This window comes from Macrosteles quadrilineatus, unplaced genomic scaffold, assembly GCF_028750875.1.
Source record: "Macrosteles quadrilineatus isolate MER2022 unplaced genomic scaffold, UCM_ALF_1.0 Scaffold_1__1_contigs__length_201487025, whole genome shotgun sequence".
In the NCBI taxonomy this organism is placed as follows: domain Eukaryota; kingdom Metazoa; phylum Arthropoda; class Insecta; order Hemiptera; family Cicadellidae; genus Macrosteles; species Macrosteles quadrilineatus.
In genome coordinates, this window is record NW_026542594.1 from 28,799,278 (window position 1) to 29,087,635 (window position 288,358).

General features: G+C 33.5%; 6 protein-coding genes and 2 long non-coding RNA genes across 11 annotated transcripts in view; 3 read left to right on the forward strand and 5 right to left on the reverse strand.

Annotated features, from left to right (window-relative positions):
• LOC128982809 (uncharacterized) overlaps positions 1-23,867 on the reverse strand; it is a 30,170-nt gene extending 6,303 nt beyond the window's left edge. The window contains exons 1-3 of the long non-coding RNA XR_008489736.1: positions 23,764-23,867; positions 658-873; positions 1-22 (exon numbers count right to left, since the gene is read on the reverse strand). The exon at positions 1-22 is cut by the window's left edge and continues 287 nt beyond it. This is a non-coding gene — a long non-coding RNA (uncharacterized LOC128982809). The remainder of the gene's footprint in view (positions 23-657; positions 874-23,763) is intronic.
• A 5,497-nt stretch (positions 23,868-29,364) lies between these two features.
• LOC128983032 (uncharacterized) lies at positions 29,365-34,424 on the reverse strand. Its single transcript, XM_054402158.1, has 4 exons — positions 34,226-34,424; positions 33,148-33,446; positions 32,043-32,304; positions 29,365-29,897 (listed from the first exon to the last, which is right to left on the reverse strand). Exons 1-4 carry the CDS (start codon positions 34,233-34,235, stop codon positions 29,647-29,649), a joined length of 822 nt encoding a protein of 273 aa, XP_054258133.1. The 5' UTR covers positions 34,236-34,424; the 3' UTR covers positions 29,365-29,646.
• Positions 34,425-35,217: 793 nt separating this feature from the next.
• Positions 35,218-39,974, reverse strand: LOC128983200 (uncharacterized). Of its 3 annotated transcripts, none has more exons than XM_054402396.1 (4): positions 39,756-39,974; positions 37,432-37,796; positions 36,085-36,214; positions 35,218-35,654 (listed from the first exon to the last, which is right to left on the reverse strand). In XM_054402396.1, the coding sequence occupies exons 2-4, from the start codon at positions 37,790-37,792 to the stop codon at positions 35,621-35,623; spliced, it is 525 nt and encodes a 174-aa protein (XP_054258371.1). In that variant the 5' UTR covers positions 37,793-37,796; positions 39,756-39,974; the 3' UTR covers positions 35,218-35,620. The 3 variants fall into 3 exon arrangements, with proteins under 3 accessions (XP_054258371.1, XP_054258369.1, XP_054258370.1); XM_054402394.1 differs by having other exon boundaries at positions 39,680-39,974; XM_054402395.1 differs by lacking the exon at positions 39,756-39,974 and adding an exon at positions 39,132-39,381.
• A 1,938-nt stretch (positions 39,975-41,912) lies between these two features.
• Positions 41,913-47,045, reverse strand: LOC128982919 (uncharacterized). Its single transcript, XM_054401991.1, has 4 exons — positions 46,009-47,045; positions 44,772-45,503; positions 43,910-44,107; positions 41,913-42,371 (listed from the first exon to the last, which is right to left on the reverse strand). The coding sequence occupies exons 1-4, from the start codon at positions 46,907-46,909 to the stop codon at positions 42,019-42,021; spliced, it is 2,184 nt and encodes a 727-aa protein (XP_054257966.1). The 5' UTR covers positions 46,910-47,045; the 3' UTR covers positions 41,913-42,018.
• Positions 47,046-49,023: 1,978 nt separating this feature from the next.
• Positions 49,024-51,986, forward strand: LOC128983123 (uncharacterized). The gene is made up of 2 exons (XM_054402290.1): positions 49,024-49,168; positions 51,251-51,986. Exons 1-2 carry the CDS (start codon positions 49,120-49,122, stop codon positions 51,844-51,846), a joined length of 645 nt encoding a protein of 214 aa, XP_054258265.1. The 5' UTR covers positions 49,024-49,119; the 3' UTR covers positions 51,847-51,986.
• A 2,835-nt stretch (positions 51,987-54,821) lies between these two features.
• On the reverse strand, positions 54,822-57,588 carry LOC128990499 (uncharacterized). The gene is made up of 4 exons (XR_008490536.1): positions 57,497-57,588; positions 56,458-56,640; positions 55,819-55,957; positions 54,822-54,975 (listed from the first exon to the last, which is right to left on the reverse strand). It is a non-coding gene; the product is annotated as an uncharacterized LOC128990499 (long non-coding RNA).
• A 157-nt stretch (positions 57,589-57,745) lies between these two features.
• Positions 57,746-60,717, forward strand: LOC128983615 (uncharacterized). The gene is made up of 3 exons (XM_054402973.1): positions 57,746-57,849; positions 59,333-59,624; positions 60,347-60,717. Exons 1-3 carry the CDS (start codon positions 57,810-57,812, stop codon positions 60,591-60,593), a joined length of 579 nt encoding a protein of 192 aa, XP_054258948.1. The 5' UTR covers positions 57,746-57,809; the 3' UTR covers positions 60,594-60,717.
• Positions 60,718-82,689: 21,972 nt separating this feature from the next.
• On the forward strand, positions 82,690-215,546 carry LOC128982141 (uncharacterized). 2 transcript variants are annotated; one of them, XM_054401203.1, is made up of 7 exons: positions 82,690-82,807; positions 192,515-192,644; positions 203,665-203,873; positions 207,923-208,058; positions 212,284-212,417; positions 213,148-213,370; positions 215,116-215,546. In XM_054401203.1, exons 2-7 carry the CDS (start codon positions 192,578-192,580, stop codon positions 215,190-215,192), a joined length of 846 nt encoding a protein of 281 aa, XP_054257178.1. In that variant the 5' UTR covers positions 82,690-82,807; positions 192,515-192,577; the 3' UTR covers positions 215,193-215,546. The 2 variants fall into 2 exon arrangements, with proteins under 2 accessions (XP_054257178.1, XP_054257172.1); XM_054401197.1 differs by lacking the exon at positions 82,690-82,807 and adding an exon at positions 180,411-180,493.
• Positions 215,547-288,358: the final 72,812 nt, after the last annotated feature.

Below are 288,358 nucleotides of genomic sequence, written 5' to 3' on the forward strand. Positions count from 1 at the left end.
GTCTCCTCAGGTATCATATTCACTGATTAAAAAATTCATACATCAAAATTAGAAATTTACAAACATAATATTAGATAGCTTATTGCCAACTGTGTGTTATTCTAAAAAAACTTGGTTGTTTTTTAAAGTAGTATTCAAATAGCGTGGAAGTCTTTTTTGAGTTGATAAAGTGTCTATTTTGGTATAATGAAGACATTTTTCATTAAAGGAGCCTCGAATACTTAGCTTATGCAGTCCATACGATAACTTATTATTTCATTGTTTTTGTAAAATCTTTGTATGTATTATTCTTTTATAAATTTCTAGTGTTACAGAATTATAGACCTGAGTCTTGTATTGCAATGTTTCTTGTGTAAAAATGAATTTAAAAATCCCAGGGAGATTTTTTAAGGTTTTGAGGAAAGAATCATTTCTAAGGGTGTATACAGTTTTAGGTAAGTTTCTTAACATGTATATGTATTTATAAAAAAATGATACTGTTTATCCACAGTTTGACTATTTAAGCCTTTAAATAAATTATTAAAAAAACGACCTGTTGACAAGCAACTTAAATTATAACCTAATACAATAACAGTTACTGTTAGCTCGACTGTAAGATCTGCTAAGCAATTGCACAATTCATTTATATGCTCAGACATACGATGTCACAATACTTACTTAATGACTTATATGATTCTGGAATGGCATCCCCAGAATTATGTATTGCATCTACTATGTCCTTTGGATCCCTTGTTTCTGCAAATTTGCTAGTGTTTAGTGAACGAGCCATTCTAAACGCCGTTTTGGCCAGTTCGAAGTTTTCTTTGATTTCTTTGACCCCATTCTTGAAGCTATAATAGCTTTCCTTTACTGATGTGCAGCTGTCCGTTACAACTGAAATAGTAAGGGAAAGACATATTAATATTTACGGTTTAAACATTAAAAAATTATTTATCTTAATAATTTCATCCATCGTAAATAAGTAGTGTTTTAACGTACAGGGAATCTACTTTTAACCAATATTCAGAAGAATTAATAAAATGCTATTAATAAATAGCTATGAATTGTCATGTTTTAAGGAATAGCTTACGTAGTAATAATATTTCTGGTTTTTATTGATGTATTTTAAGTACAAATATATATCTGCTTACTTACTACCTGCTAAGCACGATTACGACCACAATTTTCTGGATAACATTTTTTTCTTACAGAATTATAAGGATATATAAAGAATTAAAATAATATCACAATTTTTTTTTAATAATGCATTGGTCCTTTTTTTATCTATATGAAAAAAGTTTCAATATTTGTTACTTCGATCATGAAATCAGCAACAAGAAACACGTCTATACTAATTTACAGTATTACTAAGTTCTGTTTCAAAGAAAAGTTCTAGATCAGTAGTGTACTTTCCCGATAATAAGAATATGAATTTTCTAAAATTTAACATGGGCCTTTTGGGTTGCCATGCCGCCAAGACAGTTTTGGTGAACAAGAAGAACCTTGCCATCTATGCCTATGTTTACACAAAGAAAAAGAAAATGACAATCGTATTAATACCATTGAGTATATTACACTAAAATGAATAACCGAACAGGTCTATGTCGAGTTGTGAAATAAATTAAATATAAAACAGAACACTCTAACCCTTATCTCTTTTTAGATTAATTAGACAGCAGATTTATTGGTTTATTTTGATTTAACTATTATTTAATGTAGAATCTCTCAACATTACCTATGAATAATTTGATATAGGTCAAATAGTAAATACAAAACTACACACTGGCGCTCGTCAATTGAAGTGTCGATCGTGCCCTGAACTCTATTTTTTTTTCAATTACACTTCTATAACTTATTAAAACCTTTTATAGGTAAAAAATAATGAACAATACAATATTCAGAAAAGATTTTGATCACACGCCATATAAAATTGGAGAAAACGCACAAAATATTAGCATATACTATAACGTCGCCAGCAGCGGCCCGCGGTTACTGTTGCCTTTGTCGCAACAATGCGATTTAAGCTGTTCGAGAAATTTTGTTGGGTTAGGTTAGGTTCCATGTCATCTAACCTAACCAACCTAACTTCTCAGACAGCTTAAAATTTGCATTACAGTACTTTGTTATATTCTACTACTTTGTGTGTTTTATCTAAACTGACATAGTGTGGATCAAAAACCTTTTTCTAAATATTGCATTTTTTATTATTTATTACCTATAGAAGGTTTCAATAAATTATAGAAGGGTAATTGGGAAAAATAGAGTTGTGGGCACGTAATGAAATTTTGACCGCAGTAAGTTATATGCAATGTTGGTAAAATTGTCTACACCAACGTGCTGAGGAGGAGGAGTATGCTTCGTCGACACTTATCATAGTTGTAGTTTTTTACAAAACTGGTGCAAAGCTGTTTTTATCTTACGCAAGCTAACTTTACCCCTTTCTGTAAACAAGGACTGTCTGGTCTATAAAGAGTACTGAAAGGCTATTCATTGTGTGCCGAAAAATAAACTTGGTGTACTGTCTCAGGTTTACCAACTAAGCGGAGTGAAGAAAACAGTAAACAAATAATCTTTTATTCTAAATAAAACTTAAATTTAAAAATAGACTAACATTAAACTTTTAACGAGCAATACAATTCTTCATCATACGAGTAGAGCACCTCAAGTCCATTTACTGTTTTTGTATAACTTGTAACTCTTCCAATAAAAATGGCTCAGTTTGTTCTTGTTCTTACTGGCGACAACGCTAAATAAAGTAATCCGAGGAGAAATTTTGAGTTTTCCAGGTCAACCACAGCTTTATCATAAGTGCACCCTTGACTGAGATGTACCAAAATCGCACAGGCAATCTTTAGTGGGGATTGCCTATGTAAACATTTTCCTCAATTTAATTTAACGGAAGCAGTTAAGTATGTAAAAGGTAGCAAATCTTTGTACAAAGCCAGTTTAATGCATTTTTCAAATTTAAAATTAGGATATCTGCAAGATAATTTTCATTGTTAGCAAATTGTACATGGTTTAAGCTGCAGTAGGCTACCTATGCTACAAACACATAGGCATAAAAAAGTTCAAAGATTATTCCAAAGTACTAAAACAACAACCTTTTTAAGTAAAAGGTTTTGTTAAGGTATTGGCAGTATTGGTGTTCATGACAAAGGACACGGTACAGGCACATTAGCTTGTTCTTATTTCACCACAATAAATTCATTTGTATGTAAATATGTATATTATTTTTAAATCTTTTTGTTATCATGGTTAATCACAATTAACCATAATATGGTTAATTAATGTTAATGTATGGTAATCATAAATCGTTAGGCAACAATGGATGAAACCTCCATGAAATATTTTTAGACATACTCCTTTTACACTATAGGAAACAACCCTATAGCAGATATGCAATCCTTTTGGATCAGCAAAACTATTGCATGTCTTTTAGTATATTTAAGTTTGGATCAAAAATATTAAATTATAATATACTAGTAAAACGCTTATTCTGCGCGTAACGGGATGAGTGAACATGAGCGCAGTAATGAAAGAGTCCACCCACACCTAGCCTACTTACCGGTGTCACTGGTAAACACAATGTTATTTGTATGGGCAAATCAACCAAATCTTAGTTAACAACAATCCTAACTTCTCGTCCATTAATTAACCAAAGTCATTGGTAATATACGTAATGGATTTCCAACAGTTATCGATTGGAGGTAAATCCATCGTTCCTGTACAAAACGTCTTTTGATTAAATGAAGCCTATTTCCATATTTGTTATGAGACCTATCATAAACAAAACTAAGCCAAACTGAGCTAATCTAACTTAACCTAATTGCCAAAGCACGGTGTAAGGAATCTCCTAAAAATATCGTATGGCTTACAATGATGATTTAAAACAACGATATCGCAATTATATCATCTAAAAATGATTAAAAATCCAATATATGTTTATCTAATGAATCTAAATGCCATAAACGGTTCCCACACTCCGCATTGCTTGCCTTTACCACTTCCATCGCCACTACCTACGTCATGGACCTGGTTCCCTCCCTTCCCTCAGCATTTTAGTATTGAATGTACATTAAACTACCACAAACTCTTCCCACATTCAGAACTTCTCGCCTTTGCCAAATCCTTCCCTACTTCCTATGACGTGGACCTGTTTTCCTCCCTTCCCATATCATTTTGGTATTGCAAATGCATTAATCTAACTGACACCAACGGCTCCCACACTCCGCACTGCTCGCCTTGACTACTTCCTTCACTACTTCCCACGTCGTGGACCTGTTTCCCACCCTTTCCATAGCATTTTAGTATTGCAACTGTTTCATTGCAGATACATAAATCTCACTGTCGCCAAAGGGTTCCCACATTCCGCACTTCTCGCCTTGACTACTTCCTTTACCACCTCCTACGTCGTGAACCTGTTTCCCTCCCTTCCTTTAGCATTTTATTATTGCAGATACATTAAACTAACTGTCACAAAGGGTTCCCACACTCCGGACTGCTCGCCTTGACTACTTCCTTCACCACTTCCTACTTCGGGGACCTGTTTCCCTCCCTTCCCATAGCATTTTAGAATTGCAGTTACATTAATCTAACTGTTACAAAGGGTTCCCACACTCTTGACTGTACGCATTGACTACTTCCTTTACCACTTCCTACGTCGTGGACCTGTTTTCCTCCCTTCTCATAGCATTTTATTATTGCAGATACATTAATCTAACTGTCACAAAGGATTCCCACACTCCGGACTCCTCGCCTTGACTACTTCCTTCACCACTTCCTACGTCCTGGACCTGTTTCCCTCCCTTCCCATAGCATTTTAGAATTACAGTTACATTAATCTAACTGTAACAAAGGGTTTCTACACTCCGGAATGATCGCCTCAACTACTTCCATCACCACTTCCTACGTCGTGGACATGTTTCCCTCCCTTCCTATAGCATTTTAGAATTGCAGGTACATTAATCCAACTGTCACAAAGGGTTCCCCACACTCCGGACTGCTCGCCTTGACACCTTCCTTCACCACTTCCTACGTCGTGGACCTGTTTCCCTCCCTTCCCATAGCATTTTAGAATTGCAGATACATTAATCTAACTGTCACAAAGGGTTCCCACGCTCAGGAATGCTTGCCTTGACTACTTCCTTCACTACTTCCTACATCGTAGACCTGTTTCCCTCTCTTTCCATAGCATTTAAGTATTACAGATATATTTATCTAACTGTCACAAATGATTCCCACACTCCGGACTCCCCGCCTTGACTACTTCCTTTACCACTTCCTACGTCCTGGACCTGTTTCCCTCCCTTCCCATAGCATTTTAGAATTGCAGATACATTAATCTAACTGTCACAAAGGGTCACCCCACTCCGGACTGCTCGCCTTGACTACTTCCTTCACTACTTCCTACGTCGTGGACCTGTTTCCCTCCCTTCCTTTAGCATTTTATTATTGTAGATACATCAATCTAACTGTCACAAGGGTTCCCACGCTCCGGAATGCTCGCCTTGACTACTTCCTTCACTACTTCCTACATCGTAGACCTGTTTCCCTCTCTTTCCTTAGCATTTAAGTATTACAGATATATTAACTTAACAGTCACAAAGGATTTCCACACTCCGCACTGCTCATCTATCCGCTCCCTTTACCACTGTCTACGTCGTGGACCTGTCCCCCCCCCCCTTCGCATAGCATTTTAGTATTACTAACATCTTTGAATATTTAATATTCAGTGCCAACATTAAATTGAATAATGTAAAAAGCTGCTTTGTTCTAAATATATACATAGGCCTATATATATATTTTTTAATTTAAAGGTGAATTTTAATACTGAACATAAACTGTATATAACTGCCGACTAATATTGTAAAGTTCAATTTATTATTCAGAAAGTTGTGAAATTGTACTTAAATAACATTATTCTGAAAGCTGTGAAATTATAATGATATATATTCATAGACGCCAAACTGTTTACTCCATGAATGAAATAGCTTAGAGTAAAAGTCGTTCTCTCTGTCTTAAGTAGACAACAAAATTGTTGGTCGCAAAACGTAAACAAATAAAAAGAAGAAGAAGGTAGCTCCTAATGTTATTCTTATGGGACAAATTTAAAAATGTTTTTAAGGGTTTTATAATTACTACTGAGCGGAATCGTCTAGAATTTTAATGAGGTCTTCCCACTGGTGTCATAATTATTTGTGCAACATTTGAACGCTATAAGTGAAACGGTTCTTGAGTTTTTGGTGCGAACACACACACAGACAGACAACCGGACAACTTTTCTCCGACTCCGCTATACACGATACATAGATTCGTTCACTTCGTTCACTCATCTACTAGTGTACCTGTTGCTCGAATTCGAGCAATTGCGAAGCATTACAGGCGACTCACGAAGATTATGGAAATACTCACGATCTACGCAACAGTTAGATATAATCAAAATCTTTTGTAAATATCTTATCTTTTCTCAAAAAGCTAATCTTGCTTTTTGTGTTTCTACAAAATATTTCCTCCCATAGCCGCATTAGGTTGTCTATAATAACGATTATAAATGAAAAAAAGTATTATTTCTTTTCTTCTACTTGGTTGTGTTCGATGACTTTTTCTATGTTTCCATTGTTTGCAAATCGGTTATTTCAATGATTGCTCAAAAAATGTAGCATATTGTTAATTCAGTTTTATTTTTAGCCTATATCAAATTGTCCAGGATTTCTCGCTTTTTCCATTGTAATAATTTCACCAACCCAAATTTAGTCTACAGTACAGATGCAATACGCCAAAGAATATCACCTACGTACAATCTCCAAGAGTGGTAAAAAAGGCAGAAACCAAGCCATACAATAGATATAAGTTAACTCCATAAGAAATAATTTTAAGATTTACTGTGATATTAGGATTTTCCACTGATTTGGTAATAGAACATTATATTGCAAAACATGACACGATGCAGAATAAAATCGATTTTAAAATCAGAAAAACCCATTGCAAATACTGTACTTCATTTTGAAAAATTCAATAAATCACAATTTAAATATTAACAGCTGTTTCATTAAAAAGTAGTGTAGAATTATGCATATGCTAAACAAATTTGAAGAGGCAACTTTAAAGGCTTCTGGGGCAGAGCCCCAAGGGAATTTACCTCGTTCCTCTTTTGATGGCTCATCTATAGACCAAGACCTTTCTTTAGAGACCCCTACCAAGTTTCTACGCCCATCCGTTCTCTCAAATTAGCTGGGACAAAAACCCAGTTTTTCCTCCATAAGAATAACATGGGATGGGAATTCAAAGGCCACTGGGGCAGAGCCCCGAGGGAATTTACCACGTTTCTCTTTTGATGGCTCATCTACAGACCAAGACCTTTCTTTAGACACCTCTACCGAGTTTCTACGCCCAGCCGTTCTCTCAAATTAGCTATGACAAAGAAAAACAGTTTCAAATTAATATATAGACTAGTAGAACCCCGTCAAAATCGTCGGTTAATCTTGAGGTTTTATGTAAATTCAACTAACTGTGATAGAGTGAAGTCATTAAAATCTTAGTTAAATGAAGGGATGATAAACATAATAATAAGTATGACGATTGTGTTCCCTAAAAAACGTGATTGATGAATTTGTTTAACACAATATTTCCTACCTTTTTATCGGCTTTAGGTTGGCCAAAAGGTTTTTTAGGAGTCTTATAAAATTGTTTGTTCATGAGTTTGTTTCATGTCAAAGCCACTTTCACTATATGGGAGAATGAGTTCATATAATTAGTCTATCATGTTACGGAAAGAGTCAATATTTATTACTAACAACTAATTCAATCTGCTTTAGGAAAATCATTCAGATTGTATCTGGATTTATAAGTAAATCTCCATCTTTGGTCATAAAAATACAGAATTTTATCAGCATTTTAAATCAGTTTTTTTTTGTATTTGATAAAAATATCTGATTCTCTAGAAAGCAGTAAGATTCTTACTTCGATCTAAGCAATTTTAATTCCTTCTCTTGCCACATAGACCCATGTATTTAATCATCCTGTTCTTACTTGATAATTCATTAACTTATAGTTCGGGATAGTTTCGCCTTGGCCAGATCGATAACATAAACCTGTGCATGTATTTCGTGGATGGAATGAACCGTAGGAAATTTGATCACAAATCTTGAACATTTGCGGAACCAAATCCATAACCTAGTCCAGCCTTGGTAACAAATTATGCAAATGCGATTAGATGTGATGACACTGTTGTGTTTCCGAATGCTTTGTATGTAGTGAGGTTTAGATGCGTTGTTACATGTGTACAGCAAAGTAAAAACCCTGTACACATTTTTTGTAAATACCTGAATTGCCATTAGTTCACCTACTTCACCAAAACCATAGATGAAACATACTCCGTAGTTAGTCTATTCCAAAACTTGAACACAGCTCTCATCCTCAACGTACTCATCTATGACAAAATTTTTAACCCGATTATCGAAAACTTGTATACCAATAAATGAATTTCTGGTGTTCTTTCTTGAATTCAAAAATAAATGGTAATTGAAAGTAGGCAAAAAAAAGGCAAGTGCCAACCATACAATATACCTATATAAGCTAACCCGATAAGGAATAATTATGTTCCTTTGAAATTGATATGTCTCACTTATTTCATAATTTAAAATTTTGTAAGAGCAATTAAGCATATATTTTTGATCAAAACATTTAAAACGTATCATAAATTTATCATTTTGTTGAAACTATAAAAAACTTGCCATGCAGTGGAGAATCTATATATATATATATATATATATATATATATATATATACTTTTGTGCCCACCCGGTTTGGCAGTCAGTGCGCTGGTAATTTACTCGGTGTGGCAGTCACCCGCCCGAAAGCCAGTCAGCTCTCCCATAAGCCAGTCAGGTATGGCTTCCCCTGCACTTTATACGTATGAAAACAGCAAACCGGTGCTGCTGCCTGTGTCGATAAGCGTAACTGCAATACCAATGCGGAGACTGTCTCATCGTGTGTTCTATCGTGGAGTAGTGTAGCCAAGTACGGCACCCTACCCTACTTTGTAGCGGTAACACCCAGCGGTCTGTAACCTTCGTTTACTCCTTGTTACTATTTGTGTTGGGATAGTGATTAACTACGTGTTAATGTTTAAACATGTTCATACTCCAAATAAATATGATGCACCTATAATAAGGATCGTCGAATATTAATTAATTATAATTGGTTGAATCTTGATCCTACCCGTTCATCATCTCATATTTTAAGTTATTTTATTTTTTTTTACCTTCAGTTGAAATTTTAGTCAACTTCTCTTTTATACAATATTTTATATCCTAGTACAATATTACAGTGTTTCCACGGACCGGGAACTATACGGATTTTCTTTATCTCGAGAAATATACGTGTATCTTGTCCGAGATACGGGAACTGTTTTTTTACGCAATTGCGTTACGCGAAGGAGTAACTATTACCACATATAATATAACCCCTCTATTACATATGACAACGATATTATTCTATCTGATAAGAATAACCATGAAACTACACTCGAAAGATAAAAGATTTTTATAATAATTTTAATTTTACAAACAAACTATTACAGGAATTCTATTTTGGGACGGATGAATGATAAGGAAGCAACAAAAAGTGGTCACGAGTGCAAATGTGGAGGGGGGAGGGGGGTACAATATAACAAACGCCAGAAACGATTATTTGTTTACTTTTCAGATTCCTGATCAAATCTCTCTCTCTCTCTCTCTCCCCCCTCTCTCTCTCTCTCTCTCTCGCTCTCTAACGATGTACAGATTGTGGACTTTACGATTTAAGTTTTCCTGCAATTATTTCAGTTCAATCCCATACCTATCCTTACGGTTTCCTATCTATTATTTTTCAAAATAAATAGTAAATTTGGTTAAACTATTGTTTATTTTATTTTCTTGAAACCAAACACTCTTTACCATCTGGTATTCTGTAGAGTCAAATGTTTAACACTGTGTTTATAAAAATTGAATGGCCACAAAATTTCGTGTTTAATTTTTTTTAAGTAATAGTAACTGGGATATTTATATATACCAATAAGTTCTGCAAGCTGTAATAAATGTTTCTGATTAATATCAAAATAAGTTATAATTTATTTTGTATAATACATCGGTCATTGAATACAAACCATAATGGGTTTCTATTTGTAACTTTAACTTGCAGATACAGTAGAACCTCGCTTAACTGGAGTCGCATCATCATAATGCCTATATATTATATAACCTCACAAATCCCAAGAAAATGTTTTATGAACTGTGTTTTTCAGTCCAATATTTCGATATGAACTATATATTTAACTGTTTACGGTAATTTTTATGTGCAGTAGGTTCCCAATTATTGAAATATTACAGTTCATTTGACAAAAATAAGATGGAAGCAAAACGGAGAAATACCGATCAGTAGCGTCAAGGTCAAGCTATACGCTCGCACCTACAGACTGACAATCTTGCACTGACACTGACATACTGACAATCGTCTGCTCCTGTCTGCTGTCACAACACTACAATATTTTGTGGTTGGGTCGTTGGGTGATTAGTAACCATGACAACTTGTGGATGGAGAGAAACCAAAGAAAGAATAGAACAAAGAGAAATAATAAGAGGTGTTTTACATCATTGTTATCTTTATCTTATTTTTATCATTGTTATTATTACCAGAAAGACAGTACAGTACTATGATTTTATGGTGTTTTATGAGTTATTTAATATTTTTATCCCCATACTTCTGTTCTGAAACATCATGTAGTAGTAGCCTAGGATGACTACGGTATCAATAGTCTTCTAGTCTACATTTTCTTTTGTTTTATTCTTTACGTGATTTATTGCTGTACAGTAAGCAAGTTTTGTTTTGTTTGAGTAAGCATACGGTGTAGTTTTTATTAGTGAACCAAGGTTAATGACTTATCATATCACGGTTGCGCAATACCTATTGTATTTTGACTATGTAAAATGCAAATTTATAATCACGTTAACGTCCATTTATATAGTGTCCCGGAACGGCATTGTTCTTGAGTAAGAAACATATAAATATCATATTTAAATTATCCAGAAGTCCTTAGTTACTCACACAGTAAAAAAAAGTTTTAGGCCTAAATCATTTGAAACATGTACATTACATATTTTTGGTCGAGTTTTCGACCACTGGACGACCACTAGTTAAAGTTAATTGTATTACAACAATCTTTATAGTAAGCAATATAAGCTTGAATCGGACTTATCTGCCTTCAGCTAATCCATCATATGATAGTACGTTAGAGAGTATGCCCATGCTGAAGTTTTACTTATACTTGAAGAATGACTTAATTTAGTACCTATTAAAACTACTAGAATATATACAGAAATAATATTCTGTGATTAGGATTAGTGATGATGAGAATAAATCACATCCCTTACATACACTGTGCTGTTTTAATGCTGTATAGTTGATTGCTACTGTATTAACCTTTGATCGCATATTAATTCCTTCATTAGGAACGTATTTAAAAATATACTACTTTTATTTTTTTAAATTTCTATGATTTATTTACAATAACAGAAATGTGTAAGATTGAAATAAATTAATGTGTTGCATTGTCCATTTAAAGTTACATCATAGTAAATTAAAATTCCACTGAAACTTAAACAATAAAAGCCGAAATTAGTTATAAAGAAAACACGAGTTTCCTTTATATATCTTTTACAATCGAAATAAACATACTGAACCAAGGCTCGGTCCCCCGGTACTTTTCATTTTAAATATTCAAATAAAGTCGATTATTTTAAATGTTTTATGAAACTTGACATGGCAAATTTCCACGGAACTTTTTTTGTCGGCTACTACTTTATTTTATTTTTTGGTCAGGTAAGTTTAAAAACAGTGGATTCTGTATACAAAAAGTAAAATGTTCTAAATCATATATTTTATTTTTTTGGCTTATGTACGTAATTTAAATTGTAGGAGAGGGGCTTCCCACCGTGCCGGGTTGCGCCGTGCGGGCATATTTTGATCCAGTGGCGGGTGTTTGGTGTTTTGAATAAGAATACTGAATTGCTCGTTTTATGATCGCATCATTACAAATCCTATCATTTTAAGATTAGCTTACACTTTCGAGAAATGCATTTTCCATTTGTAAATTTCTCAGGTACAAATTTTATGAAATAACGTACATTATTGCGTTGTTTGACAACAAGTAGCTGGGGACCGAGCTTTGTTCGGGAAACTTTATCACTACACTACACTTTGAGAGTATTCCTTGGTCAATGTAATTCTATCCCAAAAATAATAATTTGAGGTATTTTTTTTCTTGACATTTAACTTCTATTCAAATAATAATATCATAGTTTACTGAAATGATGAGATAGAAGAGTTTAAAAAAATTTGTTTGGTTCCCCTAAATGGCCCAAACTATAGAAATTACCCAGTATTTTTCACGCTGAGTTCGAAGAAGGCTATTAGCAGTATGAAAATCTTCCCACCTTCCTTCCTTTGAAGTATTAGTCACTGCAAGAATTTGGACTCACTCCAAAACCAGAACCAAAACGTTTAATTTACCCTTAATTTTTAAAATGTAATAAGTTACAATTTTCTGGAAACTCAGGACACTTTCTGACTGAAAACAATTACGGTTGATCCTTTTTGGTGAGTACCAAAAAGGAACCTTAGGTATAAACATGGTTGTATATCCAAGTTTGGTTGTCCTTGATATTGCACTATTTCATTGACACTGACATATTAGGGCTAGGCTGCACTATAAGTTAATTGGGAGTTTATTTGATATCTAGTCCTAAGCTTATAGCCATCTTAAGGCAAACATAACCAAAACCTAACCACAGAGATATAAATATAAGTGATATAAATATAACACACGTAGATGATATAGGGTATCAGTGATTTATGAAATTATTTATTTATAAAAAGCAACCTAACGGAGTTACCTTAATGATGCACCCAGTATTTAATACAAAAATTAAAGCTTATGCCCATGTATATTAGTTTTAAAACGGAGTAGAATAAGGCACGTATAATCTAGATTAGGCATTGATTAGTGTTTATAAACTAAACATGGATGAACCACTAAGTCAAGCTACTAATCCAGTTGTTCAGGCTAGGCTAAACTGAGCTCTGAAAGCATCCATCTCAAAACGGCCACAACTTAAGAACAGATCCTAGAATTTGATTTATTTTAAACTTTATTTTTCTGAAATAGATAGCTAAACTGTCCAGTGCAATCATCCCACACTGCAAATAGCAACACTCAAACTTAGTTAGGTAAGCTAGTGGTAGGTTACAACTAATTATTATCCCTGTGACCGATTCAGTGTAACATCTGACATCAGTCAGAATCAGACGACATTATTGACAACGACACGACTCGATAACTGACGAAAAGAGTAATTTAGTGATAATAATTATTATAAAAAGCGTTGGTAGGTTAAAACTAATTATTATCCCTGTGACCGATTCAGTGTAACATCTGACATCAGTCAAAATCAGACGACATTATTGACAACGACACGACTCGATAACTGACGAAAAGAGTGATTTAGTGATAATAATTATTATAAAAAGCGTTAAAAATAAAAAAATAAAATGTATCGCTCGTTTATATTGGCAAAAGTATTAAATAAACAGTAATACAGCTGAGGATAATGTAAGAATAGTCTTTTAATGGATTAGAAACTCATTACTCTGGAAAGTTTTATAATGTAATACAAATTCTTATACATCAAACTATTTAATGAAGTGGAGCAAAGTCGAGTCGTCCTCTTTCTCTCTGTCTCTAGTTGACAAAATTGTATGTCAGAAGCTAATACACATCAGAAGTACAACAGTTACCTCGGAAAGTGCTTCAAGAGCTTTCTGCGCATGCGCAAGCTGAGGTGCCCGTGGGTACAGAACGCCGAGTTATGTCTTAAAATGTAAACAAATGACAATAATGGTGGAATGTTTTCTCATAAGGCCCATGTTAAATTTTCAAAAGTTTGTACTCATATTATGGCGAAAATAGAATTTTCCTGGCTATACCACTGGTCTAGAACTTACTTTTGACCCAGAACTTAAGTTATTCCGTAAAAATAAACGTTTTTGTTACTGCGGACTTGCATTTGCTATTTTATATTCAGGTCGGATTTATTTAAAACTAAACACAAGAAACTCATTCGTGGTCCAAAAATCCCCCTCTTCCAAGTAAGGCTATAACGGCACATTGCAAAACGAGAAAGTTGAAATTCTCAGAAGTCATCTGAATGTTCCTCTACCTCTGCGGGCATCCCTTGCAGTGATTCAATGGTGTCAGATTCAGACCAGCTTGTCGAGCAACTCTGTCGAGTGCTTGAAACTGTGCAAATGTAGTCTTCTTTTATAGAAATAAAATTACAGTTTTGTCTGTCGATTGCGTAGAATCATGCAGTTTTTTGTTATTTTTACGTTTCTAGGCTATGAAGGCTCAAACGAGTCTCATCTCAATTTCTGTCAGTCTGTCTTTCTGTCATTCTGTCTGTACCGACAAAATGTAAATTTACGCTGCCTACTCCGAGAAAACTATATTACCGATTATGATTCAAATTTTTTCCTGCATTCACTGGATTGGTTATAGTGAGTTTACCTATTAAAATATTTTGGTTTTTCTTTTCCGAGCTCGTTTGGCTCTTCCACCCGACCGATTTTCATGATTGAAGCCTCAAATTGAAGGTATGCACGCATAGATTTCACATCAAGCATCGGCATATTGATATTTATTTATTTAATAATGGTATTTATTTAAATACTGCGGGGCAGCATAGGTCCTCTAGTCTTATATATATGTATTTTAAAAAATTGGTTTTTATTTTCCGAGTTCGTTTGGCTCTACTACCCGACCGATTTCCATGATTGAGGTCTTATGTTTAAGGAATGCTCGCACAGATTTCACATAAAGTATCGGCAATATTTATCTAATGTATTACTCCACCAAAAATATATATTAGATTTTTTTTTAATTTCTACTTCGATTTAAGATGCATTTTACCAGTTACAATTTTATCTAAACCTATATATTTTGGTCTAAGAACCTTCAGTGAAATACCGGCTTTAATTTAAGCTATTAGTTATTGAAATCGGACGAGTTTCAAGCAAACACAAGATGAATAACCAAAATAAAACTGATATTTCATAAGGTTTTTCTATGGTTAAAAACCAATAGTTCCACTATTATTTATGTTTTTGATTTAAAATAATCCGTGAATTATATTAATTTGAGCTATTAATATTTGGCTTTAATTTTAACTATTAATCTTTTGAAACAGTTAAAAATATAAAATGGCCTTTGGACCGTGACAGACGGAAGATGACAACAACGGAATTGAGATAATAATTGATGATTGAGATAATAGCGGAATTGAGATGAAACTTTTTCCGGATTCTTGAATGTTTAAAACGTAAAAATAATCTAAAAATTGATGATTCTGAGCAATGTACAGACAAAACTCTAATTTTATTTATATAGATTAGTACATGTGGTGATTTTTATTAGAAATTTATTGAAGTAAATAAACAGCGAAGTTAAAAACCATCCGACCAGTGTTTTTATTTAAAAAGTACGTAGGCCTATTTGATTGGCTTTGTTTTCTGAACTAAAATATCTATTTCCTGATCTATTTTTAGTTCCTGGTTTCGAAACATAATTTGGCAAAACAATTATTTATTCATTAAACAATTTGATCGAAAAATAATTTCTAAACATTGGAGGACAATTAAAAAACTTTTGAATTCTAATAAACCTAGCTGCCGTACCTGTGTTTTACATCGAAGAGGATTTTGAAGAGAAAAAGTTTGATACACGTCACATATTTCAAATCCCACTCCAAACACGTCATGTTAATACGTTTACTTCCTTAAATTAAGAAAGTCACAATCTCCAATTAACAGGCCCGTAGCAAAAGTTAAAAGTTTCACAAATCGAATCGTTTCTACCTTTTGGACCGCAAAATCAAAGCACTGCATTGACAGCATTTACAGCTGACTTCGTTAAACATTCTGTTATCTACATTCATCAAAAATGTAAACATTGTGAAACTTTGGAATCCCATGGGGCGTAACTCAAAGAAAACACGTTAAATGTAATCGGTATGTTTGTTAACCAGGTACAGGGCTACCTCTTGAATTGATATAGATAATAAATCGAAAAATGAAGAAATATAAGTTGATTGATTATTGGCTCTTACAAAAGGGTAAACAATCAAGGAACATGATTTAATTAAGTAACCACACATCACTGAGTCTATATCTTCATTCTTTCTTGTAAAAATCGCTTTGATTGTGGCTATATAAAATAGGGAAGTAAGATTTCACTGTACAACGAGCTCAAAAAGCTCGAGAACCAGCAATAAGATGGAAATAACCGGCAGAACCTTTAACCATCCACTGGTTCGCTAGTCGCTACCCCAGGTCGGTCGGTAGCCGGGTACCCATCAATGGAACCCGTTAGGCCCGCCCCGACCTCTCGCCCCAAGAGAGACAAGAATTTTGCGTTGTTCCATGCGCCTTTGATTGTTTGAGGCGGGAAAACTATTTGTGTGCTACGACCCGCGCAACACAGGATATTGTTTTCGTATTAGTTGGCCTTTTTCCAAGATGACCGTGACCGTTAACTTATTTTATGGACTCCCTTGGAGAATAATTCAAAACTACAAAGAACATTTCTAGTCCCACAGTATACTAGCTATTTAAATTATAAATACTTCGGTGTTTGAAAAATATTTTTGGACGATAAATTTTGCAGCTTTTTGAAATCATCCAAGATGGCCTCTTGCCTCCAAGGACTCAACAATAGGCCTAATTGTGCGACTATAAAGCAATAACTTCCCACCTTGCGATTGCGAATTAGTTCGGTACATATTTGTATCCACAGTTGCCAGGACGACTATTAAGACGACCAAAGATTACATTGACATTTAGGTATTTAATCTGTAGAATAGTAATTGTTAAGTAATCTGGAAGGAAACTAATTAAAATGAAGTGCGAAAGATGGGTTATGCGAGTGCTCAATGCCTGAAGCATAATCCGTTTGTTTGAGGTGCGAATTTTCAAGCTTGTAGAACAAAAATAAATATCACAAAGTAGAAGGGCAGGGGTGAAAGTGACTGAAGTGACAGGATACCCGGTGGATTTTCAGTGACTGGATTCCAGTGGTATGCGGTAAAATATATAGTGACTGGCTTAGCAGCACAAATTTTACGTGACTGGCTTTCCCATGCAAATGCGGTGGTGACTGCATTAGCATAGCATTTTTTACGTAATTATATTTTAGTATTTTTAAGAAAAAAAGAGATATATACGTTCAGATATGTCTAAGCTTAAGATATTTACCAATATATATTATATATATATCATAGTCTTGAAATATATTGGGGGGTGCAACTGACTGACTTCCAGTGTATATTTTATGTGACTGGCTTCCCGGGCGCGGCCGTGTATATATATATATATCTATCTATCTATCTATATATTAATAGGCAAGCATGTTTCTTTAAAACCTTTTTTCTCAGCTCGTGTGAATCGTAGGGAAAATCTACGCATACCGTTGGAAAGCTATTTTCCTGTAGGTGTGCAGAATCCCTTTATAAATTTAAATAGGCTCAAAGATAAGCGCGAAAAATGAGTTTAAAAATTTGAAAAAATTTACATGGATCTTATGCGTTGCCATGCTGGTGACAAAATAACAACGAAATATAAACAGAAAATCAAAACAAATGGAAGAAACTCCAATCACATGTTTTATTTACAGTGTGGGGTGAAACATTAACATAAGTGAGTACATTACATATTTTTGGTCGAGTTTCGACCACTGGACATTACTCGTACTTATTTAATACGCAAGCAGGATTTTTGTGACAATTACTCCTCCGAAACTACTGAACCGATTGACATGTTTTTGGTGTCATTTGAAAGAGCGTAACGTGAAGTTGTGCAAGAAACTTTCTTTTTAGGTAAGTAATTAGAGAGTGAGGCCCTGGGCCCCTTTAAAGTTTCGTATTTCTCCATAAGATTAACATGGGAAACAAACATTGTTTTGAAACTCCAGCTGTTGTCAGAAATTAAATACTAATAATTGGTCTCCATGGAAGCAAACAGTCATTGTGTAAATAATTATCCATGTTGTATTAAACATGTGTATATGTTTGGATGGTGTTTTGTGTTTAATGATATAAGTTAAAACATATAATTAAAGTCATCATTAGCATAGATAAAACATACTTAGTCTATGTCATTAGTCATCGTATTAATTATTGAATTTTTATTATAAGGATTTGGCATATGACTATGCCTACGATAAATAACACCATTCCAGAGTTCTGCCAGTTTTTGCCTAACTCTGTTCTGTAGAGTTTAAAGTAGCCTACACCTTATTGTCTACAAATTAGCTAAATAACTTAGGTACGGTACATTACAAAAGCTGACAGCTTTTTTACGTTGACTTAAATTGTAAGCTTACCTTTCCCCGTCCATGGACAGTTTGATAGTTAAAAATTAACCCTTTAAACTGGAATAGGGATGTTATGTAAATTGTGAGTATTTCCATTAGTTAATAATCTTTTAGTCGACTCTTTCAAAATCATCGGAAATTATGACTGTTGTTAGTTTTAAACAAGTCATTTGTTTATAAATAACTCCCGTACTTCTTTGCAATTGCTCGATTTCGAGCAACATGTACACTAGTACTTATTTAATACGCAAGCAGATTTTTTGTGACAATTACTCCTCCGAAACTACTAAACCGATTGACATGTTTTTGGTGTCATTGGAAAGAGCGTAACGTGAAGTTGTGCAGGAAACTTTCTTTTTAGGGAAATAATTAGAGAGTGGGGCCCTGGGGCCCTTTAAAGTTTTGTATTTCTCCATAAGGATAACATAGGAGATAATTTGTATTTACAGAAACACATGTTTGTTACTTGAAAATAGTCAAAGTCTACTACATAATAATTGCTGTTCATTATGACTGTTAATGTATACTACATTTCAATCAAGGATTGTGTACCTTAAAGTTTACTCATAATGGATCTTACTACTTTATTTTAATGCTGGGAATAGTAAAATTTAGTTGAGAATAAGTTGCCATGATTTAGAAAACTTTACTATAATAATTTATGTATTTAAAATCACAAATCTTTGACATTATTAATTCATTTGAAACAAAACAGCTGATCGATAAATCAAACAAATCATCTACTTCATGTTAATAATGGTTGTTACACAAACATACAGCAGTTTTGTTTTACCAATAACTTGATTCTTTTTTACTAGTGGGTGTAATCTAAGTTTGCAGTTATGAAAGCACTAAGCCAAGTAACTTTTATTTAATTTTCTTTATAAACTAACAGTATTAATTAATTAATTACTACATGAACTTGACAAGTTAGGTAATTAATTGTCAGTATGCCAAGGGGAAGAGTGGGTCCTCGAAAACAGACAAAGGTGGAGACACCCATTTAGAAAATCCAACTGAGTTTTAAATATAGAGGTCAGTGGATTGCCAGGACACAGATTAGACTAATAAAAGGGGGCAGTGGTTTTATTGATGAGAAATACATGAAAAAGAGCCTCATTAATGGCACAAGGCGTCATGTGATCAGAACGGGTAACAACTTAATAGAATGTTAAGTCCTAACTGGAATAAGTGAGTGGGGACATATTTAGATTTTGAGAATAAAAATTTGCCCGTTTGATGCTAATTTCTATTATCTTTGGCACTTGCAGCACAAGCCCTTTAATTAAAGAGCAGCGCTGTTCTTACCAAGACCAATTTCAATCATGAGCAACTATATTATATGTTGTTTAAAGTAAGGCTACATCTTTTAATAGGATACGCATATTCATTCAAATTCTGACCAGGGTAATATTCCTGAAGGTATCTTTAGGAAAAAAATCGTAGTATTCATGAAAGTGCTTTTGTGATAAAAATGTAGTTTTTTAGTGTTTATTTTTAAGAGTGTTTTCTTCAAGCAGAATTTGACCCTCAAAATAAGCATATTTTGAGGGTCAAATTCTGCTTGAAGAAAACACTACATAGCCTATTGGTTATTGGTTCATTGGTTTGATATGATAAAATGTTTTGTTAAATGTGTTAAAAAACTTTTTTTTAAATAACTTCCCTATAACATACTTGAACTTGAACACTTATTAATTTACTAAATATAACACACATACAGCTAGAAAATGGCTGCACTGCTTCCCTTCTAAGGCTTCATTATTACTGTATTTAATTTTCAATGTCGATTCAATATAAAACACGATGATTTTGTTTACTAAAACCATATTTTATTTTGCGGTGCATTGAGCCGCACAGGTTCACTAGTCAATTAAAAATCATAAATAATAATATAAACATAAAATTTTGACAGTTTCAGTAGACCTTTGAATACAATTTTAATATTAACAGCTGGTTCATTAAAAGTAGTGTAAAATTATCCATATGGTCGTAATGTAAACAAAATTGCTGAGTGAACTTTAAAGGCCTCTGGGGCAGAGTCCCAAGGAAATTTACCTCACCTACAGACCAATACATTTTTTTAGTCACCCCTACCAAGTTTCTACACCCAGCCGTTCTCTCAAATTAGCTGTGACAAAAACACCCTTTTCCTCCTTAAGAATAACATGGGATGGGACTTTAAAGGCCACTGGGGCAGAGCCCCTAGGGAATTTACCACGTTTCTCTTTTGATGGCTCATCTACAGACCAAAACCTTCCTTTAGACACCCCTAGCGAGTTTCTACGCCCAGCCATAACGCTCTCATAATAGCTATGACAAAGAAAAACAGTTTGAAATTAATATATAGATATGGCCTATAATTAGAGTGAAACATTTTAGTTAACATCAACACACTAAAATGACGCCAACACAAACATTCATCAACAGGTTTCCAGGAGGATGAGAAGTTTATTGAACAGTTTAAATTCAATAGCGAATTTGTATGTTTGTAATAGCATATCAAAAGTAAAATTGAGTTGACAATGTGCTCAATTAGTTAAACAACTGCATATTTAAATAATTGAATATTTAGTCCCCATAGGACCAATATTATTTTTCCGAACTTAATATGTACTTTTTTTAGTTGATATCGCTACACTCAATCGTTTCCAAATTACACACTCAACTACAAAGGGTTCAGATTTAGATTTTACAATAGAAACAAGAAGTCGACGTGCACTTGCACTGCGCTGTCTAAAGTCAATGGTAACACCTCGTGTTATAATCGCCTCAAATACACGTTGCCTGCATAATTGCTATTTAGTTAACAAGCTGATTCAAAACTCCTGTCATTATCCCCATCCTCTATTAATAAGCAAGCATGTTTTATGAAAACATTTCTCAGCTCGTGTGCATCGCACGACAAATCTACGCGTACTGTTAGACATATATTTTCCTGAAGATGTGGATGAATAAATATTCGCTCAAAAAGGAGTATAAAAAATAATGTTAAATTATAAAAGATTAACATTGGCCTTATGGATTTCCATGCTGGTGAAAAATAACAACGATATATTATAAACAGAAAATAAAAACAAATGGAAGAAATTCCAATTATATTTTTTACAGCGTGGGGTGAGAACAGAGAGGTCTGTACAAATCATATATTTGGTTGATTTGTTGACCACTGAATGACCTCTAGTTTAAAATCATATTTGATATGCTAATAAATACCATTTAATCAACACAAGCACACATTTCCAGCATGAATCGTGCTTTAAAACCAGTTACTAATTCCAGCCAATAGTAAAACAACGTTTTTCGTATAGCCTATTTCTGGCTTTGGAAAAAAAAAACTAGTTTGTCAGACGGCTAGTAAATTAATAAAGCTGATTTAAATTATTTATTTTGATTTAATTACATAAAGTACCAGAGGACCGAGCCATTGCTCGGTATAGTTTATTTCAATTGTAAAGGAATATAAGGGAAACTCAAGTCTTATTTACAACAAATTTTGAACCTTATTATATAAGTTTCAGTGGAATTTAGATTTATTATGATGAAAAATTTTACCTGGCAATCCACAAACCGTTATTTTATTTTACAGTCGATGATACAAATCACTCATATAGGGGAACAATGAGGCCAATTTTATTTTATTTTTTTATTTTCAAATGAGTTGTGTAGTGAAATACTTGCTCATAATATGAGCTATTATATAAGAATCATCCCTCTTAAATCATATAAGAGGGATGATAATACATTTATGAAAACGAAATATCCCACACTCCGCACTGCCAGCTTTTACCTCCTCATTTCCTTCACCACTGCCTACGTCGTGGACATGTACCCCTCCCTTCTCGTAGCATTTTAGTATTGCAAATACATAAATCTAACTGCCAAAAATGGTCCCACACTCCACAGTGCCAGCCTTTACTACTTCCTTCACCGCTTCCTACGTCGTGGACCCGTTTCCCTCCCTTCCCATAGCACTTTAGGGTTACAGATACATTAATCTAACTGCCACAGACGGTCCCCACACTCTGCACTGCTCATCTTTACTACTTCCTTCACCACTTCCTACGTCATGGACCTGTTTTCTCCCTTGTCATAGCATTTTATTATCGCAGATACATTAATCTAACTGCCACATACGGTGGTAAAGTAAACTCGCCTAATGTCAGATCAAATGAAAGCATGCAAGAAATGTTTGATATGACACTGACAGATCGAGATATTTTAAAACATTTAGTAGAAACTATAAAAATGCCTTGACTATGATAAGTTCAAGTAGTCAGATTGTACCGAATCTTGGTGGACCTTTTGTTTTTATTGTAAACGTTTGTATTACTTGCCCTACTTCAATTGAGAAAAGAACGCAAATGGATTGTTTACTTCTAGGTTATGTTGCCATCATTTCCTCTGAAAAACTTATACAAGATTTTTTTACTGAATTTACCAACACAATCCAGTCATTTCAAGTCAAAAATAAGAAGTTTCAACACCTCATTTGCTATTGAAAGTTTTAGTGGCAATATTAGACTAAACATAAGTGAAGGAATTAGTGTTTATGTATTCAACGATCGAGTTGTTACGGTCAAGTTTATTTTTATGATTTAGGAGAGGCAAATAATATACGCTGTTCAAAAAAAGAATATGAAAATTGCTATCCAAATCGTATAGCTACAAGAGTTATCCAACCTATTTCGACAAATGAATTCATACTTTCAATACTTTGGGACAGGTATTTAGAGACACTCCACTGAACAACGTGAGACTGGCAGACAACACGTTAAAATACATTAACCAACTTCCAATGGTGGTGCTGATTTGGCCTATTCAAAGCAGATTATGGCAGTCCAGTTGGCAACCCAGAGTTTTGGGTAAGAAATGGAGCACATGAAATGTTTGATATCACCTCACTTTTCAGGGTCCATGGAGAAAATTCGTTTGATTGAGGGGATGTCTCAAATCAAAGAAATAAAAGACCCAACTTAAATTAATAAACACAGATTATCAGTAAGGCAACAGTTTTCTTCAATTCTCAATGCTGGAAAAACTTAGTTGCAACATGTTAACTCGAATTGAAGCAGATCGTTTAGCATTCATTAGAAGTTATCAATTAAAACTAAAAGCAGAAATAATGTGGATGAACCTTGACGACGCAAACAGAGATATTTAAAATAGCTTTTAACAAGTGTTTAAGCAACTCTAAGATGTAGCTACAATTACTCGAATTTAAGCATAAAGTTTTCCTTGGCGTTATGTTTCATACTATGCGGCTCATTGAGCCGCACGGGTTCTCTAGTTACGAGAAGATAAATATCTGTACTAAAGTTACTCACACTTTGGCATAAATATCCCCATTTTCAAATATATATTACATCTGAAAACATACACTCAATAATTGTTTCCTACATTGCGTTTATATTAGTTTTGACTATTTCAACACCAGTACAGTGATTGTCGAGTTAAAGTGAGATAAAAGTGTAGTCTTATCAGTAAGTAAATTATATCAAAATTATATATGGAGAGGTTTGTTGTGATTGACAAGGCGTTAAATGTTTACTTTTACAGTAGGAATTTAACGTTTTATAATTTGTACAGAAAATGAGATTGTCACAGAAAATTGTTTTTGTTTGTTGGTACCTAGTAGTTTTTTTTTCTTACAGACGTTAAAAAAAAAATTTAATAAAAATAGCTTAACATGTTATTAGTTATTTCCTTACGGATAGCTGACGAACTTTATTGAAATTAATAATCTTAATCAATCTTAATCTTAATCTTAATAATCTTAACTAATAATTATTAATCTTTTTGACCTGAGACACTTCTTATTTTTTTGTTTTGAGATTGCTAGACCTGTATGTAGGCTTTAAACTTCTGAGTTACCATAGCACTGTAACCAAGTCAAATGTGTTTAATGACTAGTAGGAGCAGAACCGGGTGTCCACGACATAAGTCCATGGTTCCAACCACTTGCCTAGCCACGACTCTTTCAGCGTACCGTATTATTTATTACCGCCAGAGCACGTTTGTAGTATACGAGTGTAAGTTACAGCCAAAGGCCGTGTTAGTATTGATCCGTTCGTAATTTTTTAGAAGGATTTTCCATCTATTGAATTATTTTATGAAGCAGCTTTATTAGCAAATCTTACAACCTGAATAATCACACTTCTAAAGGATCGAGCTGATACTGCAACTAAAATGTTAAAACATTAATTTGGGCATTCGATAAACTAACCAAAATAGTTCGTGTCAATTATAGTAGTGAGTGGGATTTGCCTTTGCACAAGAGCCCTTCCCCCTTAACCGTCGATGTTGTTATGTTGTACACGCATCTCAATAATTAATCGCAATTGCCTTCATTTAATACCAATAATTTCTCGAAGTGTGACCCTAGTGTTTTGGCAGCCTTTATCTCATCCATGCCTTACCCAACACCATCCTGATTTACACGATCTAGTGTCTGTTTGTTCGTCTGCAGTCTGTCCGTTCGCTTGTCGCATTGTTTCCACTATGCGAACGTTCTTAATTTGTTTGTACTCAAATATGAGTCTTTACTTGTTATGATTAAGCACCATTTTTTTTGGTACTGTTGTGTTTCTAGTTCCAATATTATTGGAACGTGTTTTACTATACTCTTTCTTATTTAATCTTTGCCTAAAGTTTAAATTGTATGGTGTTGTTCATGTATAAGAAATAAATATACATATATAAATAAATAAATAAATTTAATATTTACAAAAATCATTTTAGATTGTGATGGTCCAAAGTAAAAAAACTTTGATCATAATTAAAAAAGTATGGACTTCTCTACTACATAATGTATTCGAGGTATTTTGATAGGTAGATATTTTCAATGTAATACGCTATAATAGATACTCGATAGTATAATACAGTCATTTGTGAGACTTGACTGCTATTGTAGGTAGTTCTAAGGATTATCTTTTTTCTTTTCACTTATTTGTATCAGAGAAAGATATACAGTATGGTTTCCCTATCGAACGTTTAGTTTAAATATCTTATTTCTACTGTTGAATCATCTGAACAACAAAATAAATAAGGTAGGAGTTAATTTGCACGCCGGTTTATCTCTCACCTTCCGAACCATTTTCATAATTTGTGAAGACCTGCCAGGCCCCGCCATGCGGAAGTAAGAATCTCCGTTTTTATTTAATTTTCCATATGAAGAAAAAGTTACTCCTGTCTCGTTGTAAGACCTAGACTCCGGAACGATTTACTTTTTCGTTTTGAGGTACCCCATCCAAATGCCAAAAAAACACCGTCTGTCCAACCTGTTATGTATGCATAAATATAAGAGTTGGGCCGGTGCGCACATTGCGCATTTTAAAAGGGTCCTTGACAAGTCTCCGATACAAAACAAATAATAAGTCATTAATTGAGCTAGATTAATAACCATATTAATCTGGTAATATTTATTACAATGTGAGAAAATAGCATTGGCTAAATCTTCACTAAAAATCACATTTCTCTCAAAAACTGATTCAAAAAACAAAACAAAACATATTTGAACTTTTGTGCGGTATATCTATATTTAATTAAGACTACCAGTAAACTCACGGACGCTGTAGCAGACCTTGTCTATGAAAATAGACTTTACACACTTTCTGAGTTGTCTTAGGTCCTGATCGACTTTCATTGGGAGCGAGAGGTCATTGAAAAGAATAACTGAATTAAAGTGAACGGTTATTAGTATACCTGTGGCGTATTTATGTTAACCTCCAGTTAACGCTCTAAAAGTTATTAATTTTTTCCTTAATATTCTTCTGATAGTCTGATGTATAATAACCTAGTAACATCCAGCCAAGCGGACATAATACCTGACAAGCGGAAAACTAGTTAACCAATTTAAGTTGACCTAACCTAACAAAGCGTTGGGGGGAGCGTTGACTGAAGGTCGACATAATTACCGAATGTGGTTAAGTAACATTGTACTGAAGAGAATTTTTATAAGATTTAAATAGATGGGAAAGACTTTTTATGAACTGAAATCTTAAGCTGCGATAGACTTTTACATTTTAAATAAAAAAAGTTGCTATGGGAGCGGAGCTTGTTACTTCGTACGTGAAACATTCGTAATGAATAATTTTTAAAATATCACCATAGGACTTTCGCCTGTTAAAACAAGAAAAATGCACTAACTTAATCATGTCCATTGTGTATCTATACCGAAAGAGTAATTTACCTACCTCATTCAGGTAACAATATCTAATAAAATGGCCTATTTACCATTAGTTTTTAAAACTATATTTTTTTGTTTACAATTTGACCGTGGTTAAATATTCAACCGAGGAAAGAAGTCAGCTCTAACTAACATTCATATGTAAGAAATTAATTAATAAAGCTCTTTGGCAACACTGAATCATTAAAAGGGATGTTTATAAATTTACCTAACGCTAGAGAAGTGAACCCCGAAAGAAATCAGTTTTTTTGTTACTATTCAAAACTACGCTTGATCATAAGCCTTTAAAAGACACGTCAATCGTAAAAAATTGTTTAGGACGACCGAAAAAGGGATGTCACAGAGTAAGCCCTTATACTAATCTATTAAAGTTTCACCAAAACACACTTCTCTGTAGCAGCAAACCTAAATTCAAATTAGCTGTTTTCATAAATGAAAAAAGTGCTGCACTCTGTTGGTAAATCTTATAACTTTTAATGCTTTTGCAAATCATAGAACCAACTGTTTTAGTTGAAACAGCTGACTAAATTCTTTAATTCCTTTTAAATATAAACGAGGTGTTAGCCCGTCCTACGTACGGGAGTAGTCAGCTAAAACTGTGTATAATTCAGAACAGCTAGCTTACACGTATAAAGACAAATTTTATTGCAGCCTACAGTAGAAAGAGTAATTATCAATTGAGAAGTGTATAGGCCTAGTCAACGATATCACATCCCAATTCCATCGCATACCTGCCTCTTCCATAATCAATATCACTACAATACAATAACTCATACTTACACAATTTCCAGTAGGTCTGAATAGAAACTCCCTAAAATAAAACGAAAACATTCAACAAAATTCACAGTACACATAATTATAACATTGGTGTCCTGACATCATTAAACGAATCGTCCACACATATCCTTTATATCAATTTCACTGCTTCAATTGCTAAATAAATAAGTGTAATCAAAGAAAAGTAAAATCAACAACATATTTTTTGTTTTGGTAAACAGCTGAGTCAAAAATAAAATAATATTCATTTGAACAAAAGAACTGGTCACATTTTGAAGGAACTTAAACCGTAAACATGCTAGTAAAGCTAGTGACGTAATTAATTGTCTATGTTTATTATCCATTCCGTTATCAGTTCTAATATCATTGATAATTAAACCACCCTCATTTAATAAATGTACACCTAAATTCCCCATATTCATTTATTTAAACTATAAAATTTTCAGAGCCACCAAACTTAACCACAACTAAACACACGCCAAACAACTTTTTAGATTTCATAAAAAGATGGTTAGTCTAATTGCGGTATCCTAGGTGAATGATGACGTTGTGCTCAATCTATGTCATTCATCTGTATATCTTTGGATAAACCCCGTCTGAGGTTGTGGTGGTAATTTAAAATTGTATGCCTGAGGGTTCCTGATCTCCTTCTTTATGACATCAATATTTCCGGGCCTAATCCAAACAAAGTTTAAGCATTCAAAAACATTGATTGTAAACAAAAAGCTACCAATATGAGTTAAAACTTGTAAAAAATGGATTTTCCTACCGTTTCCTAAAAAAGTTGAGCAGTAAAATAATTTGCATATCCTTTTTTTAAGACTCGTGTACAGAGCCTTGACTTGTATACATCGATAGTGTTACTTATCTCGGTGGTCTACTAATCACACTTTTTTCCTATAATCAATGACAAAATCAGAGTAATTAAAATAACCTCATAATTCTAAAGGACATTTTTATATATAACCAGCTGTTAGTTAAAAGAAAATTATATTGCACTAAACTAAACCGAAGATTACAAAGATTATTTTAAAAAATCCTTTGAACATTCTAGTATTTTACTATGTATATTTAAATAATATGTCATCCTCTTATATCTACTTATCAATTATTAGCATTACACATAGTATAAATAAGTCAACCCTTAGTATGTCTTTTAATTTTATGCAAATGCTGAATTTGCGACACAAAATCTGAATATTTACAGCTGTTATGTTAAGCAAATTATTTTATGCCAAAAGCTAGTTTGCAATCTTAGCGTCGGCTGCTAGACTTTTTAAAAATTAAAACTTAATTTCTAAAAAACTGGGACCCTAAACTAAAATTATGGCTTCGACATTCCCTAGTTCTCAAATTTATCTTTCTTTCAACACAAAAATCATGATAATCCGTCGAGTGGTTGATTCAGAATCGTGAAATAAAAAAACACTGTTTCGTTTTAATATTATAGATACTCATAAGGTTAACATGGAAAACTACACAGCCACTGGGGCGGAGCCCGAAAGGATTTTTGAGATAAGAATATGCTTATATGTTGATCGGAAATGTGAGCTATCATCATGCCAATCTTCATCCCAATCCGTCTGGTAGTTAATGAGTGATTGAGCAACACACACACAAACGCACACAAACTCACTAACTTTCAGATTTATAATATTAGTAAAAAAGATATTCACGTTAATGGTCTAAATAAGGTTAATGGTCTAAATAAGGTTAATGGTCTAAATAAGGTTAATGGTCTTAATAAGGCAACAAGACATCATGTAACGATCTTGAGAATGACAATTAAGTTAAGTAAAAATGTAACTGCAATTTTGTTCGATTAAATAAATGCAGATAAATACATTCACCAATGTTTTGTGAAGTAAAATATTTGTTATAACATTGTTATGGAATTTAGGCCAACGTTTGTGATAGGTGATAAGAAAGTCTGTATTTGTAGGCTTTGAAAACGGAATGAGCATTAAAGGCTTTGCATTTTATTAAACATTCTTTTATAACATTTGAGTCGAGAGCATAAACATACTTTTACATTTTCATAGACACTCTAGGGGTTTATGAGTAAAACCTATACTGTAGACTATACAAGCGGAAATACCAGCAAGCTAACTTATTTTCTTAAATGCCTCAGTTATACAGTTCTAATTTAGAATATATCTTACATAGATTAGTCCTGAAGGCAGCAATTTTATTAATAAATGAATCTCATAAATACCAAAAATCTAGTAATGCATTGAAATACTTTTCATAAAGTATAAACTTCACTGCTTTGGGGATGTAAAGCAGTTGATTGAAGAGGATATATTTTCCCAGGGGATTTAAAGTCTTCTTCCGGAACGTCGTTCCAGGGAGGACTATCCTGGTGAGGGCTATCCAGCCATGTCTCTGCATCATCCTTCCATGGAATCTTAGGTATCCCGGGGAGAACGTCAGAATTGGTCAGTCTCTTGACTTCCGTCATCTCTTCATTCACACGCTGAAGTGGATTAAAAATGCCTGGGAAAAAAACACTTTTAAGACACTTGTACTTTACAGCCATTAAAATAATATACACAATACATTTGCTCTCAATAATTAATGTGTTTTTATCATGCTATTTTGTGAATTATAAAATCATACTTACTAATAACATTGATTATACATAGAATAGACTTCCCAAGTAATGGAAAATTGGAAGCAAAAAAAGTGGTGTAATCTATTGAGATGGTCTACCATTTAATGACAATATTCTGTGTGAAGTTTGAATCGATCAGCTGTTTGCTACGATAGGCCTACTACATTGATTTTAATTATTATAAACCTTATAAAGTCCATAAGTTGATAATTTTTGTGCACTTAAAAAATAAAATACCCCCGCCGCAGCAAACCTGCCGACTAAGCGAATTTCCGTCTGACTGAATTGATTTTCAGTTAAATATATTTTAATAACATTAGGTTTAACGAGTACCTAGGTTTGCTGCTACAAGGAAACTAATAAAATGTGTTTTTGAGTAAAATATAACATAGTAAAATATAGCTTAGGACAAAATAAATAAATTTGCCAAGTTTGATCAAAATATATCCATAAACAAGCAAACTACAACATTTGACTATATTCTCCTTAAGAATAACATGGGAATTTTAAATTTACAATTTTTTAATTTTCTCCGTTACTAATAATCGAACAAAAATACTTTTATATACTAAAAAATTTGTTTTTTTAAGCTCTTTAAAAGGGTCTAAAGAGAAATCGGGAAATTTTGTGTTTTGAGGGTCAAAAGTGAGAAAAACCAATTTTTACCCCATAAAACCCCCCGTAAAGCCCCGTTCCCATGGTCCGATCGTGCTGGTTCGCGAACTCATTCAAGTTTATCCCGCTTTACACCTTTAAACCAAATTTAATCAAAATCGGACAAAGATTACTCAAGTTATCGCGTTCACGGACGTATATATATATATATATATATATATATATAAGTCTATATATATATACATATATAACAATTTTAACGAATGGTGTTTTTGGCATCTGGGGACATCAAAATGAAAAAGTAAATCGGTCCCGGGTCTAGGTCTTACCGTGCCACCTACGGTAATAGCTACTTCCCTATAGGGAAATTCGCTAAAAACCCATATTCGCACAGTATAACAAATAATGATTTATTAAATTAAAAACACAAACCTAACTGGTAACAATCCTACTTTGTCAGTTCTTATTGTGTATCACAAATTTTGTTACTACTTAGGTCAAATTCAAGAGCCAAATTAGCTGTTGTAATAAATTCAAACAAATCAATCAATAATAGTGTTGCACCCTGTTGGTAATCCTTGTAACTTTTATTGCTATGCTTTTTATCCTACGCTATGCTTTCACTGCTGTCAAGATTATTTAATTCCTTTTAAATATAAATAATCATAAGGTTAACATGGCAAACTCCAGAGCTACTGGGGCGGAGCCTGAAATGATTTTTGCGATAATAATAGGCATATATGTCAATCGGGAACGTGAGCTATCATCAAGCCCAATTTAGCCCAATCCAACCAGAAGTTAATGCGTAATTGAGCCCCACCCAAACAAAAAACACAAACTTTCACATTATTTATTAGCATTGACTATACACAGAATATACTTTATATGTAATGTTAAAATTTGAATCCAAGAAAATAGATGAAGTCAGGACCATCTCACCAGAAGGTGTCTATTGGGTTATGGGAAAAGTTCTTGACCAACTGAACTGGTTATCCATGAGCAGAGCTAACATACCCCAGGCTTAATGGACATAGTTATTTTTTTTTACTCTGCCAGGGATCTGTCCTGACGGCTTACAAAGATTTTTTGCTATTCTTATGATTACAGTAAAACTTAGTAATATATTTATTACCAAATATATATAAGGCAGGTTTTTGAAAATTATTTTCTTGTTGCTTTATCAAAATTTTAGACATTTATTTATAGGTAATAACTGTTAATACGGCAGATATAAAGAACAAAATTATTATCTTAAGCGTTCCCTTCCCGTTGCAAAGAACGGGTATGGCGGCTAGTAACAACATATTTTTAAGTAAGCAAGCAAGAACGTTGTTAAACGTTAAACATGGCAATTTAATTAGATTTCCAACATTACCCCTTTTTGTAAATTTATGAAATATTTAGTGTCTCACCTTCCTCCATTTCTTCTGCATCACTCTCTGGAAACTGATCAAATCTGTCCCACATGTCAGGAAGGGCGTCGTAATCGTCCGGGTCGTATTCCTTACGATGGATCCAGCCCAGGTCATAGAACATCTCTCCGATCTCTTCCAACGCTGGCCATGCCAGGTTCTTGAGGTGAAGAGATATCAAAGGCCCCTTCAGGCTCTTTATGTACTCTGTAGGTTCAGGAGGTGGAGGAAGAGGGTCCATGTACAATCCATCGTCCTCAGGCTGAACAAATAAAACCAAACTTCCACATTACGAGTATGTATATCAATCATAATTAATATAATAGAAAACAACCAAACGTTTTACAGTACTTACACGTTTACACTGCTTAGCAGTGTGTGAATTTCTTTAGTGCTTTAGTGAATTTCTCCAAAGGGTATGAGTTATTACCGTAGCACATGAACGTATAGACCCGGGGCCGATTTACTTTTTGACTTTGAAGTCCCCAGAAGTAAAAAATACTATACGTTCAAAATTGTAACTATAAATATAAATATCCCTGAAAATTATAATAAGTATCGACTTTAATTTGTATTGTGTTAAATGTTATAAAACTTTCAACTAAATCCAACAGGTGGATTCAACTATAGAAATTTAATCAACCTATAGACTCCGACTGATGATGGTCCTTTGGGTCCGAAATTAATTTCGGATCGATAAAATAGGACTGCTGAGGTAAGACCTTTCAATATCAATTTAAAATAAATTCAGACTTTTATTGAAACCATCGTATATAGTAGGCCCGTGAAGTTGCCCCCCCCCCATGGATGCACTGATAAAACTAGTATCATTGGTTAGTGCTCCAACTCCCATCGTTAGTGCTCTTACGGGTCAGTATCTATAACGGAAAAACTGTGGGTGGGGCCAACTTCACGGAAGATAGCCCTCCCTAGTAGTAATGTGTTAGCACTAACTTTCAAAACCGTACCAACGGTTAGTGCTTCGGTAGTGCTGTTAGTGCTGGTTAATGATTCAATTTCCATCGTTAGTGCTCTCTATCAAAATAAAAAAAAGTTGTTTAAGGAGTTTCTTACGATTTTAAGTATCCAAATATGATTTACTCACATCTTTGTCGTAGTCAGGGTCTTCGTAAGCCATGTTCAGTAGTTTTGTTCCCACCTGCATCCATTGGTAAGGCGCAATATTCTTCAGCTTTAAGTGGTATACGACATTGGTCTTTTCCAGTTTTATGTCCCGAAAGTCGTCAGGTAGATTGAGATCATTGAGATCATTATTTGGAAAAGTTCGTTTACATAATGTAAGCTTGGTGTCGGGTAGTGTTTTCGGCTCTAGTTTTTTTATTAAATTTGGCAAAGGACTATCATAGTATAGTTCCTTCAACTTGGCTTTGAGGCGGCTAAAAACTAAAAACCATTGAATTCGAGTGATATTTTAAGAACATTGTGGTTCATTATAAGGTAGTACATTGAAAGGTTTCTAATTGATTTATAGCTTGATACTACTATATGGTAATATAATATGAAGATTTGTAAAAATACATTAAATAAGTAATTTTTACGCACACGAACACACATGTACAAATGTATATGTATAGCTATTATTTTCCGGGTTTGGCTGTGAATATTTGATTTCCTTCTAATGTAATATTGTAATATGTCAATATTAGATAACTATTTGTCAAAATCTTTTTATCAATCTATTAATCTATTATATTTTATTAATTTATGCTATTTGAATTTGTATTGGATTGCAACGCACTTTTAGTCGTTGCCAGTTGAAGAGTTTTGATAGCTTATATGTATATGTTATTTAATTATTACGTTACGTATTTATTCTTGATATCAGCATGGGGTCCATTTTGATATTCATATCCGTCAAGCTGTAGATTTAAATTTGAATTTTTTTTACAAGTAATTAAAAGTAGGATATTGTAATTGATTTAATTTGGGTGTTATTTTTAATTTATTTAAGCTGCAATGTCATGAATATTACTTACGTTAAGACATAACTGGATCCTACTTTTATTCAACCAATCAATATGATTACCAGGAGTGTTACGTAAAGACATTACTGTTACTACTTGTAATCAATGATTGATTACTAAGGGTGTTACTTATGTTAAAACATTTCTGACCCTACTTGTAATCAATCAATCAATGCATTTGACAAGAGTGTTACTTACGTTGAGCCATGACAGTTGCACCTTGTACACAACAATCAATCTTATTTCATTACTGAACTTTCTAAATGGGATTTGTACATTGATACAATTTACATAATTATAACGGTTTTGAAAAAAAAAATCATAAAAAAGAAAAATAGTAGATAGAAAGTGTAATCTAAATCATGTTTGTTATCTCCTACTATTAGAGGGGCTTGTTCGTAACCAGTCAATACAAATTAAATGACGTTTACAAGTCCCTTGTTGCCTAAACTGGATTTTAGCTTATTAAGATTATAGCTTGGATTATGGATGATTTAAGATAACATTATAATTAAAGTTGCTAATCTGTGAGTTGATATATCATAAACACGATGTTGTTGTATATAAGGCATAATATATCTTAATTTTGTTCGTTGAAGATAAAGAAATGAAAAAACCGAAAAATGCATTGGGGTTTGACTAGTTTGAGTGTAGTTTGTGATCTTTGTAACGAGTAGAGCTCACGCATGAAAGTACCAACATAGCCTTCCTTGGCCAAACTGACTGAATGAATTGTAGCTAAATACTATGCCCGGCAAATAGCCTCAATATAAAATAATAATTTGTATTGGAAAATATATTATTAATATTCCTGGATTTTCGTTAAATATTGAAAAGCACTTGTAAATAGCTCAAAGAATTTCTATAAACAATTAACTAGTATTTAAAAAATTCATAAATGACTGTTATTAGTTTTAAAAGACTATGGTGCCACACGAATATGATGGCAGGATAACGTAGGTAACAAATGTTCGTATATTGCTTTGAATGTCTAAAGAATAATCCTCGTCGATTGTTTTTATGTCTGAGAACAATATTACCAGTGCAATACTTGTATGAGTTTGATTTAGACTTACATTGTGCTAATGGAGGCTCGCTAGTTTTTGACGTCTAGGTAGGTAATAAAAGATGGTGTAAATAGTTTAAATACAATTTCTGTATTTGAGTATTATATTCAATAAACAGTTCACATCATATAAGTCATTGACACAAACAATAACTTTTAAAAATATTTTACAAGTAATTACTAAACATAACTTATTGATAAATGTAATGTTGTTTTGTTGAGGTTGCCAAAGCATTACTTAAATAAGATTGTGTTGTAAGTTTGTGCATTGTGTGTCCTGTTTTCTTTGGCCCACCAATACGCGAAAAAGATCCAAGCACTCAAAAGGTGTCTGCATACACAGATAAAGTTCACTTTGCCTTGTCAAAATCATTTAAATTAAGAAACTATTAAAACAAGTTTTAGCAATTTATAAAAATCATGTTTGTAAAATAAAGCTTGGCCATTATATTAAAAAGATTAAGTATTTGTTTTAACTATTCACATGACAATATAATGTACACAAGGTAGATTCGTCACAGTTTTCATTAAGGATCCTCGTCTGGGACCATATCCTCCCCTCTGAAACAACACACATTCATTATAAATATTTATGTAAACTTAAATATTAACAGTAATTTACTGTAAAAGTGTGTAATGCATATTACTGAAATATATCAGTATATCCTCCATAACGTGGACCGCTGCGGCGAACCCACAAGTCAAGTAGGCTCATCACCTAGAGCAACGTCACAACGGGAGGCACACACAATGCATTAAATACATTCGAAAGCATTTAGAAGTTATACTTCTTAGCTTCTCTCCACGCAATAATATATCTGTGTGCTAGATCCTCAGCTAGATTGAACTTATAGACATTCGGCGTATACGTGTCATGCACTCAGAACTAGACCCACGATGTATTGCTACAATTCTTTAATATGCACGTATTTTGTGCTTAACTATAAAATTAATAAATACTCATCGTATTGCAGTAAGGATATCTACTTACCCTCTTGGCAATTCCCCTTTCCCGAACTCCAGTGGTGGCGGTTCGGGTGGTGGAGGATTTTCCATTAGTTTCATTGTATATCTAGCTCTTTTTTCTAAAGTTACGTATCGTCTAAACTGATTTCTAAATCCTGCAACATAACACAGAAAATTATCAGATAAAATACCCAATATGCACTGTCTTAGGGAGTCAAACCGCGACAATAACATGTCGAATTCCCTTGTTACAGCAAATGTGCAGACTAAAGGTATTATTAGTTTCAATAGTCTACAAATTATCTTTTATGTTGAGTCATGACGGGGAATCTAAACGTAAAACTAAGTAAAGAAAAATTTCATTTCCTTGATTAAAACTTGGGTTTGCTGGTACAAAGAACTCAACGTTTCATTTTGAAAAATCGTTGATCAAATCTTAAACACGTGCTATAAAATAATATAAAAAAACAAATAATATTTCCGAAACAAATAGAAATATGCGTTGAATAATAGTTTACTGGTTGGAGCAGATTTTAATAAAGAATAACTTTTTTCTGTCATAATAGATATTTAAACAAAATTAAAATTTTTGTTAATATGTGTAACATATTTTTGTGTCTAATTTATAAATGTGCTTGTATATACATTACACACAAAATATAAATAATATATAATTATAAGCGAATGTCCATATACGGAAGTAGCTATTACGTTGTTGGCACGGTAAGACAGACCCGGGACCGATTTATTTTTTTCAATTTGATGTCCCTAAGGCCAATTGTTGTCCAATTTTGATCAAATTTGTTATAAACATGAATCAATTTGTGAAACAGTATGTAGTAAATCTAGGGTAATGTAGTAAATCTAATTTAATGTAATTTGAATAGAAAACAATCAAGAACTATTTATAGAAATTTATTGGTAATAGTCCAATTAGACTGATTGGAATTCGCTTAGTCTGTAGGTTTGCTGTGCGGGGGTATTATTTGTTTAAAATTATTTTATTATTTTATTTTGTTACTAATTCAAAATATATCTTTTGTAAATAAAAAATATTCTTTTTGGAGAGTCGGTAGTAAGCAGATATTACATTGGGAGGGTACGTAACTACCATTCCTACATGTAGGGCTAGTTACCCAGACAATCGCAAACACATATAAGTCTACTGGTATATATCAGGAATTGAACTAGTTCTGTGCATGTACACGTGTAAAAAAAACATTCTTTGTTATGTATCCAACCTAAAGAAGGAACAACTACAAACTTTGTATTACGATACATACATATTTTGACATGTAAAGATGGATTGACAATCAATCGTATTAATTAATAATCATTTAACTTTGAACATTGTTTATCATGCTGTACTTACTTCTAGGATCTATGTGTCTTTGCCCCTTACAGTCGTCTACCATTGCCTTGGCGATCTCTTTCATCCACGCGGTAAGTTTAATTGTCTTCCCGAACACTCTCCTTAGGACCTTGGGTATTTCCTTGTCTCGCCAGTAAGGTTTGAGAAACTTGGGCATTTTGGGTGGATCCTCGTACGGGCCGGGATCGGGTGGGAGATTGGCAATCTCTCTCGCCTTATCAGGGTCAAACACAGACACCATGGAGATGGGCTGAGTCTCGGCGATGGAGTCAGTCGCTTCCAGCTTCTGAGGCTTACGGAACGGTTTGCTGGGCAAATATATGTAACCATTGTCCGATGTTAAGAGACACTCAAGACCCATCTCACTGCAACTCAATTCGTGATGATAAGAATTTGTTCCTCTTAGAAATAAAAAAACTTTACTGCCAGTCACCAATGGCCAATGGACTGTCCGGTGATATAAAGAAATACACAGGTGTACCTGGAACGTTCCGGTGTTAGTCACCACATGATAAACACCTTAGCTTTGTGCATTTGCAATATGTGACCACCGCCCCGTGGCAAAACAGTGCAGGAGGTCGCTCTCCAACCAGCAATACAAGTCTAAAACACGAATTTCGAGCTACCGTGGTCGGCAATGTTTGCAAAGAATAAAAATATAGCACTGATGCAGTGCTATGTGCTATAGCGTACGTGATATATTCTACACGCTATAAATATCGTTTTTAAATAGAGTTGCTTTCTCAGAGATGTTATCATTATTTTCTCACTAACAAAACTACCACAAATTTTGCTTTGGCAATTTCGATGTAGAACTTTGTTCAGATTTGCATTCAAATAATTAAGTAGTGTTATTTAATGTATGATTATTCGTCAATTATGGTAACGTTTGGTATTGGGTTTTACTTTAGTTTTTTCATATCCTCCTCACGATCCATTGTGTCACAGTAAATTAGGCTCAAGTGTTTAAATTTCTCACGCAACCATTGCAGTGTAAATGTGGCACTGATGGGGGTTTAAATATACTGCAAACCTATGATTCAATTTTAAAGCCATACTTATTTAAAAGTGTAGATCTAATAACTTTCAAACCCCTGCTTATATGTGAAGTCTATATAGATCCAAAAGAATCTAACAACATCCTTTAATGTAGCAATAAATTACGGTACTTCAGGAAAAATATGTTTTACACCGGTTCTTTGATTTTGCTTAAGCCTCTTTACCTGTAGCTTATGTTAATTTCAAAGAAAACTAGAAACAACATTCTACAAACATTTTAATACTAAAACATAATTCTCTTGACAACACAACTAGAATAACATAAATAAATAAAATGTCCAAAATGTAAACAAAGCACCATCAAAAACCATCACAAGTAAATAAAGAAATAGCTGAATTGCATTTGCCACTTGTTTCATGAAATAAAATAATGTAAAATTCAAAAGCATGTAATGCGTAGCTCTTTTGGAAATCGGCCTGTGGGGCAAAGCCCTGAGGGAATTTCTTATTACCGAAACTTGTTTAGCAAATCTTCAAAACCTGAGCTTCATTACCAAACTTCTATATTTTTATATGAGTAATGGCCTTAAATACACAAATGGGCCTGTATCACAAATGGGCCTGTATCACAAATGGGCCAAGTCTCGTAACGGTGCACAAATTTCAAAACAGTTCGTATATAGCAGACGTAAGAGACTTACCTTGATTATAAGTGCTTTCACAAGATTAGCCTAACCTTCCTTATTATATATGTGTTATTCTAAAAGCTCACTAATATTCACTATCTGAAGTGTTTATACCATCTATATGATGTAAGGCCATTTCAAAATATAAAATCATCTGTAAAGCATTAGTTAATTATTATGATTTTACTCAAGCTACACAAAGCCCAAATGCATGATGTTGTTTCACGTTTGTAACACACGGTGAAATGGATCTTAAAAAATTTACTTTGATAAACTAATGTTGACTGGATGTTGTTGATGTTAATAGTTCCCATCTAACCATTATCTCTATTTCTTGTCAATAGTGTAGGAAAATTATTTTATTAAAGTTTGATAAAAGGTGTTTAAATTTCCATTAGAGTTTAGAGCTACAATTGGCACTGAAGGAAACAGTTTTGTAAATGTTTTCTTCAATTAATTTTAGTGAAGTCCCTTTACCTGTAGACATCTTTTCTTTCATTTATTCATTTATAATTGTTTAAATTTCAAATAAAATTACGAAAATCATTTTGAACTTACACTACCTTTCTTCTGAACGTAAAAATCTTGATAGCTTAATCACAAAATAATACACACATTTTCTCAGCATAAAATACGCACCAACAAAACCCCAGTTATAGTAGTTTACGCAACGAGCGCGTGGATATAGGAAAATTTGAAACTTTAAGGTACAAGCCTTTGCGAGTTCCTTTAAAACTTCTACGAGTGTAGTTGCGACTACTACTTTACCTACGACAGTGTTTTAATTACTAACAATCACTACTCATAACATCTAAGAGAGGCTATGTCGTTGACATAAATAACCGCTCATAGCCACAGATTGTGATGCAACGACTATTCGGCCCAACCCAACCCCTCACTCATTGTATATTCGATTAAATTGGCGATACAGCTGATAAGTTGACTTTCAAAGCATTATAATTTGACTTCTTTTCTCTCAATCATTAAACCTAATTGGTCCAAAACTGTACTGTAAAGTAACTGTTTTATATTTTCTATCTGCATTCCTCAACAGTCATATGTTTTTATTTTATTTTTTATATTTATCTTCCAGATGTTTTTACTATTGTGATCATGAAAATATTGAAAACATTGTTTAAAATACAAGACTCATTTACAACCCTATGCTGATATAATTATTCAAATATTTGTTTATTAATTATTAACACAAGTATTTTAGAATAACAAAACAATGCTGTTAAGTATTTGCACTCATGGTATTAAATTGAATCTAGATAGATCTGAACTATAATATATCATTTAGCACCAAAGTTAATTTATAAATAATTTATAAATAAAAAACTTTTTTAAAACAAAACGTTTTTAAATGTACTAAAAAGTAGAAAATAATTAATAAATATGTGAAGAGTATAAATACTTGTAAGATTTAAAACGAAAAACGTGGGGTGCATGCAATAGTTAATTTACAATTACCTTCACCTATTGAACTAATGTATTATTATCATTGCATGCACCCCACGTTTTTCGTTTTAAATCTTACAAGTATTTATACTCTTCACATATTTATTAATTATTTTCTACTTTTTAGTTTTTAATGAGTGTGGATGTTAAATCTATTTCATGCATCTATATTATATCAGATTAAGACAGAGGCATGTGGGAAATCTAAGGTTTATTTGAGTTTCATTTCATATAATTATTTATTAGATTGAATGTATGGCCTACCTACTAACTATAAATATATCAATCCATTTAATTTGTTGTTTACTTTATAGAATACTAAATAAATAACAAATGACATTATTAACAAACATCTTTATATCTGCAATCAGATTGTTTATCTTTATTTTGAAATGTTTATTTGTAAAAAGAATCTCTTTGGAGCAGAACCTGTACCTATTAACCTCTGCTTTTTGAACTGTCAAATTTAAGTATTTACAGCTGACTTTAATTAATTGATATATTTACATTCTTTCAAAATGTAAACATGGAAAATTTGGAAGCCAGTGTTGCGTAGCCCAAGGGAAATATGAAAATTAAATGCTATAATATTGCATTGTCATCCACTTGTGACCTATGTTTCAAATTTCAAGTTACTAGCTAATCGGGAACTTCGTTTAAAATTGATATCAAAATTTGTAGGAAAGTGAGCTAATAAAAACAAGCCCATGGGGCGTAGCCCAAGGGAAATATAAAAATTAAATGATATAATATTGCATTGTTATCCATTTGTGAGCTGTGTTTCAAGTTTCAAGTCTCTAGCTCATCGGGAAGTATCAAAATTTTCAAGAAAGCGAGTTAATAAAAACAAGCCCGTGGGGCGTAGCCCAAGGGAAATATGAAAATTAAATGATATAATATTGCATTGTCTTCCATTTGTGAGCTATGTTTCAAGTTTCAAGTCTCTAGCTCATCGGGAAGTTAGTATATATAACATTGATTACAAAATTTGTACCGGACAAGAAAGCGAGCTAATAAAAACGTTTTAACGGTATTAAAACTGGATTCCCTTGTTCGAATAATCCACGCTTCCTGTTTGGAAATTCAAATTTATATAGTTTGAAACAAACCTGAAGGAAGAAATTTTGTTTATCAAATATAGATTTTTACCCTATGGTTATAGGTTGATAGTTATGAGTAAAGCTTAAAACTCATTGTAGGTGAAGTAGCCTATTACTTATACTATAAAAATTATTTAAGTAATTAACCAATGATAGTTGCCTTTTCTTCTTATTTGTTTGGTTAGTGAACTTAAAGAAACTACTACCACTACACGGGACGATAAATATTATCGTTATGTTTAATAGTAGTGTGTATAGGCCTATAATAAATTACAATTTGTACAAAAATATTCTTCGTATTTTACATGATATGTCAACGATAAAAATAACGAAACATATTGCTATAACTGAGTAACAATTGATTCTTTCCTCTTACAAACTGGGCCCAAAATTGGATGAAAGAAAAATTTACTTTGTGTATTTTGCTTGGGAATTCTGTATTCCGCATCTCGGTGTTCTTTGCTTGACCTTTCATAATGTTGTGATATATTCGTAAATTTATTGTATGGATTAGATTCTGGAGTTGATACATATTTAGAAAATTCTTCCTTTTCAATTAAATCATTGTTTTGGCGTGATTCAGACGGTTTGGCTGTGGAGAATTCCAAGCCAGTAACTGATGGATGAACCCATGTGTAATTTTCCAAATTGCTCTCCAATTTAGTTACATCATCAGTTATTGTTTCTAAATGTTCTGTAAACATTGAATAACACAATAAAATATTTAAACATAGAAAATAATGATTTAATTAAGAATATTTTAATTTAACAGAATTTTGTTTATTATTTTCAATCATATTGTTTAACACATCTTATAAAAGTTAAATTCTACTCACTCCACTCACTGATCACTAGTTCTCAAAGCTACAAGCTATGTTATAAGCACGCAGGAGGAATTGAGATCCAAATTAAGCTTAAAGTGTACAATAAGAATCGTTTTCAAGAAATCCTATCAGGATCCCAGCCCCAGTTGACTTTAAAGTTCTCATATAATCCTTATGGAGAAAAGATTTGTTAACATTTGAATGGGTGAATACTTTTGAATTTTACACTATTAACTAAGGAAAAATTAAAATATCTGCATTATTTTGTGACTAAAAGTTTGCGTTTCTCTGCATTTTTGTAATCATTAAAAACATTTTTTGTGATAATTTAAAGAAATTAAAACTCGTGATAAGTACACTATTTGTTGTGGTTTTTAAGATCTGTGTTTCTCATGAAGTAAACAACAGTATAATGTTATTATTTATTGTGTTCAGAATATCAATGCCAAAGGAAGGATTATTCGCAATAGAGTTTCATCTAATATTTTAAGGTCTTCTATCACGTTATGATTTTTTATAATTGGTGCTCAAAAGAGGAGATCAGAAGTTCTTAATGCGTCAATCACTTTCATTCTTACATATAAGCTAATAACAATGTCACAATTAATTATGCAATTTTAGATGAGTATGTTGCTTTACAATACAAGTTCACGTTTTTGGTATACATTCGATTTTAATTAGATTTTCAAGTTTTTTCGTAAAGAAATGTACCACGATATCGATTAATAATAATTTATTTTACTGGTCAGGTGAGAAAGGCCACTATTATGTGATTACTATTTATTTATAAATATGTTACATAGGGCATGAATTAATGATGATAATATTTAGGTTATCGTGGAATTTATCCATAATTCCCAAACTAAACTGAGGAGTAAATTAAAATTTGTTTTGGAGATGGTAAGGTAAAATACCCTAATTTTTGAGCTAAAAAAAAAATAGAATGAACAAACAAATTTTGACTGTAGATCCAGGTGAAAAATTCTTAATTTAGTGCATTTGCTGGATATACCAACGTAAGTTAAGTAGTTAAGCAGTGTAAGTTTGATATTTCATACTTTTTAATCCTAAACACCTCTTTTACTCGTCCCTTATTTAAAGGTTTCCTTAAAGAGGAAAGTAAAAATTTTAGAAAGTTTTTTATGTCATCCTTAATCCATATATTTACAATGTAGTCATACTTTTAGATACACCTTAAATACTCAGTCTTCCCAAATATCTTCGGTTTGTGGTATTGAATAGCGAATATGTAATCAAATACTCGCTTCTCTGAATCATCTCTTAATATTACAAGAAAAACAATTTCTCTAATGTTTGTTCGAAATAATTTACCGATTTTTACTATAGGCAAAATGGTTTATATCATTATTAGGCCTACTTCTATGTGTGACTGGAAGTAAGTTCTCACCTGGTTCTTCTTCTGTTTTTTTAGGCATCGGTCCCGTTTCCTCGGTTTCAGAATGGGTCATTTCCTTAGGTTTGGCTTGTTTTGAAATTATCATCAATTTGTGATTCCTTTCTCTTCTCATCTTTTGCTTTCTTAACCTCACAGTTTTTGTGTAAACTTTGTATTTTAACCAACTGACATATTTTTGAAACGCGTTTCCTAAAACCAACCATATGATTTCCAATGATAAGTTTAACGTAAGTAGTTAACGCCTATTTTTAACATTTCATTAATTAATAACATTGATTGGCATCCACTAATCTGAGCTAAGGTGATATTATCTCAATGACAAACATTTAATGTTTAATTAACAAACTATGTTTTCTTAATCTATTAAAAGTACTTCTAATACATGTGGCCATCATGTTTTATTCAAATTAAATCAGTGAAAAAGTGGAGTTTCACTAATTGTTTAGCAACATTCAAAACATTCCATGGTTAGTAAAGAGTTTGGGGAAATATCATAATTATAATTTAGACAGTTAGATACATAGATAGTTTTAACAGATACATTTCTTTTTCCTCTGTTGAGTAGTTGATAGGGCAGTAACCAAAGTTATTTTATGGTCTTATATGATTTTATTGCAACATGCACTTTTTATCAGTAACCAATTATTGAAATGGGGACGTCACCGATGCGTGTATTATCACCAAATGCGTCATATTTACCAAAATATGAGTAAAGGATAAGTGTAGAATTGAGTGTGACGATCTTTGTTAGCTTTGTTACTAACTAAGATCAGATTTTTATTAGAGTTAGTAGGCACTAACAAAAGTGTTAAATAAAAGTTAAAAATGTTATTAAAGGCGAGTAATGACTTACGGATGTTTTCAGTTTCTTCATTGCCTAGAAGTGGCGGTTTTACGTATACCGGGTAATCTCTCTTTTCTTCAAGTTCACTGTTTCTTAAAGGTTTTCTAATCGTTGGCCAGTTGTAACCAGCGACACCAGTGTAGGCTGGCACAATGCCTGGATTAGTATACGTACTTTCCAAAGATATCAAGTTTTGGACGTAGAAGTTATAATTTAACAGATTAGTATACCAAACGTAATCCATGGGCCAATACTGGTACATTTGAGAAATAGATTGATCTGAGTTATATGGAATATTGCACATATTTCCATTTAAATCTTCTCCTTTAACAGGCCAGTTGACAGAATACAATCTTGCATTAGATCTTCTGTTGGTCAGACTATTGGTTACATCTCCCGTTTGTGATTTTACCCACAGGTCTTTTTTGGTCTGTTTCATCCTGACATTTCCTATTGAAGGATAGTTAACACTATTCCTCGTAATTGACGTTCTAAGCACCACTGAATTACCTTGTTTTTGATTTTCTTCGGGAACAAGCTTGATTCTCTCATTACTTTTGCATGAAATTTGCTGTTTATGATCCTTATTCTTGATTGATTCTGTGATTTCAATCGATCGTGATAATGCTTTTAATTTCTCCAATCCACCAATATATCCTTCGTTCCCAGTGTTTTCAGAATTAGATTTTTGTTTAAAGAAAGCCCTCTCAATTTCAGCAATAAAGTCTGCATAAGCTTCTTCTGAAAAAGAGATGCAGGGCATAAACTAAATAATAGGGTATAACGTTTCAGAGTAGTTATGTTGTTTTACGTACTACGTTAGACCAAGGCATTATATACTGTAGACACATGTAGACATGCACATTGTACATCACCACTATACATTGGCATTCCCGAAGTATTCCCATATATACTTTAGAGTAGCAAAATACAGCTATTTATTTAAGAATATTGAATACGTGTTTTACTTCAAATAAATCAACAAACGTTATTGAGTTCAGTATGCTATATGAAAATATCGAAGACTACATTTTTTTTGTAGTGACAGGATTTACCTTTGTAACTTTAACTGCTCATAGATTACTATAAACATAAGTTATGGTCAGATAATAATGATCAGTTATTAAATGTATAATCTATAAAACTAAAACGTATGGTTAAAAATACAAAAGTATTCAACTCGTTCATTGTAATAATTAAACTTTTTTTCGGAAAGTCTTAAAAGATAATTATTAATTTACCTTACCTGAATTCTTTGATGCATCGTCATTTTTGTCTGTATTGCTTTTTAAGTAATCTGTATGATTCAGCGTACTTCTTATTCCAAATTTTGTTTTTCTTTTATCGACGTCTTCTTCTGAATCAGGCTGTACATAGTTTGAACCGCCCTCTACCATTTCCGGCGAAAGGTGTGTGTCAGATGATCCAAAGCTGGAACTTGAACTTTTGTCTTTATCAGGACTATTTATGAAATCAGCTTCGATTTCTATTTCACTCGCCTCACTTGGATATTCTTTGGGATCGAAATTCCAATACGATGTTCGTCGCTTATTAGATTGGTAAACTGTTTTGTGACCGGTTTTATGGCGGTTTACATTCAAATCGTCTACACTTTGATTGAGTTGGATACTTGATTCCCTGGTACCGATGTTTTGCATTTGATGGACATTTGGTTTTGATAGTCTAAAGCAGTTCTCATCTTCGGTAACAAGAAGCTCTCCATTGTTATTGAGTTTTGAACTAAACAGTTCAGCACTGTCACTTTGGGTGCATATTTTGTTTAGTCTATTGTTTTCCATGTCCTTTTGTTTATAATAATAAAGATCATCCAATGCAATTGATTTAGAAGATAGGCTACGACTAGATCTTGTAGATTTTAAATCATCGTCTTTTCTTGACAAAGGACTATTGTCGTGTGGACTATGGAAGTTCCCTTCTTCCCTTGCATTTCTACCACTAGAAGATTGAGATGGCTGTAAATCATTTTGAGTTGCATAGTCGTTTTGAAATACATGATTGATTACCGTACCCTTCTGCGTACTCGGACGGACCTTAATACCTTGCCTTTCTGCATTGCTAGTTGAAATGCCGATGGACATATTGTTCTTTATTTCTGGCATTGATTTTTCTCTGTCATAAGGTGTCATGAGTTTTAAGTAGAAATTCAATCTTCTTAATGAATATTATGATTAGCATTATATATTTAGCATTTCTAAAATTCTACGACAAGTAAAATAAAGAATTGTATTTTATAGGCAAATACAGTTGGTTGTATTTGTATGTCTTCATACAAACATTAATCCCACAATTTTCAAAGGTCCATCAAAAATCTGACATCTGCAACATGTTTGAAATAATTATCTGTAAATTTTACACTAGCAAAATAAAGACCTATTTGAATCTCGTATAACATTATTAAAACGAGTTATCGAAGTTTATAGACAGTTTTAACAACAAAAGCGTTGTACAGTAGTTCGGCATGTTATTTTACAATCTAGGATGAAAATAAGGAAATCACCGCAAAGGTTTAAAACTTATTTTAAGAAAATCTTAATTTTACTATGCTTTTTTCGTTGATTTCTACTCATCCATTAGTAATATTTTACCTGGAAAGGATGCAAAATGTAAATAAATGGTTTAGGTACCCTGGTTTTTAAATGTGCACATTTCAGGCATTCAAGTAATTACAATTAAACAAATTAATCAAAAGTATTAAATAATATTTTGACTTTTTGTGAATTGCCTATGTAGTTACGGTTACCGTATTAGTCACGGTAAGACATAGACGTTTTTCGTTAGGACAATTTTACATTTGATATCCCCAGAAAGTAAAAACACAATCCTATATATATAGTCAACGAATATATATAGTAAGAAATATGAATATGTTCACCTAGGTTTAATCGAATGAGTTCGCCAACCAGCATGGTCAGACTATATATTTTTTGGAGTAAAAATTTGGTTCTCATTATTTTGACCCTCGTAATATACAATTACACAGTTTCTTCTCAAACCAGTTTATAGAGCTAAAAAACCAATTAATTAGTGAAATAAATGAGTCAATAACATTAAATTAGTCAATAATTAACTTAAACCTAATGTAATTTTTAATGATGGATCGATCTAACATTCTTAAAGGGAATTTTCGATCAGGCAAATGGAAATTCGCTTAGTGTGAAGGTTTGCTGCGCGGGGTTATTGTAATAATATATTTAAAATACTAAACAAATAGTAAATGCATTACATACCTGAGAAAGAAGACTCTTCCATATTCCTAACCACTATCGTTGCTTACATTCTCGCGAGTCTGTCATAAATGCTTCTAGAACCTTGAGGCCATCCATCAAACATGTTGTAATAATACATACTCTGTTTTTGTCCGATAACCACATTGCATTCCTAAGAATTGTTTACTTAAAATAAAATGTTAAAATATAGTTTCTAAATACTCAAATAATATGTTCTTTAATGGTAATTTTTGGAAATCTTTTAGGCAACACAAAAATGTTTTGTTACAAGGCTGCTGTGTAAATTTTAGGTGCTTAACTTGATGATATTGCTTTTTATTGAAAAAAAGAGAAAAAATATTAACTCCGCAGTTAACTCTTAATCTGATATTTACCACTAATATCAGTCATGTTATTTGTTAAAATACACTAACACTGATTAGATCCGTTGATTTATGACTTAACGAATGGACCATTTTGATTTATTTGATTCTGAAATTACTAACCCATGAATGTAATATAAACATGACCTTGAAGGGCACTAGTTTACTTCGATTATGTACTAAATTTGGCATTTTTAGCCCAATATACCTGTATTACATACAATCTCCTATAGCTTATAATAAACTAGATGGTTAAAAGTTTCATACTCTAATATTTTACTATTTTTAGCCCATTTATTCCAAACAATATAGGAATAATATATTTTTGGTTTGTATAGTAAGGGTTGGTAATTGGCATGTGAATATTAAAAAGCAATACTATTTTATGTTAATGTTTAGAGTAACATGCTTAATTTATGAATAACCTAAAAATAAAATACTTTATAGTTCAAACGTAAAGTCAAAACGTATTACAAAATCTAAGTCATGGTAATCACCAACCTATGAATCATTACGATTGCTTATGTTTGCATATTTAGGCCAACTTTGATTTTCTATGATTCACAAATTGGTGTCAAACTATCTTGGATCAGTTAATAAATCTTCTACTAAATATAACATAAATAAGATAACAACTGAGTATTACTTATCTAAGAGCATTTCATCAGTTTATTTCAGTCATTGGATAGGCAAACTGTAATAGAGCGGATTTTTCATTTTAGAGGTGCAAATCTGCCTTCTAGAAGGATGAGTACACTTAACATCTTTTCATGGATTTGGATTTCTTTGTTTTGTGGTTAGTATTCATCAAATAAATCAATTAAACATTTTAGACTACCTTTTTGCAAAATACATTCATTATACAATACTATACTGCTCTTGTTATGAATAAAAAATATACAATTTGGTCAAATAAAAAGTTTTCCTTATATTAGTATCTATTAAATTAGCATGTAGGCCATATTCAAAACAAGTTATTGAGACACTAAGCGGAATACATTATATGCGGTGCGGACCATGATAATACTTACACGCTAGAATGTAACTGAAAATCTTTTAATAAAAAATAATTATGAACTATTTACATTTTTACAAAAAAATTTTAAGTAAATGGATTTAATGTCTCAAAAATTCTGAATAAAGCCATTTTGTCATAATAATGTCATTTTGAGAGGAAGGTAATGTCGAAGCCATAATTTCAGCGTTTGTGAAAATGTATTGTATTTTTTTTTAGTCTAGCAGCCGATGCTTTATTTTTCAAAAGACTGTTGAAGCCTATAGTACCATGAATACTAGAAAAATATCGGTATGGATCATAAACATAAACAAAAGACGTTTTTGGCCCGAATCCTATACTAATAGCATTGAACATATGTTTTGGCAGTTCCATTCAAGCAATGTTAAATAATGTTTATTTTCGGGCCAAAAACGTAATTTGTTCATGTTTATGATCTATACCGGTATTTTTCTAGTATTCGTGTGTAGTACCTTTGACTATCCAATAGTCAATGATAGTACCGTTTAGATTAACTGAACAGCTGTAAATATTCAAAATTTTGCAAAAAAACCCGAATTTAGACAAATTTTACAAAAATGTAATGTTAATAATTACAGGTGTTTTTTTTATTTAACCCAAATTACAAACATCGTAAGGCACTTGTTAAAGACAAAACAACCTCAACTATGGTGTCCTAGTATACAGGGTGAGTTTTAATTGTCCCCCCCCCACACCTTTTTCTACATTTTTTCAAATATCAATCCCAGACCACTTCCAAACATTGTTGGGTAGTAAGTACTTCATTTTGACAAGGTGGGCATTTCCGGCCGCCATCTTGGATCCGCCATATTGGATGCAAAATTTTTTTTTCAAAAGTAAAGTTTTTAAAAATCTTGATTCATTCTAAAGTTATGAGGGCTTTTCAAAACTTTATTTTTAGCCCATTTTAACATTGTGCATGTACAAACTAAGACCATAATCTCAAAATAGTGCTAGATAAAGATAAGTATACACTACCAGTAATTGTTGACCTATTTTCACTTGGTTATGACTGATGTATTTTTTTCGGCCGCCATCTTGGATCCGCCATTTTGAAATGTGATAAATTATTTTAAATATGAAGTGGGTGTTGTGACCCATCATTTCTAACTACTTTTTTAAGCTAAACTCAATGCCGCAATCCATTTTTTGTTATCAAGTTTTATTTATGAAATATTGCAATTTTTTTGTAAAAATGTCAATATTTAAAAATAAAAAATGAAAATGAAAAACGGATCATGGAATTAAGTTTAGCTTAAAAAAGTAGTTAGAAATGATGGGTCACAACACCCACTTCATATTTAAAATAATTTATCACATTTCAAAATGGCGGATCCAAGATGGCGGCCGAAAAAAATACATCAGTCATAACCAAGTGAAAATAGGTCAACAATTACTGGTAGTGTATACTTATCTTTATCTAGCACTATTTTGAGATTATGGTCTTAGTTTGTACATGCACAATGTTAAAATGGGCTAAAAATAAAGTTTTGAAAAGCCCTCATAACTTTAGAATGAATCAAGATTTTTAAAAACAGTTTGCGGCATTGTAATTAGGGTAAAAATGTAGTTCGAAATAATGGGTCACAACCCCACCTTTACATTTGAAAGAAAAATTTTGCATCCAATATGGCGGATCCAAGATGGCGGCCGGAAATGACCACCTTGTCAAAATGAAGTACTTACTACCCAACAATGTTTGGAAGTGGTCTGGGATTGATATTTGAAAAAATGTAGAAAATAGTTGGGGGGGGGACAATTAAAACTCACCCTGTATATCATAGTTACATTATGTTTATCATACTAATACTTTAACATTCACTTAGAAATTTTTTGTTTTAGAACTACTGTTCCGTGCCTTGTCTGGCATATTCAAGTGCCACAAGGCCATCAAAGATACCCCGGGTCTAGATGGACTCGAGAATGAAAATGATAAAACTAACTTTGAAATAAAACCAAGAAAGAGCCGGTGCTTTTACAAAAAATGTAAAAGAGGTCTTGCGGGTCTATCTGAAGAGTTCAAGTCAATGTTTAGTAAAAAGGATGAAAACAACTTCGTATCAGAAGACGATCCACTGGTTAAGGACGGTCTCCGTCGTGAAGATAAATTTGTTAATGGTGGAAATGTCAAAGTATCTTCTTACTACGACCAAAATGGGAAAATGGTCTTCCAGAGAGAGACTGTACTGCCACCACCTACCGTTAATGATATACGAAACAACAACAAAGATCTCAACAACCCTCCATTTTTTATCAAACCTCAAGAAGCTTCAACCTCCGATGGAATAAAAAACATTGATGATAAGATTGACGAAACTTTCGGTAAAATTTACGGAGTAGCAAAAGAACTAGAGGACTCGCAGAAAACCTTCATCGATGAACATATTAATAAAACATTTAAGGATATTAACGACATGGTCCTACCATCTGTTTTCTAAAGATTTGAATGGGGTTTTTACAATTGCTAGCTTAGTTTTACTGCTATCACTGTAATGTTGGGATATTTTCAACCGCGTAGAGAAGCAAGCCGATAGGTTGACTGCAAATATTGTAGAAATAAAAACACCGTTCAAAAGAGTATTGTTGTAACAATTTGGGTAACCTTTAATGCTTCTAGCGTTTTATTTTCAAAGGTCGGAGCTTAAAACAAATGGATTACAAACTAATTTTTCACCATTCTTAATTGGGGTATCATCGCAGGATAAAACTGCTTACCACATGCTTAATCAAATAGGATTTCATTGAGTACAACCACCTCTAAAAGGCGAGGCGAGACAAAAGTGGCAACGCCACAATTCGCTTTTATAAAGCATCTGTTGCAATCCTACTAATATTATAAAGAAGAAAGTTTGGATGTAGTATGGATGTTTGTCACAAGCAAACGCGAAAAATACTGGTCGGATTGGGGCGAAATTTGGGGTGATGATAGCTCTTATTTCCGATTAACATATAGGCATATTTTTATCTTAAAACTCCTTTCAGGGTTCGCCCCAGTGGAACTGGGGTTTTCCATGCTCCTAAGGGTATTCACATTAAAAAGGAATTAAATAATTTTGTCAGCTAATTCAACCAAACAAGTTGGTTATATGATATGCAATAGCATTTTACAGTTATAAGGTTTACCAACAGAGTGCAGCACTATTATATTTGTTGGAATTATGATTTGAAATAAGCAGCATCAAAAAGCTGTGATACACAATGTTAACTGTCAAAGTAGGATTGTTTACAGTAATGTTTATGTTTTTAATTTAATACATAATTTGTGATATTGTGTGAATGACTGAAATATACTTTTTATATTGTTTAGGTGCAGTGGTAGAACAGAATTACAATGGTATATGTGTAATACTATACTGTATATACTTTACTATATCTGTAATACTATAACACACCGTAAATATAAAGAACCAAATTATCTCAGGCCTTATCTAACCCCCATTGCAAACGCAAAGCTAGAGTATAACTGCAATAAGCATTTTATACTTACACGCCAACCCCGTACAAAGAACGGGTACTCTGCTAGTAAATTATAATGTATTTTTAAAGTTGTTGTCTAGCCTCCAGAATACTGTATTATACTTAATAGTATATTTCATTACTAGGGCCTAAAGTGACACTTTCGACCCGAGCTTAACGATCGAGGTTAAGCCGAGGTCTGAAAATGAGCGAGGGTTGAAAAGACAGTTTTTTCCGTTTGATGAACTCTATTTAACAATATGTTTCGACTCTTGTTTACCTTTTTAATGATATCTTGAAAATAATGTCATTATTACCAACTAACCCATAAAGCACATGTAAAATGTTTAAAAGTGTATATTCACGTAGGGAAACCCCCTGTGGTCCAATTTGTACCATTTCAGATTCGTACCTTCTCATGGTTGGTTACTATGACTTTTCTAAATTTCATGCAGATCGCTTCAGCTGTTCAGGAGGATTATTTACAAAACAAAAGCATGAGTGTAGTATAAGATTAAATCAATTTAAGTTCATTTTTACAGGTCACCGGCTGATTGTGATTGGCAATGAGTGATTATGAAACACAGCCTCTCTTAGAAGTTATAACTAGTGATTAGGTCCTTTAGGTGATTGGAATGTAAAACGGATTCATACATTTGTTTGTTATTGTTAGGTTAGCTTAGAGTAGTATGGCGAAAATATCGTTACTTGTTTTAAATTGGTTTACCGTACTCTTATGGTAAACACATATTTTCCGGACTAGTGACGTAATATGCTATTTAGATACTGAATTACATGTTTGACTTTACTTTTTTTGTAAAAGCTCAGCTTCGTCTGAAGTTATAAGCTATAACGTTTAACTATCGATCTAATGAGACCGACTCTCCATCCCCATGTTTAAATTGTTGCCAGGTCCGAGCCCGTCAGTGCGCGCGGATACACAGACTCTTTGACCAACTCAAAGTGATAGGACGGTTTATTAATTAGTTATAGCTTTCTTCAGATCACCTAAGCTATTTCTGTAACTAAAACCATGGGGGAAATGGAAGTTTATACTTTAGTTCAACTATGTTATGTTTTATTAAAGAAATAGGCTACAACTTCCAAATGGATATGATATCTACTTCAGTATCCATCCAACAGCAAAAAACCTATGAAAAAGCTGCAAAGTTATTGGTATAACCTTAATAAATTGCTATTTCGCTAAAATTATGGCTACAGGTTTATTGAGTGAACACTTAATTTTACTTATTATCCATCAAGACAGTGAGTATAACCTAGAATAAAATTTATCTGTAGTTGTTTAAAGAATCATACATAGGCTAAATATACTAATAAACCAACTGTCGTGACATGATTTGTCAGGTTAGATAGTTTTCATGAGCTATTTCAAGTATTTAATTTTAAAGCTTTCTTTTCAAAGCTTTAAGTAGACGAAATCTAAAGCAGGATTTCTCTTCAAACTGATCCTATTCTGCATATAAATAATACTATAGTATTGCTACAACGAACACTTATGGTATTCTACCAGAATAAGAAATATTATTGCTAATATCTAGCACTAAAAGTTCTTAGACATGGATATATTTTATTCATGAATGAGCTAGACTACATATAGAATGCACATCTTAATCATCAGTACACAAAGTAGTATACATGGGGCTTAATTGTGTTAACTGACAATAAAATGGGTATCAATTGTTAGGCCTTATCCTAATCCTATAACCCAACATTATGCTACCCGAAAGGTGTTTGTATAACCAAAACGTATTTGACTGATTCTCTAATTTAAATTGAAAATACATTTCTATGACCACGAAAATTGAATTTAGTTAAAATTTCTTGTTCCAAGATTTAAATCATACGTCTTTACAAACCTAATTCTATTTATGGATATCGCTTAAGGAAATCAGTATTATTTATTGCCAGGAGTACAGGTTAATAACTTATTAACATGATTATAAAACGCTATTTACTTTAACATTTAAAATAATACTATGTATTCTTTATAAAATAACTTATGCGACGTTTTATATATAACATAGATTTAAAACATTAAAAAGGCTTCAAAGGTGCTTTGGAGTTACATTTGTGTAGTTATCTGAAGTTATCTGAAATACAAATAAAGATATTAGTCATAAGATTGATCTTAAAAATACATTAAATATCTAGAAAACAACAATTATTTTAAATGCGTATAGTCTTAAAAAATATTTTTTAATCTATAGTACACCGAATGATGTGTTGAGAATGAGTCAGATAAATGATTGGATGAATTAATGATTCCTAAATGGGTATTCAACTTCATTAATAACTGAACTGTACCAACCTGTTAAGTTTAACAGTACTATTACTATCCACAGCTATTTAGATACGATGTTTGAAAATATAATCAGTTATAAGCCAATGATACGTTGCTGGCATAAACGTGGCTAACAGATAAGCAGGACAAAATATAATTAGATATTAACTTATTGAAATCCTAGTTTCACATGGTTATGACATTTTGTAGCTGTCGTCATCTGATCACACTACTAAAAGGAGTCAAACAGATGAGGAAGCAATTATTTGGAATGATATTGCAATATATATTACTCAATAGAAAATATGAAAGCATTAAAAATCCTTTTTTAAACCCTTTACAACTTTCCTAAGGATTGGAAAGCAGTTACTATTGGGTTTTGTTTACAATTGTTTGTACATAGAGTAGGTTTTAATGTGTATTTTTTACAACAAAGCGTTTAATGCGTCTGGCTTTTAATTAAATTGGTTAAGTTATGTCTAAATTATTCTTATAATACAGCCTCCCACTATCTTTACTATGTAGAGTATCTTAAAACAATACATTGACGTTGTTATCATTGGAAAAATGTGTTAGTCTTAAATCTCGTTACTTGAATGATGCAATATAATTCCCAAAACAAATTGTAAATAAGAATGAAAGTGAAACGTACCTTGATACAGCATTATTTATCCAATATTAATTGTTATTCTTCTTTTTCCAATTTGTTTTAAAATCCAGGATTTTATAATTCTCAAGTAAGTTAAAATCTTATTTTTAAAACTATTGAGATCAAACATTTTAGGAAAGGTCTAAAACAGAAAAAAGTGAAAGAAGAATAATAATACACATGAAAACTAATGATAGTCTTATCGTTTATATAAGGTAATTTAATGATACATCACCAATGTTTTATCTGCTGAAGACCCTCAAGATAAGGTTTATCAGTTAAATAGAGTGTAAACGATAAATAACCGTTGAGGTTACTTAATGCTATAAGAGGGGTTAAGCAATAATAGTTCAATAGTTAAGCACACCATTGAAAGTCTGTTACATCGAATTTTAACGATTTTCCTAATTTTACGAAACTGCTTGCTTTGTTGCAAACTAACTTTTACAAAAATTTGTTAATTTAGTTTTACGTTTATATTTGAATTAATTACAATGTCCGTAAAGACTAATGCAGGTAAAAACAACTTTTCGGAAAATAATTGACAGGTAATTAGTTGATAAGTAAAATGAAACTTCATGCTTTGCAGTATTTGAAAAAGAAAGCCAATAAAACAAAATCATTAATAGCTGGGACCCTTACCTTCAGTTAATCAATTTCAAACGTCGAGCTCGTAGTCGATATGAAGTTGATCAGAAATAGGAATATCCAAGTCAGCTCTCTCACAAAACCTCTTGCCAATATAAAATATCAAATAAAGAAGCACATAGTCTCTTCCCACAAAATCACTCACGGTAAACTTCATAGTCTTCCACTGACGAAGCACTAAAAAACAGGCAAGATAAAATTTATTTATTTTAAAACCTATTTTACATTTTCCATAAATTGAAAATCTGGTAAATGTTCTGTTATATAAATTAATTCTATTGTATAAATTCATTGGGTGGGAGCAGGCTGGTTTGATGGAAGAGCGAGGGACTTAATTAGTTCCTCTAGGTTCCGGTTTCAAATCCCACATACCGCAAATCGATTTGATCTAAGAAATACTCGTACAATGCCGAAATGCTCATTCTGAAATAATGTGAAACCCGATTTTAAGCTAGAGTCTACGTCCTAGGATGTGGAAATTGGACAAAAATATGTCTATTAACTGAAACTAGCATTAAAAATGATTCAATGAGAGGCTCATTTTAATATAAAGTACATTAAATAAGCTATAGATACTACTTAAAAAGCCAACAGAGTTGCGAAGTCAACCGTTTATAAACAATGACTTCTGGGTATAAAAAAAAACACGATTTGATTTCTATACTCCTTTACTCTTTAGGCAGGTAAAAGCTTCGTATATTAAACTTTTATATTATTTTAACTTTTCTCCTATATCGTTTTATGATCACTTTTAATACAACTTTCAACTTTATTCATGTGTCATAATTTGAAGAAAAAAAACATATTAATACTGGTGTGAAAAACTATTTAAGCTACATAGTTCCCTTAAAAATTAGTTTTAGGTTAACTAAACTTTGTCCAACTCTCATTTATTTTTCGCCATATTAAGTACTGTGGTTTAGTTAATTATTTATAACATACATTAATTTTTTTTTACTCTGTTGACGGCCCTCTTTGGTAAAATAAAGCACTAAATTGTTAAAAAATTAAATTAGTTTCCACATAAACTTACCAATCCTCTAAATAAATATGTATCAATTCAAAGTTGTCATACGAATGACTTTTTATAACCAAACCTTTCAACAACAAGGATGTGACGAGTCTTAAAAGTGTCTTATCAGTAAATCTAATAATTTAGCTCTATTTATATAGCATGTTTTATCTGACAAATGCGTTTTTGTAATAATGATAGGCTATCTATTAATATAGGAGAACGATACTACGTATTTTTTTGGATTTATTCAGCGGAACGATAGAAAAATGGTTTTGAGAACCAATTTTTACTATTCGTCAATCCTAGTTTCCAATCGCACTCACAAGGCAAAATGGGAAGTTCTCAGTCTAACGAGGAGTATGTCAGAGACTGTGAGTAAATTTAGCTTGAATAAACCATAGTTATCTTAATAAATACGTTAGTTTGTAATAAGCCTATTCCGTTAACGTAAATTACATTTTAAATTTATTCATAAATTACAAAATATAATAAAAAATACAGCAAAAACAAATTTCAGCAATTTTTACTATTTCTTTACTTACCATTATTATCTATGATACAATTTCGTAACGAATTTAAACTACGCTCAAATTATTTTTAATAGCCAGAATACTAAATCGTGTTTGGTTACTGGTGTCTTTACTAAACCTTCAAAAATTATTAATAGCTTTTTCGACATGTTGCATTAAAAAACTGTCTTCAAATAAAATTATTAACTACTTTTTGTACTGATAATGGTCTGGGTTTTTTTCTGGCAACCAACATATCGAGCCCTTTTCAACTTAACACACTTTTGGCTAAATCTTAATAGTGATGGGTGAATACTCGCTGTAGCCGGATAACGTGGCTGGTGAGTCATCGCTGTTTTCAATATGTGTCACTTATAAATGAGAGTATCTTGGGAAGGATATACTTTAATACTTTTCATTGAAATGGTGACCATACAAAGTAGGTATTTTAAGCCAAATAGATTCATTCGCCTATTGGGTCTGATGATGATTCGAGTGTCCTATCGAAATCGATCACCATTTACCATCTTTTGTATATTTACCGTCTTGTGAGTAACAGTATGAGCGTAAATATATGTTTTAAGTGTTATAAGACGTATCTTTATTTACTTTCCGTTTAAGCCAAGTATTAATGGAGATAAGTGTAGGGTGATTGGCGCGATCTTGTAGTCTTGTTAGTGACTAAGACCGATATATTCCTTAGACATAGATCTTAATTAATAGCCCATACAGCTAATGGCAACTAAGGGACCTATAGTTTATAGTGTAATGCAACACATTCTTATTTTGTACTTTAGTGATTGGCCAATTCCGAAAAATACAGTTCAATACAAGTTTCTTTACAGTTCTCTCTTCCTACTTGCCGATCTCATCCTTACATGGGTCGTAGAGTATACCTGGAGACGAAAGTAGTTACTTTTGGTGATAAAAGTTTCAATTATACTTCTTTATAACATTAAAAGCTGGATAGCGGAATTGTATATAAGATCTTATAATCTCCTGGTAATTATAAGATTTTAATTTCGTGCCGAAAATAAAGGTAAGAAGTTTTTTAATGGTTTGAAATTGAAATTAGGTGTGCTTTATCGTCGAATTTGAATAAATGACCCCGGTTGTAAAATATCATCTTAGTCGGTAACAAAGCTACAATCTCATTAGTTCAAACCTACTTTACCTACTATATTAAGAACCCTCTTTGTAGGTATTGTAGAAATCTAAACAAATCACGAGCATTTATTGAATTGTAAGTAAAATTCCACGTTAGAAATAACGAGTTATATGGATTCTTTTAATATGCGTTTCCTGCCAGCCATATTCCCTTATGACCTTTTGTATCAATTATCAGCCGCTACCAAGAAGTTCGAGACGGATCGTTCTCAGCTGATGGCCCTGAGAGCGGCAAAGGCAGTTAAAGGTCCCCAGGATCCCTTTGGACTCAACTACAGCTACATTCGCTGGTTACCCGGTAAATACGACCCTGCGCCCCCTGTACCACACTTCATCAACCCCGCCCTCTACCGCGTGGACAGGGAGTACTCCAACAAGCCTCCGTACATGCTCGCCTACGACCGGAGACTCTTCAGGAGAATGCCTAATGTTTTTATAACGGATGCGGACTACTCGACGACCACTTACACGTAAGTAGTTTTACTAAAATTGACATTTGGGGCAAAAACACACCAAGATTTCCCTTTTTACCGCTACGTTTTAAAGTGAAAATATAGTTGGTACAAATATTCATATGGCTAGGATTATAGTTGGGTAGTAAAAGTAGTAAAATAAGTTGGTACTTTTTCACTTTATCAGTTGCAACAGATAAGAGATGCTAATTTAACTTAGGAAATATTATATTTATTGCAACATTTTGAATGTTTTAAAAATTCCTGGGCTATGAAAAAGACTATGCAATTTTTGAGAATCGTTTGTTTATTGTTAACGCTTTTTTAATTCAGCTGTATAAATGTGGAAACTCAATAACTAAATATAACTTAAGTAGGTTTATCTAGTAACAACATTGTTTTTATTTTAATATATTACTATACAAGTAACTTGTAAAACACATAGATTAACTTAGAACCATTACATATTAAATACTAGAATATTTTATGTAAATGCACTTTTACTTGGATAAAAACCATTTCGGAGTACTTTTGGTTTGGATTAAACATTCCATCTTTTAAAGCATTTTTTTTTTCATTTTTATTGACTGTTTTAAGTTCAGAATAGTACAAATATAAAATATTTGAGGATCATTGTGATTGCGAGTACTAGTAAAATTATTAAATTAACCAAATTTACATTTAGATAAACTCAAACCATACGCCAAATAAAGCCACTTTTATCTCGATTTGTGGTGCAGCCCTCCAGATCCTTCTCTCGCCCACATCGACCCAGACCGGACACCTGGAGACTTTGACTCGTTCAACAGATGTAGGAGGTCGTACATGACAGGTCAGAACCCATGGGGCGAAGACACTGCCCCCATCAACCTACCCACACCCAAGCACGAGGACCCGGACCCTCACAAAGTCCACATCCTCGACGAATACGGACTGTTTCGACCTAGGAGGCCTGAGCCATACTACAATCAACCTTATTTCCCCTGATTCAGCCGGGTTCCATCCAAGTATCGTTGTTGTATGTGGTAACACAATGTACTACATACCAATATGTATCAAGTGTATATGTAACACCTTGACATTTGTAAATATTAAATAAGTTGCTTCTTAACTTTTTTAACCTGTGTATATGAACGGAAGAAAACTTAATTTAAGCATCAATTAAGTTTTAAGACACTTTTTCATCCGTGAACAAATGACTAATAACGTAGCCATAGTATGATACAATTGCAGTATATTTATTGTAAACAGTGTTACGGGTATTCGTAAGGGTTTCAACAGTTATCTTGGTACCTTATTTCTCCACCATACAGATCGATTTATGCGTGTAACAATATACGAATCAACGGCAACAAAACAAACGTTACTAATTGGCGGCATACTTGCCTGGTTTACTGCATGGCTTACACAGCACATATTAATAACTGACTTGCTTTATTCAATTAAATCAAATACCTATAGTGAGAAAGAGTTTAAAGTGAAAAAAGTAAAAAAATACCCCCGCTTCAGCAAACCTGCAAACTAAGCAAATTTTGATTTGCCTGATTTGTTTCTCGCTTAAATATATTTAAATAACATTATTTTTAATGAGTACCTAGGTTTGCTACTACAGGGAGAGCAATAAAGTGTCTTGGTAAAATAATAATAGTTTAGTATGGAATGAAGAAATGTGTTAAGTTTGATCAAAATATATCCATAAACAAACAAACTACATCAGTTTACTTACTATCCATAAAATAACATGGGGATTTTAAAATAAAGTTTTTAGATTTTCTTTGTAACCAATAATCACACAAAAATACTTCAATGTACTATGTCATTTGTTTTTATGCTCTTCAAAATTGTTCAGAATGAATTAGGTAAATCTTTTGTTTTGAGGGTCAAAAATGAGAAAACCCAATTTTTACCCCATTTAACCCCGTTCCCATTTCAATAAATGTAGGATTACAAGTTTGTACCAAATTTCCTAAAAACTAATGATTTTTGCTTGAGTTATCGTGCCAACGGAGACACATATGTACATTAATAAATTATTATACTAGCTGTTGTACCTGTGCTTTGTAACGGAAAGAGGATGTGAAATAGAAACATTTTTTGATCTTTACATCTGGTTGTATAAAATATTCACACATCCGCCAACGCTAAAGAAAAAATCAAGTGAACCACTTCGTTTGATAAACGTTTATGGCTTATTTGATAAGTAGTGAAAACAGCCATTATGGCTTGGATTAATTTCAAATCTCACCAAATTTGCATATACTGGAATCATATTAGTCTCCCTTATTTACTTATCGTTTTCTTTATTTATGACTTTTAAAATGTCAATCTCAAAGTGTGCTAACAAGTTTTTAAGGCACTCGAAATGGCACGCACCTTACATTTCTTCGTGTCGTTAACACTATCTTTACGCGATCGTTGCGTACTGTGTTATATAAAGTTGGAAGTTGTTAATTTACTACGTATAAGTATAATACCAAATAGAATCAATTTTTAAACTAAATAATAAAAAAAAACTTTTACCCCTGTATTCTTTAGTACATATAATTAATTTACAAATTAAATTGAGCATTGATGACGACAAACAAAACAAATATAATTACCAAATTATCAATTATATTTTGGAAACATTAATATCATTTTCTTACCATAGATCCATAGTACGTTGCATATACGAGCAATTCCCTATATGCGAATTCCGCTAGTAGCAACATTGATAGCCACGTTAACATTTATTTGACAATTTGAAACCCCGTTTAAAATTTATACTGTATCGATCGGTTTGAAATGGAATAGTTAGACTAGAAGTCCAAAATAAGTTATTAATACAATGACATACACTGTTCATTTAAGAGGACAATAGTTACTGTAACGGCAATTAATTTTGAGCATTAAAAGTAATCATTAAAAAGAGGATATTCTGACCACATTATACATTAGTTATTCTACATTAAAACAAAACATCTTCTTGAACTCACTCTTTTGAAGAGCTTAATAATACAAGAACCAACCAAAGAATCACGTGAGAAAAGTATTTTTTCCCAATAAGAAGGATATGAAAATTTAATATATGGACAGTGGATACTAAGGTATCAATCGTAATCGACAAGCATAGTGGTATACACACCACATGGGGTTCAATAACTTACGAAAATCTAAGAAGTTAATGTTTGCTGTAGCAAACATTAGGATGTAAAGTATGGTGTTGATTTGTTTTCTTCATCGGATCAATGAAGATTCTATGGCAGTGGGGATCACTTGACGACAATTGAAAGAAGGATTATTTTAAGAGTCCAACGAAAGGTAGATTTATGACTTGATAACAGGAAAAAAAGCCAATTATCCATGATATGGACGGTTTAGAGCTGTGACAAAGCATTTGGCTCGTGAGCTAATACAAGAAGCTAAAAGGTGGTGAACGACATTGAATTAAAAATATAAAAATCATTTCTCAGTTAAACCTTGGATTGGTCTGTGGAATATTAGTCGGAAGGTTAAATCCTGACATTATGAAGACTTAAGTAATTTTTAGTGTTTCATTTCTGAACATAAAATTCACGACTGAAACTCATCAAATAAACATGACAATTACTCGTATTATATTGAAAGATTGCTACTGGTCTTTGTCATAACATTTATCAATCATCATTACTGTCAACATCTCCACTCGTGTTTATACATATGGAAGTTAATTTAATTTTCAATACATCCGTCCAACAAATCTATCAACGTTGATTTATAGATAGCGTATATATCGTCCAAAGCCCACAATGCACCTGGCTCTGGCTAAATCAAACATGCCAATGCAGACCGTATGTCTGTCAACGAAATGGACGATTTACACGTCAAACCTTGTTGAGAGCTCTATTGAGGGATTGAGTAATACGGCAGTTATATTGACAAACTGGTGCGATCATAACACACTTAATCACACTTTTTATTTATCTGTCAAACATGTGAAACTTTTGAAAATTCGTTCTTTTATTTTTCGGATCGATTAAATGGAATACTAGTTTTACAACAATGACGTTTTCAAAGATTTGTTTTTTCGATTAATCTGAAAAACAAAGCTTAGTTTATAAAAGACATTTAAAATATTTAATATTCATATTTTGTGATTAAATTAAGTAAATAGGTAAAACCTTTACTCTACAAAGATAAACAAATAATAGGTTCGATCGTTATGTTTATGTTTAGTTAATTGTCATAAGTTTTCTAATACTTTAAAATTTGTATTATATTGCCCAACAGTTTGGTTTAAATTACTATAACATTTAATTTGCTAAATATTTATAGTATAACGAATTATTGTGTTTTAACAAACGCTATACCGTTTAAAGTATTTCATCTCAAAAACCAATAGTTTAATATTTGTATCAGATTAACATTTTTACGAATATTGTAGTATCGATGGGGATAAAAAACGAACTTTTAGATCACCTGTTATGGTAAAGAATATTTAAACAAATAATTGTACATATGACTTCATTAATGAGCAAATGGAAAGAACCATTAGGATAGTTTTTTGTGGATTTAAAACGGGATGAAATTATCAATATGATGTTTATAGTTCATTACGATTTAAAAAGGGGGGAATGTTTAGTTTTATAAATAATCATCAGTAAGCAAATTAGAGAATAAGTGTAAATTTTAAAATAGAACAATTAATATCTAGCAGGTGACATGCGAAGTTGTAGCAAACCGGACTAATAAAGGTTGTCAAGTGAGTTTATGGTTTGATAATCCAGACACAGTGTACACATTATGACGAGACAAGGTAATAGTGTTATACTGCTTGAGTTGTGTTTTACTAGCGAAGTGATTGTTCATCACTCAACACTAGACCAAACTGTCGATCCATAGATGTGTTTTTAACATAACGATGAATTAAAATATGAGCTAAAAACATAAGAAACAATTGCTAATACCCCTGCAAACCTGGTGACTAGGATTTTCAATTAAATATAACAGTATCATCTATACTTATTTAATACGCAAGCAGGTTTTTTGTGACAATTACTCCTCTGAAACTACTGAACGGTTGACATGTTCTTGGTGTAATTGAAAGGAGCGTAACGTGAAGTTGTGCAGGAAACTTTTTTTTAGGGAACTAATTAGAGGGCGAAGCCCTGGGGCCCTTTAAAGTTTCGTATTTCTCCATAAGATTGACATGGGAAACAAAAATTGTTATGAAACTCCAGCTGTTGTCAGAAATTGAAAGTGAGAAGAAGAACATGTGTTAATTGTAAACAGTCAATAAGTTTGCTAATTTAACAGTTAGTTTGCTACAAACATTTACTTACTTGGTTGAAATGAAGTATTTACCATTTGAATTTGGGTTGGCGTAAATATTACAATGAAAAAAAAAACGAGAGAGCCTGGATAAATTCATATACTAAAAAGAAAACTGAATTAACACTGTGCTGCATTTCTTAGTAATCATTGAAAGAGCCGATTTGCAAACTATGGAAACATAGAAAAGTCACTCATAGAAAACACCACGAAGGAGAAGAAATAGTATATTCACAAGAAATGTTGATTATATTTACATGTTTACTGTTATTTACATCTAGAGTATTCCATAATCTTTAAGTCGCATCTTTTAAAGTCATCAAAAATTATGACTGTTATTTGTTTTAAAATAACGCCTATAATACATAGCAATTGCTCGATTTCGAGCAACACAGGGACACTAGTTCCTATTTAAACCACATACGCCTTCGTTAAACGAATACCTAGGTTTGCTACTGCAGGGAAGGTAATAACGTGTTTTCCCCCTAAAATCTTTATAGTATAGGGTAAAATCAATAAATTTACTACACTTGATTTCAATATATTTATAAAAAACCATCGGCCTACAATAGTCAACTTATTTCTCATAAGAATAAAATTAAAATAGTATAACATTTTTAGAGTTTTCTTCGTGACCAAAAACCGTTCAAAAACACTGCAATATACTTCATGTTCGGTTTTTAAGCCCTACAAAACAGTCTAGAGAGAATTCGTGCAATTCTTCGTTTAGTGTGTCAATAAAGAGAATAAATAAGATATTTATGTCATAAAACCCCGTTCCAATAGTCTGATCATGCTGGTTCGCAAACGTAGGTTTACACCTGTGTACAAAATTTAATCTCAATTTGATCATTTTTACTTGTGACACATTTTTCTGATTTTCTAGGATCACAAATTTTTCTACTGACACATTTTACTTTATAACATTTTTAGATTCTAATAGTTTTTCAATTATTTTGAAGAAAAGGCACCGTTTCGTAAAATTACAAAAACTATTTTTCACTTAAGCTCAATAAAAAATAAATAAATAAATAAAACAACTTGTGCTTCAAACTGGTCAATTATTCAGATGATGATATAAGACATAACTAATTTTAGTTGGTTCATAATAGTAGTAATAATGAATAATAATAATAATAATAAAAGTAATAATGATAATAATAATAATAATAATATTAAATACGGGCATAGTAATAAAACCCAAAAGTAGGCTGTGAAGCCGAAGTGCAACAGCTAAAGCTATAAAATATACTCCGTATATATTTATTGCTTGAATGCATATCGTCCCAATTATTTGCGAAAATCGTGCATAGTGTTTGCCTGAACACAGACTATTTAACTCGCAAACAAGCAGAAGAGTATTGAATTTCAGTACAAAGATTTATAGAACAAACGTTGCTTAAATTACTCAGTTTATTGATTCCCACACTTTTTTCTGTGAAAGACTTTTCACCTCCGAGAGGGGAAAAAGAAACCAACGGTACAGGGTGGACTTTTAAATAGAGGACAAGTTAGACCCCAAATCCTTAATTTTATGAAAATGAGTATTTTATTGAATGGCCTGACTGGGTACTATATTTTGGAGTTACAATATATATCCTGAAGTGATTTTTTTCATTTTGAAAGGATATATATTTATATTATGTATATTATTCTACTTTAAAACTATATTTAGATTATTTAGCCCAAATATTCAAGAGGTAGGTATATTGAGATGTATTTACACAGATGGATGTACAGGAATTATCGAATCAGCGAACAATAATTCTGTGACAGATAAGGGACCTCTCTCAATGCGACGTCCTCACATTGTATCCAAGTCTTTATTTCTGTGGTTTAATTGATACAAAATTATTTAGGATATTTTTCATTTCAACTTCTTCTTACATAGAATTAGAATGTTTTTATTTATAAATAAAACATTAAAAAATCCGATAACTATCATGTTAAGTATGACTAAATGTCTACAAACTATACCAAAATAGTAGTTTCTAAAGGTTATTGTACTGTTATGCTCAGACATATTTTAACTGGCCTTTGACCCATGAAGAATAAAACAACGTAACTTATTGTATGACTATTAGCTAGTTTCTTGAAATTTTAAATTTATTTAAAGACTTGTTAAAAGATTTTCAATTTACTTGTACATTACCAGAGGTTTTGCAGAAGCAAAGGTATAAATACATCCCTGTTTGTTTCATTAAATGCGTGTAACACAACTAATGTTTGATAAACATGAACTCAGAAAATTCAATTTTGCAAGGATTAAATAAAAATGTACTAAAGAAAAGAAACATGAAAAAAATCACAGGGAATAAGAAAGTAAATGTTTAAAACAAATGTTCCTGACCGTTGGTTAGACTATATTGTGGCATTTTTATCAGTCATTGGTCTCTTGTTAAAGTGATCATCCAGTGAAAAAATATTTCATATTTTAATCATTGAAAATAAAATTAATATTGATAATATTTATATTATTAATATTGTTTCTAAAAGAAACAAGAGATTGAGAATCAAACCAATTTGTTTCAGGAAGAAAACTAAGAGGAGAACATTTGTAATTTGTCCCCAATACTAAATCCTGATTTACCGACCATATTCCGCCAGAACCCTGGGAAATCGCTACAGAAAACATTACAGATGAACACGTTTGCGATGCATAATTTACATGAAAAAATGTCATTTATCATCGTAGTTTACACTTTCGTCCGATAAATCTACGCAATAACAGCTGTATTTACGTCAAGCTATTTATAACGTTTAGAGTGTGAATCGTATTATTTGCAAACAACGAAACACACCATAAAAATACATATTGTATTAATATTAATATATAATAATAAAATCAAGAAAGCAACATTTTATTCTAGGTATACACTTTATCTAAAGTATCTGACTTTTATTCAATATAAAATTTCGACAAACATATTTTTAAAGAGATAGGACTAAAAAACAATGTATTATCAAACGCTCTGTATTATGATATTAAGTTTATGTCCCTGCTACGGTCTATCCTACACCTAAACAGCCATGTATCTATTGTGTTTCAAAACCAAATCTATCAAATACATTCAACGCATCTAAATGTTATGTAACATATCTAAACGCGCCTATATGGTTACATCCGAGCTATCGTTCATAATGGTAGCATAGTTCATGCTACTTCTATTCATAAATTCTAAACTACAGTTAAAATATGAAACAAAATTCCAGTAAACAATATTCTAATCCATCCCAACTAATATTGTGATGAATAGATAAATATGTGTCGATAGCTGAGCGCTGCCGAGTACCTAATAGTCAATTATTGTGACGTTGCAATGCAATCATTCAACACCCCACCCCGATATTTAACTATAATAAATAGTTTTTTTACCATACCCACATCACAAGTATAATTGCGTTATTCTGCGTTATAATATAATTAGTTTATTCAGTAAAGACAAATAAAAAAAACTGCAACCGTACATTAAAATACCCAATTTCTATTACAACCACCGTGTATAGCTTAACAAAATACATATTTGTATATTTAAGTGTTGTTGACCAATCAAAGGTAAGGAAGAAAATAACAAAACACCGTACATTTTAATTTTCTTGTCTTTCTTTTTGAGAAGAAGAAAACTATTTTAGTTTACTTGTTTATGTTGATAAAATTTGACAACTTTATTCATCCTGTACTCTTAACGTGTGGTCAAGAACACTTTTTTTCTTCCCCGTAGCAGCAAACCCAAGCAGTCATTAAATCTAAAGTTTTTTGGATGGGGAATAAATATGACTTATTCATTAAATATTTTTGTACAAATCCAATGTGACTAATTTAAATTCGCTTTGTCTGAAGGATTGCTGGTGCGGGGGTATTTATTTTTATCTTGCAAATACTGTCATGGCTACCAATTAACCCAATAAGCCCATGTAAAAGTTATAAAAGTTTAAATTCAAGTAGGAAAAAACCTTACAGTCCGGGTTTTACATTTCAGATTTATACCTTCCCGTGGTTGGTTACTATAACTGTGCCAATTACAGTATAGTGCGGATCGCTTCAGCCGTTCCGGAGGTATATTTGTATATTTGTGGAACAAAAGCAGGAGTGTAGTATAAGATCTCCGCTTGCCGCGCTTAGTAAAAATATTAAGGATGCAATTTTAAATTTATACAAAACGTCCACATTAAAAGAGGAAGCCATAACAATTTCAGAAGAATAGGTTAAGTCGTTTCTTCACAATTTAAGCTTAAACTTAAATCTTAGTTAGAAGCTTCATAAAAAACTGGACGTTTAGGGATTTTCTGTTATACACATTTTCTGTTAACAGTACATTTTTGTAGTTTGTTGGTACCACGTACAATGTATTTTAACTAGCTTCTATTTATTTTGTTTTAACAAAATCAGATGATCCATCTCAGAGATGTTCAAGCTCAAACTCCATCTCAGAAATGTTCTAGCTCAAAATCCATCTCAGAGATGTTCAAGCTCAAAATCCATCTCAGAGATGTTCAAGCTCAAAATCCATCTCAGAGATGTTCAAGCTCAAACTCCATCTCAGAGATGTTCAAGCTCAAACTCCATCTCAGAGATGTTCAAGCTCAAAATCCATCTCAGAGATGTTCAAGCTCAAACTCCACCTCAGAGATGTTCAAGCTCAAACTCCATCTCAGAGATGTTCAAGCTCAAACTCCATCTCAGAGATGTTCAAGCTCAAAATCCATCTCAGAGATGTTTAAGCTCAAAATCCATCTCAGTGATGTTGAAGCTCAAACTCCATCTAAGAGATGTTTAAGCTCAAACTCCATCTCAGAGATGTTTAAGCTCAACTCCATCTCAGAGATGTTCAAGCTCAACTCCATCTCAGAGATGTTTAAGCTCAAAATCCATCTCAGAGATGTTCAAGCTCAAACTCCATCTCAGAGATGTTCAAGCTCAAAATCCATCTCAGAGATGTTTAAGCTCAAACTCCATCTCAGAGATGTTTAAGCTCAAACTCCATCTCAGAGATGTTTAAGCTCAAACTCCATCTCAGAGATGTTTAAGCTCAAACTCCATCTCAGAGATGTTTAAGCTCAAACTCCATCTCAGAGATGTTTAAGCTCAAACTCCATCTCAGAGATGTTTAAGCTCAAAATCCATCTCAGAGATGTTCAAGCTCAAACTCCATCTCAGAGATGTTCAAGCTCAAAATCCATCTCAGAGATGTTCAAGCTCAAAATCCATCTCAGAGATGTTGAAGCTCAAACTCCATCTCAGAGATGTTCAAGCTCAAACTCCATCTCAGAGATGTTCAAGCTCAAAATCCATCTCAGAGATGTTCAAGCTCAAACTCCATCTCAGAGATGTTCAAGCTCAAACTCCATCTCAGAGATGTTCAAGCTCAAACTCCATCTCAGAGATGTTCAAGCTCAAAATCCATCTCAGAGATGTTTAAGCTCAAAATCCATCTCAGAGATGTTGAAGCTCAATCTCCATCTCAGAGATGTTTAAGCTCAAACTCCATCTCAGAGATGTTTAAGCTCAACTCCATCTCAGAGATGTTCAAGCTCAACTCCATCTCAGAGATGTTTAAGCTCAAAATCCATCTCAGAGATGTTCAAGCTCAAACTCCATCTCAGAGATGTTCAAGCTCAAAATCCATCTCAGAGATGTTTAAGCTCAAACTCCATCTCAGAGATGTTTAAGCTCAAACTCCAACTCAGAGTTGTTTAAGCTCAAACTCCATCTCAGAGATGTTTAAGCTCAAACTCCATCTCAGAGATGTTTAAGCTCAAAATCCATCTCAGAGTTGTTCAAGCTCAAACTCCATCTCAGAGATGTTCAAGCTCAAAATCCATCTCAGAGATGTTCAAGCTCAAACTCCATCTCAGAGATGTTTAAGCTCAAACTCCATCTCAGAGATGTTTAAGCTCAAACTCCATCTCAGAGACGTTTAAGCTCAAACTCCATCTCAGAGATGTTTAAGCTCAAAATCCATCTCAGAGATGTTCAAGCTCAAACTCCATCTCAGAGATGTTCAAGCTCAAAGTCCATCTCAGATATGTTTAAGCTCAAAATCCATCTCAGAGATGTTCAAGCTCAAACTCCATCTCAGAGATGTTTAAGCTCAAACTCCATCTCAGAGATGTTCAAGCTCAGACTCCATCTCAGAGATGTTTAAGCTCAAACTCCATCTCAGAGATGTTTAAGCTCAAACTCCATCTCAGAGATGTTTAAGCTCAAACTCCATCTCAGAGATGTTTAAGCTCAAACTCCATCTCAGAGATGTTTAAGCTCAAACTCCATCTCAGAGATGTTTAAGCTCAAACTCCATCTCAGAGATGTTTAAGCTCAAACTCCATCTCAGAGATGTTTAAGCTCAAACTCCATCTCAGAGATGTTTAAGCTCAAACTCCATCTCAGAGATGTTTAAGCTCAAACTCCATCTCAGAGATGTTTAAGCTCAAAATCCATCTCAGAGATGTTCAAGCTCAAACTCCATCTCAGAGATGTTCAAGCTCAAAATCCATCTCAGAGATGTTCAAGCTCAAACTCCATCTCAGAGATGTTTAAGCTCAAACTCCATCTCAGAGATGTTTAAGCTCAAACTCCATCTCAGAGATGTTTAAGCTCAAACTCCATCTCAGAGATGTTTAAGCTCAAAATCCATCTCAGAGATGTTCAAGCTCAAACTCCATCTCAGAGATGTTCAAGCTCAAAGTCCATCTCAGATATGTTTAAGCTCAAAATCCATCTCAGAGATGTTGAAGCTCAAACTCCATCCCAGAGATGTTTAAGCTCAAACTCCATCTCAGAGATGTTCAAGCTCAGACTCCATCTCAGAGATGTTTAAGCTCAAACTCCATCTCAGAGATGTTTAAGCTCAAAATCCATCTCAGAGATGTTCAAGCTCAATCTCCATCTCAGAGATGTTCAAGCTCAAACTCCATCTCAGAGATGTTCAAGCTCAAACTCCATCTCAGAGATGTTCAAGCTCAAACTCCATCTCAGAGATGTTCAAGCTCAAACTCCATCTCAGAGATGTTCAAGCTCAAACTCCATCTCAGAGATGTTCAAGCTCAAACTCCATCTCAGAGATGTTTAAGCTCAAACTCCATCTAAGAGATGTTCAAGCTCAAAATCCATCTCAGAGATGTTCAAGCTCAAACTCCATCTCAGAGATGTTTAAACTCAAACTCCATCTCAGATATGTTCAAGCTCAAGCTCGGGTGCATGTATTTCTTTAGTTAATTTAAAAAAATTGTAACGTTTGTCATTGCTATCAGTATTCTACTTTGTGTCTTTTTTTAATTTTCTGCTGATTTTGGAACAAACTTTTAGTTTAAAAAATTGCATTACCTCTGCTCATTGGCTGATACAAATAAAACATTTGAAGAGTAAACTACGTAAATTTTGCATCCGCACGATGTATTGCTGACACGCGAAATTAATTTACGTCGACTCGTGTACTGTGCACGACACCAGCGTAAATCTCCCCTGTCAACACTCGATGGGTGGCCGATGGATATTTATGACTTCAAAAAAATATGTTCTTATGCTAAAGGCTCACACTGCGTAGCAACTGACTTTTACACGTTTTATTGCTTTTGTGTTTTGTATAAAGAACAATTATTAATACTGCATGAATTATGGGGAGAATTAATCGATATATAAAACTATATTATTTGTATACAACTAAAAAAATATTTGGTAGTAATCCCACGAATTCTTTAAGGGTATCCTCGTATACGTAAACCACTTAAGACTCTCATAAATTTTGCATTATACTATTTTACTGTACTTTTACTATATTTGTGCACACAAATCTGGAATGTTAATTTTATATTTTTGTTTCCATTCACTACCTAATTTTTATCGGTATTATATTTTTTTAAATTTCATTTATAGCATAATTTTAAAGCAACAAAAAGGCGTTCACAAACGAGTAGAATATTTCACCGTTAGGTAATTGGTATATCAGTAACAATCAATCTTTATTTCTATTATCAGTATGTGGTTATCGTTTACTATTTACAATTTTGACTTAAATAAGCACCAACTGTATCATTCTAAATTGATTACAACCACCTAGCTGGATCTACTACACTTTCAACTGTAGCAGTGTAAATATTTAATTAAACTACCTGGAGATGCTACACATTCAACTGTAGCAGTGTACATATTGATTTCAACTAACTAGCTGGATCTACTACACTTTCAACTGTAGCAGCGTACATATTGATTTTTACTAACTAGCTGGATCTACTACACTTTCAACTGTAGCAGTTTAAATATTTAATTAAACTACCTGGAGATGCTACAAATTCAACTGTAGCAGTGTACATACTGATTTCAACTAACTAGCTGGATCTACTACACTTTCAACTGTAGCAGTTTAAATATTTAATTAAACTACCTGGAGATGCTACACATTCAACTGTAGCAGTGTACATATTGATTTCAACTAACTAGCTGGATCTACTACACTTTCAACAGTAGCAGTGTAAATATTTAATTAAACTACCTGGCTGGATCTACTACACTTGCAACTGTAGCAGCGTACATATTGATTTCAACTAACTAGCTGGATCTACTACACTTTCAACTGTAGCAGCGTACATATTGATTTCTACTAACTAGCTGGATCTACTACACTTTCAACTGTAGCAGTTTAAATATTTAATTAAACTACTTGGAGATGCTACACATTCAACTGTAGCAGTGTACATACTGATTTCAACTAACTAGCTGGATCTACTACACTTTCAACTGTAGCAGTTTAAATATTTAATTAAACTACCTGGAGATGCTACACATTCAACTGTAGCAGTGTACATATTGATTTCAACTAACTAGCTGGATCTACTACACTTTCAACAGTAGCAGTGTAAATATTTAATTAAACTACCTGGAGATGCTACACTTTCAACTGTAGCAGTGTACATACTGATTTCAACTAACTAGCTGGATCTACTACACTTTCAACTGTAGCAGTTTAAATATTTAATTAAACTACCTGGAGATGCTACACATTCAACTGTAGTAGTGTACATATTGATTACAACCATCTAGCTGGATCTACTACACTTTCAACTGTAGCAGTGTAAATATTTAATTAAACTACCTGGAGATGCTACACATTCAACTGTAGCAGTGTACATATTGATTTCAACTAACTAGCTGGATCTACTACACTTTCAACTGTAGCAGTTTAAATATTTAATTAAACTACCTGGCTGGATCTACTACACTTGCAACTGTAGCAGCGTACATATTGATTTCAACTAACTAGCTGGATCTACTACACTTTCAACTGTAGCAGTTTAAATATTTAATTAAACTACCTGGCTGGATCTACTACACTTCGTTAGTGAGTCGGTGGCTCAGTCGGTAGCGTCGCGGACTTCGGGCCCATGGCAGCGATGTCGTGGGTTCGGATCCTGGTCACTGCCGATAACATTTTATCAGTACAGTTCACCTTTGTACTGTACCGGCTCACTCCTTGCTTTGCTGTAAACGATCCACGCACGGGCGCTTAGTCTATGTGGACGGGCAAATGCAAGGTTAAAAGAGGCCGCCAACCTCTTTAAAAAAAAAGAAAAAAAAACTTGCAACTGTAGCAGCGTACATATTGATTTCTACTAACTAGCTGGATCTACTACACTTTCAACTGTAGCAGTTTAAATATTTAATTAAACTACCTGGAGATGCTACACTTTAAACTGTAGCATTGTACATATTGAGTTTAAATACCTGGCTGGACCTACTACATTTTTAACTGTAGCAGTGTAAATATTGAATCTAACTAAGTGGATCACTTTGAGCTTTCAACTTATTGTACTAGTCTACTTATAGAATGAACAACAACAACATCAACTACACTTCTCCATGGGTATAGTAATCATTTCTATTGTACCATTATACCTATTGAGGCACGACCTACTGGACTTTCAACTGTACTAGTCTGCTATTTGAGTTTGACTATAACACCTACTAGAGCTTTAAACTCTACCAGTCAACTTATTGCGTTCTGTTGCATACATAATCTTCTAATAACATTCGTCTGTACAAGTGTCATGTTGATAATTTCAATTGAACCGGCGTACAGGGTTTCGACTGAATTCCACTACACACAGCCAACTTTGATTTAGCACATGCCAACGCATCGTGTGTCATGATTCATAGCCCAAATATGTTTTGTCAGTTGACCGCCAATATTGCCCAGTACCGGTGAATCATTCCATTTCACTGCCAGACTATTCCATCACTCAAACATACAAACGGATACAGTTTTGAACTGTAATGGTTTTCTCTACCAAAGGTTATTGAAATTTTTTTCTAATGTTTTATTGTATTTTGAATAAAGGTATTAAAGATAAAAAAGTATGTACAACTCATTGAATTGAACAAATGAGTTTTTGAATTTTAAAAATCATAACATTGAACTCTGTATGTTCAATAGTTTTTTTAGGATTTTACATTTGTGTTTTTGCTCACATACATAAAAAAAAACATGACTACACTAGCTTTGATTAGAGATGTGAGATGTTTGTCCTTAACATCTCACAGATCCTTCCCACGATCGCAGTAGGTCTACATGTTTTACTACTGTTGAGCGTGATTAGTGTGGTTAGGTTACTCAACACTCATGTTTCATGTATCCAAGTGATAGTTGTCTATTAACACTGTAAGCATTGCAAATAATACACTGGCTAAATAAGTAACTGTACGTTGCATCATTTTTATATATAAACTTATTTTAGTATTGTGTTACCTGATGTTGTAACGATAAGAGGAAAGCTTTCCATAATTTGTTTTTGACAGGAAAATAAAAACATTCATACAACCGATACGGTCAAGAGTCATAATGAATATAATGTAATACCTGAACGTACACAAATGTAATTAAGTCATGAGAGAAACACATCATTGGTTTAAAACTTGGCCAAATTATATGACAAGTAGAAAGTAAATTGTAATAGTTGTAGTTTTAAATATTAAAAAGGCATCAACGATTCTTTATGTAAGGTATTTGTTCGTTGGCAAATGATAATGGCGTCTCGATGTTCATTCAAATGTCTCATGGTTTATGTAGCAAGAAATGCTGCTCGACTTTCTTCGTGGCTCTTTGGTATATACAATTTAAAAATATTAAATTGTAAGAGTGTAGTTGCAATTTATTTCCTAAACAATTGATTTAGCATAGGTAGTTACGTTAACTAATAATATTTTACCTAAATACCAATAATTTTATATTTACAACATTGGTGTGTGATAAAAATGTAGTATTAAAAAAAAATATATAATAGTGTGACGTAGGACACATGAACTGTTAACATTCATCTTCAAAGTAACTTAATAACAACAATTATTACCAATCAGTTTTAATTAGATAACAGCTTAACATAGCATGCGTCAAATGCAAAATTGAAACTGCCAAAGTTAATGTGTGTTTTTTTTTAAGACATGTTCAACAAGGAATGTTTGTTTACACAAAATTTCCTAAACTACATTACAATTTAGTTTTCCCTCAATTTCGCTGAATGACTACATATAATTTTATACCAATACAAGTTTCAGTTAGAATTAATAATTGTTGTAAGATCATTTGACACCTTCTATGTCTATTCACCAGTTTTGCTACTTTTATAAATAAAATCGTGATACAGCGTATAACTCAAAGCTTTGTAGTACAAACTGAGATGCTGCATCCGTTCTATAAAGATGAATCTTAACCAGATTTGACTTATTTTCCTAAAAGCTTTTGTTTAGTTTGGAGCTATAACACTCATGTGGATTACTTATTTATTCTATACTAGCTGGCCCGACAGACATCGTCCTGTCCTAATGTGGTTTTATGTCAAATGCTCGTTCATTTTCAAGATGAGCTCGTTCGCATCGCTCAATCACGTCCTGGTTGAAGTTCGTTTGCTACGCTTACTCGCCTTTAGGTAGGAACTCGTTCGCTGCGCTCACTTGCCTTCAGGTTTAGCTCGTTCGCTACGCTAACTCGCCTCCAGCTTGAAGTTCGTTTGCTACGCTCACTCACCTTTTGGTTGCAAATTGGCTGTTGTCATAAGTAAAAAAAAAATAGTGCTGCACCCTGTTGGTAAGCCTATTAACATTTTAAATGCTATTGAACATCACAGAATCAAATTGTTTAGTTGAACCAGCTGTTAAGATTCTTTAATTCCATTTAAATATAATTATTCATAAGGTTAACACGGGAAACTGTTGAGCCACTGGGGCGGAGCCCTTTTGACGGATCTGCACCAATTCGCACACAAACCATCCTTGAATAATGCTTAATAGTGCCTGAAAGTTTCATTACAATCTGTCGAACGGTTTCGGAGTCCATAATGTTCAAATATATATATATATATACAAACTTCCTCTTTTATAAATATAAATTTGTACATATTTATTTTCATACCAGTCGGATACTGGTAAAATGTATCCACGACTTTATTTACTTATGTTTATCTGTAGTTGCAATCTTGAAACTGAAGTGGGAGTCGTTGAAGATCTCCGCAGAGATATGTACAGCGAGGAAGCAAATTCCCTCATAAATCCTGTTTCAGATCCAACTCGATATCCTCAGCTCCTTGTCTGCATTATCCTTTTGCTATTGGATTTGTATTTTATAAATTTTATTCACTCATTTTTCTATTATAAAATCCCTTTATTACTACCTGAAATTATAAAATTCCTTGAAGGGTCAACTCAACCATTTCAGTTATTAATGCTAAATAGTTTTACAGTTGTGTAAAGTAAAAACGTTTATCTTACAAATTTTATTATAACTGTAGAAATGTATGAGAAGAAGTAACAAGGTAACAGTGTTCTCTATCACTTTGTAGACATCAGTGACTTAAACCCAGCTTTCTAATGTTTACTAGGAAAATATTTCAGTACAATGTGTCTTAGTTACTCGAACTTCAATATATTTTTGTATCAAACGGCACCGTGAATTGTGTTCTTGAAGAAACCGAAAGTTTATAATATAGCAAACGTTCTTTCAAATTGTTAATATCAAACTTAAGGTGGGTCTCAAACTCAAAAGGTGTATATAAGTATTAGCATTGGATACTGAAGTAGTATCAATAATCAACAGTATTAAGCTAGTAAATTAATGAAATTAAGAAACTCACTTCAGAAAAAAATAGTTTGTGAGCTCTCAATTTTTCTTTTATTTAAGATTAATCACTGTTCAACCTTATCTTCCTTACTGTTAAAAATACCATTATATACTGTACATTTATGTTTCTTTACAAAATTAAGTTTAAATAATATATCAAGAAAATGCAGTGCTACATAAGTACGTTAGATAATCCTTATTAAAATGCAGTATGACATTTGAAGTAATATTCATAAAGTTTAAGTTCAAAGATGTATATTTTATCTCAGGCATTCCCTTAGACGCGCCGTCAAGAGTGTTATCTACAAGTCAGATGTTGAAACATTAGCTTGACACATAGGCTCCTCTTTACTCTACAGGTATTCTAAAAGAAATATCTAAAGGCAAAGCCTGTTCTTATGGTGCGCTACGTAATGTTGACGTGATCGTAATATTCTGACATAGTAATGTTGAAAGCTTGTTGTGGTGTGATGTAGATAGAGAATTTTTCTAATTTCTTGGGTAATGCTAACCCTAATCATGAGTATATGTACAAACACTAATGTACAACAGAGCATTCATTTTCCATAGACTTGTAATCTAATATAAAAATAGCTAAGCCTATAAAACAATAAAATACATCTTTATGTCCTACAATAATTTATACCATAAAAACTTTGACATTTTTCCTAAACAGGTTTAATCAGACTGGTAGTATCATCAACTGATCTTCTATTTCAAAATGTTTCCTGTTATTGACATTTAAAGGAAAGTCATAATATAAAAGCTCAGTTAATATCGTAAAATAGACTATGTAGCTTTGATGGTGAGTATAAACTCTTAGAGTCAGTAAATGCAACGGAATGCTTGGAAAAGCTTCTATCTGGATTCCTTTATGTACTTTTAGTTACTTAGTGTAATTTGAAAGGATTTATTTAAGCTTCGAATTGAATCTAAACACTACATACTCAATGATAAGACATCTCAGAACATAAGTAGATACGAATATACAGAAAATAATCACATTACTGCATTCCTATTTATACATATGTTTGTGCACATAACTGTCTACATACTCAATGATAAGACATCTCAGAACATAAGTAGGTAGAATATACAGAACATAATCACATTACTGCATTTCTATTTATACAAATGTTTATGCACATAACTTGTTTTCCTGGCATAATAACTTCGTACAATTTATCTCAATTATTCTAATTAGTAATACATATTTAATTGAATTGAAACAACTTTCATAAAATTGCTACAGATTTGCTTTATCATAACTATAGACCTTCTTAGCCCAACATTTTGTGGAAACAAGTTTCTCTTCCAAAGAGAAATAATTCTAGGCTTAATTAATGTTCTAAAACTGACTATGGTGATAGCATTTTCATTCGGCCTCATTCATAAAGCTGTGAAAACTCTTTTGACTATTTTTTAAGGAATATCCTCTAATAGAAATTTTGTTGTGTATCTTTTCACTATTCTGTATTTTTACTGAGTCACTTTATGATTTCATAGAGAATTAGATTTAAGATAGATTTCAACTTGTTATTAATATTGAAATACATACAAAAACCAACAACGTCATGACGCTATTTTTTAATAAATTTATTTTAATGCAACACATTACATTTGGCGTTATTGCACACACGGGTAAATTTATTAGTTAAATATTAACAAATATTTGTATATAAGTAGTGTGTTTAAGATATGGTGATCGGTCTAGTAAGTCCTTGAAACGTAGGCTATGCTGAGGTGAATTGTCATTTTCAAATAACAAATAGGGTGTTGTATTTCAACCACAGTATAAATGACGGTATCCCGCAGGTATCTGATGGACAGTTTCATTAGGGTTCGGTTTCTGACAAATTACAATATTGATTCACCACCATACTTGTCGAGCTGAAATTGACTTGGTAAACTGCAACCTAACTTGCACGGGGTGCTTCAAACCATTGTTGATCCTTCAAGACGCTTAATCAAAACTATAATATAGTGGAGACAACTTTGTTTTTGGTTACGATATTAGCTCACTTGTCTTGAGAAATGATGCTATTGTACTGTACTGGTTGTATTTTGTACCCAACCAATCAATTTATTTAATGGTAAATAAACTTTGGAAAATTGGTCTTACTTATACAGCCGATGTTTGGTATTGGACTAGAATTTGTTTTATTACTACCTACTGTCCACAGGAAATAGATAAATTTAAACTCGGTTATATATTGTATTGTGTGGTTACAAAGTGCTGTATTAAGTTGAACAAAACAAGCTACCACGCTTGACTGAAAGACCCCCACCACAGCAAACCTACAGACTAAGCGAAACTATTTAATATATTGCAATTAAATAAATATATTGGCAAAATTTGATCAACATAGGTCCATAGACAAGCAGCCTACGACTAATTTATTTTCCTGAATAGAATAACATAGGCATTTTACCTGGACAGTCTTTTGGAATTGTATCCTTAGGCCTAACCTAAAGTTTTTTAAGCGCTACAAAATGGCCATGATAAACATTGAGAGTTTCAATGTCTCAAGGGTACAAACTTGAAAACCCCGTAAAAAATCCACAACCCCCATAACACCCTACTGCCAATATCCGATATTGGTGCTTCGCAAACGTATTTAGGTGTATCCCACGATTAAGCCAAATTTTATCCAAATCAGACCAAAATGATTGGTGTCCGGGTGATTGCGGGCATTGAACATTGGGAACACATGATTGAAGAGGGCGATTGCGAACACTAGGGGGTTGCCACCTTACAAGGGGTTGGCAGGTCTCTACAAATATTTCAAGGATGGAACATTGCGGACCTATGCATCTACAGTAAAAAGTACAGTTAAGTAAAATTTTGGAACCGTGGCGCCAACCGTCGACATTGGAACAAACTCAATTCACTTTGGTTACAACGAAACAAGATGTAAGATTTGAGGCACATAGACACATCAATAATTACAATTTAACCCTATATTATTAAAATATTCGTATTGCTTTATTGTAAACAGATAGGCCCCACAAAATGCCAACCATTTAAAACTTTTGAATGAATCACAATAAGTCAGATGCAGGATGCAGGTGCTAATGATGGGCTCAGGTGAAGATAATTAATTATAAAATTAGTGACTTCAAAAAAGGATATTCACTAATTTATTGTTGCCTGCGTTCAAATCAGTTGAACAGATGTTAGTCAAAGCTTTACATTATAAAAGTGATGTCGCTGAACTCTTGGGAGCTTTTGTTGTTCGTTATTACGACCTTACATATCAGTTCAAGGTTCCTAATACTGCTTTCTTAACAAAATCCTTAGTATTATATGGACAAATTCTATTTAATCAAATTCAAATTAATAAATTTCTAATTAATAAAAATCCTGAAATTCATAGACAAAGCTTTACGTTACAGTAACATAACTTTGTGAGTCAGAATGTTTATGAAAGGAATTTGTTCATTCTGAGCTCTTATTATTACCGAAAATCTTTGTGGTACCAGTCTGGTAACAAACTGTGGATTTAGGCGTCACGTATCACTAATTCCATTACTAAAATAAGCTCAGCGACCTTGGGGGCAATGTAACTTTACTTGCACTTACTGCTCGATTAGGTTCGTAATCATTATCAAATACCATAATTACTTTTGCAGTTTTACATTGAATAAAATACATATTCCTTTCTTAAGCATAACAAATGTTATGAATATAGTTCGAAACGCAGATTAATAGGAAGATACCCTTCAACGTTGTTTTCCTATAAATACACTACACTTCCATTCGCTCACTTACACAATTGTTCATTATCACTAGTCTTACAATAGAGATGAGTTAATCTATTACGCAAGCTTGGTAAAACAATAACATAATAGCGGTTCTTTAATGGAACAAGGGCATGTAGAATAAGATTACAGTAACTAATATATTACTTGTAATAAAATATAAGTTTTACAAAACACGGTCTGTTTGATCTTTAGTTAACATTTAACAGACGTTTTTATCATTTAAGTAGGATTTTTTACTTTAGAAATACCGCAGGTTCTACGCATTGTTATTGAGTAATGTTTATTTGAAATAATTATAGAATTCCCATTAATAATATTGGTAAGCTACTTACTAAAATAACCTCGAGTTCTTGTCGACTATTTACTGTGGTTTCATACAGGGTGACAATTAAGTCTGGGACCTCTTTTTTGCGAATTCCCCTATAGGGAAAGTTGCTATTACCATAGGTCTCATGGTATGACTAGGGCCCGGGACCGACTTACTTTTTCATTTTAATGTCCAAATTGAGGCCAAAAACACTATTTGTTCAAATTCAGAAGCACTCGTTTTTATGAAACCAATCATATTTAATTCTTTTTAGTTATATATCAGCAATTGAAATATTCGACACATGATCGAATAAAACATTTAAATTACTCCCATAAAGGAGTCTGGAAAACAACAAACAAAACTAAAACACAGTCTTACAAACATCGGTAGGGGATTTTAATTATGCATGTTGTTTTTCCAAACATTTCCATATCACTCACGTATGTGAGCTTAGAGTGATCCCTTCGTCCCAGGTAAACAACTACAGTACTGGGCCGGGATTGTGCCGACGCTGGCGCAGTTGTCGCCCGGCACACTACTACTGGGCCGGGATTGAGCCGACGCTGGCGCAGTTGTCGCCCGGCACACCGCCACGTCAGTCTCCCGCGCGCGGGCCGTGGCAGCACAACCTTATCGCACTGCTTCAGGGAGTTCGTCAGCTGTGATAACAATAGACTACATGGTTACTCCATCACTGTAATACATAACACATACACGCAGTTCAGGACTAGTCAGTAAGTAAACGTGATACATTTCACATTTGGTTTACATTTGTCTCCGTGAAACTATTAGAATTTAATGACGTATATGCAAATTCTCCCTCTTTACAACATCTAAGTAATTATTGTCATCTATCTACACTTTAAATCGATGATATAATTTTAATCTTTTAAAATTAATAGGATACGTTTAAACTTGAACTAAAGACAAGTTGTCAAGTTGTTTAAAACAGCAGGCCATAATAGTAGTCCCTAGCTTATTTTATAAAATTATAATGCAGCATATTCTACATAACGTTGCATTACCATGCTATTCTATTGTAATTTTTGCATTTTATAAAACTCCAAAAACTATCAGTGTTCCGAAGTACCACTACTGATCAACACTTTCTTTTCTAGCTATAACTTCAATTAGTATTAACAACGTTTCTGTAGATAACACGCATAAAGCCCAGTCACCTCGTCAAAAACAGGTGTCACCAGTCGGATTGAACAAAAAACAGATGAATGTATTATAAACATGGAAGCTGCCATGAAAACGGTATTAAGAAATTACGAATAATGTTAAGGCCAGGTAAAATGGATGACCACAATTTATCAAAATATGCTACAATTGAATCTGAAACGGTTTTGTTTAAAATATGGTTCCTACCTGATGAACATTCAAGGATCCCATGCTATAAAATCACATGAATTTGACTGCTATTACTCATATAGTTAGTTACCTTCAACGAAAATTATTGTTAAATAATAGGTAAGGAGGATTTTTATATTCCGAATTTAAATTGCCCTAACATTCTTAATCATGTAATGCTCCTAATAACGAGTCAAAATGTCTATATAAAAGTGCTTATTTACTATCTTAATCCATACAACAGTTTGACTACATAAAGAAAGAACAAATTATAAAATAAATTATATAGCAATAAACTGTCTGAGAGGCCGAGTCATTATTGTATTTAACTTTCAATCACATGTTCACTGGTTCGATTCCAAACGAGATTATTTCCAGACCCAAATGCCATTTCTCATTGAGCAAAGAATTAATAATGCTTTCTAACCAAATGGCCTAGGTTGGATAGTGACAAGAACATAATTTGGGCCGTTACGTTTCAAAACGTAAAAAGTTCCATTGGCGTAGAAAACCAACAAAAAAATCTTCTGTTTTACAAGGGAATCTAAGCTGACTAAGCTTATATTGCTAATATTGCAATGTAATCGATATGTAATGTAATCGAACATGTCTATATTTGGTTTTTTATAATCAAGTAGTTAAAAATGTGATGTACTAAATACCAAAACTTTATATTACATGTTTAACTAGTTACCATGTTCAGTATCATGTGTAGATAACAATCGAATAAAGGTTACCGATGAAATGTTACGTTAAGTAAAGTACAATAAAAGTCAAAGCTGGCAACCTTGATAGGGACTGTGAGGGTTTACTACCGACTCTACCAGCTTTAAGTGCTTTTACTGCCAAAAGAAAGGAATAATACAAGGGAAGATTCTCCGTAGAATCAGATAAGGGCCGTAAACACACCGTGCAATGAGACCTTTGGCTGGCTTCGCTTTCCTACAATTTTCTTTTGTCATATATTTTCCCATTTTTAACTTGGGTATGGACTTTTATTTAATTATTTTTTGTCTATAAGAAAAAGCTAAAGAAATAATGAAAGCTGAAGCTTGTATTCTGTCTTGTGCATAGTTTGTTTATAAAAACTTCTTGGATCTTTCAGATTGAAATAATACATTGCATGTATTGTAATGAATGAAATAAAGACAAACAATTTAATAATGAGATAACAAAATATAAAGTTTGACGGTGCCCTTGTATAAATGGTGTAAATTTTTTTTAAGATTTTAGTCCATAAAGTAAAAATTGTAAGGTTAAAATATGCAATATGTCTCGTTATTAAATTGGATATGAATTTGCTTGATAATAATTACCATGAAATTGACCAAATATTTGTTAAAACCTCACAATATGTATGGTTTAGATACGATCGTGCAATAAAATAACAATAATCTCTATAGCCACATCACTGTAACTTTTTAAGTACAGAACTCTAATACTCGTGCGATTGGATTGCCTATAACTGCCTGTATAAAAGATTTGTTTGAAAAGGGCAAAATTAAGGAAGAAAATGTCATATTTAAAACATTAAATGGGGTTTATAAAAGCCATTAAAAGAGTATTTTCTAAACAGAGGAAGTACGCAACAAATTCTTTGAGGCTATTAAGGTAATATATCGCCCATTTCGGAGATAACATTGGTGAGATAGGGCTTGTGGCGCAGGTTCGTAATCTCATTGGGGCTTGTTTGTTTTATTGCTGGTAGCGTAACGGATCCTGATCAGTGACCATTGCTCGTATCAGGTCATGTAGGTCTACATGGGTTGAGCCACCCACACTGGCTAACCTTTCTACTTAACCAGGAACAGTAATATTTGTAAAAAACTTAAGCACTGTATCTTAGTTTTTGAATATTTCATAAATTCATTCTTCTCAATATAAAAATTCTCAATTGATGTAATTAATTAATGTACATATTCTGTGTGTGATTCTTGTTTGCACAAGAGCTAATACTTATATGATATATTTTAATCAACATGATTTATCATGAACATTACTTCTTATTACAATTTATTTATAGGTGCACGGTTTATAAAATGGAAAAAATCTAAACTTTATTCTGACCTATTCAAGTACAAGCTTAATTGTCTTACCAGGTACAATTAAAATCATTTTAATTTTACATATATTGATTTGCAATAGCTGTCAGCAATTCCATGGCACCAATCGGAGTGTTACAGGTTCAAGTAGGATGCTGTTGTCAAACACATTGATCAAGGAACCACATTAAATTCACTTTAACAGTTTAGATGATAGTTGACACACACACACACATCCACGTTGAATAAACAAAATGCATGACATCAAATTTAACTCTCAAGTTTAAAATAGGTGACCACGGAGTGTTACTATTGCAACGATTGGCAAGAATTGTACAACACTAAGTTAATAATCTAGTTTCTAGACTGTTAGAATACATTTTAAACATATTTGTAATCCTGACATTAATTAGTTTAGTTTATTTGCGCGTCAATGCTGCCAACGCAATGTTAATCAGGATCTCTTACATATTGTAATTGGTACGTTCCTAAAATGTTGAATAATTTGGAATATGTTGCGTATCCGAGGAGTTATACACCATTATATCCAAAACATTGTTGACTTAATTCCAAGGAGGATTGATTCTTCATCCAGTCGTCTTGAAGTTGGCTGAATAGATACTGTATTGCTGCCTATTGCTGGGACCACATATTTTGATTACTTTTACTTAAATCATTGTCGTAAGATAATAACTGCTCTTGTATTTGCACTGAGTGGAAGAATAAATTAATTGTAAGCCCGGCAAATATTTACGGTAACCTCAAATGCTAGAATAATAAATATTCACGTCCGTATCTATATTATTAAAGGAATTTGTTGGATTTTTGTATGCAGCAAATTGATCCCTAAATATTTATTTTTATAGGCAAATTAGGTATCAAAGCTCTTATCATCTAGATGTGTCTTTTGCGGGGTTGGGTGATATCCCGTGAAAGCCCTTTGTTCCATAGGCTTTAAGGATTTCATAGTTCGTGCTGAATTCTGTCGTCAATCATCTAAACTTTTTATTTTAAATTTGTTTACATAAAAACATAAGGCTATGATAAAATTTTGTTTACATCCATACGAAAATGGGGTTATCTGTAGTTGGTGATGTTTCAGTGAATTGAAGTAAAATTTTGTAATGTTATTTGTATAAAATGGAAGAAGAAATAATAAAGAAGAAAATGACTTACGTTAGATTTTTATGTATTTATAGTATGTTTCATTAGTATTTGTAATTTTTCTAAAATACCTCGAAGAGATCGCACACGCAATGAAAATAATAGGGCTCACAATCCAAATAATAGGGATATGATGGGAAATAATCGTTTCCTCCCTTATCAAATATATATCAAATATATCACGGATTTTGAAGTCACGAAGTGACGCAGGTTGCTAGTATTTCATTAAATGTGATACATCCTGACGGTGTTTAATACACACGACTGTACAGCTGCAATATTCATGTAAAGTCTGAACATGTTTGTGAAACAACGAGGTATACAGCACGAAGCTGCATCCCAGATATTCATAATAGATGTTCAGTGGGGCTGGTCGTTGCGGGGAGGTGGAGACCACTGCAAATCAATGAATACCTGTATTAAAAAAAAAAATAAACAAACAGATTAAAATCAGTACAAAGAATTAAATCTGAGATCTCCCAAGGTGTCTGTAATGTCTACACGTACATTATTAGAGTACCACCACCACAAAAACATGCAGACTAAGAGACATTCCATTTACCTGGTTGGATTTTGTCTAAAATATTTCCTTCAAATTTTCAGATTAATTTCCTTTTTAAATAACAAGTTTCGTGCTGAAATAAAGGAAGTATAGTTAGTTTTTTTGCGAATTTCCCGGCAATAAGCTATTACCGTAGGTGGCATGGTAAGACCTAGGCCCGGGACCGATTTGCTTTTTCATTTTGATGTCCCCAGAGTCCAAAAACAGCATTCGTTACAATTTTTATATATGTATATATATATATGTGTGTGTGTGTGTGTCCGTGAAAGCGATAACTTGAGTAATTTTTGTCTGATTTTGATGAAATTTGGTTTAAAGGTGTAAAGCAGGATAAACTTGAATGAGTTCGTAAACCAGCATGATTGGACTATGGGAAAGGGGATTTATGGGGGGTTTTATGGGGTAAAAATAGGGTTTTCCCATTTTTGACCCTAAAAACACAGAATTTCACAATTTATTTCCAAAACATTATGTAGAGCTTAAAGAAACAAATAATTTAGTATATTGAAGCGTTATTATGCGCCTAAGGGTTACGGAGAAAATATTACTAGGTGGCGTTCGCAGAGGCATCCACAAAATTGAGCGGAGTCATCAAGGGTTCATATTATTGAGCGGAGCGAGCGAAGCGAGCGAAGCGAGCGAAGCTCTTATACTACACTCCTGCTTTTGTTTTACAAATACTCCTCCTGAACGGCTGAAGCGATCTTCACGAAATTTAACACAGTCATAGTACCCAACCATGGGAAGGTATAAATCTGAAATGGTACAAATCGGACCATAGGAATTTTCCCTACATGAATGCAAACTTTTAGAAATTTAACATGGGCCTTATGGGTTAATTGGTTGCCATGACATTATTTGCGAGTCAACACTAAAAAGTAAACAAGAGCCTCGACATATGTTAGTCAACAAATCTACCACATTATAAATACAGTACAAAAGAAAAATATGTGATTAATACTAAAGTGTATATTAGTTAATTGCATGTAATACGAATTGATTAACAATCAGTTCTATATTGAGTGATTAAAATCATGACGTTTATATTTAATTGTATAATCGTTATGTTCTTTTTAACAAGTTAAGTTGGAAAAATAAGGTTTCAAGTTAAGCAAACGGCTTATTTTGATGTTATTATAAAAGTAATGAAACGTACCAGTAAACCAATTCCTAAAGTTTTCACTTATTCTTTTTAGTCTACATTATAGTCGTATTGATAAATTTTACTGCACCAAAGGGAAAATTTGAAAGTGGTTGACAATATATTTCTTACTTTTAACTGCTAAAATAAAACTAGACCTAAGTTATATGTCTATACTTAAAAACGAATTGATAATTTTAAAAATCGATTAGCCTATCTCAATTATTCGCTGTTAGGAAATGATTACCACAAAAAGTTAATGTATTTATAAAAAATGCATTCTTATCACAAAATTAAGTTATAAATGTCTAAAAAAACTGATCAGTGAAGTTAAGAGAAAATCATATTATAACAAAATCAGAAGCAAAATTTTAAGGCCGCCGAGGAGATTCGAACTTAATAATAATCGTTATTGCCTTTTAATAATGCAGGTATCGCATAGGTTTACCATGATTCATTTGCAGGATATAGAAATTATTGAGCAGAGCGTAGCAAAGCTCTTATATCATTGACTTTAACTTCTCTTATCATACACTCCTGCTTTTGATTAATAGCATTGAGCATAATTTACTACAAAATGAATAACTATAAGGGTTGCCAGAATTAGGCGAATGCACCATATTGAATGAACCCGACGTATCATTTGACGTACTTTGAATACTGCACATAGACATCCCATATAAGTGAAGCAGAAGTAGGCCTAAGCCAACCATTGACTTCGGATACTGTAATTCGGCATTTTATCTAAATGAACGAAATAAATGGACAATTGATTTAGGATACTGCAAGTAGATTATTCATTTACATGCACCATTGAGTTTGGATACTACAAGTAAACAATCCGTCTACGTGAACCGGACGTACCATTGACTTTAGAATCTGCAAATAGGCATTACATTTATGCGAACCAAATATATCATTGAATTAATATGCTGGCTCCGCTCAATATTGCAAGCAAACAACTGCATTGTACACCTAGTATTGTTTTTGTAATACTGCAGTAAAAACAATCGTATGTAGCAGTAAAAGTAGCATTTTTACTCTTTAGGGAGTAAAAATCGTTTTTAGCCTATATGGAGTTAAAATCAGCTGTTTTCAACTTATTTGTAAATGTCTATGGTAAACTATTGCATGTATCGAAATATGTATCGATTCGTGCTGCGTAATAGTTTTAACCTACAGTCTACAGTCTCTTCCCATAGCATTTTAGAATTGTGGATAAATTAATCCATTCCCACACTCAACACTACTCACCATTACTACTTCCTTCACCACCCCCTACACGTGGACCTGTTTTCCCCTCTTCCCATAGCCTTTAAGGATTGCAGATACATTAATGTAATTGTCAAAGACAGTTACATGCACTCTGCACTGCAAGCCTTACTACTTCATTCGCCATTTCCAACGTCATAGACCTGTTTCCTTCCCTTCTCATAACATTTAAGTATTAGATACATTAAATGTATCTAACTGCCCAAATGGTTCCCCCACTCTGCACTGCCAGCCTTTACTACTTCTTTCACCACTTCCTACGTCGAGGGGCCTCTTTCCATGCCTTCTCATAGCATTTTAGGATTGAGGATACATTAATCTAACTGCCACAGACGGTTCCCACACTATGCTCATACTTTACTATTTCCTAAGCCATTTCCTGCATCGTGTACCTGTTTTCATCACTTTTGTATAGCATTTTAGTATTTTAGATACTTTAATCTAATTGCCACAAACATTGACCACACTCCGCACTGCTAGCCTTTACTACTTCATACACCATTTTCTATGTCGTGGACATTTTTCCATCCCTTCTCATAGCATTTTAGCATTGCAGGTTCATTAATCAAACTGCTACAAACAGTTTCCAGTTCCCACACTCCACACTGCTCACCTTACTACTTCCTTCACCTCTTCTTACGTCACGGACCTGTTTCCCTCTCTTTCCATAGAATTTTAAGATTGTGGATACCTTATTCTAATCGTCATAAACAGTTCCCACAACCCCGGACAGCTGGCCTTTACTACTTTCTTCACCACTTCCTACGTCACGGACCTGTTTCCCTCCATTCCGTAGCATTTTAGGATTGCAGATAGCTTAATCTAATCGTCATAAACAGTTCCCGCACTCCGGACAGCTCGCCTTGACTACTTTCTTCACCACTTCCTACGTCACGGACCTGTTTCCCTCCCTTTCCATAGCATTTTAGGATTGCAGGTGCATTAATCTAACTGCTACAAACTGTTTCCAGTTCCAACACTCCACACTGCTCACCTTACTACTTCCTTCACCTCTTCTTACGTCGCGGACCTGTTTCCCTCCCTTTCCATAGAATTTTAAAATTGTAGATACCTTAATCTAATTGTCATAAACAGTTCCCACACTCCGGACAGCTCAACTTTACTACTTCCTTCATCACATCCTACGTCACGGACCTGTTTCCCTCCCTTTCCGTAGAATTTTAGGATTGCAGATAACTTCATCTAATCGTCATAAACAATTCCCACACTCCAAACAGCTCGCCTTTACCTGTTTCCCTCCCTTTCTATAGCATTTTAAGATTGGAGATACCTTAATCTAATCGTCATAAACAGTTCCCACAGTCCGGAGTGCTTGCCTTTACTACTTCCTTCAGCACTTCCTACGTTACGGACCTGTTTTCCTCCATTGCTATAGCATTATAGGATTGCAACGTCATAAACAGTTCCCACAGTCCGGAGTGCTTGCCTTTACTACTTCCTTCAGCACTTCCTACGTTACGGACCTGTTTTCCTCCATTGCTATAGCATTATAGGATTGCAAATACCTTAATCTAATGGTCATAAACAGATCCCATACCCCGGACAACTCGCCTTTACTACTTCCTTCACCACCTCCTACGTGACGGACCTGTTTTCCTCCCTTCCCATAGTATTTTAGGTTTGTAGATACCTTAATCTAATCGTCATAAACAGTTTCCACACTTCGGACAGCTCGCCTTGACTACTTCCTTCACCACGTCCTACTTCGCGGACCTGTTTTCCTCCCTTTCCATAGCATTTTAGGAATGCACATACCTTAATCTAATCGTCACAAACAGTTCCCACACTCCGAAAAACTTGCCTTTACTACTTCCTTCACCACTTCCTACGTCACTGACCTGTTTCCTTTCCTTTCCATACCATTTTAGATTTGTAGATACCTTATTCAATCGTCATAAACAGTTTCCACACTCCGGACAGCTCGCCTTTACTACTTCCTTCACCACTTCCTACGTCACGGACCTGTTTTCCTCCCTTCCCATAGCATTTTAGATTTGTAGATACCTTATTCAATCGTCATAAACAGTTTCCACACTCCGGACAGCTCGCCTTTACTACTTCCTTCACCACTTCCTGCGTCACGGACCTGTTTTCCTCCCTTCCCATGGCATTCTAGATTTGTAGATACCTTATTCAATCGTCATAAACAGTTTCCACACTCCGGACAGCTCGCCTTGACTACTTCCTTCACCACTTCCTACGTCGCGGGCCTGTTTTCCTTCCTTCCCATAGCATTTTAGGAATGCAAATACCTTAATCTAATGGTCATAAACAGTTTCCACACTTCGGACAGCTCGCCTTGACTACTTCCTTCACCACGTCCTACTTCGCGGACCTGTTTTCCTCCCTTTCCATAGCATTTTAGGAATGCACATACGTTAATCTAATCGTCACAAACAGTTCCCACACTCCGAAAAACTTGCCTTTACTACTTCCTTCACCACTTCCTACGTCACTGACCTGTTTCCTTTCCTTTCCATACCATTTTAGATTTGTAGATACCTTATTCAATCGTCATAAACAGTTTCCACACTCCGGACAGCTCGCCTTTACTACTTCCTTCACCACTTCCTACGTCACGGACCTGTTTTCCTCCCTTCCCATAGCATTTTAGATTTGTAGATACCTTATTCAATCGTCATAAACAGTTTCCACACTCCGGACAGCTCGCCTTTACTACTTCCTTCACCACTTCCTGCGTCACGGACCTGTTTTCCTCCCTTCCCATGGAATTCTAGATTTGTAGATACCTTATTCAATCGTCATAAACAGTTTCCACACTCCGGACAGCTCGCCTTGACTACTTCCTTCACCACTTCCTACGTCGCGGGCCTGTTTTCCTTCCTTCCCATAGCATTTTAGGAATGCAAATACCTTAATCTAATGGTCATAAACAGTTTCCACACTCCAGACTGCTCACCTTTACTACTTCCTTCACCACTTCCTACGTCACGGACCTCAAGCTAGTACCTAATTGCAGATACCTAAATCTAATCGTCATAAACAGTTTCCACACTCCAGACTGCTCACCTTTACTACTTCCTTCACCACTTCCTACGTCACGGACCTCAAGCTAGTGACGTCATTTGATTATATTTATGATGATCCATACCGTTTCTGTTCTAATATCTGTGGATTAATGCTATCAGCTATTTATTTATCTACTGCGTTCAAAAGTCAACAGCTGATCATATGTTTTTGTTTATGTGTCAAATACTGCTTCCATAAGGATTACATTGAAACTTTGAGACCCAGTGGGGCGGATTCCTGAGAGATTTTTTTAAAGCCATATAGATGTTGGCACTCACCGATATGGTCTTTATCACCATGCAAAATTTGAAAACGATTGATTCAGTCGTCTAGGAGGAGTTTGCGTATTACGAAATGCATAAGAGTCGACGTATAAGAGCTTCGCTCGCTTCGCTCGCTCCGCTCAAAAAAATGTAATTTTAAAATTCCCATGTATTCTTATGGAGAATGAGTCAACTGTTGTAGTTTGCTTGTTTATGAACATATTTTGATCAAATTTGGAAAATACATTAATTTCTTACTAAACTACAGTACCTATTAACATTTCACATTAAAAAAAACACTTTTTTACCCTCCCTGTTGCAGCAAACCTAATTACTCGTTAAACTAATTCTATTTAAATAGGGAATAAATGTGACATTTTTAAGGAGACATTTTAGTGTAAATCCAATCAGGGAAATGGAAATTCGCTAAGTCTGCAGGTTTGCTGCGGCGGGGGTATTTTTATTTGTGATGTATAGCACAGTATGAAATAAACTAATTTTATAAAATTAACCAAAATATACCCGTTTAACAAGCCAAAAATAAAAGTTTATTTATTCTCCATTAGATTAACATGGACATTTTAAATTTACAATTTTGTTGGACTTTTATCTGTAACCATTAGGCATACAATAATGCTTCAAAGTACAATGCTAAATGATGATTAGGGACTTTCAGTTATATAAATTAAGTTTGTTTCCGATTATTTTTACTTACGTTTTCGTGCTAACGGACATATACACATGAATTTGAAGTGATGGCGTTTTTGGCCTCTAGAAACATTCGAACGAAAAAGTAAAAAGCTTCCCTTTAAAATTATATGATATTTCACATATGATTCTATTTGGATTTATATTTTTTCCTACCTAAATATTTTCTAAAACTATCTTTTTTGAATAAATTCTTTTTTGGATATTATCTCAATTTTGCATGTAAAAACAAAGCTTATCTTTCAAGGAATATTGAAATTGTAATCAAAATTGTAGCAAAAAAATACAAAACATTCCTCAAAAAACACCACCATTTAGGAACTTTTGAACGTAATCGAACATGATGTTGATTCTCATAGAATGTCTGACGAACTACTAGATATGGTGGACCTTGGACTCAAAAATCATCGAAAATATTTTTTCCTACAGTCACCCGACAAAGTTGGCTTCCTTATACTGTTTATAGTACAGAAAGCTGCAAATTGCTGCATATTTATGCTTTGTCGTACGGTTTATACTATGGTGCACATCAGGATTCCAACCAAACAACACACAACAGCGTGGTTTTATTATGCACGTAATCCGTGTACGCTTACGGAAATGGATTGGCAATACTTAAATAACACTATGATCAGCTGATTGACTATTATAACTACTATTAAACCTGTCATTTCGTGTTTATACAGAAAAGTGCTGCTACAGAGAAGGCAATGAGGTGTGTTTTGTATATAAATGCTGATAGCTTAGCATGAAATAAACAAGTTTGCCAAATATGATTAAAACATAGCCAACAAACAAACTACAAAAATGTATTCATTCTTCATAAAATAAAGTGACAATTTGTAATTTTATTGATTTTTTGTATATCTCCGTAACCGATAAGCATAAAACAACGATTCCGTATAATAATTTATTTACTTTTTTAAGCTCTAAAATATGGTTTGGAAAGAAATTGCAAAATTCTATGTTTTAGAGTAAAAAAATGGGGAAAACCTTTTACCTATAACCCCTATAAAGCTCCACATCGTCTAATCATGCTGGATCTTGAATACGTTCAAATAAACGTAGGATTGCATGTTTGTACCAAATTTCAGCAAAATCAGATCATTTTTTGCCTGAGTTGTCGCATTGATGGACACATAAATATTAATACTAGGGAATCCGTCGTGGCTTTGTTCACGAAAATTTAAATTATGAGTTAATTGTTTATCTAATAGACCACCAAAATAATTAGAAGAAAACATATCAGACCTAAATCCATTATTATATATAATCACTTAATTTAGTTAAGCATTTGTGATTTACGAAGTTAAACCTACGGGAAAGCTTCTTCATTTACAACATCAACTGCCCTTTCACCAAGATCTTCGGAATACTCACTCTGAAACCACCTACAAAATATGTTTTTGGCCAGAATACTATTCCCACTGTATCTACTTTCAGTTAGGCGTACATGCCTTAACCTAAATTTCTGATAGTACAGTCAATCCTCCCATAACTTAATTTGAAAGTATGATGTATCTAAAAAAAAACATTAAGTAATATAAAACCTTCCACGGTGTTTTATTGTGGTTCTCGAAGCCCTAAAAGGCCCTAAACAGTTGCAGGTCTACAGTATATACGGTGTTTTCACCAATCACGTTTTTATGTGTGAATGTACACAAATAAAATTGGCTTTTCTCAAATATACAGAAAAGAAATTATCAAAACTTGATATCATAAATAAATTCATCCACAAAAACATAAAAACATAAAAAAATTTAAACAAATCTTTTCTGCATATGGATAACGTGGGGACTTTAAAAACCACTGGGGCAAGCCCTGATGGCATTTCTTGAAAGCGCTTCTTATATTACACCTAGAGGTTGATTGGAACCTCCGTTTTTATGGCTTCTAGTCTTTTAGATATAGTGATCAGTGAGTCAGTATACATATGTATTTGAATGGATAGTGTTTTCGGCCTCTAGGGACCTCAAAACGAAAAAGAAAATCTGTTCCGGGTCAAGGTCTTACTATGAGACCTACGGTAATATCTTATTTCTGATATGGGAAATTCACTAATAATAGTCATAAGTTTACTACTTTATGTTGTACTACATTACGCAATAATAGCTTAAAATTTCACAACAATCCATTGGAAACTATGCTGTACATGTTTTATTGCTGACATAAAGTCCACTTCACTTAAAAATATTGAAAAATTTAAGCTTTTTAATTACAAATTTATAGAAATGTGATATATTATCCGGATCCATTATTTACAGTTAACCATTGTACTATCTCGTCTCTCTATTTGAAGTAGTGATGTTGTATGTGTTAGGGACAGGTGCACATGACTAACACTAATCCTTGCTGTCCAGAAACAAGGACGCAAAACGGACAGACACTTATTGTTTTTGCATTTGGTTTGGGTTAGTAACGAGTTTAATCCGAAATAAAAACGGCAAATTAATGTATAATACGCGATTATAAGAACTGTCATTATAATATATTGTTTTTTTTGTCTTTTTATTAAAGTACACTTTGTTGGTAAGTTTTATTGTTTTCTTTAGGTTTTAAACATTACGATGGCATACAAATCTTTATTTCCTTAGCAATAAAAAGTCTTTTGTAAAATTGGATTCAATATTGGCAAAATAATACTAAAATACTCTTACATAAAAAGGTATGTTCCTTTTAAATTACATCTTCCTCTTGGTCTTCCACTTCAGGGGAAGACAGTAGAAGATTGTAATAACCATGGTAGAGAGGAGGAATGTACTGCAACAAGGATTTGACATCATCTAACTTTTTTTGTTGATTTTGTTGGGTGCATTCCCTTTTAAGTGAAGAACTGGAGCAGAAGTCCTTCCACGTTTGTTTAGGTTCATCACTAAGAACTCTTCGTTCATCATATGTTTGAGTTTCAACTCAAAAGGCTTATGGCTGTCAAATTTAAAGCAAATAGCTTTAGAAAATCTTGGAAGAGTAGTATCATCTGTGCAAAACTTGCGTTTCGTGTTAAAGTATTCTTGCAGCCTAGCCAAGTCAAAGAAATCCTCACTCATCATACAAGTTACAATGAACTTGTGTTTGGTTCCACACCTAGCTACTATCTCTCTCCATTGCTCAGGACTATACACATTTTGGCAGTGCTTGGTGTGATACTTTTCTATTTTGGCAAAATCTCGGTCTGATGGAAGGTAAGTATGGCCAGTTGTCAGGAAGTAATGTTCTATTGTTTCAAAACGTTTAATACCTACAAGGTGTGACCAAAGCGACATTATGTTCCAGTTTTTGTTCTGCCCTCCGCAGTTGTCAGTAAATATTACCAACTTTTTTGCGTGGACATTTGCTACTGATAGGTACTTTATAATACAACTTCCTATTTCATCACTACCCCTTTTTGCTACTGATTCATCCCACATGAACATAAATCCTTGTTCAGAACTGCAGTTATGAATACCTACATTATAGGTCCACAGTTTCCTGCAGTAAATGCAGGTCCACAAGACAGTTTTGGTGTAGGGAGGGTTTGTTGCAAATCAACAGTGATGACATGCACATCATTAGGCGTCTCTTTACTTTTAGCTGTGTAATCTATCATTTTTTTCCTGGCACTATCTGCCCTGCGTAAATGGAGTTCTTTTTGTATTTTTGCTGTTTGCTTTTGTTCGTCACTAGCATTGGGATCATTAATGATAATCTGCAAGCTATCACATTTATTGCATGTGTCTGATTTTGGAAGTTTGAAGCCAATGTTGTACTTTTCACAAAATATTCTTCGGTACTTATCCTCACTAACTGTGGGGAGTTCGTTTTCTTGGCTAAAGTTTAAGTAATGGTCATTGTATAAACTTCTAATAGTCATATCACAACCCAAATAGACCTTGTTTGGATTTTGATACCTACTATAGTGGGACTGGTACTTCGGTATGGCTTTAATGTGATCATGTACACCGTTTTCTGCTTCGGCCGATATCTTGTGAGGCCTTGTATTATGACTACCCCTTTTGTCACAAGATGGTGTAGATACTTCAGAAACTATTTTTCTAATAATGTTATTGATTCGACCTCTTGAATTTCGTAGACCATGAATGCTCATAAACGATTTTTTACAAACTCTGAGAGATGATCCACTTTGCAGTTTAATCTTAAAAATGAATGTGTTTTGTTTGTATGAACCCTCTGGATTTTGGCAGTAACGACGTTTGATTGGTATTTTTTCTATACATCCAAAAAGATACGCGTTTTGCATATTGAAATTGCCCATATCCCAAAATGCGTTAAAGAGAACAAGTTTTTGAGCCTCAGTGACTTTCTCATGACATTTTAGGGGACATTTGCACATCTCACCTAAAGTTCTACCGGGTATATTCTTCCCTAATTTTGTCCTGTATGCTCGTCCTTCGTTCCGCCTTTTCTTTCTCATATCAACTTCTTTCATATGCGACTTACGCTTTCTTTTCCTTGGGCTTTTTTGCGGAGTCAGAAGTGGAGATCTGGGTGAAGCATTGGCCACGGCATGCTGGTATTCCTCGTATATCTGTTGTGGAGCTGGTGGTTGCCCTTCGTAATCTTGTACCGGTAACTCTTGTATCTGTGAAAAATAAAAACTGTTATACCCTTTGCAATGGGTGTATGAAACAATGTGTAGGTATCATTAAACATTTTGAAACTATTACATTTTTTGCTTCCTTATTTTTGAAGTCACAAATCCAAGTGCTTTATTGCGAGCATTTTTAAAACATGTGTCTTTTGACCAGTAAATAATGAACTTAAAGGGCACACCAATACTTAATTTTTGTTTTGATGGGATCTTTCGACTCTCTATGTACCAGCTTTTATTTTCAGCAAGGAAAACTGGAATGAAAATATCTTCAACCTCTAACCACTCAATATTATTATGGTAAACAATACCTCTGCATTATCCACTGGCTCAGGGTCAATGGTTGGATCTGGAGTAGCCTCTAGCACAGCTTCTGGAGCAGTCTCTGGAGCAGCATCCAGCAAAGTTTCTGGAGCAGTCTCTGGAGCAGTCTCTGGAGTAGCCTCTAGCACAGCTTCTGGAGCAGCATCTAGCACAGCTTCTGGAGCAGTCTCTTGCATAGGTTCAATGGCAGCTTCTTTGACATCACGTCTCTGGAAAAAACAAATACACAATACTGAAGTAGTTTTTCCTCAATATCATACACTTTAAGTTAACAAGTTGGACAGAATAAGGGTCATTGATATATTTTGATAAGCCCTTATGTAAAATTTTGTTTACCTATTTGTCGAAACCAAGTTCTATGCTATCAGGTAAACACTATGATTTTCAAAACCTATTATAAACTTAAAATGGTTAGGCTTATTTAAAACGTTACAAAGAGGTCAAGGCTAATACGGCACAAAGGCTTAAAAACCTTTTACACATGAAAAAAAACTAAATATTTAGGGGAAAGAAAATGTCAAGCAACGTTTTAAATATTTTCGGCGAAACACAGTGCCAACCATCAAATATGAATTTTTGATTTATTTCGACTAGAAACCCTTTTCCAGCATGGTTACACTCAATTTTTGGTGTCAAATATATGTTTATTAATTTGTTTGTGCTTGAAAGTTGCATAATACTAATATACATTCACTTATAACAGCCAATGCTAACCAACATTATACAAAATTATAGGTTAGGTTTAAAATAATGCTAAGCAACACTCACCTTAAAACATGAAACACCATTTTCCTCATCATTTGGTAAATAATCAGGATCGCTGTCAGTATCATCAAATTCTGCGTACAAGTCTTCTATGTCTTCATAATAATCTTTCAGGTCTCTAACACATTTCCTCTTTCCCTCCATTTTGTATGAGTAGCATGGCACTGTTTTTCCCAAAACTTTGCAATCAACCAATTGAGGAAATAAAATGCAATGCACATACAGAGCATTCTAGTGGTGATCTTTGGAATCTGATCAGTGCTGCTTGTAGTTTGTTTAATTGACTCATAGATAGCACTGCCAGCTCGGTTTGGCCAAAAATGATGCTTGGCACTTTTTTATCCCGACCCCTTCATATAATACATTTGTTTACATAAAAATCCTTCACTTTATTTAAAAGGTATGAGGGGCAGATTTTATTCATCCAAAGCTAAGTAAAAACTATAAAATGTTTTCAGCGATCAACTATCATAGCTGTTATTTTTAAGAGTTTTTTATTTTTATTTTACACCTATTATAGTGTATGTCTAATGACTAATTTCTAATTCATTTTCCTTTGTTGTGGTATGGATATATCATTTAAAAGAATAAGGTTATTACGGATGAGATGAAGAGCTGTCAAAAACACGATTGGCACCTTACAGCCTCTGAAAATATAGATTTGTAATAAAAATGTTACATATTTGAAATTTGTAAACAACACAGGCCAATAGTCATAGAAGCTCTGCATAATTCATACTAATAGGCAGTTTATATTGAACATCGACAAACAAATCATAAGTGAAAAGTTTATATAACGCTGTTAAAGTGAATATTGATTAATACCAGTGAACCATATAATTTACTAAACAGTTACAGTATCACTGAGTTGTGACAAGTAGTAATAGCAAATGGCTCTGAGTTGATAATGTTGACAGGTAAATGTAATTTAATCACATTCTCGTCAACATAAAAGCGGAATGAAGAAGATTACTGTTGTGGCTTTACCGAGCTTAGTAAATGACAATGATGACTCCTAAAATGTAACTTAATAAGATTAACTGATTACTTTACGTTCTATGTCTGCATTATTAAAATATACACTTAAAACATGGGATTTGATTTTAACTTTGTTAAGGTCATTCGTTAAAGTGCACAAAGATGTATTTAATTTACAGAACAATGTCTACTGATTAACGTTATGATTTTGGTTTTATGTGCATCGACATGGTAAATATATATACATAAGTGTTCATAATATTGAGCTATAGCGAGTATTAATTTAAACTATTCTTAAAAACAAACGTAATATTTCTACACTTATCTGCCATCTAAAACCTACCCATTGGTCGGCATTGATTCCAAAAAGAAATTAGAAAGCAACGCACGATTAACTGATAACTAAATTGATCTTAGTATTTCATACCTCATACATCCAGGCCTTAGTGATGGGATATATTTGTATATTTTCAGTCACTAATCAAAGTAAAAACAACGCATTAACATTGTGATACGTAAGCATACCAATAGCGAATTGCCAGCTACCATTATGTACACAGCAAAAACAAGTCCAGTGCAATAGACAACCAGATTAAGCATTTATGTGAGGTCTTTTTTAATTTGTTTAAAAATGAGTTTTTTTTTGTTCGCTAACAGTATTACAGACTTGGTAGCGGCACTGTCCGCAGGCAAAGCAGTCTCAGCATTAACTTCCCCGTACTGGCCTTTGATGTTTACACTTAATGTCATTAATTTCCCTAAGCCTACCTTAGTCATTGCTCCATGTAATTACCCTTCTATTTTATCACCAAAGTATTTGAGGTTACTGTAAAATGTAATTACATGGTAAATTTAAAAAGCTTAAGATGTTCTGAAAATGTATTTTGCCTACTACAATGTATATTTTGACAACTTAGTGTACCATTTAGAATGAAGAAATACTGACGTAAGGTTTAAAACATGACAAATTAATTAAATAGGTATGTATATTGTAAATTTGATAAAATTGAACAAAGCTTCTGTCAAAGTCCCATTTCATTGCGTTCAAACGGAGCATGTGCTCTACTCTAACTGAAAACCAACCTTTTACATTTTAAAATAGTTAAATGAATTACAACAATTTCCGCTCCTCCAAATTTAACAAATAAGATAAATGATTGATATAGGATTATATGAAAGAATATGTCACTACAAAGACAAAGGTTCTTGTTTCTATATCAAAGTGCAGCAGATCTTAGTAACATGATTCTGCTTCTTCGTTATAATTCTATACATTTTAGAATAATCCCCTTATATTTCATATAAGAAAGTTACAAAAGAAATAATACTATGGTAAGTAGTTTGTATTAGCATATTAAATGTATTCTGTAAATGCCATACAAATAACTAGTATGTTTTAGGTTTTAATTTCATTAATATTCCACCATGAATCACCAATCGGTAAACCTGCAACAATACAATACGTAATAATAGTTTTGTAAACCGGGACTATTTCTTTTAATAAAATGAGTGAACATAATTTTAAAGTCAGAAAAAATTCAAAGTTGTTGTTCTAAGCTTATAGGTATATACATAAAATGTTTACCTCAAACAAATATAGATATTTTATATTTTCTAGTAATGATCACGATTAAAACGCATAAAGTGGTAAAACATTTTAATGGTTTACATTTTGCATACCAGTCATCAAGTAAGGATGAAATATCATTTTAAAATAGTTGTAACATATTACTTTCTGGCTTAGACTACGTACCAAAACTGTAATAATTAATTACTGACCTGCAGAGCTACAAGACAAATGCCTAACATGTTAATGTTATTGTTTTTTCATACTGTTTTAAGTTACCAAATGTGATTGTAGCAGCAATAATCTACACATTGTGATGTGTACAATCAAATCATCATATTAAACGAAGTATAATCTTGTTTATTACATCCGGAACGGGTTGGATTTGGATACTGTGGATAGAACCGAGGATTAATTCTCTCTATATAAATTTGTTACGCTAGTAGCATAATTTATTCCTCTTGGTTATAACCATTTGCCAATAGTTAATTTATTTATTTAGCTAAACAACATCAATGTATTATTATGAAAATGATAATGTTAATGGGATATTTGAAAATGAAGAGATTCGTGAAACCGATCAAAAGTATTTTTATAGAATAGTTCTTAAATCGTATTTCCCATCATTACATAAAAATATGGTTGTACCAATATATTTCTTGATTACTTGTAACTCTTCATTTACAGTACAATGTAATTACTGTTTTATTCCTTGCAGAAACAGTATTTGACTTACTTAATATAAAAGTTACCTCTTATGATAGTAACAGCTGTGTCCTGACGTAATGAAAATGGCATTTTTATGCCAATCATACAGAAATCTGCATATCAGTTCAGTAGTTTTTGGGAAAAATACCCGTCCATAAGAATAGCATGGAAATATTAAATTTACGTTTTTTTTTATTTTCTCTGTAACCGTTAGACAAAACAACAGCGCCTCAATATACTAAATTATTTTTTTTTTAAGCTCTAATAAATGGTTTGGAAGGGAATTGCAAAATTCCATGATTTTAGTGTCAAAAATGGGTTAACCAATTTTTACCCCCATAAAACCCCGTTGTAATGGTCCGATCATGCTGGTTCGCGAAATCGATCGAATAAATGTAGGTTTACACGTTGAAACCAATTTTCATCAATATCAGATCATTTTTGCTTGAGTTATCGTGCTAACGGACACACATACATATATTTGGCATGGATTCCAAATATATGCCAACTTAACCAATATAATCCAACCAATATACTCTCAACATATACATATATGAATTTGAACGGATCGTGTTTTTGGCCTCTGGAGACTTTAAAACGAAAAAAATAAATCGGTCCCGGGTCCAGGTCCTACCATGAGACCTACGGTAATAGTTTATTCCTTTGTGGGCAATTCCCTAGTATCGGCCACCATTTTCCAAGATGGTGGCCATAGCACAGCATGCACGAACGTTGATTTTTGAAATGTTGTAACTGGGTACAATTACTACTCATATATACAATTTCCCCGTTTAGGAGCTATTTCCACCTAAATTCCTAAATTGGATGGACTATATACTGTGGATGTCCCGGAACTCTCTGGAACCCTTTTTTATATCTGCTCTTACGTCAAAACACCTGGGTCTAAAATGCCGGGTTTTCTGTCTGTGTGTCTGTATGTGATTTTCACAAAAGAATCAACAGTTTTTGAACTCCTTAAGCGATTGTCTTGAACTTGGTACGTAAACAGTAAAAAGTCAGTTTAATATTTGCTCAAAGTTACAGATTCATACAAATTGTACCAATCCAAAATGGTGGTATAATTAACAACTTTCTTTCTTAAATAAATGTCTTTAAAAGAAGTAATAATACCAAAGTCTATCAAGAGGATACATTTTTAAGAAATTCTATGACGAATCCAATGGAACTAAAGTTGTAAAGATCGGTTAATAAAAAATCATCCAAGTTATAACAATCTTCATGAGACCGTGTAGGATGTTATGATGTTTTAAGTTTTTCACATTGTCGCATCGTCGCGTTGGTATGGCGCGGCGGTCTGGACCATGCGCGGTTCCACATAAATTCACCGAAGATCATATCTTAATAACGAATAACTTATTGAAAAGGGTTAAAAACTAGTACAACAAGTAGAGGATTTATGTATGCACAACAATATATTTTATTCTTTCGGTCGATCAAAGGCACTTTTCTATATTTATTTTATACAAATATATCTTTTATTGAAAACAATCGGTTTTACTCAAACATTGCATTTAAATTGTATAGCGTCCATCGCGCCTGTTCTGAAAGGGCATTGACCGGCGTCGACGGTTAAATTAGAGATATTTACGCACACCTGCTCCTGACAGGAAAGAATTCATCTTCAACATTTTGTGGACACCTTTAAAGTTACCAATACGTAATAATAGTTTTGTAAACCGGGACTATTTCTTTTAATAATTTGAGGTTACTGTAAAATGTAATTACATGGTAAATTTAAAAAGCTTAAGATGTTCTGGAAATGTATTTTGAAAATGTAAATCCATATTTGTATTGTTAGATATTCTAATTCCCCACCCACGTTTTCCTAAGCATAGAATAAGTAAATAGTTAATAAATAAACAATACCTACGACCTTAATGTTGAGAACTGAGGTACAATTGTTCTCAGTTGCCAGCCAGCTTTAGAAAAAAAGTTAGCTCAGTCAATAAAGACTAAAAACAGGCTCTATGCGCAACTAATAAAGGGAAAGCTGGATTTTTCCCTGATGATAGGCCATGATAAGAGGTACATTTTCTCAAAAGTCCCCGCTCCCCCTTGTGCTTCCCCCCCCACCCCATCCAAATCTAGAAATTGCAGTGTTTTACTTAATTGAACATAAGTCGAATAGTATACTATCGTGTTGCAATTTGCCTAATGTTCTGGTTAGTTTCCCTATAGATTTTGTATTTAAAATTTCTTTCTAAAACCAGTATTTAGGGAGACATAATATTTAAGCTTTGTTTCAGAGTACACAATTTGGTTTTTCTCTATATACTTTTAAATTGAACTAAAACGCAAATATTGGTTAAGCAAAAGTTTAGTATGTTTTTCAAGGTTTACAAATATATTATTGGTTAGTCATATAGGTGGCCGGGTGAATAGCTGAGCGTCGGCAAAGAGAGCGCGTGCGGCCAAGTTGAACACCTCTGCGCTGCGTCGCTGAATCGTCGTATCTAGCTCAACGATATAAACTGATCTAGCCCTGTCAACAAACGCACAAACTGCCTTTTTTCGTAGCTTAATAGTGGAAAGCTGGATTTGTTATACGTAATAGAACAACTTAAGGTGGTATTTTTGTAAAAGTCCCCGATTCCCCCTTGGGGGAAGGGGGGAAAGCTCAAGGGGGAGAATGGGGGACTTGTAGAAAAACTAATCAAAAATAAAATACAATAAATTGCAATAAGATAGTATACTTAATATTCTAATTATGGTTAGTTAAGTGAAACACTGCAATTTCTAGGTTTGGAGAGGATGGGGGAAAACCACAAGGGGGAGAAGTGGGGACTTTTGGGAAAATACGCCTTTCATGTGGTTCTATCACATATAAAAAATCCAGCTTTCCCCTAATAAGTTGCGAATAAAACCCTTCATTGACCGGACGAACAAAATATATATCTACAGTATGTTATAACCCCACCGCAGCAAGCCTGCTGACTAAGCGAATTTCCCTTTGCCTGATACAACTTTCAATTAAATATTTTACAATAACATTAGGGTTAACGAGTACCTAGGTTAGCTGCTACAGGGAGGCTAATAAAGGGAGTTTTTAGTGAAATTTTTGTTATAAAAAAATTACCAAGTGTGATCAAAATATATCCATAAATAAGCAAATTACAACAGTTAACAATATTCTATATAAGAATAACATGCGAATTTTAAAATAAATTTATTCGGATTTTCTCCGTAACCGATAATCATACAAAAACTCATAACATACTAAATTATATGTTTTTAATCTCTTTAAAACGGTGTGGATAGATATTGGGAAATGTGTTTTTTGGTGGTCAAAAATGAGAAACCCCCTTTTTTACCTTAAAAAAACCGTAAAACCACGTCCCCATGGTCCGATCATGCTAGTTCACAAACTCATTCGAATTGGTTTACACGTTTGTACCAAATTTAATTAAAATCAAATAATTTTTTCTGGACTTATCATGCTAACGGACACATATATATATGCATAGGCTATATATACATAAATAACATTTCCAACGGATGGTAATTTCGGTCTCTGGGAACATCAAAACAAAGAGGTAAATCGGTCCAGGGTCGAGGTCTTACCATGATATGGTAGTAGCTTATTCCCTATATGGGAAATTTGCTAATAGGCGAGCACGAACTTTATAGTGAAAACTCCTTCGTGGAATTTCAATCGATTTTGTTAGTTTATGGCTCATTTGACAGATCACATTGAGTAGATGTCATATAAGGCCCAAATAATTTTAACAAGTCCCTTGGGCTCTGCCCCAGTGAACTTTAAATCTCCCATTGTATTCTAAGGAAGAACAGATGCGTTCACATGATTATCAGCAGTGGATAGTTTAATTGCTGTTACGGGTAAAATTGTCGATACAATTCAAGGAAACACGTGCTACAAACATTTACTGACTTAGCCTACTTGAAATTAAATATTTACATTAGTTTTTTTTTCTTTAAAAAATATTTTTTCTCCATAATACAGTATATTTACGATGATTTAAAGGAGTTGAGTAATACATAGATTAAAGAACAGTATTTGTTTTGGTTCTAAAATCCAATCTTCACATATCAAAGGTATTTGGGTTCAGGATAAAATCAGAATATCAAAATAGCTGTTATCTTCCATATAAATAGTTATTTTGATTCGGTTTTTTTTAGCAGAACGTCTAGATTTTTTTATATTAATTTTTTGGGTAATTTTAAAGAGCTTACTTTGAAGTTTGCGTGAAATGAGCTCAATAATTGTGAAGGGCTTCACAATGATCCTCAATGGCCAAGGTATCCTTGAGATATTTGTACTGTGCTTATTTGAATATTTTTACTTTTAAGTATTTTATTTTGACGCGTTTTTTCTTATTTGTCTTATGTTTGGAGTTACTAATTTAGTAGGGTCCACCGGGACACTTAATGATTTTCACTATTTTAAAGAGAAACATTTACTAGCTCAACGATATTAACTAGTGACTGTGGGTTTTTGTGCATATTACAATGGAAAACATAGTTTACGTTAATACAGTAACCAAACAAAAATTATGTCAATCGACGTATATCAATTTTGACACAGACAGTTAATTCTAGAAATCGGGTAGTACTTGAGTAATGTGAACAAATTTATCGCTATTTAAAAAGTTATTAAAATTTGTAAACATACTGTCTTGTACCGTGCTGACTACATTATGAATGACGAAGTTACTTATTTGGGTAAGTCGGGAAACATTTTGTAGAAAACTGTGATGATTTCTAATATCCTTGATATTACACTTTGATCAGCTGTCCTGGTTACTATGCAAATTTAACTTGTTTATTTGAGTTATTCTGTAATGTTGGTTTTTACTCAAATAAAGCCTTAGAATTTGTAAAAGGTTTATTCATTATTTCAACAAAAACACAGAAAAACAAGGTCAACTTCTGAATAATTATAAAATATTATAAAAAAAAATAGATTATATAGAACTGTTATACCTATTTCCATTAGTTAGTATTTCCATTAGTTACATAAGCTTTGAGTTGATTCTTTTAGAGTCGTCGTAAATTATAATTGTTATTAGTTTTTAAAACACTCCTGTTAATTGCAATTGCTCGATTTCGAGCAAAAGGTACAATAGCTTAAAGAAAATAAACAAGCCTACCTAGGTGTTGGGTGTGTTGATAGCCTAGTGTATAGCATCTCGGACTTCGGTGCAGGAGGCACGGGTTCAACTCCTGACAATTCCACAAAACTTTATTCTCATGTTGACCTCATGTAAAATGCCACTAGCAAAGAAAAAATACCTCCGGCGCATCAAATCTGCAGACTAAGCGAATTTAAACTTGCTTGATTACATTTTTACAAAAATATTTCCATAAGCCATATTTATTCCCAATTTATATAACATTAGATTTAACGAGTGCTTAGGTTTGCTGCTACGGGGAAGGTAAAAAGTGTTTTTGACCATACATCAATAAAATAGGATGAAATAAATGAATTTTCCAAATTTTATCAATATATCCATAAACAAGTAAACTACAACAGTTTTTTATTTTCTCCATAAGAATAACATAGGCATTTTAAATTACACATTTTTATTTTTTTCCGTAACCGATAGGCATACAACATCACTTCATTATACTAAATTATTTCTTTTTTAGGCTCTACATAATGGTTTGGAAAGAAATTGCAATTTTTTTTGTTTGTAGTGTCAAACATGGAAAAAAACATTTTTACCCCATAAAACCCCCATAAACCCCCGTTCCCATGGTCGGATCATGCTGGTTCGCGAACTCGTTCGAATAAATGTAGGTTTACACGTTTTTGTTCATCAAAGTCGGATCATTTTTGCTCGAGTTATCGTGCTAACGGACATATACCTAAATAGTATTAGGAGACATTTTGTAAATTGAAGAATACTGTTTATTTTTATTAAGAAATATACAACGAATGAACTATGCTATCAGTACAGCAACATTACTCTTCAAGCACAAGCAAAATATCTTTGTTAAGAATGAACTTTTAATCCACTAAAAAGGCTGTAGATGGTAATAAATTACTGAGTTCATCAGTAAGTTCTCTAATCGTTGGACTTCTACTTTAGTCCTAAGTTATGATTAGTTTGACTCTTTGACCATCAAAGAACTTTGCAACCCTTCAATGACAGCTTCATTGAAACGCGTTGAGGAAAATAGTTAAAAGTTGGTTAAATGATTCGTTCAGTAAATCATAACTACTAAAAGATCAGGTAGTCAAAGATATTTCCACTAAAAGTCAAAAGTGTTATTTTTATACTCGTGCAGCGTAATAACATTATATTTGAATAAATCGTTGGCATAATGTTTAATTTTTGTACCACAATTCGTTTGGCACAACAACAACTTGTTCCTAGAATGTTTAAGCGTACAAGCGGACCTGGTTATAGCTCGAATATGTGAACATATTTTTGAGCGGAGCGAGCGAAGCGAGCGAAGCTCTTATACGTCGACTTTTATGCATTTCGTAATACGCAAACTCCTCCTAGACGGCTGAATCAATCGTTTTCAAATTTTGCATGGTGATAAAGACCATATCGGTGAGTGCCAACATCTATATGGCGTTAAAAAAGTCTCTCAGGAATCCGTAGAAAAATGAAACTGAAAATCACATTTTTTTAACATTAGTCTTATGGGTTGCTAGGTAACCATGTTGGCTGAATTAAATAACAAGTAAAAAGTAAACAAAAGATTTGAAGTTTTAGCATGTGCTCATAATAAGCCAACTACCCACAGTATACTAGGAAATTACAAATACAGTACAAAAGGAAAAACATCACTTATTGAGCAAAGATTATACTTAAGATTACTCGATACATTGTAGTCAAGGGTAGCAGTGCGAAGTCTAGGATCTGTTTATGACGAATACATTAAGGTATCTGCAATCCTAAAATGCTATGGGAAGGGAAGGAAACAGGTCCGTGACGTAGGAAGTAGTGAAGGAAGTAGTATAGGCAATCATAAAATGCTATGGGAATAGAGGGAAACAGGTCCGTGACGTAGGAAGTGATGAAGGAAGTAGTAAATGCGAGCAGTCCGGAGTGTGGGGACTGTTTATGACGATAAGATTAGGGTATCTGCAATCCTAAAATGCTATGGAAAGGGAGGGAAACAGGTCCGTGACGTAAGAAGTGGTGAAGGAAGTAGTCAAGGCGAGCTGTCTGGAGCGTGGGAACTGTTTATGATGATTAGATTAAGGTATTTGCAATCCTAAAATGCTATGGAAAGGGAGGAAAATAGGTCCGCGACGTAGGAAGTGGTGAAGGAAGTAGTCTAGGCGAGTTGTCCGGAGTGTTGGAAATGTTTATGACAATTAGATTAAGGTATCAGCAAACCTAAAATGCTACGGGAAGGGAGGAAAACAGGTCCGCGACGTAGGAAGTGATAAAGGAAGTAGTCAAGGTGAGCTGTCCGGAGTGTGGGGACTGTTTATGACGATTAGATTAAGGTATTTGCAATTCTAAAATGCTATGGAAAGGGAGGAAAATAGGTCCGCGACGTAGGAAGTGGTGAAGGAAGTAGTCTAGGCGAGTTGTCCGGAGTGTTTGAAATGTTTATGACAATTAGATTATGGTATCAGCAAACCTAAAATGCTACGGGAAGGGAGGAAAACAGGTCCGCAACGTAGGAAGTGATGAAGGAAGTAGTCAAGGTGAGCTGTCCGGAGTGTGGGAACTGTTTATGACGATTAGATTAAGGTATTTGCAATCCTAAAATGCTATGGGAAGGGAGGAAAACAGGTCCGCGACGTAGGAAGTGGTGAAGGAAGTAGTCAAGGCGAGTAGTCCGGAGTGTGGGAACTGTTTATGACGATTAGATTAAGGTATCTGCAATCTTTAAATGCAATGGAATGGAGGGAAACAGATCCATGACGTAGGAAATTGTGTAGGATGTAGATGTGTGGATTTATGCATCTCCAATACTACGGTGCTTTCAGAGTGAACTAATGATTTTCCCCGAGCAAAGCTCGGTCCCCAGGTACTATAATCAAATGACGACACTAGCTTGAGGTTCGTGACGTATGAAGAGGTTAAGGAAGTAGTAAAGGTGAACAGTCTGGAGTATGGAAACTGTTTATGACGATTAGATTAAGGTCACAACGTTCCTAAAATGCTACGGAAAGGGAGGGAAACAGGTCCGCGATGTGGGAAGTGGCGAAGGAAGTAGTAAAGGCGAGCTGTTCGGAGTGTGGGATCTGTTTATGACGATTAGATTCAGGTATCTGCAATCTTAAAATGCTATGGGAAGAGAGGGAAACAGATCTGCGACGTAGGAACAGGTGAAAGAAGTAGTAAGGTGAGCAGTGTGGAGTGTGGGAACTGGAAACCGTTTGTAGCAGTTTTAATGTATCTGCAATGCTGAAATGCTATGAGAAGGGATGGAAGCATGCCCAAGACATAGGAAATTGTGAAGGAAGTAGTAAGGTGAGCAGTGTGGAGTGTGGGAACTGGAAACCGTTTGTAGCAGTTTTAATGTATCTGCAATGCTGAAATGCTATGAGAAGGGATGGAAGCATGCCCAAGACATAGGAAATTGTGAAAGAAGTAGTAAAGTCTAGCAGTACGGACAGTGGGGATGTTTGTTGCAATTAGATTAACGTATCTAAAATACTAAAATGCTATGGAAAGCGATGAATACAGGTCCACGACGTAAGTGGTGAAGGAAGTAGTAAAGGCTGGCAGTGCAGAGTGGGGGAACCGTTTGAGCAGATGGATAAATGAATTTGTAATACTTAAATGCTATGAGAAAGGAAGGAAACAGGCCAATGACGTAGTAAATGGTGAAGGAAGTAGTAAGGCTAACAGCGCAGAGTGTGGGAACTGTCTTTGGCAATTAAATTAATGTATCTGCAATCCTAAAATGCTATGGGAAGAGAGGGAAACAGGTCCACGACGTAGGGTGGGGTGAAGGAAGTATTAAAGGTGAGCAGTGTTGAGTTTGGGAATGGATTAATGTATCTGCAATGCTAAAATACTACGGGAAGAGACTGTAGACTGTAATATGTTAAAATGATTACGAAGCACAAATCGATACATATTTTCGATACATGCAATCGTTTACAATCGAAATTTACAACTGAGTTGACAACAGCTGATTTTTACTCCATAGAGGCTAAAAACGATTTTTACTCCCTAAATATTAAAAATGCTACTTTAGACCCGCAGCGCATGCATGAAAAAATACTGTTTTTACTGCAGTAAGACAAAAACAATATAATATGAACCCTTGATGACTCCGCTCAATTTTGTGGATGCCTCTGCGAACGCCACCTAGTATGTAAGTGGTCGGGTAATGTATTAGAGCCTACAGCTAATCATAGACGCATGACATGCTGGTATGTGGGTGATTAGTTTTGTTTGATTAACCACCCTGCGTACTGTTCGCTAGTAGAAAGTTTGAAATTAACAATCATCGTATTATTTATTTCTTGGAAAAATAAATAATCTAAACTATGTATCTAAAAAGGAATTTTTCAGATTAAATTAAACAAATTACAGAAGAAACGATTTGATCGTGTGTATCTTAGTGTTTTCATGTGACTCTTAATTTTATTTTGAAAGTACATCTATTCAAAATAAATTTGAATAAAAAATATATTATGCAGCACTGGGCATTAGAGACCAAACCAAATTTTCTGTGTTCATTGCTGTACTTGTAATTGTGTGGCACACCAAGTCATGGTTTTTTTTATTCATTGTGTATTCTAGACTGACACAAGTCATAAATACAGCGTTCCTCAGGGAGTTCCCGGTGTTCATCCATTACGCCTTTAGGGACATGGTGACGTTGTGCCGGTCGTAGGCTGAAAGCAAAACACACTTTCATATATGTATAATTTTGTGAAATATTTTTCGAATTAGAGTTAGGATGAAAATATCTGTTTTGGACCCCCCTGTGTGTGTGTGTGTGTTTGGGGGTTTGGAAGTGTAGGCCTGCAGAGTTACAGACTACACCTGTAAGGTCCTATTTTGACGAATTTTGGAAACTCATGAACGGTATCTGTAGATTTTTTTATGTTGAGTTTTATATCCAACTTATAAAATACCCTAACGGAAGAATTGGATTTAAAACAAACACAAGAATATGCTTTGATTAAAATTTAGTATGTTTTGGCCCCTTTAAATCCAAACAAAAAAGTACAACCACCAATGCTGTAACAATTAAGTTTAAAAAAATATTGAAACTTATGTGATTTCATCCAGAATGTTTCATGGTTACCCTCACCCCTTAACATCATTATAAGGCTTGTTGTCTAAGCTACTGGGAGATAACTGTCAAAATGCTGATACTGTTTATTTTAAATTTGTGTTCTCTAAGCAAATCCAAAAATCACTGATTTGTTTGGAAAAGGAAATTGTTAACATAGGTAGATCACAAACTCCACCAACATATAGGCATGTTCTCCATAAACTCCACATATGTATTAATCATGAACTCCTATAACAGATATGTGTGTTCATCCTAAACTCCGCCAACATAGAAATGTTTATCATGAACACCACCAACAGATAAGTGTGTTCATCTTGAACACTACCAATAGATAGGCGTTTACATTATGAACTTCGCCAACATATAGACATTTTTATCATGAACACCACAACAGATTGGCGTTTTCATCATGAACACTGCCAACAGATAGGTGTTTTATTATGAACAACCCCAACATATAAAGGTTTTTATGATGAACACCACAAATGGATTGGCGTTTTTATCATGAACACTACCAACAGATAGGCGTTTTTATCATGAACACCACCAACATATAAATGTTTTTATTATGAACATCACAAAAAGATAGGCGTTTTCATCATTAACACCACCAACATATAGAGGTTATTATCATAAACACCACCAACAAATAGACGTTTTTATCATGAACACCACCACAGATTGGCGTTTTTATCATGAACACCACCACAGATAGGCGTTTTTATCATGAACACCGCCACAGATAGGCGTTTTTATCATGAACACCGCCACAGATAGGCGTTTTTATCATGAACACCGCCACAGATAGGCGTTTTTATCATGAACACCACCGCAAATAGGCGTTTTTATCATGAACACCACCAACATATAGAGGTTATTATCATAAACACCACCAACAAATAGACGTTTTTATCATGAACACCACCACAGATTGGCGTTTTTATCATGAACACCACCACAGATAGGCGTTTTTTATCATGAACACCACCACAGATAGGCGTTTTTATCACGAACACCACCACAGATAGGCGTTTTTATCATGAACACCGCCACAGATAGGCGTTTTTATCATGAACACCACAACAGATAGGCGTTTTTATCATGAACACCACCGCAAATAGGCGTTTTTATCATGAACACCACCGCAAATAGGCGTTTTTATCATGAACACCGCCACAGATAGGCGTTTTTATCATGAACACCACCACAGATAGGCGTTTTTATCATGAACACCACCACAGATAGGCGTTTTTATCATGAACACCACAACAGATAGGCGTTTTTATCATGAACACCACCGCAAATAGGCGTTTTCACTTTCACTTTCACGTCCACTTTCAATGTTTCTTTTCAATTTTATCTGATCATTTATATTGATATTTAATTAACTTTAATTTTTTCAATTTTGGTTTGATAATATTCCTAAAAAACGAACTATCAAAAAGTCCTCAAAAACATTTTAATAGACTGTACCTTTGCATAAACTGTAAAACGTTGTTTGTTACAGTAACTGTCATGTATTGAAGGTTATTCATGAAACAGTAGTACTGAAAGTAACCAACTGTATACGGAGGCGGGTGGTCTGCCTCAACCTATGTAAAGCATGTTACGAACGAACTACCTCGATTAGTTTGGCCACTGTGTACTATTTTTTGTTTTTTAATCTATGCTGTGTCTATTTAGAACCGTTTCGACAGTATAATCTGTTGTTAGTTTTGTAAAGAGGAAAGAGTGACGATTATATTTCCATCCAAACCGAATTCATCTGCCTTAAATGAAGGTTGACTAATATTATTGAATTCAATACAACTGCTCTTCACAACATGGTTAGCCCTACACAGAGTTGGAAATGGAATTTAATATGAATAACTTTACTCAACATGCCAGCAGAAGGGCTGGGGTTATCTCTAAGTTCATTAAACACCCTGGTTCTAGTAGCAAGTTTAAGTTGTAATTAGTTTGGCTCTTTGACTTAACTGAGAACTTGTTATTGTCTAACCTCAAATGCCAGCTATGTGGACTGTTAGACATTTTAGTGTTTTTAATATAAAACAAGAATTTTACACACAGAAGTGACACATTTTCCTCCTACTTTAAACCCGACTTCGAGAATGTTTATTACCTGTTTAGTAGAATTAACCTTTCGGCTATGTATAATGAAAAAAGTTATGTTTATAATTGATGTTACAGTGAGCTAGTTAGATTAATTTATTATAATATAGTTACTTATATATTTTAATTGTTGATGTGTTTAAAGTAATTAGGTATAGGATGTATTATACTTTTTAACTCATGTAAAGGTTTTGAACTAAACACAGAACCTACCTTTATATTTATTTAATTTCAAAAATCTGATCCAATACCTATTGAAGCACATTGAAAACTGGCTATAAAATTGCTTAGCGTATTGTCCTCAATGCCTAAACATAACTCATTTTATAAAATATTTTAGAAATCTTTAAGAAAAGACGTATCGTTTCAGAAGAATCATGAGTCAAAAATACTTTTTAGTTTACACTTTGAGTTTAGAGTCAGAGACGACCAAATTCCTGAACCATCCAAATCTGTAGTGTGTGGAAAGCAAATCAAAATACTCATCCTAAAATAAATATGGAGGCTCCAGGGGAAATATTCTGGTTATAATATCATTACTGTCACATAGGCGACACACGATTGAAGCAACAATTTAACTTGGATATGTTTTATCCATACTACGACAGTTTGAATTTGATTCGCAAGATCAAATGGTGTATGTATTATTAGTACAAAACTCAATATTGGGTTTGAGTAGATAATGTCATTTTCGTATTCTACATAAAATTGTAAATAAGAATAATATAAAATGGAGGATCAATATTAAAAACTCCATTGGAAATAGATTCAAAGATAACAATTAAGGTGTTTGATAAAAAAAACATTGGTCTATTGCATTTTTTTTATGTTTATCTTTGGATCTATTTACAATGGAGTGTTTACTAGTAATCCTCCATCGTTTTCTATTATTCTTATTAAAAATTTTATTTAAAGCACGAAAATGACATTATCCACTCAAATGATTTTATATGTAATTGAGAAATTGATGTATTAAGTTTGGAAACATGGTTGTTTTAAAAAACTTAAAATAACTCTTTGGGAAGCCAATTTTTTGACTTGGAACCTCTTATATGCATCATCACACTTCATTCACAAGATTTTTGTCACTCATCATGTAGTCATCATGTAGCCTATATATTTCCAAGCCAGTATTCAATACACGCAGTTGGTTTACTTCTTAGCCAGTTAACTCTGCAATGCACTGTATATTACAGTAGAACCTTGATAACAAGACTTTCATAGGGATTATAAAATAAGACTTGTTATTAAGATTGACTTCTTATCGAAGTTTGCAATTACGTGTGATTAAGTGTAATATAATATCAAACAGATTTGAAAATGATCCTTGTAATCAAGGGTGACTTCTTATCGAGGGTATTGTTATCGAGTTTCTACTATTAAAACCAGGGATAATGTTATCTATAATTGAGACTTTAAAAAGACCAAAATATTTTTGTGTCAACTGTCTATTTTGTCTTTGACAACTGGGAAATGGAACCCTGAAACCATAAAATATTACTCAATATAGGAAAAAACTGTTCATTTTGTATAGTATTTATTTACTTCCCAATGGTTTTAAAGGACAAACATTGGATTTCATAAATAGCTAACAACGACCAAAGCAAACAGAGAGACTATTTTTAAGACAAGGATGTTGTACAGGCATTTTGTTAGAATAATTTGATTCTAAGTTTGTTTAAATATAACAATAATTTGTTTGTACTTTCCTGTTAAAGGGAACATTCATTATTATCGATCTGATTTCTTTCGATATATCGATATTTTGGTTTTCCTTTACGATCCATACCTTCTGTTTAATATCTTCAAACACATTTAAATTACAAATTGACAACTTTACTGATCTTGTTTAGGCAAAACATAAATAAGTAAAACTGTTCTAAACTAACCTAATATAACCAACCAAACTTGCTGGGTCTGCTGTATCATTAAAAATGTCGTTTGATAACAGAAAAGGCATGTGAGTAATATGAAACGGAATTTGGAAATTTTACAGCAAGTTTGGTTGGTTAGGTAAGGTTAGTTTAGAACATTTTCATTTCAATATAATATTTTTAAATTGTTTGTTGATACTGAACAATATTTACTTATCGTAGTTGTCAGCTGACATCTCGTTCATTATCGGATCAAAAATAGAATATCGATGTACCGGAAAGAAATCATCGATAATAATGAATGTTCCTTTTAACAGGAAAGTACCAATTTGTTTTACATTTGAGCTTTTTAGGGACTTATGTCAATACATGCCACTAGTATCCATTAAATAGATACAATGTTTATTATGTTTTGTGTGAGACACACAAACAAGGGTTTTCTGATGATTTACTAGTTGTTAAATTTTCAAAATGTTTTAGTAGAAATGTTTAATATATTACTACAAAAGTGTGCCATTTACATAATAAAGTTAAGAAAAAACTCGAGTATTAGATAGGTAAAAACAAAAAAGTTCCAATTTGACCGTATCCGTGCAACCCATTGACTTAGTTGCAGCCAATTAAAGTTTGAGTCCGTAAACATTTTTTACTATATGAGATCCATTAATAAATACATCCATAGCTCATCCGCGTATCATTAATATCTCTCAATATTTATTAATCAAGTTGATGTCTCATTTGTACTCTCCAGGCTCTAACTAATTAAATGGAGTTCAAAACTAATTAATTTTCCCGGAGAGTCGTGTTTCCAGTGGTGTCAACAACTAACCCTAGTGATATCTGAGTTGTTCCCTTTACTAAAATAATATTTGAAATACAACATAAACCATTTTTTATGTCAAACAAATTTTTGTATTCGTTAGTTGAATTTTAACAAATGTTGTATTTTTCAGTCAATCTTAAAATGGCCAAGAGTGAAAAAAATTAAAAATCTTTCAACATCATGATAGTATTAAAGCTTACTACCAAAACTTAGGCATAGAAGGGAATTGAACAAACAAACAAAATTGTATCATTATTAATTTTGTGTAAGAAAAATTACTCAGAGACTAAGCTGTTTCAATACTTAGGCCTACTCTACAATGAATGATAACCATTCAAAATATAATATAGAGAGAGTGACTTCCTTTGTTGTCAAAAGCAATCAGCTTTGACGTTAACTATAATTTTCAAGTTGAATACATTGAATATACATAGGGTTATATACCTGTTGACGTCGTCAGGGTTCTGTAACGAAGAAAGAGTTTAATCAGTTGGCTATAGGATTAACAATTATTTGTTCAAAATAAAAGAATACAGCTGCTAATCCACAAGAATATGAGTCGTTAGCATTCAGCCTACATTATCCATTAGTATAATAAGATTGCGAGTACAATGGTTATTTAAAAACGGCTTCAATGATTTCCTTTAATATCCTTTGTTAGAGATGTATTAGTTTCAAGCTAAAACAATACTTAAACTAGGCTCTGTTTCCCAGCCGCAAAAAAGCCTACTCAGAGTATTCAGAGTGTTTGAGTGCAGTATTTAATTACTATTTGGACCCATACCACTTTTTAATAAAATGTTAAGAGTGTGTTTATCATTGAATATCATTTAATTCAAATAACAGCTAAATTCTCTATATGTCACAAAACGGTCCGATGTGTTTAGCATAATGGACAGTTGATGAAGGTGATTCGATATCATAAATGGCCTAGCCTCATTCTAAAGTGCTTTTCTGCATAACAATATCTCCTTAGACTCTTTTAAATAATAGCACATAGCCTCTTCAGCATAATATGTAGGCTATAACATTTGTCGTCTCGCAAACCCTTGAATTTGGCCTTTGAGACTACAGCATGATATTCTATAGAGAGAAGAAAAGTGATGTAGTTTACTTGTTTATGAATAGCCTAAATTTTTAAATAGTTTTTTCCAAATATCTTTCTTTCATTCTATAATTATCTTACAAATAAGCGTAAAAATAAAATCACCCGTTTCCTTTCTTATAGTGGCAATCAATTTACCAATTTTATTTAAATAGAAAATAAATATGTCTTGTTTATAGAAATATTTGAGTAACAATCTAATCAGACAGATTGACACTTGCATAGGCTGCATGTTCACTGCGGCTGGTGTCGGTGTTTTTTTAAGTAAACTGAAAGCCCAGCCTGTTCAGCGGGTTTTAGATGGATAGACACAATCAGAATAATTCATATACTAGGTGTACAATGCAGTTGTTTGCTTACAATGTTGAGCAGAGCTGAGCATATTAATTCAATGTCAATAGTATTTGGTTCACATAAATTAAATGTCTACTTGCAGTATACAAAATGAATGGTATATTTGGTTCGCATAAATGGAACGCATATTTGCAGTATTCAAAGTCAATGGTAAGCCTGGTTCACTTAAATGGAATGTCTATTTACAGGTTCTAAAGTCAATTGTACGTCTGGTTCACGTAAACGGGTTGTTTACTTGGAGTATCCAAAATGCTAAATTTGGTTCATATAAATGAATTGCCTAATTCCGGCAACCCTTATTGGTTATTCGTTTTGTAGTAAATTATGCTTAATGATGTTAATCCGATTGTTCTTCCTCTTTTCTCTATACGGTTCGTAGTATGCTATTTTAGATGATTCGTTGACTAACATATGTTGCGACTTTTGTTTACCTTTTTTATTGTAATCTCGCAAATTATGTCATGGCGACCAACTAACCCATAAGGCCCATGTTAAATTTCTAAAAGTTTAAATTCACATAGGTAAAAGCCCTGTGGTCCGATTTGTACAATTTCATATTTGTACCTTCCCATGTTTGGTTACTATGACTGTGCTAAATTTCGTGCAGATCGCTTCATCCGTCCAGGGGGAGTATTTGTAAAACAAAAGCAGGAGTGTAAAATAAGAGCTTCGCTTGCTTCGCTTGAGAATAAGATTGTGACAATCAACGATTATTCTCCCCTAATTGTATATTTTCTCTTATTTGTGTTAAAATATGACACTTAATATTGCAAAAACATGGGGACGTCTAGTACTAATACTGCTGATGAAGCCGAGAGAGGAAGGCTAATTCTCGGCATGCAATCTGTTCACGCTGGCGTCAAATCCAATTTCTCACAGGTGTTCGTATTCAGATGAATTTACGTGTGTTGCTTGGTTTGGTGTTACGTACATTGTCTCGCATGAGTATTAATTAAGAAGTTGAATTTACCGTTTCTTTTTGCAGTTTTATCCACAAAACTAGTAGTTTGAGGACAAAACCGTAGTAATTTTCACGTAGTTTATTATGTCTAACCACATGCCTCAATAAGTATTGGATGTGTATAGGTATGTTGTGAGTAATGTACCGAGTAGTTTTTAGTTTTTCTCTATTTACGGTCTAATTTTTAATTTTATACCCAACGAGAGAAACGTATGAGGTACAGTTTTGAAATGCATTAATACAATAGTTAAAAATATCTGTCTACGAGAACTTGATCTCTAATTCAATATTTAACTGGGTGTTCAAAAAATGTGGAAACACAATTTACGTAGTGATTTTCTTGAGTCAAAATGAGTAAAACGATTTGGGTAATCATATGTCCTATCTTGTTTCGTTTGGCGGCTTTCTGTCTGTATTTGTTTATTTTCCCCAACAAATTTACAGTATAACTCCTTAACGGTTTGAGCTACAGTGTTGAGATTCTGCAAAGATATTCTTCATATTGACCACTACCTTTTTTTAAAAAAATTAATATAAAAACTCCTAAACAATTAAAAGATGACGGCCATTTTAATATTTGATTCCTAAATTTACGAAAACCGTTAATGTTTCACAAAACTTGCAAGATACAAAAGGTTTTGTAAATTATATGTAGGGCCTAATGATATCAAAGAAGTTTAGTTTCGACAAAGAATAACCAAGAAGATATACTCTTTATTGATATACCTGCAGTTTTCTCCATTTAAACGGCGTTTAAACTATGGAGAAAACTGTACTGTAGGTATAGCATGACAAAAATGAACACACTATACTTAGAACAATACTTAGAAAATACTACAGACAGTACTTTTCTGTACTTAGAAAAGTCTAAGGGATATATACTGCATGACTAAAATAACCCCTTACTGGAAACGATTGAATATAAAATAATTTCACAGATGGATTTTTAATACGAGATTAAACTCGTATATGTATAATATAATACTAAATATAAATTTTAAATTAGGGAAAACTAAATGTACTCGTGCGTATTTATTACCTTTATCAGTAACATCACTACAATTAGGAACATTTAAAACTAATACAATATTTTAAGTTAGGCCATCTATTTAAGGTTCAAATTTAGATTATTTCTACGGTTTTGGTTGTTGCAAATTAAACCCGTTCATGAAACAATAACATGTTTGTTTGTTTATGTTGGCAAAATCCAGAAATGATAGTAAACATTTCTTTTCTATAGTAAAAATTGTTTTTGTGTAGTAAACAATGTAATGACGGATCTTTGCAGGTAAAAACATATAACGATAACAGGTGATTTCACAGTAGTGTAGCGAATAACTATTTTCAAATGTCAATATCTTACCAGATTATTAATTTCATAATATCATTGAACTTAGTTTCATCTTTATAAGTCTAGAATATACTAAATCTACATTTATATAAGATTCCATAAAACAATGCATGAGGTGTTTTTATTCTTAAAATTAAATCAGCACTTATTTTTCGGTTAAAACGTTTGTATGACAGGTGAAAATTATGAATTGTAAAAATAAAAAAGTTATAAAACAGATGTTTAAAATATTCATTGAAACTGGGGAGTAATAATATTTATCCAAGCCAGGGTATATTCCAACTAAATCTTTATCAAAAGAACTAAACTGGTTAATCAATGGGTAGTTACTAACTGGATTTTGCAATAAATGACAAAGATTGTTATGATTCAATTCAATTGAAACTAACAAAGCACGTAACAAACAATTACTTTATTTAGTAGTTGTAGCTACAACGTCACACACAATTCAACAGTGCAAATTGGTATGTTGATGAATGTTGGCAGACAGAAATAATTCCCTCTAACCAGCTGTGCTCGTAATAGAATCCTACATGCAGTGCATGAATGATTAATTTTCGTTTTACACATCATATAAGTTTTAATTTTTCTGTCTGCACAGCTTTTAAGTTTTTTACACGAATAAGTATGTAGAAATTAAATGCACTATAGACGGCTATTTTTAAATATCGTAGAATTGTTATTTTACATAACAGAAGATAGCATGATTTTGTATGCTATGTAAAAACAAATATGGACATAATTACAAATGTTAATTTGCGAATAGCATTGGTGCATACAATTCTTTAAAAATTCACAAAATAACAATACAACAGAAATGCAAAGAAACATTAGGCCCAAAACATCTTTCTTAGCCTTGAACCCAAACTAAATAAACATATCACACTTATCATCACTAATAACGCTAAAACATATAACAAGTAGAAACAATTTAACTTGTTGGGAGATAATCTTTTTGCGAGCCTATATAGTAGATCCAATCATAAATTGAAAATCTAGTTTAACTGTTCTTGCCAATGTCGCGTACTAAAATCAAAAGAAATTATTAACGACGTCAATATTGATGTTTAACCTTAAAAAAAACCTAATGATAGATTATCTTAAAATTTACATTTCACTGGACAATACAATTGCCTAAAATAGTTAGCTATAATATTTCAGGGGAACCTTGAAACAAAACTGATATCACAGGCCTAATGTTTATCAAACATTTTACACATTCTACCTCGGTTGTATGCAATACTCTATATTTTACGATATGTAAAACAGTTAAGCATCATTAAAATGTAGTATTATTTTATATATCACATTAACCGTAGTATTACATTTTACGAAACAACACATTTTCACTATAATCATTGTTATAAGAAATATATTGGCAAACTTCATCGACAATATATACTCCAATACACGAATTTAATATTTTTAATCGCATTAGGTCCTTGCATTTTTTAACATAAGTTTCTATATATCATTAGTTAGAAAGGCAAACAAAGTGTCTAAAGGCGAGGGTTCCAGTCACATTCCGAGAAGGTCATGTTGGAGGTTCGTACCGCAATAAACCCCTGACTGTGAATAATAAATGAAACCACGTTTTACAGGCAAGTTTAGATTTTATTCACACTGGAGAGTCATTTTACCTTTACTTTTAAAATAACAACTTCTTTTTTCTTGGGTTACACTGAAACCCTAGAATAATTACTTTTGCCAAATAAAAATGTTTCCTTTACGGCTTAGCCCCCTAGAATTTGGTTTTAAAACTATGGAACACTGAATTTGTATGTGAACTGTAATTTTGTAGCTGATAACCTTTGGTGGAACTTTTAGCTACAATTGCATACATGAGATATAAATATGAATTTGGGCTACTTTTATTGACAGTTGTAACTTGATTGAGATATAACTTTTAATGGTAAGATGTACAACAGATATATGTCAAATAGTGTAACTTGGTATTTTATCTATGGCCTTGTTAAACAAATATTTAACTTCATGTTTATGTCCCCTGGATAGTAGTAATATAATAGCAAATATTCGTGCAATTTTTTTAAATCTTATTATGTATTGTGTAATGTTATTTTTATTACAGTGTAAGTTTTGAAAATGTTAAGTAAAATTTTACGATTCGTCATGCTTTGGAGACTAGTTTTGAATTAAATAAAACTGCTCGGCTCGCATATGGGTACACCCGTAAATAATAATTTAAAGAACCCAGTTGAAAGAAATAATGTACGTTTGAAATAATTTATGTACAATAAATCTGTTTTCAGTATTTTACACAATCCTCTTAAACAGACACCAGAAGCGTTATATAGATTTTTTAGAATTAGGTTTATCCCAGTGAGACCTGTTACCGGATATGCCACTGGAAATATAAAAATATTATACAAGGTTGATTCTAGCAATTCCTGCTGTCAATTATTTTATCCTAGTACGTTTTGGCGGAGACTAACACAATTCAACCGTTCAATTTCGTTGTAAAAGTTTATTGAGAGTGAATAGTAGATACATATTAAACAAATTTAAAAGTCATTTACATTTTTAACTAAATCTGAATGATAATAGATCGATTTACGAATATGTGTAATTAATCTGTAAACAAATTTAACTTACGATTTAACATTAGGCCTAAAGTGATAGTTCCTGCACTAATTTACTGTGTTACGTTTATAAATTGTAATTAGAACGATTAATCCATCTTTGTGAATTTTTGAACAATAACTTTATAAGTCCTGTTACTTTTGTTACTTATTGACCATATCATGTCTACAAACAGGTTGGTTGTAAGTTGATAATAGATCGGAAACATTACATTTAAATTATGAAAGCTAAAACTAGATAAAATATTTATACTGTAGGTTATGTTACTACCCTTAACCCTAAAAGTAATTGATTTTCTTCTCTTTTAAAAACACAGCAGACCTTTTCACTGTGGAGAGTTCCTAAGAAATGCGAAGGGTCCATGAGGTTGTCACACATATGTTCTACATTGGGTCTCCACTCGCACCACAGTAAACCGTCTTGTAAATAGTTTATACATACGTTCTCCAGACTTTCTATTGCTCCAGGGTTCATATTATGCTGGTTTTGAGTACGAAATTTATCCTCGTAAACAAGGGTTTAAAATGTATACATTGTACAATTTTGACCAAATAATGTTTTTCGTTTGCTTTTTACTCTAAAAAGATATTGCAGCCTTATGTATACAAAAAACTAACTAAAAAAGTTAACTAATTAGTTATAAATAATTAAAGATTTCATCTACGTAAAGATTTCCACAATTTTTGACATAAAATAACAACATATGAAAAATATGCTAAAATTATGTAGTTGATAAATAAATATATATTTATTTACCATGTAAACAACTGTTTTGTACTAACAAATCCCATATAGTATAATGAACTTATACTTTTTTATAAGTTTTTGGACATAGTAAAGGATGTTCTTTATTTTACTCGTAAGCTATTTGGTTGCAGTATTAATATGGTTTCATTGGGAATATTCAAAGGTGCAAGAGCTTAATTTTGTTCCAAGCCAAACTCACCCCTGGCCTTGTAAATTCAGATTGAAATAAAGTTAATAAATATAATTCGTAAACATAAAATGTCAAAACTAAATGAAATGTTGAGACAAGCTTAATGAAATACGATCGGGTACATAAAACATGCGATTGAGATGGTTTTGTGTTATATGATCAAAGCGTATTATAAAGGAAGGCTACGCGGCTTTATACGAGTATGTCGAAACTTCGTATGTAATTAAACCAAAATGGCTTTGAGGCATGTTATTCAATCTTTTATTAAAGAAATATAGAGTAGAAATCCCTTTGCTAGACACTGTATATGTTAGAGATTTACAGATTTGTAAACATGAACGTTGGGTTTCATCAAGTTGACTAAAACTTTGAAAAAAATATCCAATCTCAATTTATACTTTCTTCATTATAATCAATTAGATTCATTTTAACTAACAACGCCGTATACATCAACACATACGTTATACCCAGACCATTTGTGACAACCATGTGATTTCTGTTAGAACATGTATCAACAACTATTACAGTAAGATAATACAGTATTGTATGTTATCAAAAATATAAGATAATAGCTCATGCAATATGCATAATCAAATATATTTACATACAAATACATTTGACACACAATTAATAGATGTATCATAATCACAAAAAAAATCATTATTGTCTAAAAATTCGTATTACAGCAACCACATATGTACATTAACCACAATTAATTTTCAGGATCACGCTGATCGTATAGGGATCAAAATTAAACTTAGAAAATATCTATATAGTAACTTGACGATGAAAGATTTACATGGTGATGTTTTAGTAAAATAACTGGGGTCGATACTGGGATTTAATGGATTTCCCTTCTGTACGAGCTCTAATTTATAGACCTTCGCCAAATTGAGGTCAGGAAACGACCAAGGCAAAAAGGCAGTACGCCCTCGTGATAAACTTTATTCTGTCTGACTGCACAACTATTGAAGCCAATTAACACAAACAAAATCTTTCATTATTTTGCATTATTATAAATTAGATCACAAAAAGGTTCCACCCAGTCGTTCTATGAAACACGGACTGCTATGCATTTATCTGGTATGTATTGCTGTATGTATTATGAATTGCTATGTTTATCCAATAACAGTTTAAAAGTTAAATTCCTGAAACAGTTCTACGTCGGTTCGTCTAAATTTTTATGAAGTTGTCCATATTGCAATGAAATATTAAACATGGTACATGGATAAATATTAAAAAATTAGATCTCGATGCAATGGTTATTTTAATTATCATGCGGATGAATTATCCTCCAACCGATTCAATTATTACTTTAGGGCTTAAAATAACAACTTATTAAGTTTCAGAACACTTGTGTTGAAAACAAGTGTAAATAAACGGTATCAGCATTCTGACACATACTTTCTCCCATAAGTTTGTCAACAACCTCATATCCGGAAATGGGATTGGTACAATTTTGTTCAGAATTTAAGGACTATAACATACTACATTTCATCAAAATTGTTCATGCCATTTTTGGGAAAATCCGATTTTCCGTTATTTTATGGGGTTTTTATGGGGAAATTAACATAATTTACAATAACTTAACTTTTGAACCGTAATTTTTACAAGAATGGGATTTGTGCCATTTTGTTCAGAATATAAAGGACTATAACATACTACATTTTTATCAAAGTCGTTCGGGCTATTTTTGGGAAAATCCTAATTTTCCGTTATTTTATGGGGTTTTATGGGAAAATCCCCATTAAAAATAAAAATTTCTAAAAAATAAAAAAAATCTCAAAATTGTAAGGACCATAACATACTATGTTAAATCAAAACCGGATTTTTTTCTAAAATCCTGTTATTTTTCGTTATTTTATGGGTTTTTTATGGGAAAATAACATAATTTACCATAACTTTTGAACCGTAATTTTTACAGAAATGGGATGGGTACCATTTTGTTCAGAATTTAAAGGGCTACAACATACTAAATTTTTATCAAAATCGTTCGGTCCATTTTTGAGAAAATTTGATTTTTCAGGTTTTTTATGGGTTTTTATGGGGAAATACCCATTAAAAATCAAAATTTCAAAGAAATGAAAAAAACACCTGGAGATACTATGGATTATAACCTACATACCAAATTTCATCGAAATCGGACCACAGGTGTAGTCTCTAGCTCTGTACACATCCAGACACACAGACACACAGACACACAGACACACACACACACACACACAGACATCACTTCGAAAACCACTTTTTTGGGTCCAGGGGGACCCAAAACGAATATATCCACTCAAAACTCAAACTCGAAAATTTTGACGAAAACAATACTTTCTCCATATACTATGGTATAGGGGGAGAAAGTAATATATAGTTAATTTCTTCAGGATTGTAAAACGTTTTTGGGCTTTGATATATTTTCTTGCAAACTAAATCAAAATAAACGGTATCAGCATTCTGACACATACTTTCTCCCATAAGATTGTCAACAACCTTTCTCATGAGTAAGCGGTGAGAGTAAATATACGGAAATGGGATTTGTACAATTTTCTTCAGAATTTAAAGGACTATAACATACTAAATTTTTATCAAAATCGTTCTAGCCAATTTTGGGAAAATCCGATTTTCCGTTATTTTATGGGGATTTTTATGGGAAAATAACATAATTTACCATAACTTTTGAACCGTAATTTTTACAGAAATGGGATTTGTATCATTTTGTTTAGAATATAAGGGACTATAACATACTAAATTTTTATCAAAATCGTTCGGGCCACTTTTGAGAAAATCCTATTTTTCCAGTTTTTTATGGGGTTTTATGGGAAAATCCCCATTAAAAATAAAATTATCTAAAAAATGACAAAAACTATCAAAATTGTAAGGATCATAACATACTCTGTTTAATCAAAACCGGATGTTTGTCTAAAATCCTATTTTTTGTTATTTTATGGGGGTTTTATGGGAAAATAACATAATTTACCATTACTTCTGAACCGTAATTTTTACAGAAATGGGATTTGTACCATTTTGTTCAGAATTTAAAGGGCTACAACATACTAAATTTTTATCAAAATCGTTCGGGCCATTTTTGTGAAAATTTGATTTTTCCGGTTTTTTATGGGGTTTTATGGGAAAATCCCCATTAAAAATAAAATTATCTAATAAATGACAAAAACTATTAAAATTGTAAGGATCATAACATACTCTGTTAAATCAAAACCGGATTTTTGTCTAAAATACTATTTTTTGTTATTTTATGGGGGTTTTATGGGAAAAAAACATAATTTACCATAACTTTTGAACCGTAATTTTTACAGAAATGCGATTTGTACCATTTTGTTCAGAATTTAAAGGGCTACAACATACTATATTTCAAAATCGTTCGGGCCATTTTTGAGAAAATCCGATTTTTTCAGTTTTTTATGGGTTTTTATGGAAAAATCCCCATAAAAAATCGAAATTAAAAAAAAATGAAAAAAACACCTGGAGATACCACGGATTAGAACCTACATACCAAATTTCATTGAAATCGGACCACAGGTGTAGTCCCTAGCTCTGTACACATCCAGACACACAGACACACACACAGACACACACACACACAGACATCACTTCAAAAACCACTTTTTTGGGTCCAGGGGGACCCAAAACGAATATATCCACTCAAAACTCAAACTCGAAAATTTTGACGAAAACAATACTTTCTCCATATACTATGGTATAGGGGGAGAAAGTAAAAAGAAGCGTCCAACTACTATTGTATGCACATGACCAATGAACCGCAATCGATGAGTCGGGACAAGAACTTCTACGACGGTTCTGAACTTTCACCTTGCGTTGTATACAAACAGTTTACAATTTTTACTGAATGTATTACTCAATTTTACATCATTAGATGATATTATCTTTGTTTGATTGATCAAATAAACAATACAGTTTATAAATTAGATACTTTTAGTTCTCAATTCTGAAGGTGAGTTGGAAGAGAGAGTATTTCATCGTTGTGCCCAATGGTGTGTACATGACACAAAAGAAGTCGCACAATAACGTGTAATATACGAAACTGAGTGTGTCAGCTCATTGTATCCATTCAGCGTCAGGCACATTGTCTAAACTTCGATGCCGCTGATGAAAACCGAACTAAATAGAACGCTATTCAACTCGTAACATGCCGTAGTTCTTGTGAAGCTTAGTCATTTACTGGTCCAAACAATCCATGGAAAACCGATCTATCTTTTACTTTAACTTGCGCTTGACTGCACATTTTGTGTTTCATAAAAAAAATTTAAAAAGTAGAATTTACCTTCGCCAATTAATTTAATGATTGTAAGTGTTGGTAACGGCCGTTTCGGCATCACAATGCCAAGTAATAGTCCATCATCATCAATAAATCTCGGATGAAGCAGGGTAGTCAAAGTTAGAACACAACAATACGATTACAAAGTTTAAAAACGAACATGCCTGTCGCACATACTGTACAAGCTGACATTTTCACGTTACGAGCAAGACGCCGACCGGTAGATTCATATGTCGTGCCACACGCCTGTCCCACATAGTGTACAAGCTGACATTTTCACTTTACGAGCAAGACGCCGACCGGTAGATTCATATGTCGTGCCACACGCCTGTCGCACATACTGTACAAGCTGACATTTTCACGTTACGAGCAAGACGCCGACCGGTAGATTCATATGTCGTGCCACACACCTGTCGCACATACTGTACAAGCTGACATTTTCACGTTACGAGCAAGACGCCGACCGGTAGATTCCTATGTCGTGCCACACACCTGTCGCACATACTGTACAAGCTGACATTTTCACGTTACGAGCAAGACGCCGACCGGTAGATTCCTATGTCGTGCCATACGCCTGTCGCACATACTGTACAAGCTGACATTTTCACGTTACGAGCAAGACGCCGACCGGTAGATTCATATGTCAGTAGATGTGTGTTAGCGGAAACATCACAGACAGCTGTCATGGCAGATGTGGTAAATTTAATTGTTTAAAGGGTATCCTTAGGAAATTGCGTCAGAGCAGGTGGTTGCGGTGTGGTACGTCAGAAGTTACGTCATAGGTTTTCTACAGTTATAGTGTAGGGTAGCTTCTTTCTTTTGTTTATTCTTTATTTATAGAAAACAGAAGGAATGAGAGTAAGTTGTATAGTGTGGAAGTCAACAAGATTTCGTTGTCAGCTTATGATGACAAAACATTACAAAACATCTGAGAATTAAAAGATGGAGAACAAAATAAATTGGTTATAATAAGTCAAAACTGCAGACTTTGAATGTATGCTTACTCCAGTACAGTCTAATAGCAGTGAATAGGATCAAGTTAAGAAATTATAAAGGAAAATGTGATTATGATTAGTTTCTCGTATTACATAGTATGCTTACTCCAGTACAGTCTAATAGCAGTGAATAGGATCAAGTTAAGAAATTATAAAGGAAAATGCGATTACGATTAGTTTCTCGTATTACATAGTACAAGTAGAAAACGAATATGAAAGACTTGTAACATTGGGTCCCACTTGTGGATTTCGATTAGTTTCTCGTATTACATTGCCGGAAAAAAGCTGAGAAATGATTCACCCCACCGTTGGCGTTTTTTTATCGTTTATATCTAAAATTTGGTACACGTAATACAATTTAAAAGTGTAAAACTTGTAGTATCCATCAAGTTTTTACGTACCATACAGTAAATAATTAATTAGCATAAACCATCTGCTTGTACAGCTGCGTTTTTAAATCATCCGGAAATGGTATATGCAGGTGCTTTTTGATTCTACGTTATAAAGTGATGTGCTAATTGATTATTCAATTGACTCTGTAGTACTCGGTTTCTTATAAAGCATTCCTATTGACCTTAAAAATACTGAGTTCCTGTCTCTCTGCCGTTATTAGTTACTTATGATACACTCTTTGAGGTACAAAACGATAAGTGATTACTTTGTATTTGGAGTAAAGGTGGTAGGAGCAGGAGGTAATGGATAGGGGATGAAACAGCTGTCTATACAGTAGTGTGTTTAAATAGCTAACACGATATATGCGGGTTGACAACTGAACTAACGATTCGATTGGTTATGTAGTACTCGGTTTCTTATAAAGCGCTCCTATTGACCTTAAAAATACCGAGTTTTTTGTTACTAGTTACTTACACTCTTTGAGGTACACACGATAACTTTGTATTTGGAGTAACAGATACTGATTACAAAATACTGTCACATTACTATTGAGGTTATTTGTATGTACAGTTTATACAATTAAACGATTGATGTAGTTAAATTCATACACAATTGAAACAGCTGTTTGTACAGTAGTGTGTTTAAATAGCTAATACTTGTTAGTTTGCAATTGTCTTATATGTACAAGACATATCAATCAAAACACCGCTTACATGTAGACAATAAAAATTGAGTTAAAATCATATTGTTGATGGAAACATTTAACAGCACAGTATAGCTACGCGCTATGGTGAAACCGAGGCGCGGTGACCACCGTCGTTAATCTGGGACGGTTTAGAAAGTCTTATGTAATAGAGCGGCCTTGGGTACACGGTCGTCCCGTTCGTTTGCGAACACGGCAGCTTTGAGTCTCATTCAGTGCCTGGTACCCGCGTTGAATAACACAGTACGCTTGGTGTTTGCTCGTTTCTGTATGTGCCGTATGTGTTTACCGCTTGCTGTGTTACAGTCGTAATAATATAGTGGAATGTTGTGTTGGAATATAACACTACACTTTTGAGTTTGCTTGTGTCTGTACCGTCTATATTTTAACAAGTGAAATGTGCTGTGCTTGCGTATGTCTCGAACTATGTGACACAACAGCTGAATCCAGTGTACCACCAACCAACCGCCGCACCGTCATTGGCCGTGTCCATCAATGAGGTATTTTTAAACAAACTTTATAATTTATATCTTATGTTAAACCTCCTAAAAAACAGTTTTGCCGATAGTAATGTAAAATAGCTACTTCCCTATAGGGAAATTCGCTAAAATACAGTAAAATTAAATATTGGTCTTTACATCTAAATATCTTGGTCTAAATATCTTTAAAAACACATCAGTAGTGGTATAAGGGGTGTTCTGCGCACAATATTTTTGATATAGGGTTTTATATAGTAAAATTAAATATTGCTTAAAAAAAACATCAGTAGTGGTATAAAGGGTGTTCTGCACACAATATTTTTATATAGGGTCTTATATATAGTCTTTAGAAAGACTGATTTGTTTTGTACGTGAATTATACCCAATTCCATGTGTCCTGACTTGTGTGAATCAAATAAATTAGTTTACCATCTCCAACGTAGGAGGGAGGGTTTGGTATATTTAATTGTGTCGGAAAGCAAACCTCTAAAAACTTGTTGTTATAAAAGAAAATAAATGTTTTGCCATTTGCATTGTGTCTTTGTTCTACTAATTGATAATGTTTGTTTTGCAACAGGTATTTAAATGTAACTTTTTCTGTTTCTATTGGACTCACTAGTTGAGGAAGCTTCATTTCTTGACATATGGCTTCGGGTGATAATTGATTGGAATAATTTGATCCTGATGCATTCCAATGTAGTGGTAATTTAATTTGCTTCTGAAACTTTAGACGTAGTGACATTGACTTGCGAAAATTTCTGGTTTTAGTAGTAGTGGATTTCTTTAAATTTTCTTTTATTCTCTCTAGTTTATCTTGTGTGATTTTACTTGGCTTGTCCATAGTTAACATCAGAACAGAGCTAGCATATGTGAACAGTCTCCGTTGAAGGTTCGACACTGAATGATATGATGTTGGCGACTTCCTTACTTAGTAAGTAGAATTACCCGACAGTAGGGAAATTTACCCGCGAAGCAGGGTAAACCTCCCAACTGGCCCCCCTCCCAACCGACTCGCGCATAAAAGTAGCGGCAGCGAACGGACTGTAGTCAGTCTCTCCCAACTGGTTCAGCTGACTGGTTGTGTGCAGACTGACTGACTTCTGATTAAAACCTTTCGTTAGATTTGGCCAATCTAACTTAATGTTTTAGTCAATAGCATGTGCTGCATGTTGGTTTTAGCTTGTAGCTTAGATGGTTTTACTTTAAGGAGTGCATCGTGTCTTTGGTACTTGAATTGTGCAGAGTGTTGTATTTTAATCATGTGATATTTCAGCTAACAAAGGATTAAGAAGTCCCCCTATTACAATGAACACTCTTTTGTGACTGTAAATATTCTATATTTAAAATTTAAGTTGACCATTTTGTAATTAGTTGAAAGGTCCAACGGCCTGCATACTATTCTGCATTTGGTTGAATTAAATTTTAAATGTTTTGTTGTCATTGGTAGTTTACTCATGTCAGCTAGCAATGAACACTTTCTCGTGACTGTACATATTCTATATTTAAAATTTAAGTTGACCATTTTGTAATTGGTTGAAAGTTCCTACGACCTGCATACCATTCTGCATTTGGTTAAATTAAATTTTAAATTTCAGAGATAGAGCAAGTTTGACACACACAAACATCTTTATGGGGACAGTTCTTTGACTGCGCTGCTCCGGCTATTGCTAATGAGTCTTTGATCAATACCACGAGGACAGTCCTTCGGCTGCGCTGCCTCTGATCAAAAAGACTGTAACATTGGTCTTTAGCCAATTCAGACTTACACACAAACACAAAAATAAAAACAAGCACTAAGCCCCCCCGCTACAACAAAAGGAGAGATGGAGCAAACTTTTGCTCCATCTCTCCTTTTGGTATTATTTTGAAATGACCTTGACCTACTTACAGGACTTTGAAAATATCTTGGAAAAACAGAAAACGGTAGTAGTGGATCTGGCTTGTATATGTTTGAATCCAACCGGGTGTGTGTTCTAGCTTGGACAATCACTAATTAATTCACATAAGCAGGTGCAGCGTTGTTCTACCCCCACTACTCAACCCGAGCGTATAAAAGGGCTGTGAGCAGTCGGATGTTTGCCAGTCTTGCACAACCGATGAAGCTGATCGGATGGGTAAACTGGCTATAGACGAGAACCTTAGTTTAGAGTCGGTACCACTCTAACCTAAGGTTCTTGTCACCTAGTAGTTATATTAGAAGCATGTTGATTGTAGTATTTGTTGGCTTGTAGTTTTGAGGGTGTTTTGCGTATTTGTATCTTTGGTAAGGGTGTTGTATTTCTTAATTATGTGATGTTCCATTTCAGGTATCAAAATAATTAAGTCCCTATTAGTAATTTTTATTTTTTTCAATTTGAGTTGATCATTATATGTTACAAAGTTCTAAGTGACATTAGTAAGTTGAAAACGTTCACACAAAACAAAAACATAAAACGAATAATAAATTTATGACATAGAGTTCTCTTTGACATACACACATTTTTTTTTATGGGGACAGTTCGATGACTGCGCTGCTCCGGCTATTGCTAATGAGTCTTTGATCAATACCACGAGGACAGTCCTTCGGCTGCGCTGCCTCTGATCAAAAAGACTGTAACATTGGTCTTTAGCCAATTCAGACTTACACACAAACACGAAAATAAAACAAACACTAAGTTTCCCCACTACAACAAAAGGAGAGATGGAGCTAATTTTTGCTCCATCTCTCCTTTTGACATTATTTTTAAATGACCTTGACCTACTTACAGGACTTAGAAAGCTTCCTGTACATACATTATTGGGAACCGAGAACAGTTCTTTTAAGTTAACACCAACGGACACAACATTTCCCCTCCAACCACAAGCTTCCCCCTCCACCCACAAGCTTCCCCCCTCCACTTGAGTTTTGCTATAAAAGGAGGTTTGCTTTGCAGGCAATCATCATTCCATGATCTGGAGTAGTCCTAGCTAGCTGAGTCAGCTCAAACTATTATTCACTGTTTCATTTGTTATCATGGCTTACCTTAGAATTCCCACTAGACCCTCGAAAGTAGTTTCTTCATCTTCAAAGTCTCTTCCTCGGTCTATTTTAATTTCATCGCATGCGTCAGATCCAAAATCGGTTCTTCGAGAAATACTGCAGTCAGAAGGTGCAAGTCCTGGAGCAGAAGAACAATACGCCTTCCGAGCCATTGGTGATCAATCTCCTCCACTGATTGAAATATTATCTTCATCTTCATCTTCACAATCAAGTTCGTCTTGTTCATCTTCTTCTGAGTCAACCTCATCTGATTCATCTACAAGCTCTTCCTCGTCCTCTGACTGCACTGTTGCTGATATTCTATCAACACCTACTGCTACTAGAACTTCATCTACACCTCCAACTTCTACACCATGTATTTCTCCCTTGACAACTCCACCTTTACAATTCACTATTCCACCACCCATCATATCTCCTCTAAAAGACTCCCTACCAGCCACTTCCAAATCCTTTGACTACCTTCACACTTCTCCTTCAGATAAGTGTAAACAATTAATTGCTGACAGGAGAAGAAAATTTGCACACACCCTCTCTAAGTGTCGATATGTTTTTAAAAAGGGTGCTAGTAAGGGGGAACACTGTGAAAAGGTTTGTGTTTTGAATAGTGATATGTGCTCCATTCATTCAAAACACAATAAAACCACAGAGTCTTCCAATAAAATTAAAGAACTTCCCAAAGCAATCCGGGTAAGAAGGATGAAAAGGTGTACGAAATATTTCTTTGTCAGATGTGTATGGTTTAATAACATCATTATAAAACGTAACGATACAGGAGAGCATTTTTCAATTAGATTACCAAGAGATGTTGTAAACCCTGAACATCCGAAAAGAACTGACTACCTTATCCGGGATGCTAAAGGAAGATTGTCTTGGAAATCTTCAATTTCCAAGATCAAAAAGACACGGTAAATTTTTTCCTTTTAACATTTTACATTACCAAAGATAACACAGTAAATTCAATTTTTCCAAATTCTTAAAAAAAATGTGTGAGCAATTTGTTTAATTCTGATACATCATGTGTAAAAACATGCTGCAGAATTAAATGAATTGTTCACACATTTTTTTTATTATCTTGCAATGACCTTGACCCACTTCTTAAACTTAGAAATTTCTGCAAAATTTTAAAATAATGATAATATCAATTTCTACCACTACTAAGGTGATTTGTTTAACCCCACCCCTCTTTACCCCCACCAGTACATAAAGGTATAAAAGACGCTTGATATTGCACATGATTCATTCTTAGATTGGAGCTAGCAGAGGCAAGTTTAACTATGAATTCCCCAGCTACAATAATAATTAAAAGAAACTTAAAAAACCTTCAAGAAGCATTTGCATTCAGGGGAAGTTTAGAAAAATATTTAAATCATAGTGTGACATGTCATTTTACTTTGTGGAAGGAAGAGAGAAACATCTGGAACTCAGAAGCAAACGGGTTGAAACTAGAATTAACTGATGTACGATTTAATAAAATAATTCGAAGGCTAGTGGAAATGTTAGAAAAAGGGTATACTGTGACTGCCACATTCTACATAAAACCAGACCGCAATAACTAAAAACAAAATGAAGTAAAGGTTAAGGGTGGGGGTAAAGGTGAATGGTGGGGGTTTGTCTATATAACATGTTTGCTGAGGTACAATCAGTTACTTCAGATTTACCACTCTTGTACATTATGTCTCCTGTGGACAATATTTTCCCGACAACTTCTTTTTTAAAAACCTTATTGGAAAACATTGTTTTTGAAGCTGGTTCAGAGGAAGAAGACATAGACTTGGAGGAAGAATCTTTATCCGAAGAAGAGTTGGAATCGGATGGTGACGAAAATTTGGAAGTATTGACTGATGAAGAGTTAGATGAAGAAGATAGAAGTTTTCTACTTGTTGAAGATTCATCATCTACTGAAGAGATGGTATGCTCGGAGAAACTTGTTGAGCTAAGGGAAACACCTACAACAAGTCATATAATGTTTAGTGCAATGTTTAGAAGTAGAAGACGATTGTTTGACTCTGACTCTGACTCTGACTCTGACTCTGACTCTGATAGTGTACAAAAATTAAAATGAGAGGGTGGGTTGGGAGTTTGTTTTGCAAATCATCAATTTCCAAAACAAATACAGTAAATTTTCTATTTCTAAATTTGAATCTTTGAAATATTTTTGATTTCTTTTAAAACCTGATACTGTAATCATAAAATTCCAAAAAACATAGTAAATCAGCTTTTTCAAAATTTTGAAAAAAATGTCTGAGCAATTTGTTTAATTCTGGTATATCATGTGTAAAAAAACATGTTGCTGGGTTAAATAAATTGTTCACACATTTTTTTATTATTGTTCAATGACCTTGACCTACTTAAAGAGTTTAAAAATTCCATGGTTCAACAATAAGGGAAAATGTTACCCATTTCCCCCACTACTATAAAGTAAAGTGGGGAGTAGTCTACCCTCACCACTATATGTAGGTATAAAAGAGGTTTGATATCCCGCATTAAACATTCTTATTTTTGGAACTCGCAAACGCAAGTTTAGTGAAGATGGATAAAAAAAAGATTAGACATAATGAAAGAGAAAGAATGAGGGTACTGAAGCTAAATGAAACATTTGAGGTATTGAGAACCGTACTCAAAGCTGAAAAAGGAAAATCTAAACTTCAAATTATAAATTTAGCAATTGAGAGAATAAGATTCTTAGAAAAGGAAGTTGAAGAAGCAAGAATGAGGACTGTGGGAGAAATGAAAGAAGCTAGTACTATAATTGATAACCACGTTGAAAAATTAAAAGAAGATGATGATGAAAAAATGCTGTCGGATATGATCCAATTAATGAATGGTGAAATGGAAGAGCGGATTCTGTCGGACATGATGGAGTTATTGGATAGGGAAATTGACGAAGAGTACTAACAAATACAAAAGGGGAACTGGGTAGGTTGGGTTTGTCTTGGAAATCTTCAATTTCCAAGACCATAACACAGTAAATTGGGGCTTTTTCAAGTTTTGAACAGTAAATAACTTTTTTCCAAATTTTGAATAAAAAAATGTCTGACCAATTTGTTTAGTTCTGGTATTACATGTGTAAAAAACGTGTTTCAGAATTAAATGAATTGTTCACACATTTTTTTATTATCCTACAATGACCTTGACCTATTTTATAAAGTACTAAGAAGGAATAATTAGTAAAAAAAGATAAACTACCTTGTTTTCCCATAAATATGTTTCAAAGTTGGAGAATAGGCTATATTTATATTAGATTTTAAAAAAAGCTGGGAAATGGGTTGATGTTATCAATTTAATAGTAGTAGAGTGGAGAAAGAGGGGAGGAAATGGTATAAATAGAGGTGGATGTTCACACCTTTCATCAGTATGTTGCTGCTTCTTGAATAGAGAACATCTTTAACATGCTACGCTGCGCCATTTGTCAAGCTACATTTGAAGATGAAATAGATCTTCTACTTCATGAAATAGTCGATCATCCTACAAATGAAGAGGAATTGGAAGGATATCAAGAATTGATTGAAGAATTGTATAAAATAGGACAAGGAGAAGAAGAAGAACCCAAACCATCTACTTCAAGAAATACAGGAGAAGAAGAACCAAGACCATCGACTTCAAGAGGCCAAGAAGAAAAAGACCCGAAATCATCCACTTCAAGACCAAGTGTTATCCATTACGCACCTAAACTTTCAACTTCACCTTCAACTGCTACATTTTCAACAAATGTGGAACTACACGCTCATGCTCTGCCAGGTAAAGTGGTAACACATTTCAAAATTGACAATGCCACATTAAAACTGGAAGAATTTATGTTTAGTGCAAAAGGACTAGTAATTAAAACGCTGCAAAATGAACTACAAAGATTAAATTTTATAAAGTTTGGACTATTGCTGGATGCTATGTTTACCAACATGCAAAATGAAACATCAACTAGAGGATTTTTAACAAAAAACCGAACCATTATGTTTGCCTCAGATATTGAATCAATTGTAGATGAATGTTTTGAAGAACTTTTGACAAAATTGCAAGAACATGAAGGCAGAGGATCGGGATGGACTGTATTGAGCATATCAGGTTTGGATATAAGAGTGCATAAACATGGATATGGAATGAGAGGAAGTAGCTATATTCCTCTACCCAAGAAAATTGCTAATACTCTATCTTGCATAAATGTACAGAATGATGATACTGAATGTTTTAAATATTCAATGTTGGTAAAACATATCAAAAATAATAATCCACAAAGGGTAGGAAGAGAATATGAAGAAGTGCAGCACAATTATAATTTTCAAGGAATGAGCTACCCTGTAAAAATCAAAGACATCGCCAAGTTTGAAAAACAGAACCCAACTGCTTCTGTAAATATATATGGTTTAGATTCATCAAACAATGTATATCCTCTACGTATAAGTGCACACGAACTAAATAATCACACTGACTTGTTATTAATTACCAAAGGTGAAATATCGCACTATGTATATATTAAGAACTTTAACAAACTCGTTACTTCCCAGATTTCAAAGTATGAGGGATGTAAAACAATTTGTAAAAGATGTTTCTGTCATGTGAACAAATCTATGAGAAATGGAGGGTCTGAATGGTTGTTGGAACATAAAAGGTTATGCAATGGAAATGAAGAAGTTAAGATTAACCTACCACCAGCTGATAGAGCATTTGTACAGTTTAATAATGTAGTTCATCAATATAGAATTCCTATTGTAGTGTATGCCGATTTTGAATCTACTCTACTACCGTTGGAACATCAAGAGGACGACACATCAAGAAGAAACAAGTACCAGTTACATTCACCTAACAGTTTTTGTCTACTCATCAAGTCAACGCTTTCCGAAGAATATTTACAAGATTATGGACTGACAGCTGAACCAAAAGTGTATCGTGGTGAAGATGCAGCTAAACACTTTGTTGACGAGCTTTACTATATAGCTGAAAAAGTAGAGACAATGTATGCACAGGTTAAACCTATGACACCTATGTCACCCGTTGAAGTTCAAGAATACGATTTATCAACATCATGTTATCTGTGCAAGAAATCATTTACAGCGGATAATCATAAAGTGCATGACCACAACCATCTGACTGGAAGCTACAGAGGTGCTGCATGTAACGCTTGTAACTTAAACTATAAAATTCCTACTTATATTCCAATTGTAATGCACAACTTAAGCGGTTATGATGGACATTTTATAATTCCTGAATTAGGAAGAGACAATGGTAGAATTGATGTATTAGCCGTAACGATGGAAAGGTTTATTAGTTTTTCAAAAAAGGTTGGTAAAATGAAACTCAGATTTCTTGACTCCTACAGATTTATGCCTTCTAGTCTTATGAAAATATCAGAAAATTTGACAAGAGAAAATTTAATAGAAACAAGTAAAATAGTAGAAAACAACAAATTGGATTTAGTTCTTCGAAAAGGAGTCTTCCCTTATGATTACATCGATGGATTGCACAGATTTGACGAGACATCACTTCCTCCGCCAGAAGCCTTCAGCAACAAGCTGAACAATTCAGAAATATTACCAGAAGATTACCAACATGCATGCAGAGTTTGGAACGAACTTGAAATGGAAACATTAGGAGATTATTCAGATTTTTATGTTAAACTCGATGTTACCCTGCTTTGTGATGTAATGGAAGAATTCAGAAACACCTGTTTGGGAGCATACGGATTAGACCCTCTTCATTCTTACACCTCTCCAGGATTAGCTTGGCAGGCGATGTTAAAAGAAACCAATTGCAAACTTCAACTTTTAACAGATATAGATATGGTGCTGATGGTTGAGTCCGGTGTCAGAGGGGGATTGACTCAAAGCGTTGTAAGACATGTAAAAGCCAACAATAAAGATCTGCCAAACTACAACCAGCAAGAGCCATCAGTTTATCTTGGGTATTTTGATGCAAACAATTTGTATGGATGGGCAATGTCCAACCCCCTTCCATATGATAACTTTAAATGGATCGACCCAGAGTCAATTGGAGATATTGTTCAAATTCCAAAACATGGTGACACAGGATATATATTAGACTGCGATTTCGAATACCCAGAACATCTACACGACTTTCACTACGATCTTCCTCTTTTACCAAAAACTGAAATTTCACCAACTTGAAAACATCCTAAATTAATGATGAATTTAAATAACAAGCAAAGATATGTAGCGCACTTTTGGACTGTACAACAAGCACTTGAATTAGGACTTCGTCTAACCAAAGTACACAGAGTTTTGGAATTTTCTCAATCTTGCTGGCTGAAACCCTACATCGATTCCAACACTACAAGAAGAGCAGCAGCAACGTCAGCCTTCCAGAAGGACTTTTTTAAATTAATGAACAATGCGATATTCGGTAAAACTCTGGAAAATAAAAGGAAACACAAAAATGTAAAACTTGTAACGGATGCTAGGAAATTGGAGAAACTTGTACAGAAACCCAACTTTGGATCATCAGTGATCATTAATGAAAACCTTGTTGCCGTATCTATGAAGAAAACTAGTATAAAAATGGATCGACCTTTGTATATAGGAATGTCAATATTAGATATATCAAAAACGCACATGTATGATTTTCACTACAACAAGATGGTTGCACATTATGGAAGAGAGAACATAGTTATAACTTACATGGATACAGATGCATTTATTTACAAGATAATTACTCAAGATATGTATAAAGATCTTCGCACATTTGTATATAAAGATGAATTTGATTTTTCTGACTATCCTAAAGATCATCCAAACTACGATCAAGACAGAAACAAGAAAGTATTAGGGAAATTTAAAGATGAGGCTAACGGAGTGTTACTTGAAGAAATCGTAGCACTTATATCAAAACTGTATGCTGTGAAACTACATGATGACAACATTATAAAAAAGGCAAAAGGTGTAAAAAATTTGTATTTGAAGAAAAATGTACTTTTTGAAGACTACAAGCAAGTGTTGTATGAAGATAAAGTTATAACTGCACACTTCAACACAATCAGGAGTTATAATCATCAACTGTACAGCGTGACAGAAGTTAAGAAGGCGCTCTCCTGCAACGATGACAAACGACACATCCTACCAGACCGGATCCACACACTTCCATTTGGTCACTATTCCCTTAACCCTATCGACTAATTACCTTTTCATCGTCCTACACCACGTATCCTTTCTCCTTTCAGTAAAATTGGGGGAACACAGCATTGTCCGCTGTGTTCCCCCTTTTTTACACAAGGTTTGAATGACCTTGACCTATATAAGGAGATGCAAGAAAAAATGAAAATCATTACTTTGCCAACATTGACAGTGAAAACAACATAATGGCTTTTAAAGAAAACATTGTAAATGAGCTACACAAACCTGCAAGAGTAAACTTTCCAAGAAGAAATACAACTGTAAAAGGAATAAATGATTTGTATCAAGCAGATTTGATTGAAATGCGGCCATATAGTAAAATAAATAAAGGACATCATTATATACTTACAGTTATTAACTGTTTTACCAAAGTTGCAGATGCATTACCATTAAAGGATAAAACTGGTAAAAGCGTAACACAAGCCATGGAAATCGCTATAAAGAGAGATAAAAACAAAATGAAACATTTACAAACTGATGATGGCAAAGAATACTTTAATAAAAGTTTTTCAGAGTTAATGAAAAAATACAACATAAACCACTACTCAACCAAATCTGAAAAAAAGCTGCTATAATTGAAAGATTCAATAGAACGTTAAAAGGAGCAATGTATAAAATGTTTTCAAACAGAGGAACCTACTTATGGATTGATATTTTACCAAAGTTAAATAAGTGATTACAACAACAGGTTTCACAGAACTATTGGGATGACGCCAAATGAAGTAAACAGTAAAAATGCTAAACTTGTATTAAAAAGAATAAAGCACAATACAAAACCTAAAGTTGAAATAAAGAAGCCTAGAAAATTCAATGTAAATGATAAAGTTCGAATAAGTAAGTATAAAACGATATTTACTAAAAAATATCTACCTAATTGGACAAATGAAGTATTTACCATATACAAAGTGCAACCAACTATACCTGAAACATACATATTAAAGGATAATAAAGGCAATTTGTTACAAGGTGCGTTCTACGGACATGAACTATTGAAATCTACAGTAGGTGATGTATATCTTGTTGAAAAAGTGTTACAAAGGAAAAAAGACCAAGTTAAAGTACGATGGCTAGGTTTTAACAAAACAGAAGATTCTTGGATACCTATAAAAGACCTAATTTAACGGGAACAGCTCATTGTACCATTGGATTTTGAATAAGATGGAGATTGTTCATCATAAAGATCAATTCAACATTAGTAATATTGATGATTACACTGTTGATAACGACACAATCAACACTGGCAAACATGGTAGTTTACTTCCAAACACAGTCAGATGTATTATAAGTGGTCCTTCAAACTGTGGAAAAACTAATGTCGTATTTAATTTGATTACAAATCCTAAAGGATTGAGGTTTAATAACTTATACATATTTTCAAAGTCACTACATCAGCCAAAGTATCAATTGTTGGAGAAAATCATATCGAAGGTGTCAGGTGTTAACTTTTATAAATTTAACGCCAGTGATAAAGTTTTGCAACCAAACCAAGCTAAACCATATTCAGTATTTCTATTTGATGACGTTTCATGTGAAAATCATGATACTATTAGGAACTATTTCGCCATGGGAAGACATAATAATATCGACAGCATATATATAGGACAAACATACAGTAAAATTCCAAAGCAACTTATCAGAGATAATGCAAATGTTATAATTTTGTTCAAACAAGATGAAACCAACCTGAAACACGTATATAACGATCATGTAAATGCTGATATGTCATTTGATAAGTTTAAACAAATTTGTGGAAAAGCATGGGCAGAAAAGTATGGATTTTTGGTCATTATGAAAGAACAAGCCATAAAAGACGGACGATATAGAATAGGGTTTGATAAATACGTTTTGCTTCTCTAAATATCACTATTTCAAATCAACACTTCATACTGTAAACATGGCAAGTCAAGAAAAGCTCTTAAAAGAAATAAAATCACTTAGTGATTCTATTAGACATAAAAACAGAGCTCTGAAGTTAGGTATAAGCGAAAGAGAAAAGTTTATAGAATCAACGTTTAAACCCGTTACTGATCCTTTAAACAGATTAGTTAAGAATATTGAAAAACCTTTCGAAGGAGATGCTATTCTACCGATTTCTAAGTATGAAAAAGAATCAAGAGATTATGAACAATACAAACAATTTCAACCAACTGAAGAAAGTGGTGAAAGCGAAGAAAGTGAAGAAACAGAAGAAACAGGAGAAACAGAAGAAACTGAAGATTCAAGAGAAAAGGAAGGATTTTCCGCAGGACAAGAAGAAGGATCTACTAATCCTACAAATTTAAGTACATTAAGCACAAACATAGCATTCAAAGGGAATTTGGGCAGAAAATATTTATTAAACATGTTACATTCAACACAGGCTAATCGAAGATATCACATTTATGGAGCTAGACTAGAAGACAATGGTATTATGATTGGAGACAGTAATTTGGATATTGATGAAAACGATAACATCCTTATTGGTAACCAAAAATATAAAGGTACAACAGGACTGTTTGAACTTATTTTTAAAAACAAACCTGGTAAATATACCAAAAAAGACCTATCAGTGTTTAAAAATATACTAAATGATACAAATGCACATAAAAAGCAGTATTCCAAAGATTTGCCCATTTATCGAAATCGATCAATAAAATACACAAGTGTCATAGCTGATCTTTTTCCAACACAAGTGAAAAAATCTCAACTTAAAAGAAGAGCTATATCTACAGCTGAATTAAATGTGTTACACAAAAGACCAAGAACCAACGAACCTACATCTTCAGGGAAAGGATTATTAAAAAGTCTATACAATACCAACATAATATATTATAATGATGTCAATAAGCTGGTTGATCGAATGAGATTATTACATGAAGCCATGGAAGCCGGTCATACCGGATTGGACAATGAATGGGTAGCTTTAATCGATGAACTACGAAATCGAAGGATTATTGCTTAATCATCGCATATAAAAGGAGGACAAGAATCGAGGGAACTCAGTTGAATCATGAGCGTGGACAAGTTTGGAAGGTATTCCAATTTTGGAGAAAAACCAAAACCCAATGGTAAAAGATATAGTTTACCATTAACAGCTGAAGGAGATTATAACATAAGCAGCAAACGATTGAAGTTTGTAAAAGATCCAGAAGATGATAATGATGCAATAAATTTGAAAACTTTAAAAAGTGAAAAATTGTTGAGCTTACAACTTCAAAACGACTCTTATAATGCCAAGTCTCATAGAATAACAAATGTTGGTGAACCAATAGAAAACTCCGATTCCGTCACCAAAGATTATTTACTTTCAAAACTGTCAAATACTTTACAAGTTAATAATGAAGTTTACGATGTTAAAAACAGAAGAGTTACAAACTTAGCTGATCCTGTCGATAGTCAAGATTCAGTCAATAAAGGATATTTACATTCTATAATCCCTGAAAGAAAAGAAGATAGATTCTCTTTTTATAACTTTGTTATAAATGATATAGGATACCCTAAAGAAGATTCGGATGCAGTTAACCTCAAACATGTTAAAGATAATTGTATTATTCACTATAATGAACAAATTGATTGCAAAGGTAAAATATTACATAAGGTTAAAGAAGGATTAAAACCAACAGATGCTGCTACTGTAAGTCAAATCATGTTACAAAAGAATGGAAATTGGCATGCTGAGAACAAAAAGATAACTAATGTAAAAGGTGGAGTAAATCCTGAAGATGTGGTAGTTTTTAAACAAGTTCCTGTAATAACCGATGAATATAAACATAATAATATAAAGACCACCACTTTTGATTGTAAAAACTTACCATTAGCAAATGTTCATAATGCAGTTTTACCTCACGAAGCAGTAACTTTGGATCAGATGAAAGATCATATAAAAAGCCAGTGTATAATAAAAAGATGAACAAAATGAAGAAATATACACATGTAATAATAAAATAATAACAAATCTTGAAGATCCACAACAAATGGATAATGCTGTCAATGTAAACTATCTTGCTAGACTTTTAGGTACTGTAATGTTTGATTTTCACAATATGATACCAGCATATCCAGGACATAACAAAGTGCATCCAGATCAAAGAGATCAATGGATTGATAGGGTTATTATGAAGCAATATTTTATGTCTAGCAGAACAAAGTTGCTTAGAACTAAACCTGTAGAAAGATTTCACCATTAGAAAAATGTTTAAAATACAGTTTTACCTCACGAAGCGGTGACTTTGGATTAGATAAAAGATAATATATAAAAGCAAGTGTTAATAAAAGATGAACAAAATGAAGAAGTACACACATGTAATTATACAACATATTCAAAAATATAACAAAGAAGATGATAATACAAAAAGTATAATATGGATTGATAAAGGTACATAATAAGAAATCAATTCATAAATGAAACATTCATTGTCAAACACTTGAGGAGTGAAGCCGATGTGGGTACATTCCCCTATAAATAGAGATGTTAAAGGTAAAGCACATCAGTCGTGATATAGAGAGCTTGAAGAGAGGAAGAGGATTGACATCATCAGCAGTTTCTCTATTATCTAAACCAAATGGAGCAATTGTTAACAAAACAATAGATTTACTACCAGTAGAACTGCATTTGCCTGGAGGATATCAATACTGTGGACCTGGAACAAAATTGAAAAAACGTCTGGAAAGAGGAGATTCTGGAATAAATAAACTAGATCAAGCTTGCAAACAGCACGATATAGCATATTCAAAGTTTGCAGATACAAAAAATAGATCCATAGCGGATAGAGCGCTTGCTGAAAAGGCTTGGCAAAGAGTAAAATCTAGTGACGCAAGTTTTGGTGAAAAAGCAGCAGCTTTGGCAGTAACAGCAGCAATGAAGACAAAAACTACGTTTGGAGGAGGAAAGAGGAGGAAAGGCCGAAAACGAACGGTTAAAAAGCAAGGAGGTAGTATTAAAAGGAAAAGAAGGAATAATCAAAATAAAAAAAAAACAAGAAACCAACAATATGGTCAATGATAAAAAAAGGAGGAGGATTATACTTAAGACCATACCGTGTGTATTAAACAAGAAAAAACAAATACTAATTCCAAACAAAGAGTTGACAAATAAAGAATTAATTATATACGCTTCTTGTATGAAAATACCATTTTTTAGAGGAGTGTTTATGAAAGATGCATTGCCCGGTAAAATATGGAAAAATGAGACTGGAATAGTTAATTTAGAAAACAGTGAAGGTCCTGGCACTCATTGGATATGTTATAAAAAACTTGATCGAATTATTTATTATTTCGATAGTTACGGTAATATGCCACCACCTAAAGAGCTTCAACGTTACTTTCGCACAGCAAAACAAGTATTTTACAACTATAACATAGAACAACCTGGCAATACAACAATTTGCGGACACTTATGTTTAGATTTTTTAGCTAGAAGCGTTAGTCAACTTTAAGATGTCTTCCTATACGGTCTCATTGACCGGCACTTCATCAACTCTGCGCAGTATTCTATTTCCAGCTCTACGATTGCAAAAAGGAAGATTATGGGAAGCTGCATTATTGGATTTAACAACATACAATTCTATTCCAAATATTTCTGAGGGAGTCAATAACAAATTACACTATTACAAAAGCAAAAATAATTTAGGAGAATTAACACCAATGAAAGAAATTAGTTTACCAACAGGATCTTACGAAATAGACCATATTAACGAATTTATACAAAAACAAATGAAAAACGAAGAACTTAACGAACTTGTTCAAAAGGAATCAGAAAAAGAATATATAACAATAAGAGGAAATAACAATACCATGAAAGCTGAAATAACTTCTTCCTATTATATTGATTTTACTCAAAAACATTCAATTGGAGGATTATTGGGATTTTCTGAAACAACTCCAATACTAGAACCTAAAAAGACCTATTCTGGTGATAAAACTGTAACAATACTGAAAGTTAATACGATAGACATTACATGTAACATTATACAAGGATCATACAGAGATGGAGAGAATAGTCATATATTGCACACATTCTATCCGACAGTCGCCCCAGGTTTTAAGATTGTAGAAAAGCCACAAAACTTGGTGTACCTTCCCTTAAACACCAGTGTTGTTTCAGACATCGTGTTGAACATACTAGATCAAGACGGAAACCTCATAGACTTCAGAGAAGAACGTATTACGATCAGGATTCACATAAAAGCATCCACCTAAACCATGGGATTGTCATTCAAGAAGAGAGAGAGTTGTCGGGCAAACACCTAACTAGCTCATCATCTGCAAAAGGATTAACTACTGAAAACATTCGGTTTTTACAGGATATTGGATTAAAACTCATTGAAAATGGAAATACTGGATATAGCACAAGGACCGACATTCGACGAGACTTTATGGGAAAAGGAGTATCACACGCACAACCCCTACGCTTCGTCAAAATTGAATAATAATGATGAAATTAGAATTCCTATACAACAACAGGATATTTACACTCTTCCGTGTGAAAGTTATCTATATATTGAAGGAAGAGTAACAAAAAAAGATGGAACAGCTGGAACCACCGTTCCTTTTATCAATAATCCAATGGCATTTTTATTTTATGAAATTAGATATGAAATATCGGGAGTAACTGTCGATTCTACAAAGAAAGTAGGTTTAACAAGCACATTAAAAGGATTAGCATCTTTGACACAAAACGAGAGGAATTTGTTAAGAATTGGAGGATGGGTTGCACCCGATAACGAGACAATCACCCCTGATTCTGCAGGGAACTTTGATTTCTACATACCATTGAAATTATTTCTAGGCTTTGCTGAAGATTACAGAAGAGTAATAATAAATGTGAAACAGGAATTAGTGTTATTAAGATCATCAAATGATAAGGATACTATTTGCGCAGCAACTGGAACCACTGATGCAAATTTAGACTGGAATTTAACTTTGGACAAAATCGTTTGGAGAGTACCACATGTGCGATTAAATGACGAACATAGAATAACACTGTTGAGACAACTGAAATCAGATAGAGATATTGTAATACCATTCAGAAGTTGGGAATTTCATGAATATCCAGTTTTACCTAAAACACAAAGACATACATGGACTGTAAAAACATCTACTCATTTGGAAAAAGCAAGATATGTAATATTTGCACTACAAACAAAAAAAGGAATAATATACTAGCTAATGCCGGTCATTTCGATCATTGCAAACTAACCAATTGTAAAGTGTTTCTTAATTCACAATTTTTCCCTTACGACAACTTTAATATTTCTTTCACTAAGAAGAGGTACACTGTTTTGTATGATATGTACGCTAGATTCCAAAGTTCATACTACGGGAAAACAAACACCCCGATACTGTCTCCCGAGCAGTACGAATCAAAAGCTCCAATAATTGTAATAGATTGTTCAAAACAAAACGAATCTGTAAAGTCATCAAGTGTGGATATAAAAATAGAAATGGAGTTTGAAGAGAACGTTCCTGATGCAACATCTGCATATTGTTTAATTTTGCATGATAAAATTGTAACGTACACACCATTGACGGGATTAGTCAAAACAGTGTTGTAAATGAGTTTCACCACAACCACCAGTCGGCTATAAAAGGAGGAGCTTCGCACACCACCAATCAGTCTTTGCTCGTTCGTTGAATGGGTAACATCCTACACTACATCATGAGTAAAATGAGTTCTCCATCAGTCGTACAAAAGGATGCAGAGGAAGCAGCATTATTGGATCAAGAAAACCATCAAGAAATCGTCAATGAAATAGAAGAGTTTTTAAAGTTTCGAAAACAAGAAGACAAAGAAAACAAGGAGGACAAGGAAGAAAAAGAAGAAAAAACTAAAAAAAATGGCACTAAAAGGAAGCGGAAAGATGAAGATACAATCCCAATTAATATTTTGAAAGAAGTTTTCCTACGCATTTACTATCCTATCTCACTATGTTTGGGTAAAAGTGTAACAGCTGGACTAATGAAATCTTCGGAATATACACCTACAGTAATCTTGCAGCATGGTACAAAAATGGTTATATTTTCTGAAACGGCATGGGAATCTTTTCTAAAACGTTTAAATCTAATTGAATGTTACTTAAATACTAATGTTTGCGGAAGGAAAACTAATATTCGACTTTTGGATTCTGACAATGAAATTGACATAGTAAAGAATCGTGGAACACTACAAGTACGATTTAGAGATTTAACTCAACATGAAAGTAAAATTTTACTCTCACGTGAAGAATTCTACATTTTAATGCATGCAACGTCTCCTATCTCTAGATATATGAAACAACTTGTATTCTCAAGTTCAATCATCAAGGAGTATTTAATTGATACACTGGAAAAACAACCGGAAAGCACCATATTATACGGACACGTGGATACATCTATTTTTAATAGATTGCCTCATGAAGTTGGTATGTGGAGACAGTTAAGGAACTTCGAATCAATTGATGAAGAAGCGATAGAAGCTGTTGAAGAATATGAAACTATAAACCAAGAAGAACCAGCAACCCAAGAAGTGTAATTAAAGAAAAACAGTATAAAAGAGTGACCAAGGCGCGGTGTGAATTCAGTTGAACACTATACGTGGTGGTGTGTAGATAGGGTTAAACATTATGGATATAAAACCCTGTGTAATAGAATTTCAAGCATTTCGTGATAACAAAGATGAATTTGTGATAAAAGAATTAGTGATTTTAGATTTGATTACACATGTCGTATACCCGTTTATATTTGAAGCTCCATTTTCAGTAAACCAATTGAATGACAAAGCAAGAAGAACAAACAAATGGATAACCAAACATTTTCACCATATTCAGTGGAACGAAGGATTGATAAGTTATAAGCACTTGAACAATATCATGTATCATTTTTCTAACAAGTTTTCCCATATTTATACAAGAGGATCGGAAAAAAGACAATGGATACAACAATACACATATCACGATGTTTTCGACATAAGAATGGACAAGGATCATCAAATTAATTATGGACCTATTTGTACTTTAACAGATCACTCTTATCGCACAGTAACACAATGTGCACTAAAAAACGCATACCGATTAGCTAATTTTCTAGTTCTTCACTATTGGGACAAAAATAAATTCAAACAGCAACAGTGGAAGTATTACGAAGGAAATAGCAGTGGAGGGGGGAACGTGTGCTATAAATACAGTGGACAGTCTCAGGATTCTCATCAGTATTACTCCAGACATCGCAGAGGCAACATCTCACAGGGTAGTCCTAATCAAGAAAATGGCTTCACAACAGTTTCTCCAGTCTTTGGTGGATCAGTTCAACACCCAGTCCAAATCCAGCATTCTAAGTACTAAGAAATGTCACGAATTGAAGGAACACAAACACTACATCGTTCACGAGCTGAAGAAGACAGAAACTTCACATGGAGACGCAATTTTAGCATCACTGAGCGAGGCACCGTTTTCACCAGGTGATGAACCGAAATTTCAAGTTTATCTTCCAAGACGATTTGTGCAGCAACTACAAAACGAAGACCTGCGAGGTATTCAACCAGGATCCCTCTATTTGGTATCACACGGAGTTTGCGGAAACAATTCCACTGAACTATCTCTACACATCACCCATCAATGTTAGTTTTAAGTTTTTTTCTGTAAATAACCATCTATGTACATATGTTTGTTACATGTTTTTGTCATTAAAAAAATAAATAAAAAAATTAAAAGAGGAAACAACATATCAGTATATAATTAATTCTATATGCTGATATGTTGTTTCTTTTTTTAAATTCAAACAAATGACCTTGAACTTTTTACTATAAATAACAGGTCTTACACGCAGTTGCTCTCAGTCTTGTTTCAACAATTCACCGAGCATCATGTCACAGCGTAAATACAATTTACCTTTTGTTTACAAATCCAAATACGATTTGGATAACTATTGTTGTAATTTAAAATGTTTTAGAAAGCCTGAAAGTAAAGTTGATGGAAAAGCTTGTAAAAAATGTGAGTCTGTTGGCTATTGCAAATGTAGGTGTAAAACATATCAAGACAAGCATCAAAATTACATACACGATCTAACACAAATGGTTAACCTACTATGGAAAAATGTAGACTAACTTGTGGCAGATGCATGAGAGCTGCTGACTCTTGCACTATAAATAGCAGCTCACAACACATTGCTTTTCATTCTTGTTTTAGAATTCAGTCGAGCAACATGTCACAGTGTAATTCCAATTCATCTTTTGATCACAAATCGGAATACGATTTAAAATACTATTGTTGTAATCTTAAGTGTTTCAAAACACCTGAATGTCAAGTAGATGGAATGGCTTGTAAAAAATGTGAATCTTTCTCCTATTGTCAATGTAATTGTAAAACCTATCAAGAAAAACTGAAACATCACTCACAAGACAAGGGACGTAGAATCAAAATACTTTTAAAACGGATGGAATGATGCCCTCATGATGCTCTCCCCCACCTCTACTACTTTCCCCCACCCCTACTGCTTTAGCTCCGCCCACTTCGTCAGGGACCTGCACTTCTTTACACGCAACAGTCACTTCGCATCCAGCTCTTCACCAGTCAACTCAACCTTTCTCGTTTACTTTGCACAAGATGGCCAACCTACAACAACAACAACAGTGGACAAGCGATATTGAAGACTCTGGCCTACACCAAGCATGCATCGAAGCAGAAGAGCAAGAGCGAAAACGAAAGGAAGAAAAACTACTTCAACTGCTAGAGGAGGAGAAAGAGATTCGCCGCAAATTTGATCGTGTTTGGTGCGCTCAGCCTCGAGACAACATCGAATGGGCCGAGCACAATGCAGACATGGCAAGATGGAAAGAGCTCCATAATACAATAGAGGAGTTGAAGAAGTAAACATCCAAGTACACAAGCGTCGCCGAACTACACAAAACGGCCTTTATAAAGGCCACCAATAAACTCATTAGTTTTACACTTTAGCAGACGCTCACTCTAGATACGTACGTTCGCACATGTTTTCCTTATTAATTGTAATAGTATGTAAGTTATTGTCATCCCTCATGTTTTATACAAATAAACAATAAACAAAACAAGGAAGCTATCCTACACTACAAGTGTAGAATAGCTTCCTTTTTTTTAAAACACAAACCTATGACCTTGAAAACCATATGATCACTTTCATACACCCCAATTACACATAACCTATGACGTCACTTCTGACGTACCACACCGCAACCACCTGCTCTGACGCAATTTCCTAAGGATACCCTTTAAACAATTAAATTTACCACATCTGCCATGACAGCTGTCTGTGATGTTTCCGCTAACACACACCTACTTATGTCGTGCCACACACCTGTCGCACATACTGTACAAGCTGACATTTTCACGTTACGAGCAAGACGCCGACCGGTAGATTCATATGTCGTGCCACACACCTGTCGCACATACTGTACAAGCTGACATTTTCACGTTACGAGCAAGACGCCGACCGGTAGATTCATATGTCGTGCCACACACCTGTCGCACATACTGTACAAGCTGACATTTTCACGTTACGAGCAAGACGCCGACCGGTAGATTCATATGTCGTGCCACACACCTGTCGCACATACTGTACAAGCTGACATTTTCACGTTACGAGCAAGACGCCGACCGGTAGATTCATATGTCGTGCCACACACCTGTCGCACATACTGTACAAGCTGACATTTTCATGTTACGAGCAAGACGCCGACCGGTAGATTCCTATTTCGTGCCATACGCCTGTCGCACATACTGTACAAGCTGACATTTTCACGTTACGAGCAAGACGCCGACCGGTAGATTCCTATGTCGTGCCACACACCTGTCGCACATACTGTACAAGCTGGCATTTTCACGTTACGAGCAAGACGCCGACCGGTAGATTCCTATGTCGTGCCATACGCCTGTCGCACATACTGTACAAGTTGACATTTTCACGTTACGAGCAAGACGCCGACCGGTAGATTCCTATGTCGTGCCATACGCCTGTCGCACATACTGTACAAGTTGACATTTTCACGTTACGAGCAAGACGCCGACCGGTAGATTCCTATGTCGTGCCACACGCCTGTCCCACATACTGTACAAGCTGGCATTTTCACGTTACGAGCAAGACGCCGACCGGTAGATTCCTATGTCGTGCCACACGCCTGTCCCACATAGTGTACAAGCTGACATTTTCACGTTACGAGCAAGACGCCGACCGGTAGATTCCTATGTCGTGCCACACGCCTGTCCCACATACTGTACAAGCTGGCATTTTCACGTTACGAGCAAGACGCCGACCGGTAGATTCCTATGTCGTGCCACACACCTGTCCCACATAGTGTACAAGCTGACATTTTCACGTTACGAGCAAGACGCCGACCGGTAGATTCCTATGTCGTGCCACACACCTGTCCCACATAGTGTACAAGCTGACATTTTCACGTTACGAGCAAGACGCCGACCGGTAGATTCCTATGTCGTGCCATACGCCTGTCGCACATACTGTACAAGCTGACATTCTCACGTTACGAGCAAGACGCCGACCGGTAGATTCCCATGTCGTGCCATACGCCTGTCGCACATACTGTACAAGCTGACATTCTCACGTTACGAGCAAGACGCCGACCGGTAGATTCCTATGTCGTGCCACACACCTGTCCCACATAGTGTACAAGCTGACATTTTCACGTTACGAGCAAGACGCCGACCGGTAGATTCCTATGTCGTGCCACACGCCTGTCCCACATAGTGTACAAGCTGGCATTTTCACGTTACGAGCAAGACGCCGACCGGTAGATTCCTATGTCGTGCCATACGCCTGTCGCACATACTGTACAAGCTGACATTTTCACGTTACGAGCAAGACGCCGACCGGTAGATTCCTATGTCGTGCCACACACCTGTCCCACATAGTGTACAAGCTGACATTTTCACGTTACGAGCAAGACGCCGACCGGTAGATTCCTATGTCGTGCCACACGCCTGTCCCACATAGTGTACAAGCTGGCATTTTCACGTTACGAGCAAGACGCCGACCGGTAGATTCCTATGTCGTGCCATACGCCTGTCGCACATACTGTACAAGCTGACATTCTCACGTTACGAGCAAGACGCCGACCGGTAGATTCCCATGTCGTGCCATACGAACAAGACGCCGACCGGTAGATTCTAATGTCGTGCCAGTGCGGTGAGGTTAATCAGAACTTCGGTCTCCTAGCTCAGGGTTCCTTTTCTGATTTGAGATGCTATTGAATATAAAGTTCAACTTGTACTGTAGTTTGCCGCTTAACATTTTTATCGTCCTAATTATTTTAGGTGTAAGCTTTGTAAATTTCATACTTTTCTAGGTTGTCCGTCAAGTCTATTGCATTTCTTACTTATGTGGAGTATTTCTAAGCCAGTGTTCGGAAAGTTCATGGCTAGATTTTTTTCAATCAAGTGTTGAACAAAGGAAGATTCTGAATATTATTTTTAGATTTTTGTACCGTTTGTGTGTTAACAAATGGTAACAAGTTTTAAATTAAATTTTAAAGAGGAATAGAGTGGAATATTTTAAAAACTGCAGTAAATATTAAATCTACTTGAGGCCCAAATAGCCCAACATTAGTATAGACCGACTGCATAAACATTAATGATACGTCAAGGTTCAGTATACAAGAAAGGGTCTTCTAATGGCTATAATAACTAAACGAATCAACTGGTAAAGTTTGGGTTAAAATTAAATAAAATGTGGATAGAATTTAAAATTGCAAAATTACAAATATGCTTGAAAATAATAAGTTGCTAAATCTAATTTTATATTTATGTACTGTTTACAATCTAACTCCAGAGATAATTTTAAAAAATACAAGGGATTATAAAAAAAGTGTACTTCTCTGTAATAAACACGATACAATGCTGACTCGGGAGACGTTGTTACTTTTAGTAAGTTGTACAAATCTCTGGAGAGTTGCAATATGCAAATTATGTTTGTAAGTTTAATATTGACCTCTGGTGCAGAAATTTCATGAATTAATATATTGTGAAAAGCATACTTTTATAAATATAATCGTAAAAATATTCTGAGAAGGTATTCACAATATCATATATATGTTCACTAAACGAATATTACGCATATTTTTCACAATTACTATAATCTTGCGAATAGCTTGTTTTATTCAGTTTAAGCCCTAACACAATAAAAATGAAACACATTGAATCCGAAGTTTATGTTAGTAAAATAATAATTATTATTCTGTACAGGCCCAAAACTGATATTCTACTAAATGGTTTGTGAATATAAAGGTAGAGAGCTACAGATTGCTATTTGTGCTTATGGGTTTAAACATAATAAACATTTTCTAATATTAAATATTTATCAAAACTATAAACATATAGCCATATGATGTCAATGGTTATTCTAAACTGACATTTCTTCGAATATAATATATAATTAATATGGATTACGATTCGGCTTGGATTGAAATCAACGGATATATCACTGAAGTGACATGTGGAAGGCTATCTAGTTTTGAAAGCATATGTGAAAATGTTACATTCAAGATGTTCATAATATTTGAATCGAGAGGCGAAGTTTACAAAATCTCGTTCAACCTCGATGAATGACAGAAACTGTAAGTAGATGAAATTAATTAGCCCTCGGCCGCAGTTAGTTAATTATGTTGAGAACAGGGAATCGTTCAAGTTATCTTGTTTTGATATTGTAAAACTTTACAAAACTCTGCAAGTTCGATGAGAATCAGCCAAGCCGATGGCGTTAGAGTCTTAAAAGCCAGAAAAAGAAACTTTTCTATTTTGCTAAAGCTTTCTTGTTAGACATGAGATTTAATCTAAATTACACATATAAAGAACACAATGTGAAACTAATAGGTTTCACATGTTCCTAAATCTCAAAGCATTTGATTTCATTTTTAGAATACAGGGCTATTCAATAAGAATGGTTCAAAAGTAAGGTAAATTTATTTTCGCTATATTACTGTAAAATCACCAGTTTTCGCTATATGATTATCAACTATGAAAATGCATCATCACATTGTTTACTACTTAAAAAGAATGTTTAATATAGAAATGTAATGTTTATTATTTTTTCGGGTTTTGACGACATACAAACATACATTTGTCATTGTTTCAACTTTTTTTCAATTTGCAACAACCAAAACTGTACAATCAATGTAAATTTGAACTTTAAATAGAAGTCCTAAACTAAAAATGCTATTCGTTTTTACACTTTTCTACCTGTAATGACAAACTATTCCGATGTATATTTTAATTAAAAAAATTACTATTATTTGTAATGCAGTCTAAAACTAACGTTCAAAATATGAGTGAAAGTGGGTCATTACATCCTAGGCCACATTAAAGTGCACGATAACCTCGCACTTTAATCATAGAGTGTCAAATATGTAATGCCTCACTTTCTACTCCTGTTATGAAATATGAATAATTAATTTATTTCCTCGAAAACAAACAATTAACAAATTATAAAACAGTTCCGAAATTAACTGACAACTTTGTCCAGTATTTGTGGTCAGAGTACATACTAGTTTTTATACTCTGAGTTACAAAATAATGATAAATAATAAAACGGTTTATAGTATTAACAGGTTTAAATTTTAATTAAAGACTCATATATATGAATTGCTCAAGTGAGCTCTATTAGACACTCAAATATCTAGGTGAAATTTCAACTTAAATCCAGACATTCTGTAGTATTTTGGGATTTATGTACTGCACGGCTTCTGTTATTAGATATCTTAACTCGTGTAGGGTTTGGGGCGCAGGAGGGTAGTACACTTGGTCTTTGATAAACCATCATAAGAGAAAATCACTTGGTGTTAAGCAAGGCAATCTTGGTGTCAAATAAAATGTCTGTCTTCCTTTCCACCGGTCCAACCATCGATGTATAATAACTCCCTTATAGTAGAGTTATTATACACATCGATGCGTCCAACTCGACCGACTCAACGGTCTGGCACCGTCTTTCAAAAACTCACGCACTTCAGACTTCAAATGTGGAGGAGCGCCATCTAGCTGGCAAACTAAGCCACGAACATCTTCTATTAGCTGAGTAATAAGCCGTTCTGAACAGTTATCTAACCTAGTTAAAGTAAATTCAATAGAGGGGTAGGGTCCACACACTTTATGATTGCTTAGTGCTTAAAGATCATTCTGTTAAGGCATATCTTTCTCGTACGTGATATACTCTCTTCCTCTTGGCTTTTCTAACCACCATATTCTTACAGCATGGTGATTCACTTGTCTACTGAGATTAAATGAGGCCTCATCACTAAACACTAGTCTCTGCAAACTGCAAAGCCATCATTTTCAAATTGTAAAACATACAGAATGGCGGACGTCTTGCTAACGAAGAGATTTGGAAAAACGTGTGAAACTTGATTTTTTCTTCGATTTGACCCATGGAACCATTTCCAGAAATTTGTCTGGTGAACTGGACACCCCGAATATCGGTAATTTACTAAAAACCTTCTTTCAAAGATGAATTTAAAGCATATTATTTTAACAGAGTGACTGTCATGATAGTGAATGTTTTAAGATTAAAACCACAACTCAGTAACTGGCTCGATGGTCAAGTACAAAGTTTGTTATATCACGATCAGTCGCCCCACAGGCTCAAGTCAGAAACTGTGAAATGATAAACCCAACTAGACAGATGTCCATTGCCCATGAATGACCAGTTTACTAAGTTTAGTGCTCAAGGACTAGTTGAGGATACATTAACAACTTTTAAAGTTAATTGTTTAGTATTTCGACGTCATATAGTTTATAGTTGTTGTGTTACTACCATAACGAAATAGCCCACAGCAGCTCATGATTTATGAAATAGTTGTATACGAGTTAGATGAGACGTTAACAATGTTGGTAATTTATGCAGAATGAACGCCGTGGTTATGGGCAATGTGAATGGTAATAGGGTCTGGTAATTAATCTATGCTGTAAATTGTTATACATGGTTTGGACAACATACGCTACAGTTAAATACAAATAACATAATAAAATATGCTTATTATATATATCTGGTGATTGTAGTGTACAATGGAAAAACATACCCCCGCCGCAGCAAACCTGCAGACTTAGCGAATTTCCATTTGCCTGATTGGATTTACACTAAAATGTCTCCTTAAAAATATCACATTTATTCTCTATTTAAACAGAATTATAGTTTAACGAGTACTTAGGTTTGCTACAACAGGGAGGGTAAAAAAGTTTTTTTTTATGTAAAATGTTAAAAGGTACTGTAGTTTAGTAAAAAATAATGTATTTTCCAAATTTGATCAAAATATGTTCATAAACAAGCATACTACAACAGTTGACTGGCTTTGGGTCATGGTAAATTTTGGTTTGAAATGTGAACATTTAATAAAATAAGACTTAACTATTAATGAAGAACGATGAAGGTAAGAATAACCTTCATAAGGTAAGAATTAATGAATGTGCTCCATAAGAATAACATAGGAATTTTAAAATTAAAATTTTTTTTAATTTTCTCCGTAACAATTAGGCGCATAATAACACTTTAATATACTAAATTATTTGTTTTTTTAAGCTCTACAAAATGGTTTCGAAAGAAATTATGAAATAATGTTGTGTTTTTAGGGTCAAAAATGGGAAAAACCTATTTTTACCCCATAAAACCCCCTATAAACCCCTGTTCCCATAGTCCGATCATGCTGGTTCGCGAACTCATTCAAGTTTATCCCACATTACACCTTCAAACCAAATTTTATCAAAATCGGACAAAAATTACTCAAGTTATCGTGCGGATGGACACATATATATATATATATATAGATATATATATACGTATATAAAAATTAGAACGAATGGTGTTTTTGGCCTCCGGGGACATCAAAATGAAAAAGTAAATCGGTCCCAGGCCTAGGTCTTACCATGTGACCTACGGTAATAGCTACTTCCCTATAGGGAAATTCGCTAAAAATAAATTAATCAAAAGTTTTTGTACTATTGAATGTTCAAGAGAATATTATTTGAAGAAAATTTCCCAACAGAGATTAAAATATTCTTCGACACATAACATTTATTTATATAGGAACGGATTGAACGTAGTGTTATATTTTCAAAGGGTCTGTAAATGAAGTGCATGTGAGTGGACTTCAAACAACAATATTGTGAATGTGTAATTATAAACATATTGCTTTGAGGTAAGTTATTTAGTATTTCAGTATTTTATGGACAGGGATACAATTTAATTCTTTCTCTTTGAAGATTACATTAACCTGGTACAGTCTATCCATACGTGACACAAAGATCGGAATAATTGGGGTTTTGTGATTAAAATTACTTGTACTTCTGTGACAGGCCTAAAATATTTAATATAGTTCTTAAAATTATTAAAAGATTGTGGAACTATTTTTTAAGGAGTAGGCCAGAGGGCGCACGAATACTAGTAGGGGTGGATCGACAGTAACTAGTCAGTTGAGAGGGAGCTACACAACTAGCAACACGCATGCCAGTCTTTACTCTTCTTTTGTCTTGTTGAACTCATTTCATTTATTAAATCAGTTGTGTAAACGTTGAACAGTCAATACAAGTCAAGTTTAATTCAGTTGTACTTATTATTTAAAGACTCCCTCTACATAACCCAAATAGTAAAGTCAACATCTACGCTGTTCTACATCTGTGACGACGCCGGAGCGGAAGGCCAGACAGCGGAGACGCGACACTTCATGTCTAAAGTAAAGTAATATATTATTATATGCTATATCTTCGGATTAATTTTAATGTTTATAACCAATTAAGACGATTAACATGTTATTTATTTTAAAACCTACTTTGATTAATTATTGTTATTTACTTACTTAATATTATAAACACCAATTACTTAAAGGCGGTTGGGAAACATTTATATACATAATTTCACTTTCATAGTCCAATATGGCAAGAAGTTGGATCAGTGCATCAATTAAATATGACATCTTTATGACCGAAGTGCGGGGACTACAATACCTTATTCATAAACTAGTACGGTGAACTCATAAAGACCATGGTATTATTGATGGCAGTATTAATACATCAGTACCAATTCATATTAAAGAGAACTAAAATGAAACATAAGCACACAAAACATAATTTTGTATGATTTTCTTTGTGATTTTAACTTATTAATGTTAATAGTAAAAGACCACGTACTATGTATCTAAGTGTGCCTCATTACACTTCTAAATCGTGTTAAATAGTTGATTAGCAGGTTATACTCATATCTCTTACCTAGTTTATTTTTGGTTAGGGTTGACCATTGACAAACATCAATGCATAACCAGCGAATGACGCGTTCTTATTTCTACAGTTAAACAACACGTTTAAAACTGTGCGTGTTTTGTGCGATGCATGACTGCCCGGCGACCTTCGAGCGCTTGAACGAGTCATTTAAATAACAATGACCAGTTTACCCGGCTGAGCTATTGTATCAAATTGGTACTCAACTTACGTGTCAGATTCATTCGAAGTGGCCAATTTTATCGAACTAACTAGGGGGCTTTTTTAAGCTAACTCAAGGGGCATGATCAATATATTTATCAGTTATGTATCACTTTTCAGAAAGTGAAGCACAAATTATTGAACATTGAAAGCTAAATATATATAAAGGTAAGATGAGTGTGGATTGGAGTGAGAAGATCTGTTGTATAGGTTCGTTACTGCCTGGAACCAGCTGTTTCCTTCGTCTATTTATGAATACGAATATTAATTGATAAGCTGGGTCCATTTTGTAACCATTAAAATGATACTGAATTTTATTATGTTTGATTCGACGACCTTCTAAACTTACAACAAAGATTTTAGTTAAGTTCACTTGTTTAACATAATATTAGTTTTCCCAACGATCGTGTAAAAGGCTAATTACGCGAGTTGCTTAAACTACTGTCTACCTACGATCGTTTGTTTATCACGTTTGTACAACCTCATTATCTATACTCTTTCGGTTACTTTCTCAGGAAATAGGTACTGCTAGCAGCATTTTTCTCAAGTACTATTTTAGCTATACGTAGACGAACATTACATATTTTTAGCAATACTGAATTTAAAAAAAAAAAGTTTATTTACAGCATTTAACTTACAACAAACCAAATTAAAGTAATATATCTTTTACATTGTTATTATTTTCAATAATAGACCATCAAAAACAGGTTTTGCACACATTTACTTCATTGTAACCTTTCTTTGATTAAGGGGGTGAAAGATACCAACCCTTTGAGCCCTTACTTCTATGTCGTCACTAGAACTACCCGTATTTTTCATTTTCAAAATCTTTCTATACATGTTCCTGCTATTGAATAGCAAATAGTTTAGATTGGGTTAAGGGGTTTAATTGTCATTTATTATGTTTAAGGAGCAAATGTGTGAGGTTCCAGCGGAAGTCAGAAGATCAACAATTTAATTGTTCGTTATTAGCTGATAACGCTTGAATCATTACAGTTTTATTTATTTTTCTCTATCCTTGAATCGTATAGGTGCGTTATTTTACATCACTAGTGCTGTAAAGCAAGGAAACAATTCGTTAAAGTGAATCTTAACGATTCTAAAAGTGGAAAAGGCAATTAAAAAAAACGGACGTAGGTAAAATTATGATCTGAATGGTTCATTGCCAAACCATTTTCAAATCATAAAAGAACTTTTATTATGACCAGTGATTGTTAGCTTTAAGTTAAAAAGAGTTTACAACAACTGCATGTGGTAATCATTGGCTGATGTATCGGTGACTATTTTTGGTTCTTATTCTAAACCATCATCTGACCTACAGGGTGTCAAGTAGTCACTTCATTTGAAGGAGTCGACAGAGTTCACATGGTATATGGAACATAACACGTGCAATGCAAGTCCATACATTTATAAAATAAAAAACGAAATAAACGAAGAGACATAAACTAAAGCAAACGTGACCGAGCTGAAGTTAATTCTAGACTCTACTTAACTTTAAACTAGACTTGTCTTTCAATTTGAGACCTATGTTGTTGACTGTATTCCTGTATCATAAGAGTGTGAAATGGAAATTGGAATGGTTTTACCAGAAAATACACGCTAAATGAGAGACAACAATCAAGGAGGTTTCATGGCAGTCAGACTCAAAACTTCAACTTTTTGTAAAAGACTAGAATTAAGTTTGCGTACACTATGCATGTCAAACGTTTTAATAACAATTAGTGTCAAGTTTATGTATTTCACTCTTTGGTAAACATCTTTCTTACGTCGATTACTCGGGAGACGTTGTTACATTTAGCTCAGCAAGACTAATGCCGCAACGGTCCCTTGTGAGTTACGCTACAACTACCATTAGTTAACTTTAACTGTATGTTTGTTGTTATTATTGTTCATGTTAAAGAAATAGGTCTAACTATACTAAAGTCATTTTTCTGGATAAATATTAAGAAAGTCCATCGTACAATTGAATCTTTAATCGTTTATGATATATTGTTCATGATAGGTTAGGTTTTTACTAAATTACTATCAGCAAAACCCGGTATTGCCTGAGTCAAAATAAAACCCCCAATCTTCTATACTTATAAGAGGCAAATACCATAGACTGACCTATTATGATAACTTTATCTTACAAATTACTCAACCTGGAATAGTTATGAGATCTAGCATAGCCCTATGCAGTGTAGATAAGACGGGGGTTTACAAAATACGAAATTTACTTGGGCATATTCTCTATGGGGTGTCAGTAGACTACATATACAGAGGGATTTGACACCCCTGTTAAGGGGGGTAAAATTAAATTTACAGTGAAATTTGACATTTTGTATACAACATTATTTTTCACCTTAAATGGTTTTCTTAAAAATCCAGTTGAAGCTAAAATTGTAAAAATATACCTTCCCAGATGTTAGCACATAAAAAAATGCAGTTCCTGGGTAACCATGTTTTTTTAACGTTCTATCGAATTAAAAAGCAATATATTTTACATAGTTAAAAATACATGAATCAATCAAAAGTGGTTAAGTATTTTATTGATTAAATCGTTTCAAAATAATAAAAAAACAGTATTGTTCTAGAAAGGTTTTGGGTTGACCATAATCTCAATCGTATACCTACAAAGGTACCTGTACAGTATTTTAGTGTACTTACAGAAAATTTTAGGGAAATATATTACCAATAATATTATGAAGTGAGATCTGTGACATCTAGTAAGGACTTATCAATGGCACCGTCAAAATAATGAAATCCATGTTAGTCAATACCGATGTGCAGCGTGTGTGTATAAACATATAAAGTAAACACATGGACAATAAAGCGAGTGTTTCTTTGAGCTGTAAATTAATGGTGCGTCATGTTGGGCCCCATGAGAAGTCACCAACATTTGTCTTAACGTCAAATACCAAAACAACGTCCAGTCTTGCAGCTTTGTAATAGGTTACTTTTTATGGGTTCAAAGTAATCATTACTTTGCTCGTACTTGTTAAAGATAATATATTATCAAAATATTAGATTATTATGTTGTATAAGACATTTAAGTGATTAAATAAAATATTCGTTAATAATTAACCAGAAAAATATTATCTATGCATATATCAAATGCAATGTATCTCATTTGTCGTATGTTTTTTTCCTTTATGAGTTGCCAAACTGCCATTCGATCGTTTTAAATCTTGAACTGCGATTTAACTTAGTGTAATCTATTTAAAGATAATGTTTTAAAAGAAGATACATTTAAAATATGCAGTTTTAACAACAAAAAGCGTAAAATTAATTAATTAGGCTTAAAATTAATTTAATGTTTTTTATTCTATGATTTTTCCTATTGATTATTGAGTGATGTTTTTTTAAGTGGGAAAAGATTTCAAAACGTACACTGATTGTCCAGTAGAATACGGCTGGCTTAAAATTACGATTTAGACTTGCATAATGAAAATCATTTGTAATCTGTATAAATTAGTAATTATGTTATTGACACGCTTTATAAGGTTAAGCACCAGAAGTCAAACTAATATGCTTCATAACAAGTGTAGTTGTTTATTTCTAGGTAATTCTTACGTCGCTAATAAAACAGATTCTGAAATCTAAAGAGTTGGTTTTAATTGATACTTTTATTAACCATATAAAATAAACGTGATTGAACATTTTTACAGATTTATTTATAAAAATGTTTACATTATGAACATGTGTATTACAAGCAACACACTGGGCCAATAGTTTTGTTTTAGCTGAGGCAGGGAACATAACTCTCTTTATGCAATCTGTGCACGATGTCATCAGATTCAATTTCTGACATGTATTCTTAATCACCCTGATATATACGTTTGAGGATTTGTTATTGTTAACAAAGGAGTATATCCAAACATATATACAATACCGTACTTTAAACTTTACCTAATTTGAAAGAAAGATGATAATTTAGTTTACATAAGGACTATTAACTTTGGCTTCTTTGCTGGATTTTCCCCTAATGTTTATTTCTAAGTTTGGTCTTCTCAAAGTATTTATATTTATTTTTAACAGCTACCCTTATTGTGTCCACCTATGAAATAGGTAGTAGGGTAGGATAATGTTTGTATTATGGTTGTGCAAAATCCTTAAATATTATGTGGCCGACTAGATACCTGGCATTGTATATTTTAATATCACATGACATTTATAATCATCATTAGTGAGAGATATTCAGTGGATTATATTATTAATCAATTATTTCGACAAGCTCAACGTCAACGGAATAAGTTACTTGTTAAAAAATTTAGAATTCACACGAACATTCTCCATAAGGTTATACTACCATTTCATTGTGAATCAATATGTATATACTTTGAATATATTAAATATTTAACAGCACCTGTTATCAAAGTAACCTGAGTATGTAAGTGGAATTCCAAAAGCCCAAAAACATGCAAATCCTAACGTATAAGGTAATAAACAGCGTAAGTATTTGCCAAACTTTGTTTAATCTGTGGTGAAAGTCTTTTGCAAGTTCGTGCCTCTGTTAACAAACACTGTGCATTATTAATGAGAGATGAGGTTAAGAATCTCTGATTACTGAGTTTAGTAAACATTGTCAAACTTTACATTTTTTAACACTTTCAATGAGTAGTTTGAAAGCGAAAACATGTGGTTATAAAAGATTTTATTTAACATTGAAATAATTAGAATCTGACTTTGTCCTTACAGCTGTCTTTGTCCAAAACTGTTTGAAAGCTTGGTTCTAGATCGGTCTTTAACTTTCCAAATCACCAACCCTAGTTGACAGATATCCGTTAACGATGGTTATGCTGAGTTTAGACAAACTGCCTCAGGTACAATAAGCAATGCTCAGTAAAACAGATTAGCAAGGGCTAAAACTTAGTTTTGACATTGTGTTGGTAACTATGATGGTTAAATTATTATTACATTATCATTCGCTTGCTATCCGTATAAAGTGTAATACATTGTTTGTTTTGGAGAACAAGAATATTATATTTCATAAATAGTATCTACATATGGCATTTTTAACACCATACTTCACGTGCGAGGTGAAGCCAAGTGTGTGATGGTTATTTTTACGTACGAGGCAAAACCGAGGAATAAATATAAGCAAGTGCCGGAAAATCATTTTAGGTACCAGTTATGAGCGATAGTTTTCGTCACGACAGAAAAATACTTGCATACAGAATAACAGACCTCAGTAAAATTAAAACTATTACATTTCCTAATTTTAGTAATTTAATTATAAAAACAAAAACAAAAAGGCTGCATCAGGCCTAACGGGCAAGTTTCAGCTGAGATTTTTCGTACCATCATAAATCATTTACTTAATATATAACACAAAGATAAACTTCTAAGTTCTATATAAAATGTCGTTTGAGTCATGTTTATTTTTTAAGTTATGCAATTTGCTTACAGGCTGTTAACGTACCGGCTCCGTGGCTGTGGTTAGTGTAAAAACGCCAACAATTAATTCAGCTGATTTAGCGAGGGGGGATACCCATTCCCGTATTTGCGCTATTTTACTTACCGTTTACAGGTGTGGCAATATGACAATTTCTATGCATTTGTAGGAAAAGTAATTTTAGTTAATGGGAAAATCAGCTGATAATTTTTCCTTGCTTAAAATTAAAGATTTGGAAACAATTAGTTTCTTTGAGATCAGCTGTAATCGAAAATAGCTACTTTCAGTATGGAGTGATATAAATACATTTTACGAATTGATTTGTTGGGATGTGTATTTTTATACTTTATCGAAATTGTGACCATACAAAGCTATGTATAATGGTGTTCGCATAATGAGCAAGGGCAGTTTTACACTAACTCTATACTGTACCACTATTTTACCGCATTCTGCAAAATTTCATCAATTAATTTTTACCAATTTTAACTAATATAAATCAATTATTTATGTTAATTTATTCTGAAATTCAAGTCATGTTTTCTAATTTGCGTGCTATAACTAACAGTTAGTTGCTATAGATAGTATCATAACTTTTCAGGATGAAAAGAAGCCTCTAACATCCTGCAGATGCGTCTCACTGGTTACATGACCTCTTGTTACGCTCGTTTACATTCGTCAAAAATATGATGTGCATAATATTTGTTATTTAACTCATACCATTCAATAGATTTCTATCTTTTTGGCGTAAGAATTTCAACACAGCATGCTTTTTTCGTGTCTTGGCATAACAAATGTTAAGTGACTATTAACCATTCTCACAATATCTTTAACTCACCCAATAACATATATTTAATTTTACATTTACATGTTATATCCACTACGAAATAACGTTCCATAAATGGCTAGTTTATTTGTAAGTAATTTTAACTTGAGTTTTAAAAGCCAACCTAACTAATTCTGTGATCTAATTACTTATATAATTTAACATTACAACATTGGCTTTCGTCAAAAAAGAACAATGGAAGTTGGAGATTAAATTACAAAAGCCTACATTGTAAAATATAAATCGTATATACAATGCAGACCAAAAATTAGCCTCCTTCAGCTCAGAAAAGGCTCTTCTTGCTAATGAGACATATCTTTTTTCTATTCCATATAGGCGGGTCTTCAGACTAAGGTACACGCCAAACCACTAGTTTACGGTCATGGGATAGCTAAAAACTATTGATGATAGTAGTACTACAACGCTGCTTCTAAGGCCTTGGAATACTACTTATGAAACTATACTGTAGTCTGAAATGATAAACAATTTGTATAACATAAATATTACAGTGTATGAAACTCCTTATTAAATGCACCATCGTTGTATGTAATGCCATAATTTATATATCACTTTTAGATCTATACAGTATGACGACCATACTAATGGTAAAATATAAATCCTCTTCTCTAATTTAATATAAGAGAAGCTTTATTAAATGCGCTTTATTGAATGTCAAAACAAATCGTTTTAATCCATGCAAAAGGAAAATTGATGAAAAGAGATGTTTTAATTAATCTTTAGAGACAGGATATAATATCACTGTTGACGTACTAATTGCACTTCAAGTAATATAACTCTCTTGCATACTTTTAACATTTGTTTGTTACTCAAAGGATTTTAATAAAATAGTTTTAAGTGATGAGAGCTTACTGACTTTACATATTTAATAGTTTTACATGTTACCTAAAAGTATTTCAATCATGTTATATGCACCCTATATCTGTAAATCACACTAAATTGTTTTTTTTTTACTGCCTTATAAATGCATTTGATTCACTTGAAAATATTGTTTTCATTTAAGTACCTCATATCTTGGGATGCAGATACTATATTATGCAGATGTGCGATTTATAGAGAAAAAGTCATTTGTATTTATTTGCGATTATTTTAACGTTAAGTAAGCACCTTTAAAGAAGCAACTTAGGAGAGGCGAGCTGGTGTAGTGGTTAGAGTGCAGGACTTCGGTCCCTGAGGTCCCGGGTTCAAATCCCACCATATCACCAATGGATTTTAAGTGACAATACCGCAACCCCTAGGTCTAGCCTAAAGTATTTTGAAAAATACCGCAATAAATACCGGCTCCTGCCTAGCGTTAAAAAAATATACGTGATTTTAAAATTACATATTTTGATTACTATGTACAATAGAAATATTGTTAAGTCACTTCTACGGTTGAGAGAAGAACACTGACAACTGTAAGAGCTATTTGGCTTATATAAATTAAGTTGCACATAGGTAGTAATTCTGAAGTTACCCTTGAAAAAAAGTGTATTGAAGTTTTAAAAGTATTAATTTTGGTTTTTGAGGCAGCCCTTGTTGCAACCCGTAAATGCAATAAAATGTAGTTAATTTCAGAGTATTATATGATAAACAGGGCTTAACTCAACCTAAGAAAGATTGGCTAGTAACGGTTCACTCATGATAAAAGTTTATTAAAACAAACCTTTGAAAACACCAATAGGTCTGATCAAAAGCCCGTCATCAAAAGTGAAACAAAAAGACAAACAATAATTAAAAACAGCAAGTTAGTGATGAGCGTGTCTCTCTTTTGTCGTCTATTGTTAGGGGGTTGGCGACACTGATTGAAGACATCTCCATTTCACTGTTTATGGGTTTTCATTAAACGTAGTCCTATTGAAGCTCTGCTGCGTCAAAACCATAATACATTGTGTTAACACTCTAAGACGCATGAGAGCCCATTCATTAGTGACACGAATTTACTGAAATATAGTAAGACTAAAACTAAATGATTGATACTTTAATATTGATTTGATGTTTAAAAAGGCATCCTGTTAGCATCTGATAATTTGTTTTATTTGAACAGAAAATGATAGCCTGCCATGTATGGCCCCTTGAGAAGTCACCAACATTAGTCTTAACGGCCCCGAGGGGTGCACAATGTTATATTTAATGATTTCCTTAGAAAATAGTGATAGCCCATTCATTACAACATATATACAATGTCTATTCGAGACTCATATCACGCCCACCTTTAACTCCAGGCCGTGGCCTGGTAGAATTGGCAACGTCGCAAGTAGTGTTGATTAGCGCCAGACGTCCTATAATATAACATGGCAGACAAGTGACAACCGCTCATTTAATCACGTAGCATTCATTTAAATTTACATTTATGAACATAAATTTATAAAAAGATTGAAAATTAACATATAGAATTGAAAACCAACACAATACAAATTGAAAATATATTTCTCTACATTTTAAATGGAGTCAATATTTTCATATACCAGTAACCAAGCCTGTGTATTCTCAATCTATACACAAATGCGATTAGCTGCCTCCAAACAAAACAGCTGTTACAACACTACTCGCGAGGTTTCCAATTCGAAGGATTGCGGCCTGGAGTTAGTACACTACTAATTAACTTATTATTTTTAATTTATCATTATTTTTATCATAATTTTTATTATTTTACCATTCTGTTATTGTTTTTTTGGTAGCAATGCTCATATAGGTACTCATATGTATTTTCAATATTTGTTGTAATTGGGGAATTTTAACATTTGGTCCTAACAATCCATCCAAAGTATAATGGCTTATCACAAAATACAGCACAAAAGAAAATGACATTCGGATTAATATCATTTGGTAAAAAAATGTTAAATTAAGTTTTATTTGTAGGTATTTTTTATTAGTTATATTAAATATTCCAGCCAATATTTTATTATGTTATTTTTTGAATAAAAAAAAACCTGTTGGAAATGTTGCATTTGTTTATTTTATTCGCCTAATCTACAAACAAATAAAAAAAACACCCTTTTAGTGTTTTAAATGTGTTTCTCGTATTACATATCCACTTTTTTAAACGCCATTACTCATTTAGTTTTCTTTTTTTTATATGTTTAAATACATTGGTTAAAATGCCATAACCATTTATTTTCTAAATAAATCTGTATTTTATGAGCAAAAAGCATATTCATGGTTTTATATACTCTTACTGGATTAATTATACCTCAAAATACATTTTGATTCGTGTACATAAATTTTCAGCTAATACATTTAGTGAATTAAAAAATTTCCTGAATGGTCCTTACTATGAAATGGACATTATTTTTAGAACATTTGGATTATACTATAACTCTGATGACATAGGACTATAGGCAGGAATAGTAACATACCTAACTATGAGCAAGTATGGCAATGGCTATCTTCTAAATAGCGTATAATGTGTTTCTTTACTCAATAGTGAGTTACTCCAAAGGATATGAACCTTACAACTAGGACTGTATTGCCGATTGAATAGAACAAAGTAGTATTTTAATAAGAAATAGATTTTAGTTACAACTTACTTAAAGCGTATTCTTAAAAAATATTATCTGTTTCGTTCTTACATTCAGCTACATAATATTATGATTTAAGGTTGGATCCCCAAGAGCAAAGCTCGGAGTAAGCCATAACAATGATACATGTGGCCCACCAGAGGGCGCGCGGACGACTAACACTTTCATTATGTCGATCCTGGCTATGGTTATACACTCTTTGACAGTGGTTCACACATGAAATACTTCTATGAGACAACATTAAGGTCATGCGGGAGAAAATAAACACACACAAAAAATTGTTGAGGATTTACAGATTAATGTATCTCAACTTAGTTTCTCACTACCTAAAGTCGATTAGTATACTATCTACTAGGTTGACTAAGTATTAGTTGTTCAGTAGTTCATTATTTCCACATCCAAATACAAATTACATAGTTTTCAATAAGTAACCTTTTAGGACCCATCCCACTTTGTCATGAAAATCTTGCGATCCTAACCTCGTCGATACTTAGTAGTTTAAATAAACGCGTATCTGATTTTAAGTATTCAAGTTTTAGCTGTTACAAAGTAGGAATTGTAAAAAAATGTTTATAACTAAATAATAATTATTGTAAAAGCTATTTTAAACACCTCTTTAATGGGGGAAATTCCTTTACCGATGCGTCTTAGTGTTTTAAAGTGGTAACTTACATTTAACACCAAGATGCATCGGTAAAATCACAAAATTTACAAGGTTTTCACCTCTGAGCTAGTTAAAATTCAATTTGTTAATGACTTACGTATAGTTTAGTATAAAAGGAATCGTCACTGAATAATAATAAGGCAACTACCATTTTCCATTTTTAATAAAAGGAAACTTATTTATCTACTAAATTGTATACACAATTCGACCTTTACATACTCGAAACCTTCACAGTTAATATCGAAAGAATTCATACCAACACTTTAAGAAACTACTAATAAATAGAACAAAATTAATTAGTTATTTTTCGTTGTAAAATGTGTATAGCGTTTCGTCAATAAAAACAAAATATCCGTAATTTATTGGACAAACCAAAACATGGAACTGTTCGTTCACCCTCGTACACTCATTTGTATTCATCTGGTGTAACTGGTCATTGCACGTCCCACCATCCTCTATTGTTTTAACTTGATTCCGACTACTCAAAATAAAACATGTCACTGAATGCAATTATTATACCCGGACAGTGGTATGGATATAAAACAATATTTACAGGTTAAATACATTAGTAACGTAAATTGTGGTCAAGCTGTATTTTTATTTAAATTTATTTCTCGTACTGGTAAAACCCAAAATATGGTTTTAGTACAAACATTACAATGTGTATAAAAGTTCATTCAATGAAATTTATCACTGAAATTGTGTATTTGTATTATGTATAAAGAGTACTGTTATAAAGGTATGGGTCAAATGCCAAAATGGTTTTTATTTTAACGGACTGAAATTAATGCTAGCTCGTTTAAATAAATGAAGTTAATTTTTATTCTATAAGAATACCAATTTCCGTAATGTCCACTTTTTGCATCAAAAACAAGTGAAAAACATTTCCACTTACAAACAAATGTAGTCAATAATTATATTGTAAAGAAACAACATTTGGTAATCGCTTAAACCTCATAAGCACTAACCCATGATATAATCCAACTCGTTTAATTAAATAGGTACAAAATGATATAAATACATCTTAATTACAGTATTTATGTAATACAATATACTAAAAAAAAATGAGAATCTATTTAATAAAACTGTATTTGGTCCTTTGCTATCTATGGTCATCAAAATCCATAAAACATTTTGCAATTGCACGATAATTTGTAAAATGCAGTTATCAAATAATAGTTTTTTTTAATACTATAAAGGATGATTTGGTAACTATAAAGGATACATGAGATCAGAATGTTATCTGTTTGTTAAGTAATGTTTTATTGCGGAAGCTGGTTACGAGAATCAAGCACAAATTGAGACAAATGTTGAACACGTCACCACGGGGACCTGGGGACTGACCAAGTAGTGACCACACAATTACACTTCTCTCCTACCATCATCTCCTCTCTCTCTGACTACAACACCCTCCCCTCTTACTACACAGACCCTCCCTCTCTCCCTCACCTGGGGGACCTGGGGACTGACCAAGTAGTGACCACACAATTACACTTCTCTCCTACCATCATCTCCTCTCTCTCTGACTACAACACCCTCCCCTCCTACTACACAGACCCTCATTCTCTCTCCCTCACCTGGGGGACCTGGGGACTAACCAATTAGTGACCACACAGTTACACTTCTCTCCTACCATCATCTCCTCTCTCTCTGACTACAACACCCTCCCCTCCTACTACACAGACCCTCATCCTCTCTCCCTCACCTGGGGGACCTGGGGACTAACCAATTAGTGACCGCACAATTACACTTCTCTCCTATCATCATTCCCTTAATCTCTGTCTACAACACCCTCCCCTCCTACTACATAGACCCTCCCCTCCTACTACATAGACCCTCATCCTCTCTCCCTCACCTGGGGGACCTGGGGACTAACCAAGTAGTGACCACACAATTACACTTCTCTCCTACCATTCCCTCTCTCTGTCTACAAAACCCTCCCCTCCTACTACACAGACCCTCATCCTCTTTACCTCACCTGGGGGACCTGAGGACTAACCAAGTAGTGACCACACAATTACACTTCTCTCCTACCATCATCTCCTCTCTCTCTCTGACTACAACACCCTCCCCTCCTACTACACAGACCCTCATCCTCTCTCCCTCACCTGGGGGACCTGGGGACTAACCAATTAGTGACCGCACAATTACACTTCTCTCCTACCATCATCTCCTCTCTCTCTGTCTACAAAACCCTCCCCTCCTACTACATAGACCCTCATCCTCTCTCCCTCACCTGGGGGACCTGGGGACTAACCAAGTAGTGACCACACAATTACACTTCTCTCCTACCATTCCCTCTCTCTGTCTACAAAACCCTCCCCTCCTACTACACAGACCCTCATCCTCTTTACCTCACCTGGGGGACCTGAGGACTAACCAAGTAGTGACCACACAATTAAACTTCTCTACTAACCATCATCTCCTCTCTCTCTGTCTACAACACCCTCCTCCCTCACTACACAGACTCTCATCTTCTTCCCTCACCTTGGGGACCTAGGGTTTGACCAAGTAGTGACCACACAATTACACTTCTCTCCTACCATCATCTCCTCTCTCTCTCTGACTACAACACCCTCCCCTCCTACTACACAGACCCTCATCCTCTCTCCCTCACCTGGGGGACCTGGGGACTGACCAATTAGTGACCACACAATTACACTTCTCTCCTACCATCATCTCCTCTCTCTCTGACTACAACACCCTCCCCTCTTACTACACAGACCCTCATCCTCTCTCCCTCACCTGGGGGACCTGGGGACTAACCAATTAGTGACCACACAATTACACTTCTCTCCTACCATCATCTCCTCTCTCTCTCTGTCTACAACACCCTCCTCCCTCACTACACAGACCCTCATCCTCTCTCCCTCACCTGGGGGACCTGGGGACTGACCAATTAGTGACCACACAATTACACTTCTCTCCTACCATCATCTCCTCTCTCTCTCTGTCTACAACACCCTCCCCCCTCACTACACAGACCCTCATCCTCTCTCCCTCACCTGGGGGACCTGGGGACTGACCAATTAGTGACCACACAATTACACTTCTCTCCTACCATCATCTCCTCTCTCTCTGTCTACAACACCCTCCTCCCTCACTACACAGACCCTCATCCTCTCTCCCTCACCTGGGGGACCTGGGGACTGACCAATTAGTGACCACACAATTACACTTCTCTCCTACCATCATCTCCTCTCTCTCTGACTACAACACCCTCCCCTCTTACTACACAGACCCTCATCCTCTCTCCCTCACCTGGGGGACCTGGGGACTGACCAATTAGTGACCACACAATTACACTTCTCTCCTACCATCATCTCCTCTCTCTCTCTGACTACAACACCCTCCCCTCCTACTACACAGACCCTCATCCTCTCTCCCTCACCTGGGGGACCTGGGGACTGACCAATTAGTGACCACACAATTACACTTCTCTCCTACCATCATCTCCTCTCTCTCTGACTACAACACCCTCCCCTCTTACTACACAGACCCTCATCCTCTCTCCCTCACCTGGGGGACCTGGGGACTAACCAATTAGTGACCACACAATTACACTTCTCTCCTACCATCATCTCCTCTCTCTCTCTGTCTACAACACCCTCCTCCCTCACTACACAGACCCTCATCCTCTCTCCCTCACCTGGGGGACCTGGGGACTGACCAATTAGTGACCACACAATTACACTTCTCTCCTACCATCATCTCCTCTCTTTCTCTGTCTACAACACCCTCCCCCCTCACCTCACAGACCCTCATCCTCTCTCCCTCACCTGGGGGACCTGGGGACTGACCAATTAGTGACCACACAATTACACTTCTCTCCTACCATCATCTCCTCTCTCTCTGTCTACAACACCCTCCTCCCTCACTACACAGACCCTCATCCTCTCTCCCTCACCTGGGGGACCTGGGGACTGACCAATTAGTGACCACACAATTACACTTCTCTCCTACCATCATCTCCTCTCTCTCTGACTACAACACCCTCCCCTCTTACTACACAGACCCTCATCCTCTCTCCCTCACCTGGGGGACCTGGGGACTAACCAATTAGTGACCACACAATTACACTTCTCTCCTACCATCATCTCCTCTCTCTCTCTGTCTACAACACCCTCCCCCCTCACTACACAGACCCTCATCCTCTCTCCCTTACCTGGGGGACCTGGGTACTAACCAATTAGTGACCACACAATTACACTTCTCTCCTACCATTCCCTCTCTCTGTCTACAAAACCCTCCCCTCCTACTACACAGACCCTCATCCTCTCTCCCTCACCTGGGGGACCTGGGGACTAACCAATTAGTGACCACACAATTACACTTCTCTCCTACCATCATCTCCTCTCTCTCTGACTACAACACCCTCCCCTCCTACTACACAGACCCTCATCCTCTTTCCCTCACCTGGGGGACCTGGGGACTAACCAAGTAGTGACCACACAATTAAACTTCTCTACTAACCATCATCTCCTCTCTCTCTGTCTACAACACCCTCCTCCCTCACTACACAGACTCTCATCTTCTTCCCTCACCTTGGGGACCTAGGGTTTGACCAAGTAGTGACCACACAAGCTTATTAAGTTATATTGATTAACCAATTTAAGTAATAACCCTTATACCTTATACCACCAACGATGGTGGTGGTTGATGAAGTAACCACCTCCTTGTAGTAGGTATTTTAGGCCAAGTATTAATGGAGATGAGTGTAAGATGAGTGTGCGTGTTCTCGTAGTCTTGTTAGTAACTAAGGCTGAATCCTTTGCAAAGCTATTAAAAATGAGAGGCCCTTATTACGAAATACTCATGACAATTTTTCAAATATACTTTACTTGAAACACATTCTAATATAATTGAATATATATTATTGATTGTTGTTGAATATGTATTACAACAACATTTACAATAGGTTGACAATTGGGTCACAAAATGTATGCATAAAAAACAGTAAGAATTCTCAAAATTACAATGAAGAATCAAGAATAGTTAATTTAGAGATATTTATAACCCGTAGCGGTCAGATAATAATGACCTTGGCTTTGGTAAAGTAATTAACAGATAGACCAAAGTCCCTAGGGAGCCAACCAAAGCTGTAAATTAACTGTACAAGCGACAGAAAAACAGAGATACCTGGATTTTTTTTCTCTGACCATTTAAGGGTAATGATTAATAGATGTGACATAACATATTGAGCACTACACTTACACCTTACATAATTGAATTTGCCGAAAACCAAATAATAGTTTGACTTGCATACATTATTTCTAAAATTAGTCTTTTGCACTGAGAAGCACTTGTATATAAAAATAATACTTATATTCTATTCACATTATATACGTTCCTTTTAATTTCAGGTGTACGGCAAAATTAATAAACCTCTTAAGAACACCTTCAACTTTTCCTTACTATTTATTTTACCTTCATAGCTCAGAATATATTTTATTTAATTAATGATAATTGCAATTATTTGATTATGATCCCATTTACATAATGTTGAGATTTAGTAATATCTCTAATCATGTTTTTAACAGTCTGTGTTTAATATTAATTTATTGTTTATTAACAGGTGATTTGTTAGTATTAAAGTTGAATTTGATTAAACAACATCATTCAGGTTTTTGTTACAATAACTTTTTTTATAGTTTTCTAGTTAGTGATAATTTGTAGATTCTCGGAATATTCAACACATAAAGATGACGATATTTACATAAAAGAAATGCCTGACTAGTGGAGTAGCAGAGGTTGTTTGCGTGTTGCCGTATCGACCTTGAATAAACTCTGGACCCAATTTTCATTTGTCATTTGACTACTGTTTCTTTACAACAAGAGATCGAATTTTAAAACCAACCATACCAGGAATTTAAATATTATGAAATACCGCTACAGGCCTAAACCTAGTCCACTAGATCATTCATATACAAAAAATAACTTAAATTGATTTTTAAGTGTAGAATAAACTCAAGGAAATATTTAGAATAACATGTAATGAAAAATAGAGTGATACCGAAAATCTCCAAGACCTGTCAGTTTCCTCGATATGTCAGCTAAACTGGATAGCCAAGCAGACAAAAACCAAATGACGCTGGAGACAGAGGGAATTTTCTTTCATTGATATGAAGGAAAATGGTCTTAAACCCTCTCTTAAGGTAAACATTCGTAATAATTTATCATAGAGATCATAAGCTAATATAGTACAAAAAATGTATAACTTAGTTCAGGAATATTAATCCTGGTAAGTATTTTAGAAGTTACAGGATATATATTTTTTTCGATGGGAGGGAAAATTCATTTACGCACAAAGGTAGCTTGCCTGTAGTGTGAGACTCATGATTTTACACAATAAAAAACTCTCTTCTCTGTTAGACACAGACCTGGAATTGTTTGTCACATTACTTCAAGTTAGGCCAACATGTGACCCCTCAAGCCAACAGAAAAATCCCTCAGGGCTCGCACCATTTCTGGCATCTTTATGACATACGCCGCATCCCGGTCGAGGTCGGGCTTCTTGGCGTGGAGGATACCCTGGATGTAATGTGTCACACAGGTCCAATCGTCCTTATCCTCCGTCATCATCGGTATGACCGTGTCCACTGACAGCAGTCCTATGAAACTGTTGAGCCTCCAGGCAGGGCCTTTCCGAACGCTAGTAGTACAAAAAAGTATGTGTCACGTAATCGGGAATGCCTGAGCTGAGCAGTATATGCAATCGGGTGACACGGCTTTGCCCATCCTGAACAGGTACGCCCGGAAAAAGCCGTGACCTGTCAGAAATTGGGTGAGGTAGATGTTTACCTACTTAGATATCTCCGCACCACCGATTAACCCAAGGTTGGACTTGCTGTATCAGTCGCCTGGTCCAACAGTCCCCGTGTCTCCTGGTAGGTGCGGACGCCTTCCTCTGTTCGTGCCTGCTCCTCCCCATGGTGCTTATTAATTGCCTTCCTCTCCGCCACCAAATATTTGACGGGTATGTCTCCAGCAACCATCAGGACGGTAGGTTCGGAAATTGTTCGGTAGGCAGATGCTACCCTTAGGGCTGATTTACACGATACCAGTCGGCGTTCCAGTTGAGGTTGCCAGTCACTGGATGACAGCAACTAGCACCATGTAAACATGTGCTGTCAGTCACTGGAGTAGCCAGTTAGCCACTGACCCACCAGTAGCTGGCAGAGACGGTGGAACGAATATTTTAGTTTTACAGGCATGCCAGTTTCCCCCTCCTCCACATAAATATCCAGCTTTATCGTGAACACGAAAATCTGTGGAATATGTTTAACCAAGATTACCGAAGTCATAATTTGAGGAGCGCATCGAAGAATGCGATGTGAAGTCGAAGAGATGGATATATGCATAATGTCACTGTAAAGGATTTACCTTTACTAAAAAAAAAACGTAGTAGGCCTAGCGTACATCACATACATCTCGTATTATTTTATAAATATCTTTCATGTTTCTCTTTCTTTCTTCGTCAAATCGTGGGGGTACTTACTTACAAAAGCTTAGATAAGTTTAGACACAAAACATTACATATCGAACACACTGTTTTTTAATGACAATTTGTTGTGGTGTTTCAGACATAATTTGTTAACTAGAGCAAATAGACCACAACATGAAAAAGCGTAATTATATTCCAGTAGCTGTCAACGTTTAAACGGTAAAGTGGCAGTAAGCTGGCGTTCCAGTCACCCCTTGCCAGCGACCTTCAAGTCAAATCTCTACTAGAATGCCAGCCACTGGCAACGTGTAAATGGGCCTTTAGTACTTCCTAACGCTGCACTCGGGTGAGCCGCATCATATTGAGAGCGTCTGCCCACACCTTCGCACCGTACAATAGTAGACAGGGACAGTACCGAAGACATTAACAGCGTAACATTAAGACGACTGGATGGACAAGGCCCATCGAAATTGGCCTTTAACTGGCTTAGAAAAGAAACCAACTTAGCGGTACAAGATATAGTGTGACTGGTGCAAACGTAAATTTCAAGAAATTCGTTTAGTAAAACTTATCCATCATCTATTATGTATGTTATATGCTAAATATTTATAAATAACCACTATAAGAATATAGTAAGTTTTTTTGATTAAATAACCCCTCTTTGCAGTTATTTGATTTTGTTTTGATGCACTGACAAAAATTCGGTAAATGCCATCGGAAAACTGCACTCAGTATACTGTATACAGACAGACTGAAAAACGTAAACAACTGAGTCAAACAGGCATGGTTATAGTGCGTGGTAAAATACATGTACTCATAGAGAACATATCGTGTTAAAAGTATCAAGTATAAGTAACACTTAAGCCCCTAAAGTCTAACACCGAATAACGTTTTCAATTTCAAACTGCTTATTCCATGAGCAATAGATTGAATGAATAAATGTTATTAGAAATATTTTCAAACAGAATCAAAAACTGTTTGAATAAAGTACGTATCTGAGGTTTTTTTCTGCCGTTTGAAATATCCCGTTTAAACAAATATGATGAACTTCGTATACAAACATACAAATCACGATTGGAGTCTCATCCTACATGGGAATACAATTAAGCTTTCCGTGCAAATCAAAATCAACGTAGCAAGCTCTCGGCTGACAGGATTATTCCTACTCGTCACGTGACTAATTCTCGAGTATAGAATCTGCTGCTGCTCCCGCGCGCGCCAAATCCAATTATCAACAGCACCTAATCCTCCACTTGTTGCCGTCGCACATGCGCGTCGTCTGCTAGCGACGGCAGTCAGTCGCGTACTCGCCACCGAGGGAGCGTGTTGTGATTTGCTTCAAGGGTTTCCGTGCGTGCTTGTTCGCGTGCAGAAGGATTATGGTTCCAGGTAAAAGCTACCGATTTTACCATTAAATAATTGTTACATGTTCAGGTTGAACGCATGCTATACGTCGTTTCAGCCCCATTTGAATTAGAAACCTCTGCGGTTTTAGGAAGTATTTTTATTTTATTTTATCAATTGTAATTAACAATTAATTTGACAAATTTTATTTTTATTTGTTAAGAAATCGTGTATAAAGTTACAGTTTAGTATTTACGAAAACTAAATGACGACTAGGTACTCGATGGTTGCTGTTGAAATATGTATGGTAAGGTTCCAATGTGCTTCTTTTTTGGGCATAATAGCGATATCCCTATACTTATACAGTATACATATTTCAAAGTTAAATACCACATACAACTCCTATGCACATTGCCTTGACAATTGACAAAATCAAAAATCCAATTTTAAATTTTGCACTCTACATTTAGATGTACTTTATACACGTGTCATATATGTTTTATTTGGATTTAGTTCCATAAAATAAGTTTATAAAATGATTTTATAATTATGATTTTTGGCCACTTTTGGCTACAACTCCATATCGCAAAATGTCAAGAAATATCAACTGATACTCATAATAATTCTCATTGGTTTGAAAGTATATTAAATACTAGGTGAAACCCGTCGAAATCGACGGTTACTTTCAAGATTTACGCTGATTCATCTGCGATAAATTGAGTGAAATTATACACATTTTCAGCATTTAGCATTGTTTAAAGAGTAATAAGTGTAAAAACAATAATAATATTAATTGCGTTAGTTACCAAATATGGTTGATCATTCAATGAATATAATATTTCCCATTCCGTACGTCATCGGAGTTATTATTAGTATGTTAACTGGTATCTCTTATTTTGTATGAACCTTTAAAAACGTATTGGTGGATCTTTTGTAGTTAAACACTTCCGCGATTTCATAAGTGTAATAAAGAATTAATTTATGATTTTATTTTATAAAATACATCTGTTTGTTGAGAAGACACGTTCTAACTTCAAAGGGAGGACCATCCGTTACAGTGTAAGTTTGATTTTTTCTTCGTCACGTCGCGTCAGTTCATATCGTACTTTATATTACAAAAACATGACATGATACAGAATAAAATCAATTTTAAAATCAGAAAATATCATTGCAAATACTTCTTTTGGACAGTTCAGTAACTCCCAATGAATGTGTGTTGTTTAAAATACAATTCAAAAATTGACAGCTGTTTCTTTAAAAAGTATTATCCACATGTCCAAAAAATAAACAAATCTGTGGAGGGATCTTTAAAGGCTTCTGGGGCAGAGCCCTAAGGGAATTTACTCCATTTTTCTTTTAGTAACTCATCTACAGACCAAGACATTTCTTTGGACACCTCTACCAAGTTTCTACGCCCAGCCGTTCTCTCAAATTAGTAGAGACAAAGTTTCCAATTAAATATTTAGATTCCCTCATGTTAATCTTATGGGAGAAAACCCAACTTTGATGGAAGATTCTGCCCAAACTAAAAAAGATTTAAAAAAAGAAAGAACTTTTTGTAAAACTACAGATCAGGGCCATGTTTTTGACACTTTAATCGTTAAAATCGGTCCAAAAATGAGGGAGGGGTTCTGTTTACAAAATTCGACTTAGCGTATCTATATAAATAAAATTAGAGTTTTGTCTGTACATTGCTTAGAATCATGCAGTTTTTGGTTATTTTTACGTTCCATAGCCTAAGAAAGCCGAAACGAGTCTTATCTCAATTTCTGTCTGTATGTCTGTCTGTCCATTGTGTGACTCGGTCTGTAACGCCAAAATGTCATTTTACGCGGCCTACTCCTAGAAAACTAGAGTACCGATCACGGTTCTAATAGTTTTTCTGTATTTACTGGATTGGTGAGAGTGTCTTTGGCTATAAAAACATGGCCTCGCTTCTTTGAAAACAAAATAACAAACCACCAAAAACCCAATTTTGTTCGATTTTTGTCAAATTTTCTCCCAATGTTTACTATTACATTTTATGAAATATCAATCAGCTGTTTGGATTAGTTCTCACTTCTAGCTGTCACTGATATGCTTACATTCAAAGTTGTTTACAAATACCGCAACCATTTCCGATCAAGTTTAGTCAGCACATCCAAACCAAGTGAGATTAAAAACGTTGTGCCTTACTTAACCGCTTTAATTAATCGCAAGTGCAACGATTGTTCTTGAGTTTTGATAACCGGGGAAAATACCGCGAATCAGTGTTGTATTATTGCAAGGAAACTTACATTTTTTTAATCATCGTCACCAATACCGTAGAGGTACAAAGGTTTCCACACATTGACGGCGCTTCAAGGACAGTTGTGTTAAGTGCAAAGTAAAAAATCACAACTGCAGTGGGTGATCGTGGATGTTGCTGCGATCTTGGAAGATCTTTCTAATTTCACTGTGATCGTACTGTAACAGAGGTTTAACTTAACAGATGTAGCTAAACTCGCTTATACAATGTGTCACTTCTGGTTTCTACTTACTTACATTTCGACAACGATATCGGTACTTTTGCTACTTAGGAAATAACACTACAAACGTACAAAACCCCAGATTTGTGCGTTTTTTGTCACATTTCCTCCGAATGTTTGCTAGATATATGTAGCCTACCGATTATTATTTAGATATTACGTAATCTTTAAATAAGAAACCTTTGTTTGGATAAAGGTGGTTTCTTCAAACTGTCATTGATGTGTTAACAATAAAAGCTGCTTACAAATAATGTTATTAATGGGAAACAAGTTTGATTTTCGAAAACTTAAAAAAAATTTAAACCAAAGGAGATTAATAACTTCGGTACTGCACCACATCAAGTGAAAGTTTTTTTAGCAAACCATAGTGAGTTTTTAAAGCTTTACGTTGTTAACGTTACATGTTACATGTTTTGTGGCCTGTGTATTTATTTATTTATATATTTGCCAACAGATTAACACCTATAATACAGTTTTATTAGAAGGACAGGTTGAATTAGTCGCAAGTACTACTTACAGTTCTTTTCTCAAATGTAAACGTTGGTTTTTGGTAATGCTACTTTTCCTTTCCTTTTTTGGAACCGGTGGTAGCAGTAAGAATCATTTTTACATAACTTACAAACACATCACTATTTATTTATAAACACTGCACCTTATTGCTTATTTAATTTAATTGATTTCTTACTGTATAATTTTTAGCGTTTTCTGTCTGGACTCCAAAATGTTGTGTGGACTCAATTCTGTATTTGTGTGTGTATGTCTATTGGTAACGCATTAATCTCCTTATTTTTCGTGGAAAAGACAAGAGCACCATTGTTAATAAAAATTTCAACCCGAATAAGTGTGCAGTAGTGAGGTTGAGGTAGTGTTTTAACTACTTTTAACCAGTGTGAAAAGTAACTTTCAATTACAGGCCTACCTTAGGGCTATGCCTCATAGATCTATACTGTAAAGCAATTCCTTTCATCGTTAGATATAAAATATGAACTAACACGATCGGGTGACATTTAATTGCGAAGCATTCGTTTTGGCTTTGAAACTGTCAGATATTGTATTTGAGAAGGTTTATATGTATTCCTAAACAATTATAGTTTTGCCATCATATCTGGAAAAATGCACACTAAATATGCAAACCAACTCCTGTTCTGAATATAAGGTTTTAACTTACTACTAGATTCCCGTACGTAGAACGGGCAAACCGCTAGTTATATATATAGATAGATGCATTCCTTGAGTGTTATTACTGGACCTTCTCAATTTAAGGCCGAGGTTTGTGACATTGCAGACGTTTAGCTATGTGTTTTGATATGGCTATGGCGTTAAATACGGTAAATACAACAAGCGTTGTAGTTGAGGTGTTCCTAGTCCATTTATCTATAATTTATCTACACTAGGACACTTACATTTTCACTATCAGAACTTAATTTGACTTAAATAAGTTTGTGTTTTAAATTTTATGACCGTTTATTCCTGTTTTGTATAGAAGCATAGAACCTTGCCGGTGTTTGTCACTTTTCACCACAATTATATTGTGTAATGTTAAACTGTAGTTAGAAAGCATATTCAATTTCCTGTAATTCCTACTTCCCAGAAATTAACTTACTGAGGAACTTAATAAATCTATTTTAGCAAAAATACTGTATTTGTTTTTCACAAACTATCGATCACTAACAATATATAAAACCCCAGTATTATTCTTAATTTTTTAAATTTATTTTTTCAATATTTATTTTTTATTGTCATCCAACGTATTAAAAAAAACAACTATAGCAGGTTTCAACAAGATTAAATAAACCTAATCGTTTCAATGGTGAAGACTAACATGGAAATATTTACGATGGCACGTTACAACAAAACGAGAGTAATAACAATTTCAATTTCTCTTCTAAACCTAAAGCTCGAAGACCTGTCAGTTTTCTCACCCTTGTCAACTGTAACTGGCTAGCTTAGTAGACAAAATCCACATGGTCGTTGGGACAAAAGAAATTAAATTTATATATTCTTAGAAGAAACTTTATTTTAGTAAGGTTATTATCGTACGAGTTTGCCGTTATAATAAATATGTAGGGTAACCGTACACTTTTTGCAAATTTCCCAAGTAGGGAATAAACTATTACAGTAGGTCTCATGGAAAGATTTGGACCCGGAATAGATTAACTTTTTCGTTTTGAAATTCCCAGGGGCCAAAACACCTTCCATCCAAATTCATACGCTGTATGTGTATTACAATGTGTCTATTAGCGCGAAAACTCGAACCTCATAACCGGACTCAATGAAATTTGATACATTCTTGTAAACCTACTTTTATTTTAACGAGCTAGCAAAGCGGCATGATCGGTTGATGGGGGTTATGTTTTTACGCATGTATTTATAGGGTTAAAAGTGGTTTTATCCATATTTGAGGCCAATAAACATAAAACTTTGCAATTTCTTTTTAAGCTATTTTTGGAGATAAAAAAATTATTTAGCATATTAAAACATTGTTGTATGCTTAACAGTTACGGAGAAAAGTTTAAAATTCCCATGTTATTCCTAAGGGAATATAGTTTACAAGTGTATAGATATATTTGATCAACATTTGACTAATTTCTTTCTTCCATACTAAGTTATTAATATTTTAATAAAACAACAAACCTCATCATTCACCCTGTAGCAACAAACCTAAGTACTTATTAAATTTAATGTTACTTAAATAGGAAATAAATCTCCGACGAATTAAAGGGAATATGACTGATAGTAATAGTAAATCCATTGGGTAAACCTAACAAGATAAATGGAAATTCGCTTAGTCTTTAGGTTTGCTGTGGCGGGGGTATATTTCTAACGTTTCTTCTTTATTGACAAATAATCGAGAAGTCCAAATCTTTGAAATATTGGTTGGCTAATAAAAAATCTATTTATGTAAGAAGTTTTATTAGAAGGCCACATGGTAAAGTCAATTTTATAGCTAAACCTACATCTTTCTGAGATGACGCATTTTACATATGATTCAGTTTGGTCTATGTATTTAACCAGTAACCCGTGATTAAAGTACCGCAGGTGGTCAAAGGGCTACATGTCATTAGTAAACCCATTCAGTCCGCTGCAAGCTTGTCCCGGGCAATGTTCACCCACCACCGATAATCTAACTACTATTCAATCCGATTTAAATATTGTAACCATTTTTATGAAAATCCAACGAAAGCATGTTTTTTGCGTTCATAAATATTTTCAAATACTATAGCTATATGTGGCCGCTCGAGAACTGTAGATGGCCACACGAACCTTTAGATGAGTGTGGCCATAGCCAATAGGCCTTACATTTAGAGAGTGGCAATGGATTTTTTTTTAATTTTTTAAAAGAGGTTAGTGGCCTCTTTGGCTATGGGCCCGTGCAAACTAATCCAGCAGAGATAGGGGTGAGCCGTCACGATAAAATGTTTGTGGCAGTGACAGGGATCCGAATTCAGGAATCGCTGCCTTGGACCCGAAGTCCGTGACGATATTGACTGAGCGACCGGCCGAACTAATAAAAAATAATAAATATGTGTATTTATTCTTGTCCTCGAAATATACACAAGATTTTTCCTAACGCCATAATTAACTTAAAATAACACACAAATTAACCTTTTTAGATGAGTATACATTGTCATTTAGATTATGTTTGCTTGTTAAGGTTATGCTATTTGCTTATCGGTTGTTAACTATGGTACCGGATCCGCAGTTGTGGTTGGTGTAGAAACAACAACGGTGAAACTACCTAATTTACCGAGCAGGAATTATCAATTCCCATTTTAGAGCGTCAATGAGTTGTTTTGCCTACTTTTTACATACATGGCAATGTGATCATTCCCATTCAGTGTCACGAAAAATATTTTGGCACATTAGGTAACATAACTACTAGTTAGCTAAAATAATCACCTGTGTATAAAGTTTAGTTATCCAATGAGCGCAAATATTGTTGTAGCCTACTCACCATCTTAAACATGAGTTTTCTCCCTTGTTTTAAAACCGATTTTCTTAAATTTGTTACCGTTAGAATACTAAATAAATTTTAACGGCAGTAGTTTTCTTTACTGATGTATTTTTACTTATTTAATTTTAAACTTTCAAAATGGCTGCCACTTTAAAACTAAACATTATTTTAAAAGTAGTATATCTTAAGCAGTTGTTTAATAAAAAATATTATTTTGAAAAAACTAAATTGGGTTTGTACAAGTAACTCATGAGTTTGAAAAATTTACATGGATGTACCATTAAAATACTACCGTATATTTTAACTTCCTCAACTTCAACAACTTATTCAAAGTTTCCTATAAGATGATAGTCCATAAACCCTCATACTTTATACACAAAGTTCTTGTGAACGCAATATCAGATATTTACGAGAATGAGACATAAAGTAGGTTATACAGCACTGAAATGTTGGATTCTATAAAGCCGTCAGATTTTCCAGGTCAAGTATAGTTCTGATCCGTTGATTCATTCTCGGTCCCAAGCTGCATTGCGGAAGTCAGACAGCGTCTTATGTTATTGGATTACGTCTCCTACCTGCCAATGCAGTTCGTGCAGTTATTCATAATGTAGGCATTACATCAGCTATGACAACATCTGACACTTTCACGTGTTACTATACAGAGATATTGAAGTGTAAACTACATTTTAAATTATATTTACTTAGTGATTCGTCGTTGTTTCAAATGGGAATGTATAGAATAGGCTTCAACTGATTATTCTTCGATCACCCACAAAAATTAAATTAATTATTTGGAAATTGTACACTCCGTGGTTCAAAATACCTTCTTACCAAGGTATTTTGTATCTGGCGAATCAAATCTATTATTTTTCTAATGCTAAACAATATTATTTTCGAGGGAGATAATCTGATTGGCATTTCAATTAATAATGTTTTCATTATAATGTATGATAAGACCATTATACACTGAACGACTGTTTGTACTTTAATATTACAAGTAAACAAAGCATGATGAATATTTATAAATGGAATAAGCATTGTGAGGGGTATCAACATATACTTAGGTAATAATAATAAAGACGAAGCTGCAGAACTTTAACTATTAATACAGCAATAGTAAATCTATCTTCTAACTTTTAAAAGTTAAAAGGTAAATATAAGTCACTCACAGATCTATTTATATAAAACTTACAAGCCATAGGAACTTAGGAATTGGCATTAAGGTTCCAATTAAGCTCTAGGTGAGCAATAAGAAGCGTTTACACGAACTTCCATCAGGGCTTTGCCCCAGTTGGAATTTCCCATATTATCCTTATGGAGAAAAGATTTGTTTTCATTTTAACAGATGAATAGTTTTTGAATCTTACGCTAATTAAGGCTTGACTATTGAGGGAACAGCTGGTTGTAATTATTAATTTGAAATAAAAATATTTGCATTATTTTTGTGACTGGAACATTTGTGTTTTTTTTACGCATTTTATAAACGTTACTTAAATTAATTTATACATTGAGAAGTTTACACTATTTGTTATGGTTTTAAAATCAGTTTTTCTCAGCAACGAAATAACAGTGTAAAGTACTATTTAATTTGTTCAGAATATCAATGTCAAAGGAACTGTTATTTGCTGACTTTCATCTTATATTTCATGGACTAGCAACAGTCTTCTCCTATCATTTTGTGATTATTTATAAAGAGAGCTTAAGAGAGAAGATCAGAAGTTCTTGAAAACAATCCCATCTATAGGCTAATAACAATCATGCAATAGAAGATGCTGGGTATGTTGCTTTATTATCAGAGTTCGCGTTTTCCGGCGGATTAGCGGTATTAGCGGTTAGAGTTATATTGCTATTTAAAAAACCACCTAATCTAAACTGTGGGGTTTCCGCAGTTTGACTTGATTTGAGAAACGCCACTTTGATGGGTGTACATTACGCATGGTAAAAACATCATGGTTCCTGCAACTCTGTTTAGGTAATCTGAGGTTTTCAAGAACCACAATAAAACTTTCTCTTGACGTTATGTTAAGCTACCTAATATGTTTCAGTAAATTTATGCCAGAACTGACGGTACTTTTAAATAGTATCTGGACCTAATCATCAAATGTTGATAATAATTATATTTAAGCATTCCTGGGCTAAAGGGAATACAGCGGGAATAGTATTCTAGCTGAAACATTATGTATGTGGTTTGAGAGTGTGTACATAATCTGAACCTCTTGGTGGAAGGACAGTTAATGTTGTAGATGAACGTTGAATGTTGTAGTTATATCAACTTTAGTTTAACTACAGTAGTCACACATGTTTAGCTAACTTTGTTTATTGTAATATATAAATATATTTAATAAAAATACATTATATTTTCAACTCTATCAGTAATGTATTATTTTTATTTTGTGTCAGTTGACACATTTAGCTTTTAAATATTTTCACATTAGCTTATGCTATTTTGATTATATGATACAGGTTGTTATTTTTTAACTATTGATAATCATGTAGTAAAACGGTTTTTTACGTGCGCACCACAACTTACGATACAAACCGTAGTCACTTCGCCATTAATGAAGATTTGCTTTAAAATGTAGGAAAATGACTAAACTTTGATGTATGCTACATTTATATTTTTATAGTTTTAAGAGTTTTCTTGGTTGGGACGTTACAGGAACGCGATTACAAGATTCTTTAAGATTTTAATTTGCATTAGTACTGTTTGTAAAGTAATCTGTTTGATTCACTTGATCTAGTCTAGAAATCAAAAATATTGCAATTCCATAATACTGCAGTTTTATGAATTAAAATGTTTTTATGTTTTTTTTTGCGTTATTGGTTAATAATGTCGATAGGCCTATTATACTACGAAAAGAGTGTACAGCAACTAAAACATTTCCTTAAACTTGTCACATTTATTCCCTATTGATTAAAATAAGATTTAACGAGTTCTTATTTTTGCTGCTACCGGAAAGAAATGTGTAGTTTACCTCTGTAAAATATTTATAGTATAGTCTGAAATAAATAAATTGACCAAATTGTATCAACAAACATCTATAAACAAGCACAATACAAAAGGTTTATATATGTTAATTAGAGGTTTTAGAGTTACCTACTACTGTAGATATGAGCTGAGAGACCTGCCTTGAAAGACAGGCAATTGAGTCCAGACTTCACTTCTGCCTCAAAGTGAATGTTGGACATTTTGAGCAGTTAATATAAATTGAATGGGGTTTTCCTCTTTTTTCACCTGAATAATCATTATTCATTTATTCATACTAACAGATAAGTGATAAGTTTTTTTTTTATAAATCCAACATAACAGTTTAGATTTTGATATGTATTTTATTAAAAAAAAAACATTAAAACTTTGAACTGTTTGGGATCGACGTAGGGACCTCTAGTTTGAGCCATTCCTTTTCTTTTATTATGACCTTTACAATTATGGTGAATTTATGGGGAAGAACATAAAACATGTGATTGGAATCCCTCATATTTTGTTGATATTTTGTCACCAACATGGCAACCCATAAACCCCATGTAAGTTTTTTTTAATTTTAAATTCATTTTTGTGCCTATTTAAAATTTATAAAGGGATTCTGCACATCTACAGGCAAATATCTTTCTAACAGTATGCGTAGATTTTCCCTGCGACGCACAGGAGCTGAGAAGAAAGGTTTTCAATAATCATACTTTTTTATTAAAATATAGAATTAGCCACATATTAAATCTCGGTAAGAAAAGTTTAATTTCCATTTTTGACCCAATTAACATAAATAATCTCAAAATACAAATAAAATCTGCATATATAGAACCGATAACCTTTCTTTTGGTACAACCCGCGTGTAAATAAGTTCAGTAGTATGTTCAGGGTGGCTGTCGTAAGCTGAAAGATTTGGCCCCATGTTAAATCTCCTTAAGAAAAGTTTAATTTCCATTTTTGACCCAATTAACATAAATATTTTCAAAATACAAGTAAAACCTGCACATATAGGACTGATAACCTTTATTTTGGTACAATCTGCGTGTAATTCGGTCCAGTCGTATGGTCAAGCTAGCTGTGACAATTTTCGTAAAGGTTTTTAAATATAAAAGATTGGTCATTTTAATTTAAATCCTTTAACTACCATCATAAAATTACAGTATTTTTTATAAACTGTATTTTATATAATGAAAAAATGTTTTACATCCCCTGGAGTCATAGAGATATTTTATAGGAAAAGGAAACGATTTTGCCACTACATGATTGTTTTCGTGAATCATTTATAGAATTTTACCATTAAATTAACAGCAGAAGTTAAAAAGAATAAGAGTATGTCTTAATGAGCTAGACATATTTGGTTATTTAGCTCAACTTAGTTATTTAAACCTTTTCGATTGGGAATTAATTTCATTTCTTCAAATACTAAATTAGTAATGCAATCTTTAATAAAAAAAAAAATTAAAAATAACTGTAGTGTTGTACAGTGTTTAAAGAAGATGTTAGGTCAAGGCCCCACTAGAAAAAAAACGTTTTTCTAGTGAAGCCTTGGTTAGGTTCATGTCTCTAACCAAACATGTGCGGCTTTACTCAACATAGCTGCAAGGTATTGACTTACCTGCTTTAGTAAATACTTAACTCCCAACCACACTTGAGAGTAAGTAGCTTTACTGTATATTATCCTTTATTAATATTCAATAAACATATTTTACTCAATACAAAAAATAAGCATTACGAATAGAAGTTTAATTTTGTTAGATATATATATATATATTGTCCGTATATAAATACTGGTATTGTAACAAAAGCGTTATTCACATTTGCATGCTCAGAAATAATGTTACTTTATCATTTTTTTATAGCCTACACTAGAAATATGGAAATATTTTTGCACCACTCGATGTCCAAATATCGTAGAATAAGTTTAGATCTTTCCCAAGAAGTAGTTATGTGCATGTCCAATTGTCCTTTAAAACCACTTACAGCCTACAGAAATCCCTACTTCAAGAATAAATAAGTATACATTTGAATTTTATCTTCTGTTAAGTAATTTGTATTTTATCTGATTCTGTCAACTCCGATCTGTCCTTATATTCCCTTTCAATTCCTTTCCATTGTAAAGAAAACGAGCGCTTCGATATTTTGTTGAAAGGGTAACCGTTCATACACCATCAATAATACATACAAATCGCACAGAACGCACACTGTTGTTAAGAATATTAATGATGTTCTTTTACCCCTCTACATTTACCGATGCAACAACTTGGCATTTACGTTTACTGTAAGATTTTTTTAATAGGATACAAAAAATGCAAGGCTTTTGAGCTTTGTCCTCTCATTTTTCTTCTTGGTTATTACTGAGCATTGTGGTTACCAAAACAAAAATTGAGTTGTACATGTTTTAAATGTTAAAACAATAAGTTAATAACTAAAACAAGATAATATAATTAGATTTATTACATGTATTGCAGCACGAATTAGATGTAACAGATCCCTTTACCAATTTAAGTTTACTCTTAAAAATTGTTCAATTATTTTTTAAACATTGTATTTAAATCATATTAACAACAGCTAAAGTCTGTTCACTAAACTATATAAGTGCTTTCAACCCTTACTTAGATTCTATACTTATGTTTCAGGAGATGTACCAATTAATAGGAGCAAGTTAGGGTTTTAGTCAAGATATTATTTGGACTGACGAAATGAAAAAGGAATTGTACAAACTACTCCACGGCTTCCTGGCTCTTGCTCTTATACTTTTTCCTCACGGTAAGTTAACTCGCTTGACTAGTAAATACCTAATATTGCACTTGTTAATAAAGTGATAGTCTTATACTTTCCAAGTAGCATTAATTAGTCTTATAGGACATAAACGTACATTATACCATTATCTGACGACCGAGCGTTAATCGAAAAAAAAATTTAAAATTAATATAATATGAGAGTAGTATTTGCTCAAAATCATCTAAGTCTATTTTTATATATCTTTAATCTCTTATAATAGGTAGTAATACTAATAGGTACTACTACTGTTTACTACTAATAGGTAGTTGGTCATTATCATGTAATCTATATTATATACAGCCCGATGTGTAACTGACTCACTCATTGACTCATCAGGTATACAAATTCTTACCCACTTCTAGAATAGCTACGGGGTTGAAATTTGGCACGAATTTAGGTATCGGTCTTAAACCACCAGGAAAATTGTCAAAAGTCACATTTTCAAATTTTAACCCCCCTTAAAAAATTCAAAATGGCGGATTTTTGAAAAGTGCGAAAAAGGCGTTTTTTTAAAACGTTTATTGTGCTTAAACCGTTGATCTAATCAAAAAACGGAGCACACTTACTGTATTTAGAATTAAACGAGCTACAATTTTATAATATAAAGTTTCTTTCTATCTCCACCCCTTCCCCCCTATATTTCGCTCTAAACACAAAATTTTGGAATTTTTCATCATTTTTTTTTGTTCAAACGTCCCTTGTGGCTCAACCGTAGGTCTGATCAAGAAACGGAGAGCACCTACATATCCTAACTTTTGACGATCTACAACTTTGTAATTTAACATTTTTTTCCATCTTCACTCCTTCACCCCCAAATTCATGCTTAAACTTGAAATTTTGCCATTTTTCCTTGTTTTTTGGGGGGTTGGCTGCCCTGGAGTAGGTTAAAATCCGTTTTGGGTACGTTTGACCTATTACTTGCTTTTTAATATGCCTAATGTTCATCCTAAACCGATTTCGGGATTTTCACTCACCCTACTTAACCCTCCAATTTGGGGGGATAATTTCAGTTAAAATAAAAAATCCCGATTTTTAAGATTCTCGCCAATTAAAAATTAAATAAACGCAAGATTATATATAAACAAACAAATGTTTTGTATACAAAATTTTATGGTGTACATTTTGTTCCATGGCGCCTTTCACCTATCTATACTCCAACCCCCTCAAAAAACCCCATTTCGATAGTTGTGTCCTTGGAATTACACGTATTCGTTATAAAAAATTTACATGCTTATACACGCAAACGAGATCTAAATGTAAGTAGGTGAATGATGGATATTTAGACCAATCCCATGCTAACCCCCCCTCTTTCATCCCCATTAATAAAATTTTACCATTAGCAACAGGGTGCAGCACTATTATTTTTTTTTTTATTTGTGACAATAGCTAATTTGCAACCAAAAGGTGAGTGAGCGTAGCGAACGAACTAACCTGAAGGCAAGTGAGCGCAGCGAACGAGCTCCAACCTAAAGGTGAGTGAGCGTAGCGAACGAGCTTACCTGAAGGCAAGTGAGCGCAGCGAACGAGCTCCAACCTAAAAGTGAGTGAGCGTAGCGAACGAGCTAACCTGAAGGCAAGTGAGCGCAGCGAACGAGCTCCAACCTAAAGGTGAGTGAGCGCAGCGAACGAGCTCCACCTAAAGGTGAGTGAGCGTAGCGAACGAACTTCAACCAGGATTTGATTGAGCCATGCGTTTAGTTTAATTTTTTTCCCAACTCCACCCCAAATTCGTGTTTAAACCTGAAATTTTACCTTATTTTCCCTATTTTTGGTGATTTTTACTGCGCAAGGGGTCCATTCTTCATGCCGATAATTTTTTTCAACTCCCCGCCCCCGAAGGGGGCCTAAGATTATTTTAAAATATTATTTTACCTCACTCTAACTCCCAAGACTTTATACCGATGCTTATTGATGTGAAGAAAGTTTTAGAGGTTGTGACTAAGCAAATTTTATTTATCATAGCACCGGCCCTACATCGAGACTGTTACATGTCAAGACTGGTTTGGTTTGCACTAAACAACCCCTATATGGAATACTTCGAACTGCCAAGTTATCTCTACGTCTTTTACGCAAAAATGTTTCCGGACAACATCCTGTCCCCCGTGAACATTTCTCATCACGGCTACTATTAAAAGGGGGCCTGGGGGCGGAGCCCCCAGCGAGCACAAGGCGAGTCTATATTATATACAGCCCGATGTGTAACTGACTGACTGACTGATTCATCAGGTATACAAATGTTTGGGCACTTCTAGAATAGCTAGGAAGCTGAAATTTTTTTTGGAGGTCCGTCTAGGTCCCAAAGCACCAGCAAAATCCCAAAAAGTTACATTTTCAAAATGCAACCCCCCCAAAAAAATTCCATTAAAAACTCCCTTTTTTGGGGAAAACACGTTTTTTTAAAACGGCTGTAGCTCGAAAACGGTAAGAGCTAGAATCGATTTGAGGAAAAATCGTGAGTTTGGAATTAAATTTTCTACAAGACACTATTAAGCGTTTTTCGAAAATCGCACTCCTTTACCTTCAAAAAACGCCCTACTTCCAAAAATTGTAAAAATTCTTGATTTTTTTAAGTGTTTTTAATTTTTAAAATGACTTTTCGCACATATATTTCTACTTTTAATGCTCCCAACGTTGAAAGGAATGTCCCTAGAGTGACCTTCCATAATTTTAACCTACAAAAAAAATTCAAAATGGCGGATTTTCAATCAAAAAGATCGTTTTTTTAATGTGTTTCTTATGGAGAATTAACATGCTACGACAAGCAAACTAGAAGTAAACGTGAGTAGGTGAAATATGGGCGTTTGGCGACAGAAAAAGCATTATTGTCACTTCTAGAGTAGCTACGGAGCTGAAATTTTTTGTAAAAGTTTGTCTGGGTACCAACCCACCCAGAAAGTCCCAAAATTTAGTTTTTCCAACTGAAACCCACCAAAAGAAATCCTTTAAAACCCTAGTTTTTTTGGGAAAAACATGTTTTTTTAAAACTGCTGTAGCTCGAAAACGGTAAGAGCTAGAAACGATTTGAGGGAAAATCGTAGGTTCAGAATCAAATTTTCTACAAGACAGTTTTCTCAAAGAAGGGGTCATATCGAAAATCTGACTCCTTCACCTTCAAATAACGCCCTACTTCCAAAAATTGTAAAAACTCTTGATTTTTTAAGTGTTTTTATTTTCGTACATATATTTGTACCTTTTATGGTCCCAACGTTGAAAACAAAGTCCCTTGAGTGACCTTCTATAATTTGAACGTACTAAAAAATTAAAAATGGCGGGATTTCAATCAAGAAGGGAGTTTTTAAAGATTTTTTTAACGTATTCCAATCCCATTCCAACCCCCTCTCTTTCATCCCCATTAAAATTTTTAAATTCATGACAATAGCTAATTTGCAACCAAAAGGTGAGTGAGCGTAGCGAACGAGCTAACCTGAAGGCAAGTGAGCACAGCGAACGAGCTCCAACCTAAAGGTGAGTGAGCGAAGCGAACGAGCTAACCTGAAGGCAAGTGAGCGCAGCGAACGAGCTCCAACCTACAGGTGAGTGAGCGTAGCGAACGAACTTCAACCTAAAGGTGAGTGAGCGTAGCGAACGAGCTAACCTGAAGGCAAGTGAGCGCAGCGAACGAGCTCCAACCTAAAGGTGAGTGAGCGTAGCGAACGAGCTAACCTGAAGGTGAGTGAGCGTAGCGAACGAGCTAACTTGAAGGCAAGTGAGCGCAGCGAACGAGCTCCAACCTAAAGGTGAGTGAGCGTAGCGAACGAACTTCAACCAGGATTTGGTTGAGCCATGCGTTTAGTTTAATTTTTTTCCCATCTCCACCCCAAATTCGTGTTTAAACCTTAAATTTTACCTTATTTTCCCTATTTTTCGTGATTTTGACTGCGCAAGGGGTCCATTCTTCATGCCGATAATTTTCACCAACCCCCGCCCCTAAGATTATTTTAAAATATTATTTTACATCACTCTAACTCCTAAGATTTTATATCGATGCTTATTGATGTGAAGAAAGTTTTTTGAGGTTGTGACTTAGCAAATTTAATTTATCATAGCACCGGCCCTACATCGAGACACTAACATGTCAAGACTGGTTTGGTTTGCACTTAACAACCCCTCTATAGAATACTTCGCAACTGCCAAGTTATCACTACGTCTTTTACGCAAAAATGTTTCCGGACAACATCCTGTCCCCCGTGAAAATTTCTCATCACGGCTACTATTAAAAGGGGGCCTGGGGGCGGAGCCCCCAGCGAGCACAAGGCGAGTCTAATTAACTATACAGCCCGATGTGTAACTCACTCACTCAATGGGGATACAAATTCTAGACCACTTCTAGAATAGCTAGAGATCTGAAATTTGGCACACTTGTAGGTCTTGGGCCCAAACCCACAGGAAAATCCTAAAAAGTTGCATTTTTTAACATTAACCCCCCCGTAATCTCGAATTTCCCCCCCTTGTTATTCTTACGGGAAATAACATTGAAAATTCCCGACTTTGGTATGGTCATATGAATCGTTTAGAAACGTGCTAGAGACTTCAAATTTGCGTAGTATTGTAGTAAGAGACCTTACATTACCGGTGGAATATGCAAAAGTCCCATTTTCAAATTTTAACCCACCCAAAAATCCAAAATGGCGGACCTCTGAAAACGAAAAACACTTTTTTTTTCAACCGGATGTAGCTCGAAAACGGTAAGAGCTAGAAAAGATTTGAAAGAATCTTAGCGAAAGGAAATTAAATTTTCTACAAAACCCTCTTTGGCGTTTTCTAAAAATCGCATTCCTTCAGCTTCAAAAAACGCCCTACTTTCAAAATTTGGTAAATTTTTATTAAATTTTTACCGGTTTTCGCCATTTTTTCATACTTAAATAATTTTTTTTTCACAAATTATTATTGCTTTGTATTTTCCTTACTTTACTTTAAATTTTACTCATGACATGTTTTTTCGTAACTTTACTCCTTGACCCCCAAAACTTAATTTTAATCTCAAAATTTGAAGGTTTTTTGCCACTTTTACGAGCCCCATGTTATTCTTATGGAGAATAAGATTGAAATTTAATGACTTTGGTATGGTCATATGAATCGTTTAGAAACGTGCTAGAGACTTGTAATTTGGTAGTATTGTAGTAAGGGATTATAAGCTAATGGTGAAATTTTCAAAAGTCCCATTTTCAAATTTTAAGCCCCCCAAAAATCCAAAATGGCGTACCTCTGAAAACAAAAAAACACACTTTTTTCAACCGGATGTAGGTAAATTTCTTTCAAATTTTTACCAGTTTTCGCTATTTTTTCATACTTAAATAATTCCTTTTCGCAAATATTATTATTGCTTCGTATTCTCCTTACTTTACTTTAAATTTTACACTTTACGTGTTTTTTCGTAACTTTACTCCTTGACCCCCAAAACTTAGGTTTAATGTCAAAATTTGAAAATTTTACGAGCCCCATGTTATTCTTATGGAGAATAACATTTACCCTATAAAAACCACCATAAATCCCCGTTCCCATGGTCCGTTCATGCTATAGATTTACTCTGGTTTACTTAAGGTTTTATCCTCCTATCGTATTTACAACCCCCCCCCCCCCAAATATTAAATCCCCCCCAATGTTATTCTTACAGGTGCATAATTCTAAATCACGTTTACCCATTTCTAGAATGACTAGATCTGAAATTTGGCATGATTGTAGATCTTGCGCCCTTTCCGAAAAGTGAAATTTTACAAATATAACTCCCCCCCACGAAATATAGAATCCCCCCAATGTTATTCCTACAGGTGCATCGGTCTAAATCAATTTTACCCACTTCTAGATTAGCTAAAGATCTGAAATTTGGCTCAATTGTAGGTCTTGCGCCATTACCCATTTGTATTTACCCCCAACCAAAAAAGGGGGCCTGGGGGCGTCGTATTTTCAACCCCCCCCAAATATTAAATCCTCCCCCACTAATGTTATTCTTACAGGTGCATAAGTCTAAATCACGTTTACCCATTTCTAGATTTACTGGATATCTGAAATTTGGCATGATTGTTGATCTTGCGCCCTTTTCGAAAAGTGACATTTTACAAATATAACTCCCCCCCACGAAAATTAGAATCCCCCCCAATGTTAATTAAAAATCTAATTAACTATACAGCCCGATGTGTAACTGACTGATCAGGTATACTAATGTTTGGGCACTTCTAGATGAGCTAGAGACTTGAAATTTTCGGTGTTTTGTAGGTCTAGTGTCCAAACCCCCGGAAAAATTCCGAAAAGTAGCATTTTCCCCTTTCAACCCCCCTAAATTGACAATTCCCCCCCCCCCTATGTTATTCTTATGGGAAATAACATAGAAAATTCCCGACTTTGGTAAGCTCATCTGAACCGTTTAGAAAAGTGCTAGAGACTTGAAATTTGCGTAGTATTGCACTATGGCGAAATAACATTGAAAATTCCCGACTTTGGTATGGTCATATGAATCGTTTAGAAACGTGCTAGAGACTTCAAATTTGCGTAGTATTGTAGTAAGAGACCTTACATTACCGGTGGAATATGCAAAAGTCCCATTTTCAAATTTTAACCCACCCAAAAATCCAAAATGTAGTTATGTTACCGGTGAAATTCGTAAAAACCCCATTTTCAAAATGCAACCCCCCCAAAAAAATTCCATTAAAAACGCCCTTTTTTGGGGAAAACATGTTTTTTTAAAACAGCTGTAGCTCAAAAACGGTAAGTGCTAGAATCGATTTGAGGAAAAATCGTGAGTTTGGAATGAAATTTTCTACAAGACACTATTACGCGTTTTTCGAAAATCGCACTCCTTCACCTTCAAAAAACGCCCTACTTCCAAAAATTGTGAAAATGCTCGATTTTTTTACGTGTTTTTAATTTTTAAAACGACTTTTCGTTCGTATATTTGTACTTTTTATGCTCCCAACATTGAAAGGAAAGTGCCTCAAGTGACCTTCTATAATTTTAACGTACTAAAAAAAATTAAAAATGGCGGATATTCAATAAAAAATATTATTTTTAACGTATTTCTTATGGAGAATTAACATGCTACGACAAGCAAACTAGAAGTAAACGTCAGTAGGTGAAATATGGGCGTTTGGCGACAGAAAAAGCATTTTTGTCACTTCTAGAGTTGCTACGGAGCTGAAATTTTTTGTAAAGGTTTGTCTGGGTACCAAACCATCCAGAAAGTCCCAAAATTTAGTTTTTTCCAACCGAAACCCATTAAAAGAAATCCCTTAAAACCCTAGTTTTTGGGAAAAACACGTTTTTTTAAAACTGCTGTAGCTCGAAAACGGTAAGAGCTAGAATCGAATTGAGGGGAAATTGTAGGTTCAGAATTAAATTTTCTACAAGACACTTTTCTCAAATAAGGGATCATATCGAAAATCTTACTCCTTCACCTTCAAAAAACGCCCTACTTCGAAAAATTGTGAAAATTCTTGATTTTTTTGGTGTTTTTAATTTATAAAACGACTTTTCGTACATATATATGTACTTTTTATGGTCTTAACGTTGAAAAGAAAATCCTTTGAGTGACCTTCTATAATTTCAACGTGCTAAAAAATTTAAAATGGTTGGTTTTCATTCAAAAAGGTAGTTTTTAACTTCGCAACTGCCAAGTTATCACTACGTCTTTTACGCAAAAAGCAAAAATGTTTCCGGACAACATCCTGTCCCCCGTGACAATTTCTCATCACGGCTACTATTAAAAGGGGGCCTGGGGGCGGAGCCCCGTAATAAAATACCCTTTATGAATTACCTAGCAACTGCTAAGTTATCATAATATTTAGACGCTGAAAACATTCCTAGACAAAATATTGTCCCCTGAGGTAATTTCCAACTATCCCCCAACCAAAAAAGGGGGCCTGGGGGCGGAGCCCCCAGCGAGCCAAAGGCGAGTATTATACATTATATAACCAATCGTAAGACACCTTTCGACTTAATAATATTGAATCAAAGGTAAGGCTCCGTTTAGGAGAGTGTGTTATAATGGTGTATTAGCGTTTGTTTTTTAAATGTTTGATTTACATTTATACTAAAAGGAAAGGAAACAACGTAAATATTATTTTATTCACATTATAAATGCTTCTCAAAAACCAACAACTTATTTGTTCTTGAATATCCTATTGAATCTTTGGAAAATATTGAAATTAAATTTCATCACTTATGGTTTTTCATTGATCACCATGTTTGAGTATTTATTGGGTGTCACTATACCTTTTTGTAATGTTATACATGAACTAAATACATTTGGAAATGGCAGCGGTATCACTGCTTCATAAATATTTAGTATTTTTTTATAATTTACATACTCAAACTGGCTGCTTAAATGTTCATAATAGATTGAATAAAGTGAACCTTTTATAGTATTTTATAGTATTTATACCTATTTTATAGTATTTATACCTTTTATAGTATTTTATGTAGAGTTTCCAGGTTTAAGTGATTGAACTTACAGTTCTCATACAAAGAAAACTGTAGCTCAATTCTGCAACCAGTTCTATACATAGTCTAGTAAAATTATGATTTGACCTGGGCAAAATTGCTTCATAAGCCATTGAAGTGGTATTCGACTCAACAAATGTCACTTTACAACATATCCAAAATCCGACAAAATCTGACCATGAGAAAGTGTCTAAAAGTAAACTTTAAAATGGCGGCTATTTTTCTTAAGAGCCATTTATTTTAAAACACCAATAGTCAGATAAATATGGGATATGGCCTTAAAACAATACAAGAAAACATTGTACGGTTTTATTTGGTATAGTGTTAGGTGCGCAGAGTGACGTACTAAAAGTTGCCAAAAATCGGTCTACAGGAAACCCCCTCTAATAACAATTAAAAATGTGAGTTATCCCCAACATTGGACACATTAAAAAATATATCACATGCATTTTCATGCATATTTTTGAGATATTCACTTATTTGTTATTTATTATTTGAGATTACCACCGATATTTATTGTGTGGTTAGTCCTTTTGATAGGGAACACATTTTGGCCGCCATCTTGGATCTGCCATATTGGTTCCGCCATATTGGATATAAATATACAGTAAATTTTTAAACGTAATGATAGTGTTGTGACACATCATTATATATTAGATTTTCACGCTGATTTCAATGCTAAAATCCGTTTTTAAATATAATTTTTCGTTTTGAAGATGTATTCAAACGAAAATTCTCCCTTATCCATTTCTTATGGACGTAACGTAGTTTGAAAATTTTTTAAGATAATTTTTCTTACATCTCAAGTTTTTACTAACGCTTGCAGTTTGTTCTAGCCTTAAAATATTTGGCGATAAAAGTGTTTTTATTTAAGCCATTGATCATTAAAATCGGACGTGTTATAGACGAGCTACAAACCCTAACACTATATTAAATTTAACTTTTTAAAAATAATTTTTTATTAAAAGATGTATATCTTGGGTCGCTAATATGTCACCAAGTTCTTTCTTGTCTCAAATTACTCAGTGGAGAGAGAGAAATTCTTTATTTACAACAAATTATTTTGCAGCGTTCTCTATCACGCACAGGTCATTGTGACCCATGTGATATTTTTTTTATTTCCTTTATGTAATGCTTCAAAATAATTTGTTGTAAATAAAGAATTTCTCTCTCAGTGGATGTTTAGCTTTAATTTTATGTATCACTTAATAAAATCCGACAAATTTAAAATGAGTCATGAATCTTTATTTAACAGTAAATTATTTATTTTACAAAATTTGTCTTTAGTTTAAGCCATTTATTCCCAATTCTAATAACTCCCAATAAGTAATCCATAGCTAAAACAAAAGTCAATAATGTTACTATTTATTTAAGACCGTAAAGATTTTTGGAAGTTATTTAGAATTGGGGATATATGTCTAAAACTAAAGACAAATCTTGAAAAACAAATAATCTACTGTTAAATAAAGATTCGTGACTCAATTAAAATTCATCAGATTTTAATAAATTGTTAATAAAATTAAAGCCAAAGATTCACTGAGTAATTTGAGACCAGAATGAACTAGGTGACATATTAACAACCCGAGATATACATCTTTTAATAAAAATGTATATCTAAAAAGCTAAATTTAATATTAATATAGGGTTTGTAGCTCGTTTCTAAATCATCCGATTTTAATGATCAATAGCTCAAATGTAAACCCTTTTATCACAGAATATTTTAAGGCTAGAACAAACTGCAAGCATTAGTGAAATCTGGAGATATAAGAAAAATTATCTAAAAAAATGTTCAAATTACGAAACGTCCATAAGAAATGTATGGGGGTAATTGTTTTGTAGTCTTTTTGCATTGCCTGTTTTGATATGTTTGATGTTTCATACTATAGTATTCATGTTTACTGTTTCCTAGAATAGTTATTTCTCACATATTTGTTCAAACGTCTGCGAATAATGTCCTTCTTGGTGCAAAAACTCGTACTACCGTACAGTATCTGAAATACCGCCAACCCTAGAGTGATTATTGAAACTGGTCCATTCTTCTTTTATAACCCATTGTGCAACTGTGGATGTAAACATAATGGCCTGTCTTGTCCTACTTTTTGAGGGGAGTGCCAGATCAATGAATGTAAGAACATTGAAACAAAATGATAACAGTTATTTAAATGAATAGTTTGTCCAAGAAAACCTATTAAATTTAGTTCTTTTTAAGTAACTATGGAAACTAAAATGTACATACAAAATATGCCCTTGTCGTTTTAATAAAGTCTATTCTTGTAAATATTTGATATTTCAACATCCAATCTGATATTTAATTTATGTATATGTGCTTTCCGTCATCCCATACCGCCAAAAGTCCTAAAACAAATATCACAAAAATATGAAATTTTGCCGCCATTTTGAATTTGATTTTTTAGAAATTTCCCATGGTCAGATTTTGTCGGATTTTGGATATGTTATAAAGCATTATTTTCTGTGTTGAATACCACTTCAATCGCTTGTGAAGCAATTTTGCCCAGGTTTAAGGGTAATTTGTCGTATTTTTCCTGGACTAACAGTTGTTATATGATTTTAGGCTCAGAGTGTCTGCAGCTGTTAAGAGTCAAGGTCCCTCCATACAGGTTGAAGGGAGAAACAGCTGTTCTAGAGTGCCAGTACCAGCTGGACGGCCTGGAGAAGCTCTACTCTGTCAAGTGGTACCGCGAGAACGAGGAGTTTTACAGATACGTCCCCAAGTACAATCCTCAGCAAATCTCGTATAAAGTGGAGGGTATCAACGTTAATGTGAGTGTGAGAGTGTTGAAATTAATTTGACTAAGCTAACTAGAAAATCATACCATTGTAAAATTTGTCGCGTCAACGTTTTCAAAAAGCACACAAAGCCGAGTCAAATTCTTTACTAGTCTACACATGAGGTCGAGAATTGGCACTCATCACATTAGTGTTTGTAGGCCTACAGCTTGTTGTATCCTTATTGACGTTTTATGTGCTTTTTGTAGCCCTTGACGTGATCAACTCAACAAAGGTCAAAATCTCTGGAAGTTGTGACCTGATGATTTGGTATCCATATCGAAAGGCGTAGTCCGATATAGGAGCAAAAAAATCGCTTGGAAGAAACAGATGTTTTAAACTTTTTACAATATTTGTCAACAACACTGTCCGCCTAATAAGCTCATGTTACAATTTAATAGATGGAGTAGGCAACTGAAGCTATTTTATTGAGAAAAGAATGTTCATTCCAGGGAATATTTGACATTTTGACATTTTTACTACGGGAAGTGTCTTTTCAAGTACAGTACAATATTTCACATAAATGCAAAAAATATATTAATGTGGGTATAATAAACCTTATACGAACAACGTTTCTCTACAAATCGCTTCCTCATGAAGAACACAAAACATTATTTAAAGTTTGCTTCAGTATTCACTAAAAATAAGCTGTAAATAATTCAGTATGCGAGCTAATTAAAAAAACCCCTGATAATAATAACATCTATCAAAAGGATTCAACATTATTTACCGGGAATAGGGTTTTGAATGTACTATAACATATCTATTATGAAACAATAATCTAATTCGTTTTCTTTATAATTAAATGTAAATGCTAACACAATCGATAACTAGGCAATTTCAATGGGAAGAACGGCCATTATCCGCGTTTGATTATGCATACCGTACACTTCGTATCCGTAACAAAGCCAGTAAGATGAAGCAAGAACAAGCAAAATGTTAACCAAAGTGGCCATAAATCAGAAGGCTGAAGAAACAAATTGGCCGGACCTTATCATCACCTGCGAGACCTGGAGCCAGTTGTGCGGATTGTTCTGACTCGTGATATCACTAGACCAACTAATTGTACTTAAAGACGAGGTAATAGTAATTAATTACCTTGTTTGTTTGAATAAAACGACCCTGATATTAAATAAAGTTTTCGATATGTAGTTTGATATGAGTACATTTTGAAATTGCTGCAAGCTTTAGGTATAGACAAAATATCATCTTTTTACATGCCTGAGAAATGTAAAAACAACCAAAGAATCTCTTATAGAGGCGCTATCTTAAAATTGTGTCGATATTTAAATATATCTAATGTATATCTAAAGTACCCTCAATTATCAGATTCATCAACACAATTTGAAATGCAAACTTAATGACAACAAAGTTCATTACATTCAACTTAATTTGTGAGACTTTACTTAAGTATATTTTTAAGTTGTGAGTTTTTTTTATAAGTCTATGAGTTTGAAGAATACCTTTTTTTATTTCACTTATTTATATACCTATAAATTAGTGGCGCATTTTAGAGTTTTTTTAAACTCTAACCACTTATCTCATTCACCATATATATTTATAATAGATATACAGGGTGGTAATAAAGTTCGAAGACAGTTAAATATAAAAAAAAATAATGCAGATAGAGCTACAATACTTGGTACAAAGTTACAGAGCATAAAACCTTATCTTAACACATATTCAGTGATCCAATAACTCTTCAGGGGGACGGCCCACAAGGAGTCGGAAGAAAATCTCAAATGGAAGCATAGGTCAATATGCACATCAAATGAAAGGTCTTTTTTAGTAGAATACAATACCGCAAATCGCACTTCAAAAGGTTGATCCTGCGCAAAATTAAATGAAATGAAATGAAATGCTTTATTTCGTGAACATGACACATGTATGGAAAAACTCAAAAAAACTAAAACTAAGTAAGAGTACTAAACAATTTCAAAAATTACATGAATTGCTTGTTCCTGCAACACTCCATGCATAGAAAATAAAATAAAACCACACTTGCAAAACTCATAAAAAAACATACTTACAAGTTCTCAGGAAGTTCAAAAAACTCATGGATTGAGTACAGTGGGTTAGCCAATAAAAACTCCCTCACCCTCTTTTAGAATTTAGTGATTGGCAGGTTCCGAACTGTACAAGGCAATTTTTTCATTAATTTCAAGCTCAAGATTTCCTTACTAGCCTGGGTTTTCTTTAGTCTAACATAAGGTATGTTTAGATCCTGCTTATTCCTAGTGTTGTAGTGGTGGACCTCGCCTCTGAGCTCGAGAGTGCCAAGCTTCCTCTTACATGACATGAGACTCTGCAAAATGAAGAGATTGTAAACTGTCTTCAAGGACTCGGCAACAAAGATTGGTTTACAATGGTCCAGATAATCTGCACCATTCACAATCCTTATTGCTTTCTTTTGCAGAAGCATGACCCTCTCGACCCCAGATGCGGAGCCCCACAGACGCAAACCATACAGAAGTACACTCTAAAAAAAAGCAACATAGGCTTTTTTAACCATTCCTTGGGTACAGAGTCTCTAAGTCTCCTCAGGAGAAAAATTACCCTAGACAAGCGACTGCAGACATGAGAAATATGACAGTGCCAGTCTAACTTTGGATCCAAATATAGACCTAGTAATTTAACATTTGAAACTTCATGATCCATCTGATTTAAAGTGAAAACAATGGTTTGGGATTTACTTTCATTTATCTTCATGCGTAGGCTTTCGCGGCCGTTGTCATTGAAATCCATGGTGATGGTTTTCGGCGTCAACCGCGTCGTCAGTTGTATTTCACTGCCAGACGTTTCGCCCTTACTATGAAATGGCATCCTCAGTGGCTAGGCTGAGCTGGCAGGAACTGGCAGTGAAATACAACTGACGACGCGGTTGACGCCGAAAACCATCACCATGGGTTACTTTCATTTAACTTAAAAAAAGTTAGCTCGGAACCATGCTGATGCTATCCCCATGGACTCAGACATTTGACCATTTAGAATTATCAGGTCTTTAGAGAAACTGAAAAGAGTATTGTCATCAGCATAGCATACGACATTTCCTCCAAAATTTGGAATGAGGTCATTGGTCATGATAATGAACAAAAGGGGGCCGAGAATGAGTAATCTGACCAGGGCTAGAGATATGCCCATTTATGAGCACCCTCTGCTCACGCCCAGCCATGTATGACTCCATGAGCCTGAGTTCAGAGCCCTTTACTCCATAAAAATTCAATTTATCCAGCAGTATCTGATGGTCGACCGTGTCGAAAGCCTTACTGAGATCACACAGGATGGCCCCAGTAAAGCCTCCAGCCTCAAATCCATGCAGTACTACTGCTTCAAGCTTATCTAGAGCATCTATGGTCGAGAGACCCGCCCTGAAGCCACACTGGCCGGTCATGAGTAGATTGTGCTCTTCAAAATATTTGTACAACTGATCCTTAATTACAGATTAAAATATTTTTGAAAATACTGGGAGTACGGAAATAGGGCGGAAATTCTCTGGACTATTTGGATCACCTTTCTTATGGATAGGTATAACTTTGGCAATCTTTAGTCTTTGGGTAAAGACTCCTTCAGAGAGACATAGGTTCAGGCAATAGGGAAAAGGCTTAACAATGCTAGGAAACACACTCTTAATAAGATTGACAGATACCTCAAATATATCTTTGCTTGGAGAGTTGTTGAGCTTCTGGACCACCCGTATCACACTTTCACAGGATAAAAGGGTAATGTTGAACCGTGAGGCTGCAGGGTCACGTTTCTCCAGCATCTCTAGGGCAGAAGTGGCTGAACCGTTGATAGCATCTCTGGTCTGCTGGACGGAGTCAATAAAATGGTCATTGAAAGCTCCCGCAGTCACTGAAGATATCAACTGGGATTTGGACGGAGCACCTTCTTCATGGATAACTTTTAAGGTGTGCTGTTGATGTACCAAATCTTATTGATTTATTGTTGTCGTTTAAAAAATATTTAACTGTCTTCGGACTTTATTACCACCCTGTATACATACAAACTATGACAAATATTAATTGGTTAGGTGATTGTTGCAGCACAAAGAGTCGAATGACACGACTTTGACCCTCAACAAGGTGAACCTAAAGACGTCAGCCAACTACAGGTGTGAAGTGTCTGCAGAAGCACCTTCCTTCGCCTCAGTGCAGGGCTCAGGTCATCTAGAGGTCGTCTGTGAGTAAGGCTCTACCTGTTCTCATACTTATATTAATAACGTACTACAACCGAAGAAAGCCTTTGTAATCGGGTTATCATTGAGATGGCTTAATGTATTCTTGTTTAATAAATAAATAACATTGTACATCCTTAAAATTTTCTAAGTAACAGCTTTGGCCATCAACAGAAGTAGATATGCCAGCCCCAAGATAAGTTCGTCATAGTTTTTACAGCAAAAATAATTATATTGAATTTTAGCCTCCTGATCGCATTTAAATACTATAAATTGGTGTAAAATGCCTGCATTTATGCGAACTTGTTTGTAGCTGAGTTGCTACCGGTTTCAACTCACATTGGAGTCATCTTCAGGCAGTTATAAGATGTCTTCTCGCTTCATCCGAAGGTCGTCAATACATATAGATAAATAAACAAAACACAAACACCTACACGTCTATTGACGACCTTCGGATGAAGCGAGAAGACATCTTATATTTGCCTGAAGATGACTCCAATGTGAGTTGAAACCGGTAGCAACTCAGCTACAAACAAGATCGCATAAATGCATGTATTTTACACCAATTTATAGCAAAAATAAGCACAGTTTGAATGAACCGGCAATAGTGTATAGATTGTAATTACTCATTTCTGTCGAATGTGCCGAACTGAATAGGCTTACAATTAAAATAATGTTCTAGCCTCTTTTGAATCACGTAGGCTACTATAGTATGAACAACTAATAGGAAACTTTGAAATTTTACTCTGAGAGTGGTTAATTAAACTATCTTCTATTTTAATACAACATTGGAGACAGCTGGTCAATATAACGGAATGTTTACTTCCGTATCTAAAAGATTAAGTTACAGCATACATTGTGCCAAAATAGTAGGGATAGTTGGTAATATAATTACAGTATCATAAATAACTAATTATAGCTATAATTTTATGAAAAGTTATATAGTTATTAAAATACACAGTAGTTATGTACAAAATAATGTAGTTATGTTAACAATAGGTCTTAGATAGCCAACACATAGGTATGCATTTTATTGTTGATCGTTAAATTTTCAATAATTAATTAGATCACATGCAGGTGGAAATATAACAATACTTCTGATTTCAAAATAGATCTTCAATATACTTGAGATTAAAGGTTATCTCCCAAAGCTACACACACATGTTTGAGATGAAACACCGCAAGTTGGATATAGAAGAAGACCTTTTGTAAGCAGTTCCATGGCAACCACTCCTCAAACTTTGACGTGATACTGGGGAAAATCACAGAATGTGAGTTGCATGGAGCTCGGCTCAGCCCAACAACCCTGGGAGACATTTTATCGACGAAAATACTTAACTGTTATCCTCAAAACTTATTATAACTTTCGATGTAATTCATTTACGCAATTAAATTCAAGTTGAATGAGTGAGTGATAACAAGTGAGCTTTTATTCATAGGAAGGGAATAAATTACAGTAGATTAATAGTGGAATGAAAAAAAACATAGAATTAACATATAAACCATCTCAATAGTTAAAGAATCCCAAAAAGCATTTATATTGACATTATAAATTGGGGAACAAAAAGTTTCAAAAATATAATGTAAAGAATGGTGATATATTGACTATGTAATAAACATAATTGACCACCAAAACCCACATCAGGGGTTTATTTAGCTTCAAAAGGTTTTTATTTCTCATCTACATTTACAATAGAGTTTTGGGTCATCATTAAAACGCCTTTTTCATCTTAAATTTTACAACTAGTTTGGTAACGTGAGATCCTGGTCTAATCTAGTTATGTTCGATTTTGAAGAATTGCTGTTTCCTTGATATCCGCCAAAATAGGGTGAACTTATATCAAATGAAATAATCTTGTCTTTCGTTAAAGTTTGATTATCTACCACCAAACTGGGATCTCCCGTTGTAAGTGGGTAATTATTTGTATAACTTCTTTTCAGAAATGAGTTTCTACTTTTGTTAGTCTTATGTAGAATCTTACAAAATCGTTTATAACTAGAATATAGCAAGGAATTAATAGCGCATGTTCTTGGTTGATGAACTCTATTAGGTTAAATTAAAACCTAACCAAAACGCTATGTAAGAAAGTAGGCATACTTCGAGGGGTAGAACTCTGCCCATTGTCAACTATATCAGCTCCAAGCAAAACGTCAACCTCTCCAGGAACGTCAAAATATGGATCTGAGAGTTCAAAGGGTTGGAAACATTTTCTTACCACTGGGTCAAAAGAATTTGGAAGTAAAGACGAAGTGATTTCAGGGTGAACCAATCGATACATACTTTCGATGTTACTTGTGTTTTTAACTGTCTGCGAGTCTAGTATTTCAACTGTGTTCTTAAAACCCGTTACATTTCCATGTGCAATAATTCGTACGGATAGGTTTTTGTTTACTTAAATGTCAAACAATTAATTGTACTATCTGTTTACAAAAGTGTTACTTACCACTTTTATATCAGCTCAAAGCTATATTCAGGAGAGCTGGATAGTGTTATATCAATGCAATTAAATCCTTTACAATAAAACAAACTCAAATTAATGAAACAAAAGGTAAAACAACTTGTCATAATGCAAAAATTAATAGACATAATGTTGACGAAATTCGTTTCAAGTTGAGTTAGATAGCCCATCATGATTAAAACCCCTTAGCATTCGTCATTACTTAAGAATTTCAAATAAACTATCTTCAATTCAGCAACTGGATGGGTTTATCAATCGATGGTAATGAAGTCATGGTAGGTACTGAAAACAACCATTATAGACGTTACTTGATGGGGCTGGTTTTGTAGTTGTTGATGTTATATTTATTAATCGTAGCCTGAAAATGAATACACAAACAATATCTACATCCTATTCACACATTATTCTTTAACTAGCAACAAAGTCCGTTATAGGTAACTACAATGATTTCTAGAAAAATATGATTAAGGAATCCATACATTATTTTACTCACTAATAATAATTAATGGTACAGATTAAACACATAACTTTAGAAACATACACATTACTTAAGCCACACATTAACACCAAATGCAAATTGTAAACAACAAAATGTAAACGAAGAAAAATCAAGGAAATACCAATACAACAATCAACTGCTAATTATTAACATATGTGCCATATGAACAGATGATTCATACCGGCAAACCATTACTCCCATAAATCTTCAAAAAATCAAACTTTTATAATATTTGCAACTCCACACGGATGATGGTTTCCATTGACCTATCAATTAATAAAATTGGTCTAGTAGAACTGTAGATTTAGTTGTACAAAGTATAACAAAAATATCTTTAATTTAGCATTTCGTCACCACTATAAATTTGGAGATTGATTACCCTTTTTACAAACAACTTTTAAATTTAAATCGTGAAGAAATCTATGAAAGTGGGAGGTGATATTCTGAAAGAGAAGTAACTTTTCTACAAACTAGTATTATGCATTTCTTGAAAATACTCAATAAAGGCAGCAAAAAATTTCCTCCAAATAAGACATGTGAAAATCCACGTTTTCAATGTATTCTTTTGAAAAGCACGTTTTTTATCCTTCGCCATAAATCCTTAAAAATCTGTTATCATTATTTTAAAATCTAAAGGATCCAGTTTTCCAACAAACTACTAATTAATAAAATCGGCCCAGTAGAACTGTATAAAGTTGTACAACAATTTTTAAAATTGAATTATTATGAGAGTAGATATTGTTTTAACTTTTCAGGTTGTTACAAAAGTATATAGCTAAACTATTTCTACGGAATTCAACGTTTAATGTATATTTTTGATATAAAATAATAACTACAACGCAGCTATAGTGTAATTTAGGAAATTGTTTTCATACATACGGTAATGGTTATTAAAGGATGTCTTTATATTCTTCATAACAGATTCAGATTCCTCAAACAAGCATGCCAACGAGGCTGTTGTTGCCGTTACCATGGCAACCAGGTCCATGTATCACTGTGGCGACAGCTGATCAGCTGATATACAATTCTATTTCTTTTTATTGCTTTCCTTCATTTCTCTTCCCACTCAAGGGATAAGTAGGCAAGGAAGATTTATATGAGACGCTACGTTTCTTTCTCATATTCCCGGCTAAAATATGTATGATCCACCTCTGCATGCGACATTTTGACTTTGATGTTAGGGGTTTTTTTACTAGGTCTGTACCTTTCAACATTTTGTTGTTTCTTATAGTTATTTATTTATTTCTTTACGTTTCCTTGGTTCTGTTTCAGACCTCCCCAGTAACGGACCTCACATCTCTGGCGAGAGGTCTCACTATATGATAGGTGATGAGATAGACCTCAACTGCACATCGGGCAAGTCCTACCCAGCCTCAGACCTTTACTGGCTCATCAACGACAAAGAGGTCTGGTCTCTTGTTATAAAGTATTTATTAAATCAGACCAGGGTTTACTGATGTTGGAGTGGTTTACCAGGGGCTATGTATGATCGGCCTCATGACGTATTGTTTGTGCCAAACACCTAAATTAATTGAAACCGTTTCCATAGTTCAGATTAATCAAGGGTAGATCCTTAGTAGGTATTTTCCATATGATGCTTGCTCTTGCTCCGTGCTTATGATATATTTTCAATTCAATTCAAGAAGTAAATTAATAAATGAATTTGTATATGTAGTTGTATGTCATGTAACACTATTAAATCATCGTTGCAAAAAATAATAATATTGTAAACTTAAGACCTATTTACAAGTTTTAAAAATGCAGTGTAAAATAGAACAAATATGGATTCAGCAAGGATAGCTGAAGCATTAAAAAATCTACTAGCATCGAGCAACCAATTAACAGATATTTGATTAAGTGCTGAATAGTTATGAAAATTATAGGAGATAATATTTTATTCGTCATACGAAGTGTATCAGTCATATTTCTCCATCCATCCAATTCACAATAGTTACATACCTATTGGGATTTATTATCATGTCTAGCTTTACAATCCATGCACACACATATGGGTGAAAATCGTTTGATAGTTATTTAGATCAAATACCTGATGCGTCAGAATGTAAAGAACAGTAGAGTGGTTTACGTAACACCTATCTAGTTGCATCCCCTAAGATGTTTGTTGTTGTTCCGCAGGTGACTAACCATGAGTTTCTGTACCAACACCCCCGGGTTGTCCATCCACACGGGCTAGTCACGACATCCCTGGGTCTTCGCCTCCCCGCTGCACCACCGTTGTTTCTCCATGGCAGTATGAAGGTGCGCTGCGTGGCGAGTGTCTCACCCGTACTGTGGAAAGGGGACCGCGAGAGTGTAGTGGAGACCCCTCTAGTCACCAACAGAGAGGCTATGCTGCTAGGTATTCTACAAGAACTACCATAGTTTTTCTTTATCGTCTTTGTAGAGTTTAACTGTAATAAAGGGCAATGAGATCATAAACTCACCTCGATAAAGAAGATTTTTTCATTTCAATTGCTGATAGACATTATTTTCATTGGATGGTGATAGACATTATTATGTAGATTTTAAGGGAACCAATTTTTGTTTGCTTGTGGAGTCACCGGCTTCGGACTACAATTCGAGCTACAAGCTAATTTTGATTGGTAGCCTATGAATCAGAACCTCAAGGAGAGAGGCGCTGAGCTCTAGCCTCAAGGCCAGTGGTCTGACGTATAGTAATAAATAATCAAGCAATTGGTTTAATCTAATAACAAGCAATTTGTTTTAAAAGCTTACTCACGTTATTCCTAACTGTCCCTGACGTAACTTATTGCAATTGTATAGTTTAAAACAATTAGGTTTCACGTAAGGCAGTTTACGTATCTCTAAATGAGTTGTTGATGAAGAAAGTTTACGTTGGCTTATATTTATTCGGAAAGTAAGCGATAAGCTGTAAGAATAAATTTTAAAATTTATTCTTGCTTATAAGAATAATATTGCTTGTAAATGATCCCTCATTTACACATCCTACTGTAATGGATTTACTGTAATGTAGGAATATAGATCACATTCCGTGGTTTAATTTGTTAGTATTTTTCTTCTTTTGTCTGGAATTCATAATACAAATATTAACGTATTTCAACAGTGTACCATTATCAAACACTTTTTTTATTCCTACAAAACATTAATACAAAAAAGATACTTTCTTTCTATAAGTGAGAATCTTATACAATAATTATTTGTATAAGTAATTTTAAATTAATCTACCTTGAAGTTATGAACCGTGTATCGTTTAGACAAAATTGATTGTTATACTTAATTGGAAATCTAAACTCATAAATAACTCATTAAACACACCGTTATAGCTCAAAGTTAGATAGCACAATAAAAAGTTTGTTTGTTGAATATTACCACAGAATAATGAACAATAGCAAGCTTAGCCACATCGTTGTTGACTTGTAGTTTCTGCGAATGTTGATGGGAATGTGGAGGAGTTAGAGATAATACTGAAACTGGGTTTTGTTATTGTTCATAATGAATAAACCTACTAGAGCTCGGACTAGCAAGACAGTCACATTGTGAGAAAACTGTTTGCTGCATAGTTACTCGTGCATAAAGCCACATGATAACGCTGGCATAACTGTTTTCATAGCTATAAACAAGTTTTCAATTACCCTCTTTACATAGTAATTTTTACTTTTATCGATATGGGAATGGTATCAATTAGATTAGGCTACATATATTGTGCAAACAGTTACCATAGTTGATGTAAACACTTTATTAACAAATTAAAACATCGATTAGAAATCTATTAAAATTAAGGTTATTGATAAAGGTTTAAAATTTAAAAAGACAAAATCGAAAGAGATGCTTATAAGTCATACGATTAGATGGTCACAATAAATTAATATATCTGATACAATTTATAAGCTAAGGTAATTTATTACAAATAAGTTAAAAGTTACAAAATTGAAAGAAAAAACATATCCTTCAGTAAGATTTGCGTTAATAACCCTTTGATGTAATAACCTAATAAATTGATTTACCATTATCTAAATAATAATATAATAGATAGCTCTATGAAGCGTATAATACTATTGGTTCAGCCAATTCATAGACGACGAACCTTATTTTCGTTGAACTGACAAGCTTGTTTTATTACAGTGAGAAACACAGCTGCTGGTGACGTCATCAGTCCCACAATCCTGAGTGTTCTTCTTCTGCTCACAAGGGTGACGTGATTTTCTCTCCAAGAAAATGGTCGTTCGCTGAAAGTGTATCTTTTGTAAATAGTTGAAATATTTGTTCGTTTTATTCTGTAATGTATTGGAAATAATTTGCAACTAAATGGACATGATATTTTTACTAACATAGTTTATTAAGTCAACTCTTATGATACGAATGTATACAATGTCAATGTTGTCAAAAGGGTTAATTGTTAGGATATTTATTTTATTTTATAAAAGTACATGTAAAATAGAAAATTAAACAAACATGTATAACAGTATATTTAACGATTAATTGTTGTTATTATGTCTTTGAGTGATAGGTTAACTTAGAAAGTATATTATTTGCTTGTTATGCCATTCCTTATAATGGAGTAATTTATAATATCATTAAAAGACAAAGAATGTTTTGTAAATACAGTATTTTATTAACGTTGGGGGATTATTACTACCACCCTCTTTATACCAGAGAATAATAAAATGTTTAATTGTCAAATGCATTCCGTTTATATATGGTTGCAATAACAAATTAGGCCTAACAGAACTTTATGTTTTCTGCATAAAGTTGAAATGCACATGCATACCATTGAAGTACGACATAAAATTCATAAAAATCATTTTAAATTGTCAGAACAGCAAAGTATTGCTTGCTTTTTAAATATAGTAAATATAAAACTAGTAGCCAGCGTCACTTCGTGACTTCAAAATCCGTGATAAGGGTAAAAACGATTATTTCTCATCATATCCCTATTATTTGCATTGCGTTCCCTATTATGTTTTCATTTAATGCAAGATCTCTTCGAGGCATCTACGAAAAATTATAAATACTAATGAAACATTACATGAAAACACAAAATCTATCGTAGGTCATTCTTTTCTTTTCATTTTAAACAAATAAAATTACAATATTTTACTTGAATTTACTATAACATTAATAAAACATACCACGAAAACACAAAATCCTATCACAGCACAAAATCTAACGTAAATAATTTTCTTCTTAACATTTTATACAACTAACATTACAATATTTTACTTGAATTCATTAAAACATGAACAACTGTATAAATGATAATCCCAATTTCGTATGTATGTAAACAAAATTATATCATGGCCATATGTTTTGACGTAAAAAATATAAACTTGAAAAAGATACTGTTTTAAAAACATCTTCATAGATATATTTTGTCTGAAACTTGGAATCTGTAAGGAAATTATCCCGGTTTACTGTAAAACAAAATAAGCGTCTATTTTTAACCTACTACGTGTTAACTACGTTTGATTGTTTTGTAAAGTTACAATTAATTCAATTCCCTTAAACAACTGTATCATATAACGAAATTCTCATGAAATTAAAATGACCTCGAACATCATCCACTTACAAAAATAACTTTAAACATGTTGAAAAATACAGGATAAGACAGTTTCTTAGTAAATTTTTATGTAAAATTTTATACGTAAGTGATAAACTGACGACCAGCTCATACTTCCTGTCTAAAACAAAGTTATAGGTGATTTTCATCTTGCCTTTGAGAAATCTGACACCATTCACTTCTCTTGAGGTAAAGTAGATTCATACACTTTTGAAAACAACTTTCCTTAAACCCACTTTCACACAGTTGTTATTGAACATAATAGATTTCTGATCACTTAAGATTATTAGACGCCCGTCACTCCGTCTACCAATTAATCGAATCGCATTGTCTGGAATTAATTTTGCGCACTGTATTCAGTTGATCATATGCTGATTCATATTTACAATTGCTGATTTTTATCTTAAAATTATCCAGCTCACACGCAGGTCTAGATCTGACTTACAGTAAACCAACTCGCTTCCCCACTAGCCCTGAATTACCCACTTACTTGAGATTTGTATAGTAAAGGAGAATAATATCAATGTTGATTTTTCAAAGAAATCAACACGTATTTATAAGTTTACATTTTATTTTGTGAAAGTTACATAAATACGTCACATATAGCTTAGCAATTAAAATTAAATTAAACATTTGAAAAAATGGTACGATTATTTGAAAAAGTTTGATGCTAATGAACAGAGCTCAGGCTGAGGCACTGATGGGCCAATGAACTTAATATAGAATTTGGTGTGGTGCAAAACTTAATAAATAATAAATAAAAAAAACTGTGTAATAACACTAATAATATAAAACACTATTCAATGACTAAAACAATTTCAAACCTGAAGAAATTAGTTTCTTTTATTTTATACATAAGAGTTGTGTGACCTTATCGCTTTTGTGAACATTGGTTAAAGAATTGGAAATTAAAACTGGCTACATTTTGCTACTACTAATATAATTGTTGTTCCTCTCCAGTTTTTTATACTTTAAAATTAGTTTACTCTCCGGTCTAAAGAAAAGAACTGTTAATAACGCTATAAAATGTTATTAAGATATTATATATAAATTTAAGAAGACAATTAATTTTGGATATTCCACCATTTAAAATAAATTATTAACGAATACATTCACGTTGACAAGATATACGTGAACTTTATATCTTTGAACATACACACATACACAACTTTCCAAGATAATGATGTTTACCTGTAATCGAAAACATTTTCATTACGAACAAACTATTTGGTAATTTTATTTTAGATACATTTGACATAAATTTTATTGATCATAGTTGAATTGTGATTTGTAAAAAATAAACAATATTTTTCTGTATCACTTTGGTGTTTTATAATCCGTAATAAAATGATTGTCTTTTCAGCCCTGTTATTATATCAACGGCATATGCGGCGTTATTTCCTACATGTACAGGACCTGAGTACGTTAAGATACCTTGGTATCAGATATTCGATTATTTCTCAGACATTTATAGTCAGAGGATATACTATGTTTGTATGGACCAAATACATTCCACTGCCCTTATTTGTTAATGCTCACATGACAGTTTTCCTCATAGAGAGTCAAGCTGTGAGGTCAAACATTTCTTTTGCAGTGTTTTAAAACTTGTGTTGTAAAATTCTCATCCTACCAAGTGTGAGAACTTCAACATAGGTCAGTTTCATGATTCAAAAATATCAAGACCGAATTACGTTAAACACAAAATGGAATTTTCGCTAGGAGATTAAACAAACCGTTGCAGCAATCCGACAAACAGCTCTTCTCACATTAACTTGTCAACAGCTGTTATTAGGTAGGTCGAGGAAATAATTATGATATTTTATGAACAAAATCACAAAAAATAAATTACGTAATTTTTACTGCTTTGTGGGTTGTACTATTTTATTTATTTTTTTTTTATAACAGGGCCAAATTATTGACTTCTAAAGTTTAATCAAAATCATTGAAATTTTTTGTGGGAATATGATTTGTCTTTTTTATGGAGAAAATCTCCATTAAAAATAGAGGTTTTTACTAGTTAAATATGGTGAGATATCAAAAATGTGTTCAAGTTATTATAATAAAAATCCTAAGCATTTGTTTACAATATTAAATCCATTGTTAAAAACGTTTAGTCTTACGAACTCAGTGTTGCATCATGTCCACTCAGGTCCTACTAAATATTTTCCACTGGGATAGTTTTTAAAATACCTACCTCTAAAATACCTGTAGGTACGATTATTTGAAAAAGTTTGATGCTAATGAACAGAGCTCAGGCTGAGGCACTGATGGGCCAATGAACTTAATATAGAATTTGGTGTGGTGCAAAACTTAATAAATTCCTATCCTCTATTATGTTACAATAATAACTATCGTATACAATTTTCAAGCAATATAAACTGCAGTATAAAAATGCATCTAAAGGATCTGCACACATCAAACGTTGGAATTCCTTAAAAACAGTACAATTCCATTTAAAAGATTTGTTGGTACAACTCAGAAAAGTGTCTGTTTGTATATTACAGTTTCATATTTAAAGATGTCCTCAAAGAAATCACTGCTTACTTTAAAATATTTAACAATTTAATAATCTATGTAATTGTAGTTTAGTCAAACATTACATTCGTGAGAGTACAGCACACGGTACCAATGACAACAGCTACAGTGTGTGTCCCAATGCCGGAGGTGACATCTCGGTATACACAAAGGATAAGATGACAGATGTATACGGAGGCAGAACACAACAATGCTTGACACGCCTTCATAGAATGCTGTCTTGGACTAGTCAAGTCACTTAATTTGTTCGCTGAAAAATGAATCACATAAACTCTAAAACCGTTCTGCAAAAACTTTTGCGTAATCAAAGCAAACTATAATTTTTGTTTATTATATTCTAATGTATATTATATGTAATTAACTATAATTTGATTTTTGAGTTATTTTAAGACCAATTACTATGTATCGTCAATCATTTTGTGCAATAATCTTAGTTTTTGTAGCAAAATTGCTTGGGTTTAAAATGTGAGTAGACTGACTTTTAAAATTAGTGCATTACAAACCTCCCAAATATGTTTGGTTTTTATTACAATTCAGCTTATGCCTAGGCGTACAAGGGATAAATGTACACGATCAAAATGTATTTTACTATTTTTCTAGGTTCTAGAACGGAATCGTTTTCCACACTAGGCTAGGTATACAAATAAGAAAATCCATAGACGAATCCAGTCGCAGCCAACCTCTTTTACAAGGCTGCAGTTGTATAAATATTTACATCTCTGCAGACTCTCAATACCAGTAAGTATTGGTTGACCCTTTTGATTCCCTTTTGTGAGTTTTCTAAGCATATATTTGTATCTATATATTCCCTTTGAATAAATAACAATAAATAACAGAAATGTATTGTACAACAACGAAGTTTTCTAGGAATTTCCGACGAACAAAGTTTAGTAAGCAAAAAACCTACCTAGAGAATAAATAGTGTTATTATACTGGTTAGTTTGTTGTCTACCTAAAATATTCATTGTCCAAAGGGCTTTAACTATTTCACATTAGCTAAATTTGAATAAACCCAATAACATCATAATTTAGTTTAAACTTAGTATTAATGTAATTTTAATGAAAACAATTATTTAAACAAAAAATATTTCTTATGTATAAAGGACTTTATATACAAATATTATTAATTTTTAGGTAGGTAGGTAAATTGTTTGACATTCGTTTGATGTTCATATTGTACTGTACAAACATCTACGATCACACGTTTTGAACGGAAGATCGGAAAATAAATTTAAATAATAAATTACACATCTAAAATATAAAACACATTTTTCTCTAATTTTTTTAAATGTGAATTTTACACAACATTTTATAGTTTTAAAACCATTTATTAAATTGTGGGGATGCTCAAGATTCAAACCAAACTTCCAATAACATTCAGTTTCGTTAATCTTGTTTTGAAATCAAAATGTAGTGATTATTCAAAAATACTGGCGTACGACAATCACTTCTACGACGATTGTTTAAAAGATTGCCGGCTCAGGCCATATGATTGTTGCTATGACTTGTTGTCTTCAGTGAGCTCATAAGTTCATACTTCCCATCTGATGCTATTAACAAGAGTTAAGGTTGAGATTCTCCATCAAACGGTTCAAGCCTGGCCATCAAATCAAGTTATGATTAGTTTCTGTCTTTGATTAAGTCACGAGCATAATTAGAGCAAACTCAATAATCCTAATGTTTTGAGATTAATTGAAGTTCTGAGCTATGGGTGAATATTCTTCTTTCTAAAGAATAATTAATCATTTGAAGTAAAAATTTATGTAATTCGTACTTATTATTACGTGTAGCCTACATAATTTAATAAATAAACAGGTTTATTCTTGTAAAATATAACAATAGTATCTTCGAATTACAATCAAAATTTAAAATAAAATTGACCTATTCGGGGCATTTAGTTATCGTAATGTATCTTAATCTTACTCAGCAAAGCGCTTCATGGTTCAAAATGTTATGTAATAACTTTGAAATACCTTTGTGTAAATTGGTGGCTCAGTCGGTAGCGCCACGGGCTCAAGGCAGCGATGTCGTAGGTTTCCTGTTGGAGGATCCTGGTCAATGCCACTACTTTCTATCAGTACAGTTCACCCTTGTACCGAACCGGTTACCCGTACGGTTTTGCTGGATATGTTTCAAGTACATATAACTGTAGCCCATGTGGACAAGCAAATGCAAGGCAAGAGGGGCCACTAACATATTTACATAGAGAAGAGGAAAGAAATACCAATTTGAAAATTAGAGTCCTGTATCTTGTAATGAAAACTGTTTATTTCAAACCGTTTATTCAAACGGTTTTTAGTGTTGTGTTTGTAAAATTAGTTACTATTCCTAAAAAGATTCTGTTCACATTTCAAGAACCATATCAATCAATATCTAAAAAAATGTATTATAAAGATAGTGAGATGTAAATTTTAAGTTAATTTATGTTAAAATTCTTATTTTATTCTTTAGTTTAAAATCTAAACCAAATCAAATGAACAAATATTTGAAACAAACAGCAATAAGAACAAAACAAGCTACACATGCTCAAAATGTTTATTCGAGGCTAAATATCACAATAGGTGCAGTTTACAACAAGCAGTTAAAAATGGGACGATTTTGGTCGAAATGTTTTACCAAAATGAATTTGAGTTCTGTTAATTTATACAGGGTGTCCTTAACGAATGTTTCAAGACCTTGGGATATGGACTCTCATACTACAAGAAAGTAAACAGTTTTGTAAAGGTACGTCTGAAAATGCATATCTACTTAAACATTCGCCATTTTGTTTTTATACATAAACATTACTTCCTTTTGTGTATTTCAACAGATTTTTTTAAGACTTGGTATTTATATTAAAGTTAAAGAGACCTATGATAGAGGAAAACATTAGTTTTGTTCAATTTGAAATTTCAAAATGGCGGTTGTATATGTCAAGAAAAGTGTTGAATTTGGAAGTTATCAAGAACAGACAATGGATACATATTAGGTTTGATAATCGAATTTAGTTATCATACTTTTAAAATGGGATTTTAAGACAAATGTTGGAGAAAAACAATTTATAAACTGGTTTCCTTTAATTGGTTTCCTTTGTGTACACGTTGATTCAATCAATAAAACCAGTTTAAAATTTATTTTTCCCCCTTTTTTAATGATTGCTTTATTGAAACATGTCAAAATAGGATTACTTAGGTAAAACAGTTTACACTAGTCGTTCGAAGCATAAAAGTGTTTCCGACGTATGAGTAGTCAACGATCACTTCTCTTCCAACTTGTTTTCAAATACGCTGAATTATTAATGGGACTTGAAGTTTTACTCTTCTACTTTAGGATTTATATTACAATGATTCTTACTTAAATTTTACCAATAAAATATAATATCAAGAATATTTTAAATTATTATATATTTTATTTATAACTGTATTATTAACTTTGTTATTTAAATAACAGTATGGAGTGCGGAACAAAATGAAATAATGATTTTTAGAAAACTATTAAATATAATTTTACGCAAAATATCAGCATGTATGAATCATTTAATTCACATTACAATGCTAAAACCATTCAATATAAGTAATTAAAACAAATTGAATTAGTAGACTATTTTTTCAACAAACTGTGCTAAGACGTAAGTGTTGTTCTATTAACTGAAATGTACATTGCTAATATACTACGATTATTCATAAAGAGTCTGGAAAAAAAAAAATGTCACATTAAGGGTATAATTTAATCGATAACCTCGTTAAACGACATACGCGTTGAGTGATAGGTCTGTTTGCAAAGAGTTCATAAAATAATACGTTTAAATTGGATCTGATAACACTTGTAACTTCATGTTTACCATTTTTAGTTAACTTCATGTGTAACTGAGGTTAACTTCATGTTTATCTATAAGGTGAAAACTATATATTTTTAGGGATACATCCGTTAAATACCTTTAGGGACACAATTAACAATGTTTCAAGCGTAATTAGATTAATTTAATAATCTAGACTTTTTTTCAAATAATTAAATTTAACTCATATACCACACTCTATTCACTGTATTTCGATAAAACTGATCTTATTCTCTCTATTGTCACTTGTACTATACCTATGTCTCTCAATGGTGTTTTGGATCTAATTTCCTCCATGTGAGCATTTAAAGTGTATTAAATAATACTAGAGGTCGTCCACTGTTCAATGGTCGAAAACTCGACCAAAAATATGAAATGTACAGGTACATACTTCTCTATTTTAACCCTAAGCTGTAAATAAAACATACAATTGGAATTCCTTCTATTTGTTTTGATTTTCCGTTTATATTGCGTTGTTATTTCGTCATCAGCATGGCACCCCATAAGTTCCATGTCATTTTATTTTTATTTCATATTCATGTTTTGTGCTTATTGTTGAGCCTATTTTAATATGAAAGGATTCTGCAAATCTTCATGAAAATATCTTTCAGTGTTCGTAGATTTCCCCTGTGATGCACACTAACTGAGGAAAAAGGTTTTAAAGAAACATGCTTGACTATATATAGATTCAAATATAACATACTAACAGAGTACCCGTCCTTCGTACGGGGCTGGCCATAGCCGTCACTAGTATAGAGACGGCTATGGGTTGGAATATAAGTATAAAGTGCTTATTTCAGTTATGGGAGAGTACGCGGTTTAAGAAAATTTGGTTCTTTTAATCTATACGGTATGCTATAGTATTGCACATCTGGCCTACCACTGCACCTAACCATAGGACCTACACCATAGACAAAATTAAAGCTCCCATTGTGTACCACAGCTTTTTGTTGCTAGTTAGTTCAAATTAGCTGTTGTCATAAATGCAAAAAATAATAGTGCTGCACCCTGTTGGTAAACCGTATAGCTTTTTAATGCTATTTAATATCGTAGAACCAACTGCCATTCAACTGCCGTTGAAACAGCTGACGAAATTCTTTTATCTATACCATAGTACTTGTAACCTTCGCGCATAATGATTTCATCATAATGTGGGAATATGAGTTATCATCATACCAAATTTCAACTCTGTCAGTTTAGTATTTTTCGCGTTTACTTGTCCCAAACATCCATCCATAAATCCAAACTTTCTGACTTATAATTTTTTCCTTTTTTTCTAGGGCACGAGCCCGGGGTTGTTTTTCACATTACTTCAGGCTAGACCTAGGGGTTGTGGCATTATCACTTGGATAAAATCCATTGGTGATTTGCGGAATTTTAACCCGGGACCTCAGGCACCAAAGTCCCGCGCTCTAACCTCTAGACCAGCTCGCTCCCCACTTATAATATTAGAAGGATAAACAATACTATGAATTATATGTATATATATTAACTGTGGTTTACATAGCTTAATTATTTTTTTCTATTTTAACTTAAGTAACATTGAATTTTTAAATAGTACACCTGTTTTCACCTGTGAAAGTCTTTAGTGACTGACATGACACAGCCTGATAATAACTTATCCTACACATATTTCTATTATTTTGTGTGACTCTGTAAGGTCGAAGATGAGCTTACTATATTTTATCACTGATGCAATAACTGAGCTTAACAATCGCATGAAGGTCCGCAACGGTTTCATACTGCCTGCACCACTATTAATTTGTCGCTGGACAACTTAATGTAGGAAGTACGTACTCTAATTCACATATACTTGGCCGAGAACATGATTGTTTCGAAATAAAATGCAGTAAAAATGTCCTTGTATAAAGTGTGATGTATCCTTTGATATAAAACTTTATATTAGTTGTATGCGTTTGTCTTACATACGATTGTTGTTTTAATTTTGTGAAAAGATTTGTAAACATGAATTTAAAGCAACTTTGCTGGTACCGAAAAACTTCTCGCAACTTTTTAAGATTTTTTTGTGGCCATATTGTTTCCTGATACGTTAATGCTCTAAGTAAGTAGCATTCCCACTCACTCTCAATGTTTATTATGTAGATAAATCCAACAAATTATTGTTTACAAATCAATGAGAATTAACTCCACAGAACTTCACTGACCACCCGAACAACAATGTCTATAAATATTGATTTACCACTGAAGCCAGTGACAAAGGATACCGCATCAGCATCTTACAACTTCTGCATATGCATGCACTGTTGATGCTAAACATGCTTAGGCTGACTTATGCTGATCGCACCAAGTCATCTGCATAGAATGACGCTCATATTGGTACCTTTACATCTTTGATGCAGATAGCTTGCATTTACGAAATCCTTTACCTAACAAGAGACTAGGGACATAGCTAGGGCTTAAATACATGATTATTTCGTCTAAAAGTGTACATATCGAATCGATATATTGTACGTTTTATTGAAGGTAAAGAGTGATAGTGGTTGGTCTAGAATGTTCCACGATATTCTAAAATTGTTTAGGACACATCCGAACATTTGAGTTTTCTTGATATTAGTTTATTTAGAACGGTCTAAAATATTCCAGATCGTTCTAGAATCAGAACCGTTATTGTCTGTAAACATTTTTACAAATGGAACATACAACGTCAATGGTTGAATATCTACACAATATAAGTTAAAAACTTCAAAAAAGGAAAAAAGAATGTTCTAGAATATGCAATGTGATTTCAACAGTATTTCAGATAAATCTTCATATGAACACACCAAAGTACTGAAGTACTAAAGTAACATGATAAGAACACTTAAGAGCAAAACCCTCTTATTCATACAGTTTTATGTGAATGCAGAAGCAAAAAAATCGTTTGCAAATAAAACAGCAAAATCTAATAATAACGAAGTCTTTCGAGTATCGAGAGCGCAACGAGTAAGAATACGTAGTCAAAGTGAATAACTAAAGGGCAATTTCTAACAAAACAATATCGATTAAAATTAAATATGATCAACTATATTAATCAGCCAATCTAAGGGACTAAATCAAATGAACAAAGAAGAGCAAGAACGGCCACAATACTGCAAATTGAGTATTTTTTATGATGCCAGGACGATGAGCATCCAAGCATTTCTAATGGAAAATGAATACAGTATGTAACGCATATGTATGTACAGCGTTGTTTATATGTCAACGCTAATTCATTTTGAAGGTGACGATGCAATTATACATTGTATAAAAGGTAAAATTACAAGTACCACCACCGCAGCTCGAAGTAATACCATCCTCATAATATTATAAAACAAGAAAGTATACGTCGATACAAACGTTGCTTTCAAGTGCGTTTTATGACCATTGTGGTGCATTGTATTTTGACCTGGGCAGTCCCGGGTATCGCTGCTAGTGATTATTCTAAATAGGTAGTACTTTAAAATACGGGTGTTGATACTACTGTATTAGCTTTAAACAGTGCAAGTAAACTTCTCGTCCTATTGTGAAATCTAAGCCCGGTTTTGATGCGTGTTTCATGTGGAAATGGTAACACTCGTTCTTGTCAATTTCAGTGACAGCGAGATTATTTTTATTTATTTTTTTTTTATAATACCGATCTTTTGTGAATGCGGGTTGAAAATAACCAATTTGAATGAGGTGATTTCTTTAACAAATTACCATATTGTCAAATCAATTGTTACCCAAAATAGGCTATTATTAGAAACGTGCGAGTTTTTCATTGACTTTCAACAGTGTAATGGAATTTTCGTTCTCGACGAACCCATAATTTCAACAAATAAAATAGTTCTGTTTCATCTATAGACGTGGTTTTAAATTCATTACTAAATAAGTAAGTCATGAAACCTGATCGCTTCGCTTAACAGGCTTTCACTGCTCAAAAAGCAATCCTTGTTTATATTAGTATTAACTGTTTATTTTTGGCTCATGAACCACGTGCTCATGTCAACGAGGCTCATGCTTCGTGGTTATTTGTTTATGTTGATGTTTGTTAAGGTTTATAAATTATTATGGTTTCCTATAATCGTTCAACTTTTTAGCGAATTTCCCATATAGGGAATAAGCTATTACCGTAGTACTCATGGTAAGACCTGGGCGCTGGACCGATTTTTTTTTCGTTTTGAGGTCCGTAGAGGCCAAAAACACCATCCGTTCAAATTCATATATATATATATATATATATATATATATATATATATATATATGTCCGTTAGCACGATGACTCGAGTAAAAATGATCCGATTTTGATGAAATTTGGTACAAACGTGTAAACCTACGTTTATTCGAACGAGTTCGCAATCCAGCACGATCGGACCATGGGAACAGGGGTTTACGGGGGGGTTTTATGGAGTAAAAATAGGGTTTTCCCATTTTTGACCCAAAAAACATAAAATTTAGCAATTTATTTTCAAATTATTTTGTAGAGCTTAAAAAAACAAATAATTTAGTATATTGAAACGTTATTATGCGCCTAATGGTTACGGAGTTAGTTGTTGTAGCCCACTATTTAAAATTGAAGTTCATTATTTTGCTTTATTATCTAATATATTTTTAGTTTCAAATGAAAACCCCCATAGCCTGAAATAATATAACGTCACATTAATTGAAACCAGTGTTGATATTATGTTTATTTATAGTTAATTACGAAATATAATTCCAATAACACAATAGTTTATCCCAGTAGGTTTACCATTTTATAGGTAATAACAATCATCCATTGATAATCAAAACATACTGTGGACGAAAGTTTAGGGCTGTATGTTTATAAACGTAGGTTATAATACAAATACGGCCGTTTTTTGATTGGAATTAAAGCTAATTGTATTTGTGTTGGATTTATCAGTCCTGTCTCATATTCGTTCCTAACACGGATAAGGGATTTTTTAAATGCAACCCATAATATTCCGAAAATTCCTCTGTTTTCTAGGGTAATATTTTTTATAACTTCACATCATTAAATACATCAGGCTTTCCAACCAACAACATTATGCTCTTCGAGTTGAAGATATCAAAAAACCACTATCTTACCTATAACAAAATCGACTATTTAACCATCTACTATTCTATATCGTTTGAAATTTAAACTTTACATCGTACATAAATTTGTAAAATATTGATATAAGATGGTAGATATTTAATGAAAATTAAATTGTTGGCAATTTCTTTACGATACTTTTCCTAGTTCTCTGTAATAGATATGGTAGACCATAATTAATATAGGAAGAGGATACAATATAACAATATATTATTGCAACTAATATTTTGTCATCGTAAATAATTAAGATGTTGATGTCAATTGAAAATATGTCTAACATCCAAATCGAATCTACGACGAAATTGTGAAATTATTATAATTGACCTAGTTGACATGTTTGGATCGTTGACCAAATGAACAAATCCAATACCACACTTAATTATAATCCGGCGACCACCGTGCTGCTTTCAACTCAATTAATTAGAGCAAAACTCTAATGTAGACTTCATCATATACGGGTATTTGATGTTATGTCTGGCTCCACAATCGTTTGTAAAGTATAAACCATGCAATATTGTGGGTTATGATTTGTTAAGTTGATAATTACCGTATATCCTGATTTAAAATTTTTATATAATAACAACTTCGTGTTTTTTTTCATATATTGCTTTAAAGGTTATGACGTGTCGTTAATTAATAGTACTGATAGGTTTGAAAATTGTATTAGGTTTACACAGTTAATACGTAATAGATTTTGGTTATTTTTTTTATATTTTAAAAGTTGTTATGAATTTCAAACGCATCGTTATTGAATCTGTATTACTTCCTATTTACATGAGTCATAATGTTTAATGAATAAAAATTGGTCATAGCAAAACCCTTCAGTTATGTGAATTTCTACATTTGAAAATATATCTTCATGATGTTCTAGATTTGATACTTACTATTAACTATTAACAACGTATATTATAAAAAAGATAAATTAGTTTTTAATGACATTGCATACTTAAAAAAGCTTATCTAGGAATTTTCTTGCATGTTTCATTACTAGGCCTACTGATTTAGCATAGCTTCTGTTCACACAGGGAGAGAGTATCAGTTTAAATGTTCTTCTTTTGTTAAATATTGTTTTAAGGTACTGTAAAATAACTTGTAATTACTGTAAGGAAATACAAAGTTTAGCATTATATTGCGCCCTAAAGTATTTTGTTCATTTCGCCTGTTAAGTTCCTGCTTTATAATGTCAAGATTTTTGAATAAACATCTATAGTTAAACCAAACAAAAATTAATGTAAGAAATTCTAAACTGGATTTTATTATTTTTCAAATTTGTGACCTAATTATAATTACTAGTTGTCGCCAAGTGTTCGTAAATCACGACCATAAATGGCCTATAATTTTATGTAATGTGCAAACTTCTCTAATTTCAACCAACGCTGTAAATAACAATATGTGATTGAAATGTCTTCCATTTGTTTTGACTTTCTGTTAATATTTCGTTGTTATTTTGTCACCAGCATGGCAACCCATAAGCCCCATTTCAAATTTTTTTAAATTTATATTAATTTTTTGTGTTTATTTTTTTGCCCATTTTTATTTAAAGGGATTCTACTCATCTACAGGAAAATATATTTCCAACAATATACGTTGACTAGAGAACCCGTGCGGCTCAATGAGCCGTATAGTATGAAACATAACGCCTAGAAAAACGTTATGCTTATTCTAGTAATTCTAGTTACATCTTAGAGTTGTTTAAACACTTGTTAGAAACTAATATTAAATATCTCTATTTACGTCGTCAAGGTTCACCTACATAATGATGTAGAAGTGTGAGAGCAGAAATGTCTGCTCTCAGTTTCAACCAATAACTTCTAATGAATGCTAAACATCCTGCTTCAATTCGAGTTAACATATTGCAACAAAGTTTTTCCAGCATTGAGAATTGAAGGAAACTGTTATCAGTAAGGATACTGATAACCTGTGTTAAGTAATTTAAGTTGGGTCATTTTAATTCTTTGATTTGATACATCCCCCTGGCCCTAATCAAACGAATTTTCTCCGTAGGGAATCCTGAAAAGTGGGGTGATATCAACCATTTCATATTCTCCATTTTTTACCCACAAACTCTAGGTTACCAACTGTACAGCCATAATCTGCTTTGAATAGGCTAAAGCAGCAACACTATTGAAAGTTGGTTAACATAGTTTAACGTGTCGCCTCAGTCACAGTATATGCCCCACATCAGGGCGTTCTCACGTTGTTTAGCGGAGTTTCTCTTAATACCTGTCCAAAAGTTTTGAAAATATGGATTCATTTGTCAATATAGGTTGGATAACTCTTGTAGCTATAAGATTTGGATAGCAATTTTCATTTTCTTCTTTTAAACAGCGTATATTATTTGCCTCTCCTGAATCATTAAAATAAACATAAACTTGATGGTAACTACTCGTTGAATACATAAACACTAATTCCTTCACTTATGTTTGGTCTAATATTGCCACTAAAACTCTCAATAGCAAAATAGTTTTTGAAACTTCTTATTATTTACTTGAATTGACTGGATTGTGTTTGTGAATTCAGTAAAAAAACTTTGAATAAGTTTGTCCGAGGAACTGGCAACATAACCTAGAAGTAAACAATCTATTTGTTTTTTTTTTCTCAATTGAAGTAGAGCGAGTAATAGAAAAGTTTACAATAAAAAAATAAGGTCAGCCAAGATTTAGTATAATCTTACTACTTTGACTTGTCATAGTCAAGGCATTATTATAGTTTGTACTAAATGCTTCGAAATATCTCGTCTGCCAGTGTCATACGTACATTTCTTGCATGCATTCATTTGATCTGACATTAGGCAAGTTTACTTTACCACCGTGACAACTATGTGCTTCGTATATTTTTTCACTTCCAAAGTAAGTTGCATAGCAGAACTGGCAAATATTTTTCATCTCACCAAGTGAATGTGTATCTGGATGGGTTTCTGTTAGACCAGACCTCTCTTATTCTACTCTCCTTATACGCATAAGATATTTTATTATTAATTGTCTCCTCCTCCCATTTTCGATATTTCTTATTTGAACTTTAGGCATTTTCTGTTCTCCCAACAAAACTGGTTAACTGTTTAAATTTTAACCTTCTGAATATTACAAATATTAATACATATTTACACCCAAAAAGCTAATGAGTTTCTTTTTATAAACAGCGGTTTTTGTTTTATGTATTTCTTATGGGAAAAACCTTACCTTTGAGAGGGTCTCACGCCCTTAAGAGTAAGAATTTTAAAATTCTCAAACCTTATTGCAAAACTACATATTGAGACGAATCTTTTGACACCTTAAAACTTGAAATTGGTTCATAAATAAGGGAGGAGTTGCGTTAACAAAAAACGGCTTCACGTATTATATATAGATATATAGATATAGATATAGATATAGATTTTCCCTGTTATACACATGAGCTGAGAAAAAGGTTTTCAGGAAACTAGGTTGCCTATTAATACTGTATATAGGATAACGGAAGAGTTAAAACAATATTGTAGTGCGATTGAGAGTCTAGACCCAACTTCCGCATCGCCAACAACGATCCACTCGTCGTGTTCGTCCTGTTTAGAATTTTATTTTATCGGCCGTATGTGTGTGCGCATTGTGTGTTTGTGTACGTGTATGTGTATGTGTAAAAAACGATTAACCTTGACAACCTCCATGTGAAGTGATCATCCTTGCACACTCACCTGATGATCACCTCCTAGCAAGTCGAAACTTGTTGTGGAATACTACAATTGGATTGCCAAAATCAGGTATTTAAACCAATATTATTAGTAAACATTATCATGCATTTTTTATTTTATCACATTAATAATAACTAATTATTCTTTTCAATTAATTTTATTTTCAATACAATATACACATATCACACTTTCTTACGTCGGTAGTGTTATATAATACACGCTCGTTCATGATTCTTACTAATTTATATCCAATCACAGTACATCCTTAAAACTAGGTCAGAAAAAGTCGACATACCGGTAACAGAACCGAATGATGTGTGTTTGTACGTAGCCTTCAATGCATGTGATGCATACAGGGGTAGTATTTATGTGGCGCTTGTAGGCTGATGCTAGTAGCATGTTGTATGCATGACTCGCGGAACTATAACACATCTCACCCGGGTCCGTTCATGCATAATATAAATGGTAAAGTGAACTGATAAACACCAGTTCTAGACAACCATGGTAATACACTGGCTAACATGCCTAACATGACTAACGTCGTGTTGACCTTGTGAAACATTTTAAAAAGTTGTACTTCTAATTGATAAATTGGAAAATATCAGGTGAATTCTACAGATTTATTGAGTTTTACCTAATTCTATCCGAGAGTTCAATATAATAACAATACACAAGTGTTTAGAGTTATTATTTTTAGCTAGCCAATAAAGTTTTAAATTTAAAGTTTTTTATCTGTATCATTTTCATTCTATAACAAGATGCATTTAATAATCCGTTTCTAAAACGAGTTCAAATTATTGTATTATAAATTAACGGTATTAACAAACTATTGAGCTAACCACTGACGCATATTTTCTCCGATCAGCTTGCATAAAACACTTACACGATCGTTAAGTAGTAGGAGTAAGCATAACAAACTATAATATGTCATAGACAGAATCACAAAATTGTCACAACTTTTGTACGTAATGTTTACAGCATTTTAACAAACCATTTTGAAACCATTGTGTTTAAAGTTTGAATGACCGTAAATTCCTAAATTTTGATCAAAAGTCAATTAATCAATTGGTAGGGGAAACCTGATGTTAAATATTGGCCGATAAACAATAAAATATGAGAACTGTTATAAAACCAAGAACTTATACAATGGCAGAATTTTTACTTTGCTAATTTTTTACTGTGTCAGTAATGCGAGTTGATTTAGGCTACAATGGTTTTCAATGTCTTGGGACGACAGGGTCGTGCACAAAATGCTGTGCAAATAGCACTTATACGTGTGCATGAAAAAAATGTTATTATATAATTTGTTTTATTGCATATTTTAGACTGTATTTGATAATACCATGGAAACTGTACAATGTACACATGTACTCCTACGTTTATTTTTTTAACGTCTCCTACAAATTAAACACCACGAACAATGCTAGGCCTCCTGGTATTTTAAATAATCTGTCATTATCTCACCGAATTAATGAATGTATCAATGATTCATTACACGTAGTATAAATAAGTCAATCCTACGTATGTTATTTCATTTTTACCCAAATGCTGAATTTGTGTCACAAATGCTGAATGTTTACAGCTGTTACTTTAAGCAAATGATGATATTATACCAAAAGCTAGTCTAGAAGGTTAGTGTCGGCTGCGTAGGCTGTTAGAAGTTTTATATAAATTAAAACTTAATTTATAAAAATCTCAAACCCTAAACAAAAATTATGGCTTCAAAATTTCCTAGTTCTCAAAATTATCTTTCTTTCAACACAACTATCATTAAGTTCCGTCATGTGGTTAATTCAGAATCGTGAAATAAAAAACTCTGTCACGTTTTAATATATATGATACCACTATAAATATATTACAACTATTCTGATATGTTACTCGTAAAAAACGGCCAGTATTTTCAAGCTTGCTATTAGGAGTGTTTTATTGTATTGGAATTCATAGTGAAACTGTGTCAAAATCTATTTAGATTGTAATTGTACCCTTAGGAACGATAAGAGTAAAAGTTGGTTAACTTATTAACCTATTAGTGCACTTGTATGGACTAATATTAATGCAAAGGATGTTTTGTTATTTGATTTCATATTGTTTACGAGGAAATAAATTGTTTTTTTCTACCTACAGTTTATGGCAATGATATATACTATATGAACACCAAAACAGTCATGAGAATTAAACATGCTTATATTAATTTAATATTAAATACATCCTATTTTCAGGATACTTTTAAAATTTGAATATCAGAAAAGAAAATGCTTATTAGGAATATCATAATTATCCTGTTTCTAGTCAGCTTACTGTAAGGTTTTCATCAATTAACAAACCAGATTCAAGAATATAACACATAATTATTGTATTTAATAAAAGAATAACGATACGGTACGGGTCAAAAGTAAACTAGAAGTGATCGAAAAAAAACAGAATGAGCATGGTTCAAAACAAGAAGACAGCTTTAAACCTTAGTGATCTTTATTCTACTTTTTATGAAGAGGGGATGATGAAACTGTTTGAAAGTCCAATGAAGTAAACTTTGTTTAAGCTTAAAGATAATAAAAGAAGAACGAATATCTTTATTTTAAAATTCAACTTTCGATACGATTCACGACTCAATAACATAAACCTATTTTGAATCATCGTATGTGAGTCAATTCAGTAGTATTGCAAAGCAACCATATTTCGTGTTAGCTTTGTACAGAATAACCTTTGATCAAATGCACAAATTTAAACTGCACACTTCATTGCATTGCACAGACTAATTTATCTTTTAATTCCTTAACACTATATGAAACCTTATAAATAAAATGTCTCTGGCAGAAAATGACTTTGCAAATTATTACTATGATGTAGGTTGTTATTGGCTTTAAGTTTAAAAATACATTTGTTTAAAGTTCCAAAGAATACCCAAAAGTAAATTTTTAGGGAATTATGTATTCTGAGCAAAGTTTCAAGTAGTACCAATTAATTACTCTGAACCATATAACATACAACGTTTAATGGTAATATTGAAGGTACCTAATATAATGAATCTGGATAAGGCCTACTATATCAAACATGTTCACATGTTTCTATACAATTTGTCAAATTAAATGTACACCACTCTTAATATCTGCATTAGTATAGTAACCAGTGTGCATAGTTGTATTGTTATTAGAAAGATAAATCCATTCTCATAGTTTTTGACTCTTGGCTATGTTAAAAAGTGTGTTGTGAATTAGGCGTATGTTCTAGCTTTTAATGTACAGCACAAACTATATACAGGGGGAATAAAAAGTCAAGACCCCCCCTCTAATATTTTTCTAAGTAAATATACAGAGATATCCTTTTAGTGATCGTGTAATCTTAGCAGGAAGTCTCATTTTATGATTTCGAAACTGTTAAGTGTCCCCCAAAAAAAGGAAAACTAATGGAAAACTAATGGAACTAATGGAAACTAAGGAATGGTGAAAACTAGAGGTCGCTATCTCTTCACTATCCAAAATGGTAGCCCGTCAAATGTTGTGGAAAATCATTGGTAAAATTGGTTCGGAATGGTAATATTGGCTACCATTTTGGATAGAGAAGAGATAGCAAACTCTGGTGTTCACCATTCTTTAAGTCTTTGTAAGCAATTCAAAACGAAGTGTCACAAATGGGGGCTTACATTAATATTTTTGAGTGTCTCCCCAAAAGGGGGGATTTGGGGGGCAACTAATAATGTTCCAATGTAAACCTAGTATTAAAATCTCTTCTCAGTAAAGAAAGTTTAAAGGTAAGTTAATAGGAAAGTTATTAGGTTTTATGAAAATCTTTGCCATTATAAATTGTCTCTAGCTTTGGTAACATTAAGAGTAGCATCCAAAAGTTCTGAAATTTGTATGTTAGTCTTACCCTTCAGTATAATAATATCAACCAAAATAATTATTATATTTTTACTTTAATCACCTATTATATTGGAATACGATATTACACTAGGATACCTAATATAAAAAACAAAAAAACTATCAAACGCTTTAGAATCGTTATTCTAACAAATGTCACCTCCGTTAATAGTTTAATGGTGGAAATGGTGGTAGTAGTTTAATAGTTTACCTCAACATTAAAAACTATGTATACACTCTTAAAGTGTTTATTCTCAAGTTGAATGGCCATGGAAGAACTGCTGTTAGTGTTAATGATCCGGTAACTGAATGAGTTGATTATAAGAGTGACGTCACTATCCCACTAATGATAAGTGGTTCTTGCTTTATGATTCATTATTAGTCTAGGCTTTACTGCTTTAGAATAACTTAGAACTTAAAAAACAGGAAATTTAAGATTGTTAAAGGTTATCTAGTGCATTTGGATTTTCGAATTATTATTAATAAGGTATAATAATAATAATTATTATTATTATTAATGTATAATTATTTGATGTAGAAGAATAATGTTTTCTAATGGTGTGACAATCTGTAATATTGATATGGTTCTTACTCTGGAAAATAATCGTAACGATTACCATGCTGACGGGTTTCCATTGATAGTTACATACATTAGGTATTAACTTAACTCTCAATAACTAACTTTATGTTTTAGCTTACAATAATTTAGAAAAAAAAACATTTAATTCAATAACTGCCTAAGATTATGTTTCTGGTATTATTATCATTTGTGCTATCCATGGACGCGATCAGCATTTGTTCTAGTTTTTGAAGTGAAACCTTGATAACAAGACCCTCGATAACAAGTCACCCTTTTTAACAAGTGTCATTTTCTAATCCCCTTGAATTTTATTTAAGCCCTTATCACATGTTGTTGCAAACCTCGATAAGAAGTCAACCTTGATAACAGGTCTATTAAATAATCCCCTTAAGAGTCTTGTTATCGAGGTTCTACTGTACTACAAACTAATAGGTTCATGAATGTATTTTGAAAATATTTTAAAATCGCACAAGTAAACGAATATTTTTTAGCTAACACTTTCTGCGGATGTGAATAAAATCTTAAATTGATAACTTTTAACTCACATCGTACAACGTCTGCCGTAATATGCATCACGAGAGTCTGGTTTGCTATAGATGGCATTTCTGCTGCATTGAGACTGGTCCACTGTCAAATGCCAACAGTTATTACAGTGCCTTGTCCACGATACCATCGTGTTATAACAGCTAGCCATTGTTGCAATAGACAGGCGTGTGACGTAGGCTGTATTATCGAGCACTCTGTATGCTGTATTGAGATCGCTTCACTGTTAATTGCTACCTGTCATTGTGGTCACCGTCCTGATCATAGTTACTGATCCAACCTTGTTACAGTTATAATTGAGAGAGGAATACACGTTTGCTTAGTTGGATTAGTTTGCTATCAAATTCCTGCTTTCTGGACAAACAGTTGTATTTGATCGAATAAAAAATATATTTGAAATATATTATTCAAATACTATCTGAATGTTCCATCAAGAGAAAATGTAACCAGTCTACATAGTAATATTAAATCCAAATTGAACTTTAACTAGTATTAAATATTTCTAGTGTAGGCCTACATGTTCAAAATCAGGCGATTGCCCAGAACTACAGGGGTCATTTTAAAACGGATAACACTAATAATAATTTTTGATGATGTTATCAGACTAAAAGAAAAGATTATATAGCTAACAGATATACTCACCTGGGTGCTCTATATAATAAATATTTATCGTAAATAGGCTACTATATTTTGTGTGTGTTTTCTAATATTGTTTCATCTATAAAAGCAATTACCCAATTTACCCATAACCACACGTTGTTACCCATGTTTGTCTTTTTCCCTGATAATATAACATACATGGTAGCATCATTTTCGTCTGTCTATCTAAGCTATAGAGAACAAAGTGAAAAAAAAAACATTACTCAAGTACTGATGTTAGCTGTCTGTGGTAAATATCGGTAATATTGTGGTAATATTGGACTATTGTGGTAAATTAATGAACAAATTGGGTTCAAGGATTAAGAGAAAAGAAGTAAAATAATGTAAGGATTTCGAGCTTATAAGCTGGTAATTATTAATTCAATTGTATATCTACCGATATCCACTGGAAACTTACACATTCTTCACTTAACTTAACTTTCTATTGATTATCCTAAACTGATCGCTTGTAATAATTATAATTTAAGAGATACATTAATTTTGTTTGTTTTGATAAACATTTTGCCAATAAATCGTTTCAATAGATACAATATTGCAAAAAAAATCTAATATTTGTCTCATTGTACCTGAAACAGTAGCCTACCTAGGGAAAAATGCTGCTAGCAGTACCAACTCCATGAAAAAAACAGAAAGAGGTAATGCGATTATACAAACTATTTGTTACGGTCGTATGTAAAGAAGTTTTAGAAAATCTTGAAATTAGCCTTTATGATACTTGTCAAAGCTCATGCGTTAAATTGCTACTTATATTGTAAAGACTATCTTTACGCGATTTTTGCATAACAAATTCACTTTGCATTTTGTATAATTAACCATTCATAAACGGGTTTTGGTTTTGAATTAATTTATTTAACGTTGTACTCTCAATTAACTGTTGCCAATAAATAATAAGTTTTTAGTATTTTACATTTTTAAATATTGCTTATTGCATTTTTGTTTACGACATACTTTGTTTAAGTTTACTTTTATTCTCATACGTTTGTCATTCATTTAATACCTTCATTACATTTACTGTTAGCTTGTCGAATTAAGTTTCGGTTGGCTTAACATAGTATTTGGCATTATTTCATCCAATTTTTAAAATGTTAATATTGTAATAGTCTTTTGAACGGTGGTATTGGCTCATTCCAGATTTAGACTATTCACTGGAACTGGAACTATTGGAAACGAGAAATACAAAAGAGAAAATCCATCCAAGCGCAAATAGAACATTGTGAACATTTCGTGATATAATATTTCGTCTGTTAGAAAACATTTCATACAATGTTTTAAGTGTTCATTTATTACAATTTGCAATTTCAAATTTGGCCATTTGGATTTTTGATTGAAAACCAATTTGAAGCTGATAAATTTCCTTTAATTTGAACGAATAGTAATAGAATGAAAAACAAAATTATGCCGGACTACTTAATTAAAATACACTTTTTGTATCCACCGTATTTTTGTAACTATTGTATTTGTATTCATGACTTTTAAATCTTTCCTGACAACATTAAAAACGACCATGTAGCCCACAGATGTGCTAAGGATTCCATCAATCACCATCTGCGTGACAAGTGGATTTACATGAATTGTATCTTGTATGTTGTTGAATACTTACAACCGCAAATGTGTGATTTATTTCATTATTTAAGTTTTCAGACTATACTTTTATGAAGAAGGTTGAGGGTTGAGGTTAACAAACTTTAAATTTCATCAACTCCAATAGTAAGATAATATCTGTAAGTGAAATCTGGAGTTCTTGAATCACTCTGTTTATTTCAATATAATTAAAATAAACTAAGTGTTTCAGACTCCAGTTTTTACCTAAGTCTAATGACCAAAACTTTAAATAAACTTTGTTCCACGAACTCCATATTTTACCAACTCCAATGGTATTAATTTAAGTAAATACAGCCTGATCCAGAAGTTGCTGCAGAGGTTGACACGGTCAGATTTCAGTACTAAAGCGTTCTTGCGTTGTTGATGCCTGTCACATATAACCTAGCCTAACCTAAAAATAATAGGTGTATCAGTTTAAATTTTTATATTGTAATACAAATATAAAACACGGTGGACGGTGCCTATCGTGCAACCCCTACAGCCCCTGGCCGGGACTTTACTTTTGGAGGTTAAAGTAATTTGGAGTTCATGAGACGCTCTGCTTATTAAATTTATATTATTGGAGTTCGTGAAATCTGGAATTCATGAAGCGACGATTATTAACAATAATTATACTATTCGACTTGGTGAAATCTGTAGTTCGTTAATCGCTTTGTTTATTTAAAAATTGGAGTTAGTAAAATTTTAAGTTCATGCAACTCTTTTCAATGTCTAGTGCTCCAACTATGATTTTTAAAATATTGATATCATCGTGATGTGTATTTTATATCACGGACTTACAAGCTACTAGCGATTTTAGACACGCAGCTTGTAAACTAGCCCAGTGTACGGCTATTGAGCGAACTACAACGCAAAACAATCCAAGTAAACTGACATTAGCTTGAATACAAGCTAAAAGTAGGCTTACAGTAGTTAAGAATAGGTTGGAGTGATTGGTTGATATCGGGAGTTGTACGTCGTTGACTTTTCAGTAACGTCCTTGTGTCATACTTAACTATCAAACGTGACACAAAGCAGGAGTAATAAGGCGTTAATTTTGATATTAGACTGGCCAATTCAGCGAGGTGATTCAATCAGTATTTCTCTATAGAGGAAGGCATTTCCTCACTGAAACTCACCCAGTACAACTGCGGGCAAGGGTTATCAGGGGTGGGTGTTTATAGTTCACTTTACCATTTCACTTATGCATGACTTGGCTCGGTGAGTTGCGATGCAGAGCCACAAGGCTTTTACACAACAACATGTCACTCCGATATCCCGCGTTACATTGTTAATGAATTCATTTTACATTCACTCTTCCAATATTGAAATCTTCTATTAATTTCACACTAGTAAAAATGCTCCTTAAATAAATAAATAGGACCTTTTATTGCGATATTTCATGATTAAGACTATAAGTCCGAGCTTTGCTAGGGTAAAATCATTTGTATAGTTGAGTGCAGTCTATGGTTAGTGTAATGTATCCAAATATTTTATCTGTTAAAATAGTAAATTAGAGTTGGTACCTAATAAGCACATTTAATAGACCACAATATCATTTCAAAACGTATTTGGGAGAATTGCACAAACTATACATTGAACAACTATTCCTAAAATTAAATATTTACTCTAAACGAACTATCTTGATTTTACTGAGGCAAGTTTTCCAATACAGCTCCACTCAACTAAGAGATGCCTATATTTTTTCTGTAATGGATAAGTGGATGGACAGATGACAGTGGACTGCGAAATACTGTTTCACGACACAACCACAAAGTTACATATCGTTCTTCCAGACAGTTCCGCACACTTAACACCTGTCAGCTACGTGAACTGAAACTTGTCGATAAAAAAATGAATTTACAAAAAACAGTGGCCTATACTGCCGGGCATTTACCAGTAGTTGATGCCAGTCATCATCATCCGCTGTTAATGCTCCATCATATGTGCATTGTGTGCATACGTCAACACATTCCGTTTCTCGATTAGTTAGTTAAATACTTATGAAAGAAACCTTCACAATGGTACTATATAGTAATTATATTCGAATATTTCATGAGCCCCGTTTCCAATAAACATTGGAAGTGTCATTTTGTCTCCTGCGATACGGATTATGGATAATTGATTAGCCCTGTGTAACCACATTCCAACCTATCATCACAATAATACCAGACAGTATTGATTCGTTGCAGCTTACAGATGTAGACTCATTCCTATGTTAATGATGTCAGACCTGTAAATGTGGTGACCAACATCCAACCACAATTACTGATATCACTTCATTACTGCTAAAATTAATTGGAAAGTCGGGCTATTACTAGAAATTCATTTATATCCTGTATGCTTTGTAAATTATGAGTGTCTATATATTAATAACATGTTTCTTTAGAACCTTTTTTCTCAGCTCGTGTGCATTGCAGGGAAAATCTACACATACTGTTAAAAATATATTTTTTGTAGATGTGCAGAATCCCTTTATAAATTAAAATAGACAAAAAAAAGAAAACAAAATTAATTTTAAATTTTAATAAATAAACATGAGTCTTATGGGTTGCCATGCTGGTTACGAATTGACTACGAAATATAAATAGTAAATCAAAACAAATGGAAGAAACTCCAATCACATGTAAAATATTCAGTATGGGGTGGTAATAGAGAAGTTTGCAACAGTTGTTTACAGTTGATTTCTATTTTCAAACAGTAGTAATAATTATTAAATAATTTAATCAAGATTTAAGAAAACATATCTTTTACAGTATTCGGCCACTGGGAGATTTATTTTATTGATAGTTACTATGGATGACACGCTTTTACTACATATTATCATACTGTTTTAAACGCAACCCAATTGACAACCATGGGGTTTCAATGTTAGGTCTAAAATAAGTTGCTGTTTTGGCAGTCCTGCATCACTTACTTCATTGATGATAAGCTGATATGCATTTTATCATTGTTGTCTACAAAGTTTAGTGTCATAGAGAAATCATCATGAACTGGCCGTACTCGTGCTTTGCAACGGGTAGGGGACACGAAGTAGAAAGGTTTTGATCTTTACATCTATTTTATAAAATAGTTGCACTTTCGACAATTCTTTTAGAAATAAAATTCAACCTTAATGGGCTTAATAAAAACGTTTGTAGCTTTTAAATCTGGCAAGTAGTAAAAACCGTAATTTTGGTTTTAATTTTAAATTGTGTATATGCTGGTAGACGAAAAACTTACCAAATTTTCTAATAACACTTTAACATAGAATAAAATAATAAAGAAAACCATTTTTCCTTTAGTATATATTAATTAATTTACAAATTAAATTGAGCATTAAAGACGTCAGACAAAACTAATATGATTTATCAAAACATCAAGGACTAAAAAATCGTATAGTAAATACAGTAAATGTTACATTGCATCACTGATTCTACTCTACAAAAATATCAACGAACAACATGATATACAAACCAGTTCTTTTAATCAGTTCCATAGTCCATTTCTTTTACATTTTCATACTTACCATTAAGTGTAAACATAATAACTGATATTGTAATAAATGCAATAAAGTAATTGTGAACTGCCAGCTATGTTAACATAAAATAAGATTATGTTTTATTACCATTTAATAATTAAATATAGTTACACATATATGTAACATACATTTTAGAACACACAAATCAACGGCATACAATTTAGTTATTTGTGATATTCTTTAGTTTAATTTAAGCATAAGTGTAGCAAATCACAATTACTAAATTTACCTAAATATAAATTGACCTGCTGCAGAAAACCTGCCGACTAAGCCAATTTCTATTTGTCTGAATTAGTTTTTAATCAAATCTATTTAAAAACAGTAACAAGATTCGATTTAACGATTACCTAGGTTTGTTGCTACAAGGAAACTAATAAAGTGTCTTTATGCTAATATTTTAGCATGAAATAAAGAAATTTGATCCAAATATATCTATAAACAAGCAAACTACAACATTTTACAATATTAATTCTTCATAGGAATAACACGGGAATTTTAAAATTGTTATTTTTAATTTTCTCCGTTACCTATGACCGTACAAAAACACTTTGATATACTAAATTATTAGTTTTTTGCGCTCTTTAAAAAGGTCTAAAAATAATTTAGGGAAATTTTGTGTTTTGAGGGTCAAAAATGAGAAAACCCCAACAATTTTTACACCATAAAAGCCCCCGTAAAACCCCGTTCCCATGGTCCAATAAAGCTGGTTCGCGAACTCGTTAAAGATTATCCCAACTTACACCTTCAAACAAAGTTTCATACTATTACAATGACGTAAAAAGATTATAACATAATCTACTCCTGAACATGGACACTAAGAGTTTTCAAAGATAATGTCTAAAAATTACATCTAAAATTACTGTAGATTATGAGGCAAGACACAGCGTGTATTTTGATTAGATTTACCTTTAGACATAAATTCGTTGCCCATGTTAGGTCACATATATACTAGGTTATGTCAAACAGGCCTGAATTTAATAGTATAAAAATTTTACCAACAATTTACAAACCGTTTTTTTTTTTACTAATACTTTATTAGGTTCCGGTGGATAAGTTTGAACGCAAACATAATGAGATGTTAAATAACACAAACGCATAATATTAACAGTGAAGTCAACATCCTTGTAATTACAATCTCGTCCATTTGCCAGGTCATGACCATTAGTTCATGGTAATGAGGCAATTTTTTCAGTTGACCTTTAGTAAAAGTTTTAAATAAGAATGTTTCAATTATCAATTTTACAAAATCAATACCTACACAAGCGCTACAACGATGAAACATCAGGTTTGACAATGGTTCAAAAGTTTCTGCACCACGTTTTACCAATCTGTAAATTAAAATAAATAATTAATAAGTAATAGCGTTTTCACCACACTACTAGCTGTTTTACATACGTTAATTGGTAGCTGAAAGTTAAGTTTTGCTGGCCCTGCCAGATATCATCGTCATTTGGGGACCGAGCAGCTTTTTACATTCCTAGGGCTGCAAAATCAGCTGCCCACTTACTCCCTTAAAACATTAATGCATATTAAATACATGATCAGTATCCATAGCATTGCCATAGAATTGTTTTATTGTCACCGCTGCCTAGCAACTATATTTATTATTATTTTTGCTGATTCCTCAAATCATTTCTTCACATAACCTTAGAGTTGTAGTTGTGTTGACTATCAGTGTGCATTATTATAGTGGTAATAGGGTATAGTGTGGTGAAAAATAGCGTTCGTACCATGGACTGAAATGGTTTTCGGCCCTAGGTACGAAATATACTATTACACATATGTTGGTATCACTCAAAATGCAATACACTTCATAAGAGTTTTGATTACCCCTATCACTACAATATTTGACTCCATTAAACTAGACATCTGAACAGATGTTATTTAATAGAGTTTTATGTTTCTTCACCAGTATTGTTTTACAACTTTTATTGGCAGTACCATTAGTATTTTATACGATAGTCATTTATACCATTAGTAGTTTAGTACCATTTATACGGTAATTTAGTTACACTATATATTGTCCTTAAAGTAAAAAAAAAAAAAAAATTCTTTCGTAAAAGCGTCTTATAATTTGTTCATTGGAATGTATTATCCACTAACGCTAAGTAGATGACTGGTTACATTATATGCGTAGTTATCAAAAGGAGGTCTTTACTTCAGCCCTAAAAAAGGTGGTGATTCGAGGTTTTATAAAGGGATGTTAACCATTGAATTTCTACTTAATGACTTTGGCAGAAAACAGCTTGTCTCAGTTAGTAACAAATGCAGGCCTACAGTTTTGTCATGAGACGTCTAGTCCTGAAATTAAAATTGTGTAGCATCATAGTTTGAATCATACTGCCTTTTAACACTAAAAAAGGGAATATCGAAGAAAAATAAGACTTTATGTCCGTGCTTGATAAAAGCAGTACGATTGCCATTTTCTCTGAAATCCTATTTACTCTTGACAACGCGTTTTATTCATTGTGTGAGAGTTTCAGCTGGAACCTTTTCAGCTTGTATTTGACAAATGGACGTTACATGACTTATCATTGATTGTTAAAAAAAAACTAGTAAACATTTTGCTTTATAACTAAGTTTGCTCTTAAGCAGTAACCTTGTATTACACTAGAATATACAGTGGTTTTATAAAGTAGGTAAAATTTTAAGTGTTAATTAAACAGTGTTCTTTTTTAATTCTTTTATTACAAATTTTATTCACAAATTACAAAAAAGATGTATAAATCAATATATTCATTTAAGTGAACTGCGAGCTTCAAAGATGAATTATGATCAATTTGAAAGAAGGAGTACAAGAAGAACTAATTATAGTTACATTAAACGTGTAAATTAGCTGTAAACAAATATTGACAGATGTGAAAAAGATTTTTTTGAATTTATACCTGCAGTCCAATTATTTAAAAAGTGCAGTCCAATAATTTCAGTACATTCTATTCACTCTAGAATGGTTTCAAATTTTTCCAAAAACCATTTTGTTCCAAAGTAGTACATTAGAAAAACAAGAGCAGTGGTCATTGAAACAGATTTTCACGATTAATTCTTTCATTAAAAGACAATTTTTTTAAGAAGGAAATATTGTAGCCATAGATTTAATTTGTTGTGTTTTGGATTTATATAAATTAAATTTTATCTAGGGTAGCTGAGTGCAAATTGCACATTTAAATATAATAGAGATTAATAAATCATGTAAAATAGTTCACCTGTAATTGAGTTTGTTTTTAATTTATTTACAACATTGTCAGTCATAATCATAATGTATTAGTCATAATTTATTATCCTATAATTTTCCTTCTATTTAACTGTATCAAGAGACGACATGGTATAAAATGTATGCCTTAAATACATCTTGTTATCTGCATTATATTCAGGAACATAATAGTATTAACACGTCATAAAAACATCAAAAACACATTAAGCTGCGTCGTGCTTGTCTTAGCAGAATATCATCCTGGAGTACCGAGTAATCCATCATTGTAATCAGCACTGAATATAACGTTAAAGTGATAACGTCACCTTCAAGTGTAAGGCAACCTTATCACAGTTTTTATTTTAATTTATTTTTTACGTAATAGTTAGTTGTAAATTTACTAAAAAATATTAGTGACATAATATACTTACAAAACCCAATGCAAATACAATTACATGAACTTAACTTGTTAGCTTATAGACTCTTTTACTTTTATAAAAAAACAAATAAGAAGCAAATACAAGTTAAAACGCCAAGTGATTCATCCATGTTTCAAACAACTCCCTTGTCTCAAAATAAAATGTGTGTCAGTATTAGGTTTTGAAGTTACTGCTCTTAAGTAAATATTGATTTACATATGATTGATGACATTAAATACTTTATAATGAAATCCTTCTTCCATTCTCGGCAGTATAATAATTTATCTTTTGTCGAGAATCACATTATTATTAATGGTTTAGCGAGTTAGGTTAAAATGAACGTGTTTAAATAAAATTTCTTACAGAGTGTACTGCGGGGATTATGTATTTTTTCAACCAAATCAACTCTTTGAGGTTTCATAAACCGAAAAAGAAAGCAAATTTTGACATTAGTGAACTCTGTTAAAGAGTCCTTTATATACGATCAATTAGAATACAAATTGGTTTACACTTGGTTTACATAGATGTAACAGCTACCATGGCAGTTGAATTGTACATCATATTAAATTTTGTATTTTAACATATTTCTAAATTGTATATTCAACACAACTTAAACCATGGGTAAATTAGTAAAAAACCCCGTTTTTGACTTAACTCATTTTATAGATAAGTTTTGTTTTAACGAATCCCATTAAAACTAAATCTTTGTTTTTTTTCTTTTATACAGAAATACTTGTTATCAGTCCGGGTAAAAGTAAATGCTCATAATTGAACAAAACATTAACTATATTTTAACAATTCTAATTCAAATTAAATTAAAGACGGAGTACTCTCTTAAATGGGTTAACTATTGAAGTTAAAGATGAACGCTACAAAAGGGGCGACGTTTGGTATTCTGGTTAACGTGGATAAAATAACGTTAATTTTAATTATTAGTAATAAAAAATTAATTAAGACTAAAGATTCTTATATAACCCAATGTATGCTGCGTGTCTTTAGTAGGCTGTATAAAGTAATCGGTATTCATAGAATGTAAACTGTAGGGAGAGTTACTTTATTCTGTGGCTTTTTCAGTTAAAAGAAGCTGACAACGAGATCAGCTGATTGTGATCAGTTGATTGGTCAAAGAACAGCTGTTCTACAACCGTTAGGACTCTCATCGCTGTAGGCCCAAAACGTTATTTTTAGCCTATCTGTAAACTTGTATGAATAATAAATGAATATCCACTGGGAATCCCACTCTACTACGTAAATAAGTAGCTCCTATTTGTGTGCAAAAATATTTGTTTATGCGGTTATTGTATACAACAACAAAATAGTGAGTAAGACTAACCTCCAGACTACTTCTTGGGTAAACTTTCCTTAACATCATAACATATCTTGAGATTCAAATAACATGTGTCATGCTTAGTTTGTACTTAGAGTATAATTGTTGTTTGAACCAACAAACCAAACTTATAAGGTAATTAAGTAATAAACCATGTGGTATTCACGATGTAGCCTCTGTCCCGGGGGTGTAGCTGTTGTAGCCTCTAGCAGAGGTTATAATTTCCCCGCGGTCTTCAAACGTGAGTAGAAAGACAGAGGGTTTGATGCTGTCTCATCACGTAGCCACTAGTATAGGTCATCGGGTGAGAACACGGTGAAACATAGTAGATACAGCAGTGTGCTGTTTCGACGAGAAATGTAAGTTATTGGTCACGACAAAACATGATAAAATCCAAACATAAAATTTATTTTTAGAAAAAAATGCATGCTCGTAATATACTGGGAAAAGGAAATGCTTACGAATGGAATGTTAAGTTACTGGCTTATACTTTTACCCATTTGACAATCACTTCATCACTAAACTTTTCTCATCAACTTTGATATGTAGTAGATTATTTGATATGTAATTTGTTATCATTAACTTTGTGTATGCTGATGAGAGAGTCTGACACTATACAAATTGTCAACAAGCCTGCAAGAGTGACAGAAACCTCGGTAAAATTAATTGGCCATATTATAGTAGACCTGCCGAGATTGAAAGTGTTGGAGTCATAGACACCGATAACGTATAACTTGTAACGTGTAACGTGTAACGTAAGAAGGTAACACGGATAAATGAAAAGATTACAGAATTTTCGTAAACACCGTAACAAATAATTTAAGGCCGGAGGTTCATCAGACTGGTATGAGTACAAGACCACGAGATATAGTTTGAATTCCTTGATACTAGAGGTTAAGAAAAGATTCATCTCTAACAAGCTTGCGAAATGTGAAAAACATGCTGTAACAGTGATTTTCGCTCTGGAAGATGTAGGATATATTAATTTGATTTGATTTAACGCTTTACAGGAGTAAAAAAAAAAAACAAAAACTAATAGACGACGAATACCTTGTCTTGTTTTAAACGCAATATACATAAGCTACAAGGTATAATCTTTTACCTGTTTTAATACTTTAAAGAAAAAAACATAGCAATTGTTATAATTGTTGATAAATGAAAACACAATTGAAGTATGATATTCAGAAAGGATCTGTAAAGATAAAATGTACCTCCTTCTGTTTACAACTTTGTTGTTATTACAATCAATACTTTCTACGCTTATTTTTAAGATTTGCTTTATTCCATACTATACTTATTTGATTTTATTATTCAAATATTATTGCGGAGAAGGAGAATGTCTCTGTCATGAAATATGTCTGTACAAAGAAAACTTAACTTTTATTTCATTCCAATGAGTGTTATGGTAGCCACAAGATGTAGATAAACACACATATTCAAACTCCATCTAACAAAATTGTAAATTACAAAGTTTTTTATGTTACCAAAAAAAAACAGGTTTCAAGAGTAACGTAGGATATGTTAGTTGAAATTGAATTGAGGATTCAAAAACGGAAATACAGACTTCCTGATGAACAGTCAGTGATTATATTTTTGTTAGTAAAAAAGCAAATATATCATTAGATTTATGATGGCAGGCCAAAAACCAGACATAGTTCCATTGGTTTTGAAAGTATCAATAACATTGACTACCAATACTGATGTAAGTTGTTGACTAAAGAATGAGCATTTATTACTACTGTTCAATATGCCATGTTTTAACACCCATAGCACCCTGAACAGAGAACAATGCTGTAAATGAAAGGTAATAGCAGAGGTATTCTGTGGTTACACCTGTACTGCGCCTGTCGGCAAGTTATTCAATTATAATCTCGTCACATCTTGACTTGCACACACTACAATACCTTACAACTGCCTTTCACAAATACATACAACACGTGTCAGATAAAAAGTAGACCTCAATCATTATTGTTAGGGGCAAATCACGCGTTTAACTCTTTTAGCGAAGTTTTTTAAATGTGAAATAACTTCAATTTGTGTAGTATATATCTTAAACGTAACGACAAGCTAACTCCTAATATAAAAGTAGACTCATTTCTACGAAAACTTAACTTCTCAAAAGCTTCAACTAGCTCAATAGTTTTACTGTATTTTATTGCATAAATTGCCCTATAAGGTCGTAATTGCTTTCCAAAGGGAACTTTCCATTTACCTGATGTAAAAAATACCTCAGCTGTTATTATTTGTTTGTATTACCATTACTGTATTCTGTTTTGTTTATTTCATCTTAACTTAACCAATCAAAAGTTTTATTAATTGAGCGGAGCGAGCGAAGCGAGCGTAGCTCTTTGGGATCAACTTCAATGCAACAAATAGGGAAACATCACTCAATAACGGCTGAACGCATTTCAGCCAAACTTAACAAAATTACTTAGACTAATAGTGAGATGGTTTTTAAACAAGCAAATTTTAATTAGATAATACTAATGCAATTTAAAACGAACTTAAAATTTTCAATTTTTAATATTAGGCTTACGGGACTAAAGTAGCCATATGACAGTTTTTTGTTTACAAGAAAAATGTAAACAAGAGAATCATAAGGTATTTCTTAACTTTCTAGACTTTTCTTTTAAACGTTTTTAAACCATTCCTATGATTTTAATAAACAATAAAATGCCGTTAAAACATTTTTTCAAGGCGCGGAATTCACTGAAAATTGAGAAAATATACGGAACTACTTTCTCAATGCGCGGAGCATAAACAAGGAGCGGAGGGATACGGGCCGCGGTGACTACTTTCTTGGGAACCTATTTGTGTTGCCAGCTGATTAGAATTTAGAAACAGCCAATGTTAGAAATCAGAATCTAATAAGCGATATATCGAACCGCATCGAAATCTATATTTAATCCGATAATACCTCACAGGTTATATTATGTTGAATTACATCGACGGTGCAGTAAGTTATTACACTTATTAATAAAACGCAGATTGAACACTGATCTAATTTCGGCATGTGGGGAAGGTAGGTCGGGGTTTATGAGTATTCGTGGTTTATGAGTATTAGTGTTTTGAAGTAAGGTTAGATTAGGAAGGTAACGTGTAGGTTATAGGTAGGTGATCGGGTTGTTTATTTGTGTTGCACCATATAATTTTTATCTTTTGGAATAGTTGGTTAAACGGGGAAACGATTACAAAAATGCTTGCATTATGGTATTAACAAGCCATCTACGGTATTCTAGCATTGTCTTTATATAAAGTCAATGATTCTAGAAAATTACTACATAAAAACAAATGAAAAGAACATTTGGATTTGGACCTTTGACCATAGCAAAACTAACATGTAATTTATGAAATGTGAAAAGTTGTATATCATTAAATACTATTCTGTAATATTAACAATTGTTCGGCAAATCCTCATTTTAATGGCTCGGCTGAAAATGGAATCTGCATTTTGTGAAACAGTAATTTGGTAACAATTCAGTAATTTCAAATGTTGATAACAGTAGCCTATCCTGTATAAATACTGTTATTTGATTGCCAAGCCACAGGCTATACATACGTCCAGTTACAACCATAATAATAAGTAAATAAATTAATTACCTAGGCTTATAGAAGTCCACTTTTAACCATGGTATGGATAATTGTCAAGGCTTGTCCAGAAGTAGGCTACTAATTTCTAATTATATTATCTACATTGTATATTTAAGGCATGTCTTCCCTTCTTATTATTATTCTGTTTTCACTTAAATCAGCTGAATGCGATGTTTACTTATTACTTATGTTTAGGCCTACATTTCAGCCATTTTATGTTGCACGGTTGAATTTAAATGTCAAATTCCCCCTCCTGTTGTTATACTTTAATACTCGTTTTTTTATAGTTACTGTTTTTTTTTTTATACTTAAATACTTTAACCGATTGTAAGGGTGAAAAATGTAGCCCAATGTTTTTTTGTTGTAGGCTACAGTTGCATTTGAATGTTAAATTACCTTTCTCTTTTTTATACTTTACTTTTTGGATGTTAATATCAGATTCCAACTACTGTAATATTTTCATGGTCAAAACTACCATAATGCACTTCTGGAAGAGGTATCTGAATAACAAGATGTAGTAAAAACAAATTTGAATTATTATAATTTTAATCAATAAAACCAGCATTAGTACATCTATTGACCTTTTTACATTTAATTACTTATACAAATAGCAAATCACGTTTGTTCCGCTCAACTGGCTTTCACCTCTCTGAAAGCAACCCTAGTACTAATGTAGTAAAACGGGGTGGAGCCCGTGGGTAACAGCTAGTTTCTGATAAACCTAAACCTAATATGAGATGTAGCTGTTGTAGTGAAAACATTATCCACACACGGATAAGTGAAGCTTATGTATTCACAAAGCGACTTGTGAAACGTTCGTAATCACTGTGAGGATGCTTATCTTGATTTACCTGCAACAGGAAACGTATGTGTTTTAGGCATACGTTATACTTTACTAAAATGGAACAAAAATTAAAGTAAGAAGTTTTAACTTTGTTTGTTAACTATAAACAACGTAAAAATAAAAATTAAAACTAGTCACGTTTGTTTCAAATAGTTTAATTTTTTTTATAAACGTACAATTTACCCTGAACAATGGAGTCTCCACAAATTCATTTTTCCGATGAAACAATGAGCCAGTCATGTATCACAGGAAGGTCCGAGGTGTCTCATTTGGACCCCAGGGGGTGCTTTATCATATAACAGGTAAGGGATGGACGTCCTTGCACTAGACACTTGGGCCCGTCATATTATATCCAGGATTTGTCTTCATTGTTTGCTTATTTGTTGTTCATTGTTATTGATCCCCCGAACAAAATATCTTACATTAAAATTTACTATTTAGTTTCTATTTTTATTTTCAGGAATAGAAAATTTGCACATTTATATTTTTAGGAATGTAAAAATTTAAAAAATTACCTTTATCAACTTAAAATCCTTCACTACTGCAATAGTTTTGTATCAGTATTAATATTTTTATAAATAATATGTAAGAACCTATACTATGGATGAACTGAAATCAAGATCATTTTAAAATTTATTTAAAGTGTTAGACTTCTGTGTCATGCAAGAAGATTTTAAAAACTCTCTACCACAACAAATTATACTCTATTAAAGGATAACAAAATAACCAAGGAAATTTGATAAATTTGAAAAATATCAAAATATAAAGGTTACTTACCATTATTTTGGGGATTTGCACGTTAATAAGCATTTCAACATTATTTTTTACCCTCTAATTGTTCTAGTTACAGATACAGTGACAAGCCTTAAAATGACATTGGAGATAAATCATTGAAATAAAGCTAGGGTGTCTAACAAGAGCAAAGCTTTGAATGAAATAACTAACCCAATTTTCACAAATATATATAAACAACGTTAAATACTTTATTTCTAGGAATAACAACCTAATAATTACAAACAGTTATACTTTAAACTTTTGAAATTATCAATCCAGAGTCAGAATATCACAGCGTCAATCCCCTGACTCATCCAGACACTCGCTGAATGAGAGGCTATAGTTACATTCAGGCAGCCACTTCAACACCAGGTGTGAGCTTACTTTTGGCCTCTATTTGCAAGATAGATATTTTAAACTGAAACCATAATTAAATTCAAAGGATAAAAAACTTAATGGTTCTATAAAATAAAATAAAAATAAATAAAAGGTTACCCTGCAACAAATGATTAAACATCGCAAATACTAACATCACTTTTAGCTTGATAAATAGGAGTCGAGAGCAGACAAGAGCCGCTAACATTTCTTCGCCTCGCGTCTGTCTTGCTGATTTAAACCGACAGAGTTGAATGTGTCAGCATTTACGATCTGACAAGTACATTCAGTTGAAACGTGAGGGGGCGTATTTCCTCTGGAGTTTCTATAAAGGCGACGAAACCATATAATTATCCCAAACATCAGATTTTGCATTTTTTATACTTAAATTTTGAATAAGTGGGATTGCATGCAAATCAGTGAAAATTGTTCTATCAATAAAATATATAGGTCATATTTGCATTGATATTACATATTTACTTTTGTTTTGATCCAAAAATTGCGGCATTATCCGATTTTTAAAACACATTAATGAACAGCGGGATTCGGCCCTGGTACCTTCGAGGCTCAAGCCCCGCGCTCTGCCACTATACCAACTCATTCCTCATTTTATTAAGATAATCGTCTAAATAACAACAAAATCTGTGTACAATATATGTTTGTACGTTACAATCATACTTATATCTACAACGCCTATAAAATTCATGTCCAACAATCATAACTGATGCATCCCTCACCGGTAAGTTAATTGGTATGAGGCACGGACAAAGGATAAGTTTTCTTTGTCTAAGGGTTAAATACAACGAGATCCATCTATAATCATGCCTAGTCCAAGTTACTAATAGATTTACATTGGTAGTATGCCTACTTATACAGGGCTTTGCACGCATACAACCACGATTAGGATAGTCGTATCATGACATAAGTTAGAGTGATCTTATGGACAATGTAAATACAGTATTTACATTGTCCATAAGATCACTCTATCTTATGTCATGATACGACTATCCTAATCGTGGTTACATTTTTTACCCCTAAACGGGAAGGTTACATAGATTATCAAATACGCTGAATCCGGAGAATAATATGATGGATTTTATTGCTTAGACAGCTTCAATACACTGCCTTTTAATATACCGGTAGTTTTTTTATAAAAAGAATAAATTGCATATATTCTAGCCTTTTATTAGCTCTTACAGACTCTGCTCTAGACGTGTGTGAATAATAAGGTCATTGTTTAAATAATAAGCAAATGTATAATAAGCCACTGTGTTTGATTTGTTGTTGTTTTAGTAAGAATATACTCGTATATTATTGCTGAGACTATTCAGTACAACCATAGGAAAGGTGATCAGCAGTGGGTGTTTATAGCACACTTAGCTCAGTCAGTTGCGATGCATGGCTACAAAGCGTTTATACCATATCACGTCACTAAGATATCCTCTAATACGTGGTTGCTGGATTTATTTTACTATCAATCCTACAATCCAACATCAAACTTTTATTCTTCCATGTTGAAAATTATGAATATATTTTAAAATTAGTTTGTTTCATCTTTGATGAATGGTAATGATTTATGATTTCATTTTTAGGCCAATGGTATTTTATAATAGCTAGTTGATTAACAATGAAAAACAACTGGTTCTTATTTAGTGAGTAAAATCGTCAAAGAATGTGGTATTAGGAAGATAACTTGGATTATCTATTCACTAAATACTTCAGTGCATTGACTGTTGGTTTAGAATGTAGGGTTCAGTCCTTAATGGCAAGGCTCGTGACAAACAACGAGGAAAATCATTATAAACATTTCTACAAAAAACATGAGCAGTAACATCCAGATTATTTGATGCTCAAAATTGTGACTACTTCAGGAAATATATCAAGTAAATGTCAATCAATATTAAATTGAAAAACTTCTTTTATATTTTTTATCTAGCCTTTTCAATGCAGTTCTTGCAAAAAAATTGAAAAATTGAAATGTTTCACTTAACAATATTGTTTACTTACTTTACAGCATTTGGTGTAACTTTACAGTATAAGTTTGGACCAATAAAGATTAAGGATTGAGAAAAAATAAATAAAATTGTAATGCTTCAAACGTCATCTTATCAGCTGTTAAGGCCAATTTAATTTAAAACAATGAGTGAGTGGTTGGAACAATGAGTCGTTACATCACAATCAGTTGCATTGAGAAGTTATAAGCGAAAATATCACCTCTCTTAGGTGTTATGGTTAGTGGTAGCTAGTAATTTAAAAACTGTCGTAGGTAAAGTAGTGTACTTAACTCGCGTAACCATCCGTTAAGACTATCTTTACGTGATCGTTGTGTAAGTTACTATTACCATACCAGCACCCTAACATTGTGACATACCAGCAAAAATAGGTCGTTTACAAAAGATTAGTAGCCTGTGTTGGCTTTATCGACCGCGTTTTTTGTTTCTTTTTGTTTTTTTTTTCTACGAGTAATATTTGTCTAGTTTTATATTTGAATTTATATTATGCCCTTAAATTAAAATGGTTGACTATCAAATTAAATGTACGAGTTTGACCAAAATTACCGGTCCCTCTTTTCCCCCCTTATATCACCCCTAGTAATTTACTCTTCGGTAAATAAATAGTGATAATGGTACATCTTAAATATTAAATATTAGTCTGTTATAATTCAATCACAGCCCTAGAGTACAATTTAAATATACCATATACGTCTACATCAGTGTCTTGCTTCCCGCAGTAACATGTCTCAAACTCATCCAGGTGTCTAACATAATCTACCGGTGCACTATAATTTATAGTCACAGTTATATAATAACAGAACGTAAACATATCATTAATTAGCGCGGCTTTTCACACTACAGTCCCAATAATGATGTCAATTATGTTAATGACCCAGTAACTGCACGATTATTGTGAGAGCAACGTCGTCATCCGTGTGCTAAGTGGCTATAGATTTTATACATCATTTAGATGTTCATTCCGAAGGAAAATCTTTGATAGCTTGTAGTGAATGTCCCACATAGGAGAATATGCTATTACCATAGGTCTCATGGTAAGATCTAGTCCATGTACCTTAATTACGTTTTAACGTTGATGCCCCGTAGTGCAAAATGCTAACCGATCAAATTCATATATATATATATATATATATATATATATATATATATATTTAGTTTATTCTGCATGTTTCCGCAGCGGGGCTATTAGATATTTTGAAGTATTACCTATTCGTGCCTGAAATATTTATTGTATTATGTATACAATCTTGGTTACATTATTGTTATTCAGTATTTTTACTCTTGGTTTCAATCATTGGTTATAATTATTTAAAATCACTCATCATGAGGATTATTTTACTTGTGGTTACAAACATTATAAGTCACCACACACAATCACCCTTTCAGACATTAAACTGAAATACCCTAACAGTGCACGTTACTCTGTATCGCCTAATCTATATACTATTATATAAAAGTCTAATGGTGTCTGTCTGTATGTGTATTACTAAAAGGTGCAAAAACTGCTGAACCAACTGGGCTTAAATTTTACAAAAATATAGCTGCCATACCAAGGACCATTATCAGACTATTCAAATTTCGATACTAACCGTAGGCTTTGCCCCTTTGGTTTTAAAAGCTCTGAGGTGAACATTTTAAAAGTAAATATTGATTGGTCTCCATGGCTGTGATGAGAACACTAACAATGTTTGTTTACATTTGCTTTGACATTTAAATATAAACAAGAAGAATTGCTAAACTGCATATTTACGATTTCAGACAGCTGATACGCTGATACAAAGAAATTTAATATAATATTTTCCATTAATATGAGGTAGGTTTATTTTAATCTAACCTTTTATCATGGATTATTTATTCTAAAACTATGACGATGATCATAAAAAAAAGATTTTATAAACGTTGCTGTAACTCCGGCTCTACTTTGGATCTTTTAAAGCGTCCTAAATTAATAATCTTAAGTGAAAATAATGTTATTGATATGTTTTCATGGAAACAGTATGAAAATTAATTAAAATGTATACATGTTTAGTATGAATTTGGAGGCTACTTTAAATAAATTCTAAATGCTTCACATGTGTTAGATTAACTTCATAACTTGCACATCACATTGTTTTTTATATGTATATTTAGGTAAATTAAGTTATTGTGTTTTGCTAAACTTATGATTAAATTAAACTATATTAATTTCATCACAGAGCTGTAATTACTTAAACTTAATTACTGTGACTTATAACTGTAAACGATTGGTTGTCAGAAATACTGACCATCACGTTGTCTCTGACTGAAACTGGGGTTAATATTCTTTCTGTGTTCCTTAGCATTTTTCTCTGCCTGGATTTTAAGGAAGTTATGCAGTTTTCCCGTGATACAAATCAAAGACAGATTTTCTTGAGCAAAGAGTGCTCAAAGTTAGGTATAAATGCTCTCTATTTAGGTCTTCATTATGGATGTCCTGTGATAACGAGAATTCGGCAATTACGCATACTAGAAATACCAACAACCTAAAATGGGTAAGCACTTTTGCTCACATCCCGTTGTGGGTATTTTGGAATTGTCCAATCACCGAAGAACGTTTCGACTTCGGCATTTGAGTACATCAGACCCAGTCCGAATAAAATGCCCACTCCGCGGCGCGGTGTGGGTATTTAACACTGTCCACATCGCGAAATGGGTAAACATTTCTGACATTGTCTGAATACGGAGTTTGAGCGTAACATATATACTATCAAAATAAAAAAAAGTATATATGTCCCGGGTCCAGGTCTTACCGTACCACCTACGGAAAAAGCTGCTTCCCAACAGGGAATTCACTAATAAATTGATAATTTACTAAAAACTATTTGATAAATGTCCTACAAACAGGAACTTTTGATAACTGTTAGAGATCAGATGCTAGCATAGGGAATTTGGGCCGAAGAATGCATAGGTCTTCTTCTTTTTCTATTTTCCCTTGATTTAAAAATGTATCCTAAAAATTTAATGTTGGTAAAAAGTTACTTTTTAGGCCTATATCAGTACTATTCGAACTCATCAATGTATTAAATAATGTATTAAGAAAATATTTTTTTACTTTCTCTGAGTTTTGAGTAGATATATCCGTTTTGGGTACCCCTGAACTCAAAAAAGTAGTTTTCGAAGTGATGTGTGATAATATTATTGTAATAGGCCTACTGTGAAATATTTATTAATATAAATATAATCTTACTAGCAATACGAATAAGGTGAGATATAATTTCAGTGTAATCTACATTAAATGAGGAAAACAATACATTAGCAAATCAGCTAGTTAACCATTAACACAGCTTTTCATTCTGTGATTGAGTGGGTAATGTTTGTAGTGTAATCAATTACTATTAATTATTGTCCATTAACTGGAGGGAATGAATACTTGTATGAACATCTTTGTCATCTGCTAACGCTAATTAGTAAAAGGTTTTTAGTTGTTTGTAAAAGCATGTCTTTCCCTCTAGGATTGTGGACTGACGGTAATATTTATAATTATCAAGGTAGAAGATTTTACAATAATGACTGATTTCTCAGATGACCTTTTGAGGAATGAATTGATTAAACAGGTTTATAATTCTCAATTTTAAAATTAATAATTATATGAGCCTTTTGGGCATGTTCTAACGCTAATTGATGCAAGGTCTAAAAGTTTGTTAAGTGCATAAGCAACATACCAGGAAAATTTCATTATGAGTATTTTTCATTGCAATTTACTGTTTTTTAAATTTATTGAACTGTCCTTTAAAGTTAAAGTACATAAACGTCAGTTTTTTGTCAAAGTTTACTTTTTCAGATTATATTAATAACTCAAATAATAATAATAATATGAATATCCATCATGACCAGAAGAAGTAACATTAATTGCACTTTACGACAGTTGAAGTTGAATGAACTCCTTTATGCTATTAAAATTATTTGTTTACATAATATGTTATTGACGTGTATATTTGGGACGCGTTTCATACATACAAAATATATCTAAAAAGGTTCATATCGATGGTAGCTAACAATAGATATCGGATAAGCTATTTTCACCTCATCAATTAGGGTATTAACAGCATTTTTTCCAGATACCGAAAAATCTCAATTTAAAAAGCATAAAATTTTAATATATAATTTTTTTTTAAAGGTGTACATAAAATAATTGTATAACTATCTTAATCCACTATTTATTGAAGGAAGGTATTGACACATGTAACGTTCTCCTTGCTTGAGAGATATACTTATGTATGTTAAACAAATAAGCGTATAGTTTAAGGTAGGTCTCAACAACAAGGTCATTTTCACTCAAATAAAAGCCACTGGTGAGTGGTAGGGTTTGAACGCAGTCCTGTAGGAGGGCTCCATGGCTCCACGCCCTACCTTGACCAGCAAAGCACCACACGCAGTCCTGTAGGAGGGCTCCATGGCTCCACGCCCTACCTTGACCAGCAAAGCACCACACTCAGTCCTGTAGGAGGGCTCCATGGCTCCACGCCCTACCTTGACCAGCAAAGCACCATACTCAGTCCTGTAGGAGGGCTCCATGGCTCCACGCCCTACCTTGACCAGCAAAGCACCACACTCAGTCCTGTAGGAGGGCTCCATGGCTCCACGCCCTACCTTGACCAGCAAAGCACCACACTCAGTCCTGTAGGAGGGCTCCATGGCTCCACGCCCTACCTTGACCAGCAAAGCACCACACTCAGTCCTGTAGGAGGGCTCCATGGCTCCACGCCCTACCTTGACCAGCAAAGCACCACACTCAGTCCTGTAGGAGGGCTCCATGGCTCCACGCCCTACCTTGACCAGCAAAGCACCACAATCTGTCATACTTCCACTGATCCTCACGGTGAATTGAATACTACACCTCTGCAGTGAAGGTTGAATGAGATATTGCACTTTTCACTTACTCTTACTGTGCACTTTATTAGACTGTTTATCAACCAGCCATGTTTGTGTATCATGGACCAAAAATTATTAATTTTCAGGGTAACCTGTCAACACTACAACACACAGTATTGATTCGTTGCATGTTAGAGAGTTAGACTCATGCCTATGTTAATGATATCAGACCTGTAAATGTGGTGACCACTATCCGACCACAATTACTGATATCACTTCGTTACTGTTGGTATGAATTGGAATGTTGGGAAAATTATTAGAAATTAATTTTTGGCCAAAGCACTTTGTTAATAGTGAAGAGTAATGAGACTTACTAAACAGAAAAATATAGATTTAATAAAGAATTGTTTTTGCATATTTGTCCAATGTGTGTGTTTTTATTTACATGCACTATAAAATGTTAGTTTACTCATTACTAGTTTTTGTACTCGTACAATGGATCAGCTGAAGACAAGATATGGTTTCTCACAATTCCTTACTACATTAGAGATAAGGTTTTGGTGGGCGAGAGCCAAGTAAAATAATCAGTATTTGATCGGAGCTATTTTCCCCAATGTCGAGTAATTTTCTCCGCAATGTTTGCTGAATAGTAACAACTAAATTTTTTTCTTCTATAATTCCAACATATTTGTATGATGAGTTGTAAAGCGAAATACGAGTTTTTCTGTAGTAGTCGCTTTCGCCAATTAAGTTTTCAGACTTAAAAGTTCTTAATTCCAAAATGTTGTTTAAATCCTTCAGCTGGATTTCAAGGTAAATTTAACAATCAAATCTACAAACAGACTGACATAGCTCGTTTTAGATCGTATTGGGTCGTATCAGGTGTGGATTAATAAATTAAAATTTAAAAATCACATTTATATTTTTTTTACAGGGTGATTTTTTATGAAAAGCAGCCCAGAGAGTCACTATTCAGGGACAAACCAAACTTATAAGTTTAAATTAAACTTTACTTCATTGCCAATCAGCTGATGTGCATTATTGCATTGCTGTCTGCGCGGTTTAGTATCAATAGGAATTATTGTAAACTAGCTGCTATACCGTGCCTTGCAACGGGGTCAGTATGCACAAGAGACAATGTTGGTTCTTTGAAAATGCCTTAAAGGTGGTTTTAGACCTACCATCTGACACGAAAATTCACCGTACAAATACTTTAGACACTTAAATTTACTTTAGACACGAAAATGAACTGGTTTTTGATAATCGTACATTTTTGTTAACTCAGACTGTGAACACTTATTAAGCTACCTAGGATACAAATCCTACCTAGGATACAAATCCTACCTAGGATACAAATCCTACCTAGGATACACCTAGCGGTGGGTGCGGGAATATATGCTAACTGCAGCACTGCTGTTGGTCTATATTTATTCTATTTGTCTATGCTTATACTCAACATAGTTTTTAAGTAAGCTCAAAGATTATGTACTGTAAAAGAATACGTTCAAAGTAAGTAATTCGTGTTATGTTACGAGATGATCGCAACGGTGTTTTTAAGTGAGATCCTAGTAACTGATAAATCAGCTACAGTTTATATTAATGTATAGATGAACCATACAATATTTCTTTTTCCATAAATGTACATTTATTTATCTAAAACACTACAATCGATTCCCAATGACACTTACCCATATAGAAATCATGCAAAAACACATAGGTAGCCATGTAAAAATCATATAAAAACCCATGCAAAAACACATAGGTAGCCATGTAAAAATCATATAGAAACCCATGCAAAAACATATTAGGTTATTGGTAATCAAGTAAAGGAAGGAGAGCTAGCAGTTTATGTGTTTGTTTTGTCCCTGAACCTCAATTCTTGTAATTTGAGTTCCGTTAAAATAAAATAAACAACCTGTATGACCAGACCATTGCGAGTGATCTACAGCGTTAATAGCTCAACTCCGCTATAATAACTAGGTGGCGTTCGCAGAGGCATCCACAAAATTGAGCGGAGTCATCAAGGGCTTATATTATATTGTTTTGGTCATACTGCAGTAATACCAGTCGTTTTTAATGCATGCGTTGCGGGTCTAAAGTAACATTTTTACTCTTTAGGAAGTAAAAATAGTTGTTATCCTCTATGGAGTAAAAATCTGCTGTTCTCAACCATTGTTCTCAACTCAGTTGTAAATTTCGATTGTAAACGATTGCATGTATCGAAAATATGTATCGATTCGTGCATCTTAATAATTTTAACCTACAGTCTACAGTCCACAGTAAACAGTCTCTTCCCACAGCATTTTAGCATTGCAGATACATTAATCCATTCCCACACTCAACACTGCTCACCTTTACCACTTCACCACTTCCTACGTCGCGGACCTGTTTACCTCCCTTCCCATAGCATTTTATGATTGCAGATACATTAATCTAATCGTCATAAAAAGTTCCAACATTCCGGACTGCTCGCCTTTACTACTTCCATCACCACTTCCTACGCCACGGACCTGTTTCCCTCCCTTTCCATAGCATTTTATGATTGCAGATACCTTAATCTAATCGTCAAAAACAGTTCCCACACTCCGGACAGCTCGCCTTGACTACTTACTTTATCACTTCCTACGTCGCGGACCCGTTTTCCTCCCATCCCATAGCATTTTATGTTTGTTGATACCTTAATGTAATGGCCATAAACAGTTCCCACACTCCAGACTGCTCGCCTTTACTACTTCCTTCACCACTTCCTACGTCACGGACCTGTTTACCTCCCTTCCCATAGCATTTAAGGATTGCAGATACCTTAATCTAATTGTCATAAACAGTTCCCACACTCCGGACAGCTCGCCTTGACTACTTCCTTCATCATTCCTACGTCGCGGACCCGTGTTCCTCCCTTCCCATAGCATTTTATGTTTGTTGATACCTTAATCTAATCGTCATGAACAGTTCCCACACTCCAGACTGCTCGCCTTTACTACTTCCTTCACCACTTCCTACGTCATGGACCTGTTTCCCTCCCTTCCCGTAGCATCATAGGATTGCAAATACCTTAGTCTAATAGTCATAAACAGTTTCTACACTCCGGACTGCTCGCATTTACTACTTCCTTCACCACTTCCTACGTCAAGGACCTTTTTACCTCCCTTCCCATAGCATTTTATGATTACAGATACCTAAATCTAAACGTCAAAAACAGTTCCCACACTCCGGACAGCTCGCCTTGACTACTTCCTTCATCACTTCCTACGTCGCGGACCCATTTTCCTCCCTTCCTATAGCATTTTATGTTTGTTGATACCTTAATCTAATCGTCATGAACAGTTCCCACAGACCAGACTGGTCGCCTTTACTACTTCCATCACCAATTCCTACGTCGCGGACCCGTTTTCCTCCCTTCCCATAGCATTTTATGATTGCAGATACATTATTCTAATCGTCATAAACAGTTCCCACACTCCGGACTGCTCGCCTTTACTACTTCATTCACCACTACATACGTCACGGACCTGTTTACCTTCCTTCCCATAGCATTTTATGATTGCAGATACATTAATATAATCGTCATAAACAGTTCCAAACCTCCGGACTGCTCGCCTTTACTACTTTCATCATCACTTCCTACGTCGCGGACCTGTTTCCCTCCCTTCCCATAGCATTTTAGGATTGCAGATACCTTAATCTAATCGTCATAAACAGTTCCCACACTCCGGACTGCTCGATTTTTCTACTTCCTTCACCACTTCCTACGTCACGGACCCGTTTTCCTCCCTTCCCTTATAATTTTTGGAATGCAGATACCGAAATCTAATCGCCATAAACAGTTTCCACACTCCAGACTGCTCACCTTTAGTACTTCCTTTAGCACTTCCTACGTCACGGACCTCAAGCTAGTGTCGTCATTTGATTATATTTATGATTCTTACCGTTTCTGTTCTAATATCTGTGGAATAATGCTATGAGCTATTTCTTTATCTACTGCATTTAAAAGTCAACAGCTGATCATATGTCTTTGTTTATGTGTCAAATACTGCTTCCATAAGGATTACATTGAAACTATGAGACCCAGTGGGGCGGATTCCTGAGAGTTATTTTTAACGCCATATAGATGTTGGCACTCACCGATATGGTCTTTATCACCATCCAAAATTTGAAAACGATTGATTCAGCCGTCTAGGAGGAGTTTGCGTATTACGAAATGCATAAAAGTCGACGTATAAGAGCTTCGCTCTTACTAATTAACATTAGTACTAAAATATCTCTATTTCCTAATGCAGTTGTAAGAAATTAATATTCTATATTAAATTTCAATGTAATATATTAATATTCTATACTAAATTATTTTAATTTAATTTATTATTTTTTTTTTCTTTATTTATTTAATTTTATTTGTATTTATTTTATTTATTTATTGTAGAATATATTAATATTCTATATTAAATTTGTATGTTATCGGTTTACTAAGAAAATTTTAATAATTTCAATTTCAATATTTTATTAATATAAACAAATTACTTACGTATAAATTATTTGGGTTCTTTATTTTTGTGTAGTCTTAACTAGCATTATATGTGTTTGCCAATGCTGACCAACAAGTAAATTCCAACAGATGGGTTTGAACGCAACCATAATGAGCAGTTGAAATAACACAACCATTTACTAATAAGAGTGACGTCATCGACCTTGTAATTATCTCGTTCATTTGCCAGATCATTACCATTAACTGGCCTTAATGAGGCTATTTCCTGGGTTGACCTTTGATCCAGTTTTAAACAGAACAATCAAACAACAATACTTTTTACTAGATATAAATTTTATTCCCGCCGATGCGCAACAAGTTCCACAATAACAACGGTTTTAACCACAAAAGTTTAACAGTTTCTACTTACCCTTTACCTTATCTTACTAATATTATAAATCTCAAAGTTTGTGAGTTTGTGTGTGTGTTTGTGTGTTGCTCAATCACGTGCTCGCTGCTCAATCACGAATAAACTACTGGACGGATTGGGCTGAAATTTGGCATGATGATAGCTCACATTCCCGATTAACATTTTGGCATATTCTTATCTCAAAAATCCTTTCGGGCTCCGCCCCAGTGAGTCTGTAGTTCCCCATGTTAACCTTATGAGTATTCATATTTAAAGGGAATTAAAGAATTTAGTCAGCTGTTTCAACTTTACAAGTTGGTTCTATAATAACGCAATAGCATTAAAAAGTTATAAGGTTTCCCAACAGGGTGCAGCACTATTATTATTTGGTTTTTGCATATATGACAATAGCTAATTTGAACTAAGTGGCAACAAAAAGCTGTGATACATAATGAGAACTGTCAAAGTAGGATTGTTTACAGTTAGGTTCGAGTTTTTAATTTAATAAATAATTTGTGATATTGTGCGAATGTTTGATATTTGTTTTCTATTGTTTAGGTGCAGTGGTAGAACTTAATGGCAATGGTAGATGTGTTATACTATATCATACCGTAAATTTATGAACCAAATTTTATCAAACTGTGTCCTCCCTTATTGCAAACGCAAAGCTTGAGTATAACTGCAGGAAGCATTTTATACTTATATGCCAACCCCGTACGAAGGACGGGTGCTCTGCTAGTTACATATAAACCTAAATAAATTGTTGCAATTTAATGTGTGTACTTATAAGTTACTATTTCTTCTGGTACAATGATCGATATAACCGTTTTTATTGCTATGATTTCAATCATAACTGTGACAAAAATAGCCTACTAAAAAAAAATTATAAAATCTGTAAAAAATATATTGAGTTCATAAAAAAAAAACTAATTATCTCAACCCTTACTTACCTCAACAATCCTAGTTTAAAATTAAATCAAGTAGCCTATCCGCTTGATGACTTACAGCTGCACAGTTCATTAGAAGTTTTTTTAGCTGACAGAATGATAAGGATAAATAAATAATATGATCCCATCTTTTTTCTAACATAGCACTTTTGTAGACAAATACCAACATGAATGCATGGATCACAGTTTCAAGTCAATCTTTTTAGGGTTTACTTGTTAACCGCCCGTGCTCCGCCACGGTAATATGATCAGCAATAAAAGACATAATAATTAACAAATACTGATTATCTTTGTATTTTATTTAGGGGCTGCTTTATTTTTTACATGATATATAACTAACTGATAGTTGGCCTGTTTTAACTATTTTATGTTAAATAAACCGATATATAAGTTTAACCAAATGAATGTTTTACATTAATTCGAGTTTCATTTGAAAAATAAATAGTATACAAATTGTGCAATGCTATAACCTAATAATCTACTTATGCTATGGAGATAATTTGATTATTCTTATATTTGTTGTTTTTTTTTGTTCAATGCATTTGTTGTACGGAATAAAGATAGACACTTACATGTAAATAACGCATCAGCAGTTGGTCGCATTACACGAATCTATGACCCATTCCGTTAGTAACAGCTGTGTTTACGTCTTATATATAAAGTTGGGCATACTTTGGTTTAATTTTAGAGGGTATTAACGGTCCAATCCGATGGTAAAATAAGTCCCGGATCTTAAAACTATATAGACCACCAGAAAGATGATGATTCAAGTGAGACTTAGAACTCGCCATTTCAAATGCACAGTTGTATGATCTTATATTATTCAAATAGCTTTTTTTGTTTCTTTTGACCCTTTACTTGATTTATTGTCGCTGTATCCCCGTTGATAAGATTTTCCATGAACTCAAAATGTTGATAAGGAGCTAATTTTATCATTCCCTTGTGACAACATAAGGAGAATATATTTGTGTCCTTGTTAGTCTGTTCTGGCTCAAAATTCATAGATTTACAGTAGTGACAAATCCAATTTAACGACCCTAATAAAAAAAGAGTCGGTGGGGTTTTTTTTTTTTTTTTTGTAGGGACTTCCAGAGCACATTTAACACCATCACTGCTCTTTACTTTTTTAGTTCGATGGTTCTCTACGTGTTTTTTCGTTCTGTATGTCTCTTTACGCCTGGTTAATTACCTTTTCTTTATCTTTTTGTACTTTTCACACCCTGGGGTTAATGATAAAGTTTTATAACGCTGTAATGACCCCGAGTCAACATTGCCATTAAACATCAATTCACATACTTCTTCTCCAGAACCGAATTCGTGGGTCACAGTTTCTCAAGCAATTTCCTTGTGTACTCGAAAAAAATAATTAGGGTATACTTCACTGATAAGTTGTAGTTCCACGTATCCCAGCGTGCTCGCCGTCTCGATAAGGTAAAATTTGGTACTACCGAACGTCAAACACTGATCTTGAGTAAGATTCATCACCTAAGACAAAATGTTTGTATGTTTCCCACTCATTATCAATCAAGTGTACAACTTGCAAGCGGATTTCCCTATGATTGTTCTGGTGGCTATAGAGAATAAATTATATTGATCAAAACAATAAGTTTCCTTCCTCTACTATGGGTATTATTTCCCATTCCATACTCAAACTTAAACTCAATTACCACTTTCCTTCATATCACTTCACAGAAAAACTGAAACCTTTCAAAAATACAAAATTTTCACCAAAACATACAAACAATGTTCAAATACATTTATAAATAATACATAGTGGTATAAAAAGAGCAAATACACTTTTCCTTGATCAAAATCGTGTGTTTATAAACAGGAACTCCTGGATTAATAAAAACATACTGAAAGTGAGGTTATAAAAATAATAACAAATGTCTGACAAACATTAAACAGCTTACAAATAATTTATAAACTGTGTATTATATTCTTCAATAAGAATTGTATTGACTCGACTTTTGAAGGGCTGTAGGTCGTAGTCCTTGGAAAAAACGTAAATTCTAAGGAAGTTCGGCAAATCTACACACTATCCCCTTTAATTTGAGTCATAGACTGAGAAAACAGACTTACAACTGTGTATTAAATATACAGTATAGATTGCAATACTCAAGGTCAGGTGTCATCTGTTAGTGTACAAAACTTAGGTGTAACGTTAAGTTATGAAATAGTATATTTCGTACCTAGGGCCGAAAATGAGGTTTTGCCGGCTGGAGATAGTTTTTAAGTTCTCGACTTCGTCTCGAACTTAAATCGACCGAGAGCTGCAAAACCATTTCGGTCCGTGGTACGAACGCTATTTTTCACCACACTATACCCTATTACCACTATTCACCACTATAATAATGCACACTGATAGTCAACACAACTACAACTTTAAGGTTATGTGAAGAAATAATTTGAGGAATCAGCAAAAATAAAAATAAATAGTTGCTAGGCAACGGTGACAATAACACAATTATTCTATTGCAATGCTGGATTTTGATTGTGTATTTAAAATGCATTCATGTTTTAAGTAAGTAAGCGGACAGCTGATTTTGCGGCCCCGGGCTGTAAAAACCTGCTCGGTCCCCAAATCACGATGACAGCTGGCATGGCCAGCAAAATGTAACTTTCAGCCACCAATTAACGTATGTAATACATCCAAAAACATCATAGTGTGGTGAAATAGTATATTTCGTACCTAGGGCCGAAAATGAGGTTTTGCCGGCTCGAGATAGTTTTTAAGTTCGAGACGAAGTCGAGAACTTAAATCGATCGAGAGCCGCAAAACCATTTCGGTCCGTGGTACGAACGCTATTTTTCACCACACTATACCCTATTACCACTATTCACCACAATAATAATGCACACTGATAGTCAACACAACTACAACTTTAAGGTTATGTGAAGAAATAATTTGAGGAATCAGCAAAAATAAAAATATATAGTTGCTAGGCAACGGTGACAATAACACAATTCTATTGAAATGCTATGGATTTTGATTATGTATTTAAAATGCATTCATGTTTTAAGTAAGTAAGCGGACAGCTGATTTTGCGGCCCCGGCCTGTAAAAACCTGCTCGGTCCCCAAATTATGGACAGCTGGCATCGCCAGCAAAACGTAACTTTCGGCCACCAATTAACGTATGTAATACAGCCAAAAACATGATAGTGTGGTGAAAAACTAATTACGGGTTTACGGGTAACAGTAAAACCAAAAATCATTACTCTGTCTACTTTTTTTATCAAATGGTTTGTTCGTTTAAATATAACTTGATGGTTGATTGCCTATATCACATGCGTAAATATCGAAAGGTTATTGTTCAGTCCTGAGAGTAAATATGTATTGGGAAGTTTAAAAAGTGACTTATTAAAAAATGTATTTTTACCTAACGATCCTTGCCTAAAACGCGAACCTACTGATTGATTATAAACACGTGTAATCACAAATATAAAATTGGCTTACTTTGATTAAAAGTTTGAATTGCATCCGACTTTTAAAACTAAAACCTACATCTGTTAAAACCTATTTTGAAAAATACGTCTAAAGATCCAAACTGGATAAAAGCCAAGCGAGCGTCTCTTTCTCTCTGAAAACATATTTACTTTTGACACAGTGTTTCATTCTTTGTGAGAGTTTTGACTGGTATTTTATTCAATATTTTATTTTGCCAATGAGCATTACATCACCAAGGGAAAATTAAACAATAAACTATAAAGTGAGTAAAGCTCATGTTTTAAAACTAGAACAGACATTAAGCAAAAAAATTTTTATTGCATTAGATTTGGACTTTTAAATTTGGAAAGTTTATAACCAAACATTTGTATTTGTTTTTAACTTGTTCCAAAATAACTCGAATAGTTAACCGTTTGATTACTTTTGCAATTATTCTACCTATTCCAATAAGTACCAATAAGTTCCAATAATTTGTTCGGTGGTGTTGAATTTGTTTGGGAGTTACAAAAATACACAATTATGGTTTACAACAGATTTTTTTTTATTACAAACAATTAATTATATTGTATTCCATGCTACATTTTTTTATTATATAACATGTTTTATACATGGTAAAATATGTAATAAACCAAAGTAAACGAAATCATTTTATCATAGGCTTACTCAAGTATTGATGATGTTTATACAAACCTTTTTCCAATACTGAAATCCTAAGTCAATAAAAACCATAATTTTAAATTAACATACATTACTGACAAAGCCAACTTTTTTTTAAAGCACTACAAAAAAATTCCAAATGGTTTTTCTCAAATTTTTAGTATAGAGTATTTTTTATATCAAGATTTTTGAACACTAGAAAAGTGGTTGCTATGAACACAAATGTCCAGTTCATGTGCTTGTTGTATACTGACCATCAGTGTGGTGTTCATGTTGAGTGGTACATGTACTGTACCTACATACATGCTTTATTCTTATTGTGTTTATGACAACCAATATAGATGTGAACAATCACCTATCCTCAAATCAACTGTCCTTAAACTACTATCACTTAACTGTAATTTATTGAAATGACTTAGCAACACCACGTTGACTATATTATATTTTCCCAATTTACCGTTACCATTATTCGTTCATTTCCGCAATATAGGGTTATTTTACAAGATTTTACACAATATTCTTTAGGAACTCATTGAAAAACAAATATAAAACACATATAGTACATAATAATGTAGACATTTTTTTAAATTTACTTTTACTTCCATTGCAAATATATGTATTCGTACAATAACCTTTTTCGTAAGTTTTATTGAGTTTCGTTTTGTTAACTACTACAAATATGGTACACGTCTTATAGTTGTTTAAATATATTTAGTACATAGGGCCGAAAATGAGGTTTTGCCGGATCGAGAACTGAAACCACTTTCGGCCTGTGGCACGAGCCCTATTTTCCACCACACTATACATTTTCTACGTTTGTGAAATTAATTTGTTTATGGATATATTTGATAGCATTTGGAAAATATAGTTATTTAATCCTATACTATTAATATTTGGTCAAAAAACACCTTTTACCTTCTCCATAGCAGCAAACCTAGGTACTCGTTAAATGTAATGTTATTGAAATGGGGAATAAATATGTCTTATTTATGGAAATAGTTTAGTAAAAATCCAATCAGACTAATTTAAATTAGCTTAGTCTGCAGGTTCGCAGGTTCGGGGTTTTTCAAATAAATGTTGATATTATTTATTTTAAAGTGTGATATGCAACTCATGACTATTAATACATCGTATCCTCTTAATCATATTTAGAACCTGATAGAATTATCACGTCATAAAATCTTTAAAACACATCAAGCTCCGTCGTGCTTTTCTTGCCAGAATACTATCCTGGAGTACCGCATAATCTACCATCGTAATCAGCACTGAATATAGCGTTAACGTGATTACGCAACATTCAAGTATGATGTAACATAATTCAAGGTTACACTTATTATACTTTTACTTTTTTTTAACTTTTTGAGGCTCATACATTTTGTGGAATTTGTTACTGAAACATATACTTGCCATTCCAAATAGTTCTGCTAACCCAACATATCTACATCAACATAAAGTTTTGGTTTATCACTTGGGTAAAAAACCACTTGCAAAATTAAATGTACTAAGATAGTATTTTTTTCAATGGATATTTACAAAAGCTGACAAAATTCTAAAATATATTTAGTTCTATGTTTGTTTTTATAAACATTATGTCCATATTATTATTATTGATTATTAGTTATAAAGTAAAAACCTACTGCAATCAATCAATTTCTTATTATATTTAAAACTTTTAACAACTAATCATTCATTAGCATTCATAATGTTTTGTAGGAACATATAATATTACAATATAAACAATATGGGCCTTACTCAAAACATTAGGTTTTATTTTTACCATATACCTAAAAACAAATTAAATTGGTATGAGCTCAGCATGAAATGAAAGTTTAATATTTTAACACAAATGGAATTATCTTACACTTAAGCTCATACAAATTGCATTAGGGCAGGAGGGGCTTGTCTTAGTAAAGTGTCATCCATAAGTGTTTAGAGGGATCCATCATTTAAGACAAGAGCACCAACGTTGTACTTGTTCCTCACTTATACATCATTACAAAGTATAAAAAGCAAAACTAATCCATTCAGACCAAATTATAATTTAATACAATTACTTAGTAAGACTTATAAACGCAAACAAAAAAGGAGTCGCCTACAACATAATAAGGTATGTAAAAGCTAAATGTTATTCGTGGCTATGGACTGTAGTAGACATACTATTTCAAAGTCAAAGCTGTACTGTAGTTATATAGTTGATAATACAGTTGAAGAGTAACAAAGATTGTAGTCGAGTTGAACCTCCAACAAAGTGGGCTATTGTCAAGCATTTATCTCGTACATCAATTTAACTTCTTTCATAAACTATAACTATGAGAGTTTTGACATGAGAGTATTATGATAGTGACTCATTCATCCAAGAACCATTTAAATAAAACGACTTGCTACACCCGGCTCACATTAGATACCATGTGTAGTGGTTTAATTTAACTTAAAATTACATTTATATTTAATATTTTTATGCATAAAACAATATTTTTTTGGAAAGTCACTTAAAACTTTAGGTCAATTACTTAAACAATCGTGCTTGACAAACTAGCACGGTGATGGTTAGAAAACCAAAGTTAATTGTGTACGAATACGTAAATTTAAATTGTCATAGTTAAAAAATTGACATACTTACTATTTGTATATTTTAATCAAGAAAATCTTAAGACGGACCATTCAATTTTAAACTAAAGAATGATAAAAATATTCAATCAAATGTTGTGCACTATTTTCAGTAACAATTAAATATTAAAGTCGTACAACGTCTGCCCTTTACTATAACATGTATATTTGTCCCCATTAAAGCTATTCGTGCAACCTGAGAGAGTAATCAGTATTCACCAAATGAAAACTGTAGAAAGAGTTACAGCACTCTGTGGCTTTTTCAGTTAAAAGAAGCTGACAACGAGATCAGCTGATTGTGATCACCACAGTTGATTGGTCAAAGAACAGCTGTTCGATAACCGCTGAAACATTCGATGCTATAGAACAAACGTTTCAATTGTTGCAGAACCACAAACTATAAACGTTAAATGCATTATGACTGTTAATCTACTCAAAAACACGCTCAGCAGGGCGATACACAGATTATGTGAAAATGTGTTGCATGAAATGGGACAAGATGCGAGCTAAAAGCTTCCTTAATAGGCCTCGTGCTTCGAAAAATAGGAAAACTCGAATAATATAAGATTAAAATACGAGATCAAAATTTATAACTTTCTTTTAAAAAGTACAAAAACAAATAACTGAAAAATACATTATGTTAATAAATGTATAAAGAATTTTGTATTCACGATGTAGCCTCAGTCCCGGGGGTGTTGCTGTTGTAGTCTCGAGCAGAGGTTATAATTTCCCCGCGGTCTTCAAACGTGAGTTGAAAGACAGGGTGTGATCCGGTCTCATCACATGGCCACTAGTATAGGTAATAGGGAAGGAAGGTAAATATAGAACATGTGACCCGGTCTTATCACATAGCCACTAGTATAGGTAATAGGGAAGGTAAATATAGAACATGTGACCCGGTCTTATCACATAGCCACTAGTATAGGTAATAGGGAAGGTAAATATAGAAAATGTGACCCGGTCTTATCACATAGCCACTAGTATAGGTAATCGGGAAGGTAAATATAGAACATGTAACCCGGTCTTATCACATAGCCACTAGTATAGGTAATCGGGAAGGTAAATATAGAACATGTGACCCGGATCACATAGCCACTAGTATAGGTAATCGGGAAGGTCAACTATTTTAAATGTTTTTTTAATACAGGATGTACAAAAACCAGACACTAGTACAAATTTCACAATTAATCGTCAAAAAAACATATAAATTATTTTAGAGCTCTTGTTAATACAAAAATTTTGGTGGAATTTGAACTGGACCACTTTTATAATGTTTTAAATAGTAGCTCTTAAGAGTCGGCAGGGGTCAATAATTTTTCATTGTTGTTGACCGTCACATGCCAGGCTAAACAGTGGTTGTCCTAGCGCCGATCAGCAAAAACATCCCTTCATGTTGAAGTATATTAATCATGCACCGTAAACTTGATTGCCGAGACGAAAATTTTATGTGATTCTGAAACACATTTTCCGTGTGAATTGCTTACCGTATTTTTTAAACTTTTGTTTCAGAGGTTGAAAAAAATCACAGTTTAAAACAATATACTGTATTTATGTTTTTTGACAAAATAATAACAGTTAAAATTAAAAAGTAGGTAGAAAATCAAGTGCATGGTTTCAATAGCTTTAAAATTATATAATTTGCAACTATTTATCTAATAACAAATGCCGTAATATGCTTCAACCATTAGCATTGCCGTTATGGGCAGAAAATCCAAAATGGCCGGTGGTCCTGCCGACCCTTAATGTGAAAGATGTGGTAGGCTACTAACTTAAATAAGCAAAATTTTATTTGAAAATGCAGATACCTCTAATCTGAACAATATGATGTACCCTTTGAGAGCAAGATATTCTATACACAATGATACAATAATATAGCAAAAACTAAAATTGCAAAAAAAATAACTTTTTTGAAAATATTCGTCATCATACTCGAGCAGATCGTCACTTTTAAGCAATGCTTGCCAAACCTTTTCAATATATACAGCGCCCGAACAGCCATTTTTCGGCTAAGTGGCTTATTTTTCATATGGATCCCATTCCTCGGGTATTGTATTCTAGATTGAGATCAAAAGGGCGTCTAATATGAAATGGAACAAAAAAGTCCCTGCGCTACTATAGCCTTGCCACTTCGCACATATTTCTCGTTAAATCTATACCCCCACAAATAGCCTCTAACTCTACTCTGGAATAGGCTTGCCGCCGTTTTCAACCACTTCTAATCACCTAAACAAAGTAGTCTTGAAGGCACGGTCGTATTTACTTGATTTGTTTGAACAAATTTAACTCTCAAGGTGATCAAAAACAATGAGGTGATGTCCCTACATTCCCTATTCATGCAACTTGTCAAGTCAGTTGAAGCGCTTTCCGCTGCCATAACACAACCCCTTGGCTTTATCCATCAATATTAAAGTTTTTCATTGAACACAAAAATTAGCCATGGTGCCATGAACGCTTCGGCCCAACGGCCAAACAATTCAGAGAACTAATTTACGTGTTTGAACCACATGTTGACAAATAAAGCCACCAAAAAGATTGAATGTATATTTTCCAAAAAGTGTAAATCCAAGATCCGTATTTTAAAAGGAAATAAAAGATAAAATAAACAAACGAATTTCAAGTAACATTGAAATGTACTGTTGCGTGAATATAATTCGCAAAAAATAAGCTGTAATGTCAACTATAAGTAATAAAAAGGATAGTAGCCAAGCACAGAACATTTTAGAAGCTTACTGTTATATAAACCAGGTTAACCTAGAATATTTTAATTAAATTTTAGGTAGCTGAGGTGTTATAGTGCATGCGTAAATACGTCCACTCACGTTTTGCAGCATGACATGTGAATGTAGGTACTCACATATTGTCAAACCACAACTGCTACACAACTCTGTCGGTTTGAATCAGCAGGATAGACGCGAGGCGAAGAAATGGTAGCGGCTCACGTCTACTCCGAACCCACGGAGCCTTTGTAAAACTAAACATAATAAGACAAACTTATATTTATAATTTTCCTATAAAACCGATTTTTTATTGTAAAATGACTTTTGAGTCTGGGTTTTCACTCGAGTTAAAGAACTTTGCCGTTTATTATTTATATTTTTGTATTTATTACATTTATTACAAATTCTTAAGTAATTCAATAACGTATACGAATCGATTAAAACTTTGGGATATTTTCATCAAGGCCGAAATATAATTTCCAACAAATGTCTTTATTTTCACTTTAATGTACAGCTTTAACTATAAATACCCCCGCCGCAGCAATCCTGCAGACTAAGCGAATTTCCATTTGCCTGATTGGATTTAAACTAAAATGTCTCGTTACAAATATCACATTTATTCCCTATTCAAACATAATTAGTTTATAAGTACTTAGGTTTGCTGCAACAGGGAGGGTAAAAAAGTTTTTTTTAATGTAAAATGTTAAAAAGTACTTTGGTTTGGTAAGAAATTAATGTATCTTCCAAAATTGATCAAAATATGTTCATAAACAAGCAAACTACAACAGTTGACTTATCCTACTAATATTATAAATGAGAAAGTTTGGATGTATGGATGTATGGATGGATGTATGGATGTATGGATGTATGTTTGTGACAAGTGAACGCGAAAAATACTGGTCGGATTGGGCTGAAATTTGGCATGATGATAGCTCACATTCCCGATTAACATATAGGCATATTCTTATTTCAAAAATCCTTTCGGGCTCCGCCCCAGTGGCTCTGGAGTTTCCCATGTTAACCTTATGAGAAAAGAAATTATTGAATCTTAACAGCTGTTTCAATTAAACAAGTTGGTTCTGTTCTGTGATGTTCAATAGCATTAAAGTTACAAAAATTACCAACAGGGTGCAGCACTATTATTTCTTTTACATTTATGACAACAGCTAATTTGCAACCAAAAGGTGAGTGAGCGTAGCGAACGAACTTCAACCTAGAGGCGAGTTAGCGTAGCGAACGAGCTAACCTGAAGGCAAGTGAGCGCAGCGAACGAGCTCCAACCTAAAGGTGAGTGAGCGTAGCGAACGAGCTCCAACCTAAAGGTGAGTGAGCGTAGCGAACAAACTTCAACCAGGACGTGATTGAGCCATGCGAACGAGATAATCTTGAAAATTAAGAAGTTAAATGGGGCAAAGCCCGCGGGTTACAGCTAGTTCTCCATAAGAATAACATGAGAATTTTAAAATTACAATTTTTTGAATTTTCTCCGTAACAATTAGGCGCATAATAACGCTTCAATATACTAAAATATTTGTTTTTTAAGCTCTACAAAATGGTTTAAAAAGAAATTGTGAAATTTTGTGTTTTTAGGGTCAAAAATGGCACCTTCAAACCAAATTTTATCAAAATCGGACAAAAATTACTCAAGTTATCGTGCGGATGGACACACACACACAAATATATATATATATATATATATATATATATATATATAACACAATTTGAACGAATGGTGTTTTTGGCCTCTGGGGACACCAAAATGAAAAAGTAAATCAGTCCCGGGCCTAGGTCTTACCATGAGACCTACGGTAATAGCTACTTCCCTATAGGGAAATTCGCTAAAAGTCTCCAATGTTAAACATGGATGATTCCTTCAATATACATTCAAAATTCCGATTATAAAGTGTCAATTATAGGCAAATCGCAAGCTGTCTGAAAGGTTGCCTCCGTTAAAGTTCATCAACGATTGACCACGAATCAAATTAGATTACATTTTAATAGCTATTTACCTTACAAGTAAGAGCGTTTTTACATCACGCAGGTGAATGTTGTGCAACGAGCGGAAGCTCGTTGCATAATTCACCTAAGTGATGTAAACACGCTCTTGCATAACGTGTAACGTACAAGATTTTACCTGATCCGACAATATACAGGGGGTTACGTACAATATATTTCATTATCCATTTCACTCATCTTCTAAGGTTGAACGTCGTTGGCTCCATAGAGGTATATTTTTAAGTTGAGCACTCAATGTTATTTAAATGGATTTCATTACTTCACTAGTGTTTCTGCACTGAAACTTTTGATCGTTGGAATACGCTTTACGTGTATTACAATAGCAGAATACAAAGATCACTCTCTTCCTCAAGCACGCCGAGAGATATGTGGTATGCTTAGTCAATATACAACGCAAGCTCACGCCTCGTGTTGAAGTGGCTGTCAAAATGTAACCACAGCCTCATTCAACGTGTGTCTGGGGGAGGCAGGGGATTAGCGCTTTGATATTCTGACTCTGGATTGCATAGTACATACGTTTAATTAAACACCATTTTAGTATTTGGTTTACTTTAGCATGAATAGTTTTGTGATTCTGCAGACTAGTTACCGATTTGCATGGTTTACATATGTATCCGTTTTATATACAATATTGTATAAACGCCGTTAGTATTTATTCTTATTCGTACATTGCCGGTTAGCTATATTATTCAGGTACGGTTGAACTTATTTAATTACCCTCACGTTATTTTAATAATTTGTTTCCATTTTGAGATTTTAATTATTATCATCCTTTTAAAATAGAGTGAACAACATAAATAGAACAAATGTAAAAACAACATGGCACACCCAAACATGATGGTTACTTTTGTGTTTTGGTGTTTATTATTACCTTGGATAATTTATAAATTAATTGATACAATTTATTCCATTTTGATAGAGGTTTTTCAACATCTGTCAACACATTTTCTTCTAGGCAAGTCTAACATTATGCAACAATTACTTATTTGGTCTATTGTGCACAGGACCTTTAAAATTCAAATACCTAATATCGGTTTGTATGTTATATATGCGATGTTTATATGTATTATTCCTACAATACTGTTAGAGTAGTGAGGAATGCAAAATATGAGAAAGTGAGGTTAATTAATGTTGCTTATCGGGTGTTCTTGTTATAGGAGCAAACAATGAAGACAAATCCTGGATGTTATATGACGGGCCCAAGTGTCTAGTGCAAGGACGTCCATCCCTTACCTGTTATATGATAAAGCACCCCCTGGGGTCCAAATGAGACACCTCGGACCTTCCTGTGATACATGACTGGCTCATTGTTTTATCGAAAAATGAGTTTGCATTACAATTCATTGGGTGCGTCTTTTTACAAGAAATCTGTTAATTCCACTTATTGCTTATAATATTTCAATAATGATTGTCATTAATTTTATATCAATTAGTTAATTAATATTTATAATAATTATTTAATCTCGTGTATTTAATTACCTATAAAAAAGGCGGTCTCGATGCCAAAAAATCATGTTTTAGTATTTATGTTATGGAATAATTTTAAAATTATCTAAGAACATTTTAACTGAGGTATTGGTCATAACAGATTACTATTCTACCTTATGTTATTTAATTTGTTTAGTAAAATAATATTAATTGAAAATAAGTGTAGTATTTAGGTATTTAATTACAACTAACTTGTGTATCATGGGATGGCTACAAATGAAATCAATAGTGGTTTTATTTTTTCAGGATCAATGCAGACGTCATTCATACATTTATACGTAAAGATTGTTTCAACTACCTTAAAGATCCATACCTTAACTTAATATTCCTAGACTAGGTGTGGTTGGGTTGTTAACTGGATTTAGATTGATTAGGCCTATAGATATATCTTGGAAATACAAAATGTAAATTGCTTAACAAACATATTGCTGATATAAACTATAATAAAAAGAGAAACAAATTGTAAATACTTCAATAGTATTGGCTTCAGAAAGCTTACAAATTGTCTTTTTCACTAAAACTGGAACTATTTTAGGCGGGTGAAAATGAAGAAGAGGAAAATCAATCCAAGCTCGATACGAGCATTCTATGATTTGTTAACCTGCTATTTGAGAACCTTACATATCATATTTTTTTATTTTAAGTGTATTAACGTATTGATTTGGGCTTACTACTTAATTTCGGTGCTCAATTATTAACTTAAGGCTATTCCTGTTCAAATTAAGTCATTCTTTTAGAAACTAAATGATATTAAGTAATATAAACTATGTAAAGGTCGTACAGTATGAAAATTCTATTTTGAGCATAGTTCCCTTTAGAAAATTTTAGTTTTATAATATACTATACACATACTGGCTCCTAGTTTATTATATAATATCATAGATAAGCTTATACAGTATTAAAATTCTTAACAATGTAGTAGGTCTATAGCAACTATGCGCATCGCCAGGAAGCTAAAAATAGTTGCTTACATTAAATCCTTCAGTTCAATATAAAACTTTTATTCCTACAAGATGAAAATCATTATTACATTTTAAACGTGCAGCTTATTTCCTCTTGAAGCAACTTGGCAAAATTAAATATATTTTACTCACTTGGTTAATAAACCATAGTAAAGAGTATTTTAAATTATATTTATGTGTGTTAAAATACACCTTAAATATTTATTCAATATTGCATGATTCACTAGAACCTGTGGTATATATATTTTTTATCCGTCACATATAAGACTATCATTACATGTTTTGTATCTTTCTGTAATCACTATTATGTTATATGTAGGCAGATAAAGGCATAGATAAAGACTAAAATATTTAAAAGTTCTCTGAAAATAATAACTCTTTTATACAATCATACATTTTATCATGTTATTAACAGAAAACTACTTTACTCAAACTCATATCAAACAGTTGTTGTATGTAGGCTTTCAGGTGCACTAGATTTCAGTGCAGTGGTGTACTATAATTAATGGCAAATTATCAATTAATATAGTTAAACGATACGAGTGCTCGTACACGGGTATCTGATACAATATTGTACCACAATATACACATAATACGTCCTGCTTTTCACTCTGCAGTTCTAGTACTGCAATGATGTCAATTATGATAGTGATCCAGTAGCTGCACGAGTATACTGTATTGTGAGAGTGACGTGACGGCGTCATGAGCTAACGCTAAGTGGTTTACACTTTATACCTCATTATCAAGTCGTAAATCTTTGATACGCGTTATGACTTTATAGAGATATAACCACCTTAAATATATGGTTTTGTAATGTCATTACCTATCATTTGTTTCACTTTTCGTTTAGTGCGTTAATAAAATTTCAAAATAACTTTTAAAAACAATAACTTTGATAGGGTTACATTAAATAATTTAAATCCCGCTTGGCTTTCACTTAATTTAGCACATTAATAGAACACATCCTGTTTTTTATAACAGTCGTCAAAACTGTACTCACTCAACTTGAATTTACTGTAACCTCAACAAGGATTTAAATGTGTCCATATAACACACAATTATATTTTATCAAAAACCGGTTGAAAAGCAATATAAAACAATGTAGCTGTCTTGTAAAACACCATTTTATAATGCTCCACATCATGAATCCATCCTTTAAAAGTAACTGCAACAATGATAATATGAAATGTAACTGTTCAGATATTGAAGCATTGGTAACTGATGAATATTCTCGTCACAATTTATCTTTTACTACTCTTAAGGTGAGTTTCGAAACATCCTTATATATAATACGTGAAGGCGATTTCTCCGAAACACTACTCCTCCATTATTAATGGACGGAATTTTACAAACGATGTGTCAAAATTAAGATTTTTTTTTGTAGACGCCCCGTTTCTCCAATTCATGTAATAAAAGACCTCGGGCTTTGCCCCACAGGCCATCAAAATCCCAAAGTATTTCTTATGAAGAAAAGATTTTGTTTACCTAAACAGACGAATAATTTGTAGTAATTACAGCTGTTCATAGTAAACACATGATACACACAAGAGCATTCTTTTTCATAGTGAGTTCGTTTTCAGGTTCAATAACTGTAGTGGAGTGATTCATTACACATTATCATTGAGTTGACTCTTTAAAGTCATCGGAAATTATGATTGTTATTCGTTTTTAAATAACGCCTGTAATACTTTGCAATTGCTCGAATTCGAGCAACAGGTGCGCTAGTATGTTATAATAATCCATCATGTCTTTAGTTAATGTATAAAGATCACTTATGAATATACTTTTGAATATCATTCAATTTATTTTTCCTACAGTTACTATAAATCTAATAAATAATTATTCTTTCAAACACTGTACAACACGTTTTAAGGTTAGGTTAAATCCAAACTTTTAACGAAATGGGTAACGCTGCACCAGCTGATCGTAGTCGTAATACTGTATCTTGTGTTGCCAAATTATTTTCAAGCGTACAAGTAATACGTTTATAATAAAAGCACGCTGTTTTGAGTTGTTTGGTTGGAATACTGGTGTGCGCCAAAGTAAAAACTGTGCGCCAAAGAAAAAACTTTGTGCTAAAGTAAGGCTTTCTGTACCATAATCTGTGCAAGGAAGACCACTGTGTCGTGTAACTGTAGAAAACATTTCCACATTCGCCTAATGCTCGTGCGTAAACATTTCTCTCGTGTGCAGCAAAGGCAACTTCGCCCACTAGTTACACAAATAACTATTGAAAACTCAAACAATGCTATGATGTGTATGGTTTTCTAGCCAAAATTGTACCACCATAGTTCATAATATCGTTAAAAACCTATGAATTTATGCGCGGACATAATAATTGGCAGTATAATTATGGTGTCATTTTTGATAATAGTATAACAATTATTTTCCTTAATGGAAATAACAGTTTGATTGAAATCTTATTACAGTGACACTGACATTGAATGAGGAAAACGATGCATTAGCAAATCAGTTAGTTAACTACTACAGAGTTTTCACTCTATGATCGAGTGGGTAATGTTTGAATTACAGCCAATTACTGTTAATTATCCATTAACAGGAGGATTGTATAATCCTTATTGTCATCTGCTGAAAATAATTAGTTGGTTTATAGTAGATTGTCAAAGCATATCTTTCCCTCTAGGAATGTGCACTGATGTCCTCGCTCCTTCATCGGGATGAATTATCAACGCTACCAGCTCCAAGAACAAAAACGGTACCCACTCATGCAAGAGAAACCTGAACAGTGCACTCTCCTGCTAGAGAAATCTGAACAGTATCCACTCCTGCTAGAGAAATCCGAGCAGTACCCACTCCTGTTAGAGAAACCTGAACAGTACACTATCCTGCTAGAGAAATACGAGCAGTGCCCACTCCTGCTAGAGAAATCCAAGCAGTTCCCACTCCTGCTAGAAAATTCGAGCAGTGCCCACACCTGCTAGAGAAATCTAAGTAGTAACCACTCCTGCTAGAGAATTCCAAGCAGTTCCAACTCCTGCTAGAGAAATCTGAGAAGTTCCCACGAGAAATATGAACAGTCCCCACTCCTGCTAGAGAAATCCGAGCAGTGCCCACTCCTGCTAGAGAAATCTGAGCAGTCCACACTCCTGCTAAAAAAATCTGAGCAGTACCTACTCCTGCTAGAGAAATCCGAGCAGTACCCACTCCTGCTAGAGAAATCCAAGCAGTTCCCACTCCTGCTAGAGAAATCTGAGAAGTTTCCACGAGAAATATGAGCAGTTCCCACTCCTGCTCAAGAAATCCGAGCATGTGCCCACTCCTGCTAGAGAAATCTGAGCAGTCCACACTCCTGCTAAAAAAATCTGAGCAGTACCCACTCCTGCTAGAGAAATCCGAGCATGTGCCCACTCCTGCTAGAGAAATCTGAGCAGTCCCCACTCCTGCTAAAAAAATCTGAGAAGTTCCCACGAGAAATATGAGCAGTTCCCACTCCTGCTAGAGAAATTTGAGCAGTACCCACTCCTGCTAGAGAAATTACCGAGCAGTACTTACCCCTGCTACATATCATAAGGTTAGTGTTTTTTTTTAAATAAAACAGAATCAATATGTTATTTCATTGTATCTAATTTTAACATTACTTGTTTTGTTAAGACATAGCATATAATTTGTTTATCTTAAGAGGATTTAAGGAAGATATAACTCAAACTACTCAGTTTCTATGGATCCAGTTATTATTAACATTACATCAGCGCGATTGATATTAGCGCGAACGGGAAAAAATATTATCAAACTTAAAACAATATAGTGAACCAACGTGCTGGAAACTTCCAAAAACCCACACATAGAAAGTTTAAAATTGTTAGAAACTTCGGAGACAAGTTTTCATAATCTTTGGCCTTTTTTCTTAATTCTTTTTATATGCGAATTTCCCATATAGGGAAGAAGCTATTACCGTAGGTCTCATGGTAAGACCTGGACCCGGTACCGATTTACTTTTTCGTTATGAGGTCCCCGAGGTCAAAAACAACCTCCGGTCAAATTCATATATATATATATATATATATATATATGTCTCCGTAAGCACGATACCTCGAGCAAAAATGATCCGATTTTGATGACATTTGGTATAAACGTGAAAACCTACATCTATTCGAACAAGTTCGCAAACCATGATCGGACTATGGGAACGGGGGTTTAGGGGGTTTTAAGAGGTGAAAATAAGTTTTTTCCCATTTTTTACTCTTAAAACATAACATTTCACAATTTCTTTCCAGACCAACTTAAAAATCTAAAAAAGAAATAGTTTTGTATAGTAAAGCGTTGTTTTTAGATACATTGTGATCAAATTTGGTGATTTGTTTTATTTCTTACTAAGCTATCAAAATTTCAATAAAAAACACACCTTTTCTGTAGCAGCAAACCTAGGTACTCTTTAAAATTAATGTCATTTGAATCATACTTCATACTACTGTAATATTATAAATGTGAAAGTTTGTGTGTTTGTTTAAAGTTCAATCACGCATTAACTACTGGACGGATTGGGCTGAAATTTTGCATGACGATAGCTTTTAGGCCTATTGTTATCTCAAGAATCCCTTAGGGCCCCCAGTGGCTCTGTAGTTCCCCATGTTAACATTATGAGTATTCACATTTAAAAGGAATTAAATAATTTAGTCAGCCGTTTCAAACTAAACAAGTTGGTTCTATGATATGTAACAGTATTAAAAAGGTATTATTAAGTTAAGTTACTCTGCTAGTATGAAATAAATCTGACAATTTTCAGAGAATATTTTAGAAATTCAGCCCGGTAAATGGAAACTCATTTAGTCTCTGGGTTTATTGCAGCGGGGGTATTTTTTATTATATATGATTAAACTGTGATAGGTAAAATTCCATATACCCAATGAACGAATAGTGCTGTATTCCAAGTAAACAAATCATATCAATAAATTTTCCATTGGTTTGTTCATGAATCTTGCGTAAATGCTTGTTTATGTCACAACGGATAACTGTCTAAAAATATAGATCAAATTTCATTGCATAAGTAATACGATATTGTACGGTTTAGTTGTAAATATTTTATCGAGGCACGTGTTTAGTTGTTAATTGGAATGCCGATAGCTTATAGTACAAATTGAAATTAATTGTTTGAATTATTCAACATTTTACAATTGCATTGGTTTCGTTCCATTATTATTGTAAAACTTTCCTCTTACAAATGCCCAAAAAAGTAAGAAACCCACTATAAGAGACGAAAACCTTAAAACAATATTCGTGCAAGTAAACAAAATGTAGACCATGTATTGGGGAGTTGAAAATGTTCCACTCGTAATAATTTCTACATCAACATGGTTATTTATTTAATTGTATATTTTTCAATAGGTTATTGTTAAAATGATTGAATACTCTATATTATTACAATTTTATATTTTACATGAGAGGAAAGCTTTGGTTTCATCAAGCAGCGGTTTTTGGTCGGGATGATAGGATTCAAGATAAGGCGTCTTACAAGTGCTGCGGCTTTTGTGGCAGATTGAAATGTCTTACAACAGCATTTTCAAGTTTTACTCATCACATGCCTAGGCTATGCTATATCACATTGATTTCCACGTCAGGTAAATCAGGTAATAAATTAGGAAAACAATTAGTATAAGTTCTAATTACCTACAAACAAATTACTATTCCTTTTGTGTTTCGAAACTATCAAGATTTTCTAATGGGGAGCCAATGACAAAAAGCTTGTACAAACACCTAAAGCTAATTGTGCGTTAGGCCATCTTGTGGCACCTTTGCAAAGCTTAACTTATGATACAAATATGGTTTAATGAATTTCCCATAGGGAACAAGATATTACCGTAGGTCTCATGGTAAGACCTGGACCCGGGAACTATTTACTTTTTCGTTTTGAGATTCACAGAGGCCAAAAACACAGTCCGTTTAAATTCATGTGTCCGTTGGACTTATAACTCGAACAAAAAAGATCGCATTTTGATGAAATTTGCTATAAACGTGTAAACCTCCATCTATTTCAACGAGTTCGTGAACTATGATTGGACTATGAGAACAGGGGTTTATGGGGTGTTTTATGGGGTAAAAATGGGGTTTTCCCATATTCTCCCCAAAAACATAACATTTAACAATTTCTTTCCAGAGCCATTTTGTAGAGCTCAAAATAACAAATAATTTAGTATAGTGATGCGTTTGGTTAAGCCTAATAGTTACGGGAAAATTCCAAAATATTTCAATAAAACATTCCTTATTGTCTTCTCTGTAGCAGCAAACATAATTACTCATTAAAATGAATGATATTTTAATAGAAAATACATCTGACAATCTTAAGAAAATAATTTAGTGGTATTCCAGCCAGGTTGATGGAAATTTGCTAAGTCTGCAGGTTTGCTGCGGCAGGGGTTGTTATCGTATTATTCGAAAGTAATCACAGCATAGAAAATAATGTTTTAAAAATGCGTCTGCTGGCCTTAATAAAATTACTAAATAGTGTAATGCATAGCTATATCTCCTTCAGACAACCTAACATTTCTGGTACTACACATAGAATTTATTAAATAAAATCATAATTAAAATCATATTTTTGGAAGGTTTTCTCGGACTTTTATATTAAACATTATTATTAAATCATACTCAGCCTTTCTTTGGCCTTAAATTCATCATATTGATATTCCATGCCCGCTGGTGTAACTGGAGTTAATTGTTGCAAACACAAAGTGCAATATAAATGTATGATTATACCATGATTGGACCTCTTATGACCATATAAGCTAGTAGTGACGACAATATGATTGCTTTGTTCCTCATTATCATAAGGCAACATGTAACGGAAAAGTAAAAAGTCTCCTAAATCAAAATGTACCTAAACAAGTCAAATTATCTTTTAAATTACTCATCTACGATCTCATTTACGTTAAACTTATACGTTAAAAGTGTATGTTTATTGTTTTGATTCACCCTTTTGATATCGTGTCTGTATGAAAACGCCAGCGCAAATACGTGAACAATCGTTTTATGTGAATGTAGTTATCCAAACGTTACAACTGCTGTTACATTTAAATCTTAAGTTTAAAACAGCAAGACAGACGCGAGGCGAAGAAATGTTAGTGGCACTTGTCTCATCTCCATCCGGAGGGTATTTCTTTAACTAAATGTTATAAGGATGTTCATTTCATATTAAGTAAAATTTTGCTTACGATAAATTTTAAGAACGATTTGCTTAGTGGTTTAGAAGTGTTTTCGTCAAATATTTCCTTATAACATAAGGGAAGACTCTTATAACATAAGAGGTAAGTTGCGAAAACGTTTGAACGAATTTCCCTTATCGGTAATAAGCTATTAACGTAGGTTTTTGGTAGGACCCGATACCAGCTTACCTCTTTCTAAATAACCCCTTTCTCATTGAATTCTTATTTTAAGGCGATAGGTTCCTCGGATTAACTTCTTAAAAGTTCATTTATTACACATGCGGGAGGATATATCTTCCTCGAGCAAGCCGAGAGATATATTGTATGCTTAGTCAATCTCAACACAAGCTCACACCTCGTGTTGAAGTGGCTGTCAAAATGTAACCACAGCCTCACATTCAACGTGTGTCTGGGGGAGGCAGGGGATTAGCGCTGTGATATTCTGGCTCTGGATTGCTTGAAACGCAAGATTTCAACATGTTATTTCTATACATTAGCTTAAAAGTATGCTGCATTTAAAACATAAAACTCCTACTCTCCAAAATAAGTCTATAGAACATTCATAACATATTTCTCAAATCTTGAATTACTGTATATATATATTTTGATTGGCTAAAGCATGGATTTTTGTTGCATTTGATTAGTTCAATTTTATAGATTACTTACAGTATTTTCTTTTCTCTTGAATATTGCACTATGTTAATTTTTTAGTTAATCATCTCCATTGAGGATCTATTTAAAAATTCTGAATATAAAAATAACAGGGCGAAACTAAAGTTAATAATAAGAGGTAATGGGAAAGTCGTTGTGTTATGACGTTTATTATAATAACCTTGGCTATTTCAACCATTATTTTACAAACCATACTTGGTTCAACAGACTTGCATAACCGAATCTTTTTTTAGGGAGAGGAGGGAAATTGCATTTACGCAAGTGGCCAACCTGTAGTGTGAGACTCCTGAGAGGATCAGACTACTCACTAAAAAATGTCCTCTACTCTGTTGGACACAGACCTGGGATTGTTTGTCACATTTTATCAAGTTAGGCCAACATGTCACCTAAGCTCTACGGCTCCCACTGTTTCCGGCATTCTGTTATTTTATAACCTAGACCACTTCTCAATCAAGGTCGATCTTCTTGGTGCGGAGAATACCCTGGACGAAATGTGACACACAGGTCCAATTATCCTCACCCTCCGAAATCATTGGGATGACCGTATCCACCGACAGCAGCCCTACGTTGTATTGAGCCTCCCAACACAGACAGCGGAAAAAGTGTGTTCCACGACTTTGGGAGTGCCTGGTCATAAGACACTTTCGGGTGACACAGCTTTGCCCATCCTGAACAGGTACGACCGGAACTGTCAGAAATTGAGTGAGGTAAGAATCTATCTTGCCGTGCCACCGATTTAAAGGTTGGACTTGCTGAATCAATCGCCTAGTCCAGCGTCCCCGTATCTCCTGTTCCCAGCCCTGCAGCCAGAGCCGGTAGGTGCGGACGCGCTCCTCGCTTCTTGCCTGGCCCTCTTCACGCCGCTGATATATTCCCTTCCTCTCTGCCACCAAATCACCAGGACAATCTGCAATCACCAGAACGGTGGGTTAGGACACTGTTCGGTAGGCAGACGCGCAATATCATCTGCATACTATCATAACATATTTCTCCTTCAACTAAGACTAAGACAGTTTCCCTAGGTATCTCAGACCTCAGGAGGCTGTCGTATGTGACGTTCCAGAGGTCCAGGCCGAGTATGGATCCTTTAGTAGCACCA

What these genes read in the sequence shown, in the direction of transcription:
- LOC128983200 (XM_054402394.1), bottom strand. Translation starts at nt 39,744, where the DNA reads ATGCTGAGAAAATGTGTGTATTATTTTGTGATTAAGCTATCAAGATTT. An exon ending in TTTTTACGTTCAGAAGAAAG is followed by an intron (nt 37,797 to 39,679) that starts GTAGTGTAAGTT and finishes ATTGAGTTGCAG; the next exon opens with TGAGATGGGTCTTGAGTGTC. An exon ending in AAAGGGGAATTGCCAAGAGG is followed by an intron (nt 35,655 to 36,084) that starts GTAAGTAGATAT and finishes GTGTTGTTTCAG; the next exon opens with AGGGGAGGATATGGTCCCAG.
- LOC128982919 (XM_054401991.1), bottom strand. Translation starts at nt 46,909, where the DNA reads ATGACACCTTATGACAGAGAAAAATCAATGCCAGAAATAAAGAACAAT. An exon ending in TGAAGAAACTGAAAACATCC is followed by an intron (nt 44,108 to 44,771) that starts GTAAGTCATTAC and finishes GGTTGGTTTTAG; the next exon opens with GAAACGCGTTTCAAAAATAT. An exon ending in AAAAACAGAAGAAGAACCAG is followed by an intron (nt 42,372 to 43,909) that starts GTGAGAACTTAC and finishes CAATGTTTACAG; the next exon opens with AACATTTAGAAACAATAACT.
- LOC128983032 (XM_054402158.1), bottom strand. An exon ending in ACCCTGACTACGACAAAGAT is followed by an intron (nt 32,305 to 33,147) that starts GTGAGTAAATCA and finishes TTATTTGTTCAG; the next exon opens with CCTGAGGACGATGGATTGTA. An exon ending in TGCAGAAGAAATGGAGGAAG is followed by an intron (nt 29,898 to 32,042) that starts GTGAGACACTAA and finishes TTTTTTTCCCAG; the next exon opens with GCATTTTTAATCCACTTCAG.
- LOC128982141 (XM_054401203.1), top strand. Translation starts at nt 192,578, where the DNA reads ATGAAAAAGGAATTGTACAAACTACTCCACGGCTTCCTGGCTCTTGCT. An exon ending in TCTTATACTTTTTCCTCACG is followed by an intron (nt 192,645 to 203,664) that starts GTAAGTTAACTC and finishes ATATGATTTTAG; the next exon opens with GCTCAGAGTGTCTGCAGCTG. An exon ending in CAGAGAGGCTATGCTGCTAG is followed by an intron (nt 213,371 to 215,115) that starts GTATTCTACAAG and finishes GTTTTATTACAG; the next exon opens with TGAGAAACACAGCTGCTGGT.
- LOC128983615 (XM_054402973.1), top strand. Translation starts at nt 57,810, where the DNA reads ATGGGAAGTTCTCAGTCTAACGAGGAGTATGTCAGAGACT. An exon ending in CGAGGAGTATGTCAGAGACT is followed by an intron (nt 57,850 to 59,332) that starts GTGAGTAAATTT and finishes ATCAATTATCAG; the next exon opens with CCGCTACCAAGAAGTTCGAG. An exon ending in TACTCGACGACCACTTACAC is followed by an intron (nt 59,625 to 60,346) that starts GTAAGTAGTTTT and finishes TTTGTGGTGCAG; the next exon opens with CCCTCCAGATCCTTCTCTCG.
- LOC128983123 (XM_054402290.1), top strand. Translation starts at nt 49,120, where the DNA reads ATGAGTACACTTAACATCTTTTCATGGATTTGGATTTCTTTGTTTTGT. An exon ending in TTGGATTTCTTTGTTTTGTG is followed by an intron (nt 49,169 to 51,250) that starts GTTAGTATTCAT and finishes TTTTTGTTTTAG; the next exon opens with AACTACTGTTCCGTGCCTTG.